The sequence below is a fragment of the Fusarium keratoplasticum genome, chromosome 2, assembly GCF_025433545.1.
Source record: "Fusarium keratoplasticum isolate Fu6.1 chromosome 2, whole genome shotgun sequence".
Lineage (NCBI taxonomy): Eukaryota > Fungi > Ascomycota > Sordariomycetes > Hypocreales > Nectriaceae > Fusarium > Fusarium keratoplasticum.
This window is the reverse complement of record NC_070530.1, coordinates 3035722-3303590: the sequence shown is the minus strand read 5'-3', so window position 1 is coordinate 3303590 and position 267869 is coordinate 3035722. Positions and strand designations below refer to the sequence as shown.

The window sequence follows — 267869 nt, the reverse complement described above, 5'->3', positions numbered from 1 at the left end:
ACCAAGTACAGGCAATCGATGGTACTTGGCGAGTTTTGACAATCACGCCCTTGAGCGCCTCAGCTCGGTGCAATCCTCCGAAATGACTACAATCAAAGATTCGGCTCCGGAGGTGGTGACTCGATATCAACACCAGGTGAATCATCACGAGTATAAGATGCAAGAGCGTAGAACACTTGAATCATCATTATCACTCAGCATCAATCTCAAGCAAGCTAAACCAGTCAAGCTTTCACTCAATCAACATGGGCCGCTACGATCTCGAATACCCTAAAGAGGCTATCAACACCATCAAGCGTGAAAACGACCGCGCGGTGTATGCCCTCAAGACAATCCACGAAATTGTCAACTCTTGCCAAATTCTTCATGTCTCGTTCAACACTCCTTCTCAACCTTTTCCCGTCATCCTTCCCATGATCGGCCAGATGGGCTCTTTCGAGCGCCCCAGCGCTGATATCGGCGACCCCCTGGATCTTTACCTCCATGGCTACGTCTCCAGCCGTATCATGAATCTCGGCCGTGGTGCCGAAGAGGGCATGCCGGTGTGCGTTGCTGCGTCTCACGTTGATGGTCTCGTCCTTGCCTTGTCGTCATTCTCGCACAGCTACAACTACCGTTCTACGGTCCTCTTTGGCCACGCTTCGCTTGTCAATGACGAGGAGGAGAGGATGTATGCCATGGAGCTCATCACTAACAGCGTCGTACCTGATCGCTGGCGACATACTCGTCTGCCACCTACCAAGGCTGAACTTCAGAGCACTGGCATCCTCAAGGTCCGCATCGCCTCGGGCAGTGCGAAGATCCGCACAGGCGGTGCCCACGACGAGAGGCACGACATGGAGAACCAGGATATTCAAGACAAAGTCTGGACTGGCGTCGTGCCTGTTCACCAGACCATGGGAACACCAGTTCCCAGCACATACAACCGGATCGACGTGCCGGGCTACATGTCAGAGTTTATCAAGGACTTCAACACCGACAACACGCAGTATTCTCTCGATGTGGCCAAGGACTAGTCCCTGAATGGTCTATTCAAGATTAGATAGAAAATAGATGCAATTACCACTGCTCCCAGATCTTGCCCGGCAGCACCGACCTCATAATTTTCCAGTGTCCGGCCGCGCTCTTCTGGTGCCACTTGGTAACCTTGCCGGTCCGGTTCTTAGCCAGGACGTCCGTGTCGTCGCTATCCAGAAACTCCTGCTCCCGGACTTCGTGCTGCGGCGCCAGGAAGGCCTGTCGGGCGCGGCTCCGAAGAAAGTCGCTAGGGACCGGGCGACGGAAAGTAATGTCCCCGGGCGTCTTCCGGCAGAAGATAACCATGTTGGTAAAGTCGCTACCCCACCGCTCAACGTTGGCTTCCTCACGTGGGCTCTCACGGAAGATACGGCACGAGGGGAAGACCTGCTTGATAGTGCGGTAGATCAGCTGAGGGGCAGGCAAGCTAAAGTCACCAGCGTAGTTCTGAACAGTTAGCACGAGTAGCTATGTGGCTGAGGGGACTTACAATAGCAATCACTCCGTCGGGCTTCAAGAGAGCACCAAGTCCCTGCAGGAACTCGAGGGTAAACAGGTCAACCGGCTCAGCACCACCTGTAAAGACATCGTGGACAATGTAGTCGTACGACTTGGACTGATTGACGAGGTTGGCAGTGTAACTGACAGCATCCGCAATGGCTGGGGGGTTGTTCTGGCGCATGTTGAAGTACTTCTGGGCAAACTCGTGGACGACTGGGTCAATCTCGACAACTGTAGTATCAATGCCGTGGGATACAAGAGCAGATGGAGTGGTTCCGATACCAAGACCACTGATACTGTTAGCCAGATACGGCCCCAAAGAAGGCGACTTACACAACAAGGGCTTTGGCCTCAGCATCAGGAAGAGGAGTCTCCCTCTGGATCAACCGGACCGCCTCAAGCATGACAAAAACACCATAAATCGGCTCGGACACCTTCTGTCCCTGGATTCGCACCCATTCTCCTCCAAGAAGACTATGGTCGCATCGCATTACACGGAATCCCTGTCCCAGGTTCTCCAAGATCGAGATGTATCCAGTCAACGACTCCTTGCGTTCCAAGAGTGTCCAATTCTGCGCAGCCAGGGTGCTGTTGAGCGAAGCCGTAGCCATGGGCGTCATGACATGTGTATTCAGCACAGCCGTGTGCAGCAGCGCAGGGATAGCCAAGACGAGGTACTTTGACGGAGAAAAGACGGCATAGATGCCTGCCAGAACCAATTCCAATCCAACACGAGTAAGCCAAAACGCACTGCCGATCAGACTCTGGAGCTTCTCGTTGGCGATTCTCTCAGCCAGCCGGAAGAAACCCCAGGAACCAATGCCAGGCGCCGCATCCGCAACGAACTTGGGGAGCATGCTCAGATCAGCATCTTCAAGTTGATCGGCCACACAAGCAGCCGAGAAGACTGCCAGGGGGAACAGAGTCAAAGCCTCGGTGACAAGAGGACCCCACCAGCAACCCAGGCGGTCACTGAAGCCGCCGGCGAGATATTGGATTGCCGGGACGTTCAATGCGATGATAGGGAGGAGCTGGGCTGTAGGCAGAGGCAACACGTTGCGGAGGAACAAGTTTCCAGCCCAGCCGACGAAGCAGCCAGCCATGATGACGGGGGCATGGGTGACGGCCGATGGAATAGAGCCATAGACTGGAGAGAGGTTGAGCTGGGAAACGCTGGACGCAACGCCCAAGAGTCCAAGAATGAAAGCAGTCTGCAAGTAGATGGAAGTCTGCTTTGCAGCGCGTCTCGTCCAGGTGTCTTCCTTGGCCTTGGCTGCGAGGTCTTTGAGCTCTCTCTCGAAGCGCTCAGGCGTGAACCCTTCAGGCGCGCCAGTCGCCTTTGAGGTCTTTTTGGGGGCCATTATGCAGTGGGAGAGCGAGAAAGTAATTGAGAACAAAATATACAAGTAGAAGCAACAATGAGGGACGAGACGGCGGTCAAATGGCCTGCACCTGAGCTCCGAAGGTTGGTTGAAGACGCGACATTGCAACAGGAGGTTGACGTGGAGTCTTTGTTCTGATCAAGTGTGGCGGTGCTGTGGCTGGAATTCATGGACAGCATCTTGGCACTGGAGGAAGCGATCAAGATATTTTCGATATTGTCAGGAATCTATTGTCAATGGTTTCGGAAAAATTTGATGGTGTTTTGGAAGCAATTGAATTTTACTTCTTTTGTGTTGATGCTGTTGATGTACAAGCGTAACCAGACGTAACCATTCCGTCCTACTATCTATCGATTCTGTTGCCAATTATTGAGAAGCCAGCTATCCTGTCAGAGTTTGACAGTGTAATTTCTGCCGTCCGGTGATCAAGACGAATTGAGATGATCTTCTCTCATGCCAAATTTGAAACCGATTCATCCTCTCCCTCGTGTCTGTTGGTGTCGCTTTCTACTCGTGACGCTCCCAGATGCTTGTTCACACGCGTTTCACTAGCCTCAAGAAGCTCGCTAATCCGATATCTCAATAAACTCGAAGACTCTTCGGATGTATTGTTGAGTGTATAGGGAGCTATTACCGATTGTAGAAGACGTGTCTTCAATCAGAGATGGTCTGGTCCTGTTGATAAACATAGTTATGTTGAAAAAGCCCCGAGTCGTCGCTGATCGTTCCTGGTAGTAATGAGATGCTTCTCAGTGCTTGTTACCGGTGTTCGTATTGTACCAGAATAATCGGTACTTCAAAATATCGCTAGATCTGGACTGCCACAAGGGACCTGCGGTGGACGAAGGATAGCCACAGGACACTCCTGTAATGACCTGGATCAGGGCCAGCCTTTCTTCTGGAGGCGAAAGAAGCAGGCTATCGTCGAGCTGGAGTAGAGGAAGCTGAAGCTGAAGCTTCACGGCTTATGGATAGAGCCGAGTCCTCTGCAGCCGGAGTAAGCCGCAATGGGCGCTGAGGGGAGGGAGAAGCTGGTGTCTTAGGCCATGCATCCGGAGTATTAGGCCTCACTGCTGGACTAGCGGACCTTGAATCCCGATCATCGGCTCGTGGGGTGGGCGGCATTGAGGTTAGAGTAGAAGGGGAACTAGAGCGTGAGACCTCTAGCGCAGGCATCGAAGATCTTCTCGGCGGGGAGTAGGGCCTCGCGGATGGAGTCGGGGCTCTTGAACATTGTCCATCGAGCTCTGGAGTTGGCGAGAAGTATCTCGCTGCTGGGGTCGGCGGTATTGAGCCCGGCGTAGAAGGAGGACCTGAAATAGAGGCCTCTGGTGTATATGGGCCTGTCTCTGGTGAATAACGTCCAGCAGTTGGGGTCGAGGGCATCGAGTTTGGAGTGAAGCGAGAACTTGGCGAACAGTATCTTGCAGCGGGGGTAGGAGGCATCGAGCCTAGCGAAGAGGGGGAGACTGATCTCGAAGCATCAAATGGCCCTGCCTCAGGTGTATAGGACCTCTCAGTTGTATTATGGGGAGCACTTGAATCAAAAGCTCCCAATTCTTCTGTAGATGACTCTTCGGTATCCGGGGTGTCGGGTCTGGCCTCTGGAGTAGCGGGAATCGAATTGGGAGTAAGGGGCCCTAAATTTGGAGATGGCATCTAGCCTGCCGAATAACGGGGTGAATTGGACGAGTTTGAAGGATGCTGGCACATAGTAATGAATTGGTAGAACCTGATGAATTGATATGGTTGTGTTCTATGGCGTTGATGAAGAAGTTTAGATTAAACTCGACCATAGGCGGGGATATATGGCTGGCCGGCTGCACCTTCCACTAATTATCGCATCATCTATCGTAACGACGAAGGCTCAAGGACGCGAACTAAACAGTCATGTTGAGGTTCATTGTCTCGGTATTATCCTGCATTATCCGCGTTGTTGCCTAAGATGTGGCTTCTTGCTAAATGGTAAACTGCACATTGGCCAACGCCATTACAACTTGGCTGGGTTGCAAGGAAGAAACAATACACGTATTCCCCTTGTAATTAAAAACCTAGTATTTTGAATAGGCTTTGTTGGATGAAGGAGGACGTATTGTTGAGTTGTCGTGTGTAGATGCTTGTGTATGAGGCTTGAGTTGAGTTGTCACTGTTGAATTGCCCTTTCCTACCAACTCGTCTTCACCAAGCCCTTTCAACACTTAACACACATTACACAGTAAGCCTATATGTTGAACTCAAGAAAAACTTGAAACTTGATATTGCATTCACATATTCGAGTGATCGGGCGTCTTACAACCGTGCCATTAGTTGCACAACCACCACTAACACGACCCACGATAGCCTCTAGCTCTGACGTATGCCACGAACCAACTGGGTTTAAGGCCCGTGACAGGTGGATCTCGGCCTGGATCCGACGCATGGCAGTGGGCTCGTGCATGGCATGTGGAGTCATCGAAGCCAGCATGTTGGTTCTCATTTCTCAGCTTTTTGTCCGTCCCTGACTTGAGTTGATACATCACGTAACTGGTAGTGATACCGTTTGCATCGCTCATTCAATCTAATTCCCATCTCATCCAAGTCATTCAAATCATATCCCGTCATCCAGCGCCCGTCCATGCCTCGGCCTCCCAGAGGTCCGAGAAGGTATCATTCATCAAACATCAATAGCCAGAAACAACCGGCCACAGAGGCCCAATGACAACCGCCATGTCAACTCCTGCCCTGCCAAACCAAAAACAATCTAGTAACGACACAACGCCTGAATGCATGCCGTGACCCGTTCTTTTATCAGCAGGCGAAACCCTGTCTACATCCGTGCAGGATAATCCTCCATGTCGTCATCGCTGCTCTCCTCCTCCTCTTCACTGCGCGGACTGTGCATAGCACTGAAGTCTGCGCTCGGCATGCCGCCCAAGCCGTCGAGAATGCCACCGCTAAATGATGGGGGCGCCGAAACCGAAAGGTCGGCGTGGCTACCGTTGCGGCTCATCGACGGTTTCTCGGGCAGTTGCTTCAGCAGGCCTGTCGAAATATCCAGCATGGTCATAGCAAACTCGGTCAACCCCTTTCCTTCTCCAGGCTTCGAGCTCACTGAAAGAGTCCACCGATACTCTCCCAGACGCCGACGATACCAGTCAGCCTCCTCACGTCCTGGTGATGTGGCCCAGAGTAGTGAGCCAAACGTGCCAATCAAGGCAAAGTTGGTTTTTGACGCAAAGTACCAAAACGATCGCAGATGGTTCGGTGTCAAACGGTTGACAAAATCCATGGCAGAGATAAGACGGGCCTTGGCAGCACTGCGACAAATGTGCTGCACGTACGAGTCAACCGAATTCGATTCCGAAGCAAGTGACCGGATGATTCGTCGATGTAGAGTAATTTCGGCGGCAAAATATGCCAGATGGAGATATCCAATACTCGAGAGTCTGCTGCCTGGGTTAAACGACGAGTAAGAAGAATCAAGTCGAATCAACTGCGGTAGCCCTCCATACCACTCCTTGAGCTTCAATTGGATCGGCTTTGCGAGTGACAAGACGAGGTGTGTGCCTTGCGCACCTGCATTGGCGACTGTATTCATCGCATGTAATGTGTAAAAGGTGTCGAGGATCTCGGAGAGGATTTCGGAAAGTTGTACCACCCGCATAAACAACATCCGGCCCTTTTCGATATCCAGCTTCTCCTCTGCATCGTTCTCGTCCCACTCGACATCCGGAAAGTCATTGGGAGAGAGGGATTTCACTCCCCAGTTGGTAGAAAAAATGTGTGACGGTCGTCCATGAACCAGAGCCCCCCATTTATCCTGCATGTAAAGTGCCCAAGCCAGTCGTTTCCGAAGCCCCTTTTCCCACGGTGGAATCTTCCATCCTGAACAGTCCAGATGCAATCCAAGTTCATGGCCAAGAGCTACAAGCTGGGCTGTCGGTGCCCACTGGTCACCCTCTGGTCTCTGGGACAGGAGCAGACCTGCTTGGATCGTCGACAGCTTTGGTCGGAAAGTGGCCTCATCCAGTGTCGCACGGATAATGCTCTCGAGCTCCTTGACGTTGGGGCGAGGCAGACCAGCAAGATCCTCGCTCTGGTCCCACCAATTGATAGCGAGCAGGTAGACAGCGGCCAGCAGAGGCGGTGAGAATTCTCGATGGGAGCGTTCGTACTTTTCCATAAAGACATGCTTCTGTATAATGGGGAACCCTGGGTGGATGACGCGAAAGTAAATGTCGATCAGATGCCGGCCATGAGGGGCCACAATGGACTCGACATGATCAGCGTCCTGCTTCACATGTTCGTGCCCTGGTGTGCTGGAGTCAGGCAGCATCAAGAAGGTGTCGTGTTCACTGACTTTGCGGAGGGTGCCTCTGGACAAGAGGCTCTCGTCGTGGGGATCGAAGGAGGAGAGGTTGATGAGGGAGGGTTCAAAATCGGTGGTGGGACCGATATACTGGCTGTAGCGATCGTTCTGGAGGCCAAGCGTACGTTTCAGCATGGTCGGGCCGCCGACATTTGCCATCTCCTCCAGGAACGAGCTGCTGGCGGCGGTGCTAGAGAGGCTAGAGTTGTGGTTTCGTCGCCTGGATGCGAGACCCGGAGAGCTACAAGACCAATCACGTCAGACGAGTTGCACGAGTAAGACGGTTATCAAGGAGTAAAAGTTGAGTGGAGTGGCAGCCGTTGTGGAGAGAAGGCTGGGGATGACTGACCTTCTTTTCCCAACATCTTGGCCGTCATGAAGCTTTCTTTTTCGGGACTGGGGACTGCAGGCCAGGGAACACTCGGAGCCGGCAGCTTGGCACTGAGCACAGCCATCGTCATCGTCGTTCATGATACAGCTGGTACGCGAGTAGCGGCAAGCCAGACAGGGCGGGATGGGGGAGCCGTTGAAGGATGAACCCTCGACAGGGGCGGAACTGGCAGCGCCGTGGCCAATCTCGAGCCTATGGAAGCTGTCCTGGCGATAAGAGGGCTCGGGCCGTGGAGGCTTTGGAGCGATGGCGATAGGCGCCGTCCTCTGCACGGGGGCCGAGGACTGGGGAGACATGATGCCGGGGTGCTATCTGGAGTATCCGAGGCAATGGAATCACCATCAGCAACTCAATTCTGTCAGGGCGGACAAGGTTCAGGTTCAAGTCAGGTCAGGCGCCCGCTGCCCTGGGAGAAACGGGCGCGAGATGTTGAGCCGCAATGCCCTCAACGTCAACTCTATGGGGCTGCGATGCGAGAGATAGATGGCCCCACGGGGTCGGCAGTGACGCTGACGCAATATGCCCTAGCTACAACCACTGAGCAGCGAGATGATGTTGACGATGGCTAATAGAACCACGTTATCCAAATCAAAGTCGAAGATGGGCGCGTGCCAGTCGCACACGCGGGCAAGCAATGGTTGGTGCGAGATAACAGTCTGGGGAAGCGTGGACGGACAAGGCGAGGAGTGAAGGAGGGAAAAAAAGATAAGAGGTGTCCGAGTGTGTAAGTGGTTGGAGACAAGAGGGCAAAGAGTGGGATCCAAGATGCCGGGATGCCAGGGACTTGCTGGGATGACGGATGGCGGGCGCAGATGGGCGCCGATGGAGTCGGTCGACAGACGGGAGACCGGGGGGGTTAGCTGATAAGGCGGGCAAGCGGGGAGAGTTGACTAAGGAGCTGGAGGAAAACCGAAGTCGGTCTCGGTCCAGTTTGAGTCAGTTTGATATCGAGTCGAGTGGGAGTCGTGTCAAGACGCAGAGAAGGTCGCGCGATGCTTGGTTGCTTGCGGGATGTTTGCGGGCGGCGATACACCAGCACCCAACCAGACTCGACGGCCTGGGCTTGGTGCGCCCGCTGAGATCTGCTGGCTGCTTCTGGCTGGCTGCTTCTGATGTTCAACTCCAGGCGGGGATAAAGCCTGGGGAACCGGGGATAGGATTGGACGTTGGCCGACAAGCGATGCAAGGCGAGGTCTCAGATGGTGATTTCTGACCTGACGTGACTTGGAGAGAAGATAATCCGAGGGTTACTGTGCTGTTGTGCGCTGATAGAATGCCCCTCAGGTAACGGCGAGATAAGCTAGCAGGCCTATCAGAGTTGATGTCATCGAAACGGCCGGTGCACGCTCGGGGAGTATGACAGTGACAAAGTGAAACAGAATGTCAGTTGACCGTGTCAAGTCAATATGAGTATCTGCAGGATAAACGCTCAACCATGACAAAGGACAAAGCAGAAGAGAAAAGAGAGACCGCCTCAGCCAAGAAGGAGGATTTGCGACAAATGTGGAAGACAGGCATGTGAGAGAGGGGTACCTAAACGTTTGCGGGGAACACCACAAACAAAAAAGTACCTCGAGGGGTCTCCAGATCCCCAGCTCGGGGCAAGCCTTTTGGTGTCCCAAGAGGGCACGGAGTTTGTCCCGAATGGGGAACCTTGGGGTACCCTTTCCCCAGGGCATGGAAGCTGCACTGCATTGTCCACTGAACAAGATCCGGATGGAGCCTGTGTAACCATGGCCGAGTCACAGCCTGACCGGTCTCGCTTGTCCTTGCAAGGAGAACTGTGTAGCTGTCTGTGTGTCTGTACAGCTGCAAGAACTGAGGCCATCAAACAAAACAAACCTTGTCAACCTCGCTCAATCTCCGAGTATCTGGGCTGAGGGACCTAGCCCGTGGCCAGCCCTGAATCCTCCATCACCATCTTGAACCTCTGGATCCCAGCAACCAGCACCAAACAGGCAGGACCAGCGCAACGGGGGTTTCTCGGCGGCGGAGCACCAAGAATACCAAGAAAAAAAGACACCAGCTCATTTTCGTCAAGGGTGTAGCATGCGCGGATCCGACTCCAGGTCTTGTCTCATGCCGGTTGGGCCAGTTGGTGAGAGAGGATACGGCCCGCCATAGGCAGGATTGGATGGATGCTGAGTTGGAGGGCAAAGACTGAATGGACGGCAGTAGCAGAGAGCTTATCTCGAGAAAAGTAGAGGAGATAGAAATACATAATGGCAAAAGATAATCGCGAAAAAGAAAAGAGGAACCTCAACTCGCAGACGACATGAGCGTCGCATGTCGCATGTCGCGGGACTTATCGACAGGCAAGTCAGCGCTAGACATGATAGGTACTGATACACGCAGGTTGACCGTCCCGAGGGCGCAGACAGACGCCGATTACCAAATGGAAAACCGATTACAGAGCCTGTCTTCCCTCATTCTGCATGGTCTGCCGGTTGCTGTAACGTAATGGCTCGGAGGGTTGGTGCCTCTGGCCTCAGTGAAAAACGGAGCTGCCTGCACGGTCTCTGGCGGCTAAAATAACCTTTTTTTTACTGGCTCTCGCCTGCAGAATGAGACTCGAGACACTGGACGATGGAGAGGGTCCGACAGTCGACGTTGAATCGTACCGACCACCCGCGAATCGATACCCTTTGCTGTTGGTATCCATCTGCTCACTTTGCCGGTCTGTTCCATCCTGCGTCTGCTTGGCTTGCGATGCTCCTTCCCCTCTGTGACCCTCCTCTGTCTTGCCATTCTTGCCTACCGACCTTCTCCGTCTTGACGCTTCCGACTTGCTCCGATGACAACGACTCAACTTCCCCATCATCATCAAGTTATGACCGCCAGCCGCGCCTCGGCATCTTTCAAATTCATGATGCGAATCGATGAGTAACATTTCCCTTCTGGGATCCGCACGCGACTCGAGATCTATCAGTCCATCATTATCAACAGCTTCAACGTCTCGAGCCAAATACAGCTTCCATGATTGGCCCACAAAGTCCTCCCCATCCAGAGACTCCATGTCCCTGACGACATGCCGCATGCGCGCCTATCGATGCTGCCCGACAGTCGACAAGCCATTCGTCCTCACCGCGATCCATCTTGTCCGCCGTGGGGGCTGCAGGGACGTGAGGGAGTTGCCGGTCCTGCCCCGGTGGCCCATGCTCCTGCACGGACCGAGTCTTTACATGGTGCCAAGCCCGGTCCTGTGGTTTTGGATATCTCCGGAGCGTCATCGTCATGGTTCGGTCCGGGGCGATGGTTTGAGTTGAGGCTGTTTGATGCCAAGTGCGACGCGATAGCTTGTTCATAATGCGATCCATCGGCGTATCAGCTTGAGTGCCGACATCCACGTTATGGTCATGTTCGCTGAAGCGGTGAGTCGACGTTTATCGCTCATCGGTCATCTCAACCGTTGTTGAGTTGCATTTCTGCCACGTGAGGGTGGAGACGGTATCGTCCTTGATCAAAGTTGGTTCGAATATTGACATCTGTCTAAGGCGCCCAGACCATGGTCCTCTCCTCGTAGAGCTCGGTTGGCTCGCTGGATCCTCGTGCTGGGAGAGTCATTTCGAGTTTCTCTTGGACCTTGAAGCCGAGCCTCTCATAAAAGGTCACGGCGTTCATGGTAGCCTCAAGAATAACTGCTGCATTTTCGGCTGCTGCCTCCGTCTGAACTCGTCGAAGCAGCCCAGAAGCAGCTCCTCGACCACCGAACTTTGGATCCGTACAGAGATATGACACGTCTACCCGCGTTAGCCTCAATCAGCAACTCGGCGACAAGAGAAAACTCACGGTAATGCGGCTTATCACCGAGCACCTTAACTCTTGCTTCTTTGGTGAGAGCTGCATATGAGTCGAGATACTCCCGCCGGCAACAAGCCGGGAATTCGTCTTCGGGCTCTGACCGCGTTTGCCGCAGGCCATGAATCGCCCACTTGACAAAGCTCAATATCTTCCCGGTGTCTGTGTCTCGGGCGATGAGGACGCCCTTGTCGTCGCTGCGGACGTGATCCAACGTCTCTCTGCAAAGCCAGCCTCGAAGGAATTCCAGGCTCTCGGTGTTCGGAAATTGGGCATGCATCAGCAAATTGGGATCCATTGCGTCCAGATGGACACTGGCCATGCTGGGGGCGTCATTCTCGGAGGGGACAACAATCTCAAAAGACATTCTGGGTCTCAAGGTAAAGCAATTGCCGCAAGTCGGTGGTGGGAAGTTGATGGACCAACCAGGCTCACGATGTTGAGCAACTAACCCACGTGACCACCCCAGATCCACTCGGCAGTTGTCAAGACCCGTCGAGATGAGATGCAGGCTGGCCTCATCTTGGCGACGGTCAACATGGAACCCTTGTTGGGATATGTTGAACTCTGAGGTCGCTGTTCAGGTCAAGGTCCACGGCAGTCAACTCTGTTTATGAGAGACGAGGTGTTGCGAGCGAGACCGGTGCTATGCGCGAGACGAAATGCCATGAGCGAGACGAAATGACAACTTCCAGACACTTTCTACCGACGTTGCATCGACGCAACCCTGCCAATCCTGCAATTCCGGTACACTAACCGGCAATCTCAGATACGAGGTCGTATATGAGGCTATACCCCTGCCCTAGTTGTGGAACTTTATTTCGCTGGTCTGAGCCTTGATAACTACACGCCCGGACAACCGAGTTGAAGAAGCATAATTTCGATGCTGCTGTAGGTTTGCAGTTGTCATTGTTGCATAGGTCTGGTTGCCTCATACTTAAGCTTAGGATGCATGCCTAATCAGACTTTGAGTTGACGGCATAGTCTGAGCGGCCAGGGTCATAGCATGTGTAAAGTATATACCCAGAGGCCAAAAGATCAAGGCAACCAACGAGGGAGACAAATGAACGTAGCCAATGCGTAGCACGTAACTCTACTGTTCCATACTACAACCATATGACTACTCAATGGCGAGATGAACTTTTGCATTGGCTCATCAACGTTCAGATACAACAGTAGAACTTATGAATACTACCCAGGACACCATCACCACCGTGGTATGCGACCAGTGATTCTACACATCGTCATTCAAGTAATTTAACCTCATAGCATACCGAAAGGGCAGATTAAGGCAACCCAGCAAGAGAAATACAGCCATCAACACAGTCAAGCCATCATGCCCAATGCCTCTACACGTCGTCATGAGCTGACACCAGCAAAGTCATTGTGAGCAGTTCAACCCAACCTCATGTTTATGAGGGAAACTCAGTTCCTTGACTCACAGGCCAACATCACATCAAACATCATCCCATGGCATTCTCTTTCACAGTTCCACTTCTCTTAGTATAGTACCAAGGAGTTGGAACAGAGCATGTTGAACACAGGCATCACATCGATGTATGAAACAGAAAGCACATTCAACACATCACATCAGAGAAGCAAAAAAGTGAAGGGCCACTATTGCAGCAACTATAGACCTAGTCTGGCGAAATACAAAATGACTCCACGCGTCTGCCAGCTATTAAAACTACTTAGAAGAATTGTGCGGTTCGCAAGTGTCCCTTTCCTAAGCCTCTTGGGCCAAAGGAAGCGCCGGCTAGGGCAAAAATGATGACAAGAAGATTTTTTGGTGATGTACCTCTTTAGTTGGGGGGTTGGAAGGAAGGCAGCTTGCCGCCGCAAGCGTTGATAGCCTTGAGGGCCTTGACGTTGGAGACGCCAACGGCCTCGGCGGGCTGATCCTTGGCCTCGCCGTACTTGGGGAGCTCGTCCTCGGCGGCAGGAGGAGTGTAAGGGACGTTCTCAAGGCTGAGCTCGAGGCTGGGAACCTCGGACAGGGGAATCTTGGAGCCGTCGATCTAAGGGGGATTAGCAAGGGTTATTGTATATATGGGTAACGGGTTACATACCTTGACAATCTCAACCTGGAGGCCGGTGGTGATGGTGTCGGCAACCTTGGTAGGGGAGCAGGCACCGAGGAGCTGAGGGGTGTCGGCAGCGTCATCGACGGAGAAGGCACCATGGACGATACCCTCCTGAGGCTGCTGCATCACGACAAGGCCACCGACTCGCTTGCCGGAGACGTAGACGTTGACGGAGCAGGGGCGCTCAACCTCGGTGACATCGAGGCTGACCTTGGCGAAGTAACGAGTGGTCTTGCCATCAGCGCGCTCCTCAAGACCACGCTTACGGGAGCTGGTGCCGTACAGGCTGTTGATGGTGCTGCGGGCAGAGCTGGTGAGCTGACTACCGGACATGCGCCAGTACTCAAGACCGGCATAGGTGTAGCCGAAGTTTCGGATGCTGTTGACGGAGCCGGAGGTGTGGAAACGGCCGCGGGCAGCGTAGAAGGGCTGAAGAGGAGAGCTAGGGGAGATGCGAGTACCCTGAGGAGTAGAGTAACGAGAGCCACCGCTGTAGGTGCGGGTGAAGGTGGTCTTGTCGGGGTGCATGAACTGCCAGTAGGTCCAGAGACGGTCGACGTTGGTGTGGTGCATCCAGAAGATGGGGTCAAAGCCAGAGAACTCGGCCATCAGGAACTGACCAGCACAGGCAGCATCCCAGTGAATGGCGTTGTGGATCTGCTCCAGAGAGGCACCGCTGTTGCCAGTGGAAGCAAACTCGTCGAAGCTAGTCGAGTGGGTGAGGACATCGTAGGTCCACTGCTTGTAGGGTCGCTGGCGGAGGAGGCCGTTGGCGGTCGAGGGGAAGCTGTCAGGAGCAGGGCATCTGTACATGCGAGAGCGGTTCTCGTCGTCCCACTGTCCGTACTTGCCAGCAACGGCGTCCTTGGGGAAGGTGTAGGTGTAGAGGGGGTTCTTCATGTTGATAGTCTTGAGGCCGCTGCCGTTGGGGACCTTGACGTTGACCATCTGGGGAACAACGGCGTTGGGGATGCCGTCGACGGCCCAGTCCCAGTAGGGAGATCGGAGAGTGTTGGCGGCATTGACGTACTGCTGACGGTACTTGGTAGGGTAGAGGTTCGCGAGTCTCTTGGCGTGCTCGACGAGGATCTGCTCAAAGAGCAGGACGTAGGGACGGTGCCAGGTCAGGAACAGGCTTTCCTAGGAGGGGTCAGCGGTCGAATTGAAAGGGGTCAATGTTGAGCATACACCGTGGGGGCAGTATCCAGGCCAGCCATTGCCGGCTCGGGCACCACCGCCATTCCACTGGATAAAGGGCTTGCCGTGGATACCTAGACAGTTAGTACAATGAATTGTGAGTCCTGACGTGATTGCATACCGGCAACCTGAAAGTAAGACTTGAGGTCAGTCTCCTTGGCATCGTACATGGAGCGGAGGGCGCGAATGTAGAGATCCCTGACGAGTCAGCTTGAACAGCACAGCAGATTTCAAATAGCTTACCATTGAGGACCACCAGTTCGCTGGAGATCGTTAATGTTCTTTCGAGCAGGAACGGCTCCTCCTCCAGAGACGGGAACACCAGTAATAAAGATGTTTTGGGTCTGGGCCTCAACGGGGTTCACCCCGCCGACGACGGCCAGAGCCGCAATGAAGAACTTGCCCAGGAACATGATGACCTGCTAGAAACGAGTGTACTTGGGGTCGTGCTATTGGAATAATAGACGACTTGAACCAGGAAAAGAGCAAGTCGGACGGTTAGAAAGAAGGGGAAGAGACTGAATATAAGTCCCGGCCCAGACTAGCCAGCTGGGCCAAGACTAGGCTGGTCTATCACCACGACCGCAACACGGGGATCCATGGCTTCTCCGCATCTGCTTCCGCAACTCCCGTCTTCTGTCATGGGCAAAGGGGTTCGCGACTGGACTCCCTGGGTGACAAGGGGGAGGGTGTGAAGGGTAAAAGGGTAGAGGTCCACGGGTGAATATCACCCATGCACGTTACTTTTTAGCACGCTCGTAACGCCACGAGGTCTGTGCCCCTTGGAGGAGGGGAGCGGACCAGGTCCACCTGCCCTGGCTTCCGTTGCCTCACAGCCTCTCAGCCCAGAAATCATAGGGAGGCCGCAAATCCAGCCCGGCGGTAGCGTCAGCGGTGCCTGAGCGAGGCCTGTAAGCTCAGGACTTGAGCCAGTAAAATGGCAGGCCTCTCTCGTGTAAGCACGGGCAGAAAGCTGGGGCTGGAGGTGCCGAACGCCGCCAGCCGAAGGAGCTGGGAGCACCTCTCAGGAGAAGCACAGCCTATGGCGTAGCGCCCACTGGTCCTGGCAGCATGCAGTGGAGATTTTTCTCTCTGGTCGTATTTTTGGCGCTCGATTAAAATTCATGGAACAGTCTTTTTTGGCGCTTGTGTAATTTCACTGATGCTTCCATGCAGGCTCCAATGCGACAGGCCTCGGCGCAGAGTTGCCGACCGTTTGTATGCGCAGCTGAGCTGAGCTGAGGACAAAGGCCAGAAAACAAGGCCGTCTAACAGAGAAACAGGCTGGCCGAGGTCATCTCGACGCGCCGTCTGGTCGCACAAGCTGACAATGCAATGCGCCATGCACCAACCATTCGAGCCCAAAAAAAGATGATCCCAAGATGCACCCAGACGCGAATAGACCGGGCGGGTCGGCTCAATGATTGGCAGCCACGGGTCAGCCGGTTTCCAGAAACAAGTCTCGGTGCGTCAATCCTACGTCAGGCGTCTAGGTAGACCTGGTGGTGTTGTTGTTGTTGCTGGCAAGACAAGGCAAATCCACCAAAAGCCACGACCGGCGGCACGTTCGCCTGCTGCCCAGGATGACCACTCGGCAGACGCCCAAATACGAGGCTCTCTGCCGTCTTGTGAATCCCTATGCAGGTTGCAAAAAGGGCTGGGCGGCTGCACCTCTGCTTGGTCAATTGGCAGCCCTCCCCTCAGGTTCAACGGAGCCACCTGAAAGTGAGGTCCTGCTCAGTCCTTTTGTGTGCTCTCGAGTGGTTTTTTTTAGATCATGACGGATTAATTACGGTCTCGGCCACTTCTGGTTGTGCTCACCGTTAAGCTAGCTCATGACCGTCTACCCGAGTTGACCCATTGAGTCCCATGAAACAGCCACCCGCTCACGCCTCTCGTGGCTGCTAGCTCGGGACTAGCTCTCCTTGGTAAAGGGACGGAGTATTGATTGCAAGGGCTGGCTACAGAACTCAAGGGGACGGCGCCAGGGGCGAAAAGCCTTCGTCTCGATTCTAGCCCGCCACTCCTGGCGCGTGATGCCACTCTATTGGAACTATTGATTTGCCCTTTGGTACCTGCTGAAATTACCTGACGAATCCCCCTGAGATTGCATTTAACTACGGGCTCCTCGCTTGGCTATTCTCATACGATGCCTTACTGTCAAAATGGTGTCCTGCGGTAAGCCATACATATCTTGGTCAACCACTTACAGGCTCGACACACGCAGACGCAGACGCAGGTCGTGGATCTCTGTGCGCATCCATCTGTGGGCGTCCGCATGTAACGCATCCATCTCCAGCTGGCAACCTCGTGTTGGCCCAACCACACCGCCCTTGTCCCGATCAAGCATAAAGCATAAAGCATCTAAGCATAGGATGCCGATACGAGCCCTACCATCATTGAGTTGTGACGTCTTCTTTTAGCTCGACGTTTCCGCCAACCGACGGAATTGATGATCATTTGGATCCAAGATCAGTTGATGATCTTGGCAACCTACTTTGGCAACTTGGTTCAACGCCATGGCGATAGAGTGCAACATCACCAACATCTACGAGTCATCCATATTCGGGCATCTACATGCAGAATCCGCTCTGTTCCGTTCAAAATCGGATCCCTAACGAGTCAAATCCCGCTTCTAAGAAAGCAGGCGCACCGTTTACAGCGCTGACGGATGCCATATTTGGATTTCTGCCGCAGGGCCTCAACGCCAATATGCAATACCTAATGCGAGAGCCTACCACGTAGCAGATCTAAGACTGCCACTCCATGATCTTAGTGGCCAGATCCCGATCGTGCCAAGGCTTACTGGCTTGTTTGTCCATGTACTCCGCATCTCGCAATCCAATATTTACAACAAACAAGTTGTAAAAAGAACCACGCAGCAACTCGCTTACCGCCCCTCGCCTCTTGATTTGTTCCCTCTCCGCCGATCCCCGGTCTCTTGGCTCCGTGCTGACCTGACTGACGTCCCAGCGGCATTCAATTCCCAAAAATTATCCCCGGTCAGCTGAAACACGGCAGAGGGATCATCTGCTGATCGACATCCTGGTTTCCCCTTTTGCCAGCGGTTCCTGCAGATCATCTTTGCGGAGCATCAACCAGCGTGGCCGGCCCAACGAGATGCACGTCTTACTCAACGAGAAACAGCATCGCCCATATGGCGGGTCGGTTTATCAGACAATTGAATTCAGGGATCGAATAGGGAACAAGGGAGTAAGTACAATGGTTTGCAAAAAATCACGCTGTGCTGTCATACCAGGCCTGCTTTGTGAAGCACCCTCCTCTACCCATGCAGGTCCCGGGTAGGTCTCATCCACCATTCTTTTCCTTTCTTTTCTCATGACTCTCATCCATCTCATCATGTCTCGCCTATCATGTGTCCATCATGATAGTGTTTGTTCCAGCATCATCAGGTCCCGGAAGCCTTCTTTCCACCGTTTCGTCTGCTCTGCCGTAGGCTTCGGCAGAGGGCTCCGGGCAAATCCTCCGTATCCCCTCCAGGCCTGCAGCCCAGCCTTTACACCAACCACACCGCCCTGGATGGCCGTCCAGTCGCCCTGTGAGACAACCTCCTGCAGCCTCTGTGCCTCGGAAACCTTGCCTTCCCGGTACAGTTCCATCGTTCGGATGCACGCCCTCGGGGCCATGTTGGCCAGCCCAGCCAGGATCCCGTGTCCGCCTCCGGAGAGGGATGGGATCAGAAAGTCAGCCGATCCCGCAAGGACAAGGAACTCTGGCCGTGCTGGGTTGTATGTAGTAGAGAGCTTGCGGGTTGCCGCGGCTACACGGTTCAGCTTGCCAGTGTTTCCGCACGTCAGCTTGACGCCCGCAATGTTTGGGTGCGCCGCAAGAGTCACGATGATGTCCGACGAGAGATCCATGCCTCCCACGGCACCGGGAAAGTTGTAGATGATGATGGGGATGGGGGACTTGTCCGCCACTGTTGTGAAATACTCCAGGATGGTTTCCGAGGCCGGAGCAAATAACGTGGCATAGTATGACGGGGGTAGCACCAGCGCATAGTCACCCCCAGCCTCCCAAGCCTCCCGACAATACTGGATCGTCTCCCGCGTGCTCTGGCTCCCGCAGCCCACGATCAGGGGCATATGTGAGAAGCCGCCGTCATTCAAGGCGGCTCTTGTGGTGGCGGTGACGAGTTGCCGCTCCGAGTGAGAGAGATGGACGGCCTCACCGTTGGATCCCTGGGTAGCTAGGCCGGTGACTCCAGCCCTTGCGAGTCGCACAGCGTGATCGGCAATGGCAGCCGTGTCAACGTCTTCTGAGTCGTCAAAGAAGCACATGGTTGGGACGTAGACCCCTGGGACCAGAGGGCGAGTAGAGTGCCGCACGTCTATCGAGTCGACGGAGCTGCCGGATGAGGTGTCTGAGAAGTTGTTGACTCTTGAGCTTGAGTGCCATTGGTTGTAAGGCTGGACCCCAAAGGACCCAACAGGTGAGGGTGCATCGCTGTGAGGGGACATGTCGATCGTCAAGGTAGGTAGGCTGTAGGTAGGCAGGCAAGGTAGGTGTAAGCCAGGATATAGCAGCCAAGGCAGATTCGAGAGTTGACACAGTCGAGAAAAGTAGTGAGATAAGATGGGAGACAACAGAACAGTCGAGAATATATACACAATGCTTTACACTGAAAAACTGCTGATGAATGGCATGGGCAGCGATGGACGCAACGTCCTTTATATCACAAGATATCGATATCTCCGCATCATCTTGTCTTCGTCACCGTCAACTCCGGATTCCTGATCTCGTGCCCAAGTTGCGGGGACCAGACTCACAAGTCGACTAACTGATGCAATCAAAAGATGGAAAAAACAACCGGTCAGTCATTCACAGCCTCGACATTGGTAGACAGGGAACCGCTCCGCCGGCGTGCATCTGATAGTGAGGGGGGCCTCGACACAGTGCGGAGCATTGGGGTCGTCGAATCTGGGGTTGATGGGGCCTCAAGACCGAGGCTCTGCAACTCTCCGTGGGGGTTAGCGTCGCCGGATGAGTCCCGTTCTTGATAATGTTCAAGTCTTGAGAGGAAATAAGCTGCTCTGCATCAACAGGTGACCTTGGTAGAACATCTCGTCTTGGATGTCTTTGCATGAAGCTGCATTGTACGTTGATGACATTCCTGGAGAGTCCAGTAACTGCATACCGCAACAAAAGGAAGGATGCGTCACGAGATCTCATGGACCTCTGTGTAACAATCTGCGTGGCAGAGTCTCAAGCGGACAATTATGGCACGTGAATGACGCACCTCAATCACGTTCGGTTCAAGCTGCTCTCATATCCCAGACAAGGGCGATATGCATGACATTAGACCGTCAGCACCTCTCGTCATCATGCAGACCTCAGTTACCCCGCAACGACTGGATTAGGACCAAGGTGCTGATGTCTCGAAGCTGGTGTCTTTGAGCGGAGGTTATGGTTGATTCTGACCCTATTGCGTCGATATACGAGCCCGAGTCAAACCGCCAAGTCTCAACTCTTATCAAGACATCCAAGACATGAAGATACACGATCTGAGCTTCCACCTCGTGAATGAGACCACGTTTGCCATGTTAACTAGTGGGGTTCAAGGACTGACAACCTGGTTAGCTCTCCCTTCACCGCATACGGTCAAGCACAGCTCAACTCCAACACGGTTAAAACCTCAGTCTGACCCGGCCATCCCCGAACGTCTTCTGATCACTTACATCCTGCACTCTTCCCCGCGGAGTCTGCACAATACCATTCCCCGACTCTCCAGTGCGGGGACCGGATGCATCCCGGACAGCTGAACCGGTCAAGTGCACTCGATAGTCAAGCAACTCCATCTTTGTGCGTTCAAAGGAATGCACTGTGTCCATGCCGCAGCCTCGCATCGTTAACTCCTCCCTCGAGTCTCCTCAGGGTCTCCTCGCAATCACTGGCGGGGGTGGCTGTGCGCTTTGGGGGCAGCCTTTGATCCGAGATGAGATATCGGTACTTGTCGGTCTCGGCTGATGGATATCTTGATTCAAGCAATATCGAATAATCTGACCAAATCGTTCACTCGTAACGTAACCCGTAGGCCCAACTCCAATCCAACCATGCCTGTAGCGCCTATTTATCTTAGATTTATACAATAACAAGTTCGTCATCATCGTCTTCGAGCCTGACCTGCCGCTCAACGAGTTCATTGCCGAGGCTCTCTCTGCCGGCTTCGCGAATTCCCTTGTCCGTCACGAATCTAGTCTTTTTCCGTACTGGTTGATCGTTGCGTAGCTTCTCTCCCTCTTTCATTTTGGAGAGTTTGTCCTTGAGGTTGCCTCCCCAGCCGAGTGCTGATTGTCTGCTGCTGGCGAGTGAGCCGGCTTGGGAGCCAGCCTGAGAGCTGTCGGGGCGTTTCCGCTTGACAGGGCTAAGATGAATGGCGGAATCTCTACCCAAGAGCCCTAGAGACTTGGCGTCGGGTCTGTAGATTTCAGAGTCTGATACCTGGCTCGATGCCTGACTCGACTGTGATGTGCCTGGCACTGCTCGTGATCCCAGCCGCATGTATTCCCTTCCCGCAGCATTGCCAATTTGTCCAAGCTTCTTCATCATGTCTCGCTCTCTCTCCTTGGCCTCTAGATCTCTCTTGAGAAACTCGGCCCTTTCCTTGCGGTCGTTGGGGGTTCTGTCCTTTCCATCAATCAAGTCGGAAGCACTCATAGTCCGTGACGCAAACCAGTGTGTCTTGGTCTCCCAGTCGTACTTCTTGGACGACTCTTGCTTCTTTTCCTGGCCCCAGTTGAATGTCTCTCTAGAGTTGTTCTTTCTTGCCCCAAAGCTGCTGCCGTTCACCTCCAACCTGGTCCCTCGCTGCTTGCGGATAGCTTCGTTTGAGTGGAATTCACAGTGGTGAGTTCGCTTTTTGTTGATCCATGCGCCACACAACTCGCCGTCCTTCTTGACGGATTGGCACCCCCCTAGATCACGGGATGTGCCAATCTCAATGATGGAATCGTCGTCCGAGTTGATGACAAGACTGAATCGTCCAGTGTCTTGTCTCCCTGGTGGCGGTGGCATTAGATTGGGATTGAGAATCGCAATGACGGTCCCTTCAGTGAGCTTCCAATATCGTGTAAAGCCCGAGTTGAAGAGGAAAAGGTCCAGCTCCCATTCCAGATCTACCAGTGTCATGACCATGTACTTTCCTCGGTCCTCTGTCTTGCCATTCCTTCCTTGAGTCGGCTTGTGTGCGCGAGGTTCCGACTTTTTGGCCAGGATTCCAAACACGACAATATCCTGCTCGACATCGGGTAAAGCAAAGTCAGGTGCTTTGACAATCCTGAGGAGATCTTTGAGTGTATAGACCTTTTTGCCTGACACATGGCGGGCGAGTACACCATGAGGGAGAATCCGTTTTGACAAATGGAAACTTGAATATGGTTCGAATCCGGCGGCTTGGTCTTCGGGGACCTCACCGGGCGGTGTTTTCTTCTTTCGAGTTTTGCTCTCCTGTGTCGGTCTTGTTTGCGGCTTGGTGGACATGATCTCTTCTCTCGAGAAGGCTGGGGCCTGGAGTGGTTCATCCGGGATGTCGACGGCATTCTTCTTGTATCTTTCCATCTCATCCTGACCAATCCCAAAGGCATTCGATCTCAACTTTTGAATCTTTTCCTGCCGTTGGGTTCGTGCGGCCTCTTCTGTCCTCACCGAGGCGAGACGCTCGTTGAAGCTCAGAGGGCGCGATTCCGTCGCATTTGTCACACTGGTCGTGGTTCTTGATCTTCGCAAATACCCCCCCGTGTGGCCAATATCTATCGATGTTTGAGAGTCTCTGTAGCTCGACGCACGCTTCAAGGAAATGTCTTTAGCCTTCAGACCCTTGTCGATCCCCAAAAGCACCCTGCTAGGAGAAGTCTGTGGTGGCTGGAATCGTCTGACGGGAGATGCAGGAACTTGTATAGGATTTGCCTCTGGAGTTGCGGCGCGCCTTGGGCGTACTTGCGATATCGCCAACTCTGACGTGGTGGTGTGGAGTTCGACTTCGGCTTTTTTCGATTTGGCACTCTGTAGCTTCTTCAACTTCAGCCGAGCCTGAATCTCCTGGAGCTTCAACTCCAATGTCTCTTCATCCTCTTCTTCATCATTCTCGATCTCGGCCAAAAGATTCATCGAAGGTAGATTGCGACCTCTCTTTGACGGTGAAGGTGAAGGCGATGTCTCCATCATACGTCGGTATCGCTCTCGTCCGCGGGGAGTGCTCAACAAAGCTTCATGAGGAGACCTCGGAGGCCATTGAGCTTCTTTTTTTGCCGGGGAATCTATCAAGTTAGTATTTCTCAACACATGGTCAGCAATAGACAGTCTCACCTGGAGCCATGACGAAACAAGCCTCGAGGCGGTGGGTGGCCCAGTAACGGCCCGATGGTATGCAGTCGCTTAGGGCCTATCCGTAATCCGGCGCATGTTCGTCGGGGTACGTCAGGTACGTATAGACCAGGCCATCAAACTCCAGCCATACGCTGAGTCAGGCAGTGTTTACTTTGTGTCGGGAAGATGAAAGGAGAATGTTGATGCAGGGAACTGGTTGCTGCGATGGGGCTGCATGTTCCTGCACTGAGCGGGGCCCAACTGCCGTTTCGGGATCCCTGTCACGCGCTTCGACGCGTAAAGCACAGCGCGTTCAAATCACTTTAACGTCTCTCAGGCTGACTATCAGCGTCAGTGGTAATTTTAATTGTTGCTACATCTCAATCGACGCGAAATGGCAAGGACAAGATCAACAAAGACGGCGGACGCGCCTGCAGAGCCAACATCAACGACTTCCAAGATTAGTCTCACCCGCTCAGAGAATCCCTCCAAGATCTTTATCCTGCCCTCGAAAGCCACTCCCGATGCGCGAATCGTCACTCTACCCAATCCCAGACATGCGCGCCCTGCGAGATATCTAGTTTGTCCCGAAACTGGCATCTACGAGTTTACAAAGATCGCGACGCCAAAGGCGACTCCTCGGAGCTGGCTGATTGAAAATGGCAAGAATGCAGACATCTCAATGGGCCAGGAGCTGTACTTGGCCACCTTGATCGATCCCGTGTTTCTGGTTCTCCCAGCTCTGACTGAGCAGACAAAGGGATCAGAGAAGCGGTTATTTTTGTCAAGTGATGACCACTTTGACCACCTCCCCGAGGAGTCCTCTCATCTATCCGAGATTCTACGTTGCGAAAAGACCCGGAAACTCATTGAGAGCAGGATGGGGGCGGTTTGCGACACGGTCGAGGCAGGCGACGAAACCATGTTTCGCATAAACAACGAGAAGCTTGTCAATGTCGTACTGGAAAAGGCAAGGAGAATGGATCAATTGCCGGCTAGCATGGAGGAGAAGTTTGTCAAGAAAGCCCTTGAAGCCCCTGTCCTCGCCCAGAAGCGAGAGTTGAAGGCAGAAGCCTCCCAGCCAACCACCGAAACAGTCGAGACACCAGCCGATTCAACCGATTCTCAGTCCACGACGACCGATACCCAGCCTTCGACAGCCACATCCTTTACAACCATCACCGACGATGTCGTCACTGCCATTCAGGCATCTCCCGAAGTCACAGACCTGCAAAGGTTACGAGTCGCATTTAGCTTCATCTGCTCGAGCTACATTGCCCCATCCCTTGCTACCGAATTACAAGCAGCTGTTGAAAAAGCTGTCGACTTTTCTTCTCTCGACGACTATCTCTCCAAACTCGCCAAGTTCCGCGCGGAAGCCGTGGCATCACACTCCATGGACTACTCCCGAAAACGAGACCGAGACGAAGAAGAGGATGAGGCCAGGGTTAAGAAGAGAAAGGCGGAGGAGGAAAAGAAGAAAAAGTCGATGGAAAGCAGAGGCGTCCGGGAGCTCAAAAAGGTCAACACCAGGGGTATGAAGAAGATGAGCGACTTTTTCAAGAAGAAATAGGTTGGGTATCATGAAGTAATCATTTAGTCCCTCGAGCCCGACGTGCGCCAAATCCTCTGCCGATATTGGATGTCCCACGACCTGGGATAGAACTCCCGGAATAGCTCGAGCTTGAATAGCTTGAGCCCCTTGCGGCTGGCCCGCCTCGTCCTCGGCCACCCCTGGCCCCCCTGGTTCCGCGTGCGGGTGCGGCCGAGGCCAGCCTTTGCCTCTCTTCTTCCTCGCGTCGTCTACGCAACTCTTCACGTCTCTGCTCTTCTTCAGCAGCCCTTCTCTCAGCAGCCAGCTGCCTTTGGATGGCCTCTGCCTCTTGTTCGGCGAGGTCTTCAGTTGCACCCTTCCAGCTAGGGTCCAGGATCAGACGCTGATTATGCTCCGTCTGTGATAATATCCGAGTCCAGGTGTTGAGGAGGACAGATGCATTGTTTACTGTTTTGGATACGGTCTATAGAGGTCAGTAGACGTGGCAGCAGGCACGGAGCACGGCACGTACATCCATGTTGCCCCCGGCACGCTCTAGGGTCGCAATAACGCCCTCGATGGATTCGTTGATGTTTCGTACACCTTCGAGCTCCTTGCGCAGCGCAGCTTCATGGTCTATAGGCTCACGTTCCTGGGTTGGAGTCTTGGGTGTCTTGGGAGTCCTGGGGGTCCTCGGACGGTCGGCTTGGACCGGCGAGGACCAAATCTCTTCCTGTGTGTAATCGTCGGACATGATGTCGGTTGACAGGCGGTTAGAGTCTGGTCGTTGGGCCGTCAAATTGGTTGTCATGCACGTGTCGGCGCTTGTTGACTTGCACACGGAACTTAATTGATGAGGGGCATTGTCCCACCCTTTGTTTGACGCCTGCCTGAAACCTGCACCGTGATTGGGCATCCATGTCGCGTAACGACGCGCCCATGGCCCATGGACGCGTGCGGCTCGTAGGGGCACGGCCCAATTTCAGCCCCAACAACAGAAACGGGGAGGCTGGGCCACACTCCAGGGTAATCACCCAGCCACTTTTCTCCTCCTTCATCGAGTGTTGTCATCTGAGCCTACAACCAAACTACCATCACCGACTCTTCCATCATCAAATATATCAAAGCCGAATCCATCATCGCCCTACCCTATCGTCATCCACCGTATCTTTCCCGCTCGTTCCGTCTGCCGCCACGATTGCTGTGTTCGCTGCGTGGGATATTCCCTCAATAAACAAAGCCAATTCGACGCACCGCTCCCGGGTAGACCTGGCAACAAAGGAGCACCCATTTTCGACGAGCATCACGACGACATAATTACCTGATAGGGACGAGGCACACACAAACAGTTGATTATCGGTCGCTACCAAAATGGCTGCCGCACACGGGTCAACGACTCCCCCTCCGCCCTCCCGCATCCACAGCCCTCCAACTCCACGCCTCGGATACCAAGACAACTGGGAGCCATTCACTCCTCGCAAATCCGCCCGAATTTCTGAACAGCGCGCAAACCGAACTCCTTCACCCGGCGCATCTCGCCAACCACGATCACCACGCACAGTCAAGAAGACCAAGTCCGTCGCTACCCCGATGCCTTCTCCGCAAAAGAAGCGCCAGCCTGCTCTTGACGCTGTGCGTCGTGCTCCTATCAACATGGGCGAAAGTTCTCAAGCCGCTCTCAGCAGACCTGCCTCTTCGGCCATTCGATCAGCTGGCATGCTTCCCACGCCTTCCAAGACTCCTCAGAAGCCCCCTAATGAGAAAACTGCCGCCAACATCAAGTCCGTCGCCCGCAATCTCTTTGCCGAGTCTGAAGTGATTGCCAGCCCTAAGAAGCGACGCACCAAGAAGTACACTGGCATTTCCATGGAGAGCTTCACTGCGGAGGAGATTGAAGACCCTATCGAAATTTTCACCGACACTCGGGATCGCATCCCTACCCGAGATGAGAGTAGCAACCCTTTCTTCGGCGACGCCCCAGAGCCCGAGCCCAGCAAGCGAGGCAAGCGCAAGGTCAAGGTTCCCGGAGAGGGTATCAAGACTATTGACGAGGCATCTCGCCGCGAAGACGGAATGGTTTACGTATTGTAAGTTTCACCACCCACAATGACTCACTCAATGCTAACTATCATAGCCGTGGAAAGAAGTTCTTTCGCAAGTTTTCTGAATATGAGGCAGAGGATTTGGATGAACTCCAAGCCGATGAGGAAGATGTCGAGGCTTACCTTAACCGACCTCTTACTCGTGCTTCCATCAAGCCTCGCCTTCTTTTCCAAAAGACAAAGACAATGGAGGAGATTGAAGAGGAAGAGGCTGTGACTGACGTCGAGGATGAGCTGGAACAAGAGCAAGCACCAGAGATTGTTCCCCAGACACCACAAAAGTCTCGATCCAAGGAGCGTGCCAGCACTCCCGAAGCACCCAAGCTTCCCGTGTCACCACCAGACACTCGCCGAATTACGCGATCCATCAACAAGCTTTTGGACGAGGGAACGCCCATCAAGGCCCCTGGGCAACGAAGCCCATTCGACTCCTGGCGACGAACCAAGGAGCCCAACAAAGAGTCACGCAAGCGAGCGGGCGAATCGCTCAGCCCAACGGAAGCCAAACGCACCCGAGTTTAATGACGTATTGTTTACTATTGATATCGCTTACTTACTTGCTTAATGGATGGTTTGGCGTTGGATGGACAATGGACTCATGTATGCACGCGCACAGGATTAAGGACAAGGAAAGGAAAGAACGTTGAGGATAGGCGATACCTGAACCTCTGGGAGGTAAAATGTTAGGTCTCCTTGGAACGTATTCAATTCACTCATCACATTTAGGTAGAACTCGTGAATTAGTCTATTCGAATAAACAAACAGACAAGTTCATGATAATTACATGAGGCGCTGACGTGCTAGCTGTTTACTGGAGCCCCACTGCCACTCGTGCCCCTCACCACTTCTCTCGACTTTGTATCCGTACTTCCCATCGTAATTGCACTTCTACACACCATCCCACAGCCAAGATGCACATTCTAGTCACCAACGACGATGGTCCTCCCTCATCTCACGCCTCTCCCTACGTGAGCTGCCTCATTCAGCAGCTCAAGGGAGCCGGCCACACCGTCTCGGTCTGTCTGCCTCATACTCAACGGTCATGGATTGGCAAGGCCCACATGATCGGCCAGACCCTCAAGCCTCTGTATTACCGTCCTTCGTCTGTCATCCACGGTGAAGATTCTGAGGGCACTACTCATCATCGTCCTTCACCTTCGGGAGATGTCGAGGAGTGGATTCTGGTTGACGGAACGCCTGCTTCGTGCGTCCAGATTGGCCTTCACCACTTCTTCCAGGACCGAGGACCGATCGACCTTGTTGTCAGCGGACCCAACTATGGCAGAAACACCACGGCCGTCTTTGCCTTGAGCTCGGGAACTCTTGGAGCTGCACTCGAGGCTGCTGTTTGCCAGAAAAAGGCCATTGCACTGAGCTTTGCCTTTTTCTCCCGAAACCACGACCCCGTCATCATTGAGGCAGCTTGCCGACGCAGTGTCAAGGTTATCGAGGCTCTGTACAAGCAGTGGCCTACGGACGGCAGTGCAGATCTCTACAGCGTCAACGTGCCTCTTGTGGAAGGTCTCGAAAACAAAAAGGCCATCTGGACAAACATGCTGCAGAACTACTGGAGAGAAGGTGGCTGCTTCCAGGAGATTGAGGGTGAAGCCGGGGACGAAAATGAGGAGGAGGAGAGAATACGAGAGGGTATTCAAGGAGAAGTGGACGATGCTGGGTCATCTGCCCGCAAAGGACATGTCCACAAGCACTTTAAATGGGCACCCAGGTTTACAGATGTTTACAAGAGTGTGGAAGAGTCCAAGCCAGGCAACGACGGATGGGCTGTCAAAGAGGGACTGACAAGGTATGTTGCTAACCCCGAGTCCATCACAAGCTAACAATGTCAGTGTCACCGCCCTCAAGGCCAACTTTATGCATGATTCTGAAGAGTCCAACCAGAAGGAGCTAGAACTGTAAGTTGGAAGGAAATGTATCTAGACAATAGTCCTTACCGTGGGCAGTTCAGGTTCAGAGGTGGCCATTCGGCCAAAGAGTGCGGTTCAAGCCATCGTTTCTTACGAGGATTCTTATGTGCAGCCTCTCATTCTGTCCGCCATCGAATCTCTGTTCCCTGGCATCTTGGACGTGACCACTAAAGAACAGTCGTCCCTCGCAGAGTTTGGCGATGAAAAGGTTCTCCAGATCACTGCCTACGAGTCTATTGACTTTGAGTACGCTGCCAGCCACGAAAAGACGTCTCTCATCAACAGCTACATGATTCGAAAGGCTCTTATCCGAAAGCACTACCTATCGACAACCGTGGATCACTGGATTGCCAAGAACCCATCGTCTATCCTCAAGCAACACGTCAAGCGAAGTGAGGCGTTTGAGGTTGACTTTGCCGAGTTTCTAGACGATGCTCTGGTGGAGGCGTTTGACCTCCGGGAGAGCATGGAACGGAACGAGGAGAAGCCTGACGACAAGGAATGGTGGATCCTGAAGCCAGGAATGAGTGACCGAGGCCAGGGCATTCGACTCTTTAGCTCTATGGATGAGCTCCAAGCCATATTTGATGCCTGGGAAGAAGATCAGCCTGACACTGACGATGAGCCCGAGGCAGATGATGACGACGACGGCGACGGTATCATGACCTCTCATCTACGCCACTTTGTTGCACAGCCCTATATTCACCCGCCCCTTTTGGTCGAAGGCGAGAGCCGCAAGTTTCACATTCGAACTTATGTCATGTGCACTGGAAGCCTCAACGTCTGGGTGTACAAGCACATGCTGGCCCTGTTTGCTGGCAAGCCGTACACTGCACCGGCAGATGCCCCGGAAGATATTGAGTCGTTCCTCACAAACACATGTCTCCAGGACTCGCCCAACGAAAACACCGTCCGTCGTTTCTGGGATCTGCCCCTGTCAAAGGAGACACGGGATGACATCTTTACTCAGATCTGCGATGTGACCGGCGAGGTCTTTGAGGCGGCAGCCAAGGCCATGCCCATCCACTTTCAAACACTGCCAAACGCTTTTGAAGTGTTTGGTCTTGACTTTCTTGTGGATGCCAAGGGAACTGCTTGGTTGCTCGAGGTGAATGCGTTCCCTGACTTTAAGCAGACTGGGGGTGACCTCAAGGATATCGTCTCTGGGTTCTGGAAGGGGGTATTGAGACATGGGGTTGCACCATTCTTTAACATCTCGCCAAAGGACCAGGAGGGTGCTGAGGACATGGTTCCCGTACGAAAGCTTGATCTTGGTAGAGGATGAGTAGGAGTCTAAAAGTTATTGTTTTGTCTCGGCGTGTCTCGGCCTGATGCTTCATGTTGCCTGGCACCTATCGGTCCTGTCTAAGTGTTTTCTGAGTTTGCCTTGTCTGTGCCTCCACGCTCTCTCTGTGCCTATCTGGTATCCCGGTTACCGTCGTATGATTCGGAATGTGGACGATCACGGCATGTTAACCCCACGAGCATAGCCTCAACTTTACCGGGTCTTGCCCAACTTCCCGAAGCAGGGTATTGCATCTGTCACAACCGTCGGATTAGGTCGGGCGCAAATTTCAATATTTCACAGTCGCAATATCATAACCAGGATTGATGCCGATTGGATGGATGATAACACAGCCACGGTGGTGGAGTTGGGGGTCGACAGAATCGGTTGGACGTATTTGACGGTGAGGGATGGGATGCCATGTCCTTTTGTCGCGTGGAGGGCGATGCGTTGGTTTGAGGTTGTGTTATTTGGAATCGTGATGTTCACACACGTAAGATTATTGGTGTTGGACTCTGAGCTGTGCCGTAGGTCAACAGCATCGCGTATGCGTATCCTGAGAACTAGCAGATTATCCGGCTAGTCTGACAATGCCTCAGACTGACTCGTCCACGCATTACCTGACTCAATACAACTTGAACATCGCGAGACCGGAAGAGGTAACCTCCGTGTCGAGGCTTAGATGGCCAGCAGTACAAGTCTTGATCATCTGGTTTCAATATCAGAGATCGCCACAGAGTTGGTGTACGTTTGTGGCTTGGAGCTCTACCTGTCAAGCTGAGCTGCCATCGTGATGAGCTCAATGTTGGAGGTGGCTTAGACGTAGCTTCACCTCGGCTCCTCACTTGTTGGCCACATGCTAACTAGGAGCGGTGACAACTCAGCTCGACTTGACAGGTAGTCGTCACGCGGGGATGAGGCAGCCTCACGGGATGTAGCCGAGACTCCATCGAGGCCTCGAGGCACTCCATAGTCAACTCGTCATATCGAAAACCTTTACAGCTGAGCCACCATTTGGTTGCTCGATCTGGCACACCGTTCGGGCTAGCGGTGAATAACTTGAATGTTGACCATGATACCGCTAATGACCCTTGCTGCAGAAAGATGCCTGGTAAGAAAGGGCCAACGTTGATTGGTCAGTCGACTGAGTGGTCGCGTTGCCCAGAACTTGGACAACTCTTTTTCGACGACACGTGAAGAATCATGACGATGCTTTGTCTCTGTTTGAGTAAATGCCCCGAACTTCGAAGCAACGTGTACAACATCTGGCTGCCTCTCGATACGTTCCATGAGGCTGTGCACCGCCACAGATTCTGTTGAGATCCAGGCCTCCAGCCTCAGCTGGCTGGTCGCGGAAAACAGTTGAGCCGCTGCCGTGGTGGATCGGTCTCGGCCTGCCAAGTCACGTCCAAGGGGCAATGTCTCAGTTTGTTCATGATCGACGCTGGGCATCTCCGGCAATTTGGTTCAATGCCAGCCGCGGGAGGTCCTGTTGTGGCAAGTCTGCGCGACTCAGCCTCGAGGACATTTGTCACCCCTCGCACCAGGTTGGCTCTGGTGAAACTGACTTTGTGTCGGTCGACCGAGTCGGCTGCAACAGGGGCAGACAAGATAGAGTGTGCATCCCGTGAAAGCTTGGCCTTGGCCCCGGTCGGTGGGGTACCAATATCGCCGCAGTGGATTTCGAATGGATCGTCAAGGATGAATCCTTGCTTCAACTCCTGACGGAGCTCGCATAACCAGTATCCTCGTCTCGTCAAAGCATGGCATCCCCGATAATATGTGCAGAGATGCCATTGCGAGTAAACGCGTCCCCGGACACAGTGACAAATAAGCTCATCAGCCGGCGAGTACGCAAGCCGCGGCTAGACCGGGGTGAGGGCTAGTTTGATGAGTTTGTCGAATTCCCTGGTATAGAAGCCGGGGTTGAGATTAGCTATGGAATCTCGTTCTCCGTTCTCCGTTGTCAATAGGGGTGAGCGCCTGTTAGACGTCAAGCTTATGGATTCAGTGCGTGTTCGCTCGCAGAAAGAATACGTAGAATACGTACGAATAATCCATTGACACCATCACCGATTCAATGTTCCACGACGTTGAGCGGTCTCGGCGCCAAGTCATGCCACTAACGACCAGCAAGGGGCCGCGTTTAGTGCCTTGGCTTTGCATCCAGATCTCCTGAATTGACACACAGCTTGTGCTCACCTGCTGAATGTACTCAGCCTCTGCTCTGGACTGTACTCAACGTCAAGAGGCCGCTTCGGACGGACGCACCGGTGCTTCTTCTCCATAGTTTATGCACAACTTGAGCATCCAGCGCTTATGGTCCGTAGGAACTCACTGCATCACCAATCAGCCCCGGCAAGGACTTCGGTAGCGCCTGGTCCCTGCTAGAGTAACACTTGCCCGTGCTCCCGTCTCCACCAGCCAATCAGTGGCGGAACCATTTGCACTGCCTCACTCACCTCAACCAAAACAACTTCGCACATCTCCTTCTCGTCTCGTCTCTCCTTCATCGGCCATGCACTCGAGGCCTTGATCATCAATCAACTTGAGCCGCTCCAGGCGAATTCTTTCCTTGGCTTACATCGCTTTGGCTCTACGCCTTTCCTTCATCTATACGGAATCTGCATAGCCCCGTCGCCATGGCAGATGAGTCGAATCCGCCCATGAGGCGTCGCGCGTACGTCAACAGGCCTCCCGTTGAGACTCGGCTGACCTTTAATAGCCCTACAATCACCATCGACACTACAGCTGTCAACCCTAATAACCAGGAGCGCCCCAACTCGCCCATCTCTCCAGACGACGCTGTTAGTCCCACGACGACTGATACTCGACAACTCGAATTGAATACTTCAATGTCTTTCGACAAGGATAGCCGACCAACAAGCCCTCACAATGTCTCGAGTCCCGTCACATCAAAATCTGGCGATGGTGCCGGCTTCTTGGCTGTGCCGCTGAACCATCGATCGCGACAGAATTCAGTCGACTCAGAGGACATGTCCAGATCTGTCTCGTCGCAAGGAGACACCACCGTTGTGGCGTCCAACTCGACACAGGTGGATACGCTCAAGGGATCCGAATATGATCATAAGAAGATTATCAACGATGAGACGGCCTTGAAGCCTGACGTCGGAACAGAGGCCGATTTCGAGGTGGAAAACAACCCATTTGCCTTTACACCTGGCCAGCTTAACAAAATGTTTAACCCCAAAAGTCTATCGGCCTTTTATAAGTTGGGTGGCATGGATGGCCTGGAGAAGGGTTTACGGACTGACCGCAAGGCTGGATTGAGCGTGGACGAAAAGGGTCTTGATGGCCAAGTATCGTTCGAGGACGCGACATCAAAAAAGCACATTACACACCACGCCTCTTCATCAGGAGAAGGCTTTTCAGACCGGTTACGCGTCTTCAAGGATAACCGACTTCCTGAGAAGAAGGGAAAGAGCTTGCTAGAGCTCATGTGGATCACCTATAACGACAAGGTCCTGATCCTGCTTTCCATCGCCGCGGTTATCAGTCTGGCAGTTGGCCTGTATCAGACTTTTGGTGGTGCTCATAAGCCGGGTGAGCCCAAGGTCGAATGGATCGAAGGTGTTGCGATTATCGTCGCCATCGCCATCGTTGTTATCGTTGGATCACTCAACGACTACCAAAAGGAGCGACAGTTTACAAAGTTGAACAAGAAGAAGCAGGACCGCGTCGTCAAGGTGGTTCGCTCAGGAAAGACTATTGAGCTATCGGTTTTTGATTTGTTGGTCGGCGACGTTGTTCACCTTGAGCCCGGTGACTTGGTACCGGTTGACGGAATTCTCATTGAAGGTTTCAATGTCAAGTGCGACGAGTCTCAGACCACCGGCGAGTCTGATGTTATCCGAAAGCGAGGCGCCGACGAAGTGTTTGCCGCCATCGAGAACCACGAAGACCTCAAGAAGATGGACCCTTTTATCCAGTCTGGAGCTCGCATCATGGAGGGTGTCGGTACCTTTATGACCACCTCTGTTGGTGTCTACTCATCCTACGGCAAGACGCTCATGGCTCTTAACGAGGATCCTGAGATGACCCCTCTTCAGGCGAAGCTGAATGTTATCGCCACCTACATCGCCAAGCTTGGTGGTGCTGCCGGTCTGCTTCTGTTCATCGTCTTGTTCATCCAATTCCTGGTCCGCCTGCCTAAGCAGCCTCCTTCGGTCACCCCAGCTGAAAAGGGACAACAATTCCTTAACATTTTTATTGTTGTCGTAACCATTATTGTGGTCGCTGTTCCCGAAGGTCTGCCTCTGGCTGTCACTCTGGCTCTGGCTTTTGCGACAACTCGAATGCTGCGAGATGCCAACCTGGTACGACACTTGAAGGCTTGCGAAGTCATGGGCAATGCCACGACCATCTGCTCCGACAAGACGGGAACTCTCACTCAGAATAAGATGCAGGTTGTTTCTGGAACTATCGGAACTAGCCATCGGTTTGGGGGATCTCGCCAAGGAGATTCAAGCGGTACCTCTACTCCGGTCGACCTCAGTGGCGATATATCCGCCTCCGAGTTTGCCTCTATGCTCAGCGCTCCTGTCCGGGAACTTCTCCTCAAGTCCATCTCTCTCAACTCGACTGCCTTTGAGGGCGACGTTGATGGCGAACAAACCTTTATCGGTTCCAAGACTGAAACTGCCATGCTCATCTTTGCCAGGGCTCACCTTGGCATGGGCCCTGTCAGCGAAGAGCGAGAGAATGCCAAGGTCCTTCAGCTGATTCCTTTCGACTCTGGTCGCAAGTGCATGGGTATTGTCGTTCAGCTGCCCAATGGCAGCGCCCGTCTCTACATCAAGGGTGCCTCCGAAATCATCCTGGCCAAGTGTAGCCAGATCCTCCGCGACCCTGCCGCCGATGACTCGCTCGCCCCCATGTCTCAAGATAACATCGACACCATCAACCATCTCATCGAGAGCTACGCCAAGAGGTCACTCCGAACCATTGGAATCTGCTACAAGGACTTCCCTGCATGGCCTCCTAAGAATGCTGGCCAGGTTGAAGGTAGCACCGAGGTTCCTTTCGAGAATCTCTTTTACAACATGGCCTTTATCAGTGTCGTCGGTATTCAGGATCCTCTCCGTGAAGGCGTTCCTGAAGCCGTCAAGCTCTGCCAGAAGGCTGGTGTCGTCGTCCGCATGGTTACTGGAGACAACAAGATCACTGCCGAGTCGATTGCTCGTGAGTGTGGTATCCTCCAGCCCAACAGTCTCGTCATGGAGGGCCCTGAGTTCCGAAACCTGTCCAAGTTTGAGCAGGAGCAAATCATTCCCCGACTTCACGTGCTGGCTCGATCTTCCCCTGAGGACAAGCGAATCTTGGTCAAGAGACTCAAGGACAAGAATGAAACTGTTGCTGTGACTGGTGACGGCACCAACGACGCTCCCGCTCTCAAGATGGCCGACATCGGTTTCTCCATGGGTATCGCCGGTACCGAGGTTGCCAAGGAGGCGTCGTCCATTATTCTGATGGATGACAACTTCAACAGTATCGTCAAGGCCTTGAAGTGGGGTCGTGCAGTCAACGACGCCGTCAAGAGATTCCTCCAGTTCCAGCTGACTGTCAACGTGACGGCCGTCATTCTGACATTTGTCACTGCCGTCTCTAGCGAGGAAGAGTCTTCTGTCCTGACCGCCGTGCAGCTGCTCTGGGTTAACCTGATCATGGATACTCTTGCTGCCCTCGCCCTTGCCACTGATCCTCCTCACGAGAGCGTCCTGGACCGAAAGCCAGAGCCAAAGGGATCGGGCATCATCTCGGTCACCATGTGGAAGATGATTCTCGGACAATCCATCTACCAGCTTGCCATCACGTTCCTTCTCTACTATGGAGGCCCCAAGGGTGTCTTGCCAACAAAGAACATTCCCAGCAAAGATGAAATCGCGACGCTTGTGTTTAACACGTTTGTGTGGATGCAAATCTTTAACCAGTGGAAGTAAGTATTCTCTCTCCTCTTTACACAGTGACCATCTAACGTCTGTAGCAACCGTCGCCTGGATAACAGGTTCAACATCTTTGAAGGACTCACCAAGAATTGGTTCTTTATCGGCATCAGTGCCATTATGTGTGGTGGTCAAGTTCTCATCATCTTTGTCGGCGGCCACGCATTCCAGATTGCAGAGGAGGGACAGTCCAGCACCCTTTGGGGCATTGCTATTGTCCTTGGCTTTATCTCGATTCCTTTCGGTATCGTGATCCGCCTGGTTCCCGACAGCTTCCTGCTTGCTCTGATTCCCGAGTTTCTTAAGAAGCGGGCCAACAATGTGCCTGGTCTCACCATCTCGGACGAGGAGATGAACATGTATCCCGAGCCGCTGGCGGATGTTCGAGATGAGCTCAACTTTCTCCGAAGAATGAAGGGAGGACGTCTCAACAACCTCAAGTTTGCTATCGCACACCCCAAGGAGGCGGTTGAGATGGTTCGGTCTAGAAGCCCATCTCATTCGCGATCCAACTCTCTCAACGCACCGCAGACACCAACTCAAGACAACCCATTCGAGGGATCGCCGATTGCGACGCCCAGCTCTGGCAAGAGGCCACGATCTACACGATCACGATCCAACAGTGCGCTTGGAGCACCTACGGTGATGGCAGGTATTGTTGCAGCGGGAGTAGCAGCGGGCTGGCAGCCAATGGCTCGATCAGATGAGGAAAGCGACCAAAAGTAGTGTAATAGACGGGTATTGTTATAGTATTGTTTAGGATAGATAATAATGTGAGCAATCGGACAGGACAGGACTCCTATGATGGATGTGGTGTGAGGTTGACTAGGTTGCTACTAGACCGCGTTGAGCGAATGTGTGCATCTGGTGTTTTTGGCATGGGGCAGTGTAGCCAACCAATCAGCCAACTGATGACAGCCATGTTGACAGAGGTGATGAATCAATGTGACTGTGATGGAGAAGGTCAAGAACTAACAATGCAAAAAGAGGCAGGCAAACAAACAAACAATGGAGGTTGAGTCTATGTGTGCATGTCTGACGCAATTGCGACCAGTGACAGCCAGATGAGCACAGTAGGTGGCCGGGTATATGAAATGAATTTGGGTTGAGTTCCAGTGCTTGCCAGTGCTAGGCAGAGGCTTACTTTGCCCTTGGCTAGGCCCCTTGGTTTTCGTTTTCTCCCCTTGTCTCATCTCTACTTCTCTCTCCCTCTCTCTTCTTCTACCATCCCGTCCACGCCGTCACGAGATTTGTTTCCCAGCGACTGATAGAAGCGCTGCGTGACCTGACGGTATTTCCGACTTCCGGTCCGCATTTTACCTGTATCCTCTCAACCTTACATAACACTCGCACAAGCATCGGCAGATAACACTCGCTGAACCCTGTTTCTGTTCTGTTTCTTCTTGCACGGACACTGCAGTTTCGCTTCAACACATTCACTTCTCACATCGCTCTTCTCACCCACCATGAACACCAAACGAGGTGCTGCCAAAGGCGTCTCGCTCTCAAAGCGAAAGGCTCAACCCAACGCTTTTGACAAGCTTGGCGATAACCCGACCGAGGATGAGATCAAGAACGCCGCCGCCAACGTCGCCCTCGCTGAGCTGGAGGAACGTGTCGCTGACGTGCGAGACTCTTGGGAGACTGATTCTCTATTCGAGGATGTCTTTGAAGAGTTGACTACCGATTCCCCTTCAACCGACGGTAAGATTACTCCTTCTCTCAACAACCTCCCTCACTGACCATCAGACCCTCAAGTGTGCACACCCGAGGAGGCTAGCAGACTTCGTCGGGAGCTCCGAGAGTATGGCCCCGCCGTCTTCTGCCAGCGCACCGTCGACGCTGGTCGCTACACGGCCAGGAAGCTCCTCAGCGCCTTTGGCATCCGCGCTCCTGCTTTCCTCGAAGGCGAGCCTGACGATGCCTACTTTAGCCTGCTGTCGCTCGCCATCACACGCGAGCTGTCCAAGCGCGCCAAGCTCACCCGCTACAACACGGTCGAGGACGCCGTCGAGCTCATCAACAAGAGCTCCAACATTGTCCTCATCACCGGCGCCGGCATCTCCACCTCGCTGGGCATCCCCGACTTTCGTTCCAAGGGAACCGGTCTCTACTCCAAGCTGGAGCATCTCGGCCTCAACGATCCCCAAGAGGTCTTTGACATTTCCGTCTTTCGCCAAGACCCCACCATCTTCTACTCGGTCGCCAAGGACATCCTCCCCAGCACTGACCGATACACCCCGACTCACAAGTTCATCGCCATGCTCAACGAGCGCGGCAAGCTCCTGACAAACTACTCTCAAAACATTGACAACCTCGAGGTCAAGGCCGGCGTCCCCAAGGACAAGCTCATCCAGTGCCACGGCTCCTTCGGAACCGCCAGCTGCGTCCAGTGCGGCTACCAGTGCCAGGGCGAGACCATCTTCCCCGACATCAAGGCTGACAAGATCCCCCGGTGCCCACGCTGCATTCAGACCCTGCGCGCTACTGGCGGCGCTCCGAAGCGCAAGCGTTCTGCTGGCGCCGACAAGAAGCGTCGCAGATGGAGCGCCGACGAGAGCTCAGACGAGTCCGAGTACGACATACCCTCAGCCGGCGTCATGAAGCCAGACATTACCTTTTTCGGTGAAGCCCTCCCTGACGAGTTTTCCCGACGGCTCACCGAAAACGACCGCGACAAGGTCGACCTCGTCATCGTCATCGGCACCTCTCTCAAGGTGACGCCCGTGTCTGAGATTGTGAGCTGGCTCCCCGCCCACATTCCCCAGATCTACGTGTCCCGCCAGGCCGTCTCGCACATCAACTTTGACATTGACCTCCTCGGTGACTGCGACGTCGTCGTCGCCGAGCTGTGCCGCCGCCTCGACTGGCCCTTCAAGCACGAGATGATCCCCAAGGGGCAAAAGGTTGACGTGCGCACCGAGCCGGGCTTCAAGAGCCGCCACTTCTTTGAAGAGCGAAAGTAATGATGCATGAAGGCGTGGGAGGCGTTGTGATTTACTGCTTAATGGAAATGGGTATGGAATGGTATGGAATGGAATGGATACATGTAGAGGCTGCTAATAATGTCGGCATCGTCCACATTGCCGTATAGGTTGTTTATTAAAAAATTGCGTCCTTAATCTCAGATACTCTCTCGGCTTTCTCTGACCCATCTGAAGCCTTCTCGGTCCGGTGGCGATAACAATCCGCTTGCCCGCGCCGTGTGTCACATAGTGTGATCATGCCATTTGTTCAAACCCCGCCACGCTATCAAAAGCAATACCCAACAGAGATAAACGCGTTTTAACCTTGGCTTGTTGATGCAAACATTGGTCATGTCCCAATCACGCCAACCACGACTACATCTTGATGGTCGCAGCCCGATGCCGTAGCGCTCACTATGAATGTGACCACCTCTACCTCTACTATTCATTCAACTAGATTGTACGGCCCAAGAGATCGGTCGAACCCTTCCACAACTCGTACACCAACAGAGACATGGAAGCCGGCAACCTCAGGCCTGGCTCGAAGCTGTTCTAGCGATGTGCTAATGGGACAGGAGGTAAAAAGATAACTAGGACCAGGACGAGGAACTGGATGGGCTTGGGTATATAGATACAGACGAGCTTAGTTTACATGAATCAATCTAACTCATTCTCAACGTAAGGAATGATTCTGAGCAGCGGGCCTTCCTCGGGGTCACGGTGGTACCCAGAAAGGGCAATCTTCTTCTCGCCAGCCCCAGTGTTTGTTCAGTCGAGCGGAGGTAGTAGGCGAACGCTAAATACTCTCGAGAGTGAATCGTCAACTCCTCTTGACCGTTCTTCTCAAGTTGTTTTCCATGAGGGGACCCTTGTGTGGCGGTAGTCTTTGTCCCTGGTTGTTTATGATCATATTCATTCAAATCGAGAGCTGCAAGCTGAAAAATGAAACAAAGGGATGCTGGTATCCATGTCAATCAAACGCTGACCCCAAGTCTATTCAAATCTATCGACTACGCTAAATTAAACTCTCATACTTGTCCAATCCCGACTTTTGCCCTGTCTGGCCCGACCCCATGCTTTGACTCGAGGGGGCACTCCAGGTCTGTGGAGAGAGCGCGGGCGCAGCATTCCCAGGAGGTGGAGGAAGAGTGAAGGATGGACTGCGGGAGGGCTGCATGGGCGTCATTGAGTTTAATGCCATCGAGTTCATGGGTGCCGACAGGGTGTTCTTGGCAGCAGACCAGTTCACGGCTCCGGTAGTAGGCTGTATGGGCTGTGTGGGCTGTGTTGGCTGCGTAAAGGTTGACGGCGGCGGAGTAAACGTTGATTGTGGAGGTGCCGAAAATGTCGACTGTGGAGGAGGAGAAAAGGTCGATGGCTGAGGCTGCAGAGGCTGGCTATACTGCGTCGACGACGGTGTCATTGCCTCGAAGCGACCAAGGTCTGGAGTCACTGTCCGGAAAGACTTTTGCGGAGGTTTTGTCGGGTTGTTTGTTGGTGGAGGCGTCGACCAGGAAAATGTTGGCGGTTGAGGGGTGCTGGGCTTCTTCTCTTCAGGGGCACTGGTGGTGGATGGACGTCCCTTGACGAGAGCCTCAAAGTCATTCTCAGACGTGGGCTCAAAGGTTGTGCCTGTGACACCACCAAAGGCCATGAAATCTTCGCTGGGCGTCGTGGTTGTTCCGCCCAGTTCTTGCAGCTTGCGTGTCTGCTCATCCTCGACTTGCCGTGACAGACTCTTAATGAGCTCCATGAACGACTGGAATTGCTTCAGGTTCAGAAGAGGCCCAAGACTCATGCTCCAGAGGATCGGCAAAAGGTCCATGGCGACAAAGTCGGCGTCAGCAACGCCTCCAACAATCCGGAGCACGTCCAAGGCTGCCACCATGACTGCCGGCTCTTTTGTCTTGATAGCCTTGATCAGGGGCACAATCTTTTCCTGCATTGTGTACTTGTCGAGGGCACTGGACGATGAAGTCTTGCTCACCCCATTGAGACCGTCATCTTCACCGTTTGCGCCACCACAGAGAATGACAAATGCTCGAAGACCTCGGACCTTGATGGCGAGACTGTTTGTCTTGCTAAAGACAGTTGCTATCACGGGAAAGAGTTCGTTCTTAATGGTGCTGAAATCGAGAACTGGCAAGACAACCGGTAGGCTTCGCAGGGCCGCGTCGACAATCGAATGAGTCGGGCATTCAATGGCCGCCAAGATGACAGGGAGCATATCTAAATTGTCAGCTGGTTCAGATGAGTAGGCAGGTTACTCACCATCTTTAAACTCTTTTCCGGAGCAGTTGCTGGAGATGGAGGAAATGTTTTCGAGGACAACCATTAGTCCTGCATCTCTGGCTGGGTCCTTTTCTTGCTGCTTGGCGTTGATGACGAAGATATCCCTCAGCGATGGCCGGACCTTTTCTCCAAAAGCACGTCTAGCAGACGGAAGCAAGTCTAGGATTTTGAACACGTTTTGAAGGATGAGTGAGAGAAGCTCCCGGTCCTTGAGTTCCTCAATCAAGGCCGGAAGAATCTTCTTTTCCATGACCGACTTGGGAAACGAGGGCAGGACCTTGTTGAGACCCCGCATGAACTGAGCCTTTTCGTTGGCAGTCTTGGCGGGGAACGAATCAAGGAAACGGATTGTAGAGACAAGGACATTGTCGAAATACTCGCTCTGCTGGAATTCTCGTGCAGTCATTCTCTGAGCGGGCCGTCTCGTGATGAGTCGAGGAAGGACATCGTGAGAGAGTTCTCGGGGGAGGGGCCGAGATGAGAGGTAGTTGTTTGTGACGGACGGGACACTCGAAGACGACGAAAACAGTCGCTTGTATGTGGACAAGCTGCCGTGGCATTCGAGGGGAGAAGCATGAGGAGAGTTGTAGAGGGCGACCGACAAGAGTCCAAGAGAAAACATGTCAGCTGAAGAGTTGAGGTTGCTGTCGACGACGAAATCGGGCGAGGTATAGTCGAGGTTGAGCTGGACGGCCTTCGGTAATCGGGGATCCATGTTCAAGACCTCGTACAGACTAATTCCTTGGATCGATGTCGGCTTGTCGGAGCCATCAGGGGGGCTGCAAAAAGCGAGGCCGCTTATCTTCCAGTCAGACTGCGATTGTTAGTCAAGTCACCAAAGGCTGGGTATCTACATACTTTGGCGTTGATAAGGACGGCATCCGGTGTGAGGTTGCCGTGGACGAGGCCGGCATTTTCGTGCAGAAACTCCAGTGCCTTGCTGATTTGGAGGAGTCCTTTTTGAATCTCCAACTCGTCAATCTCGAGCTCCCTCCGTCGCTTTACTCCATCCGAGTCCTCAGTCACAAATCGACTTGATCTTCCACCAGGTCCAACTCGTTCTTGCTCGTCCTTTTCGTGTAGCACGCTCGACAATGATGCTGTCACGGCTTCGGTGACAAATTGCAAGCCACCTCCTCTTGTGTCTTCGACAGGCTCCACCAACTCCAAGATACTGGGATGTCTGAGCTTGGCCAGACTCGACGCCTCTTTTCGCAACCGCTCGACAACCTCCTCTACCGTCTTTTTGAATGAGGCCGCTCCGGAGCGACCCAACGAGCTGCCATGGCTGTCTAGGGACTTTTTGTCAAAGACAAAGACGCTGTACGACTTGCCGGTCGACTTTTTCTTTGCATCGTAAATCTTCCAGGGACCAGCCGTCGAAGTCGGATTCGAAGAGATGGTGTAGTTTCCGGTGATGTTCGTGGCCGAGATGGACTTGAACGCCGAGGAGAACATGTTGTTGTCGTTGCGATGCGATGCGTCGCGACCTATGCATGACGTGAGGACAAGTATCGAAGGGACCTACCATGCCCGATAAACGATAAGCCTGATGAGGTAAGGCGCTTCCTAGGGCGCGTTCAGGTCCCACCCACGTTTCCTTCCTGCGGCTGCGGCTGCGGCTATCTAGGAACCTGGGGATACCTGGCTGGCGGCCCAACGCGGCTGCAAACGCCTGGAGACGGCGTCCCTAGAAGTACCCTATCGCGAAGGGCAATTTGCAATCCTCCGATACACCTCCGATCTAGGTACTTAATTATCGGTCGAGCCCCAGCTCTTTGCTCATCACCACCACCGCAACCATGAGCTTGAGACCACTTCTTCGCTCCACTCTGAGGAGCTCATTGCCTCGCTCTAGCTTGCGATGCGCTCGCTTTAGCATCAAGGCAGAGGCTGCCTCTACCGCAAAGCCCTTGGGTCTTGATCCTTCGCGACTCTCCGTCACCAAGACCTCCCACCCCAAGAGTCTGAGCAAGCCTGAGACTCTTGTCTTTGGCCGGGAGTTTACTGGTAAGTCCCTCCTACTTTTTCAAGACCAAGCTGACCATCAGACCACATGCTCGCGATCGAATGGACTCAAGAAGATGGATGGTTGGACCCCAAAATCACTCCCTACCAGAACCTCTCCCTCGACCCTGCGACTTGCGTCTTCCACTATGCCTTTGAATGCTTCGAGGGCATGAAGGCCTACAAGGACAAGAATGGCAAGGTCCGATTGTTCCGACCCGACAAGAACATGGCCCGATTGAACAAGTCGGCCGCTCGTATTGCGCTCCCCACCTTTGAGCCCAAGAGCTTCATTGAGCTCATCTCGAAGTTTGCTCAGCTCGACTCTCGCTTCATTCCTGATAAGCGAGGTTACTCTCTCTACCTCCGACCTACAATGATTGGAACCCAAAAAACACTTGGAGTCGGTGCCCCTGGCTCCGCTCTTCTGTATGTGATTGCATCGCCTGTTGGCCCTTACTATCCTACTGGCTTCAAGGCTGTGTCACTAGAGGCCACCGACTACGCTGTTCGAGCTTGGCCCGGTGGTGTCGGTGACAAGAAGCTTGGTGCCAACTATGCGCCATGCATTCTGCCCCAGCTTCAAGCTGCTAGCCGTGGTTTCCAGCAAAATCTTTGGCTCTTTGGCGAAGAGGAATACGTCACCGAGGTCGGCACCATGAACATGTTTGTCGCTCTTAAGAACAAGGAGACTGGTCAAAAGGAGCTTGTGACAGCTCCCCTCGACGGTACCATCCTTGAGGGTGTCACTCGAGACTCTGTGCTCGCGCTTGCGCGTGAACGTCTGGTTCCTGAGGGCTGGAAGGTTAGCGAGCGCAAGTACACAATGAAGGAGCTCGCCGAGGCTTCCAAGGAGGGCCGATTGCTCGAGGCGTTTGGCGCTGGCACTGCTGCCATTGTCAGCCCCGTGCGATCCATCTCCTGGAAGGGCGAGCTGGTCAACTGCGGACTTTCCGAGACTGAGGAATCTGGTGAGATTGCCCTCAAGATGAAGGAGTGGATTGAGGGAATTCAGTACGGTGACGAGGAGCACGAATGGAGCTATGTTGTAGCGTAGATAATGCGTTGAATTGTTGTTGCGGTTGAATCCGCGCACCGTAATGTACATCTAGTCCTTCTTGGCTGGGTCGGGCAGGATACCCTCCTGCTCTAATCTCCTCCGTGCCTCCTCGAGTGCCCAGGTAGAAACGCTGTCCATCATCAATCGTCAGTATTCCCGGCGTACAGCAATTGGCCGTGGCAAATCACTCACGTCGTGTCGGGTTTGAAGGCGAGGGCGACGCCTGTAGCGACGAGGCTTCCGAGGAAAATGTACATGGGCCACTCCCAGCCCTCGGGCTCAGCCTTCTCGCCGGGCTTGACACCCCAGAGCCATCCGGTGGGAGGTTCGAATTGGTGCTCGCCACCACCTCCTCGTCGTCGGGCGGTAACGGAGAAGCCCCGGGAGGGCTGTCGGGGGTATCGAACGGCGCGGGCTGCGCGGAGGGGCGCGACGGCGGCGCGGATGATTGCCATTGTATCGTCGAGGGTCAATCGGCGATGGACGGCGGGGTTGTGATCAATGTTGAAGGATGGAGATGGTTGAATTGAGGTTGCCGGTAGATCGGGAGCTAGTCACGTGGTTGCCAAGAGTACGTACCGGTACCTGCCGCGACGGTTTGAAGACGGGATGGATTCCCACTGCAGGACCCCAAGGTCACCAACCACGTCTAGTTCATTCATCATCAATTGTCCGTTTAGAATTCGATTATTTGCATGTTATTGCACTTCTTCATGATTACATTTGGCATCTGGTTACGGAGCAAGCGTTCGTCATTATTGGAGGAAGGCATCAGTTGTCTACTATACACTACAACTATCACATCAATTGTATCAATTCTAACCATCTCCCATCTACCCATCAATCATCAGCATTCATCAATCAATCACTAAATCCCATCTTGTCGTGTAATCCCAATGCTCCATTCCTGCTCTGCGGCTTGGCAGTGCACGTCCTTTGCGCCCAAGGTGGGCCACACATGTCACATCATTCAAATGCCTAAGAATGATCCTGCTTGACATCTCGCAGTTTGCTCATTGTTTTCTTCGTCTACATGCTAACAAGCAGTCGACATCAAATCGCGACCGATGGAAAGGACAGCAGCAGGCCAGCTGGGGAATCGACTAGGCAATCGACAACGGATTCAAGACGAGACGTCAATAGCCTCGATTATCAAGCCAACATCCACGACAATCAATACATTGACAATACGCCATCTAGGTATCGGCAACAATACTGGAGTGTCAACAGAACCTCCATCAATAGCGTCGCAGTCATTTACGAGACAAGCTAAACACCATGACGGAGTATTCCGACGCCAATCTAGACCCAAGTGGGGTCTGTCTCCGACCTTCGTTTGACTCCAGACGAAGTTCAGTCGTCAGCATCATGCAGATTGATCAAATCATTTCCGATGACCGAATTAACATGGAGACGTATGGCGTCTCCGAGATGCGAGATGGCTTCTTTGATGCCCTTTTCTTGACACCGGAGCCTCTGACGCCGGAAGAAATTGAGGACAAAGCAATCTTACCCAAGGAATTCGAAAAGAGTCACCCTTTATCGCCCAAAGCCTTTTTTCCTCGACAACTCCATGAGCTTCGATCTGTGGTTCGAAAGGTCACAACTACGAGATCCGGAATCAGGCTACTCAAATCTTTTCTCGCTTTCTTTCTGGCTTATATCCTATGTCTGGTGCCCACAGTGTCTAACTGGCTTGGCCGATATGACTACATCATGGCTATATCCGTCATCCTCAATCATCCAGCACGCACATTTGGATCTCAAGTGGACGGTGCTATTTTAACCATTGTTGGGACGGCTTGTGGGCTGGCATGGGGCATCATTGGTCTTTTGCTGTCCACTTCAACTCTTGCTGCTAAAGTTGGATATGGTGGCATTTTGACTCTGTTTCTTGCCCTTTTCATGGCGAGCATTGCGTACATCCGTACATTTTTTATTCGCTTCTATCAAGCTGTCCTTTGCGCTGGAATAGCTGTTACCTTTACGACTCTCGCCGAGACTAGCAGTCTAGATATCAAGTGGCCCAAGTTCCGAAGCTATGCCATTCCCTGGCTTTTGGGACAAGCAATCGCCATGGCTGTTAACTGCCTCATATTCCCTGACGCTGGGAATCGTCCTTTGGCCGCTGCTCTTGACAAGTCGTTCAGGACGATGCAGGTATGCTTGCATATCTCAGACCTCGTATCCAAGCTAACAGTTCAGGAATCCCTCATCATTCCACGTCCGAGAAACACAAGACTCAGGCGAAGACTAGCCAAAACCTTCATGGACATGTCTCTTGCGTATCGAGACATGAGGATCGACATAACCATTACACGATTCCGTCCAGTGGACGTACGAGAGTTGCGGAACTTGGTGCAGGGCGTTGTACGAGCCCTTCTTTCCATGGACACGGATACAGACTTATTTGAGGACTGGACGACTCCCGAGATTATTGTCGGCGGCCCCGATTCAGACGACGAGTCGATTGACGCGGGTCGAAAGGTTGCCCGAACTCTCTCTGCTCCTACACGAGAAGTCCTCGCCTGCATGTCAGAGAGCATGCAAAGATCTCATGCAGCTTTGATGGATCTGTCTGGATGGAGAAAGCATTTTGGTCCACCTCAAGACGCCTCCTCAGACCTCATACCGGTTCAGGCGCGATTCAACAACGCTCTCGTAGCTTTCGACGCGGCCGAGTCAAGCCTCCTCGCTAGCGACACCACCGAGTCATACGATAGTCAAGCAGTAGAGCTTTTCGTCTTTGCGAGACACGTCCGTGAAGCGGCAGCAACCATTGTCAATCTCATGAACAAGGTTCATGAGATGCACCTCCACTCCAACCGCAAGAGACTCAACCTCCCAACATATCCCCCTTGGAAGGCCATATACAGAACGAATGCCCAGGTTCGACATGATCGCGGCGGTGTCACTGCCGGTATGTACCAGGCAACGTTTGCAGAGATTGCGCAACTTCTCGAGTCTGCTAAGGTGGGTAAGGAGCATCGTCAGAGTTATGAAGCGGTTACCGGACCAGAGGAACCCAGCATTCGGGGACAGCCAGCGTCGAGGAGAGACAAACTTGGATACAGAATTTGGACAGTCCTGCATCGCCTTCAAGGGTTCGAGAGCAGATATGCGCTCAAGGTGGCCATTCTCACTTCGGCATTGGCCCTTCCTGCGTGGTTGAGCAACGGATCATGGTGGAATCGATACGAAGCTTGGTGGGCTGTGTGCATGGGTTGGATCATGATTCACCCCCGCGTTGGAGGAAACGTTCAGGACCTTTTCACTCGTGCCTTTGCCGCAATTCTCGGAGCAGCGTGGAGTGGTGCGGCCCATGCAGCCGGCAACGGGAATCCATATGTGGTAGCAGTGTTTGCTGCTATATACATGATTCCCATGATGTATCGCTTCACTCAGAGTTCCCATCCGGTATGCCGATACACCTTGCTTTGATTGACCTGACTAACAATGACAGCGATCCGGTCTTGTCGGATGTCTCTCGTTTACGGTCATTTCTCTCAGCTTGCGAGACCATCCAGGCGTATCATCAGCAGCACTCCAAGGAGTACACAAAGGTCTGGTATTTTTTGTCGGAACAACCACTCCTATTGTGGTCAATTGGTTCCTTTGGCCATTCGTGGCTCGACATGAACTCCGATCTGCTCTCTCGTCAATGCTCTTCTTCATGAGCGTCATGTACCGAAGTAAGTGTGCATATTCTCCTCATACCAACTCTGCTAATTGTCAGATGTCGTGGCGAATTACGTCTACTTTGATGAGGGCAAAGACCCAACTCCGGAGGTTATCACACGATCTGAAATGCTCGAGAGTCGAATGCGCGAGGGCTTTGTGAGGATCCGGCAACTCCTCGTCATGACCCGTCATGAACTCCGCCTGCGTGCCCCCTTCGATCCGATCCCGTATTCGTGTCTGGCTGCGTCTTGTGAGCGCTTCTTTGAGTATCTCATTGCTGTTCGTCAGTCAGCTCTATTCTACAACCCAAACTATATCCGAGACAACCCCGTGGCCGCCGAAAAGCTCCTCAGTTACCGACGAGACGCCGTTGCTGCCATCCTCGGCAACCTGTACATTCTCGCTGGTGCTCTGAAATCACAACGCAAAGTTCCTGTAAGTTAGCGTCCCTGCAGTCAGCAAATCTCAGCTCATGTTGCCACAGCGTTATCTCCCCAGTGCTGCGGCTGCTAGAAAGAAGCTCCTCCACAAAAGCGCCGAGGTTGCACGAGAAATGGCCGAGAGTCCCGAGTATCGCGAGCTTGAACGGCAGAAGACGTGGAGTGATATTTACAGCTACTCGTACAACGAGAGTCTGACAGGCTGCGTTGCTCAGCTGGAGGAGCTCGAAAGGTTTACCAAGCTCATTGTCGGAGAGAAAAAGTACGTCGATGTTCTTGTTGATTGATTCATGCTAACAACAGTAGCTTTGAAAGCACGTGGAGCGCTGAACTTGTTGAATAATGGGTAGTTGATGTGAAGACTTGTAAACCTGATGGGCTCCTGTACATTACGAGTAAAATCGATTTACGTCTTAGACATATATGCTCAAGTATTTACTAATAATAATCCCAATACCTATCAAAACCTCTTCACATCTTAGACAAATATGCTCTCCCCTTGGATTGGTGCCTAATGTTACGGGTTTTGATGCTGAATCTCAGAGGTATACCTCGCGGAGCGAGACGTGGGCCATTGGAGTTGCTTGACATGGAATAAAGACTTGTGTATCAAGTAGATAGGTATGCATATGGTTCTTTAAGATAGGTACCCATGTGTTTGTCTGCAGTCCTGCCTATAGCCAAGTGACAGACAGACTTATTCCACGTCGGTGTTAGGCAGCTGGCGGCCAGCTGTTTGGATTTTGGCATTGAATTCCGTTGGGCGGCGTGAATCATACTTCGATCACTAGATAAAACAATAATCTCTTCTCTTCCTTCCAGCTATTCCTTTCTTTTCCATACCAACTAACCCCCAGCCGCAACCGCAACCGCAACCACATCCCTTCACTCCAGCATGGAGACTTTCGACTATGTCGCACGGAGGTATCTTGTCCACCAAGGCGTTTTGCTTAGGGCTGTGGAGGAGGGCGATAGACCTGTCATCATGGCCTTGATACAGCGAATCCAAACTATCTGTGATGAGACGATCACACTTCTTTCAGACAAAAAGGAAGAGCTCGTTCGAGAACAGAAAGAGTTGCTCCAAGAAACACAGATCAAACTGAACGCCGAACTTGAGAAAACGACCGCCACTCAGCAGAAACTCCTGGGTGACCAACAGGATCTCGAAGCGCGTGAAGAGAGTCTCAGGGAGGCCCAAGCAAAGCTCAACCAAGACCTGGACCAGATCAAGAACGACCGAGCGAAAATCACCGAAGACCAGGCGAAGATTGCCCAAGTCCGGACGAGAGTTATCGAAGATCAAGCCAAGGTCATCAAGGATAGAGCGGAAATCACCAGTCAGCAGGCGACACTACGAGAGAAGGAAAAGAAGTTTCTCGAGACTCAGGAGAAGGCAAAGGAGAACCATGCCAACTTCAAACGCCAGGTCGAGCAGCAGGCCAACGAGAAGTGTGAGAAGCTACTTGACGAAAAAGAAAAGCTTATGAAGGAGCAGAATCGACAAACAATCCAGGACAAGAAGGAAAAGGTCGACGCGCAATACGAGAAACGGTCCACCAACAGAATCACCAAGAAAGAAGCAGACCTGGACACCAAGTACGCTCGACGCAGTGAGGAGTTGAACAAGGAGAAGCAAGACACCATTGCCACACAAGATACTTTGAAAAAGTCTATCGAAGCGATCAAGTTCCTCGATGATTCCCTCAATACTCTATCACCGCAACGGCTGGGGCAGTCCGAGGTTGTTGGGACCCTACTCCGTCGACAGAGCCAGGAGGACGATTTAACCAGGGCATTGCATCACACTCACGACACCGCAGCAGACAACTACTCTCAGCTTGACTCTGTCACCAAGTCTCTTGAGGAAGAGCGGGGACGACACGAAGAGACCCGTGCAGCTTTGACATCGGCAGACAACACCCTCACGGAACTCAGAGGTCGCATCGCTGGTCTGGAGGGTGAGAAAGCCACGCTTGAGGCTCGCCTACGAACGACAGAGGAGCAGCTCCAGCAGCAGGCCAAAACTCTTGAGGAGAAGAGCAAGGAGCATGAGAACGACAAAGAATCCCTTAGAGTCTTGAGATCCGCTCAACGTCAGGACGCGAGGCGTAAGCGCGCCAGAAGAGAGGCTGATAAAGGCCCAACGTTTTGGTACCGGACGATGAAAGACGCCACCGAGGCGCTCGACTTATTCTTCGTCGCGAGATTCTGTTCCATGAATTCGAATGAGTTGGTCCCCCGTCTTTGGGACGTTCTAGACGACGGATCGCTGTACAAGCGTCTCCTCGGATTTCACAACAACGCTCAGCCATCCAACTGGAGATGCCTCAGAACGCTTGTGGCCAAAGGGTCGTTCGTGGCAAAGCCTCTGCCTGAGACCGGCTGCCCTCATCACCCTTCTGAGGAGAAGTGTCTGCAAGTCCGCATTGTGGAGGAAGAAGGGGGCAGAGCCATGGACTTTGATAGTAGTTAGAATTGTCATTAGCAAAGACTCGAAGTTCAACCATTCAGCTAGATATGCTACTAACACATGGATTAGGAAGTAATTGTTCTTTTAGTTGATTGATTCATGTTAACAGCAGTAGTTTTCAAAGGACCTGGAACGCCGACCTTGTCGAAACCTAATCCAATGTTTGATGCTTGCTCATCGCCTAACTATATGCGCCGTTGGTCATTTCATTCAAGATGTCCCTCGTAATCAGTTTCCCCTTTAATAACGCCTTATCGCTGATCCTGGCCTTTCTGGGTGATGGCCTCCGATTCTCCTTGCCCTTTCTGGGCGTCTTCTTTTGTGGGCTGTGTGTCGTGAGTTGTGTGCCCATGTCCTCAAAATAGTGGTTCTCGAGTCCGTCAGGGGGCATGTCATAAATCCAGTTTCGATCCTCCATCAGCGAGATGAATCTGCTGAGCATATTCTCGCTGCCGCTGCCTTTGAGCGTCGTCTTGCTTCCAATCACGAGGAGCTTCGTCTTTGCGCGGGTAAAGGCAACGTTGATTCTCCTCCAATCCTTCAACAGGTCGCCAATGTTGCAGGCCTCGTTGCTTCGCACCAGACTCAAAACGATCACCTCCTTGTCTCGTCCCTGGAAGCGGTCTGTCGTGTGCATCTCGACTCCGGCATACCCTTTGAGCTTTTCTTTGAGCAGGAATAGCTGCGCTCGGTAATGTGTCATGACACCGATCTCGGACTCCGGAACTCCTACTGTCAAAAGACTGTCGACCAGTTGAGAAACGATGCGGACCTCAGCCGAGTTGACAATACGGTTGCCTTGAGCCTCCTCGCGGACCTGTGGCAAAATAGTGTCGGTGTTGATGAATCGCACGCGAGCTTCGCTCTCGAGGAGGTCATATAGCCAGCATCGGCCTGGTGCAGCGCAAAACGATCGAGGAGTGGCGGCGTGAAAGGTTGATGCATCATAGTGTCGCTGCTTGAGAGCGTCCATTCTGGGAATGTCGAGCTTTCTTTTGCGAAGCTTCTCCGTGCCACATCGGAGCTTGCCATTGTAGATAAGAGTGTTGCTGAGAGTCATAATATCCTCGCACATGCGGTATTGGTGTTCCAGGTTGACAACCGACTGCGGATGGGTGTCTGAGAGAAGCTTGAACAGACTGACATCGAGACCTCCTTCGCGCGCTTCTTCGTTTCTCACAACTGGAGGAAGCTGGTTGTGATCGCCCACGAGGACAAATGTGCGAGCCATCCGGATAGGCCCAGCACAAATTGGCAGGGTGATTTGAGATGCCTCGTCCACGATGCAGTAGTCAAAAGTACGCTCGTGAAAGATGGGATGGTTGATACCAAGACACGTCGTCCCGACAATTGGTGTACCGTGCCAGGCATCCTTGATTTCGTCAAACGTCTTCATAGGCTGCCCTGCAAGGATGGCAAACTCTTGGACTTCGGGATGCACCTTGGCAGGGGCTCCGAGGCGGAGGATAGGTATCTTGTCTCCTTTGAGCTTGAGCAGGATATTGTCGACAGCCGTGTGAGTGTGCGAAGTGAGGAGGACACTCTTCCCCTGAGACGTCAGAGCGCGGATGATGTGGGCAATGGTTGTTGTCTTGCCAGTTCCCGGCATTCCCAGAACGAGAGCATAGTCTTGAGCGCTCATGACCTTTTCGATGGCCCGGTGCTGGTCAACGTTGAGGCTGTCTCGGTCTGATATGGTATACTGTGTTGGAACACTCTTGAATCGTGGGGCTTGGAGGTCAACAATAAGTCGTCGGATCTGTCTCGACCCAAAGACATCGTCGGCCATCATCTGAACCAGGTTATTCCGGACAGTCGCCATTCCGTTGCTAAACTCATCTTGGTCCAGTCGGTATCGGATTGGCGGCTCCTTGATCTTGCCATGAGTCTCATCCTGGGTAGCTCCCTCGTGGGCAACCTCCATGATGCTAGCAAAGGTCTGGTTATCGTTCTCATCGAAACCTGGTTGTCGAATTCGTGCATTGTGTAGCCTTCGATCAACCGCCACGCTGATTCTTCGTCTCTTGACTGCCGTGACGTAGCCAATGGCCAGCGCAAAGTGTCCCTCTTCGTCAGAAACCACAATTGGCTCTCCAACCGTCAGCTCCGATTCGAGGAATGAGAAACCTGCGGGGTGGTTCTGCTTCACAAAAGTGTAGTGGAAGCGGTTAATCTTTGGGTTGTCTGTATCAACAGACGCTGAGCCCTCTTCAATAATGACATCGCCAAAGCACCGCGACTTCTTTTCTCGCTCAGCGCTTGTCATTGTCCAGAGTTCTCGTTTTGTTTTCTGGCCCTCCTTTTCCTCCTTGGTGAGAAGATTCTCCCACTTGACAAAGAATTCCTTGTGGTCTGGAGTGAGGTGCTTGACTAGTTCATCAAACTTTTCATTCATCCCACTTGACTCCCCATCGCCGTCGTCTGCTAGTCGGTGATAGATGAAACACGATGTCTTGGCGTAGCACTTTCCACACATGTGCTTGCTCTTGAGCATCGGGGGTAATTGAACGCTTCTCTCTCGGACGTAGCATGCTAGCTGGTTGCGTTGCATAATCATGTGTCGAAGTTCATGTCGGATAGCAGGGATGCGCATCGTTTTCGACGTCTCCATGTAGTAAAGAATACCGTAGGCGATCTCAATGTCGTACCGGTCTGATAGTAAAAGTGTATAAAGGGCAGTCTGTGCCATGTGGTTGCTGTTTGCGTGTTTGCCAGTTTTGACTTCAAATGGGACGGTCAAAGTCTTGAAATCTTTGCCGTCTTGCATTGCAACTTCGACTGTCGCGTCAATATTGCCTTTGAGTCCGTACATTGGTGACCAGACGTGCTCTTCGACATCCAGCAACTTGGTGACAGCCATGTTGGCCTTTTTTCCGTTTCGATCCTCGATGACAGCATCCTCTGTTGGCTGGGAGGAGACAAAAGCACCAGCCCAATAACTAAGCTCGTTCATCTTTGACTGAAGATGCTCTCTGGCTGATGCCAGACCAACCTTGATGGTATAGAGGTCCTCGACATGCTTGTCCGTGATTCGATCAATAACCGAGCACAAGAATGGGAGATCCCATCTGTTGGCCAAGAGTGCCTCTTGAAATATCTCGTGAAGCATGGTTCCATAGATAAGTGGCGGCGTTGGGGGACTTGTGGCTTTGACTCGGTCTTGAAGCACAGCACGACGCATGCAACCAAAAGAGTCAGCCACCACGGTTGCCGATATAAGCTGATCGGGGTGTAGAATAAGGAGGTTATGGGCATCATCAATGATGCATTGCCCTCTTGGTGTAAAGTTGCCAATAACGTGGACGTAAGCCTGTGGATGAGCTGGCGTGTCATACCACGAACCCCTGAGATGGAGAGTCCTCATCTCTTTGGAGTTGTCTGCTTGGATAAGAAGGATCTAAAAGGTCAGCTACATCCCACAATTCAAGACAAAACTCACCTTTTCCGGTCGGGCATGCCCTTCCATGTATTCTCCTTCCAACACATTCGTCACCAGGTATCGCTGAATTGTCTTTTTCCGTCTCTACAGTTCTTAGCATGTGCGGTCCTCCTAGGTTCTTCGACGTACGTCCGGGCAGTTAACTGCTTGGGTTGCTGCGAGTTCCACGGCCTCAAAGTCAAAGTCGCCGCCAAAGGGGTCACCAAACTCGTCATCTGGGTCGGGGTCCACCGGGGTAATGGTTTGGGCCTGTTCCACAGAGGTAAGGAGGTCTTCAGCGTCGTCAAAGATGTCATCGTCCAAGTCATCAAACTCGTCAAGCTTGTCTGGGGTGTCTGGGGTGTCTGCCGGTTTTTCTGCCTCCGGTTCGTCCAGTTTCCTCTCCAATGGTTGGGCTGGGAGCTCAGGCTCTTCCTTGTGATCCAGTTGGGTCGCGTTGATGCTCGCTTCGAGCTGCATTATGGTATCGTCGTCAAAATCGTCAAAATCATCATCGCCGTAATCAGAAGCCGGTGACTTAGGTCGCGGAGAGCCAGTGCTAGTGGCACATATCCGCCTCTTTTTGGGAGAAGGAGACTGATCGTTCCCGTTGATGCTACTAGTCACCGTATCGAGCAGAGCAGTCACCAAGGAAGACTTGGCCTCCATCTCTTTCTCACTGTTGAGACTTCCTGATGTCGATCTCTCCACTCTTCTCCTTTTTGGCCAGTTTAGGCCACAACTTATTGCTCGTCGGAGGTTGGCTTCGTTCGGTTTTGGTCTTGGCGATGAAGAAACCATCAACTGTGCTAATGTGGGATTGGTGAGTCCAGGGGCGTTCTCGGAGTTTAAAGAGTATCGGTCCCAAAGCTCAAGCGTCGGATCTGCGTGCGGTGACTTCAAGGCTTGTGCCAACTTCTTGACGTTGACGGAAGGGGTCTTTTCAGGGGCGGGCGACGAGACTGGAGATGAACTTCTAGCACGTTTTCGTCCCTTCCTAGACATCATGGGAGACAAGGCGGAAAGGTAGAGATTATCCGGCCTGCTATCCCAGAGCAGTCGGTCGTTTGGCGAAGTGTTGTTCTCATCTTCGGTACCTGTAGGTCCAAGCAGATCTCTCCAGGTCAGGTGAGTTGCAGGTGTTTCTTGCACTTGGGGTGCAGATTCCTTGGTTCCCTCGTCGTCGGGTTTGGGATGATATTGAAACTTGTTGAGCTTGTTCTTGGTAACCTCGGATACTGGTGCTCGTGGCTTTGGTGTCTGAACAGGGTTGCTTCTCGATCGTTGCCATGGCGAGCGCTGTAGACAGTTAGTGGAGCACGGAAACGCACTCATCATCATACCTTAATCCGGCCGACTTGATCAGAATACGACTTTTGCAGAGGCATGACTGCAAAACTTGAACATCCCAGCAATTGAGGTGGGATGTCAAAGGGAGACGCGCTATGTTTAATGGTTGAAGCGCGTCGCGATACGCGCCTGCTTTGATGCCAGGTCACGTGCCTTATCGATAAAGCTGCAGGTCCATCCCCCACCTGCGTCACCATTCATCGAGTCGTCATCCGATATCCGGTTCAACTTCACGTTTCAATTGAATTCGTCAATTGAGCAACCATGAATGCCCCCAGTGGCCCGACCCGCGAGGCTTACAAGCACTCGATGGAGGAATGGCGCCAGCAAGCTCTAGCTCAGCGCGACCAGTACCAACCGAGGGTGCAAGACCAGATCAACCGACTGTTCCATGAATACTCCCCTCCCTTCTACGTCTCGCTCATCGGGTACAAGCGCGATTGGAACCTCCTCGTCGCGACCTCTAGAGTTTCCGGATTTGCGTCGACTCTCGGGCGAGAGCTCGAGGACCAAGAGGTTAAAGCAATCGCCGAGTACACCCTCAACAACATCCACAACAATGCCGCCGCCAAGTACATCACCGTCGGACTCGCCGCATACATGACCTACCGAGGCCGCCACACCTGGCAATTCCCATTTTACAAGCCCAAGCTAGGCGGTCGATTCAACCCCAACGAGGCGACGAGCATCTTTACCAACAAAAAGATCCGCGGTCGATACCCACGATTCACATGGCACACACTGCGATTTACAGCATATGCCGCCGTCACGATGCTCATGGTTGAGCCCGTCTTCCGCACTGTCAACTTTATCCGAGTCGAGAGCGCCATGGCGCAGGATTCAAGGCTAGAGCAGTTCACCAAGGATGCAAGCAAGCGAGTCGAGCAGGTCATGGCCAATCCTACTTCGGCAAGGGTGCCTTTCAAGAACAATACACCAAAGGAAGAGGGTTCGTGGGGCAACGAAGATACCGATCGCTCAGACCAGCCTCGCTACAACATTCCCTGGAACAGAACACAAGTCCCTACACAGCAGACACAGGAGAGCCAGTCTGATGATCATGATTGGGATGTCCTCGATGATGATGATGCCTCGCCCGTTGCCTCCTCCGCTCGAAATCAGCCCGTCAGCTCCGTCTCTGGGTCAGCATGGGATCGCATTCGACAGCAGTCTCAGCAGCCTCAGACTCAACAGGAACCTCGTGGCTGGGCACCAAAATCAGAGCCGCAGAGTTGGGGAAGCTCTACAAATTCTAGTGACAGCTACTCGTTCAGCAGTTCGGACGAGGAAAAGTCCCTGGCTAAAGAACAAGCCCAACAAGAGTTTGACAAGCTTGTCGAGAGGGAGAGAAGAGGCGTCGATGAAGATAAGTGGGGACGTAGGTAACGATTTGTATTGTACTTGCTATTGTATATTACCAATCATTGGATTACTCCATAAATGAATGTATTGTACGGGTCTGGCGTCCTCTATTACTGCTTCACTTGGTCAGCGACCTCAACTGGGTCAACTGCACCATCCTTCTTTTCAACCGTCGTCTCTAGAATACTCTCACCAGCTGTGTTGGCGACGAGCGTCTTTTCCTCTGCAGGCTTGTCCTCTTCAGGCTTGATCTCTTTGGGCGCTTCGGGCTGAGGTTCAGGCTCCTTGGATTCAGCTGCAGGCTGAGGTTCCACGGCGGGCTCCTGAGGAACGGGCTCTGCAGACTCAGCCTCAACCTCCGGTTCAGGCTCTGGCTTTGTAGTCTCAGTCTCAGCCTGAATCACTTCAGGTTCGACTTCTGCAGGCTGTTCTACAGGCTCTGGAGCCTTGACCTCTGGCTTAACCTCATCCGACTTGACCTCCTCCGGTTTGACCTCTGGCTCAGCTTCAGGCTCAGCTTCAGGCTCAGCTTCAGGCTTGACCTCAGGCTCAACCTCAGGCGTCTCGGGCACCAGTGAATCGCCAGACACGGACAGAGAACCCTCTGGATCAATTGACCAAAGTGTCTGGGGAATCGAAAATGTCAAGGACGGACCCGTAGTTTTGACCGGCGCAGCGGGGCTTCGGGCCGGAGCTCGCCGTTGTGGGCCCCGAGCGCGGCCCTTCCGGGCATCCGAAAGCGGGGCTTTTTCCTTCTCCTCGGTGACGTCCTCCTGAGGCTTGGCCTCTTCCTTCTTGGGAGCTTGAGGTCCAATTGCAAGACGCTTGTTCAGGTCACTCATAAAACCTGCCTGCAGAGCAGCAATCTTGTTGCCGACAGGTCTGCTAGGCACTGGGGGCTTTGACTTGACATCCGGGCGAGGAGGAATCTGAGGCTTTGGCTTGTCGGATACAGGTGGCTTTGGCTTTCCTTCGTCGCTCGGGGTCTTCTTGGGCTTGGGTCGATCAGGAACAGCCGGGCGGTCCTCTGTCTTTTTGGGTCGGGCTGGAATCTCGGGCTTCTTTTCCTCTAAAATCTCAGGCTTTTCCTCTGGCGTTTCAGAGACGGTAGCCTCATACAGCTGACTCTCTGGAACATCTTCCCATACATCTCGGCTAGGGAATCGCCGACCGGCGGAAGGTCTCTTCTTAGCGCTGAGGAACGAGTCGGACTCTTTTGATTCCGTCCAGATGGGCTTTTCCTGGGCTTTGGGAACGTCGGTAGCACTCTCTTGCTCCGCAAGCTCCTCTTGCTTCTGGGCAAAGATGTGAGCAGGTGTCTTGGGGCGGTCCACGGACTTTTGTGCCTCAGCTTGCTCGTCTGGTGTTGAGACCTCGGCAGTATAATGTACACTGCTTGGAGCATCCTCCCAGACGTCCTTGCTGGGGAAGAAATGCCGGGCCTTCTCGGACGGCTTCTCGGACGCTGGCTTTTCTGGCTCCTTGGCTTCTTCGGGGAAAAGAGGTTCGTACTCCTTGACATCATCCAGAGGAGAAGGCACAAACTCTTGGTCGTTGTTCTTGTAGATACTGGTAGGTCGGCTCTTGGGCCTACTTGATCGGCTCAAGGGTCGGCTGGTGGGTTCCTCGATCTCACTGGCGCTACCTCGACGTTCAGGAGGGGGGTGGACAGCAGGCTGCTGGTGGAAGCTGCCCTCCTTTTCAACTTCGTCAGAAGCAAGGATAGGTGCAGTGTACTCGTGATCCTCATCATCGACAGCAGCCTCCTCATCACCGTAAGAGCGGTATTCGGGGTGCTTGGGATCATCAACATGAACAGTGCTCTCACCGTCGGGACCAGTAATCTCCGACTTGAACGAGAGAGGCTGAATCTTGTCTGCAGGAGCTCCAGAAGCGGGACGAGGAGACAGACGAGAAGCATACTCTTCACTGGCCTGGAAGCCGACCTCCTCGGTGGGAGTAGATTGGTACTCGGAGGCTGAACTTGTTAGTCAAGTTTTACCAAGCAGTGTCAAACTTACCGAGACCAGATCCACGACTCCGCGTGTCCCTGACGAGCTTGTTCAGGTCGTTGCTGCTGAGGGCATAGTCGTTCTGGCGATCATGCAGAGGTGTCTGATGCTCCCTCTTCAGCGCATCAGGATGCTTGTCGTAGTATTCCTTGTCGAGCTTGTCCTGGGGCGCAACTCCGTGACCGTGAAGACCGTAACTGCCAGGAGGTCCACCACGGGAGCTGTGCTTGCGGTGGTGGTGCTTCTTGGGCTCATCAGAACCAGGAGCGGGAGAAGGAGCCTGGACATCGCCGAGATGGGGGTTCATGGGCACGCGCTGGCCAATCTCGGGGATGCCTTGCTCATCCTCGATCTCAGGGCGACCTTCGCTAGCTGAAAAGCTTGTGCTGGCCTTCTTCTTAACACCGTCGCGAGAGGTAGGACGGCCAATGCCGAAAGAGGCGGCCTTGTCAGAGTCGGTGCGGGTGACAGCCTGGACGCGCTGCTTGGCGCTGTGGGCAGGAAGCGACGGCTTGGGGGCATGGAGCTTCAGGTCTTTGGCGACGGTGCGGGTTTGTTCAGGTGAAGCAGCTTGGGGCTTCTCACCAGTCTCCTCCTCTTCTGCCTTGAGCTCGTTGGCAATGGTGCTGTACTCGAGACCCTCCTGACCGATAGATGGCATGGGGACGCTGCCGGAGCGGTCAATGGGGTCCTGCTCCTGGGCATTGTCGTTGGGGCTGAAGCGGAGAGTCTTGGGGCTCTTTTGGGGGATGCCCTCGTTGAACGGTGACGGGGCGAAGCGGTCGGGGTTGGGGGATATCGAGCGGTCGAAACGCTTGCTAGGACGGGGAGGAATCTTGGGAGGCGATAGATCGTCCTTGTCCTTGACAGGACGGGGCGGGATGGCGGGTGTTTGCATGGCTGCAGCAGTCATGTCGATGTGAAGAAGCTCAAGCGAGCGAGGCGGAAGAGGTATAAGCTGACGGAAGGACCAACGATGGGTCAGAGCTGGGCAATCAGCACAAGGTTCACTGCGGGAGCCAATTGAGTCAGAAAAACCAATTCACTCGACAGGGAAAGACGGGTATTTGAGCTTCAGCCATTCCACTGGCTTGGCCGCGAGCTTATCGTGGTCATCGGATCCACGGTTCACGGCGCTATAAAGATAGGGACCATGACAGGAACATGGCGCAGCGCCCACTTGCATGCGCCCGCACACCGCAGGTGAGGACTTACCGATTGGACTGGAGTGGAGGTGAGAGTTGAGGTGCGTTATGGATCCTGGGGTAGACCGTAGGATAAGGGAAGGGGTTCAATGGACAAAGGAAGACGAGATCCAACACGTTCCTGGCCAATTACTTATATCCTGGTCTCTCAACAGAAGCTGAGCGTCCAGGTGACGGCTTGTGCCACTAAGCTGGTGACCTTGGTTGTCGTCACTGGAAAGGGTGAAAACAGGGATGAATGGCGCCAAGTAAGGTCATGGTAATCGCACTGTGAGCGCTGGATGTTGGGATGAGAACCTTTTGACCAAATACTTTGCCGATTTCAAGTGGACTATCAGTACCTGCTTAATACGAACCGACTGCTTTCGTTGTTATCACGTTGTTTTCAGTCGAAAATGTCTCTCCTCTAATCAATGTTGCCCAACAACTGAGACCACACAGTGCGTCACCCCGCATGAATCAACGGAAACGGTCTTGATCAAGCAAAAGTCTTCAAACCTGAAGTGTTTTGACAAGCAATTCCCCTGTCCCTGTCCTGCTCCAGACGACCGACCATACATCACCTTCCATCATACAGTGCATCCCGGATGTCCATGTCCATCATGGGCGGAGTCCTGCAGGTATCCCCACCGATCGAGCCGCGCAACTAGCTCGACTGATGCTCGTCCATGGGAGTTTGAGGGAATGACGCTTACTCGACGGCGTCCTACTGGACGATGCGGTGAACGGAACGGTTGTCGTCTGACCGGCAGGCTTTCAGCTTCCAGCAGAAGACAAGCATTGATCAGATTCGAATTGTGACTCCCAGTCTCGAACCATTCCGGACCCATAAACCCATACACCACCTCGACCGGTTGCTGGCCGTGCCTCGCAAAAAAACTCTGTTCCCCTGACGCTTTCAAATTCTCCAGTCGAATCACATCCCGTCCCGCTGCCCGCCCTCACCGTGATGCCAGACATCCATCTCAAGTCCCATCATGACGCCATCCCCCAAAGCTCCTGTTGACCGAGGCAGTTGACCGAGGGGTCGACCGGCCCGGCTCGTTACCCTGTAGAGATAATCGTAATAGCAAAATGTAATCCGACATTCCATGCCCAGCTTCTCTCAGCAGACCCCCTCTTCCATCAAGAGCAGCCTGCAGGTTGGCAACGCCACGACCAGGCCAGTAGGCCTCCATCCGGTAACCTCCTTGTACCGAGTCCCGTCTGGAGCTGTCTCGATGCTGCCCGCTTCTCCACTTTCAATAGCATCAACCTAACCTCTAGTGGCAGGCTTGCGAGTTCTGCACATCACGAGTTACTATCCGATAGTTGTCCTTTGTCCGAATAGCTTAACGCCGCCATTGACTATTTGGGCAAGCTGCATGTGACCCAGAGGGAATTGGTCTATCAAATGTGTCAATCGTTGGTCCATTGTACAACTGCCGCTGAGCACTCTAGCTCGCAACGTCTGCATTCCTTTTGCATTCCATGAACGTGAATCAATTTACATCTAAACTCGAACAAGCACCAACCCTCAAAACACTACAAGCGTAACCGTTCCTCATCCCAGACGCCGAATTCCAGCCGGGTATACAGGTCACCGGAGTAACCGTAAATCATTGAGTACCATCACCCATAACCAACGCGGATACATTGCCGCAGTCTCGTCTCCCTCAATCGCTGCCGTCGCGTTTCGGTCTGGAGCAGCATTACACAATCATCTGCGCAACGCCGGCGCCTCCGAGGGTCTTGCTGCCGACAAAAGCCTGACCCTTGATACCGGCAAGGAGATAGCAGAGGGCAGCGATGAGCAAAAAGACGGCGGCGGCAATCAGACTGCTGGCGCCCGAAACGTTGCTGACAAACTGCAGGGTGGACATGACACCGTAGGCTCCGGCGCGCATGTAGTTGGTCGAGATCTTGCGGATAGCTTCGTCAAACTTGCCCGAGGTTGGGCAGATTCGGAGGAGCAGGGGAACCTCGATGAATAGGATAACGAAAGCCGACGCACTGAGATGTTAGTGGTGATTGTGGAAAGGGCCGGTCGACGTACATTGCGAGTGCGCAAAAGATGATGCGGACGGGGTTGAATGAAAAGATGTTGGCGATTCCTACTGCCAAGCAGATGATCATGGACAAGATGCCAATCCTGGATTGTCAGTGTCGTTCGGTGTAGATCGTCGCAGCATCAAGCTTACCATTGTCCGTAAATGCCTGCACTCAGGTTAGCATCTGCATGTCTCGAGCATCACGATAGAGCCACATACTAAAGTTGCGCGTCTGAAACTCCTCCTTGAGCGTCATCTTGACAGCTTACGTCGATCTCGTATTCGGGGATGTAGAGGCGATGAAGCGCACACGATAAAGGGCGCGGTCGAGGAGGGAACAATCCGATGTATCGATAGAGCGATTCCGATCGAGTATTCGTGTGTGCGCGGATGAAGCGAGCGTTGCGATGTGTGTGGTGATGTGATGTTGCAAGTTGTAGGTTGGATGTAAAGATGCACGTAGCCTTTTCGCAAGGAGCTGCTCCTGCTCCAATTTTGAGGCGGCGCAGGCTTGGCTGTCAATAGAAGCAGGTGGAGGTTACGGGGCGACCACCCGTTGCTGGCGGCGGCGGGAGGGCTCTGATTGGCCTAGCGGGCGTTGATTGTAGGGGACTTGGAGGGGACTTGCCGGGTTGAGGCCCTGTCGGCGAGGTTGTTGAGACAGTAGTGATGACGGTTAATCACTGTCGCGACCCTGGATTTATAGGACTCGAATCTCATCTTTGATTGAATCTCTTATTCGGTTAGCATTCGTCGTATTTTTGCCGTATTTCAAGGCAGCGAATTCTTCAACAAGTGATGTACGTAGAGAATTACGCGGCATCGCGGCACTGAGCCAAGCCTCACGCTGACGGGCCAAGAGGATACCCTACACGAGGGTCTCGAGATGCTTGGCATTCGATTGTGGCCCATCAAAGGTGGCACTGCTGTGGTTAATGTTGCTGCCTTTGTCTGAAGCAATTCCAATCATGCATTTGAGACAAAGTCAGCTCCACGGATCGGCATGTGATTGCGTGACCTAGCAACCGCCAAGTATCTAGGTTACGATTAAAGACATTACACTTACACTTATAGTATTTATCAATCTATCATCTACTCCGTATACCTGAAGTATATTCAATCCATGTTCTGTATGCCCTCCAGCCCTATCGAGCTCAAGATGCGCAGCCTAAGCGATATCGCACCCATGTGCTCAAGTGGAGATCCGTATCCCCGCGAGGATGTGCCCATTACATCATCCTCAACACCACCCACCACCGACGAAGAGAAGTCGTTGCTTAGTGCTTAAGCTTGGAGCAAAGTACTAGCCTGCAGGTGCTCGAGGTCACTCTGCAGAAGATGACTTATACCATTCTTTCCGACGACCAGGTCAATTCCATCCTGGAAGGCCTCACCGTGGACGAGCTTGAAGAGTTCCGCCATGTTCTGGCTTCATCGCTCCACGAATTCTCAACTGGCGTTCCAGCTCTCGAGGCCGCTTACCAGCAACCGAATCGGATCTCAACTACTCACCCCGAAACTCAAGCCAAGACGTTGTACATGCCCTCTTGCGCTCCATGTGGCATGGGCTGTAAAGGTGAGTTTACTCTTCAGGGTCGAACAATACTGACTAGGGCCAGTCATCTCCTTGACCACCGCAGAGGCTTCTCAGGAGGCTGATTCTAAACCTATTACTCCCACTGGAGTTGTCAACTTGTTTAGGCCAGATGGTTCACCGCTGGGCATTGTTCATGCCAGCGCCCTAACTGCTTTCCGCACAGCTCTCGCATCAACCTGTCTCCTGGCTCGTCGTGGCCATGTCAAGACCCTGACTGTCTTCGGAAGCGGTCTACAGGCGTACTGGCATATCAGACTGGCTCTCATGATGCGAGGCAACACCATTAAGCACGTTCACATCATCAACCGCCGCTGGTCTGAGAACGCCACCAGTCTTTTGAAGAAATTCGCCCGCATCCCACCCGAGATCAAGGAAAGGGAGGGTTGGACTGACGTCAAGTTTGGACTCTTGATCCCCGCGTTCCACGAGTACAATCGCCTGCTGAAGGAGCAGATACGGGATGCGGATGTCATCTACTGCTGCACTTCGTCGCAAGAGGACCTATTCGATGCATCTATTCTGACATCTCACGAAGGACGGAAAAAAGGGCGACTGATAATTGCTGTTGGAAGTTATACGCCTGAGATGAGGGAATTGCCCGATGATCTTCTTCAGCTGGCTGTAAAGCAGTATGATAAACCTCACCGACACTATCACAAGCACGCGCCTGAGGGTGGTGTGATTGTGGTCGACAACATCAAAGGTGTCCTCAAGGAAGCGGGCGAGATTATTGCAGCTAAAATTGGGCCTCATCAGCTGGTTGAGTAAGTCATCTCTCGAATTCATAGCTATTCTGACACATTCAGGCTTGGAGAACTCGTCATGCTTCATCGTCAAGCCCTAGAAGAATCCGACGACCCCATCAGCAGCCAGACATCACTTGCCTCGGATGACAGGTTCGATCATAGCAGGTCTTCAATTTCCACAGTCTTTGGAAGCGATGCCCCGTCTAGTCCTACAGGTTCAGTAGGCTCGGATCCTCGCAAGTCTGGTTCCATATTCCACTTCCGAAAAGGTTCCAACAGCTCTTTGGATAACGAAAAGGGAAAGAAGGAAGACCATCTCGTGCGATGGTTGCGAGACGGAACTGTAATCTACAAGAGCGTCGGCCTTGGACTCATGGATCTCGTCGTGGGCATGCATTTGGTCGAGGTTGCCAACGAAAAGCACATTGGAACACGTATAGAAGGATTTTAACATGAATTTCAAAGCTAGATATACATAGGTATCGTACACTACTCAGCCACCCAGATAGCAGCCATTCCCATACCGGTTCCCACACACATGGACGTCGCGCCAACCTTCTGGCCCGTCCGCTTCAGCTCATACAGCAGGGTAGAAACTTGTCGGGCGCCGGTGCATCCCAGGGGGTGACCAAAGGCAATGGCACCTCCCTTGGGGTTGATCTTCTCCTGAGGAATGCCAAGCTCGTTGGCGCACCACAGGCACTGGCTGGCAAAGGCCTCGTTGATCTCCCAGATATCAACGTCGTCCTTGGAGATGCCGGCCTGCTCAAGAGCCTTGGGGATGGCCTTCCAGGGGCCCTGGCCCATAAGGAGGGGCTTGACGCCGACGACCGAGGCGCAGACATACTTGCCGAGGATCTTCTGTCCAAGCTTCTCAGCGGTGGAACGCTTCATGAGAAGCACGGCAGCAGCACCGTCCGAGATCTGACTGGCGTTGCCGGCGTGGATGGAGCCATCCTTGGCAAAGGCGGGTCGAATCTTGCCCAGAGACTCGGCAGTGATGCCATCCCGGACACCATCATCCTTGGAGACGGTAATCTCCTTGATGTTGCCCTCCTTATCCTCAACCTTGACCGTGAGAGGGGCAATCTCCTCATCAAACAGACCAGCCTTCTGGGCCTTGACTGCTTTTTGGTATGACGAGGCAGCGAAAGCGTCTTGGGCAGCGCGGGTAATGTTCAGGTCCTTGGCCATCTGCTCCGACAAGACACCCATAGGAACCTTGCAGTTGGCAGCCTCGGGGTGGCTCTCGAGGAGCTCTGAGAATTCGGTAACGGCGCCAGGTCTAAACTGTTAGCATTGTTGGTGTCAATAGCCAGGCAACTTACCCGTATTGCAGAGACATGCTCTCAACACCAGCACCAATGCCGATATCAATCATGCCAGTCTTGATCTGGTTGGCCACATCGACGGTGGCTTGCAGGCCAGAAGAGCACTGTCGGTTGAGGGATCGAACGGCGATTGACTCGGGGAAGCCAGCCGCCAGACTAGCAGCGCGCATCTCGGTGGCGCCACCGCCGGGAGCCAGGACGGTACCGACGCATAGATCCTCGACGAGGGCGGGGTTGATCTTGGAACGGTCGAGGATGGCCTTGAGGACGCCAGTGATGAGGTCGGCAGCCTGGGTGTCCTTGAAGCCGCCCTTGCCACCCTTTGTGAATGCGGTTCGACAGGCGGCAGTGACGACAATCTGATTTGTTAGAAGCTATACACTATGCGACGCGATTCAAGGAACATACATCATCAGGGTGCTTCTCCAGGATCTTGTCGCGACCGCCGGCGGTCGGGTTGCCAGAGATCTGGCCGCCAATTTGAGAGATTCGATCGATAGCTGTCGCGTGTCAGCGAGGATACAGGCAGCATTTGGACTGCAACATACCACCCATTTTGATTTCCTTGTAGTTTGAAGTGTCGAGTTCAAGAAACAAGAGCGACGACAGATTAATATACAAGATGGTCTCGGGACCTCGGATGTTGTCAAGGTCAGAGTCGCAACAGGTCGAGTCAAGACCCGCCGACCGAGGCATCTCGTCGCCCCAGGCTTGGCGGTTCTAGCGCCACATTTTAGCGCCTTTCACATGCCAGATCCCCCAGCTTTCGGCGGGGAAGACCCCAAGATGGTTCTGGAGAGTTGCGTCACAAGGACAGAAGCTGATTGTCAGCGGTCAAGATGTGGTATTCTAAGCATGGCACGTGGTATTGGATTACGCAGATTCACAAGGAAATAAACAAGAACCGAGTTTCGATTGGGCCTGAACGAATGCGCAACGGGATATCAAGGTAACAAACAACTCCAACCAAACCAAACCAAACCAAACCAAACCAAACCAAGTCATACCGCAAATCATTAAGATAAGCACTCGCTCCATGCGAACTCTGAACGTGCTGGACTCAGTGCTCCATCGTTGTAAGACACTATTGAATACATGTCCGAGTTGGAACCAGAGTCGTCTGCCGAGGTCGAACCACCAGGTAATTCCAGTAGCCCAGGAGGATTTACCCTGATCTCTGGAACCGACGGAATAGTCAGATTCAACGGCGGTCTCTGCGGCTCCGGCGATGTCGGCGATGAAGGTGTAAACCCCCTGGGCCACACGCCAGGAAGCAACAGACTGTTGTCGACCGAGGCATGGCCTGGGTCTGGGGTAGATGATCTCGGACCTGCAGCAGGTTAGCGTCTGCCGAGAGTGACATGGGGTGAAAACTTGCCTGTGTTCTTAATCAGACCAAGCGAGGTGAGTGCTTCAACACCCAAAATGACACTGAAGCGTCGATCTGAAAACTTCCGGATGGGCAACTTTAGTGTTCTCTTGGCGCTTCCGACCTTTTCCACATCAACCACGTCGAGAGAGCACCAGAACTCGCTCCCTCGGGTTTCTAATCTCATCATGGGAGTGGGGTGATAAGCAACACTCCAAGTGCGGACAAAATCCTCATCAACGGCGCTTGTCTTTGCTCTGGGGCAACATTTGGCGATGCATGGCACGCTGGTTGTGCGAATCTTGAGCGTGATGCGTATCATGTCGCCGTCTTTGACGCGGGATGGGACTGGTTGAGGAATTGAAAAGAGTGGCGATGTTGGCGACGTTGGAGATGGCGATTCACTTGGCATCGGAGAAGGAAAGTCCATCATGGTGACATCTGGACTGAGAAGCTCCAGATCTGGGACACGTCTCTGTGATCGAGCGCTTCTGGAGGCTTCCAACTCGTTGCATAGCCTTGTGATATCTTCCAACGGACCGTTCAGCGAGCCAATGGACGAGGCTCTCCTACTCCTAGGAGACCTCGCCCCTTGGTCAAAGATCTGATCGAGGACAGATAACGCCTGGCGTCGATGGTGTTTATTAGGGCGGTTTGGGTTCCGTTGTCGAACAGCGGACAACGTCATGGCGGACTGGGCTCTGGTTGGGTGAGATTAGGCAGCTGAAGTCGTACACTTTAAAGGCTTTCAACAGCTGCGGTCGAGATGGCGAAGCGGGAAACGTAAAATTCTCCAGATTTTTACTCAAGCGTGGGCATTTCTCGATTTATGAAATGAAAGTGTCTACGAGACGTTCGGTGGACTTTATGTTGTGTCATGATTCTCATTGTCTTTGATGTTATCCATCCAGACCAAGGCAACAGCTCCGCACCAAATGTGCACTTTTTTATTATCCAGTCAAGTTGTAAAGTCGGTCCAGACCGCTTCTCCAGCGGCACAAGGCAGACTGGCGATTGGCCATTAAACACGACCAAAAAGCATGCTTAAACGAGAAGAGATCGGTTTCGGTACTTGAATCACCACAGCCCGTATCGTTCGATGGGAGGGCTGTGCTCTCGCCGAGATGCGCCTCGTGGGTGATTCGGAGAATGTGCACTTTGGGCACCAAATCACTCACAATTCCACTGTTTGATGCAATCCATAAGCCACGCTGCCTTATCGCCTAGGCAAGGCAGCTGCTACGCCTTGAGCTGCGGTCCAGAGCCTCATATCTCGGGCGTAGGCTCTGAAGCGAACCCCTCGAGAATGAGGCTCGCGGTTGTCCACGTCAACCGCTATCGTCTTTCTTGAGCCTCATCGTCCGCAGATGCCGAAAATCTTTTCTTCGTACTACCTTAAAATATGCCGTTGTGTTTCCTACTTTTGCTGTCTCGATAGAGCTTCACTATATTTATTTATCGTCTTCAGTCGCATCATTTACCCAGTCTCGGTGTCTAGTCCAGCTTGCCACAAATGGACATTCTGGAACACTTTGGGTCTGTAAATACAGGACAATGCTCCCCGATGGACAAATTCTGTCGACCCGGTATTATTGGCTCTTTGGCCCCCAATTTGTCCCCATCTTCAGAGATGCGATGTCTAACCAGAAAGTCGGCTGCGGGCTCGCCTTGTTATGTGGCGGTCAAGGTAGGTGAGGTGTTCTTGATGGCGACTGGATTCAACTGACTTTTCAAGGCTTTGTTCCCATGCCAGTCGCTTGCACCAAGCCCTGAGAAGCATCGGTGTCGACGGAGACAGTCCAAGGGATCTCTCCGGATGAGTTGGGTGAGGAGCCAGAGAAAGCATCCAGTACCTGGAGAGTGTCGACCGAGGCAGGCGACGGAAAAGAAGCAAGACAAAAAGGAAGATGCCGGGTCAACCACTGACCCTGAGCCCGACAAGGGACAATACGTTGACATTTGCGAGCAGAGCACTGGGGAATATAAACTGGAAAGCTTACAGGACCGACTCGAGTCCTTGTCTATTAGCGACAGCCGTCCCAGGACCATCAGCCCTTCCATTGAAGAGGCCTTCAACTTAGGAGAGACCTTGACTCCGACTGACATTGAGTCCTTTGAGGATGAGACTGACGACTATTGGACGTGGGACCTAGAGACGCAGCAGTTTAAACACTGGGATGAGGAAGACAAAGAGTGGGTATACTTCCCCGAGATCTTTGACTGAGGCTGGAAAGGATATATGCAAAACCATGATTAATACTATCTACTCGTAATCTCTACTCCGTTCTCCGTTCCCATGCTCCGCTGTCACTCCGCCGCCAACTCCGTTGCAACTTCACTGCTCAATGACTTAATTCTTGTTCTCTGCCGGCTTCTCCACAGGCTTGTCTTCAGGCGAAAAGCTCAAGCTGATGCTGTTGACGCAGTGACGCTCGTCAGTGGGCGTGTTGAAACCCTCGCCCTTGAACACATGTCCGAGATGGCCACCGCAATTGGCACACACAATCTCGGTGCGTGCCATGCCAAAGGTGCGGTCCTCGTGGCGGACGACGGCCCCGGGGATGCTGTCAAAGTAGGCGGGCCACCCGCACCCGGAGCTGAACTTGTGGCTGGCCTTGTACAGCGGCGCGTTGCAGCCGGCGCAGCTGTAGACGCCCTGCTCGGGGTAATGCTTGTCGTAGGTGCCCGAGCCAGGAGCTTCGGTGCCCTTTTCACGGAGGATGCGGAATTGTTCTGTCTTTGTTAGTACAGTAGTGAAGCGGACCAAGAGGTTAAGTACCTTTGTTGAGGACGGCCCGCCACTCGTCGTTGGTGCGTTTATCAGGATACGACATGTCGGAGGATTTGGAAGAGCTTGAGCCAAATAGAGCACTCAAAAAGGGAATACCAGACATGGAACGGAGGGGAACTGGGCGAGATGGAATATGAGGTATGCGTGAAGGTCTCCTAGCGATGTTGGAGAATGAATAGATGAGTGTGGATAAGAATGGTGAGAAGCGCATTGGCAATGGTGATGATGGACTCTTATATCTGCTTCAGGTGAAGCTCATAGTCGAGGGTAGCGTTTTACAGCGTATCGATGTCTTACCCGCAGCGACGTGACAAATCATTGTGTGGAATCGAGGAATAGTTGCATCATAGGTAATGGGATTCGGCGCAGCACAGCCACTAGCCATGTGTATCGTTAGCTTTATTACTGTAACGGCTCAGCCCAGAGGAATTCCAAATCCCGAACAGACGGGAATGATCTGTCAGGAATGGATATATATCAATGTTGAAGTGTGGCTGAGCCTGATCATCCGTCACAAGGTTCCGTTGGGAAACTGAAAGAAAAAAAAAATGCATCCATTCACATGCGTATTCATCAATGAATCAATGACTGCAATCAGCGACCTTTATCATCAACCTTGTCCTCAGCTGCAATCCCAAACACTGCTGCAACTGTGGCGGTGCACCCAGGGGTACTAATTACTGTCCTGGGCTGCACTAACGCTGGGCAGCTAAACCGCTGTACACTGACCACCTTGGCACCTCCCTACCTCCAGGCCGCCATCATCCATCGATCGCTCTCTAGGTTGCCACTTTCAACACCTCGAAGCACTCGCAAGGAGCGCCCCATCTCTTCGACTGCCTTCGACGGCGACACCTTTACTCTCGCGCACACGAATCGCCCGCAATGTCTAGGAGAGCCCCGAACCCCGCCGCTGAGCGGGCGGCGCAAAACCAAGCTACCATCAAGAGCCTCCTCAAGTTGGAGCCGAATAAGGTCTGCGCCGATTGCAAGAGAAACAAGCGTAAGTCTCTCGATGTCTGTCTGTAACGAAGTACTGACCTTGCAGACCCTCGATGGGCTAGTTGGAACCTCGGCGTCTTCATCTGCATCCGTTGCTCGGGCATCCATCGCGGCATGGGCACTCACATCAGCCGAGTCAAGTCGGTCGACCTCGATTCCTGGACCGACGAGCAACTCCAGAGCATCCTCAGCTGGGGAAATGCCCGCGCCAACAAGTACTGGGAGGCCAAGCTGGCATCGGGTCACGCCCCCTCCGAAGCCAAGATCGAGAACTTTATCCGCACAAAGTACGAGCTCAAGCGATGGGTTATGGAGGGCCCGATGCCGGACCCCTCGACGCTGGATGTCGATGGAGACGACGATGTGCCCCTGAGCATAGTCAAGGAGAAGCAGGTTATAGAGCGCAAGGAATCCATCCGGAAGGCCTCGTTGGGTCAGTCACAAGCCCCCAAGGCCGTCCCTCCTCCACCTCAGGGGGATCTTATCGGCGGAGATCCGGTTCCTGTGCGATCGAACAGTGCTGCACCAGTGTCCAAGGTCCCACCCAAGGCTGATCCAGCTCCTCCGAGAACCACAAGCACTAAGGATTCTTTGCTGGGACTCGACTTCTTTGGTGAGCCGGCAGCTCCCCCAAGACCAGCGAGCACAACAGGCACTGCCCCTGGCCAATCTCGTCCCGATTTGAAGCAATCGATTCTGTCTCTTTATGCTACGGCACCTCGACCACAGGCTCAGCCTCAACCGCAGCAGCATGGTGGCTTTGGCGGTATGGCTTCTCCCACCATGGCCCATCACCCTCAAGGCTCAGTCGGCGGCTTCAACGATGCCTTTAGCAGCCTCAGCATCTCCAACCAGCCCAAACCCGCGGCTCCCGATCCGTTTGCTAGTCTTGGTAGTGCTAGCCGCAGCACATCTAGCAACAATGCCTTTGGTGGTCTTGGAGGAGGCAGTTTCTTTGACAGCAAGCCTTCTCAGCCGGCTGCTTCAACGCATCAAAAGCAGCCATCCAACTTTTCCAACTTTGGCGGCTTCTCCTCTCCGGCACCAGCCCCTGCTGCTGCTCCCGCTCCCGCTCAGCCCGCTCAGTCTGCCATGGGCGATCTCTTTGACCTATCTGCCCCTGTTTCTTCTCCTCCTCCACCTAAACCCGCCGCTCCAGCCGCTACCACTAGCTCTGTCTTTAACCTATCCTCTCCTCAGAGCCCTCCTGCGCCTGCGCCTGCTCCTGCCACCACTACCACAACGACTACATCTGCCTTTGGCGGCATCTCGGGTGCCGACGTCTGGGGCGGAAACGAATGGGCCACTCCAGCTCCGGCAGCACCGGCCCCTGCCAAGGCCCCTGAACCCCCAAAGCCCGCTGGCAACGATTTCGGATGGGGAAACTCGGGAGGCGCCTTTGCCAACACACCGATCATCCCTGGAGCGTCTGGAGGCTTCAACCCGGCGCCCAAGGTATCTGCCGATGAGGAATTCGGAGGATGGACGAGCAGCACCGGACCCTCTACTACTAGCGGATCGAAGCCTGCCGGAGGATTCGGCGGAGACGAGGACTTGTTCAACAACGTTTGGGGATGATTGGACATTTAAAGGCGGCGGTCTGGGCATGTTTGGGCGTTGCATGTTAGGAGTATGTAGATGCAAAAAAGATGAATGATCAATACTGTACGGATGGATGCGAATGTGATGTCAATGTATTCAGTTAACGCCAACCCACGCCGAAAGCTCAGCACCCGGTGTAACATGCTCCATGGCAACCTTGATGCTCCGAGGGTCTATACCCGTTATTGTCGACCTGTATCCGCCTGCCCATTATAACTCGTAACGCCAGCGCCCGACTCAAAATAGCAGCTTCACGCCGTAGTACAGCACCACAAAGGCGGCGATTATGATGCCCGACAGCTTGAGGATGGCGACGCGGTTGCCAGAGGCGGCCATGCGGGTCAGGCGGCCGGCGGAGCCCTTCATCTGGGTCGTCATGGAGGAGAAGGTGTCGGACTGTGGTGGTTAGTGGACGGGAATCGCTGGCGGAGTAGGAAACGCACGGTGTTGTCGATGACGTCCTGCGCGCGGGCATTGTCGTAGATGTCGACGGTCACGCCGCGCAGGGCAGAGACCTTGGCCGAGAGTTCGTCCAGGCGCGCATTGTTCTGGCGCTCTCGCTCGTAGGCTTCGGACATGATGGGGGTTTACTCGTCGTGTGTGTAGAGGGATCGATCGAGAGATGGTTATAGAGTAAGCTCGTGATGCGTCAAGTCGTCGGTCGGTTTCTGTCGTGTCCTCTCGACGAGGTCAACTCCAGCCAAGTTCGAAAGGGGTCGATGCCATGACGATTCCCACTCCGGACCGCCACGCGCCCGGTTCGTCGGGTACGTACCCGGGGGGCGCACCGCCACACGGTCTCAAGGTGAGAACCAACGGGGGTGGGTAAATTCCCCGCCAAAAAGACATGGGTTTTGAAATCCGGGTCTGGATAGCACTTGTAAAGTCCGAGGAGGGGCACATCATTGAGCAAACCGCGTGGTTGGGCAGCCATGGAACATGTGGTTTTGCCTGCTTCTGTGGCTCCAGTCTCCAGACCGAGATTCAGTAACGGAGTGCCGGAGCTGCGCCACACTCAAGCTTCCCTTCCCCTTACGTATGCGCGGGCGAGCTCCAAGTCCGCCTCTTTCATGACGAGAAGTTGTATACAATCTGTACTGCTCATATTGTTTCTGTGCTTATACCGGCATATCTCTCTCCATCGCTGGTAGCTCGTCGCCAAGACTCGAGGCGCAGCAACCGTGACGACGTCGTGAACCCCACCTCGTACATCGTGAGCTCTTGGCTCCTCCTGCACTTGCACTCGACAGCATCACCTCAGCGCGCGACATACAAGAACAGCTCCGCTTCTGCAGCAAGTAAACCAGATCGCTCAAGATGGGCATCAACAACCCCCTCCCCTCGTCTCTGGCGTGTGAGTCCGCCCCATCCGCAGGTCATGATGCATCATGAAAGCCTTCCCCAGATGCGCCGAGACATGGCTGACCACCTAGCTCTCTCCAGCGGAATGCAAAAAGTGCGGCAAGATTCTCACCTCCTTCATCAACCCTCGCCAGGCCTTTGGTCCCGACAAGGTCATTCCTCCTTCGGTCCTCGCCAACGCCCAGGGCCTCGCCATCCTCACCGTCCTCAAGGCCGGCTTCATCGGCTCCGGTCGCTTCGGTAGCGGCCTCGTCGTCGCCCGGCTTCCCGATGGCTCCTGGAGCGCTCCTAGTGCCATCGCGACCGGCGGTGCCGGTGTCGGCGGCCAGATCGGCTTCGAGTTGACTGATTTTGTGTTCATCCTCAACGACGCGGAGGCTGTCAAGACGTTTGCCCAGGCTGGATCGCTGACTCTAGGTGGTAATGTCTCTCTGGCCGCCGGACCTGTCGGTCGCAACGCCGAGGCTGCCGGTGCGGCGTCCCTGAGGAGCTTCTCCGGTATCTTCAGTTACTCCAAGACCAAGGGTCTCTTCGCCGGCGTCTCCCTCGAGGGATCCGCCATCATCGAGCGCCGCGATGCCAACGAAAAGATGTACGGTACCCGCTACACGGCCCAGCAACTGCTTACTGGCTCTGTGCGACCGCCGCCTCAAGCTGCGCCCCTCATGAACATCCTCAACTCGCGCGTCTTCAGCGGTATGCGGGTCGGCGCTACCGGCGACGCCATGTACAACGACGTGCCCGTATACGACAACCAACACGACGACGTGGTGTGGAATGGCCAACGGGGATCGGCATACGGCGAGGGACAGCACAACCGCGCGGGCTCGCATGATGACAGCTTTGGAAGGCCAAGTCGCTCCAACACATGGCAGGACGACGTATACGACCGACCTAGTGGTTTCGGCGCCCCCTCGAGATCAAACACCTTTGCCGCGCGCGGCGGAGCCAGCGACGACTACGTCTACCGAGACAGCCCCGTTGGCGCAGAGAAGAAGACTGGCCCTGGACGACCCGCAGCTCCTAAGCCCAACTTTGCCGCCAAGCAAGCGATGCTCAAGAAGAATGAGGCTGTGGCCGTGTACAACTTTGACGCGGACCAGCCTGGTGACCTAGGCTTTAAGAAGGGCGATGTCATTACGATTCTGAAGCGAACCGAGAGCGACAACGACTGGTGGTATGTATCGACTGGCATTAATGAATAACTCCTCACTGACCCTGCCCAGGACTGGCCAGATTGGCACGAGAACGGGCATCTTCCCGAGCAACTACGTCAAGATGAAGGAGTAAGGTGCTTGATGATATACCCTGCGGCTTGGATTGATCTTGACTGAATCTACCCAACGAGCGACGGATGGTTGGTTACTTTGCTTGATTTCACTTATCTTTCTCGGTGCAATATTGGGGGTTTATGTATGGCTGCATTGGAGAGTAGCCGTCTTCAAAATGGATTTGGATATGCTTCTAAGTGGTGTGAGTGGGATATCTGCACCGCCGTCCGATTATACCCCTGAAATCGCCATTACCCCCTGATCATCAATCTTGTGCCATCCGAAATGAAGCAATGCTTTATGCAAATGCTGTAACTGTCATGAACTATGGGCTCTTGCTGCTCTCGGGTGTGAGATGCTTCCACTTGTACTGTTGCCTCTTAGCGTACTTCTCCTGCTCAACTCTCCACTGCTCTCGCGCCTTTTCCGTCAGAGTCAGGGGAGACTTGAACGTCCTCATGCTCTGGGGAACCTTTCGAACAAGGTACTAAATGGCCTCCCCCGGGGTGTCCTTGATTTTGACGACGTGAAAGACTCGGTTCAGGTGCTTTCCCCGGAGAATGCCACGATGGACCTCTTTCATCCGCTGGCTGATTTCGTGGCGCATACCATAGTCTGTTGGGAGATGGCTGACTGCTTTGCGCTTAGAGGCTTCACGGCAAAGGAGTCGAGCCTCCTGACGGCTCACCACCATGATGTGGTTGCCCCTTTGCTCTGCCCACTCTAGGGTGTGTCGAGATCCGTTTCTCTCTTTGGTAGAGCTCGTGTAGTGCTTGACATCCCCATCGTCCTTGGTCTGGACGTTGGGGAGTCTAAGGCCCGCAAACGACTTCTAGATCCCAGTCTGTCGAGTGTACCAAATGGGATGTCGAGGAAGAATCTCATTGGCGCCTGTTGGTTGGTCAGTTTCGATCTTCAATTGGCAGTGATAGAACAGATGGAAGGCTGGCTGTAGGCGGAGGAGATAGAACGGTTGGTATACTGGCGGACTGAATGACTTACATTTGATCGGCTGACTTTTGCACTGCTTGTAGGCAGTCTTCAAAGCCTTGTCATTGAGGACAGAGGCAAAGAGGGTACCGGGAGAAGCGGTATTCTCAAATATCATGATCTCAGCCGCAGCGGCATTCTTTGTAGAGACCGACACTTTGACGGCTATGATCGAACTTTCGTTTCGTGATCAAGAGAGAAAAGATGAGGAAGAAGTCGATAAGGAGAAGGAGGACAGGAAGCAGTGTCGCAGAAGAACAGGAGCTGTAGTGATGGTGATGTCTCGAATCGAGGAAAGAGGAGAGAAGAGCTTCAAAGAATGAGCTGAACCGACTTCAGAGTGCTTGAACTGTCAAATTTAAGAAAGATAGAAAGCTTCGAAGAGGAGCTGTGGTGATCAGTGCCAGATTGAAAAGGATGATGGAAGTCTTATATATGCCCTGTTAGAGATCAAACGTCAGTTGGCACACTGTTAGCATCTGCAAAGCTATTGACAAACAAACAGTCACTAAATCCATCTCACATGCACCTCAGATTCACCCCATATGCATTTCACTATGACACTGTCAGACCCAGTCTAACTTGACAGCTGCTGCCACTGGCCAGCCGCCAGCTCCTCAAGTTTGGCCAACCAAAAGTCTCTGCGCTTCGAGTATATCTGATCTAGGTAAAATCTAGCAGAGGCTTGATTGTCACTACCATTGGCGATGTCTGTTTCGTATTGTTCAAATAAGCTCGCCGTTGCTTCGTCCAACTCTCTCAGCACGTCAGGGCCAGTGACGAGTACCGCCAGATCAGAGACCGAGAACTGCGGTTGATAAATTTGTTGACTTGCGTTTGAATCACTCGACATTCCAGTTTGGCACTCTGCGTCCCTCGCTCCTGTGTTGGGTATCTCTTCTGGCATGGATTGTGGCGTTAAGCGGTTTGGTAAGGGAGCCGGGGTTGATTTCATCGGGATATCGACTCCTAGATCGATTGTTTGAGATCCCTGAGTTTTGAATCGCCGAAGTTCCTTATTCGAAGTCGTGTTGGGTACACCCCTGACTCGTTTGGCTCGTGGGCTGAGCTTCTGCACCTCGTCTCGTACTATAGTATCCGGTTGCGAGATGGATCTCTTTGGGCGAGATTGAAATGGGAGCTTGCGTGGCTGTGGCATTAGATCCCGAAAGTCGCCGGATTCCGACTGAGATCCCTGGGAATCGGCCTTTGGACTGTGGGTCGTGTCGACTGGAGTTTTCTCCCTGTCCACTGTTATGGGGTTGACGGTTGCGTGAATCCCCTCGACACTCATAGGACTCTGACTATTTGTGGGGGAGAACCCATCTGAGACTGACCCAGCGTTTGAGGTGGAAGAATGTTGAGCTTCTGGACTGAACGAATGTCTGAGAGGCGAGCCAACGCGAGGGATATGCGTGTTGGTGTTGTTTCGACCAAGAAACATGTTGTACGGGTTCAGATAGGCCATGTCAGGGGGGATAGATGGAGAAAAATATGGAGAAGAGTATATTGGGACAGAGGCTGTTCGCTGTGGATGTGGGTGATAAGGCATTGGTTGTAGAGATGGGTGTATGTGACTATCCATGATAGGAAGAGCGTCAGCACCGAAAGCCTGTGGAGGCGGAGACACAGAGGCCATAGGCGGAATGGAAGAGAGCCGTGGTCCATGGTTTGAAGAATCAAAAGCCGCGTTTGTCGTTGATGGGGAACTTGGGATGGAGTCGCTGACATGTAGATCGGACTTTTGTAGCAGACAGACGGTAACACTGAAATCTCTCTTCTCTTCGAATTGCACGATGATCGCTTGGCCTTTGCCAGGAATGGTGATACATAGTTGATTGAGATGTTTGTCGATGCTCACAATGTCATTAGGAGCTTGCGAGTTTCTTGCTAGATCGCCCAGTCGAATAGAAACCTACTGGTCAGTTTCGATCGGTAGCAATACTGATTTGCATACCACTTGTTGGAACCCCTGGTGGATGAGAAGGATTAGTGTCCCCGCCTCTGTGTTAATAGGTCTTTCGCCTTCAATGGTAAAGTTAAAGATGTTATGAGGGGGGCGCGAATTAAAGGCTTTGACCGAGCCTCCATCACGGATCTCCAGTCGCTTGAGGGGGCAGCAAGAGACAGGAGTCGGCGGCCCAGGCATGATGAACAGCACACATGTTGATGTAGATAGCAAGATTGATTCGAATTCACGATGGATATGGAAGATTATGAAGCCTACGTTACCTGATGCCTCTGGTTTACTCCTGTGCACCTTCCTCGACTTCATTTACAACTGTTGTCTTGAAGTTGGGCAGGAGCCATGCCGATTGGCCAACACGTAGACAGGGGTCACGTGGCGATAGCTAGCTTATCCTCGACTTCGACGCGCCGCGCCAACTCAAACCAAAAGACCCATGCGACAGACGGCATCGACGATTACGATTCAACGCCCACGACATCTGCAAAATCACTCGCTATCAGCGGATTGCCTCGGCCTTCTCTCCCGAATGGGCGCCTGTCCATAGGTGACCAGATACCTGATTGAAATTAGAGCCGCTGCGTACCTGCACCGACACTGATCGCCAAGATGGCTCCCGTTCGTAACGATGTCCCAGCGCATGCGATTGACCGCACTCCGGAATATGAAGAGTTCATGACGCGACTCCGCGATTATCACACCAAGCGAGGCACGACGCTCGACCCGGAACCCAAGGTCGGCGCGACCCATCTTGACTTGCTCAAGGTGTTCAATCACATCGTCGCCAACGGCGGTTACGACAAGGTTTCGGAGGAGAAGCTGGCCTGGCGTCGCATGGCTGCTGAGCTGGGCATTTACTCCAATAACGAAGCCTCGACTGCTTTTTCGTTGAAAGAAAAGTTCTACAAGAACCTCGCCGCTTTTGAGATTAGCACAGTGCACGGAAAGGAGCCGCCGCCAAAGGATATTCTGGAGGATGTGACGGCCAAGGGCGCTGGGCTCCTCACCCGCACCCGAGAAAACTTCCGAGGCAAACGGGAGAGCAACATTGGTGCCACAGACTCGGCGGCTTCGGGAGATGATGGTACACCGGCTCGCGAACGACCTGTCCCGGATCCTGCAGCGAGCGCGCGCGCATCGAGAGGCCTACGTGAAGCACCCCCCCAACGTGTTATTTTCCAGCCGGATACTGGCCCTTCTCGTACAACAAGGCACTCCTCTGCTCACCACGCGAGCCATACCAACTCTCCAGCCGCAAACCCTCCTCAGACTCCTTCACATCACCAGAACATGCCTGTGCCACAGCAGCAACAAAACTACCCAGGGAATCGAGGTCCCTCGGTACTTCACCACCCTCCTTCGTCTGAAAACTCGTCCAACCTGGTCACTGCATACCAACCGCGGTTCTCCAAGCCACTGCAGCTCCGAGCTGTAGCGACGCCTAGCAGTGCGCCTAATGAGTTCCAAAAGCCCCGGCAACCTCAGCGGATTGACCCCCGTCAACCAATGCAACCCGGCAGTAAGTGATTCGACTTGATAAGGGACTTGGCTGACATGCGTAGCTGGCTTTGACGGCCCAAACATCTACATGCGCTGTCTGAACGCGCTTCGATCGAACATTGCTGCCGAGCAAGCATTCGCCCTCAACCATCTGGTCAAGATCTCCTTTGAACGGGGCGACAAGTACAAATTCGACTCTTTTCCTGGTCTGGCAGAAGGATTGGTTGAGAAGGCACTTGAGATTGGGCAGCTCTTCTATCACGTCAACTGGACTGTCTCGTGGGACTCTGTCGACCCCAACGAAGTTGGTGCGCTTGACGGGAATTACGGGACTCCAGACATCCTCGAGCGGATCCAGAATCTCATCGAAAAAGATCGACCCGACGTTCTCCAGACCGAATCCTATTCGGACCAGCTGGTCTTGATCACCGAGGCTGTGCTGACAATACGCAACATGGTCACTCTGCCTGAAAATGCGCACAACATGTCCGACTTTTACCCTCTGAGAGATCTCATCTGCATCATGTTGCACCTACCACCCAAGGATTCACTCGTCGAACTGAAGCATCTTACTCTGGATATCGCAGAGCAGCTGACCCCTTTCATGACTCTGGAGTCGGACGACCCTCTGTACAAGACTCTGCTCACACAAATGACCTCGGACGACCGCGGCACAATTCTCACGTCGCTTCGAGCACTCGGCCGCATTTCGATGAACCTCGAGGCTACAAACAAGTTGGGTGACATTCCTGGACCGGTGCTTGAGCGAATCGCCAGCTGGTTGCTACTTAACGACGACGAGCTCATCGATGCCTGCCTTGACTTTTTGTATCAGTACACTGCGGTCGTGTCCAACGTGGACAACCTCATGCGATCTCTTACCCCGGAAAACCTGGTCGACCACCTTGCTCGTTTGCTCGCCCATGGTGCGCGTAAAACGCAGCGCGATTTCATCCTCGTGCCAGAGCAGAGAATTCCGGCCCGCGACCAGATCGCTCCCATGCCCGAGGACCTCCTCCAGGAGATGCTCAAGCTTGAAGAGCCTGACCGTGTGCACCGATGGGTTCGATGTTTCTTTGAAGAGGACAACAACTCTTTCGTGACGCAGCTGGCTGCCTGGCAGGCGTACCAAAATGCATTTGTCGGCCCTCTCAAGACCATCGGTCAGCCGCTCATCACGCCTGCCGACTTTATTAGGAATAGCACGTCTGTGTATAAGGATTCGAACGCCCAAGTCCTTAGAGAGCCAGGCGATCCTCAGCAAAAGTTCATCATCCACGGTATTCGCGCGCGACCACGACCTCTGAGCACGGATGGTAAAGAGTACGGCCGATGTCTCTGGGCATCGAATCCCGGCAACAAGCTCGAAAAGTGCGGAAGCTTCTACCTCCAACCAGAGCAGATGTGGAATCACATTCTTACCTCACACATGGGAGAGACACGCAACGCTGATGGACAGTTTGACAATGTGGAAAAGGAGTTTACCTGCACATGGGGCGAGTGCTCGCGATATGGGTCGCCAACAAAGATGCACCTCCGTGATTTCGCAAGCCACATCAGCACACACATTTCTGCGATGCTGCCTGGCGAGTCTCGAAAACAGGAGCGAGCCTGGATCATACCAGCCAAGACAATGGCTGTCACATTTGAGGAGACCCTGACGGTCCGGGACGAGCGGAACCCAAACCTACCACCCCAAGCGGCGGGTATTCCCCTCAGTGCTGCCCTCGTTCTGCGTAACATGGCACGCAATGTGGTCAAGACAGAGGCGGAGGAGGAGTTGCTCAAGAAACAGGAAAAGACCGGCGAAACTGGAGGCTGGAACGAGACCCTCTTCCGTCCCATCTTGCCACGACTGTTCGAAATTCTTGCTGAGAACAGGGCTCTGGTATGTCACTCCCGTCCCCGCCCAACAGTGAACGCGTCCGTGCTAACTCATCTCGCAGAGTCCCTACATTGCATCACTGCTTGATCTGATCCGCATCGACAGCGACGGCCAAGGCCGTTGATGCCGTTGTGGGGCCGCGATTCGTTGAAGGAAGCGGGGGTGGGTCGAACCCCGGACGGAGGCGTCTTTGAGATCTCGGAGGTAGACCGACGACGGTGTTGATGTTGGCAACCCCCAGACCAACATCCCCTCATTACCCCTCGATAGATCTCAGCTGCCTCTTTTCCGGGGCAAAGGAAATATGGCGGAGATCACGCCGATGCAAGAAGCAAGCAAGAAGCAATGGGGTGCAGGAGATGAGACGAGGCGTTTGTGGCGGGGCGTCTCTAAGTATGGTGTTGAGGGGATTATTTGCCCATCTTTACTTGAGCTGTTTCGCGCGGGCGGAAGTGAAGCCACGGATGGTTGATTGATTTTGTCTGGATTGTAATAATACCCTGCTCATTGTGGGCTGACTGGTGTTGGATGGAGGTATGATATTCGAGAACTAGGAGCTAGGAAGCAACGGTCAAGCAAGATGAAGGTTCAGGAGGTTCAAGAGACTCGAGGCTCAAGAGGCTCAAGGCTGAGAGATGGTCGGCACTTACGCCTAACGCGCCAAGTAAGATAGATCTGATTGCCTAGCGAATAGACACTTAGCTAAAGTCATGGATTTACAAGTCCGTCAGCTGGAAATTGCGCGTCTAGATGTTGATAGACCAATCGCTGATACCGGCCCGGACATGTCAGTCGTGGTTGGCATCGGAGATTGCTGCACGGCGCCGGGCCGGTCCTGGCGTTGGTTATTCCCTGCGGTGAGCGTCCGAAACGGCGACCGCCGTCATGCGCGGCGGATGCAGACTGCGCATCGCACCGCAAACCGCGTGTGGCTGTCGACATCGGCGGCTCATTCTCGTGGTATCACGGCAAGTCGGGCGAAGTCGAATTTCGATGCCGGTATCCACCAATACCCCGGACTCTGGTAGGCTCAGGCCCGTGCACCCCTGGCCATCGTGCGCTCCCTGTTCTCCACGCGCATCGCAGATTTGCCTGGACCAACGATGGATGGCTTCTGCAGATATTCTGGAACCCGCTCAATGCGGTGCCCCACCATCGTGATAGCTCCCAGCGCCGCAGAGTTGAGCTAGCGAATGAGGCATTGCTTGTCTTGCAGAGAGGTAAACGGCGAGACCACACCAGAGCCAGCCTCATGGTAACCCTTCAACTTGGTATTGGTGTCTGCCACACTGTTGGGTATCATTCGATGCATAGTAGATCCTTCATGCCTCCAGAGCCACTCAACATGAGCTGCCGTGAGTTGACTCGAGTCTGGACTGATGGTGCCGAGATTAGAGCCAATCTTCTGCTGCCTGGTGATAGCACCTTGAAGGGTGCCCTCTTGAATTGATATGGACTTTGCCCGAAATGCAATGTGTGAAATGCGTACAGAAACTACCAGGGTGAGTGTTTGCCTTAGCAATGTGGGCTGCAGATGTGATGCATAAGATCCTCCGGCAGGGAATATCGTCTGATGGCAGACCCGCAGCTCGATTGACGCGAAGCCTTGACGAGGTGAGTGATTCAGACACACCGTCTTCCGGTCACCGATCATGACCTTGGTTATCAACCACCTGAAATGACATGTCGTCATGAGTAACTGTTGCCACAGGAATCGGAGCACATACTACGTCGTAGGTGCGTCCAATCGCCTTCTCGCTAATGTTCGATAGCACAAAACCCCCACTGCGACAGACTGCCCTCCTGTGTTTCCTATCACTCATAAGGACACGCAACCAAAAGAAAATTCCTCAGGGTGGGGTGAACCAGCCTAGCAGTGGGCCTCACGGGCTGGCGTTAAGGTTGTCTTGGCAATCTCCAGTGTAACTTGGTGTCCAGGCAGACGGAATGCTGGGCCGCACCGAGTAAGCAGTTGTGTAAAGGATATTACACCGCACACCGAGACACCCAGCATCGTATCTGGTGAAAATTCTGAGGTAGGGTGAGGTAGGGTGACATTGGGAACAGAGGCTCCGTCACTCGCTCGATAATTTCCTCGAGTTGCCCGTGGCTTGTGTAGCCCACAAATCGCATTGTGTATTCTCTGAAACAGACTCAATAGGGCAAACTTGGCCGAATCCGACATGCAGTTGAACGACTCTGACGAGGTTGATGAAGCCAATGGGACAGGTGAAGGTTGAGTAAGGAGCGGAAATGTCTCGTTTCCCCGTGTCGGCCGCTGCCGCTGTCGTTGGACAATCATGATACGCGGGGAAGAGTCCACATGACCTCCTCCTGAAATCAAGCGGTCTCGGTGTGCCGGACTTGGGCCTGCGAAACACCCCACGCTGCTCGGAAGGAAAGATCTGCTGGGACTGATTGCGGCCGTGTCGCTGGGAATTGGGTTCAGGGACATGCAAATTACCTGTCTGTGCTTCATCTCGGGTCTGCAAGTGTGTCAAGCCGGGGTCAAACTTGAATTGGACTGGTGCCAGCGGTGTAGGGCGCTGGTGGAGGACAAAATCCGTCTGCCTGAAAAGATGGGGGAAAAGGGGGGAATCGAGTCAACCCCATTGCACCCTCAGACTACTGCAAGCCGCAGCGGATGTCACCAGTAAGGAGGACTCAGGAGATGAGGGGATTAGAGTCAGCAATTGTTGAGTGGCAGCTCAATTGAGCTCGATTCGTCCAGTATCTCTGGCGTTGAGGCCAGAAAGCGCGTCTGTGCTGGTGTATGCCGCCGGGTGGCCGGGCAGCTGCATACCGAAACCTGGCAGAAACACGGCACTCCAAAATTAGACAGGGAAGAGAGCTGTGAGTGTGCCCGGGCCGCTCGGGGGCCAAGGGTTTTGTTGCCACTGGTGGTTACAAGCGGAACTCTCAATGCTTGGTTGCGAGAGCGCGATACTGACGGAACGTGGGTGGACCTGGGAGAAGCTACCGAGAGAGCTATCCCTGCAACCTCCCCGAGCCCCTAAGATTTAGCGCCTGTCATTCCCTGCGGGTGGGCGCCTTGACCTTGAGAGCGCGGGCCACCTGCCCTGGACAAGGGCACTGGACCCGCCATAGCTCCCCACAAGAATGGGGCGTCGGGGTGGGATTGATCGCTCGGCGCATTGATGCGTGTTCCTGAGTAAATGGTGACACCGAGAGTCGTCAAGTCAGGCGCGGGGGAGGGACAAAGTCAGGGCCTGTGATGGTCATTTGATCGCGTCTGACAGCATCAATGGCGGACAGGTACCGAAACGACAAGCAGGCTGTGTTTGTGTATTGTTGAGGTGAGGAGATGGAGGAGAAAAGATGGAAGATGGGAGGAGCCGCACAATTGGCAGCCACTGCATATGCAAGTCCGAATGTGGGCATTGGAAGGAGTGACCAACCCGCGTTGCCATCTTGACCACACCTCAGACGTTGCCAAAGAAGAAGGCCAGGCCAGATGGAGACGAAAGAGAGCCGGGCCGGTGAGGGCGTCTAGATGCATGCACTTGGCGCCAATGGATTAAACTGGGATGAAGGAGAGGTGAAGATGAATGGAAGTGAAGGTGAAAGAAGTTTATCTGAAGATTGAAGGAGGAAATAACGTCGAGTTGATAGAGTAGAATGTGGCAGGAATAGACGAGGCAAGAGCAAACAAGACAACTTGGAAGTGACGGAAACACCAAATCATCACCAAATTGACACTTCAACCATAATACCCCATCACTCAACGCCATCACACGCCCTGGCTGGTCTGATAATTTCGTTGCTTTTCCAGCCCCTTGGCCTTGGACGCAGTGCCCTGGCACGCACTCGATCTTGTGACCACGCAAGCCTCCATCCCTCTGCGTCTTGGAGGGAGACCCCGGCTCATGCGACATCGGTCCCCCGCGACTTTACGTGCATCCCCTTTGGTACCTTCAAGACAAGACACGCACGACACCCCCATGGCTCGCTCACCGTCTTACACCGAAGTCGGTGAGAGATTGCTCCCTTGCTTGGGCGACGGTCAGCGTGCTTGCTGCTCCACCCCCGGCCGTCACCTCTATATAAATCCCTATCCAGACAGTCCAAGCCGGCTCGTCTTGCTCTCCATCGCACACTCCTCAGCGACTACAGCCTTTGACACCCTCGCCCTGAAACAAACACACCCCAGCGCCTAGCGGTATGTGACTCTGCAACCTTCGGCGTCCTCCCCTCGCAAGTGACCGTCAACATGGGTTGATGGCGCTTCCAAAGGGCCAGAACACAAAGCTGACTGATGTGCAGACACCAACCCAGTCCTCCACACCACCCGATATATCTGTTGCATTTGCCACAGCACCGCCCGGATCCGAAGGATAGCTCGGATCTCCGTCTTTCAAGACAAGACAACGACATCACCCCTCAGAACATAGTTGCCGTTCTGGAGTCGCTATTGAAGAGCCCCGAGAATAGTACCGGTCCTCCCGCTGTAACTTAGCTGCCCTGCCCTGCCCTGCGAACCTTTCCCTTTTGGACACCACCACCCTCTCCAAGGATCGTCCCGTTGACCTCGACAACGGACTTTTCCCTCTCAGGATCTGCAACCCAAGACTCGTACGCGTTGCTACTCCCGGTTCCACTGAATCATCCAGGCCCCGCTCCCACCCTCCCTCAGCAACAAAGCCCCAACCTGGCAGCAGATCTCTTGATTCTAGCCCCAGCTGAACAAGTCTGAACTCATTGCCTTACGGACATACCGCCGCACTAAATCCTGCATCAGCGGACCCCTGCGCATTCGTCTCCGAAAAAAAAGTTCGCCCCCAGCTTGAAATTTTACTATCTCCAACACCAGCTGCCCGTCAGTGTCAGACCCACAGCCATCACTGGTGAGATCAACTATATATCAAGCCTCCCGTCGATAAACTTTCTTTCGGCATTCTCATCCTCACACTCCTCTCTCTTGAGCAAACCTTGCAAGGACTTGACAAAGATCCTTTAATACCCCTCCTCCCATCTTACTCTACCTCGACACTCTCTTCCACACTCTCTTCTACTCTCCTCTTCAACACCACCCCTCACTATCAACATGTCTTTCGCCGCCCGCAACCTCGTCCGCATCTCCCGGGCTGCTGCCCCTGCTTTCCCTCGCACTGCTGCTCGATGCATGTCCGTCACTGCTGTGAACCGTGTCCACGACACCGCCAACAAGAAGAGCGTTGTTCGTGAGAAGGAGGTCCCCGTCACCGTCTACGGCGCTGGCCAGGGCACCGGCGACAAGCACACCGTCAACGTCACTGAGGGTGCTTCTCAGGTCCCCCACGACAGCCCTGCCCCCCCTGCCGAGAACGATGCTGTCCAGCCCCTCACCCGCAAGGTCTACGACCAGCTCCCCTACACCATGCGCAACATGAGCGTCTATGGCAAGACCATCATCATCACTGGTGGTGCCCGTGGTCTTGGCAACTACATGGCTCGCGCCTGTGCTGAGGCTGGTGCCAAGAACCTCGTCATCTTCGATGCCAACCAGGAGCTTGGTGATGAGGCTGCTGCTGAGCTTCACGACAAGACCGGTCTTCCCGTCTCCTTCTTCAAGGTTGATGTCCGTGACGGTGCTGCCATCAACGCCGCCGTCGAGGAGGTCGTCGAGCGCTATGGTGCTCCTGACGTCCTTGTCAACTCGGCTGGTATCGCCGACTCCAACATCAAGGCCGAGACCTACGACCCCGCCATGTTCCGCCGACTCATCGATATCAACCTTACCGGATCCTTCCTTATGTCTCAGTCTGTCGGCCGTGCCATGATGGCTGCTGGCAAGCCCGGTAGCATTGTCCTCGTCGCCTCCATGTCTGGATCTATCGTCAACTACCCCCAGGAGCAGAGCTGCTACAACGCCTCCAAGGCCGGTGTCATCCAGCTTGGCAAGTCCCTCGCTGCTGAGTGGGCCAAGTACGACATCCGAGTCAACTGCATCTCCCCCGGCTACATGGACACTGCCCTCAACCGAGTTCCCGCTCTCGATGCCCAGAAGAAGATCTGGAAGTCCCTGACACCCCAGAACCGCCTGGGCAACGTCGACGAGCTCAACGGCCTCTGCGTGTTCCTCGCCTCGGACGCCTCCAAGTTCATGACGGGTTCCAACTGCATCATCGACGGTGGTTACACTTGCTACTAAGCGAGAGTTGTATTATGAAAATGGGTTTGATCGTGTAGCACTCCTAGAAGGGGATGTGCTTTTCGTTTGTTTGGAGTTTGGGTTAAGGAATGACGGTTTCCCCTTGGAAAGGGCAAAAAAGGAAGCACGAATGAGATACACTAGAGAGCTCTAGATATGATAGAGCAGAGCGATTGCCCGCATAGAGGCGGCGCAACAGGATCCAGATGGAGATCTTAATTGAATGACACTGAACAACTCCTGTCTTTGCGGTGTGACTGATTGTGACTGCCGGTGACATGACTCGCGATTGTACCATGTTGGCATCTCGGCACGTGGTGCTGCACTCTGCAAGCATTGTATTAAAGCTAGATTGACTTAAGCATCGTCACAAGCGCCTCGGACACAGCACAGCTCGCGCCGGCTCAATGTCCTGCCTGTCCTTGCCGCAGATCGCTTCACGATAGAGCATGCACACCGTTCCACTTGATGCCCCATGCACGTAATCCCTAGCCTCACATTGGCCGCGCGCACCCGGGCGGCCAATCAAGACGGGCCGACCGAGTTGAAAAGGGCAATCGACTCGTTTTGAGCCCTTGCTCGGCGCCGTGCTCACCGCCTCTACGGGGCTGTCAAACGAAAAAACCGGGACGGGGCATCCGGCAGCGACTCGCCAACGTGCGGCGGCGGATGTGCAGGCGGTGGAGACGGGATGGGCTGATGCCAGCATGAAGGGGGCAGATGGGAAGGGGAAGATGAGGTGAAGAGAGAGGAGGGAGGAAGCACGTTTAAGAAGGAAAAGAAAAAGAGGCTGAGATTGAGTTGAATGTCTCGGGAGGCTGAGACATTGTGTGTGCCCTCTATCGTCTGTGCAATACTTGGTGTCTGTGATATATCCGGAGCATCACGACTTTTACTCTACAACATACGAAGACGACCTCGTCCGCCCACCCGGACCAACGAACCAAGTCCCTCCACGTTCCACCAGGGTCTGGTCTGCATCCGCAAAACACACCTACCTACATATTACATGCCACAATCTAGCGTAGCGCGTACGGAGGGCCCCGAGGCAGAGACCCCCCCGGCCGGCCGCTCAAGACCGCTTCCCGCCTTTTCGGCTCATGAGAGATCCATGGGTTTATGCGGCGGCGGTAAGAGAGAGGGGCTGGGATATGAATAAACCGGTTCGTTCGTCAGAAGCATTCATTCGCAAGTCTATTCTTTACCTTCCATCTCCAAATATCCATTCCGTCCGTCCATCCAACCCATACTGCATAACATCAACACTCAGTCAACTGTCCGTCAGGTCATCAGAACTACCACCTTCAACTCTATCCTCCAAGCAAGCAACCAAAACATCAAGATGCAACTCTTCTGCACCCCTTCTCTGTCCCTCTTCCGCGCCGCTCGATCTCTGCGGAATCGCCTCCTCAACTCGAATACCCTCCTCCCCGCACGCGCCGCCGCCGCCTCAGTTCGCAACTCGTTCCACTTCTCCTCGCCCTTCCACTCGCATTCCCAAGACAAGATCAAGCACCAGCCTGCACCAGCCGCCCTGGGCACCCTCGCCGTCTTGGGCAACGGGCTGCCTGCTGGAATGGAGGGACACGGCGCCGTAAAGGCCGGTGAGGGATGTGAGAGGCTCCGGAGACAAATGAGTCCCTTCTATCAGCACTGGGAGCAGGGAAGTTTCTTCTTTAGTGGAAAGAGCAAGTTTCTCTGAGGAATATGGGATCAAGACCAGAAACCAGCCTAGCAGTTTTGTCGTTTTGCGTTTTGCGTTTGCGTTGCTTTGCTTTTTGCCTTTACCCTTTGAGTCGGTCTAGTCGTGATAACCTTCGTTGTTGCTAGGTGGTATGATAGAAGAGAAGAGAATGCAATGCCAGCTTTTCATCAAGAAACACGTCCAATCCTGTGCACCCAAAAGCAAAAACAAGTATTTTTTATGATTCAAAGCTGGTGAGGAGAGAGGGCCAGGTCTAGCAACGTAAATAGACCCAACCTCGAGTGTGAACTCGGCGTGATCGGTGTGATCGGTGTGCAAGAAACAGTTCGTATGGTATGCAGGGGGTATATCCAGCGTGTCATTTCTATGTGCCTCCAGGCGTCGTCGTCGCGTCCACCTGCTTGCTGGCACCTTGAGCTCGGCTTGCGTCTCCTCCATGCACTCCGAGGCTACCTTGACGCGGCATCATGACAACTCCACCTCAAGATGCAAGGCCTGCTATGATTGATAGTTGAACAACTTGTGCAAGAAAATGGTCATTAGATGTTGTGAATGAATCACGTCGTCGCTGGTCGTTGCGTTGGTCCTTATCAAGGACTGATCATCGTCGTTGGAAAAACGCCGACCATCGGCGGCGTGCTCTCTCCTGTTCCTCTGGGGGATATGCGGGAGGTATGGTTCGCTTCGGGCGTACCTACTGCCCCTTGCGAGCCTTCTCTTGTGCCTTTTGTTCTCGGGCAGCTCGTACCAACGGCGAGAGTTGAGACAGGTCGACACACTGCTTCATGAATTCGTGCTACAACCTGTTAGCGACATCTGATATAACAGTCAAATCACTTACCCGAAGCAGATCATGGGCGCTTGCTCGCTTCTCAGGATCCACCTTGAGCGCAAAGTACAAAAAGTCCTTGAACATGGGTGACAGATCCTGCTCGTTCTTGATGTGAGGCGTTCCGTTGGTCGCGATCAACCACAGCGCGCGCAAGGGAGATTCGGTCAGGTATGGCGGCTCGCCTTCTATCATTTCGATCGCCATGATGCCCAGAGACCAAATATCCACCTTGCGTCCGTACTCTTTCCTAGTGACAACCTCGGGTGCCATCCAGTACGGTGTGCCCACCATGGTTGTTCGCTTGTTCTGGGCCTCGTTGATGGTGGCGCAGAATCCAAAGTCGGCTGTTGCGGTTAGCAGGCATTCGGTAACGGGCAGGTCCACGTACTCAGCTTAATGTTGCCCTCCATGGATAGTAGAATGTTGTCCGATTTGATATCTCGGTGGATGACGCCTTTGGAATGCAGGTGCTGCAGGCCGTTGAGGGTCTCCCGGCACACTGACGCAATTTGTCCTTCTGACATGATGTTAAAGGTGACAACATCCGTAAGGCTGCCACCCTCCATAAACTCCATGACAACCCACAGCTCGCCTCCGCACAGGTAGCTGTCGATAAAGTTGACAATGTTGGGATGTGAGCTGTCCTTCATGACGAGAATCTCGTTGATGATCAGGTCCTTCTTAGGTTGCTGCTCCAGATTCATCTGCTTGATAGCGACCAGTCGGTTCGAGCCGCGCTCATGGCCAGTAAAGACACCACCAGACGCACCCTGACCAATCTTGTTAAACCCGCGGTAAATGTCTCGGGGATCACCCTCGTTACATATCCGCTTGAGCGAGGCGACCACATCGATGGCTGCGCTCTGGCGAGCTCGGTGTCGTGGCCTAGCCCCGGGCACACCTGCTGGGCCGGCTTGCTGACGAGGAGCGTTGGCCACTCCGTTGGCATCGGGAACACGTCCATAGGCGGCATTGGGCTGGTTCGCGGTCTGGTGAGGGGTTCGCTTGCTGGGAGCCCGGCCGACTCCACCAGACATAGCGGCTTGTGCCTGTGCGAGAGCCTGCTCCTGCTGCTGTTGCAAGAGCTGCTGCTGATAGGCGGCGGCTTGAGCTTGGGCGAGCGCGGGGTTGGGCTGGGGGCCTGTCGGAGCGTAGGGTGTAGGTCCGGCGGCGCGCGAGTTGGACCTTGACCGGTGCTCCTCGGGGAGCATAGGACCGTTGTCCTTGGACATGCCGTAAGAGTCGTCGCCGGGCTGGGACATGCCGATGCCGGAATCCTTGGCGGCGTAGGCCCCTTGAGGCATATGCCGGTTGTTCATGCTGACAGGCGGCTTCGGGGCCGGACGGCTGGGCATCAGGTCCTTGCCGGGGACGTGACCTCTGGGGACGGGCGGCGGGGCCCGGGGATTCTCAAAACTTCCTTCATGATTGACAGTTGGAAACCTGGGGTTCGTGGAGCTAGTATTCGGTGACATACCCATATAGTTTGACGGGTACATGCCCGGTGATGCTGCAGTCGCCGGAGAAGTGGCGTAGTTACCCGCATGATGGAACTTTTCGAGGCTCTGGTCCTCAGGAGGCCGTTCGGTCGTCTCCTTGTAGAACTGCAAAATATTAACCATGGTCTGCGGGTTCTCTCGCCTCTCCTTTTCGGGAATTCCGCTCTCGTTGATAAGCCGTTGCCATTCCTTGGGCAGACCCTGCGACTTGTTAACCAAAATAAAGGCCATGGGCGGGAAAACTGACGGTGAACTGGCCGGTCGAACTGTCGTAGCCGACGTGGGTGACGTGAACAGGATTCTCTGGGGCCGAGATAATGGGCTTCTTGGGCGAGCCGACCAAACTGTTCATGAAGCCCGAAAATCCTGACTTTTTGCGCAGCACGGCGGGCTTTGAATCTCTGCCGTCATCTGAGTATCGCTTGGGGTTGATGGATGGGCCATCGGTCGGGGCCCTTGGGCCGAGGCCCTTTTCCGATAGGGACGAATCCATCGCGGTGAAGCTGGCCGAAGATCGCAAAACGGGAGTCGCAAGCTTCACGTCGTTAGGGTGCTTGAACTGGGGCGGAAAGTGACGGTGGACGGGAGCCTTTGGGCTCGGAGCCTTTGTGGACTCGATGCGGTTCAGGATTGCTGCGCCGTCGAAGGGGGCGCCGATCAGGTCGTCGGGGGCGGTCCTGCTCAGAGGGCGTAGGTGGGAATCGGAGAGGCGGTCGGTATGACGAGGTACGGGCGCCCAGTGGCTGGCGGGGGCAAAGTCGGCGTGGGCCAAGTCGGCGTGGGCCAAGTTTGGAGATGGGATCGGACGGATGGTGTTGTTGGCCAAGTCAGACTCTTGGTTGGAATACCAGTCGACGGCCGCGGGGTTGGAGCGGGCTGGGGGAGCGCTGGGGGCCCTTCTCAGGCTCTGCGAGCTGCGTTTGCTCTCGAGGGACTGGGCGTCGAAGCCACCACCACCATCGAAGCCGGACGAGGAGCGGGCGTAGGTGTGAGAGGGAGGCTTCTTGATGAGCTTGCGACGATGTGAAGTTGCGGTATGAGCGGACGCAGACGACGCAGAGGTGTATCCGGGGCCGTCCATGATCCAGCGGCAGCAGAAGCAGCCTTGCAACTGACGAGTTGGGGCCCTCGGGGCTAAAAAAAGGTCTCAGGACGGCTACTAGGTACGGAGGTTTGATGGGTCGAGCGGGTGGAGGACAGGGTGTGGGTGCAAGGAGGAGATGGGAGAGAAGGGAAACGTGTGGGCACAGGCGGCTTCGGCGGCCAGACCTGCGCAGCGCAGAGAGATGGCTCTGGACAATGGCAAGACGCCTGGCTTGGTACGGCGCTGTAGACCGGGGACACAACGCGGGGGTGTGTGGGCGGAGGATGCTGCGTGGCGAAGCTGGTGGTGAGCTCTGGCGGGCTGCTTCTGCTTTGGTGCTGCTCCGGCTCCTGCGTTTGCTTCGATAGGATAGCTGGAGATTCGGACGGGAGTGGGTTGGGGGAATCAAGTTGGGGGGAGACGAGAGAAGAAGCGCAAGAGTGACACGCACGCACACTGTGCAGAGCCATCAGCATCAGCACGATGGACGGAGGGGAGGGAGAGATGAATCGGAATGCGGGACCGTGGATGAGATGGCAGGTCCTTGAATGTGAGAATGGGGGCGTTGTGGGATCAAGGGCCTGTCTGGGTCATCTACTGCGGGATGGATGTGAACTGTAGAAGTACTGTACTGTGCCCGCTGAGCTGTGTGTGCTGCGATGCATGCGCTGTGCTTGCTTTGCTGTGCTGTGCCGCGCTTACTTGCCTCAGGGACCTGCGTGCTGACACTTAATCACTTATTGACTTCCAGGTTGCCATTCAACAGATACAATACATTGGAGTGAAGGCCGACGTCAATTGAGAATCATCCGTTGCAAGACTCCTTATCGAGTCCAATCCAGGTACTGACAATCCAGGGACTGCCCGCCAGACGAGTCCAACAGTCGGTACCTGACGATGCTGGCTGGACCCTGGACCCAGCCAACTTGGCACAGCAGGTACATGCCCATCTGCGGGGCACGCGCACATTCGTCAAGTACCTGGCGCTGATACCCAACTCCCGTTCCCAACTCACCAACGTCGCGCCCTCCACCTCCATCACTGTAACGCACTCGCCTCTCGGGCCGTTGACAGTGTGAAAGCCTCTTCCGAGCACTTGGTGGTTGGTCCGACGCCATGGTTGGAGGGATCACCATGGTAGGACCGCATCCGATTTCCCCTGGCGCCTCGCATTTCAGTCTGATGCCTCAGAATGACGAAGAATGCACAAGACTGGCAGGCTGTCGAAGCCATGTCTATTCAGACGGGCGAGACGCACACGAGACGTCGAGGCTGAACCCATTGCAGTCTATTCAATTCGTCTTTGTCAATCACGGTCAATGAGACTCATCCAGACTGCACTGTACGCCTATCCAAACTAACCGGCGCTATTCACTCGCTATCCGTGAATTCAGTCCCGTCAACATCGATAACCTCTAGACAAGGGGGGTGGCATTAGGCCCAGACTCAGGCTCTGCCCAAGGTCCCACGGTCCATGATCATGGCCAAGCGCGTAGCAAACGCACCACGATCAAGTGTGAGTGGAATCAGTGGGCGCCGTTGGTGGAGCACCTCCGGGATTGCCAAGTTTCTCACAGGCCGAGTGGGAAGATTCAAAGACGTCCAACAGACGCCAGAGATCAAGGTTTGGCCTCCCGGTCCTGGACAATCTTGGTGATTTCTCCCCCGGCCGACTGCTAGGCTAGGCTGGACTAGCCTGGGTCGCTCGTGGCCGGTGGAGACTCGTCGACGCCCTGGTGGCAGTCTAGGGAGTCAAGCATTGGTGATGTGGCCGTGGCTGGCCGACCCGTTGTCTCTCAGGCGCCGCGCAAACGCTATCCTTGATCGTCAGGCTTGACGATTCTGGCGAGGCGAGGCGAGTCGATTCTTCTTGACAAGTTCTTTGATCGTGTGGAGCCACAAGCAGGAACCGCAACATTGCGCCCGGAAACCGTTACAGCTAGACGTGGTGATGGGGGCCTTTAACTGATCCCTTCATCAGTAATTGGTGACGCTTGGCCCTTGCGACTGCTGGTGCTTACTCTCGTTACATCTATTGCTCGCACGGCGTGTCACCTCACCTCATCCCATCTAATCTCATCCGTCAAGGGACCAAGATCTGACACCCAACGCCGAGACAGAAGGCGTCTGCTCAACCGTGTCCTCATTAGCTCTCGTAGGCGAGCTGCATGCTATTTATCCATCGCACGCCAATCCGTCATGAAGTCATCAAGCTGCGACTTTCCTCTGGCTGCCCTGTTTCAAGCCACCAGTCTCGACATCAGAGCTCCACCGTCCACACTGTCTTCCCCGGCGTAGGGGCGAGACATGAGCGGCTCGCTCCCTGCCATTGGCCCCGGCGGCTCGTTAGGCGTGTCAAGCCGAGACATACATGAGCTGGCCCGCAGGCGGCTGCTGGTTCTGGGGCCGCCGGTTACGTTTCAAGCCAGACCTATCCTCACCAGTTCACCCATCGTCGTCCTTCAATCTCGATACTGGCCGCTTCAGTGAGATCCGGCAGCTTCTCCAGCGTCAAGAATGAAGCGATACGAGGTGGGCGAATCCATCCTCGCCGTGGTTGGTCGATACCGCCCAATAGCCTCGCATCCAAGGGTAACCTTGCAGCCTCATGAAATTTATGCTGTTGCCAATCGCCATTTTGGTACGAATCTTGCGACAGGATATCCTTACTCGGCAGCCCTCCCAGACACAATCCAACTCATCCGTTGGTCGTGGCTTTCTCTTGGATCCTCTCCTGCATTGGAGCACAGCACATAACCCGGCACCCATCGATACGGGCGCCCGCCGAATCCTGCTACCGCGCTTCAGCCTCTGCGCCCCTGCATACGTGTTCGTGCGTATTTGACCGAGTTTGAGACAGCCGCCTTCTAAGCAGTTCAAGTCATGGTAGACTTCCAACACGAATAGATCTGTGCACAGCTAGGCGCAAGCGAGCTGTCGGATGGCCATTCACACGAGCTTCTTTTGCGTTTCCACGCACAATCAGCTTGTGTGATGCCGGCATTGTCATCCTGATGCAGGTCAGCTGAACAACGGCATTGCGAACTGTCTTTGAGAGCAATTGATCACCAGTGTGTCGAATGCGACAGAAGCCGACATGGGTCGTAGAAGGCGCGGGAATCGCGCCAAGCACCGTACCTGACAGCGTGTCATGGATCGGAGGGTGAGGTGCCGTAGACTGCAGCGCAGCGCAGACGCTTTTACAACAGGAGACCATTGCGATACCGCGTTGCAAGACCGATGTCACCTTGGAGCCAGCTCCTGAACTCCTGCGAGAACCCACTTGTGCGTTGGCCGACCAACCTGAAACCTACATACTGTAGGATATTTTGGGTGTTCGTCGTCCTTTGACGTGTGAATGCTCATGCTGCAACTTTATAACGACTGATGGTCTTTGACAGTTGTGATTGCCATGGTGTCCTCAACAGAAGAAACTCTGTTCAAGTCTCAGAGCTTCCCGATCCTTTCGGTCAAACACGGCCACTTCAGCCGTTGACAGTCAAACTTTTTCGAAAATGGTTGGGAACACCAGGTGCCTAGCACCCAGATGAAGGAAGAAAGTCACGCTGGAGTTGTACTTTGCTTGGTGTCATGGTTCCTGGCCTGCGTGCCGAGTCATCGAGGGTGCGTTTGCACATGTAGACAAGCCAATGGCAACTAACAAACGAAAGGAAGAGATGAAAACAACCAAGGATGAAAGAGACAATCAGAGAGACAACCACAGACATTGAGAGAATAGCAAACCGTCTTTTGAGTGGACAACGTCTTGATCTTGACGTGAGTTTGGAGCTTTCCAGAATCGTCTCGCAAGTCACATGCATTCTCTCGTGATCGACCCCACCTCCCCTTTCTAGCAGTGTCCTTCCAAACCAGGTTAGTGCCCGCTGTCGGGCAAGCTTCGCGTAAATTCAGTGGCTCCCTGTTGCTGGGATAGGTGGCTACTACTTACTTCGTGGGGAGAGGTCGTCAAGAGAACTTCCACCTCACCCTCAACTTTAACCATAACTCCATCCTTCAACCATCTTCTCTGAGTCGTCGCCTTCTCCGGTCTACGGTCTCTCGCATCGCTCTGGTTCTTCCTTCTGGTTACCGGTTTCACCGCCTGTTGTCTCTTGCACAATGTTCTAGAGACAAGACTCAATTACATCTGATCATCCTCCTCTATCGAATCTCCAATTCAAGCATCTATACTTGGCCGCAAGCTTCATTGCTCTTGTAGCCACCAGACTTGTACGTCCTGTAGACATGTGCGACCTGTCCTTTAGTCCCTAACACAACAGTTCATAGTACTCTACCTAGCTCCAACCGACTAAATACGTTCATCATGGCCGACACTGTCTCCGAGCTTTCTGCTGCTCAGAAGCTGATGCAGAAGCACACCGAAGCTCCTCACCACGTCACCGTTGAGGATGCCCCGGATGAGGACCTTCCCATCCACGCCCCCGCCGAGGCCTCGAGCTCTGCCGATGTCGCAATTCCCAAGCCGACCAAGCCCGCCGCCGCTACTCTGGATACTCAATCGCATGAACTGTTCCCTGAGCTCGGTGCTCCCAAGGGCAAGGCTGCCAATGTCGCTCCTATCTGGGGCGCCAAGAATGCCAATGGCAAGACCAATGGAGGTGCCTCCAACGGCGGTTCTCGTTCCTCGACTCCCGTCTCTGGAGCTGCTACCCCTAACAAGCCATCCATGTTCATCCCCGGCCGCAACGTCGAGACTGTGACTCTTGACCCCCAGTACATCCTGCCCCGTGGCCAGCTCAGGAGGCCCATCACCGACATTATCAAGGACATCAACCGCAAGTCTCGTGCCACCATCTCCATGGCTACCTCAGCCAATGGCCGTTACAAGTTTGATGCCGCCGGTCCTCAGGACGTTGCTCAACAGGCGCTCAAGGACCTGGTTGCTCAGATCGGAACTCGGGTAAGTATCGTACCACCGGTTTGCGACATTGTCTAACGTGCATAGACTGCCATCAAGGTCCCGATTCCCCAGTCCACCCGAGCCCATATCATCGGAAAGGGAGGTTCCATGATCAAGGCTCTTCAGGAGAAGACTGGTGCCAAGATCCAGCTTCCCAAGGTCGACGAGAACAACCCGATTGACGAGGAGGATGACGATGCTACTATTGATGTCACCATTGAGGGTAATGCCCTTTCTGCTGCTTCTGCCCGTGACGAGATCTTGAAGATTGCTGGCGAGCGATCTGCCAATGTCCAGACTAAGGTTCGGGGCATCCCCGCTGCCTTCTACCCCTTCATTGCCGGCCCCGACAATGCTCTGGCCCATGCTCTCGAGGAGAACAACGGTATCCAAATCCGTGTCCCTCCTCTGCAGGCCTACACTCCTGGCCAGGTTCCTGTTACCGCCGTCCCTGGTCAGCGACCTGTCTTTGCCCCTGCTGGCCAAGAGGAGAACCACATCCAGCTTGCTGGTGACCGTGCTGCCGTTCAGAAGGTCCGCGCCGAGATTGAGCGCCAGGTTGCTGAGCTCCACAGACAGCTTGCTGCCGAGCAGCTGTCGATCCAGCGCGGCCGCCACCAGTTCATCATTGGTGATCGTGGTGTCCCTGTCGATCAGTTCTTCAACGACACTGGATGTGCCATTCTGCTGCCCACTGACGAGGACGACGACACCATTACTGTTGTCGGACCTGCTGATCAGGTTGCTGCTGGTCTGGAAAAGGCCATGGACCTGGCCATGGGTATGCAAATGTCCAACCTCGACATTGCCCGATTCCACCGCAATGCCCCTGGCGGCGCTGCTGTTCACGCTGGCAACGTCACCCGCTACCTTCGACAGCGCAAGGAGATTGAGCGCCTCGAAAAGCTCTACCACACCCACATTAACACCCCCTTCTCCGAGGGTGGTGCCCTTCCTTGGGAGCTCTACTCTCGCGAGGGTAAGAATGCCATTCGTGCGCAGTCCGAGATCAGCGGCATTATCAACGGCCAGCCTCCTTCTCGTATGACCTCTGTCCCTGTCGACCCCTTCTTCTTCCAGCACCTCCGCAATGACGTTACCCCCAGGGTCAAGCGGGATTATGGTGTCCAGATGGTCGTTCCTGAGGCTGCTGAGGGCGAAGTCCCCGTTCTCCTTGTGTACGAGGGCCCTGACCCCGCCGAAGGCCCCTACCAGCTGCCTCGCTCCAAGCCCACGGATGCTGAAGCCCGTGCTTTCCAGCAAGGTCTTCAGGATGCCCAAAAGCATATCCTTGAGCTTATCAAGAAGCAGGAGGCCATCACCACTGCCACTCTTGATGTCCCCGCCAAGTTCCACGAGAGACTTCGACGCTTCATCAAGAAGGAGCAGGAGAGCCGCTCTGCTGACCAGATCCCTATCCGGGTCACCAAGGTTGGCACAACCATCACTCTCCGAGGTCCTGCTTCGGCCGTTGAGTCCCTTGCCGCCAAGGCCAACGCCTTTGTTGAGCAGGAGAAGGAGGACGAGAAGGAGCGTGGCTTCACTCTGACATTTGACTTCCCCCAGAAGTTCGCCAACCACCTCATTGGAAAGGGTGGTAGCAACATCAGGGAGCTCCGAGACCGTTTCGACGTTGAGATTCAGGTCCAGGATGGCAAGGTTGAGCTCAAGGGTCCCAAGGCCAAGGCCGAGGCTGCTCGCTCGCACATTCAGAGTCTTGCTCGTACCTTGGCCGACGAGACAACTCACACTCTCAAGATTGACCCCAAGTACCACCGTGAGCTTATTGGTGCTCAGGGTAGCCAGATCAACCGTCTCCAGACTCGGTACAAGGTCCACATCTTCTTCCCTCGATCTGCCAAGCCCGCTGCCGACGACCAGTCCAACGCCGATGCTGCCAGCGATGCCGGAAAGCCTCGCCGCCAGCAGCCTGCTGACGAGGTCATCATCCGAGGTCCCAAGAAGGGTGCGGATGAGGCTCGAGACGAGATCTTTTCGCTCCACAAGTACCTCGAGGAGCACTCTGCCACTGCTACCGTCGCCGTTCAGCAGAAGCAGGTTGGATCTCTCATTGGCCAGGGTGGTGCTGCCCTCGATGACCTCCGCCAGGCTACTGGAGCTAAGATTGATGTGCCTGCTGACCGAGACACCGATATCGTGGAGATCCAGATCAAGGGTACTGCTGCTCAGGTTGCCAAGGCCAAGAAGATCCTCGAGGATAAGCGAGCCATCTTTGATGACACTGTCGTCCAGACCATTGAGGTTGACAAGAAGCACCACAAGGCTCTTATTGGTGCTAGCGGTAGGTTTTCCTGCATTCAAATGTTGTACATTCGCTAATTTCCTCAGGTTCTAACCTCCGCGATATTGTCGTCAAGGCGGGTGGCTCTGACGACCGACGAGCGCTTGCCCGTACCATCCAGTTCCCCAAGCAGGAGGCTGATGGCAACACGATCAAGATTGAGGGCCGCACTGATGTCGTGCAAAAGATCATTGAGCGCATCCAGGAGATTGTTGGCGAGCGTGAGAGCCAGGTTACCGAGGTGGTGGATGTTCCTATCGAGAACCACCGCTCCCTAATCGGCCGAGGTGGTGATGCCAAGCGTCAGCTCGAGTCCAAGTTCACCGTGTCCATCGATGTCCCCCGCCAGGGAGACGGAAAGACTGGAGTCAAAGTTACTGGCCGACCCGAGAACGTCACCAAGGCCAAGGAACACATCCTGTCCCTGGTCAAGCAGCAGCAGGGTGAGACCATCCAGGTTCCTCGCAACCTTCACCACTCCATCTCCAACGGTGGCCAGTTCTTCCGTCAGCTCCGCAACAACCACCAGGTTACGGTTGACCATGCTGGACAGCCTCTTCCTCCCAAGCCTGACACATCTACCCGCTCCAACGTGGGTGCCCTTCCTCTGATCACTGATGAGGATGATGCCGCGACCGACGCCCACTCGTGGAAGATTGTCCAGGTCGACGCTGGGGATGACAGCGACTTCCCCTGGGTCCTCCGCGGCACGCCAGAGAACGTGGAGAAGGCCAAGGAGGCCATCGCCAAGGCTGTCGAGCAGGCTAAGAAGCATGATGCCACAGGATACCTTGTTCTCCCTGACCCCCGAACCTACCGCCATGTGATTGGCCCCAACGGTTCCAAGGTCAACTCGATCCGCAAGCAGAGCAACTGCAAGATCCAGGTGCCTCGGGACCAGGCCAAGGATGAGGCCATTGAGATTATCGGAACCAAGGACGGTGTTGAGCTGGCCAAGGACCTCATCCTCGCCGCTGTGCGGGAGGGCAGCAACAAGACACGGGAGTAATATTGGGATACTATCCTATTGGACGGAGCATTGCAGGGAATATGCGACCGTAAAGGTTGAAATTCGACAGTAACTGTTGTAATAAATATAAGAGTAATGAATAATTCTCGAATGCATGCTACTAGTAATGCTGTGAAACGTCTATCCTTCCATCTCTTATTCGTGTTCGTGATGCGAGGAGTGGAAATTAAGCTTCATCACGTGCGCGGCTTCGATGGCAGCCATGCACTTGCTTCTTCTTAGATCTACTCGTCACACCGCTCGTACACTCTTCATTGATGTAATCGAGAGCTTTAGCTTCTTCCCAGCAACTCGCAGTCTGTCAATTGATAGAATATTTTGCGATGGGATCCCAATTGGTCTCGTCAAAGGCGCCGTGGGAGGATGTCCTGGCCGAGGAGCAGCTGTTTGTCCTTATTACAGGTGCCAACAGGTAGGTCGACCAGGCTGTCCGCGAAGCAATGCTAATAATCTATGGCAGCGGTATTGGTCTCAGCATCGGCGAACGCCTCATCGACGAATTCCTCTCCACGCGCTCCCTAAAGTCACACCTCATCCTCATCCCCACTACCCGCTCCAAGTCCAAGTCCCTGCAGACGATCCGATCCCTGCGCAGCTACGCCCAGCGCGCCGCCCAGACCTCGACCGCCCTACGATCTCGAGTCGGCGATTCGTACCGTTGGGAGGACACAGTTGCGCGCATTCATGTGCTGAGCTTGCAGCTCGACCTGTGCGATTTGCGCCAGGTGTATACTTTTGCCGAAGAGCTGGTGCACAGACCCGTGAGCAACCCTGAGGGCTTGGAGGGTGAATATCTTCGAGATGTGCGCATTCCGAGGATCGACACGGCTGTTTTCAATGCGGCCTATGGTGGCTGGTCGGGTGTTAATTACCCTCTGGCCATCTGGGTCATCTTGACTCGGGGCTTGGTGCAGTCCGTGACTTGGCCGACGTTCAAGATGGCGCTGCCAACGTGCATCCTGAACGAGCGGCCCGAGTATGGCCTTGTATGTCTCCCCTCTTGAGTGTTTGGACCGGACTAACATGTATAGCCCGAGAAACCATTGCTCGGCGAAGTCTTTACTGCCTGCGTATTTGGCCACTACATCCTCGCCCACCAACTCCTCCCCCTCCTCAGCCGACGATCAGAGTCCGAAGCCCCAGGCCGTATCGTCTGGTCCAGCAGTCTCGAGGCAGTCCGCAATGTCTTTGACACTTCCGACTTCCAATGCTTCAAGGGTGATGGTCCTTACGAGTCTGCAAAGCGGCTTACCGATGTTCTTTCTCTTACTGCAACCCTTCCCTCAACCTCGATCTACTCGAACCGCTTCTTCACACCTGACGACCCAGAAGAAGCTAGTGAAAAGCCCATCCGCCCTCGTATGTACTTGACCCATCCCGGTATCGTCGCTAGCACGCTCTTTCCCGTTCCGTGGTTCCTCATGTGGGCATACGAACTGGCCCTGGTTATAAGTCGATGGCTAGGCTCCCCATGGCACACTGTCGATAGCTACAGCGGATCCAAGTCGCCCGTATGGATTGCCCTCCAGGAACAGTCGACCCTCGATGAGCTGGACGCCGAGAAGGTTAAATGGGGCAGTAGTTCAAACCGTCACCTTCAAGTCGAGGTAAAGAAGACCGAGGTCGAAGGTTGGGGCTGGGAAGGCAAGGTGGAGGATGCAACATCCTTCAAGGAGGACACAGCTGTGGGTGTCTTTAGGAAGACAATTGGAAGGAAGAGGGGAGCAGTCGATGTGACCAAGGAGGATATTGTCGAGTTTGAAGAGTTGGGCGTCGAGACGTGGAAGAAGATGGAAGAGCTGCGAGACACATGGACACCTTTTGCTCGAGGGGGAACTGTATGAGGTCTGTCGGAGTATAGATGAGGCTGGAGCCGAAAAGATGGATAAAAGGGTTAAAAGGAGAGTCGACATAGACTGGCCAGTAACGAATACCACGATAGTTAATACTTGCTTAACAGATTCCACAGCAAACACGCCCCAATTGATACCGACAAAATAAATAAATAGCATTGGATCAAATCTTACATGGGTATATTGCGAGAATGACTGACATACATGGTCAAACAACAAATGACATTATTATTATGGCTCCAATTGAGCTGGTACTTTCACTTCTCCTTCCCGTATGTGCCCGCACTCAGGGGTTAACAGTTGTTACTGTAGTCCGTGACCGATTCTGCTCGTCGGAGCGGATACGGCGCAGAGTTAACTTGTCGTGCCGACCAAAGAGACCCAGGCACAACGGCAGGGGTACCACGGCCATTGCCACGACCGCCTGAAAGATCAGGGCCTTCTTCATATGCTCGGGTGGGTTGGCACTCTTAGGTGCGACAAGAGCGTTGCTGACGATGATGAAGATGGCTCCGAAGAGCTGGCCACCAGCCCAGGCGATCGTCGAGGTAACCTCTGGACTGAGAGGGTGACTCAATTCGATCAGATACTCGAGAGCGACGGGGACTAGCGAGAAGCACGACGCGCCGAGAAGTGCGAGAACAACGTAGGGACCAGCAATAGAACGCGTCTCGGGCATCCAGATAAAGATCAGGTAACAGAGGCCCACGATCGGAACGAGAACCTTGAGGGCGAGTAGGAAGCTCTTTGTACGGTCCAGAATGGGTGATGAAATGGCAGCAGCAACAAGACCAACCACAATCAGAACGGCGCCACCAATGCCAGCTTCGTCGTCGGAAAAGCCATAGGGTTCCATCATTTGGTTGAGTAGAGAGGAAAGGGAGTTGAAGAAGCCGACATAGATGGAGAACGGAATGAGGATTAGCCAGAGCTCCAGAGATCGAGAGATGACGGTGAGTGAGTCGCGTAGGTTGAGCTTGGGGGTCTCGGCAGCAGGACCAACAGGCGTAGGTGGTTTGGCCGGGACGAAGAAAGCAGGGGCAGCGCAGACGGTTGACTGAGATGTTAGCTGGGTCAACAGCCAAGAAGCAATACTTACAATGATGGAGACATAGAGAACCATGCTAGATACATCACCAGGCTTGCTGACCATGAAGGGGGTGATCAACTGTCCAAAGGCTGCACCGAAGGGGTTGGCCAAACTTGTGAGGGCTGTTGCTGTTACACGGCCACGGTTGGTGAACCACAGATCCGAGTAACGGGTTGGGGCAGCGAGGATGAAAGGCTGAGCGAATCCAATGACAATCTCTCCAGCCATAGCATAGGCAATGTTTCCTCCACTGGCCTTGGTAGCGCCGGCATATCGAATCCAGTTTCCGATGAGGATCAGGACAGCGGCAGTCATGAAAGCCAGCTTGGGTCCACGGTGCAGGATTGCAATGCTGATGGGAAAGACGGCCACAAAGGCTAAGAAGAAGGCGGTACTGATCCAGTTAATGGTCGAGGTCTTCACATCGTAGTAGGTGGCAGCATGTGAAGATACAGGCGCAAAGGTCATCCACTGCTTCAGTCAGCATCTTAATCTTAGCGCAAGCCAGCTTCAACCTACATCCCAAGAGACAATGATGTTCATGAGCGTCAGTTGAGCAAGACCGAACCAGCGGCGTTTGTATGTTCGATATTCGGTCGACGCGCCCTGGTGGATGCTGCCATCACCCTCGCCATCGCCATCGCCCTCACCCTCTCTGCGCTCCTGGAGGCTGAAGTCGCGAGATCCGAGTTTCTGTTTTCGCCAGAAGCGACCACCGACGCCGTCGTTGTTCATGATGGAGAATGATTCAAAGAGCCGCTTGTGCCGCCCTTGCTTCTCTTCTTGGGCGCGCATGCGTTGTTGGCAATGGAAAAGGTCGACTCAAGAAGAGACCGTGAGATTGTAGATTGCTGATGCAGTGGAGACGACGGCTGGTATTTCAGGGACACTGCAGGTCTCCAAAACTTGATCAAAGAGAGTAGGGCAGTCGGCAGTGGCAAGGAGTGATGAGCAGTGTCGGAGATGTTTATCGTGGCGGCGGCGGTCGCAACAACGAAATGAGTGAATCGCGGCCGAGCTGCAGTAGTAACAGTCCGGCGATGGCTATAATCACCACCAAAAGCAACTCCACTCAGGGGATTGACAGGAAGGAGAAGCACATGCAGCTCAACTGAATCTCTCCTGGATTCGCCGGAGGTTGTCTCGAGGTCCAGGTCACCTCACAATCGCCTCATGGATACCGTCTCGTTTCGTCGAGTCTAGTCCTGGGGTCTGTGCCGAACCGTTGTCCCACCCTTGGTATTTATTACCTGAGTTACTACCAGGATCCTCGCTGCGCTGACACGGAGTCGGAGCCGGAGCGTGTTGTTGGTTCGACCGGCTTGCTCTCGCAACTGTCGCGTGGTGTTGGGCTGTTTCAGCTTGGCAGAGCAGGGGTATATAATTGCTTCTGTGATTTTCTCTGCTTATTCCTCCGGCGACGGGAACGAAACAAGTTCGACGATAGATGATGAAGATGGAGACGGAGATGGAGATGGAGGATGGAGAAACTTGATCTACCGTCTCTAAAAGAGGGGAGATCTTAAGCCGGCCGAGGTGATAACATTCACGGCAAGTGCTATCCGTCCTGCGCTTGCACCTCCCTGACGAACACCTTCCTGAATCCTCAACGCACTACAACCATAACGGACTGCGCTTGGACGCTGATAGGTCACTGCCAGACAACGGGAGGCATGCCGCAGCGGCGTTTTAGACTCCAGCCAACCAAGCCCTTGACTATCAGCCATATCTCCCCCTTTCGATCTCCTACAAAAGAGCCATGCGTGCCATGTCCTGGCCATGTCCTGCGCCGCTCTCCTGCTCGCTGCTCGCTGCCACCAGTCGCCGTCGCCGTCTTCTATAAGCGGGGGCACGGGGTTTCATCACGCCGGCATCATTGCCCGATTTGGCCGCCTCGGTTCGCAAAACCTGCCAAGTCACATCTGAGAAATCTCACATGATGGCCAGACTATCTGTCCTGCCCATGCCGCATCTGAATTGATTGACACGCTAAGCAGGATCCGAGAGCCTCGATCTGGCGACCACTGCGTGATGGGGGTCGGACCGGTCTCTGGCCATGGCACATGCAGACGTTCCTCCGAAGACCCTAGAATAGAATAGACGACGGCATGCAGTTTACCTGGCAGCGAGGTTTCAGTGTGCGTTGTCGCTTAAGTTGCTAATGTTGGCCATGTTGTCAATGCTGGCTTGTCAACGTTGGCTTGTCAATGCTTTGACATGGTCCTTCGATCTGACTGTGGATAACGAATAACGAGTTTAATAAGACTGCGCTCTCAAGGGCCGGGTTCCGAAACAAGACACAAGACACATCATCTCCAGGCTATTTCGACATGCTGTGGTGCTCAAGTTGGTCCGTCTAATCGCAGCATGTCCAACAGCCCTAGTTGTACCGCAGTTCCTGCAATGTTCCGTGTGCAACATCGGGATAATGCTGTCCTCGATACACCAACTTGAGGGCTCAACATGACTTGCGTTAGTGTGGCAACCAAGGCAGAATCCAACCATCTACAACTACGAGTGTAAGAGCCATCTGCCCGGGAAACATCCAGACCGAATCACCATCCACTGGGAACCAGCCAAGACAAACTGGCATTAGTCAAGTCGATGAAAGAAATCTATTCAGGCGTTGCAGCGTATGATACAGAGAGAGCCGCCGTCAGACAGTGCTCTGGACTTGACATCCAACAGACGACCAATCGTACAAGGAAGCCCCCGCAAGAGTATCCTTTGCCTCGTTCCGGCATGGCGTCTCGACGTGGTATAGTCATCTCGTCAATACGAATCGTTCGCATCGGATGACTCGGTTGATCGAGTGTTTACTTGAGCTTAGCCCAAAGCTTAGGAGCAGCGCAGGCGGTCGCGCAGTGAGCCAGGTGGAAGACTATACATGTTAGCAATTGTGCAAGATTGGGCATCGAGACCAGCAGTCTCGTTGTGTGACATACACTCCTCAACGCAGTCCTCCTTGGCACCACCCTCGCTCTCTTGCTGCTGCACACGCTCAACGCACTCATCAAAGTGGTGCTTGGCGGGAGCACACTGGGGAGAGTTCCGGCACTCTGTCGATGCGTCAGCATATTGGAATTCCAGTCTGGATCGATAACGACAAAGTATCTCGCTCGATTCGTATGAATTGGTATGACGAACCTTCCTCGAGGGTATCCTTGGGGTCGACGAGCTCCTCCTCATCCTCCTCATCCTCCTCATCCTCCTCTTCCTCCTCTTCCTCGGCCTCCTCCTCGGGCTCGTCCTTGGTCTCGGTCTCGGCCTCGGGCTCCTCCTATGCAGTGTCAGCCTTGTCGATGGATTCACGGGGCATTGGCCGCGCCCTCGCCCGGTGCGTGACGCAATTGATGGGGTGAGAGAAAATGCGTGAGAAAAAGCCGTACCTTGGGCTCGGCAGGAGCCTCAGCCTCGACGACGCTCCATGGCGTCACGGCCTCGACAATATCGGTGAAGGCGTCCCAGATACCCATTGCGACAGGCGGAAGAATTCACAATGGCGAGTGGTGGTTTCGATTGAGGTGTCGTTGTCGTTCCTGATCGTAAGAGGTCGGAAGCTCTCGGCCAGAGGCACGAAATGAAAACTGATCCGGAACCTAGGTAATTGAGGCAGTTTGATTGGCTGAGGGGCACCCGGCTTTGTCAAAAATACCGCACGTGATTCAAGATCCGAGCGTCTTCCAGTCTTCCGGTGATTATGTCATCATTGACCCGCACTTTAGCCGCAACAAATAATCATCACCAGTCTGCTTGATCTATCATCTCATCTCTTCTAGTCTGATAGCCATTGACAAACGTAAATCATGTGAGCAGGTCTGCCATCGCTACGATACAAAAGTCCCGACGGTACAAAAAAGACAGTTCATAATGCAGTGCTCAAATCTTGGTATCTTGACCAGTCCTCGATGTGGTCGAAATGCGGCCGTTAATCATCGCGTTCGTATACTCCCCTGTCAATCTCGCCCCGAATGTGATCCTCCAGCCGGATATTCAACTGCTGGGCTTGCGCCTCGTCATAATCTGGTGGTGGCTCATCTGGCGCCCTCCGGCTGGCGGCACTGTCGGATCGATCTGGCCGCGTATCCAAAGTGGCTGTGGCTGGTTGACTAGATTGGGCCTCGTAGGCTGGAAGAGGTTCATCGGGAACATCAGCGCCAGGGCCCATCTCGCGGCGCATCTCTTGATACTGGAAGAGGCGCTCCCTCAACCGGATGTAGGTCTCATTGAAGTCCATCATGCCGCCGTCGGAAAAGGTGAACTTGACTTCGACTCGTGGAATGTCTGGGGGAATGCCACCCCCAGATACTGGGATGCAATCTGACTTCCAGACCCATCCCCACCACATCGAGGACGAGGTCGTAGAGTCTTGGAATTTTAAGATTGGGGCACTAAAGGATTCGAATTTTGGTTCTTGGGTAGGTTTCGATGGTAGATACACGATCTACAAGGTCAGAAGGTGACGGCCAAGACAGCAGAACAAACTCACTCTCTTGTTGGTAAGGAAAAGGGTGCCCCTATCGCTTTTCCGTTGGAACGAGGTGCATCGTGATCTCAGCTCCTGGGGCACAGACAGGTCGCATGAGATCCTCGAGTCGAGCTTCATCAAGATGCGTTCATTGCCAAGCTTGACGAAGCCGCCCTGGTTAAGCATAACCCAGCTATCGGCATTGTCAGGGTCGACGGGCCGCGAAGGAGGACGGCTCGTAATCAAATAGTCGTGAGGGTTGTCCATTGTAGGGCGGGGTCCATGACTCCATGGGCCGTAGATGGCGGGGCGGTCGACGGGCGGACTATGCCGCGGACGCCGTGGGCGCCGTGTACTGGACGGGACGGGACGGGGGGGATAGGACGGAGGTGCAAGGACAGGACGGGATGGTATAGAGCGGAGAGTGACGGAGAGGCACGGAGGTGACGGGCGGGAGGGTGACGGAGCGGAGGAGAGCCACGGGCAAGGATGGGCCTCAGAGACTGGGCGGGAACGGAAGAGACCAAGGGCCAAGGTAGAACAAGACAAGACGGGGAGAGGAAAGGCTCAAGGGGAAGAGGCTCGCGAAAGAGGCTTACTTTATCGACATTGTCGCGGACAGGGTTCAAGCGACCCTAGCTCGTGGACGAATGGCTCCAGGCTCCGTACCGGCAGGTCAGGACGTGCAGGCAGCTTTTAGTAGCTCCGAGATCTTGGAGCGAGTGGCTCTGCGGCCGGGTTGGCCTCTGGGCCTTGGGGCCTGGTGCTGGTGGGGGGTGGGTCGTTTGGACTGTTGGACTGGACTGTTGCGAGTTGGGTAGGAGAAGAAGCCAAGGCCAAGGTAGCGGTAGCGGTAGCTGGAGGCCAAGGCGCGACCAAGTTTGGGTAGACCAAGGGAAAGATGGGTGGACGGCAGAGGCAGCTGGAGAGAGACAGGAGGGAGGCCTGCGACCAAGGACCAAGGACCAAGGCAGCAGGAGTAAACTCCCAGGTGGCTGGTGGCTGGAAGCGATGCCGTAACCAGGTGGGGGAGGCGGCGATTTGATCGAGTTGGCGGGCGATTTCGATTTGTGGGCAGGCGGCGGGCGAGACAAGACAGGCGGCGATGGTGTGATGTCTAGAGTCGCGGCAGATGCAGTACGGTGACTAGAACGAACGGTACAGTACTCTGTCTCCAGCTGGATGGCTGGCTAGAGCGGCTGATGTGTGGGAGGGATGAGGGAAGGAATCAGTGTCAGTCAGTGGATGGAGTAAGGTTGGAGATGCAAAGTTGGGCGCTGCGGATCGATTTTTGGGCCGAGCCGCGGTGCTGATCTGCCAGGAGGTCCACGGTCACGGTCCACGTTGGGTGACTGTCACTTTCCGGGGCCAGAGTCGACCAATGAATATCATCATCTGCGTCCTGGGTCCTCTTGAAACAGTCCACCACGTGCTCGACGCAGTTCCGTTGTGTCTCGAGATACATCCATGCCTACGACTTGTTCAGAGACCTGGCTGTGAGCTGCCCAAACAAGCAATCGGATAGAACCATCAGGCTTCTATACACGCATCAACTTCAAACACCACAGCCACCAACACTCTGCCCTGATACCAGTACAAGCATTCTCTCATATACCCCTGGCATGCCAGACCCTGGCCCCGACGCTGAGCTCGTTGCAACCTTGACATCAACTCCTCCGAGCGAGGATCCTGATGCCCCTCACAGGACCAGGACCAATGCCCCTCCCCTCCCGTATCTAGCAGATCCGGCGACTGCCCATCGTCCGTGAAACGGAGACCTGAACGCAACAGTTACAATCAACCTCGTCTCACCCAATCCCTCTCCCTCTCCCTCATCAAAACCCTTACGGGAATCATATCCGGCGTGTGGCCTGTCAACCTCGTCCATCACCCGACTGGTCTTGGCCGGCTTAGCGAAAGCTAGACCCATCCACCCAGGCTCCGGCATCCACCAGCTCAACCTCAGCCCAACCAAGTGGATTCACGACACAAGACCAGCAGTCATAAATATCGACTCAGTCCTGGCGGGATATGGCACCAGCATGTGTGCTTTATTTTGATGCTGCTCCTCATGGGACTCGACACCACGAATCATGATGCCTCAGAAGAGGGGCAACTCATCCCACGCCAACTACGGATACGTCTCTACAGTATGGTATGCATCGTCTAGCTGCATTGGATCCAGAAGGACCCAGCAATCGACTGAACCCTCAAGACCGGGACAACCGGGATGGTCACTGCCCCAGCTCTCGGACAAGCACCAACGGCTGACCGAGAACGGCACGGTACGGTGCGGCGCGGCTTGGGTTCGTCGCGTCTCAGTCTGGGGTGTCATGCACTAGAAACTGATCAGCATCGCATCTACGCTCAACAAAGGCTCAGCATCCAGACCAACTCGTCCAGCCATGGATCCCAGCCTCGGCCCCGCCCAGCAACAGACTAGAAGGGCCTAACTGTCTGGAAACAGAAGACAACAGCTGATGTTGGCAGCAAAGGCGCGCTATCCTCTGTACCATGAGATTCGGATCCTGTTCCTGTGCATAAAGCAGCTCAACCCGCCGTGCTAGGCCGTAGTGATGCCAGGTGCATCGTCCTGGGTCAAGTCGGACCCTGGAGTGTTCCATGCGCCTGGGGACATTTGTAGGATCCTTGACGACAATAGATCGAGCACTTGGTAATCATCACCAATCTCGGAATCTATAGGAACAAGCGAGCATGATGCATTGCAGCTCAAGGTCTTGGATAGGTTTAATAAGTACCTGCCCTGAGTTGCTGAGCCCTGCATGCGCACCTGCCTTCTCGCCATTCACCGTCAATCGCTTACAACTTGAGGCGGGGTTGAAAAGTTGAATTTTCCCTGAAACACCAACAACCTGGTTCCAATGCCTCATCATGACTCGGCAATGCAGAGCCCAGGACGTCAATCGCGGCTGGGGCCGTTGACAGGACGGTTCCCATCCTCCGTCACCTATCCCTTGTTCAAGAGACACGTCATTTCTCACCAGCCGAGCCTCCTCCGTCACCGATTGACACTTGGACTGGAATTGATAGCCCGTCAATGCGTTCTCTTCTTGTCCTACGACCCCGCTTGAGTCGAGAGAATCAGAGAGGAGAAAAGAGCCAACAAGGGACGTCATCTGCGAGCTCCATACAGTAGCTCCTAAACTAGGGTTATGCAGCTTCCCTCGCAGCCGCAACAAGCTCCGCTCAAGCTCCGCTCAAGCTTCCGTCCGCAAGGCGGAATCCCACGTCTCCATGATTGGCTTCTGCAAGCCCCTCGCTGCCTCCCCACCATCCTAACAAGGTCTCGCATCGACATGTGCTGGTACCGAACATGATTGGACCTCCGGGTTGATGGAGGCTCCGGAGTCACGGAGCTCCCAGCTCCATCACAACTGATCCTCCTGCGATTATCGCAGCTTCACACGACGACAGATAGCCCTTGAGCCTCTATTCTTCACCGACTTGTTGTCCCTATCCTGTCAACATGGGTTCTCACGCCGAGAACATTGCCAAGCTTCAGCAGTACACTGCGTGTGATATCTCAGATGCCCTCCTAAAGCTCAAGGTGCCCGGTGCCGGCTTCATTGCCGACCTTGACCTCTACAGCCACCCGGAGAGCAAGCCGGCTTCGGTTACCATCGCTCCAGTCTCGACAGTCTTGTTCGCTCGCAAAGGAGAAGATCTGCCAGAGCCAAAGAACATTCCCAGCGGTGTTCACTGGGCTGATCTGACACAACCAGGAACGATTGTTGTTCTCAAGCAGCCAGAGGGTCAGAAGAATGCCGTCTGCGGTGGTATTATGGCAGTTCGCATGAAGGTGTGCCAAGCCAAGGGCATTATCGTGGCTGGGCGCGCCAGGGATATCGAGGAACTCAAGAGCACCTCCTTGCCTGTGAGTCCCATGAACCTGGTTACTTTCAAACTCTGAGACTTGCAGATTTGGGCCCGTGGATTGTCCACTGTCGGAGCCGGTGGCGGAAGTGTGCCCTGGGCCACCCAGGTACCTCTGGACATTGACGGAACCCTCGTGTCTCCAGGCGACCTGGCATTTAGCGATCCAATCAACGGGGTGGTCGTCATCCCTCAGGACAAGGTGTCTGCGGTGGTCGAATTGCTGCCCAGGCTGACGTCGGCCGACGACAAGGTCAAGGAGGATGTTCTCAAGGGGGTGACAGTCTACGAGGCCTTTAAGCTACACCGAAGTAACCTGTGATGGCCAAGCCATGGACGCAGTGGCTGGCTGGACAATACGCTTATATGTACCATAACGAGTGAAAGGACGACATACACACTCGATAACGCCGTGTCATCAGTTCATTAACATGCCATCATCAAGCAGACGCAACCAGACTACCAACAATGTCCCAAACAACCATACACAAAGAAAGAAGAAACATTCCGGCCTCCAGACTTATCACAGCCACTCGTCCTTCTTCGGCGCCGGCGGCTTATCCAGACCAAAGTCGAGCTTGGGCATCTCAATCTTTGGCGCCTGCTCAACCTTTTTCTTCTGCCCCCCTCCGGCCTTCTTTGGCGAACCCCGGGACTCCGGTGGCGGCCCATATCGTACATCCTTATAATCCCAGCCATCCTCAGCGGCCGCTGCGACCCACGTGCGAAGGCCGTCGTGTACGCTTCCATAGAATTTCTCCTTGCAGAGGCGAAGACTACCTCCAAGACAGCGTTCCCATCCGGAAATGCGAAACTGCGCTCGGAGAGCATTACGCTCCTCGACTGTGGGTGTGCACGCCAGGATCGCATTCATGAGATCGAGATGGCAAGCCAGGTAGTTGGTCGCATCCCATTCCACCCCGCCCACGTACGGCGCTGCCGGCACAGGAGGGCGCTCCTGAGGGAAGTGCCGGAGCATGTAGGTATATGGACCAGGGTTGGAGTCTGCCGATGAAGGGCGCTCCGAGGGGAGGTCTACGACGTTGACGTTGTGGAGGAATATCCAAAAGACTTCCTTTGTCACGCAGACAACCTCCTTACACCATACGCGGTATGGCCTCTCCTGCCTCATCTCGAGGACAAACGGCAACGGACGTTCGTCTTCCTTGGGTTCTGGGTCTCGCAAATGTGAGAGGACATTCTTTGCTCTCGTCACCCGCTCAGTCGGGCTTGCAGACTCGATGTATGTGAAGAGGACAGACGTGATGATGTTGCGCGTGGTGAACTCGCTGGGACCCTTCTTCTCAGGGTCAAACAGCATGTGGAGGAGCTTAGGAAACAAGTCACCCTGGATCGTGTCGAGATACTGCATGGCGCGAGCAGTCGTCGACAATGCCTTGAGACATAGAAGGTTCTCGTGAAGAAGCGCATCCTCATGTTCCTCCCTACAACATGTCAGCATGATCCCAGCTATGACCGATGGCAGGACTCACCTCCACTCAACCTCCATGATACGGTTGAGGAGACCAACAATCTCCTTCATGCCGCCCTGCTGGATAAAATCTTCAATCCAGGCGACGGTTTCGTTCCGCAGCAACAGTCGAAGCTTGTGAACCTTGCCGACTTCGACGAGCTCAGGCTTCTGGACCTTTCTGAGATAGGCCACATAGTCACCCGGGCCTTGTTGGAGCTTGATCTTGGAGAGGATGCCCGAGTTGGCTGATCCGCTTGATCCAGGAGGAGCTTCACTAATCACGCTATCGGTCGATTTGCTCCTAAAGTGGCGCCCAAGCGTGCCGTCTCCCTTGGACTTTTTGACGGGCGAGCTCGGTTCCTTGTTGTCCTTTTTTCCTCGAGAGAGCGTAAAACTCTTTCCTCGTGATCGCTTCGGCTTGTCTTCGTACGTGCCCGCATCAACCGAGCCGTTGCTGTTCACACTGTCAGTAGAGCAGGGCCTTTCAGCCCTCAAAGCCTGCATCTCGGCCCAGTCCTGACGGATAAACTCCATCTTGATGGTGTTGCTCAAATTTCGCATCTTGTACCTCTGGTTCTCTGGAATGTTTCGTCGATCCAACATGGCCTCGAGGTGCTTGTCAATGTCCTTAGGATCGAGCACCCTCTCGGTGGGCTCGGCGACGGTCGACATGGACTTGGATCGGCCGTGGGTGAATGTAAAGGCACTCAGGACCTTGCCGCGGCTACTCTTACTCTTGGACTCGGTCGAGTCCTTGGAGCCCTTTCGGAATTCGTTCGGGAAGCGGGCCTTTGTTGGTGACGGTGGTGACTCCATCTTGGTATGCATGGGGTGGAATGACTTTGGTCTCTCTCTGACCACAGGTCGATTGCTCATGTAAAGATCCTGGTCGCTCGGTTTCCTTGTTGCGTCGAGACTTACACGTTGACTCCGTGGCTCTTGGCTTAGAGGGTTTGATGTGAACTGGGCGTATATGGGGGTGGGCGCAGGTGGTTCATCGGGTGTTCTGTTCTCCTTGTCCTTGGAATTCATGTCCTCGTCAGATCCGAATCTGCCTAGGTTTTTGAGGGTCTTGGGCCTCAGCAAACCAGCCAAGTTGGTTCCCGACTTGGTCTTTTTGGGTTTGGTTGGCGAGACGTCGCGGGACTTGGTTCCCTTGATGTCATTGCCAGCTGCCGTGATGACAGTAAAGTTGCCGAAACTGTTCTTGGTCGGTGATGGTGATCGGCCGCGGTCGTCTCGGTCGTCTCGCCTGGGGAAGCGAGGGATGGGCTCCTGCTGATTGCGCTGCAGCTCAGCCAGGGCTCCGGGGTTGGAAAAGTTCTCAAATGCCATGATCTTGGGCTGTATCGGAGGCGTGGTGCCCTCAAAAGGGCTCAGAGGAGGGCGGTCTTCGTTGGAGGCCTGGCGACGGTTCATAAAGGATTCGAGTATCGATGACTTTGGCCGTGGGCGTCGGCCCGGCTCGAAGCTGTTGACCTCGCTGGGATTCATTGTCGTCTTGAGACAGTCCGATTGACAGCTAGACTGGCTCTGGCTCGATCAAGGACAAACGACAAAGCGTTGGGTAAAGAGGATGCTGAAGAACATAAGAACGAAAACAAGAGACTTCACCGACGGTGAAGAAGGAAACAGACTATGATGCCGGATGAGACTATGCCATTGCGGGAGAAGAAAAGGAAAAACCGGGGTAACAGGTGGTTGACAAGTCACGGATAGATAGGTTCAGGCCGTTGCGGTGCAGGTGTGGATTGTTTATCGGGGCGCGGCGGTTGACCGGGAGACGGGGCGGTGGTGCTATCTTATCGGTGCGTGCAGTGGCAGTGACGGTGACGGGTGGATGATGCACCGCCGATGCACGATGGCGTGGACGAGCCTGAGCGGATTAAATTTGGGCCTTGCATGTTTGACGTCTGTTTAATTGTTACAGGAAGAATTGAAAGGGCAGGAATTTGCTTGGTCGTGGTCAACGTTGATCGACGATAGGGATGGTCCTACAAATAGATCTAGAATCCTACCTCACAAGATTGATTACCCACAACATTCTAGCCAAAGACAGCGACGTTTTCAATGCTTTCAATGCTCCATGATATAGATTTCCCTCTTGATAATGCTTTGTTCGCTTGATAGCCGAATCACGTCAAGATGCTAGTGCTCTCCATCAGATGTTGATCTGGCCATTGACATTGTCCTGCACCATGTCAATGGACTGGCACATCGCCCGTGAGTAATAGGGCTGTCGTGTGTTCAAGTGCTACTGCACCTAGTGATGGGAGGCATAGTTCATCCTCTCATCCTCCCTGCCGAGCCTAATGCCGACTTGCAGTATCTGTGGGGAACGGGGCGAGAATCGGTACAGCTCGGTCAATATGGAAGCCATCAAGAGAATGCAAGTGAAGATGCAGAGACAATGTCGGATAACAGCAATGAACAGCAAGGGATGGAGGTTCAACATGGCATCACGTGGTTGGTATTCAAGGCAGGAACCTATCCAAGCATCTCCTCAATTCACCTCCACCATCTCCATCAGATCAATCACGACTCTCAACTCTTCAACATGCACCATCTCCATCTCCATCTGCCGCCGCCCTCTACCGAAGTCTTAACCCCGGCTTCTCCACCATAACAACCCCATAACCACCACCACCACCACTTCAACGTCAATTCCCTACGCCAGCAGCCAACCGCGTCTCCGAGGGCGTCCCTTTTTTAAATGCAAGATTCCCGCTCTTTAGACCGAGGCTTGTGTGTTTAAATCGTGCGTCTCTCCCGCCGTTGGATCTCGTGGGGTTTCTCGGGATAAATGTTTAGCCTTCTGCCCCTCCATCGTCACCAGCTGCTCATGACTTCTTTTACTCATCTTTGACTTTAATTCTTCTTCAACGCCAATTGACTTTTTTCTTTTTTTGTCTATGAGGTTCATCCCAAGACTTGCTTCCAAAATGCCTGTTCATCATCTCATGGTTGGCACCTGGACCCCTCCGGGTGCCATCTTCACCTTTGCTTTTGATGATGAAGCTCTCACGCTTGACCTCATCAAGAAGACCGAGATTCCTAAGGACGAGCCCATCTCATGGATGACCTTCAGTGTAAGTCGAAATAAGACCAATTGATCACCAGCTGACCGTCAAAGCACGATCGGAAAGCCATATATGGCGCAGCCATGAAGAAGTGGTCCAGCTTTGCCGTCGAGTCGCCGACTTCCATCACCCACCAAGTGTCTCATCCCATGCAACACGATCGTATGTCTCGCGCCCACGACGGAGCTTCTCAACTAACTTGTCAGCCAATGCCTCTCTCGCGACGACAAATACAAGAGCCATCTTTCTCCTCGCTGCAAACAAGCCCCCGTACGCCGTCTACTGCAACCCATTCTATGATCATGCCGGCCACGGCGCCGTCTTCACGACAGACTCGACCACCAAGGCTCTCAAGGAAAATGTCCAAAACTACCCCTACCAGCCCAACACTGGCATTCACGGCATGGTCTTTGATCCAAAGGAGGAGTACCTATACTCGGCCGATCTCCGTGCCAATAAGCTTTGGGTCCATCGCCGCCGAGAAAACGACGCTACCCTTGACCTAGTGGGATCTGTCGAGTGTCCCGATCACCGAGACCATCCCCGTTGGGTTGCCATGCATCCCACGGGCAATTACCTCTATGCGCTCATGGAGAAGGGCAACCGCATCTGTGAATACCTTATCGACCCGGCTACTCGTCTCCCTGTGTACACGCATCGACAGTACCCTCTGATCCCTCCTGGTATTCCTGACCGGTGGACGCAGTATCGCGCCGACGTGTGCGTGCTGTCTTCGTCAGGGAAATATCTGTTTGCCTCGTCGCGAGCCAACTCCTTTGACCTCACCGGTTATGTCGCTGCCTTTGCTCTGTCCCCCACAGGTGCCATTGAGCGCCAGATCTGCTTGAACCCTACACCTACGAGTGGAGGACATAGCAACGCCGTGGCGCCGTGTCCCTGGACCGACGAATGGGTGGCTATTACAGATGACCAGGAAGGTTGGCTGGAGATTTACCGCTGGCAAGACGAGTTTCTTGCTCGCGTGGCTAGGGTGAGAGTGCCTGAACCCGGCTTTGGCATGAATGCCATCTGGTACGATTAGAACAACAAAATGAAAAGAGCAATGTCATTACGAAATGTTGCGGACACTAACTGTCCTCGCTCGAGCTACCTATTAACCTGAGACGCTGATGTACATGCAGTTGCCAGAGACATCTGCTCGCTGATGCCATACTCATATCTCCTACTTTGCACCATTAGTTTTAGGTCCGTGATCGGCATCGTCCTCAACAGCCTCCTCGTGGTCGTTGCCTAATAGCGGCGTTCGTTCATGCCCTCCGATACGCTGCGTACTTGTGAACCCAATGTGTGAAGCCGCTCGCGGGGGCAGGCGACTTGAATTTGAGGTTGAAGTTTCGAGGGGAGTCGCCTGATTTGCGCCGAGACCCTGCTTGATCTTGAAGACACTGCCGCGAGTGTTGCTGAGAGGTTTTGTGGCTCGGTTGGCGGGACCTAGACGCAGCTGCTGCCTCATCTCATCCAAACTGGCCTTGACAACAACCGGGGTTCCCTCAATGCCGCCGTCCGAAGTTCTGCGCTTCATGTGGATAGCGGTCTTGGCTCCATTGTGAAATCCGCCCTCATAGTTGCTGTGGTAAGACGCGGTCTCGAGGTTGGGGGTCACATGGTTTTCGTCGACATCGACAAGAATGGCAGCTTCAGGTGCCTGTCTGCTAGCGGTAGCGGCCACGGCGGCAGCTCCGGCTTGGATACGACGGGCTCGGGGGGCGGGAGTCAGGCGTCGAATGGCCTTGTGGACATCGACATAAACATCGGATTCATCGACAATTTCCCTAATTGGTCAGCTTTGGTTGGTCAATAGGGGAGCAAATCGACTTACTCTCCAATCAGCTCCTCAATAACATCCTCAAGAGTAACAACACCCAGGGCACCGTGATCCGACCCAGGGAATTCCGACACGAGCACCATGTGGGATTTGCCCTCCTGGAAAAAGTTGATAATGTCCAGGCAGCTGGTCTCGGGTCTTGTCTCGACAATAGCTCCAAGGGGCACATCGCGAACGGGGATCTTATCCTCGGGGTCGTACGTGATGAGAGTCTTGACAAGAAGCATACCAACAAAGTCCATGTGGTTTCCAGAGCGATAGATGGGGATGCGCGAGTATCCTGAGGACAAAATATCATCCATTGTCTTCTCATCAAGAATGTGGTCCTCGGAAAGGGTGTAAACATCGTCCATGGGGGTCATGACTTCAGCAACAGGCTTATCCTTTAGGTCCAAAACAGCTGTGATAATAGTGACCTCATCCTGGTTCAGTCGTTCCGAGAGCTCTCCGAGGGACTTGTGAAGGGTGACAAGCGTCTTGAGGCCGCTCTTCTTGTACAGAGTGCCATGGTCCTCTCCAAGGATCCAGTCAAGGAGCTTGGCGATGGGCCACGAGATAGGACCAGTCAAGTACATGAGCATCAAAACGGGCGTCGACATGTATCCGCCGATAGGGAGTCCGTATCGCACACAGATGGACTGGGGAACGATTTCACCAAAGATAACTACCGTTGTTAGCTTCACCACCGACAGAGTCGTACCGACATACCGATTAGGATTGTACTGCCGACGACCGCAGCAACGCCCCCGCCAAGAGTTCGGTCCAACACAACAGGCAATGACTCGTTTACGACGACGTTTGACAAGAGCAGCGTAACCAGAACCCAGTGCTTTCCGCGGTTCAAAAGTTTCAGCACGCGCTTTGCATTCTTATGCTGCGGTTCGGTAGGGTCGCCCGAGAGAACTTGAAGGTAGATGCTGTCCTGTCCCATCAGGCTATGCTGGTCAGCGTCGCGTGGTGCCAAGAGGAGAGGGGAACTTGCGCAATGGTCAGACCGGCAAAAGCACCACCCAGTAGCACCAGAGCCATCGAGGCAACGGCGAGAACCCAGAGGTCAGCGCCCTCTTCGTCATGAGGATGACCTTGAGCTTGAATTGGGTGAGCCGAGACTGCCGTCAAGCTGGCGCCAAAGACTCGGCCCATGCCAATGATGGCGGGCCGTAGGGCGCTATACCGAGCTGCGCGTCGCGTCATGATTGTGCGGTTTCTCCGGGGAGAGGCTCTGCGGTGTATGCGCGAGGTCGTGTGAGTATCCCACTATCGTCTGAACGACTGGCTGAAGAATAATGTTGTTGAATCGTCTGCGATCCCAGGCACGAGATACTCGGGATGACAAGTGACAGGCCGATGGTGGCTGGAATGTGTCTGAGACAGTCAAGGATACGTCAAGAAAAGCTCGGAAAGATTGGCGAGAAGATGAGAATCGAAGCAATGGAAGCGTAGTATCCGTAGTCGTCACGACCTTCGCACCAAAGGCGATTGGTGATGAAGAAAGTGGAAGGAAGAAGTGGGACGAACGTGAGCGAGCTATAAGAGCATCGACCTGTTGCCGATGACGCCAGCAGGGAGCTCCCGGCGAGCGGCATGGGGGCTATGATTGGCCAGACGCCGATTAGCCCAGGGTCCAAATGCCCGACGGTTCAGCACAGTCCACTGGGTTACAGCACCTAACAGTGCTACGCCGCCCTAATTTCGCGGCTAGCAAATTACGCGGGGCGATTGAGGCGATTGGGGCGCAGGAGTGGAGGGTCGCAAAGGCAACATGAAGTCATCATGGATGCGGACCTTGTCTCCCTTGTGTTTATTTTACAATTTTGAGTTAATATTCAAACAAGGGTCAATTCGGTTCAGTTCAAGGGTTATTTCACGTCAATTCGAGCCAGCAAGTCAATGCCAAGTTGATTGGCCAATCTATCTATGGTCCAAGCTTCCAGGGCTACACACCTAGAGGTACCTACAGCTGCACCAGACTCACATCCAACACTCCCTCCGAGTTCTTCAACCCTTCCAACACCTCGTTACTCACCGGCCCAAGCACCCCCAGAATCATCAATGCCTCGTCGCCCTTGGGGTCCGGCGGGGTCTCGGCTCCCTTGGACGCCTCCGGGTCGAGACTGGCCACCTGCATCGACTTGATGTTGATGCCGTGCATCCCAAGAACCGTTCCGACGCCTCCGATCTTACCAGGCTCGTCGTAGTTGTGCAGGATGATCAGGGTCCCCTCGGCCGTGAAGACGCCGTTGAATCGGCCTAGCTTGGAGATGAATACCCGCTCGTCGCTGGCGTAGCCCTCAATCACCTGTTCCCTGCTGCTGCCCGTCTGGTAAGACCGCAGTGTCACCAGGTTGGCGTAGGTTGACTGCGAGTCACCAGAGTGCGTCTCGCTGATGACAATGCCCTTCTCCTTTGCGATGAGCGTCGCATTGACAATGTTGACATGCGAGTCACTGAACGACGACACCAGTCCCTTGACCAGCGCAGCAAACAGCGGCTTTGTGTTGGACATGCTGGCCAGGTCACCGTGGTAGATGAGCTCGAAGCGCCGGCCTCCCATCATTCCGCCCTTGTGTCGCACAAAGTGCTGCGTATACAGGCGACCCATCTTCTCAACGAGTTTCACAGAAGGCTGCAGCTTGCGATATTCCTCGGGCATGATGATGGGTGCGTTGACGGCGCTGGTGGGGAGACCGCCACGCAGAATCTCAAGCACCTGCGTGCAGACATCCATTGACACGTTCTCTTGGGCCTCAATCGTCGAGGCTCCCAGGTGAGGTGTTGCCACGACCTTGGGGTGCTTGCTGAGCTGGGCAGCTATCGAGTCTGGGACCAGAGGCTCTGTAGACCACACATCGATGCCAGCTCCTGCGATCCATCCCTCGTCGAGCCCCTTGATCAATGCCGCTTCATTGTACACGCCACCACGAGCAACGTTGAGCACTCGGGCTGTCTTCTTCATCTTCTTCAGCTCTTCCTCGCCAATCATGTCCAGCGTGGTGGCTAGGAGAGGCGTGTGGATGGTCAGAAAGTCGACGATTGGGAGCAGCTCTTGCAGGCCAGACACAAGCTTTACGCCCGCCTGACGGGCCATGTCGGCACTCGCGTACGGGTCAACAGCCACGACCGTCATCCCGAGGCCTTTCGCCATGCGGGCAACGTTCATGCCGACCTTGCCCAGGCCGATGATTCCGAGAGTCTTGGAGCTGGCTTCTGAGCCTACAAGCTTGGATCGGTCCCATCGGCCCGCCTTGACGCTGCTGTCAGCCTGGCCAATGTTTCGGGCCGTCGCTAGAAGAAGTGCAATGGTATGCTCTGCCGCAGCAATGATGTTGCCTGAGGGGGAGTTGACGACTATGATGCCTTGAGTTGTTGCAGCCGGCACGTCGATATTGTCAACGCCGACGCCAGCTCGTGCAACAACCCTGAGCTTTCTCCCAGCTTGTAAGACGTCAGCCGTGACCTGAGTCTCGGAGCGCACAATGAGGCCATGGTAGTTGGGGATCAAGCTGACGAGTTCAGCAGGCGACAGGCCTTTTCGGTTGTCGACATCAAAGTGAGGAGTCAAGAGGGCCAGGCCGTCAGGGGAAACCTTTTCAGGGACAAGAATGCGAGGACGATTTGAGGTGCCATTGGATGGCGTATCAAAAGTAGCAATAGGAGCCATGGTGAGTTGGATAGTCTACGTGCTGTGTAAGAGCAGACGAGTCTCTAGAAGCAGGCGAGAAGCCATCAAGGTTCAGGGCGACGACCCGGTATAAGTAAGTCGAGATGACGTCTCCGCCTTTGTCCTCAAGAGATGACCGCCACCCGCTACTTCTGAACCAATCCAGAGAGGCCATGACACTCTGACCGTCCGCAAAGCACTTGAGCGATTCCTTCAATGACAAGTCACGGACGGAATGCAGAGTCCCGTCTCCAGGACCAATCCCACGCCGAGCCCACGGATATTCTCTCGACGCGGGGGTATTTCTGCACGCGAGTTTCAGTGAGACGTGACCAATTGTCGATAAATGTCGCGGTGAGAGCGCGGGGGGGAGAACAACGAGGGACGTCCATGTCGTGCAAACGAGAACGAGGCTTGGGAGCTGGCACGCGAACATTGGGCCTGAAGGTTGCAACCCCTCACTTCCCACCCCCGTATGGAACTACTGCAAGCCACGGGCCGCCGTGGGGTTCGCATCGGCAAGTCTTGTGTCATTCACAGCGAGGTTCGTCAGCTGCCGATGGGAGTGAGTTGAAGCGAAGCGCTGAGCCTGCATTCGAGGCTGATTGCCACGTTTGATCTGTCGCTACTCGTCTTCCGAGTGGCTCTTACGAGAAGGGATTATCCTGCTTTTCAGACACGCGATTTGCTTGTATTTGCTTTGCTTTGTTGTCCTACTTGGCTCCGGCTAAAAGTTGTCCTGGCCAGAAAACCTCTCGTTCTGCACAATCTCAATCCAGTAGCCATCGGGGTCCAGCAAAAAGGCCACATTCTTCATCCGTCCGTCTGTGAGTCTCTTCTTCCAGTTGACGTTGAGATCCTCGAATCGCTGGCAGGCAGCTTCCAGGTTGTCGACCGAGACGCCTAGAATGTCAGCTGGGTACTAGCAAGAGTACATTGCACTTACAGATGTGGCCAAAGCCCTGGGGCTCCTTGTTGCCGTCGTGATAGCTAAAGTTCTCGTCATTCTCGGTTCCATAGTTCCAGGTCAGCTCGAGGAGACCCTCGCGACGGGCAATGTCGCTTTGGTTCTGGCCCTCGGTGAAAGGCTGGTCTCCAGGGTAGCCCAGGAAGTAGAGGTTGAAGCCGGCGTCAGGGTTCTCAAGGGTTCTGAAAAGAGACATGCCGAGAACATCCTTGTAGTACTCAAGAGACTTCTTGGCATCCTTGACGCGGATCATTGTGTGGTTCTGTACTGTTAGCGAATATCAACCTGGGGAACTGGGTCGTACCATGGTATATGTGGAAACATCCGTCTCCTTGACGTCCTCAGTCTCTTTGTAGTCGTTTCGGGCAATAATCTCAACCCAGTAGCCATCGGGGTCAAGAACAAAGGCAATGTTTCTCATTCTGCCATCGGAAAGCTTCTTCTGGAACTTGTAGCCGGCATCCTCAATACGCTGGCAAGCAGCCTGGATGTTATCAACGGCGATACAGGTGTGGCCGAATCCGCGATGAGGCTCCTTGTTGCCGTTGTTGATCTTGTACTCGGGGTCATTCTCAGTGCCATAGTTGTGAGTCAGCTCAATGAGGCCTTCCCTGTCAAAAGCGCTGTTCCCATGAGACACGGCATTGGGAGAGTCATAGCCCAAGAAGTATAGATCGAACTTGGCCTCGGGGAACTGAAGTCGTTTCACGACGCTGAGGCCTAGGAACTCGTAAAACTTGACTAGACGGTAGCTCTAGTCAGCAGGCCCAGCCATCAGGGTAGGTACCTGACATACCGGACTCCTTGGGGTCCTTGACTCGAATCCTTGTCTCATCAGCCTGCAGATCTGGCTGCGGAGCCATCTACGCTTACATCGAGTGGTTGAACTTGTAGTTCTTGGTATCAGTGGTGGCCGTCATGGTGACTGATCTGGAGTGTCCAGGGGCAGAGGCGCGAGGGATAGCTGGTCGAGTTAGAGAGTTCTGGATTGCCCTGATTCGCTGCGCAGCTCTTGCAAGGCTCATTGAGTCAGGTTCGTGAGAGTTGCGAGTTGGATAAATTGAGCAGGACGAAGCTGAAGCTGGCGTTGAGCCCCTCACTGACCCCACTTTGCAGTTCCACGATGAGGAAGCGACTGACGTCAAACAATTCTCTATTGCTGTTGTCAACCATCACCAATTACATACCATGTATAGGTGAAGAATGAACAAATATTTGCAATTTCAAGCTAGAAATGCCATATAGATCCCTACTGGACAGGTACCTGGTGAAACACAGCCGCAAAGCGTGTCACGCAAGAGTGTAGGGTAGGTAGCTGAGAAGCGTCAACCTCGGTGATGCTTCTCTCGTGTAACTGAACCAAGTCTATCCATTGGATATCGCATCCGTTATCCGATGACTGCGCATACCCGTTCCCTAACAGCACACGTCGTCTTCGCGTGAACCTGACCGTGGCATCATGACTTCTCCACTGTTAGCGCCCACGTTTCTACATGACAGGCCCTCGTAACCCCTGTACCGACAAAAGGCACCGAAAGCCTGGACAAGGTCAATAAAGGTTATCCAGCCTCATCGCCGAACCATCTGCTATAAACAGAACAAATAAACGTCTTCGAGTGCCCCCAAGACCAACGCCGAATGCCACTGGACTGCGGGGGCCTCAGCTTGTGGGACTCGACGGGACTCAGCCCAAGCCTAAAAGAGCATCGTGCCAGGATCTCGTCTCTATTTACTCTGCTGCTAACCGCCCACCTGTCGCATCCATCGCTCGCCCGTTCTCTCACCTGCATCATCAGCTTCCTAGCAGCTCTCCTCCGCGACATAGCATGTGATGCCATGATCTCCTCGCCATTCCTCTTGTCCATCGCGCCTTGATCAACGCCGCGATCAGGGTGGCTCAACATTATTATCACCCATCGCGAGGCCACCACCATGCAGCGACCTCAAAACCTTACCGGCGAGTATGATGAATCGGCCATCATGGAGGACGTCAAGGCCCCTGACGAGCAGGCGGCTGTCGACATTGCCCGGACCCACGGTCGGTCGCCCTTGACAAAGACAAGGTCCATGTCGGATGGAGGAGGAACTCCCTCCCGCTTGTCGCCCTCGCCACACATCGAAGCGTCTCGTCGAACCTCGAAAGACGACACCAGCATCCCGACTCCCCAGCCAGTGACGCCTCGCCGTCCTGCGCTGTCAAACCGTGGCTTTTCGATACATATGCCACCTCGAGAATTCACTCCACCCCCAGCGAATCCCTATGTCAAACCCGCTCCTCTCTCCCCCAAGCTCGACCACTCCCAGATCTACGCCTCTCCTACAAACATCCTCCCCCGTCGCTCCCGAGGCCTCGACTTCTCGCGCGCCGCCACGAGCCTGCATCACTCGACCCTCGCCGAGCAGTCATCGCCCGACTCATCGCCCACTGCCGGTGGCCGGGCGATGAACATTCCCACCCGAAGAAGCCATTATGCAGGACCCGAGCAGACATCGACATCTCTCTGGTCCGTCATGGGCAACGAAAAGATGCATGTTAGCAGTTCTCTTGGGAGCACCCAGGCCGTGGGCTCCGATTCGTCCAGCAGCTCGGACGATGATGACCTGATGGACGAGGACATGGATGAGACCTACGTGACGACTCCTCAGGTCAACAAGATTGGCCCGATCCTTGGGGCTCAAGGGTCTGGTGGAACCTTTGGATCCCCCGCAATGAGCAGCCTCATGAGTTTTCAACAGCGACAGCGGCCCCGCAAGCAGCCCAAGAAGAAGGGCCGGGGGCCTCTTGGCCTCGGGTTCAGCGGTGCATCTCTGTCCAAGTCACCACCCAGCAACTCCGCACGGGCTAGACGCGAGAGCATCAGCTGGCAGGCCAATCAATTGCACATCTCTGGTGCCGACTCGGATGAGGCACGAGCCATGGGTGATGACGGACTTGAAGGTCAGCGCAGTGTTATTCGGCGGGTGGTGACGAGGAGAGGGAACCTCTTTGTGAGTGGCGCATTGATTGATTTACTACTGCATTCACTAACATTGTATAGCCCAAGACAAAAGGGTTTGCCCGTATCCGGGCAGCTCTTATGGAAGAGAGTACTCCCGCCGAAGCCGAATTTCGTCGAGAAGCCGAGGTTGTCAAGCAGGTCCGTGAGAGTGACATGGACCTTGAGCCCAGAATCCCACCGCCGCTCGCAGAATCAACACAAACCACGACTGCCCCTTCGTCGCCAAACCTAACACAGCAAGAAGGTCTCAATGATGTCCCCGAAGATGACATCATGGGAGATGTGGTGATGGGCCTCTCGGGCAGCTTCAAGCAGCACGCCATCAAAAACTCCAAGGGCAAGACCTTCTGGGACACCTTTTCAGAGTCTAGCAGTACTGGCGGTGCCAGGACCACACCGCCTCCCGCTGCATTCCTTCCCCGAGGTTCCTCCTCGGGCATCAGCGAAGACGTGGCGATGGATTCACCGTCAGTTGGTGGAGCAGCCGTAAGTCCCCTGCCCAACCCCAAATCAAGGTCCTGACCACTCACACTTCGCAGGTAACCGGTCCCCAGCCTCCCAGCGCTGCAGAGATCACCCGCCGCATCAACAGCAAGCGTCGACGTGACGACGACTTTGACCCCGTCAGCTTCAAGCGGCGTGCCGTCAGTCCTGGCATGAGTGTTCATAACTCTCCCATAATGCAGAGCCCCCTTCAACGCGACGGTATGTCATGGGGATCTCGACCTGGTAGCAATGGCGGAGACAAGGGCGGTAGCAGTGCCCCGAGCGAGTCTGGCAGTACACCAGGCAATCTTTCCGGCGGCAGCTCTGCAGGGAGGCTCAACAGCAAAGGCCGTGTTGGATTCCAGGGGATGATTGACACCAACGATGGCATCATGCGTATGAGCATTGAGTAATCTGGTGCCCCGAGCCGATGTTTGTTTGCAGCCTTGTTTTTGTCTTGTCAGCGTATATTAAAAGCATACCGAGGCGTTATGGGTGTTGGCGTTTTGGACGGCATCCGGGAACTCGATGCAGATAGAATCAGCCTTTTCAGGTGGCTTTCCTTTATTAATACCCTCAGATTGAGCAGAGAGCCAGAGTCAAGAAATGCCTCGTGATAGATAGATATCGACCTGGTATCTACAATGCCATCCCAACGCCAAAGCCATAGACTGGCACCCGCATATCCCTCAATGAAACCCAAACGCCGTCTATGCTGTATCGCTCCTAGAACATCACTCAACGCCAACGCCTTCTTCTGGTACGGTGAGCGTTCCAAGCTTATCATCGAGCCACCGCGCAAGCTCGGCAGCATGGCGGCGGAGAGCAGCCACCACGGCTGCTGTGCCGATAGTGCTTTCGAGGCTGGCCGTCGTCTGCGCGCCTGTGCTGAGGATGCTGTCGGCTCCGTCTGGGCTTCCCACATGTGATGCCTCGCCTGCGGGGACTTGAACGTGATCGATATGCGGCACCGCGTGCTCTGCCACGTCCGGGCTAGCGGGCCCGACGCAGACAAAGAGGAGACCGCACTTCAACCGGCGGATAACAACGGTGCCGCTCGTTAGCTGAACAGTGACTGTGGCGGGCTTGATGCCCCTTCCCCTAGCTGAAGGATGCGACTCTAGCTGCTGGCTCTGCGAGAGCCGGTCGGTATCGTCTTCGTCGTCCTCGTCGGGCGGGGAGCTGCCGATGGGATCGGGGGTGCGGGAGCCGGGCAGGGCGGACGCGAGGGCGGGCGCCGAGGTGGAGTGAATGGCGAGGAGGGATGCGGCGACGGTGGCGTGGGTTCGGAGAACCGAGACTGGCTGGTGGCTCGCGTGGGCGAGGAGCTTCCCGTGAGGGGACGTGAGGAGCAGCGTGGGCAGCTGGGCCGTCTGGTTGGCGTGAAGAAAGGCCGTGAGGCGCTTTGTGAGGAGGAGAGGAGGTGTGGGATGCGAGATGGACATGGCTGAGCGTGGAGTCGATGGCGCGGGGATCTCGAGATGGTGAAGTACTCGACTCGGGAGGGTATATCGGGTTGGAGGCGCGGCGCGGCGTATCGGCGAGATGGGCAGATGCTGATGATAACTGAGGTGAAGCTTTGACGATGGATAGGAATGGGGAAGCGGATTCCAGCTTAAGCCGATGGCGGGGCCCGACGCTGGAGCGGCAGGCACAACCAGGGAATAGCGGGGACTATTCCGTAATGCTTACAGTGACCGGGCAACGCTATTGGTCGCCGTGGTCGGGAAGCGTCGTGTAAGATCATTGGTCGTAGATGGTTCATGATGAAGAGGCACAGATGTAGATGTCAATGAATTGGCATGTAGGAAACGACTGAGTTACGGCTGAGTCTAGTTATCCTCGTCCATAAAAGACTCGGCTTCATCCCTAGCACGTCTAAATCTCGCAGCCATGTCGTCGTCGAGATCAACATAGTCCCTTCCCTCCTCCGTGTCCCTCTTCCACTCCTGGTACGCCTCCTCCACCACCTGGGCGAACTCAACCGCTCTGACCCATGGATTGCGACCAAGTTGAGGATCGTACAGAAGCAGATCCTTGGCGAGAGTTCGCAGTATCTTGGTGTATCGTGCTCGCGCCATGTAAGTGTGGACGTTGATCTTGGGTTTCTGACAGTTATGCCCACAACGAGTCCACCGAGTGATCTCTTCACGGCATCCGTCCTTGCTCAGGTGCTTGCAGCCTCCAAAGAGGCACCTGCAGCCATTATCCGCGGCATCATGCTCAAGACATCCATCTCGTTTACAGAAGAAGACGTGTGAGCAGCCGCACATGTTGCAGTAGTAGTTGACCTCTAAGCCAGTCATCATGGTAAAGACGACGGAGCCGATGGACCACATCTCATCACCAAGGGTGTAGCCGCGGATTCCCTATAAAGTGTGAGTTGATATCGAATTCAAGAACGGAGTATTTACCTCCGAGATCAACGCCGGGTCCATCTTGAACAAGCCTCGCGCGTGGTTCAGCGGCACAGTACCCTCCCGCGTAGCTAATGCCATCCCACGGGCGAGCTGATCTTCATACGAGAGATCTTCATCGCTGACAGTATGGCATGTCACGGCCACATTGCTAAAGTTCCCCAGCTTACACTGACCATATTGTTCAGTGCCACGAGGGTGCTGGAAGTAAATATTGTCTGGCTCGATTCGGCGATGGAGAATAGGAAACCAATCCGTGTCGACAGACGCCCACTCTCTCATGTCATCCGGGGAGAGGTTGGCGTCAAAGTAAAGTCGCTTGCCGTCATGAAGATACGCAACAGCTCGAGTCAAAGATCGAAGGACGTGCCAGCAGAGAGACTCTGGAAGATAGTAAGACGAATCGTCAGTAGGATACTGCTGAAACACGGCAGTCAGATTGGCGGCATCACAAAAGTCCCAGACCAGAAACTGAGTGTTGCTTTGTTCGTCTCGTTCCTGGGTCTTGGTAAAGGTCTGATGCTCGAGGGAGCCGACTATCGAAACTAGATTCTCGTGGTTGAGAAGCTGGCGGATGGTGTAGGCCTGGTTGTGCTTGGATAGTAGCTTGTGTAAAGCCTTGGCCTCCTGGTGAGCTTGGTCGAAGCCCTCGCTTGGCTGGATTGCGAATGGACTGGGACTCGCAAGGAACTGCTCTCCACGGGTATCTCCTCGTCTGGCGGCAATCCATATGTTAGTACCGAGCTCCTTGACAAGCTCAAAAACGGGCTCCTTGGATGAATCCGCCGGGTGTTCAAACCCAGAACGAAATCCACCGAGGTGAGGCTCGCGTTGGTGATCCATGATGAACAAGTTGATGTTGATGCACTGAACATGAAAGGGCCATCGTTTTATCTGCCATTATGACCAAGACAGCTGGCACTGTCATCTCTTGGAGTAGAACAAAGAATATTACAGCCACAAATGCCCAAGTGTGTCTGCGCCTCCCAGTCTTTGTCTGCTGCCAATGTGGCGTTGTTTGAACAAAGAGATCCCATGTCAATCACCTCTTGGCTAGACTAACTTGTTGGACCATGTAATGCCCAGGCTGCCTGTCCAAACTGTCTCGGCAAGTTACTTTGCGCATGAGCAACGGCATAGATTGTTTCAAACAAATAGGTGTGGGCTGCCGTCCGGCGTCATGATCATCGCCGCGGACCGAAACCCTTCAGACTTCAAACACGGCCAGTGCTTCGGAGCAAACGGACTGTTACTGTCCGCGATGATCAAGAGAGATGTGCGACAGGAGCTGATCGTCGGGAGCGCCTTGACGAGGGAGCTTCTATTCCTGAAGGCAAATGCCGAAATAGTGATTTACACGCTGACGGATCCGGGCTCCGGCGACCAAGACGGCAATCGTTCGTGCGGCCATGTCTCGTGCTTGTGGTAAGGATTGGCGTGGGGAGGCAGCCCGAAAATTAGCACGTTTCATCCGTCCAAAGACAGAGATTTGTGGGATTCGTCGTGATGCAACTATGCTGAAACCGCGTCCGTCGCCAATGATGGCAAGGACGGGAGAGCCGAGTTGTCGAGTCGTACAGTACCGCGATGGATGTTTATCATCTTTACCGCCGTCGAGATGAGCGACAAGCTGGCGGTTATCCGTGAATCGCTTGGCGCGTCGGGATTGGATGGCATGCCTTCTCGCGCATCTTGGATTCCTTCTGGCGGTTGGAGGAACTAGGACAAAGAAATCAGCCACTCAAAAGAAACGGTTGGCTGCTGGCGCTCTGTGCCAGTCCCGGCCCCTGTCACCTAGAGTACAGAATCTCAACGCCTGTACAGTACTTACATCTTCCGCTGCCAGCGACCGTCATCCCGGCGCATGTCTCGAGACCAATCAACGACTTGAATGATTCCCTGGACATGATTTCTTTCAAACGTCCCTCCTCTTTTGGAGTTTTGGCCTCTCTGCTCCGAGCGCTAAGCCCCATCAAGGCTGGGCGGCTGGTACCTGCAGGCCATGGCGCCACGCCGGGTCGCACCTCCCACATTGATCGACCCCTCCTTCCCGGGAGTGTTTGAGGTTTGAGGTCATGTCGGGTCGGGTTCGAGCATGGCAACTACGCCGTGTGCGACTTTCTCAGTCGCGTCCCCTTTCATTTGAAACCTCCCATCCGCTTGCGGTTCCAGACTTCTCTCATTCATCCATCTTCCAGCCATCTATTGTCACGGTGTTTTCCATTTTCTTTGTTCTGGACCGTTTTCGTCGTATTCGTCACTCATTCATTCCATTCACCTGCATCCGTATCTGCATCTCGACAATACCTAGACCCTGCTATTCAGCCACGGATTATAGCTGCTCAGCTATTGTTGGAGAGCACCGCCTCTCGCTCGTTCGATACCCAAACGCTTCTACACCGTCTTGGATATTTCCTGATTTCGAGAATTTACGACATCGTTATTACATCGCCTCGACATGTGTCCGCCATTACACTAGGCCTTGATCATTCGCGCACCGGTTGCAGCACATCTACGATCACTTTCTCTTACTCTTCTTTTACCGAGCTGCTCTGGATAGCGCATAGTCGACTTCGCTGGCGAGGACTACGACATCCGTCACTTTCAACCGACTTTGCTTTATCGATTCCCCTCGGCTGGCCGTTCGTTCATCATGGGTTGTCTCAGCCATCGCAAGAAGCAGATTGAGGAGGTTGCGGACCAGAGATGGGAGTACATCAACCTTCGCGACTTTAAGAGCAGAGGATGTGGCACCGTTTTTGCTTACATTTACCTCTGGCTGATGCTCATTGTGTCGGTTGCTGTCTATGTCGTTGACAGTTTTACCGCCGTCAATCTGCTTGCTTTTGACCGCTGGTCTTCCAAGATTGACCCAGCAATTTCTTTTGACGTTTCAAAATGGATTTTCTCCATTTGCATCATTCTTTCTTTTATCAACTTGGCTTATGAGGGCTTCCGAGCTATTCGAGTCATCAAGCGAGGCAATGTTGCAGAGTGTTACCTGGACAGCCTTGCTGTTAGATGGGAATCGATTCGGCTCGGCTCTCAAGGATGGAAGAGGTTTTTGGTTTTCGCCGAGCTCACCAAGAGCAAGGAGGGTGCGCAGTACATTGCCCTCTTTACCTATTTCAGCTTCCAGTGTAAGCCATCTTTCTCGGCACTGGTAATAGCCTACTAACTTTCGCAGCTTGGGTTCGTGTCATTATCTGCTCTGGGCCACGTCAGGTTCTCAATGCCTTTACACTCAAGTCAGTGTACGAGGCAAAGTTGACTCCTACCGCGGACAACGTTGGTGACTCGATTACGGGTTTCTTTGACAAGATCAAGATTCTCGCCGAGGAGGACTACCAACAAGCCCTGATCCTTTCTGGCATGTGCTTTACTGTGGTGATTTGGGTCTTTTCAGCCCTGTTTCTCCTGGCTGCCGTCCTATTCTGGGTCTTCTTCCTCTATCATTGGATCCCTTCCGCTGACGGTGGACTTTCTGGATACTGTGAGCGCAAAGTCACCAAAGCACTGATGAAGATTGTCACCCAGACGGTCAACAAAGCCTTGGCCAGAGAGGAGGCCAACCGACTCAGGGCCGAGTTCAAGGCTGCCAAGAAGAATGGCGAGAAGCCTCGCGTGGAACGAACTGCCACCCTACCGACCCTGCCAAATATCGGTCCTATCAGCAAGACGGAGCCCATGCCAATGCTACACCGCAACGACACCATGGCAACACTTCCACCTTACACATCACGACCAGGAACTCCCGGAGGAAGGGAAGGTAGCCCAGTGGACGCAAAGCGGAATGTTCTGTCGAGAAAAGCCACCAACATGTCGGTTGCGAGCTATGCATCTCATTCAACTTCCAAGTCAGGTTACGGGAGGATTGCATCCCCTGTTCCTGAGGTACCGCCTTTGAACTACAACTACTCCCAGTCACGATCTACAATTTCCTCACAAGCAAACTATGGTCAGCCAGCAAATCATATGGCAGACTCGAATCCCTCATTTTTCTCTGCTCCAGGTCGCTTCACCGAGAGCCCAGCCCACGACACCATGCCACCCTTCCCTCCTCCCGCCCGCGCACCCAGTGCTCGACCAACAGACAGCTATGCGCAACCCATGGGCATGGGGTCTTTTGCGCCCGCCCCAACGCCAAGCCCTCCCCGAGAATACCAGGCTTATAACCCTGACATGCGGACGAGCTCCACGCCTTCCGTCAACTCAACCTGGGGCGGGCCACAGCAACCTATCAACCCTCCGGTTCGAAGTATGACAGGACCAATGCCTTTCCGGGCGCCCCAAAGAAACCTGACCAGTCCGATGCCACGCGCTTCTACAGCAGGACCTGGTCCTAGACCTTCTCCCAGACCTTCTCCCAACTATGATGTTGAATCACAACGAGGACGTGATTGGTAAAGGAATGATTTGAACGGTGGTGATACTAATGATTTACGACTGGAGCGGGAGCGGTGGTTTGGTTATAAGTGTACGATGAGATCAAATTACAAAATAATAAAAGACATGTTTTATAACTTATTAAATTGTTTCTATAATATCTGATCCTCTTTAGGTAAGAATATAATCTTCTTTAGGAAGGAATGTAATCTTCTTTTGGTAAGAATGTAATCTTCTTTAGGCAAGAATGTAATCCTCTATTGCGGTGGTAGCCTGGCAGATACTGTAGAGAAGTTGACTGTCGGGCTGACCGCCCCCGTCAACACCCAATTCCCAATTCGTCGATGGCAGCTTGTTCATGCTGATGTCACGGCGGAACCGCAGTCAATCGCGCCCTTGTTGAGGAATCAATGGTGATTTGTCAGGTAATCAACAGTGACAATGGCGCAAAGCTTGACCGCTGACATTGCATCATGGAATTCATTAGAAAGCAGCAATTGAATATATTCGTCCGGCACCCACGGCCTCTAGTCGACTTGATCTTCATCCTTCAAACCTTCATGTGTATTAACCATCAACATGCCCTCCGCAGTTTCTGATTTTCATCCGGGCGAGCGTGCTATGCACCAGCTGCTCAAAGTCCCGCGACAGGGCAACCCTACGATCCCGGGTCTGCCCATGCGCTACGGGATGAGAGTGATGCAGTCTTCTCTGGTCGCCCTCGGAACTCTCGACAAAGACGGCCAACCATGGACGACAATCTGGGGCGGTGAACGTGGATTCGCAAGACCGGTGGCCGAGAATGTACTGGCATTCAACAGTGCTGTCGATACCAAGAACGATCCGGTTTTTAAGGCATTCTGGGATGGAATTGATGAGGCCGGCATACAGCAAGGTGCCATCAACAGGCCGAATGACGGCCAAGGCAAAGGAATGGCTGGGCTGGCAATTGACCTCGAGACAAGAGACCGCGTGAAACTGGCCGGCAACATGATTGCTGGTGCTACAGTTGACGGCGGCAAGGCAATCCAGATGGCCATGGCTGTCACCGAGAGCCTGGGCAACTGTCCCAAGTATCTCAACAAGAAGGACGTTGTGTTGAATGAGATGGAGCCGGAGCTTGTATCGGAAACGCTGCAGCTGCCGAAGGAGGCGTTGAATTTGATTGCTTCTGCGGATATGCTTTTCTTGTCGAGTACCAACGGGGAGACTATGGATACGAATCATCGTGGTGGAAGCCCTGGTTTCATCAGAGTGATCAAGAATGATCCGAATGAGCTCGAGTTGATTTATCCAGAATGTAAGTCTCCGAACCCTTTCTCTCTTAATGACACAGCTAACAAGTTAGTCTCTGGAAACAGATTATACCAAACCCTGGGAAACTTCAAGGTTAATCCCTTGGTGGGCATTGCGATCCCCGACTTTAACACTGCAGACGTCCTTTATCTCACAGGTAGAGCTTCAGTGCTGGTCGGTGACGAGGCCTCATCCCTCCTCGCGAGAACCCACCTCGCCGTTAAGATATCTGTCACAGCTGCCAAGTTTGTCAAGTCCGGGCTGCCATTTCGCGGGTCTCTGGGCCAGTATTCACCATATAACCCACCTGTTCGCCATCTCCTGTCTGAGCACGACTCGCACATCTCAGCCAGCTCTCTGAAGACAATATCTGCAAGCTTGACCAAGCGTGAGGTCCTCACACCATCCATCAACCGATTCACCTTTGAGCTGTCTTCAGAGGAGTCGATACCAAGCTGGCACTCTGGGCAATATATCACACTCGACTTTGAATCCGAGTTGTCAGGTGGTTACAGCCACATGGCCGATCACGACCCTCAAAGCATCAACGATGACTATATACGGACTTTTACCGTATCGAGCCCCCCTGACAGAAAGGAGATCCAAATCACAGCTCGGAAGCATGGCCCAGTAACTGGCTTTCTGTGGAGGCACAATCTCCGCGTGCCGTTGGAAATCCCCGTCGTCGGGTTTGGTGGCGAAGAGGGCTTCCGTATCCCTCTGACGCCTCAAGCTTCAAAGTCAATCTTCATTGCTGCCGGCGTGGGAATAACCCCCCTGCTTGCACAAGCACCGGCAGTTCTTGAAAGAGGCATCCCTCTCCAACTCTTCTGGAGTCTCCGCTTCGAGGACTTGCCCCTCGCAGTCGACACCTTCTCCAAGATTCCAGACCTCGCAAACGTGACCAAGCTTTTCATCACGGGCCAGCCGGGGAACATGGAACTTCTTGATCAGGTAAAGCGGGCTGGCGCAGAGGTGGACGAGCGACGAATGAGCAAAGCCGATGCCGAACAGCTCAAGGGACAGGATGCACGTTTCTTTTTGTGTACTGGACCGGCCCTTTTGTCAGCACTCGAGGAGTGGCTTCAGGGGGAGAAGGTTGTGTGGGAAGACTTTGGGTATTGAGAAACACCCAGCCAAATTGAATGTACATCCACGTCAGACAACCTACCAGTAACCTCACCCAGTCCTCACGCCTTGTCCCCAGACTCGACGCCATATCAATCCCATCCCATCCCTGTGATGGCCCGCCCGGCCGGAGGGAGGTTCGCGCTAGCCCCCGGTGTAAGGGGAGCTAACGCCATCACAACGTCCTTGACGTTTCTCTTGAATGTGGGGAGTCGTCCAGTGCCGGGCCAAGTCTGGGGTCGTGGGATGAGGCGTGGATTTGGCCTCGAGGTTGTAATCGCCGCCCACCACCAGAACAGCTGGCCACGAAGCACCTGGCACGGCCAGCTACACTCGATCTGACTCCTTTTGGACTTAGCAACCATCAATCCATTCCATCATCTGCCCTTCCCCGCAAACGCTCGGGAGGTACGGACAGAGTGAACTCCAAGTCCCACTCCCCCGCGCCCGAGGTTGCGGATCCGCAATCTGACCTTCTCCGCGTGGAGTCAACCTGGAGATCGATGGGCTGCACTCTCGTTCGTCAGTCCAAGGAGGTTGGGTGTGGCGATTCCATGGAGGATGCAGGTTCCAAGGGATGGGAATCGCCTTGAACCCTGATGGAGAAATACTCGTGTGGGGAGCGGTACTAGAATAGGTAGTGACTGGTGTTGAGCTGAATCAGTCAGTAATAGAAACATGCACGACGCTGAAATCAGCATATGCAGCGCACAACCCAAGTTGCCAACATCCATGGTTATACCCAATGCCCGACACTTGTAATTATTCTCCGCTATGACTCCTTGTTGGGGAGTAAAATCCTTTCAAGAAAATTTGAATTCAGAAGCAGGATAGCTCGCGCCGAGGTCGCAAGCTGGGTCCGTTGTCGGCGGCAAGAATTGCGGTTTCTGGCCAGACCCGTACTTCTCACCAGTCACCTTGGCGGAACCCCCAATAGCATATCGTGACAGAATAGCGAAAGACGACATTTCGCCGGGTGGACCTCCGTTGTAGCCCTAATTGAGAATCAATTGGTTCGCTTAGTCCGAAACTCGTCTCTCAGTCTTGAACCGTGTCAAATAGGCTGAATGAAACTTTCACAAGGAATAGGAGCGAATCGTCTGGGCTGTTCTGTAACCGTGAACCACCCGGTTGGATGACGGACTGAAACTATGGCGGAACTGTCAGAGATAGATCAACTCAGGGTTCTGCGGGAGCCCGGCGGGCTTTGTGCCTGAAACTCGTGGTTAGGCGGCCTCCTGGTGGATTCCTATTCTTCAAAGTTCCCCTTTTTGGAACAATGCACCAGCCTGTACGTAAGGCATTGGCCTCCTTAGGTGATCATGATATGATTCCCCGGAACAAAGACCACATTGCCTGCGTTGGATACGATGCATTTTTTCGTCACGCGTTGGTAACAAACCGTTAGAAGGGTGGAGAAAGTTGGGGCTGCTCGTGGGGATCAAGGATTGCGTGGGGACAAGTGAGGCTCGAGAAAAGGTTTGCTGTGCTATTGCGAGATTTATCGCTGTCTGTTGGCGTTGTTATGCTGCACAATTAGGTAGAAAAGAGCGCAGGCAACTCGGCTCCCTGTTGGCGTAAATGATTTGTGTAATGCATCCATGGATCAAAGATAGCCTGGAATATCGCCCCCGCATTTTGTGCCTAGAGTAGGAAACGGGTTTCCCGCGGAGCCAAGATGCAATTACCGATTGCCCGAAGTTGGTGCGGACAGTCGTTGGCTCGCTGACCAAGCCGTGCCATGAGCCTGAGCCATTCTATCCGGTTTGGGTGCTCTGGTGACCAAGAGCTGTCCGAGATCCACCCGAGCCAGATCAACACAGGCTGAGGCGATCCATTCTCTCTGGCCGCAGCTCTGAAGCAGCCAAGAGGTTGACGGCCTTGGCCCTGGCTAGAAGACGTGGGTGGTTGCCGTTGGTGTGCCACGCGGGTTGTGTGTTATTGTCCGCAGAGCCACTCGGGCAGGTGACCCCAGTCGAGATATCGGTACATTGGCCGTAGGCACCGCGCGCTGAAGCATGTCTCACCGGGCTGCCAGGAGCTGATCACGCACCTCTGGCTAGAGTTGCAAAGCCATTGAAAGCCGTCGTTCGCTAACGACACGAACTAGCCAGTGGTAAAGCGCTGGGGTGAGATCAAGACCTGGGGTTGCGTTGTTGCGTTCCCTCGACCCGGGTTCGGTGGAGGGGCTTAGATCGCCGTCGTCATTCCCCGCCACCAGGAGTCAACGTGGGAGTCAACGTGAGGGTTTCGGTTGAGTGTTGAGAGTTGCGCCGAATTGACCAGGAATCACTACGTCGTCGACCAGGACAAGGTGCTCTTTTGGGCATGTTTTTGGTCGACATGGAGCCCATTACGTAGGGGCTGACAGTGGGTAGGCAGCCTGTAGAGGTAGTGACAGGTACCAAACTGGCAGTCGAAAGCCTCTTTCCTGCAGTGAAGATGGCGGCTGATGGCGTGCGTTTGGTGCATGAAAGGCCTCGACTTTCGCGTGTTGGTGCGTGTGGATGTGGATGGAGAATGGCAGGATCAAGACCTCGAGACTGGGGGCGATGTCGCCTTAGCGGCCTGAAACTGGCCTACCACAGGCTGGAAGGTACCTTCGGTTCCGTACCTTCACTGGATAGTCCGCCCCACTGTTTCTTAATAAGGCTCTGGGCGTCCACGGGCGCCCACCCACCCACCATCCTGCCTGCCTGGATCCAGGGCGATTGATTCTCCTAGAAGTCCGGAAACAAACCTTCTTCCCAACTTTGTTCTTTACTCTTACATCTCTCTTTTGCTCACACTTTTGACCAAGCTCAGCGAAATCCCCTCACAACCTGACATTGTATCTTACTCGCCACACAAGCCCGGCAGCGTATATTGCGCGCTAAGCGACAACTCAACTCGTCTTGGAACCACTCTTCCGGGTTCGATACTCACGTACCTGGTACTTGGCCACCCGTCTATCTGGTTGTCAACCATTCGCCATCTCGACGCAACGCCAGCCTTGCGGTCTCGACACAACTCGCCAGCCCAGCGGCTTGATAGGCGCAACTATTTGGATTTTCTTGGTCCTCACAAGGGGGGATTGGCTTGAACCGACCCTACCGTCCCTCGCTCAAGTCCGCTGCCAACTATCGGCGCCGGCCGCGAACCCCTCCTGCACGATTCGCAAACTCGGGCCACAGCATCACAGACCGCCAAGATGACCAGCGACTATTCTTTCGTCAAGGAGCATACTCCCGAGGGATATGTTTTCCCTGCGCATCGACTCCAGCGCATGTGCGATCCTCGCGCACAACCGTTGGTCCTTGTCGCATGTGGCTCATGTATGACCCCCGATTGTCTCCGATGCGCATTTAGCTGACAATTGTAGTTTCGCCAATTACTTTTCGTACGAGTTTCTGACCTGGAAATCAGACCATGGACTAATTGTTTGCAGTGCACTTGAGAATGTTCCCCATGGCTAGAGACCATGCTCGGAATGAGGGTGTGTTATTCAGATATTCTGGTTTCAGGTTGCTTTCGGATTGCTAACTCTAGCAGGATTCGAGGTTGTCGCAGGAGTTCTGAGTCCTGGTAAGTTACACAGCACACCTATAGCTATTTGTGCTGACGTCGATAGTGTCCGATGCATACGTCAAGAAAGGACTGGCCCCAGCACACCACCGTATCGAAATGTGCAGGCTTGCTACTGAGAACTCGTCCAAGTGGTTGATGGTAGACCCATGGGAAGCCGAGAGCCCGACTTATATCCCTACTGCCCGAGTGCTCGACCATTTCGATTACGAAATCAACGAGGTCATGGGTGGCATTGAATGCAGCGATGGAACTCGAAAGCGTGCGCGAATCGTCCTCCTGGCAGGCCTGGACCTGATCCAGACCATGTCAACTCCAGGCGTCTGGGGCGAGCGCGATCTCGACCATATCCTTAGCAACTACGGCGTCTTTGCTCTTGAGCGTTCCGGTACTGAAATTGACTCGGCCCTAGCAAACCTCAAGCAGTGGGAACACAATATCCATATCATCCGCCAGGTATGTTGTGCTCTTGTGTAACTGTCACCCCGCTAACATGAGCAGGTTGTTACAAACGATATTAGCAGCACCAAGGTCCGACTGCTCCTTAAGCGCGATATGAGCATTGATTACCTGTAAGTCATGATTCATGAAATGGTCGACAATTCTGACCAAGATAGAATTCCCGATGAGGTCATCAGCTACATTTACGAACACAACCTGTACCGCGACCTCGACAATCCTGACGCCAAGGGCAAGGACAAGGCCGACAGGAAGGCGATAGCTGGTCCAAGCACCGGCTGAATCCTTTTCGAATAGAACGACAACATAGACTACAGCGTCATGCTGAACCGCTACCGGATAAGCGAACCATCAGCAATCACGAATCAGTTCACGAATCAGCTCACAAAACAGCTGGATCCAGACACCAGAGCCGAGGCACAACTCAGATTGGCTATTCCTAGGAGTTTTGTTTGAGTTGGAGTTGGAATCGGCGTCTTCTTTAGAGGTGTCCATCCTTTTGGGTACAAATGGGTACTGGATGCGCCAAGTTTGGGGATCTAGAGTGGTTGACTCTGGGAGGTGGAATTTTCATCTTCCTATCGCGCCGCTCTGAGGAGCAACAAGCGTCGGTCGAGTCAGCGATTGGATAGCGCACTATTGAGCGGAGTTAATTTCTCCTGAATCGAGGCATCAAGACGGGACATGTCCCAATCTTTGGTCCCTGCTCTGCCTCGCAGGCTACTCACTCCTCCCATTTGATATACAGCGAAACGGGTGATAGAGGTGAGGTTGCTCGTCAAAGATTGCCCTCGCCCTGTGCCATGCAAGATAGAAGGAGGACGGCGGGTGCCGGGGTAGTTATAGACGTTCTCTGAGCTGCTTGGGAAGCTGTTGACTGGTCCAAGCAGATAGCATACCGCCTATGTCCGTCAGCGCCAATCATCACATGCCATTGGCTGGGGGGGAACCCCTTTCATCCAGGATTGCACGAATGATGAAGCCATGTTGAGTGCCAAGACTTGCAGCTAGCTATAGCTCCGGGCTGCTCCTTCTGTTTGCGAAGCTCACTCCTGAGGTAACCGCGCACGAGGGCAAAATGCCACCAATGACTCGACCAATGGAGGTTAGTCAGGTAGCATCTTTTATCATGGTCGCCCGACCAAGACATCAAAAGATCCCGATTCCATGAGATACAGGACGACCTGCGAAAACGGGCAAGGCGCCCTTGTCCGTCTGGACGCTGACTGGCCCATGGGAGGCTGTGCATGGGGAAACGTGCCAGGGCACCGCAGATCGATAGGACGCGATAAGGCGGGTCCGAGGTCCCTGGGAAGAAGGTTGATGATGGGGATAGACTCTTTGCGCTCGGCGCTCGGTGACGGTTTGGGATGTTTTGCCGTTGCACTGATTCTCGGCAGGGCCCGTCGTCATGATTGCAGCGCGTCGTACAAATACCTACCTACGTCGCCCAGCAGATAACCATCATGTCGACTTAGCGGCACCGCAGCTGTGAACCCGAACCATGAAGCTCCAGTACCTTCTCACTTCCCTTTTCGGGCCATTGGCCGCCGCCTTGACCATTGCTGAGATCAATGGCAACCAGTACCTTTCGTCGTACAATGGGAAGAATGTCACCGATGTCGAGGGTCTCGTCACGGCTGTTGGTAGCTCGGGCTTCTACCTGCGATCCACCAAGCCTGACCGCAGCTCTGTCACATCCGAGGGCTTGTATGTCTTTGGCAGGACCGCTGTTAGCAAGGTTGCCGTCGGAGACATTGTGACTCTCGATGGCCTCGTTGAGGAGTATAGGTAAGACTAATGCGCTGCAAGCGAAGGAGTGTCACTAACATGGAAGCCAGGTCCAACAATGACTACATCTACCTCACAGAAATCACCTCTCCTCGAAACATTGTCGTTAAGTCGTCCGACAATGAGTTCAAGCCCAAGGTCATTGGCAAGGACACGCCTCAGCCTCCACGGAAGCACTTTTCCAAGCTGGATGATGGTGATATCTTTGGCGTGCCCAATGCTGAGAGCCGCATTTCCGAGGTGAACCCCAAGCTGCAGCCCAACACCTACGGTCTGGACTTTTGGGAGAGCCTCTCGGGTGAGCTCGTCACCGTTCGGGGCGCCTATGCCATCAGCCGCCCCAACAACTATGGTGATTTCTGGGTCAGGGGTGACTGGAAGGTCTCTGGTCTGAACCGTCATGGTGGTTTGACCATGCTTGACCGTGGTATGTGAGATGACAACTATTGAAATGGATGCAGAACTGACCATGTAGATGCCAACCCCGAGGCCATCACCATTGGCTCGCCACTCGACGGTACCAAGAATGCCGACGACACCAAGCTCGGTGACTACATCGGAGAAATCACCGGTGTTGTCACCTACGCCTTTGGCTTCTATCGCATTCTTCCTCTGACTGCCACCAAGCCCCAGAAGCGCTCTGATGCCGAGCACCCTGCCGTTAGCTTCACCAGCAAGGGCTCTTGCAAGGGTATCTCCGTCGCCGACTACAACACTGAGAACCTCAACCCCCAGTCGACTCACCTCCCTCTCGTTATTGAGCAGATCGTCAACAAGTTGCGCACTCCTGACTTGATCTTCCTGCAGGAAGTTCAGGACAACTCGGGTGCCACCAATGACGGTGTTGTTTCTGCCAACTTGACACTGGCGGCCCTTGCTGATGGTATTGAGGAAGCCAGCGGTATCGAGTACGCCTGGACTGAGGTCGATCCCGTGAACAACAAGGACGGTGGTCAGCCTGGTGGCAACATTCGCACAGCATTCTTGTACCGACCGGACGTTGTCGAGCTCGTCAAGCCCAACGCCGGAGCTTCCGATGCTGCCAACGAGGTGCTCGACGGCCCTACCCTCAAGTACAACCCTGGCCGCATTGATCCCGCAAACGCTGCTTGGGATGACAGCCGTAAGCCCCTTGTTGCCATGTGGAAGCCTCTCAAGGGAACCCAGAAGCCTTTCTTCACCGTCAACGTGCACTTTGGAAGCAAGGGTGGTTCGACTTCGATCCACGGTGACCCCCGTACTCCTGTCAACAAGGGTGTTGAGAAGCGCACACAGCAAGCTCAAGTCACTGCTGTAAGTTGACATGTCCATGCTTTGGATTCGGCTAACATTTGCAGGACTTTATTGCCCAGATCCTCGAGAAGGACCGCAAGGCGCACATCATTGCTGCTGGTGACTTTAACGAGTTCGCCCAGGTTGCGCCAATCCGAACCTTTGTCAAGCAATCTGGCCTCGTTGATCTTGACGATGCTGCCAAGATCCCTGAGACTGAGCGCTACACATATCTCTTTGACTCCAACTGCCAGGCGCTTGACCACATGTTTATCAGCAAGGAACTGCGTCACGGCGTCAAGTATGAGCATATGCACATCAACACTTGGCAGGACAAGGCGGGCGAGGTTAGCGACCACGATCCCAGCGTGGCCTTGTTCGATATGTGCTAGACTGTAGAAATGTCAATTATATAGGCTCAATAAAATAGCCAAGTTGTACAACCAGAATATCATTCACTGTCACTGCCATCGCTGCCATTGTCTTCACCGTCGTCATCACCGTCGTCATCGCCATCGTCGTCGCTATCATCGTCGGCACCTGGATCCGGCATGACGATGCTATTCAAAAAGGTAATCTGACGCTGTTAGCTGCTGGCTTCCATCAGATAGGACAACTCACATATCCAACCATCGGGCGGATAATGTCACTAATCTTCTCCTGTGCGTCGTCGGCATAGAAGATATCATCATCGATCTGCGTCCCAATAGTAAAGTTTCTCAACTTCAACAGTTCAATATCACGGTGCTCAGCAACAAAGCCTTTTGGCTTCGTCTTCAGCGCATTCGACTTGTTCTTCTCAGCAAACGCCAGCAACGCAGACTCTGGGTCACTCTTTGACGCAGCCTTGGGCAGGAAAACCCGCTTCAAGTCTTGATCGTTGAGAACCCGACGCCATCGGTTCGGCCGCTCGTCGATGCTGGCGCGGAGTTTCTGAATCTGTCCACCGTCCGGACACCAGAGGCCGCCGCCGATGAACGACTTTTTCGGCTCGCAGTGGATGTAGTAGCAGGCGTATGGGCCCTTGCGACCTGTGCGAGACCATGCGGCGGAGAAGTGAGGCTGCGATTTGTAAGCTTAGGTCACAAAGAGTCGGAGCCTTCGGACCTTGTAGGGTGTTGGATCCTTGCTGAAACGGATATCCCTATGGATGCGAAACGTGAGGTCCTTAACCGGGAGTTCGGGGATAGTCTCGTCAGCATCAATGATGGATTCTGATGTGCGTTCGACAAATGAGTTCCAGTCCTTCAGGGCTCGTCTATACTCTCCATCATGCGCTATGCAAGTCAGTCATGTCTTTGATCTGAGTAGTATGGTTTACTCACACTTTAACCACGGCCTTTTGTTGTTTGCCTTCAAGTCGCGCAAGAATAGCAGTGTATTCTTGTGTACCTTGAAATCCTCATAGTCCACTCCATCTGTATCCCTCAACTTCTCGAGCGGAATGATGGTGACTTTTGGGGGAGCATCCTCGTCATCTTCGTCGTCGTCATCGTCATTCTCCTCTTCAGGTTCCTGCACCGGCTCCTCTTCATAGACGTCCTCTGATTGTTCCCTCTTGGCCTGCTTCTTGGGAGGTCTTCCACGTCTTTTCTTCGGGGGCGGATCGCTCTCTTCCGTCTCGCTGGCCTCAAAGTACTGGCTCTTATTGGAGGTGCGTCGGGAGCTTCGGCGAACTGCCTCAGCAGAGCGCTTGGGAGGCATTGCAGCGAATGGCATACAAAACAATTATTGAGGACTTGTCGAAAGATCAATGTCCAATGTCGAGATGGCTTATCAAACAAACAGCAGTCAATGTCGTCATGAGCTGACGCGACTGCCCTTCGCGTCGGAAAGTCAGCACGCGAGATCACGTGAGCACCGCTCCTCCACCAGAATGGAAGTCAACGCCCACCCACAACCTCACATAGCATCAACCTCATGCAAAGTTTCAAAATGATTCATGATGTTAATTGTACAGGGTATCTACACACGTCCTCATTTCCTCAAAGCAAGTGTTCCATTATCTCGAGTCCCAATGTCCTGAGTCACATCATAAGTTCCATCGTCATGAGCTTCCAGTCACCTCTTTGAACCTCGTTCAATCGACTTCGTCTTCCAGTCCAATCACTTTTCTTAATCCCTCAAAAACCGCAGATGGCCGAGTAATGCTCCCGGCAGTCGGTGACCTTCTTGAGGAAGGTGATGCTGTCGAGCTTCTCGGCCAGCCACTTGTCGATAGAGGCGCTCTTGTTGGGCTCCTGGGGAGGCGCGGTCATCTCGGTGAGGATGGCGCACACCTTGGCGGCAGCGCGGAGGCGGTTCCAGTTGCGGTCAATCATGACGGCCTCTTCTTCCTTGAGGTAGCAGATCTTGCCGATTCTCCAGATTCTGTCGTCCCAGTTCTTCTCGAACCAGCCTTTCTTGGCATCCTTGACGAGCTTGGTGTGGTACTTCTGCCAGGTTCGGTCGGGGATGAACTGGCGCTCTGCCTTGGTCTTGATGACTGCCTGTTCGAGGCGCTTCAGGGCGGCTTCGATTTCTTCTTCGGTAGCGTCCGCTTCGATTCGGGCCAGCATGTCAAGCAACTGGGGCTTGAACGACTCCCATTCTCCTGCGTTACACTGGGCAGCGGCGGCAGTCACCTCGCTGATGTGAGGTCGGCGCTGAGCGGGCCATGCATTCGCGGCCTCTTCAACCTTGAGGATAACGGCATCCCCCATCTGGGTGTCTCCGTTGTCGGAGTAGGTGATGGACTGGTCCTCGGAGCTAGAGGTGTCGGAACTTTCGCTCGAAGCAAACCCCTCGCTGGAGTCGTCATCATCGTTGGCATCGAGATCCATTGGACCTGGCAGGTTGTGGGTAGGAGCAGGCTTGGGGGCAGGCTTGGGAGCGGGCTTGGGAGCGGGCTGAGCATGCTTGAGGATAGACTGAACAGACTTGGGAACGAGCTGAGCAGGCTTGGGAACGAGCTCAGCAGGCTTGGAAGAGAGCTGAGCAAGCTTGGGGACAAGCCGAGCGAGTGCCTCCTGGCTGATGACGGGGCGCGATTCTTTGGCAGTTTCGGTCTGCTTGGTCTGGGTCTGAGTCTGAGTCTTCTGTGCCTTTTCATCAGTGCCCGGTCGCTCTCCGCTGCGTCGCAACTTGATTCGAACCGTCTTCTTCTTGTTCTTCTGGGCGGTCTCGGCACGCTGCTGGGCCTTGCTCTTGGGGCTACCGGGAGGGGTTTGCACTGGGCTAGTGTTCTTGCGGCCTCGGGGGCTTCGGCGGGGAGAAACCTGCTTGGTGATCAGGTCGCGGAGGATCTCGATAAACTCCTCTCCGGTAGTGGTGGCTTCGAGCTCGGCGCGCATCTTGTCGTCGATGCGGAGCTTGCCTGGGGGCAGGACCAAGAGGGTCTGTGGCTCGCTGCCATCAATGAACTTGAGGTTGTGGCTCGCACGCGCTTTGGCGGCAGTCATGCGGCTGCAGGCGGAGACAAACTTGATGAGAGTGGCACGGAGATGCGCAAACTCGATCTTCCCGTCACGGCCTCCAGATCCAGCCTCGCTGAACAGGTGGCTCAGGGAGTCGAGAAAGTCGGAACCCGGAGCAGTCATGGTGAGTGGGTGAAGGGGGCTTGCGTGTGCGTGGTGAGGTTGTGCGATGAAAGCGCAGAGTGAAGATGAAAGTGCAAAGGATTGATTGTGCCGAGCACGATTCTGCTGAGCACAAGAGATGATGAGAGAAGAAGAGGAGAAGGAGAGGAGAGAGAAAAGCGAGCAAGATATAGTGCAGCATGCCTGAATTCTGCCAGCTGGTGGCAGCTGCAACGCATCATGAGTTTCTCGGTGTTGCTGGGCTGCACCAGCACTGGCGGCCAGTTGCCGGCCGTCACCAGCTGTCAGTGAACCTCTAACTCCCAAACGGGGAAAAGGCCTGGGCGGCAGCAATATGCCATAAACGGATCGACCTCTCTAATATTGACAGCATGGGAACAAACGCCAACACCAACTTGTGTTGGCTCGGCATGGGTATTGGGCACGTTGACAACTCGTTGACATATTAACTAGGAGCGGCAGCATAGGAACTTCCGACTCCACATGTCCGATAGACTGGTCGACAACTAACTGGATACCTAGTCTATGGATGGTCAATGGGCCGCACTGACTGTCAGGCATGTCGTATTGTCCACTCGATATAGAGTTATTGACTGGTCGATATACAGGGGCACAGGGCTTAACACTCAGGCCTTCGACTTGCAGACAGGGTCTTTCACACGAAACAACAAGCCAGACATCACTATAACTCACGGCAACAGGTCAAAGGTGTGGTGTGGTCAAATCAAGGCATTGCGCTATCTACTTTACTTCCTGCGCACCCATCACCACCCAAACACCGAAATGAGCAATCAAAATGAGCAATTACGTTCTTTTCCCTAACCTGTCTATGCATTTAAAGCTCATCGTGGAAGGAAGAGTCCTCCTGCTGCTCGCCACCAGCACCCTGGTACATCTTGGAGGTGATGGGGTAGGCGACATTGGACAGCTTCTCCTTCTGCTCTTCAAAGTCCTCGGCGGTGGCGTCAGCGCCGTGCTCCTCGAGCCACTCGGTAGTCTCCTTGACAGCGTCGAGGATCTGGGCAAGTTAGCGTGTGGTCTTGTGTGATTGTCAGGGTCACTTACAGTCTCCTTGTCCTCCTCGTCAATCTTCCCACCAAGACCCTCCTCATCGGCGAGCTGGTTCTTGAGAGAGAAGGCGTAGTTCTCAAGGCCGTTTCGGGCCTCGATGCGCTCACGGGTGGCCTTGTCCTCCTCGGCGTACTTCTCAGCCTCGGCGACCATGCGCTCAATCTCCTCCTGGGTCAGACGGCCCTTGTCGTTGGTGATGGTGATGGACTCCTGCTTGCCAGTGCCCTTGTCGTGGGCAGAGACCTTGAGGATACCGTTGGCGTCGAGCTCGAAAGAAACCTCGATCTGGGGAACGCCACGGGGAGCGGGAGGGATGCCGGTAAGCTCGAACTTGCCGAGGATGTTGTTATCCTTGGTAAGAGATCGCTCACCCTCGTAGACCTGGATCAGGACGACGGGCTGGTTATCAGCGGCAGTAGAGAAGATCTGGCTCTTGCGGGTGGGGATGGCAGTGTTGCGGGGAATCAGCTTGGTCATGACTCCGCCGGTGGTCTCAATACCGAGGGTCAGGGGGTTGACGTCCATGAGGACGACACCAGAAGTACCCTCCTCACCGGAAAGAACACCAGCCTGAACAGCGGCACCGAAAGCGACAGCCTCATCAGGGTTGATACCCTTGGAGGCCTTCTTGCCACCAAAGTACTCCTCGATGAGCTGCTGAACCTTGGGGATACGGGTAGAACCACCAACGAGGACGATATCATCAACGTCGGTCTTCTTAAGCTTAGCGTCCTTGAGAACCTGCTCGACAGGCTTCATGGTCTTCTTGAAGAGGTCAATGTTGAGCTCCTCGAACTTGGCGCGGGTCAGGGTCTCGGAGAAGTCGTTGCCCTCGAAGAAGGCCTCGATCTCAATGCGAGTGCTGAGCTGAGAAGAAAGGGTACGCTTGGCCTTCTCGGCCTCACGCTTGAGCTTGCCCATGGCCTTGAGGTCCTTGGTGATGTCGACGTTGTTCTTCTTGTTGTAGCTCTTGGCGAAGTAGTTGATGACACGCTGGTCGAAATCCTCACCACCAAGATGGGTGTCACCAGCGGTGGCCAGGACCTCGAAGATGCCGTCGTCGATGGACAGGAGAGAGACATCGAAGGTACCACCACCAAGATCGTAGACAATGATCTGGCGCTCACCGTCAGTCTTGTCCAGACCGTAGGCGATGGCGGCGGCGGTGGGCTCGTTGACGATTCGGAGGACGTTGAGACCGGCAATGATACCGGCGTCCTTAGTGGCCTGTCGCTGGTTGTCCTGGGAGCTGTTAGCTTGTTACTGGGCATCCGAGTGAAAATACTCACGTTGAAGTAGGCGGGAACAGTGACGACGGCGTGGGTGACCTTCTTGCCCAGGTAGCCCTCGGCGGTCTCCTTCATCTTGCCAAGGACCATGGCAGAAATCTCCTCGGGAGTGAACTGCTTCTTGGCACCCTCGACCTGGACCTGAACGACGGGTCGGCCATCCTTGTTGATGACCTTGTAGGGGAAGTGCTTGAGATCGTTCTGGAGCTCCTTCTCGCTGAACTTGCGGCCGATAAGACGCCTAAACAGTTAGCAGCTGTTTGGATTGTAATTGGGTCGAGGAACATACTTGATGTCGTAGATGGTGTTGGTGGGGTTGGCGGCGGCCTGGTTCTTGGCGGCGTCACCGACGAGACGCTCGTCCTCGGTAAAGGCGACGTATGAGGGAGTGATTCGGTTACCCTGATCGTTGACGAGAATCTCGACCTTGCCCTTCTGCATCACACCGACACAGCTGTATGTGGTTCCCAGATCCTGGCTGGTTAGCGGGGTCGCAAAGATTTAGCCAGAGCAACGTACAATGCCAATAACGGTTCCGTAGTTGTCAATCTCGTCGGCCTGAGCAGTCTGCACAAAGGCCAGAGGAGAGAAGAGGAGGGCGATCCAACAAAGGAGTCCCAGGCCAAGGGCCATTGAGCTCCTTGAGCGAGCCATGATGCTCTGTGTAGCTGCTTGTCGTCGCAACCAAGACGTGGTGGGAAAAGGAAAGAACAAGTATGAACCGGAATGCAAAGCAAAGGCTCAAGTCGACAGACAGCCCTGCGATCACTTGGTATGGAGGTGAAAGGGTATCTTGGTGATGGTGTTGGAAAGAAGCGGGATCGAGTGGGAAAACCAACAACTTATGAACTCTGGTGCCCCAAAAAAAGTTAAGGTGTCCAGATTGCACAAGAGGCCAGATTTCACATCATCCGCGGCCCCACGTGACAGGGGTCCCGTCCACGGGCTGTGGAGACGCCGGGGGGGTTGTGCACTGTGCATTGCCGCCATTTCATGTACCGAGACGCGGAGCTATTGGCTGTGAGCGACTTCTTGTGAAAGCCGGGGACAGTGTCTGCTGGGCAAGGCTGTGACCCCTGACACCCACCTCCGGCGGCTTTATTCCAGAGGCAGGGGTTGGTCACCGCGCAAAACGCCACCACTGAGAGCTTCAAACAGTTGCAACAAAGCCACTAGGCATTCTATTGTCTTCTATCGCGTACGTGGAGATTGTGACTCATGTAAGCGCTGCCTTGATTAGGTTCTGGTCTGACAATTGAGGCAATGTGATGCCCAATTCCGCCTCTTGGAAGGCGTCAATTCTATCGCAAAGTGTCCTCTTCAACCACCTAGTAGAATATTCCAGAGCGGTGGGGCTCGGAGCCTAGCTACCGAAAGTGTCCTTTTGGACAAGCAGACCAGACCAGGAGGATCTCGACGTCCTTAATATTGCCAGGTGTCAGGTCCAAGACCCAGCCAATTGATTAATATATTTGTCAGGTGCTGCCGTTTGTGCGAGATGCTAGGAATCCCCTGCAGCATGCCGTGCATGAGTTGTCATTTCTGATAGGCCACCGTAGCATTTACAAGATAGTGCCCAGGCGGTAGTTGGGCGTTACCCTAGAGCATGACAGGAAACCGCTAATGTTAAAGCCAAGAAGCTTGTATTGTAGACTATCTCCATTGCAAATGCCACTCGCTTGCTTGTATCTAACTGAAACGCCACCGTTTTACATCAGCTTCCTTCCAAGTTCATCTGGGATCCTGTACATTTCGCCGGTCTCAGTTTGGAGCCAGTGCTGCTCAGGCAGGATCGTGGGATCCGGGTCAGCGATTGGTTGGATATATGTCCTGTGCTCGTGGTGATGGATGGAGCGTGTGCGCTTTGGCTCGTAAATGGTGTGAACATGAGGCTTGATCTGTTCGTGGACGACTGGGGTTCGTGGATGGACTGTATGGTCAATGTCGACCGTGTTTTGCAGACGGAAACCTGCTTCGCCGTTGGTGGCTGCAAGAACCTGGTCATTTACAAGCTCGTACTGCGCTTCTTGGGTCATGTCGGAATCCTGGAGCAAACGCTTTGTAGTTGGAGGATCCGTCTCTTGAGTTATTGCTAGCCGCGATAGTCGGTCATGGAGATCTTCTGGGTCTGCCGAGTGACTAAGCCTCCTCTCTCGATCGGTCTGCTGCACTGCTAGATTGGGTGAAGCATCGCTAGCCTTGGAGCTGCGATGAGATCGGTTCTCGATAGGTGGTGCAAAGTCCAAACCGGGATTTGGCCTTTCCAGCCTGGGAGTCCGTGGAGCTGGATCAGCAGCCAGAGGGTGGACGGCTGGATGAGCTAGGAAGTCATCGCGTGGAGGTGGTTCCGTCTGATCAGACTTGGATTTTCTGCTCAAAAGACTCAATGATTTCCGATGGCGAGGCTTCACAGAGGCAACCGCGGTGCTCTCATTGTTTGGAGGAATTGCTCCCTCTGACAGATTTGGTGCATGGTCTCTATGAAAGAGACGAGATGCCCGTTTCCTGATGCTTCTGAGACGCTCTGCCATGGAAATTGAACGATTGATGATGCGAGGGAGAGGAGTGTCGATGTGTCTTGTCTTGATGCCTCACGATGACTCCCTCCGGATGCACCTTCCCGTCTTCATTCTTCGATCCCGTGATCCAGACATCTACGTATCCGATGCCATGTCCCGATCGAGACGACTCGATTTCACCGCCGATGACATTCTTCACGATTCTCAGACCATGGCCAGGATCGACGACGGGGACCAGGACGGAACTTTGCGTATCCCGCTGCTCGATGACGCTCTACACTAGAGCCACCTGGCGCTAACGCATGCCTAAACAACACACAGTCCCAACTAGTCTCAGCCTCTGGTCCAACTGGAGCATCATTTCCTGTTTGCCTGGGCATTCTGTCCCTTTACGGGCGAAGCTATTCGCGGCTCCCTTCCGGTTGCAGATGATTTTCAAGCTTGGTCCCTGTCGCCGATTGAGGCTGATTGAAGCTTGACCCGCCGAGTCGGGCTGGTGAGACATGCTCGTTGCTTCCTCGGAGCTCATGGTCCTCATTCCAGGGACCATGACGTCGATGCCTGCCTCGTGTGTCTCGTTCAGCTGCAATGACCACAATGATATCGACAAGCACGTTGATATGTGTATCGGGCCTAAGGGGTTTAAACCTTCATCGAATGACGATCGCGGGATGACATGGACGGCTTGAGCTCTCCATGGTTTCGTCTCCACACTCCAACAAGACGTTTCCAGCCGCCGTTGGTTGAACCTCCAGAGATGACGTCCATGATGCTAGACATGATGAAGAGGCGGATGCTTCGGAGGCATACTCACAGCTATTTAATCGTGACTGTGCCTCTGCCATTGCTGCATCTCATCATCATCACCATCACCATCACAACCATCACAATAACCACCAACACAACCACCTAACTTACACAAACTCACAATGGAAAAGGCAAAGCAAGCCGTCTCTAGCTTCCTCTCCAACGATGGAAAGCACAAGACCACTGTCGATGAGGATGTCCGGCCTCATGTCACCGAGGAGCATGTCCGCCCTCACCGACATGAGAACGTGACTACTGCTCTCGATAAGGAGGTTCACCAGGAGCATCATCACACAACTATTCAGCCCATCACTCATAAGGAGACTCTGTAAGTTTTACTTTGTATGAGTGCAATCTCATGAACTAATAGTTCCAGTCCTGAGCAACACCACCACAACCTCATCCCCGTCGAGCACAAGACTTTCCACCATGGCAACGAGCAAGAGACCCGTGCTACTCTTGACCGAGAGGCTGCCAAGTTCAGAGACACCAGCGAGACTCACAGTACCACCCACTCTTCCACCACTGCTCCTGTTGTAACTGGCGAGCGTATTCATCACCACGTTCACGAACATGTTCAACCTGTCATCCAGAAGGAGACCATTCAGCCTCATGTCGTCCACACGACCATTCCTATTCATGAGACTCACCATGCTGCCCCCGTGCACCATGGAACTTCCGTCCTCCCTACCAAGACCTTGGACGAGTTCACCACTGAACGAGGTGGACTTGCTGAGAAGGCAGCTCAGAAGTTGACCGAGTTTGAGGGTTGCCCCAAGCCTTACAGGAAGGAGCTGCAGAGAGAGCAGCTCGATGCCGACAAGAGCATGCACTTGCACGGCCACGGTGACAACTATGGAGAGAATCTTACTCACGGCCGAGAGGGAGCTGGCCTTGGTCAGACCGCTGAGGGATCTGGTCTTCACTCTGGCCGGGAAGGTCACGGAATGAGTCGCACCACTGAGGGCGTCCTCGGTGGCGCTGCTGTTGGCGCTGCTGGCGCTGCCGCTACTCGCAAGAGCCGCCATGGTCTTGGCCACAAGGACCGCCGTGGCTCCAGCTCCAGCTCTTCCAGCTCTAGTGACGAGGAGTCCCGTGGTCTTGGCAAGTCTCGCAAGAGCCGTGGCCTTGGAGCTGCCACTGCCGGAGGAGCTACCGCTGGAACTGCCACTGGTGGTCTCGCTTCTCACCCCAAGTCCACTGGCACCTCCACTGGTGTCGGAGCTGGTACCACAGGAGTTGGTGCTGGCACTGGCTTCGGCTCTACCACCGCCGGTACCGACTACAATCAGACCAAGACTGGTGCTCTCAGCAGCGACCCTATGAACAAGTCTCACGTAAGTGTCCTGACTACCTTGACACGATGAAACTAACATGCCTAGGCTCGACCTGACTCTGGTGTCGACATGCATAACACCTCTAGCGCTGGCACCACCACCACTGCTCGCAAGCCTTCGCTGATTGACCGATTGAACCCTCTCAAGGATGCTGATGGTGATGGCAAGAAGGGCTTCCTCGACTAAGGGTCGACGTAATAATGGATATCTGTACGATTAGTTTTACATGAGCACGTTTCTTTAATTTATTTCTAGTATTCTTAAACTCTTGTGTTGTCTTTATTGTTATAAAGTTGAATGTGAACGAGTAGATAGTCTAGAACAATGTCCTCAACTGTATCACTGCCCCCCACTTACACCTCAGCCCAGGAGTTGGAGTAATAGGAGATAGAGGCTGGCATTGGCACTGTGATACATTTATAACCTCACTTCAACGTTCGTGCATTATTTGCTTGCGGCCTTAACATGTAACACTGGAGGGAACTGTGTGGGAAATTGACAAATTTGATTCAACTACTGGGATCACTCTAATAGTCCAGCCGCAACAGTCTCACCACCACTCCGTATCACAACTCTCTGTCCTGGCTCGAGAGGAACCTTTGCTGCCAGCTTGATGACAACTCGCGCAACACCACCAGGCTGAACAACTCTGGGCTTCTTCTTGATGATTGCCCCACTCGCCTTGTCGAGGGTTGCTGTGATGGACACAATCTGGCCAGCTGAATGCAGTCGCCCCCGGTGGAGGTCCACAGGCATGGGCATGAGATGATCAAATGCCATGGCCTTCATAGTAAATGTGTCGCTGCAGTTGATGGGGTCTGCTGTGTGGCAGAGCATGTCGCCCACTCGAATGTGGATGGGGTCGATGTTTGTCAAGGCGATGCTAACACTTTGTCCGGCAACCGCCCAATCTTGCATGTCCGAGTCCACCATGATGGACTTGATGTATGCCTCCTCTCCGCTTGGTTGAACCAGAAGAGCATCGCCCACTTGAATGGAACCCGAGTCGATGCGTCCAGCAATCGTTGTCGTGCCCAGTTGAGATCGAAACACCTCAGAGATGGACATTCGGAAAGGTTTCTTGAGAGCTCGCGTTGTTGAGGGCTCCGAATCCTCGAGGGCATCAATCAAGGTAGGCCCAGTGTACCAAGATGCAGCTGTGTCTTCTGTCCGACGGACGAGGTTGTCGCCGTTGAGACCAGAAATTGGAACAAATGTGACGTTCTTGTTCTGGAAGCCGAGACCAGTCAAGAAACCACTGACTTGTTGTGTGATCTCATCAAATCGCTCCTGTGACCATCCAACCATATCCAACTTGTTGATGGCAATGACGAGTCGTTGAACACCCAGACTCCGTAGAAGCAACACATGCTCTCGTGTCTGCCCCTTCAAACCCCTTTCGTAAGCTCCGGTGTTTGCGTCAATGACTAGAATGGCAAAGTCTGCTTGACTGGCTCCAGCAATCATGTTGGGTACAAAGTCTCGGTGTCCTGGAGCGTCGAGAATTGTAAAGTTTGTCTTTTCCGTCTCAAAGTGGTTCGTGGCGATGTCAATGGTCACGCCGCGTTCTCGCTCCTCACTTCTCTGGTCCATGACCCATGCAAGAGCAAAAGACTGTTTGCCAGACTTTTCGGCCTGCTTTCGGTACCGATCGATTGTGTGCTTTTCGACAAACTTGAGTTCGAGTAATAGCCGGCCCATCAGTGTGCTCTTTCCAGCGTCGACGTGGCCTGAATCGTTAGGAGAGCTCATGTAGGTATGTAGAGAGAAGCTTACCAACAACGACAAAACTGATACTCCTCTTGTTGACACTGTTTTCAAACTCTTTGAGTACATCAAGCCCCTTGCTCTTGGGTGGTGCCGCCTCAACAATTTTAAGCTCGGCAACTTCCTTTTCAACCCCAGAAACGTCCTTCTCTTTTTGAGATTTCTTGGCAGCCGGAGCCTTGACTGGCTTCTTCCCCGCTGAATGGAATTAGATTAGCCCATTACTTTGTCCTTGTAAAGTTCGAACCTTTCGCCTGAGCCGCAAGCACAATCTGATCTGGACTGGGCTCGGCGAAGGCTTTGGCGTTGAAGAAGGGGGAGCGTGTGTATGGCATTGGAAAGAATTCGGGTTGTTGGGGCTTGGCCGGAGCAGATCCACAGAGTGTCTGAGCAAAGGCAGACGGGCGGGCCCGAGGAGGGATGATTGGCATTTCGGCGAGAAGCTTCTTGTAAAAGTCTTCTTTGGCGGGTTCTGGCTCAGGCTGGGGTACAGGCACAGGCTCAGGCTCCACAGGCGTTTCGACCGGAGTGATCGTAGCTGGCTTGATGGCTTGACGTCGTGGTGGTTTGTTTTCTTTCTGATCGGCAAGAGAGAGCGTCTTGATGCCCTTGGTTACTCTTTCGTGTTCCTTCTTCTCTTCGTTCTTACGCTTCCTCGCAGCTGCTAGAGCTTGAAGCTTTGACATTTTTGGAGGCTCCTCTGCACCTCCTAGCAACCCGCCTCGAGGACGATCCGGCTCGATGAAGATGGTCTGGCGGTCTTGGGGTACGTTGCACCATGGCATGTCGTCGAAATACCAAAAAGGGACTGGGTTGGCTCGTGGAGTGTCGGTGCCCAAGGTGTATCCATTTGACAGACGCCCGTGGTCTGCTCCAATCCTTAAGAGGTGCTGTGAAGTGTAAAAAGACGCAGACATACCTTCTGGGGCTTTCTTGGCTGGCTTTGGTGCAGGGGCGATGAATGTCTTCATCAGATACGTGACTGACTTGTCAACGTCGTAGTAGTAATGCCATAGGGCTTCCTCGATCTGAGCCTTGGTGACCTTGTTTGCTTCGGTTCCAAGCGCTCTGCGGACTTCGGCAGTTCCATTGTCCATGGCCTGACGATCCTCAGGGCTGAGCTCATCCTCTTCTTCTTCATAGTCATCGCCGTCGAATTCGGATACGATATCGTTCGCATTGAACGTGTGGACAATGCGATGGCGAGACATTGTGTAGAGTCGTTCGAGTCAGATGGGTGTTGTTGGTGGTTGCGATGATGTTGTTGTGTGTTGTGTTGTTGTTGTGTTGTTTTTTGAAGTAAGAAAGGTTCAAGAGTTGACTACTTATGTCAACAAGAATTAGGAACTTTGAAACACAATAGAGTTCCAACGGGCAATGTTGGGATGTTAGAGTTGCAGTATCGTAGATGATGCCGACGAATGGCGGGGCACAGCTGTAGTGGGGTGGAATGAAGTCACACCGAACGTCGAAGCCTGGCGTGGCGGGGTGAGAGCCTGGACAAGCCCCTGATCGGACCGGACTTTTCTTCCCCCGCGTCCGATCGGTGTGCAACGCAAGGCAACCCCAATCTTCCAAAAAATTCGGGCTCTTCAAGAAAGCGACAGAAGCTCCAGGGTGCCACCATATTCCGGGGGACTTTTTGATTTCGCCGTAATCGTCTCTTTTATAGCCGATACAGCTCCCCACGGGTGGACAACCCACAGTCAAGATGGATTCGTTGAGTGAGTCCCGCACATTTTCACCAAACGACACGAGGGGCGAGGGGTAGCTAACGAGGGACAGATTTGGATGTGTCGAACGGTACTTGCGCAAGACCACCTTTCGCCATGGTTCCTAGCTAATAGTCACAGCGGCCGTCATGAAGGATGAGCAGGGTCGGCCCTTCATCGTCGTCAGAGAGTATGTCTGCCAGCCCGCTCAACACCGCCCGCCTAACGTCTCTCAGTCAGGGGAAGAAGAAGCGCCAGTTTGGCAACGAAGCCGTCAAGTCCCACATCCTCGCCGCCCGCACCGTCGCAAACATTATCAAGACCTCTCTTGGTCCTCGTGGACTCGATAAGATCCTCATCTCGCCTGATGGAGACATTACCGTGACGAACGATGGTGCCACCATTCTACAACAGATGGAGATTACCAACCACGTTGCCAAGCTATTAGTTGAGCTGTCCAAGTCGCAGGATGATGAGATTGGTGACGGTACCACCGGCGTCGTTGTCCTCGCTGGCGCTCTTCTGGAGCAGGCCGCCGACCTGATCGACAAGGGCATCCACCCCATCCGAATCGCCGACGGTTACGACCAGGCCTGCGATATCGCTGTTGCTGAGCTTGACAAGATCTCGGATACGATCGAGTTCTCGCGCGAGGAGACGGCCAACCTTGTCAAGGTTGCACGAACCAGTCTGGGAAGCAAGATTGTGTCCAAGGCCCACGACCAGTTTGCCAACATCGCTGTTGACGCTGTCCTTTCCGTTGCCGACCTCGAGCGAAAAGACGTCGACTTCGAGCTGATCAAGGTGGACGGCAAGGTCGGAGGTGCCCTCGAGGATACCCTCCTCGTCAAGGGTGTCATTATCGACAAGGACTTCTCTCACCCCCAGATGCCCTCGGAAGTGCACGACGCCAAGATTGCCATCCTTACTTGCGCCTTTGAGCCCCCCAAGCCCAAGACCAAGCACCACCTCGACATCACCAGCGTTGAGGAGTTCAAGAAGCTGCAAAACTACGAGAAGGACAAGTTTATCGAGATGATCCAGCAGATCAAGGATACAGGTGCCAACCTGGCAATTTGCCAGTGGGGCTTTGATGATGAGGCCAACCATCTCCTCCTCCAGAACGAGCTGCCCGCTGTTCGATGGGTGGGTGGACCTGAGATTGAGCTGATTGCCATTGCCACCAACGGCCGAATAGTTCCTCGATTCGAGGATCTTACCGCGGAGAAGCTGGGCACTGCCGGTGTTGTGCGAGAGATGTCTTTCGGCACAACACGAGAGAAGATGCTGGTTATTGAGGAGTGTGCCAACACCCGTGCCGTGACTGTCTTTGTCCGCGGCAGCAACAAGATGGTATGTAATGTTGATGGCTGAATCTTGCGGTATGCTAACAGGGACTAGATTATCGATGAGGCTAAGCGATCTCTGCACGATGCCCTCTGCGTGGTGCGAAACCTTGTCCGCGATAACCGAGTTGTGTACGGTGGTGGTGCTGCCGAGATTGCCTGCTCTCTGGCTGTCGAGGACGAGGCTGTCAAGACCCCTGGACTTGAGCAGTACGCCATGCGCGCCTTTTCTGAGGCTCTCGACACCGTCCCCATGACCCTGGCTGAGAACAGTGGTCTCAACCCTATCGCTACTCTTGCTGAAGTCAAGAGTCAGCAGGTCAAGGCTGGCGCCGAGGGCCGTGGAAAGCTGGGTGTCGACTGCATGGGACGAGGCAACAACGACATGAAGGATGCGTTTGTCATTGACCCGTTGATTGGCAAGAAGCAGCAGCTTCAGCTGGCGACACAATTATGTCGCATGGTGTTGAAGGTCAACAACGTGATTGTGTCGGGGGGAGATGACAACGACTTTTAGAGTAGATGAGCCATGAATGAATGCTTGTCAATCTATGAGGCCATAGCAGATGATATCCATGGATAAATGAAGCTGTTCTCTATCATGTTATGAGTTGAGGTTGTGATGGGTAGTGAGGCTGATTAATTTCGTTTGGGAGGCACGGCACGGAGCAACTTGGTTCCCATTCCAGAACTGCTTACATGAATCTTCTTCCTTCAACCTCCAACTTGACTTGGCATCAACTTCAACACCTTAATTCAACTCGTAGCATTTTATGGCTCACCATTTTAAAGACATAGTAAAGTCATGTCGGAACCCTCGGTCGGGTCCCCTGCCGCTGGCGCTTCCACGGCATTGACCAAGCGAAAGCCAATGCCAAGAAAAGGACACACCAAGTCTCGAGCAGGCTGCGTCTGCTGCAAGAGGCGTAAGGTCAAATGTGATGAAGTAGCTCCCCAGTGCGGCCCATGCCAACGACTAGGCTTGCCTTGCGAGTATCTCGGCAAGCAGAGCCGAAGCCAGTCATCCAGCGTGGCCCGGCCGTTGCGAACAACACCGGCCATGTATGATGCTAACGACATGAACTTTTTTCGACATTTTCTGTTTGAAGCGTACCCGCCTCTTCCTGTAGACGGATTTACTGTGTGGCAACAGGCCTCAAAGCTTTCGCACGAGGTATGTTGAGGACAAGACTCAAGAGCTCTACTGACGCGGAGGTAGTACGAGTTTCTGCTACACGCCATGCTTGGCCTCGGGGCATCACATCTTGGTCTTCTGACTCCGATTGACTACAACAAAGTTGCTTTGAAACATCGAGTCACGGCAATTAGGGAGCTCAACAGCCATCTCTCAAAACCCGACATCTCAAAATCTGGGGGTGAAGCTGCGTTCGCCGCTATGCTTGTCCTGACCTTTCAGTCATCTTACATGTCTGATGGCATGATTGACTTTTTAACCATGGTCAGAGGCTGTAAGTTTCCCCTTGGTCCTGTTAGCGCAAGCTCATTGTTTAGGCTGGCTTGTTGGCTACGGGGTGGGGGATCTGGAGCAGACCATCTTCAAGACGTTTGCGAGATCCAGCTATTACGAAAAGATAAAGGTACTTGCTCAGCAGGACGATACCGTACATTACCTCGACGCTCTTATTGCCAACCAGTTCTGCGCGAGCGTGAGGAGAATTGCACCCTTTTGTAAGAGTGTCCCAGAGCTGCGTTATCTCGCACACATGGAAAAGATAGCGAGCCTGGCAGCTATAGACCCGGCAGAAAGTATGAGTCCCACCCTTTGCAAGACTTTGCTGACTTTCAGGCTACCGTGAACTGTCCTTCTTTTATGACATATTAGGTGAACTTACCAGCAACGACTTTTCCCACTTTGTCGACCCTCAGAATTATGTTTCTCAACTGGTCATTATGCATACTCTTGTTCTCGACTTTGTCATGAGTAAGAAGGCAGTCGACGAGTTTGGCAAGACTGGAATAGGCAGACATGGTTATGACTGTAGAAGGGCCATGTCGAAAGTGTGGATTGAAGAGATTCAGGGGCGACTCCCCGCTGAATATCAAGAGTATGCAGAGTGGCCAGTTAAGCTCGTCAAGAGTCTGAACTACTCGTTTGATAAAGACGCTGAAGTTTGGGAGCCCTTCCTCTTGAGTAGGGGAACAGCGACTCTGTCCGAGACGGATACCTTGTCGTTGGTGGAAGGGCAAGTCTATCGTTGTCTATTCTGACCCAAGCCAAGCTAACTCTATGTAGGCACTCCGATACAGACCAAGCTCCCGTCGAATCTTCCTCCCTATTGTCTTCCTAGAGGAAACGTCCCATCGATGTAGTTCAAACCCCCATCAGATCACCATCCTTGAACCGTAGCCAGATCACCCTCATCGTCTCTCAACGAATTCAACGCTGTCCCGAGAGCCAACAGCCTTGCGACGAGCACCATCCCTTCCAAGATAGCGGCTTGGGTGATAGATGCAAAAGATACCAATGGCGCCGATCATGGGCAAGCTTTCAAAAACCCAGAATAGCCACTCGGTTCGGAACGCGTAACCGTTCATTCCTTCGGCGAATTCGCAAACCCGGTAGATGCAGCGAACCTTTATCGTTAGTGTAAGTTGTCAGGGATGTTTCCAGCGGCACAGGCGACTTACCATGATCAGGGAACTGGATACATATACCGCCAACACCACCTTTTGCCAGCCGTTAGGGGCACCATCGACAGCCATCCGATTCGCCAGGACATGGAATCGACGGAACACGCAGAGGAAGAGGGAAAAAGCAACGAGCTGGAACGCTAGACCTCCGATGAGGACGTTTCGGCCAATCTTTTCCATCTGACCCTGCCAGTTGTCGGAACTTGCGATGCCAGAGCCGCTGCCCTGGACGAGAAAGGCGACGATATCGCAAGCGACAAAGATGGGCGTGAGGCGTCGACCCGGGATCTTGAGAATTCGGTGCCGCGAAGGAGGAAGTACGGCAAGGATGAGACGGCTGATGAGGAGGTAGTTGCCGGCTGCAATGAAGACGGGGGCGAGCACGGTAAAGGTGAGAGTATTAACAAAGGGGCCCTAAGATGTTAGCAGAGAAGAGAGACAGATGGATAACTCACTATCTCGGACTGGTTCTTTGCAGAATATGACCGGAGGATATACGCGGCAACCTCGATTGCAGAGCCGATGACAACGACAATGAAGAACCAAGCTCGGTACTTGATGAGGGTGAGATAGGAGATGACAAGAAAGATGATGCTGTAGACGATGGTACCGATGATGGCGAGGGCAAAGGATGGGTTGTACATCCATATAGACTCTTTGTCGGCCATTTTGGTAGATTTGATGGTTGAATGAAGCTGTCACTGTTGATCTGTGAATTGGGCTGATCATCTGGTATTGATCTTTAACTACATCTCTCCATGGTCATGATTCTATATACACTGTCCATTACATAGGCCACGCATCTTGTCGGGTTGAAAGCGAGCAAACTGCCGCCAAGGCTGAGGCTATTCGCAAGCTGACGGCGGATTAGAAGATGTTGGTTGGTTCATGTCCGCGGTAGAGTGTGGAGTTGCGCGGCCAGCACTTCTGAATGCGACGAATGCGAAATTACTACGCACGCAAAAGAAGCGAAGAATACGAGAGCCAATCAAGGAGGGGTATTTAGAGGGAGTGTTTCTGTATGAGTTTATGACGGATAAGGTACGATATGCTTATGGATAGAGTGTTGATGGATAAAATGTGAAAAGAATCTTGTCCGTTGACATGGGCGACGCTGACGTATTCGTCATGGCACTCACGGCAGTCACGGACACAATCATGGCGGTGATGACATGGCCAGATCTCATTGCATGTGAGAATCAAGATCTTGGGCATCAAGACCCTGATTTTTACAGGTCAAGGCCCCGGCAGAAGGGACCAGCACAGGGAAGTTGGAGCCGAGGTGACGTGCGACCTCACGCGATGAGGGTATTCACATGGGCCTTGTACAAAATTTATTTTTTCTTGTGAAGGAGTCGTCTTGACCACGCCCCGATGGGCCGACGCTCAAGTCATCATGGGATCTAGTTCAGGGCGTGCGAGACAAGTACTCGGACCCTGAAAGGCCGGGGACTGAAACTGAGACAGCCCGGGTTCAATCAGAGTGCACGGCAATTGAGGCGGATGATTGGGGTCGGTTGACGTGGGGCAGGCGTGGTATCATGGTGTTGAGTTGTTCTGTTAAACTCTGAGACGTTGAAGAGAAGCGTGACCAAGAAGGAAAAAAAAAAAGATGACGGGCATGAGATTTGACCCTTCACCGTCTTCTCTCAAAGTCAGCTCGTGAGTATCACTGGCCTGCGTGGGCACAACTCAGCAGGCAGCCTCGCCACACACACTCAACAGCGGAAACGGCCCGTCAGCTGAAAGAGGGACCATCCTCACCGACGTTTATGAACAAGAGTAAAAATGGCTGGGGGGGGAGCATATGAGTGAGTCAACGCTTTACCATGCGGGCGACGATGGCGTGCATGCGAGATGCATGAGCATCTGGGTTGGACGGTAATGGATAAATTGACCAGGCGGATAAATACAAAATAAAATGGAATTTAATTGATGAGAGATATTTGCAAAGATTATTTGATAGAGTCGGTATAGATCCAAAGGTAGATACGCATGTGTGGATAGAATGTGGGTGTAGTAGCGGTCAGTAGAGCTAGGACAAGGCGTCCAAGGCCTCAGCCCCGAAAATATGTATAACGGTAAGAAAAAGCGCCGAAAAATAATAATCGAATAAATTAATGATTAAAAATAATAATAATAAATGCGTCTCCCGATTAAATTAAATCTGGCATCCATCACTGCCGGGGATGCAAGCACCCGCACCGGGTTCCCGGGCCTCACCGCCCACTACCTGTACAGAGAGGCCTCTGTTTCTGGCCGGCAGGTGCAGGCAGGTGCTTAATAGCAGGGCCATTAAGACAGAGGCCACAGGTCATCTGCTCGTGGTTTTTGCTGAGTTGGCAGAGATCCCACACCACCACTAGAGAAAAATGTCTACTTGATCTGGTCCCTGTTTTAGAAAAAAAAAGAAAGAGAAATACTTCTGCTCTATTCTTCCTGTCCTATCATCACTACAAAGAACCCCCATCACCTCGGGGCGTCATCATCCCACCTACCGATGTATGGCTTTCTTTGTGTTACAAGACGTGGCGGCCTAACCCCCAAATCATGGCTTGCAGGGCTGTCAAGTTGTCATTCATTCATTCATTGTTTGTCCATTGTCAATTCGATTAATCGACATTTCTTTTCTTTTCTTGGAGGGCATCACGTTTGATTGATGGGCTTTTCCCTTCCCCTGGTGCCACGACAGCGCCGCCTCGTATTGTTTGTAGCTATAACGAGAGGTCCTCATTCCTTTTGATTGTTCCCCCATCGCATCGTGTGATTCAAAATGTGATTGCTTTCAGCCTGTTTCAATGTCTGTCTGCTTGGGCATCGTCGTCACCCTTGGCACCCATCACTTTGAATCCGTCATCAGAAAAACTGGTGATAGATCTCGACTCGACATCTACACCCCCTGTCAAACTCCTTGTATACACTCCCGTCGATCTTGTCAGCCACAGCCCCGCGAGGCACAACCCCCGTGACTCACCCCCAAAAAAGGTGGCATGTTTTCTCATCTCTCATCTCTCCTCTGTACCTCTCCAATCACGTCCACCCTCGTCCTCACGGGTGATGGGATCCCAGGCGGGCGGCTTCCCGGCGGCTTCGTGCATCGAGTAACTGCGCTGCACTGCACTGCACTGCGCTGTAAGCTGCTTGATGCCGCCGTCGCCGAGCATACAGTGAAGTAGGTACAATACACTGCCCTGCACGCAAACCGCGCGTAAGCTCGATCGACAATGTGCTTGTGCTTGTGCTTGTGCTCATGTCCTGTGGGGGGTAAGAACAAAACTCTCTCTCGAGTCCGACAAACAATTTTACCCCGTTTGTCTCGACATGATGGTCCGCGTGCCCAGTTCTTGTGCCGCCAAAACTTGTCTGACAGGTTGCGCATAAGCACAAGCCTCTTGGAACTCGCAATCTGCCCCTGAAGAGGACGGGAGACACGCCTTTGTTTGCTTGCTTGTTCAGATCTGGCATGGAACTATTGGTATGTGCACCGTTGGTTCTCGAAACGGTCAGGAAACGGCGCGGCATCATTCAGGGGATGATGGATTTACAGATGTTGCCCTTGCTCTCGAATTGGTAACTTGAGTGACCAGTACCAACTTCACATCATCTAACACTTCGAAGTCAAGTAAGAAAGCTGTAACTTGGATACTTCCTCCATCCAGCTCGTATCTGAGCCCGGATGTGAGTTGACTAACACGCCTGATTCGCCTGTACCTTAGAATATCTACCACAACTCCTTCAATATACATTGACTCATCTACTAGTATCAAATAACTCCTGACTCAAAAATGATTTCCCATGAGTCGAACATTGCAAAACCTCAAATCTGGCAGGCGGAATGACACGCTGTGAGTCACTCACTACCAATTGCCAAATTCGTTTGATCACGTAAGGAGCTTGGAGCTTGGCCTGTGGGGAAGCTCGCCACTTAGCCATCTTCAACATCACGATAAAACATCAACTCACCTCGCCTCCATCGTCAACTCGCTCATAGGCAGAGCTTCACATTCAATTGTCTCGACACAAAAATAAATTCTGTTTGCGCGGCGTTTGGGTTCCTTGAGTCACTCACTTCCACCACCAACACTTTCCACCATTACCGTCAACACTCCACCAACAACCTCAGCTCTTACATCCGCCATGATCTCAACAAAGAACCAAACATCGCCCCAGTCCCGTAAACAGGCTGTGGCTGAGGCCTCCTCATCTCGAGTCGTCCCTAAGCCCGTGCCAGAGTCGCAGGCCCAGGATCCGAGGACGTATCAGATCGAGCAGCTCCGCCGGAGGTACTCGCCCAAAGAGTCTACCGCCCCGGACGGCGCAACCTCGCTCGTCTTCAACATCAAACCCTCCGATCCCGACTTTCCCTTTGAGTTGGCCCATCTCCAGTGTGATGTCCGCGTCCCGCAGGCGTATCCGGATGAGATGCCGGTGTTGTATGTCAAGAACAAGGACATCCCTAGGGGTTTCGGTATCAACATTGAGAGAGGATGGGATAGGCTTGTTGAGGAGAGGCCACGGGCTACTCTTCTAGCTCACACGCGCGAGTTGGACAAGAATCTGGAAAAGTTCCTGTCTGAGCAAAAGGCCGAGACAGTCAAGCTCGTGACCTTTAGAGACACGAGACACTTGGACGCACAAGAGGCCAAGACAGAGCCCGAGCCCGAGCCCGAACCCGAGCCAGTTCAGCCCGCAAAGTCTGCGTCAAAGCCTGCGCCTCTGCCGTATGTCCCAGAAGCGTCTTACACAAAAGATGAAATTGCCGCCGCCAAGGAGCGCAGGGCTCTTGAAGTCCGACAGCTTGAGGCGCGGATGAAGCGGACACAAGAGTATCGTCGCTCGCCTGATGGTATCGTCTATACTCTTCCTCTTGAGCCACAGAGGCGGTCAGAACTGCCACCGGGGCTGCAGTCCGTCAGAAGTCTTCACTTGATTATCCCAATAATCTATCCCCTGCAGAACCTCCGCATCCAGCTCAATAATGTTGAGCCCGAGGACGCAGAGCCGGTGGAGGACTTCTTCTGCGAAAAGGCGGCAGCCCAACCCCAGATGACTCTCATGAGCCATCTTAATTACCTCGCACAAAACCTTCATAAGCTCGCCAAACAGGCACAGGCACAAGCCCAAGCCCGGGCTCAAGCTGAGGCTCAAGCTGAAGCACTCAAGGCTGAGGCAGCTAAATCGGCACCCCAAGCTCAAGACGATGCAGAGGAGGCGGGCTCAAAAACGGACACAAGCCACATCCAGGTCATCCCTCGACCTCCCGAGTGGAGTTATGTCTATGGAGAAGACTCGGAGGAGAGCTCTGATTCTGATAATGCTGGTGACGGCGGTGTCTCTCTGGAGGAGGAACATCCTCCCGTGCCGGGTGAAACCCCTGAGCGCGGTACTATGGTGTCGTTTCCCTCCATCGAGCTGCACAATATCGAGATTCTGCAGATTTCGGTCCTGGGCATCACCGTCAAATGCGATCGATGCAGAACGGTTAATGAAGTCTCGGGCTTAAAGCCTGATGTTGAAAAGACGTCGAGCTGCAAAAAGTGCGCCACTCCGTTTGCCGTCAAGTTCCGGCCTACGCTGGTTCACGAGCATTCGTCTAGGGCAGGCTTCCTTGATCTTGCCGGCTGCAAGGTGGCAGATATGCTACCAAGCACCTTTGTCCCAACTTGCGCAAGGTGCTCGACACCCAGCTCTGGCCTCGTTTCGGTCAGAGGTTCGACGGTAACAAACGTCTGCCGGGACTGTCACGGGCACTTCACCTTCAAGATTCCCGAAGTCAAGTTCCTCTTCATCACACCCGGCTCCCTTCCCCCACCGGCGACAGGTCCGCGCCGGAAACAGGAGAAGCTTGGCTTACACGCGGGAGATCCGTTGCCCGGCCGGGGAGCCTGCCCGCACTACCGCAAGTCGTACCGGTGGTTCCGCTTCTCGTGCTGCAGCCGCGTTTTCCCTTGTGATCGTTGCCATGACAAGGAGTCTGATCATATCAACGAATGGGCGAACCGGATGATCTGTGGGTGGTGTAGCCGTGAGCAAAACTACGCCGTCGAAGCCTGCGGCTTCTGCGGAAGGAGTGTCATTGGAAGAAAGGGCAAGGGGTTCTGGGAGGGTGGAAGGGGGACCAGGGACCAAAGGACCATGAGTCGAAAGGACCCGAGAAAGCACAAGAGGATTGGAGGTTCTGCAAAGGATACAAAGCCCTAAGTGATCTGCAACGCAACGCAACACTGAGGCTGATATCCGATGTCGCTGTCAGCTTGGCAACCTCAGCTAGGCTGGCTGGCTAATCACATTGCCGCATGACCAGCCAGCGGTTACCAACCGCCAGCGCCCACCAGTAATCAACTGTATCTGTAAGATAGTCGCCGTTTCGCAATATCATGGACACACCTTTTGCAAATCTCGCGCATGTGAAACGTCGAGATACAAAGAGAGTGGGGGCCACACAGCCATTCTTGTGCTCCTTTGTTCTATTCTCGTCAACCCCTCGCTGTAGATGAAATGTGATTTGAATGCGTCGTAATGGAGTGCCACATTGTGCGACAGGGCGTTTGTGTGGTGAGTGACAACAGTAGTGGTGATTTGTTGGAGATTGGTGTGTTGGGAGACGGTAGTTGTGTTGGGGTCAATCGACCGACAAAGGTTGGCGAAAATAGGAAAGTGATAAATTGATCATTAAATGTTGATTAATTCGATTTATCGGTAATATCGACGCCAATATTGACGGCATGGTGACTCTAGTAAAGCCGTAGCTCATTGACCGCCGTCAAGATACATCTGGTTCAAGACCAGCATCCAAGTACCGCGGAACGACGGAGGCACTCCGCAGCGTGATCTGATGCGGAGAAGACAGCGATGCTGGGTTCGTCTTGGCTCTGGGGTTTTGCGATTCGTCGCATACGAGCGCAGGCCACCTGAAGGATCAGTGACGATGAACTGGCGTGATGATTGAGCCGACTGAGGGTCATGTTGGTATCTATCAGGGATCATATACGAAAGAGGAATGAGACTTGCAAGAAAGCGGAACCAGGAGAGCACAGGTACACGATGCAATCAAGGGATCAAGGGCTTCCCAGCTGCGGATCCGGCTTGACCCCGATTTTGAGTGACCCTTAAAGTGTGTGTCGATGGCCAATACGTCCGCGCAGATTTCTTGTAGCTCTCGTGCCATGCGGAGCCGATTCCGGACTTTAAGGCTCTGCACGAACATGTCGATTGACAGATGGCACATCTCCAACGTACGAGACAGAGGGCCGAAGAAACGCCATGACCAGCCGTTGACATTGCCGATTGATCTATCAGGAATGGCCGCCGAGCAGGGACTTCCCGCGCGGGATGAATGATTTCGGTATGGTTGGGGGCTAAGACGTGGGATGTGGTGAGATGAGGGACGAGATACTGAGATAACAAGATTGTCAAAGCGTTGTTTCTGGAATCATGGCGCACGCGCTTCAAAGTTCTCTCTCGTCAAGCTGGTGGCCGCAATCATGTAACAGGGCAGACCATCTCGGGCCTCGTAGACTCGGCATCGTGCATAATGCAGGTACGGTGGTGATCAGGGTTTATTGTCTAGCGAGGCCATCGTCAGCTCAGACTGCTGCAATTCTTTACAAACAGGTTGACCCCTCACCATCGCCTTAACGTGACATGGGCAGACCAACGTACCTATTGAGGCCATCGCCAGGAGTGAACCGAGTAATTAAACAGGCTCGAATCGACGACCAATGCCATGGCGTACCAACTTACCCCACAGCCGTCAACCATGGGCACACCTTGTCAAGCGTCACCGGACCTCTGGCCGTTTGAGGGTATTTCTGACAAGTGTGAGAATCGACAGAGGGTCCATTTCCCCCGCTCGAGATGATGCCACATTTGGGCATTGTCGTCATCGGCTCCAGTAGACACTCGCGATGCTGCGGTACAAGTATCCCAAGGCGATGCAACAATACCCGCAACTCCAGCTGCCAATGCATTGTCATCCAAGTTTGACAGCCCGAGAGGCAACGTGACGTTTGGCTAGCGCGCCTAGTTGAACGCTGAATGGTTCAAGGTGCCTTTAGGCCCTGATGAGGCGTCTTGCTGTGCGGGCGGACGCGCCACGGACCGTCACCCGCCATCACGGGACCATGTCGGCTTCTGTGGCTGGACGCGGATGAGACCCGGTGCCTTTTGAGTGGTGAATCAAGGGCTCAATAAGCCTCAGACGATATCATGAAACTGGTTGATTTGATGTGTAGGAGGAGACTTTGAGTCAGAGCGTTGGTGCGAGATGCGAGATGGTTGATTGACGCCTCTGGAAGGAACGACGCGGTACCTGCCTCTGGACATTGGACACTGGACATTGGATCAGTAGGAACGCCTCCCGTTCGCACCTGCTTCAGTTTCACGCCCCAACTTCAACTCCAATACCAAGTACTCTGTACAATCATTGACCTTGCATCCCCATCTCGCATCGCAAATGTCGCACTAGAAGACTCCAAAGCCCAAGGAGGCATCCGCTCGGTCAACCTTTTAGCATCTCGATGGTGCTCCCCGCTGCCACGGCCGCCCCGGCATCCAAACACCCTCACACGTGCGCGCCATGACCCCCATCAACTCGATTCATCTGATTCCCTGGCTGCGCCAATGGTCGCCAAATGAAAGCCCCAATGCTTGACTCGAGCCAGCCCGCGGAGGGTCTTCCGGCGCCGGGCAACCCCTGACGTGGCTGGGTCATGGGTGTCTTCTAGAAGCCATGAAATTGCCCGCCCAGCAAGGTTGCCGTGGGTTGATGCCCAGCATTTATCGTTTAATTATTATGGTATTTTATCTTTTTTCTTTAAGCGATGCTAACGGTGGTCTGATGAAGCCAAAACGGTGGCTGCTTTCGTACTTGACGATAGAATGAAGGGAATCAAGTCGTCGCAGAGTGCTTGCAAGGCCAAGCTGATAAAATCGAGTGTCAGCTTTATCTATTGTTGTTGTCACATCGCCCAATAACCTCAACACCAACTGTCCACCACGGTGTACGACATGCAGAAACAAGAAAGGCACAGCCAACCACACAGCCGACCGTTTCCTGCCACCGTCAAATAATAATCAATCCAAAAAATCAAACAAATAATCCGCCAGAATCGGCTGAATCATTACCCTGGCATGGCCGGGACCCCAATCCTCCTTCGCCTCCCTGGTCCGATTCACAACCCAAACGTCGGACCCATGACCCCCGCTGTCGGAGCCAAACCCGACGACCGCGGGCTGTTATTGCTGCCTGGCACTTAACGAATTGGCGAATTCTCCGGGGTTCACCTGATACCGTGATTGGATCTCCTCTATCTCGTCGCTCGGTAAAGTGAGGAGCGAGGTGACATCCAGGGTTCCGACCCAGCTGTTGGGTTCGGAACGCCGGGGTTGTTGGTTCCGTGTCAAAAGACGTGATTTCCTTTCTAATGAGCATGCATGCTACAGGCCCTCGGCACTTTCGATCGACACGTTTGAACATGATCCCGGCCTCCCTTGGGCTCCAACAGAGGGTGTGATTTCCGTGAGCTCGGGACGTCAAAGCTTATGTGCTGGGCTAAACCGGATACACGTCGGAGAAGTCGGCCAGCCTGCCCGAAGATACTCGTATAGTCTCTCGGGTTCAAACTTGGCTCCGACTGCGAATATCCCTGGTCATCGAAACTGCACAGACTCGGCCTATCGGGGCGGCAGGGAATCCAGTGGACTGCTCGACATGATCCTCTGGGTTCTTTGGAAGCTTAGGACATCTTGCAAAGAGTCCCAGGATGAATGCCAGACCAGCCAATGCACTCCCTGTCGCCCAGAGATGCTTCAGAGCCATGACAACGGCCTCAGTCATTCTCTCGTGGCCGAATCCCCCCTGTTCGATGGAGACCTTGATAAGTTTCATGGCGTTGTTGGCGTGATCCGTGTCCTGGTTCATGCTCTTGAGCTCCGTCTTGAGCTGGCTGGAAAAGACGGTGATCCCTATGGCAATACCGAGGCACTGACCCATAGTTCGTAGGGCATATATCATGCTAATGGCATGCCCAACATCCCCCTCCTCGACTGTGGCCTGAACACCGATCGACATGACTGGGATCAGCAAACCCATCGCTATCCCTAGCAACAGGATTATGATGAGGGTGGTATGAGTTGTTGTGTCTTGGTCTAGGACGGTCATGGCGCCAAGGATGGCGATGAGAAGACCCCAGCCACCTATCATGAAGCCCTGATATTTGCCCGTCTTGTATGCAACTATCCCCACGACGGCAGCCACCGGCGCGACGGTCACAGTCGCAGGAAGGGCCCATACCCCGGTCATCAGAGGCGACTTGCCTTTAACGCCAAGGAAGAAGACGGCAAGATAGTACAAGACCATCCACATGATAATGCCATGAATCATGGCGTTGATGAACTGCAAGATGGTTGAACGGTTTCGAAATAGGCTTTGCCGGAACATGGGCTTCTTTGCTACCCTTTCGTATGCTCCTAGAGCCACGAAGCTGACGATGGAGACCCCAATGGGAACGAGAACTTGAGCCGATTTCCATGGGAACCGGGAACCGCCCCAGGTCAACGGCAGGAGGATAGAAACCGAGGATATTGCAAAAAGAAGGATGCCAATCCAGTCGAGATCCTTGATGAGTCTCCAATTACGCTGGTCGCTGTCGTACCCGAGCATGAAGATACATCCAACGAAGCTGCCGCCGAGGAAAGGAAGGGTGCACCAAAAGATCCATCTCTGTTGTTGTTAGCATGTCGATTCCCGCGGTTTGATAAACCTACCCAGTTCGAGTCCACGTTCTCAACGAATGCACCTCCAACAAGGGGCCCAGCAATCGTTCCCAGAGCCCATGATACATTCTGATACGCCACCCATCGAGATCTTTCACGAATAGGGAAGAGGTCAGCCAATATCATGCCTGATAACGCTTGTGGTCCTCCAGAGCCGACTCCTTGTACTGCCCGGCCTGCCAGGAGCGTCAAACTGTTTCGAGCGGCGCCGCAGAGAATTGTCCCCGATATGAAGATGGTTAGGGAGGCAATGTACGCTGGTCTTCGACCGATGACGTGGGCGAGTTCGGCAAAGATTGGTTGGGATATGGCTGTTGCGAGGAGAAAGACTGAGCCCATGCTCAGACTTTCGGAAAAGGAGGCATCGAGTTCTTTTGCGAGAGCCTAAGGAGGTGAGAAGTGGCTCAGACACGACGGAGGGACTTACTGGAAGAGTGACACAGATGCATGTCGCGTCGAATGCCTGAACAAGGGCGACTGTGTTCATCACCACCAGGATGCCCACCTTCCTGAGGTTGTTGACCTGGAGGGTCTGGATGACTACTGGAACTGCTCCAGCAGAGCCATCATGTTCCTTGGGCACCATATTTACGATGTTGATGGCAAAGAGGAAGCCCCGCGAACATGTGTGGGCAGCTCGCAGAGTTTATAGGACATATGTACCGGGCTTCCTGCAGGACAGGCCCGATGATGAATTACAAGCGAAAGCTAATTCTCAGTTGAGGAAAAGCCTGAACGCCAGCTGGATTACGACAGAATGGCCATCATCTGTAACGACAACATCGCGTCGAAGGCCGCCTCAATGGAACACTTGAGCGGCCCAGTCATATTGTGCTGCTTCTGCATGTCCAGCGTTGCATACTGGCATGTCTTTGCTGTTGTTGACTACCTGCTCCGCAAATGGGCACCCAACGTGTACAAACGACTCGAGCGCGAAGACATTGTTCGGAAGCTCAACCCATATCTGGTCATGATCGTTCGAATGGTCATTGGCCTCTTTGTCTCGCTACCGGCCTGTGTACAGGCAATACACACAACACCTTGGGGAGTTTACCAACCCCTGAGCACATCCGGCCAGGTCTGCGTTGTCTCGCAGCTTGTCGTATGGTCCAACGAGCTCCCTATCGCCCGACTCTTCTCCCCCGAGCTCTTTGTTCACCACCTTTTATGCCTCGCCGCAACATCGAACATCCTCATCTCGCCGCCGGTCCATCAGATCAAGCCGCTATACATATACTTTGCCTCTCTGGTTGGCGACATTGGTCCAGGGTCGGTGATGATTCTGAAGACCATTGGCTATCATCCGCATACATCTAGGCTGATGTTTTTCGTGTCTTTGGCATCAACATCAATCCTCATCTTTTGCCGGGTGGGATGTGCTTTCTACACTGTCACCCACGTTCTCACAGACCCGTTCAACCTTGCCGACTTGGTTTGGGTGCTGGCGGTGATGCTTTTCGGCTTCTATTCGCTTTACAGCGCGTTTCGCAACTTGAAATGGCTAGGAGTCATTCGAGTTCATCCAGTGCAGTACAGGGTCACCTACTTCTGCCGGTTCATGGTGCCTGTGGCACATATGATGCTTGGGGTTGCATGCGGCCTTACACTTCTCTCGACCTTGTTTCTCTACGGCTTATATCTCGATCGACCTCTAAGAGCTTCGGAGATAGGCCTAATATCGATTAACGGATTGGTGGCCGCGGCAATCGGTCTCACAGGCGCCATTATCACGGGGATAGCGCTTCCCTACGGCTCATCCAGATCAAATCCGTGGGGAAGCCAGTATCTGCAGGTTGGAATACTTTTGGCGGGACTTTGGGTTCACAGAATCACCAAGTTGACTGATGATGTGGATAGAGAGACAATCCTCTCGTCAATGGGGGTCAGCTTGCCCCTATTCCAGGCCTTTGCAAGATTGGCACACTATTACTCGGCCAAGGATGCTGTTGCAGCATCAGACAAGAAGCTGTACCTTGATGAAACTCCAGCAAAGAGGCACCTGCAGATAATGTGCGAGAATATCACAATCTTTCTCGTGTCTCTAGCCCTCTTGGCCTCCAACATCTTGATCGTCTCAGAGGCCGGGCGGTTGGCTGTAGCAGCTTGCTCCCTGAACCAACTGCGAGTTTGCTCAAACATTATCCCTCTCAGCTGCGAATCCTCACAGGGGGTTGCTAGGGTGCTGTTTGCCATGGCACGCATAGTCGTGGATCACTTTGTCGTTGCCTTTCTTGTTGCGGCACGTCACATCCGGCCTGAAGCCTCCTGGTCTGACGTTGCCTCCAACTATCTTCTTCTTGGGGGCACCGTAGCCGCAAGTCTTGCCTCGAAAGGTGCGGTCACCATCAGAAAGCCATGCGAGGTTGTCACGAAAGTCCGAAAGACGAGGAAATGGAATCCTGCCATCTTTATCTTCGTCTTTATGTGCATCCTTCAGGCCATGTTGGTCAAGAAGTATCTCTTCTTTGAGACAGGAAGCCGAGAGATCAGCGTTGGGTTCAAGAACTTCCGCGCCATCTTATCGGATCCCATCACCTGGGCTGGCGTACTGCATTTGAGTTCTCTGCCTGTGGTTGTCTTGAGCGGGCTGGGTTAGAGTTCAGCTGGATCATGTCAACAGCTTTCACACTGGGAATAGGGGCTTGTCCTAGTCTTCTATACGACAACTTCAGAGTGGGAGGGCAAATTGACCTTCAAATTCCTTGTACATTACATGATGTGTGACATCAAATCTCCCAACTTGGCCATTTCTCTGCCTTCTCCCAATCCCTTCATATTCTCACACATTTAAAAACCACATCTCGCTTTCGCTCGCTCCGCCAAGTCCTGACGCTGTACCATGCCATGCCCTTATTCTTCCAAAGCTCAGCACATGGGCGCCTTTTCTAGGTTTCCTTGCCATACTCTTGAGAAACTCCAGAGAAGAAAGCCGAAGTCGGTAGATCACTGAGTTCTGAATTGACTGTGAGCACCTCCTCTTCCTCCCCTCTTCGAGGGCGTTGGGGTATGGGCTGGAGGTCCCCACGAATCCGTCCTGGCCCGCTTGAAGCCAGGAGTCTGGGCCTGTCCGTTGCTTGCCTCCAGGTCCTGCTTGAGCTGTTCAATCTCGCTGTTGAGGTTCTTCTCACGGGTCTTGGAAAGCCCGAGTTCCGCCTTAATCTTGTCCACGTTCACGTTGGCCAGCCTCTCTCGCTCCCTCGCCGCGTCGAGGGTTTTCTTGAGCAATTGAACCTGCGTGGCCGTCTCCTTCTCGCGCGTCTGGGCGTTCTCAAAGTCGGACTTCCACTTCTCTAGCTGGGCGGTAAGAGTCTTTTCGTGCTGCTGAGTGGCCTCGAGGTCGGTCTTGACCTTTTGAAGCTGGGTCGTAAGGCGCTGCTCTCGCTGCTGCGAAGTCTGAAGGAGAGAGGTTTTGGCCTCCAGAAGCTGAGAAAGAAGCTCTAGCTCCCGTTGATTCTTGGCCTGGATCTCCTCCTTTGCACCCTTGAGCTCATCGGCAAGATCTTTCTCGCGCTGCGAAGGGGTCTCGGCGGAGAAGGGGGGTCTGAAGGGGTTGTTCGTCGTCATCTTGAGCACAGGGGCGGACGAGTCGCGAAGGCGGTGCAGATGAGAATCGGGGAGGAGTCTGTTTGTGCAGATGCAGAAAAACAACAAATACGCGTGATGGAACATTTTGAGTGAAGGCTTGTGTGCCTGAGCTGTTTGTTATGTAAACAAAGAGCCTTAGGTAAACTTAGGGTGCATCATCCTAAGGATTTCTGAATAGCTTCATAGACGAGGCCGTGAAACACTGTCACCAATAGCGGCCCACCAGGCAGCGCTTTTGTGCTTGTCGATAGCTGCGAAGTGAGACTGACAGCATCAATGATAGTATGCAACTTGTTCTCTTGTTCAACTCGCAACTACAGCTCATCTTCTCAATCACTCAGTAACCCCTTGCACCGAGTTAGAACCATGCCTTCAAGTCCGTATCAGCAACTCCCACGACTACCTCCAACCTGCGCACTTCTCGTCGTCGCTCTTCACACTGTTCCTTTTGATTACTCTCCCAAATCCTCCTCAAATCGCTGGTCAGTCCTAACACGCGTTGCGACTTGATCCGACTCGGCAGCCCCGTCAACTTGGCAGGCCCATCAGCTTTCATGTGTTCAGAGCTAGATGCCACATTGTTGAGACGATTGTCGACGCTCCCGAAGCTTTGAGGCTCAAGTGTAACTGCCATGGTCATCAATTACGTGGCATATACAGACCTAGCCATGATGTAATTGACGCTGGCAGGCTTTCAATACGGAAGTTTCAGCGCCACTTTACCGTCTATTAGTCTTATTGGATTAATCGATAATTTCTTTACGCTTTAAAACCAACTACAGCAACCGGGTTTCCAAGAAATGGGCAGCTGAGACACGAAATGGGTTGCAGCAGCTTGGCAATCAGTGAGAACGGGGGTGTTCCATCTACACCCACCCTTCTCAAAAGACATTGCCGTGTAAGTCTTCATAGCCTCCTAGTCTGACCAAGATCAACTCAAAATCTTCTTACCTGGGAACCTAGACAGTTCATCTGGATGATGCTGACGTCTGAAACCGGCATCACGTGGCGGCCAGAGACAACTCCTGCCGTCAACTCCTCGGCTGCCACTCGGCCCTTCATCAACATCCATCTCATCCTTGGTTGTCAACATCACCCCCTCCCTCGAGACGGGCCGCGGATCGATCCTTCACATGGGCAGACGCAGACGCAGACGCCAGGGACAACGTTTCAACGCACCCTCCCTCTTGCTCCCCAGGATCGCGGATCCGACACTCGATTCACCCGCAGCAGTGAGATGGCCAGGTTCAGGCTTCTCCGCATCACAAGGCCTCCTCCTCTGCCATCACATGTTGGGATTCCGACCGAATCTAGAAGCTGGACTCGGCGGTCCGTCCAGTTGCGGCCCTCTGATCCGATCAGGGTCCTTTGACACGGCTCTGTTTCTCCGTCGGGTGACCCCCAGGACTCTTCCCCGGACAGGGGTCCTGCTGTCGCCCAGAACCGCCCGTCTGGGACATTGGGGAATCGGACGAATTTGGGGGTGGGTGCTACCCCAGGCCAAGAGTCCAACATTCGACAGAATATGACGTGTTAAGAACAGTGATCAAGAGGCTGACCACAGTTGGTCATAGCTGGTCATAGCTGGCCATAGCATGATGCCAGGTCTTATGCCACCAGCTGCAGTTCCCGTGCCTGATAAACCTGGGGTAAATGGGTCGATGTCTGGGGTTGGCTGCTCAGGCAAGGGGGGCGCAGTCAAAACAAACTGGTGATGGAAACACCAACTACACGATGGTCAGTTGTCTCTGTAGGTTGGGCTGCAACTAGGCACAGCTGTCCATCAGAGACGCCCGTTTAGAGACGGACTGATTGTTGCAGGCATCCACCAGAAGAGAATCGATGTCTCGTTGTTACGGCCCGGCTCACGCAACCATCCAGTATCCCTATGATGCGGTTTGATCTCATGCCAAGTACATACGACCACAGCCTTTAGACAGCTCGGGATCCCGTCCGCTCTCCCATCGATAAACTGAAGAGCGCCCGAGTAGTAGTCAGGTCGGTGACGACTGGCGAATGCCGGGTGTTGTATGTTTCTTTTTGTCTTTTTACTGATCGTTGACAACTCGAGTCGGTTTACACTCTACACCTATGTATGAATACGGAATTCAAAGAATACCAAGCTCAGCACTAAGATAGACTCTTGATCAGGATCTGGTTGGCCGGGCCGTCCTCAACTACCGACGTGAAGATGTTTCGGCAAAACCGCACGGAAAAGGCAACAACAGAAAGTCAGTTGCTCGTGTCTGCGGGGAATCTTCCACGTGGCGTTCAAGGACGGTACCTGGGATACCGCGAGAGTCATGAAAAGGGACATTGCTCGTGGTTCAGCGCTAAATAGAGAGTTTGGACAAGGTTGCCCGAACGAGTTGCCGTCGGCCAGCTCGCCGGGGCCAGAATAGGCAGGATTTGACGCACCACCAAGCTTTGGAGCGGGCGAAGGAGATTCAAAGGAAATGACCATGGACGTCAGCCACAACAAACCAGTTTCACCTGAGTCGTTTGTCGACTTGATGAAGCTCTCCAGTCGGTGATGCCGCCGGGAGGCTGTTGGGGGTATTGCAGTTGGTATCCGCATGTCCACAGAGGCGCCGAACATTGCAATGCTTCCCGGACCGACAGCCTTTGCCTCCTCGTGGTGCCCCGAGACACAGGCCTCCCGTGAGCCCTACTGCAATCGCAGCCACGCGGATTTCACGTGTTGGAACGTTGGGAGAAACTAACAAAGCATAGCGCGAAACCGTGGGCAAAGACTCGGCTCCAATCAACACCGAGCGTGTCGCATGCCGTGGGACTCGGTTCGCAATTGTACCGACACGGACCGACAAGGAATTACCAGGGTCCAAGCGAGAGCGACCGAGCAGGGCCGCAGAGTGGCCGGGAACACTCACGGAGATGACTGATGCGATTGACGTGAGTGATTGTTATCAGCGGAGACGTTGGAATGGATCTGATCTGGGTCGGCGGGGTTTCGACATGTCGCGGGCTTAATCTGTCTGGGTTCTTCAAGGGCCAGCGGGTCTGATGAATAACAGTTTTGCTGCCCAACAGCGGTTCCTCTTGGAAGAATTTGAGTTTGCAAGGCTGATTGATTTGATTTGATTTGATTGCAGGGGAGATATTTCTGAGATGGAGGTGACAAGTCTTTCTCCACCTGATCAGAAAAGATTGGTTGTTGGTCGAGATAAAACATTTAATGATTTATCTCTCGGAAATATTTTAATTTCCTTGCCAGGAAGTACCGCACGGCGACGGCTCGACCGAAAGTGGCATCCATTTCTCATGGCGGACCGACATGGGCAACAAAATATCGCGCTTTCTACACTTGATGGTTGTCTAGCTCAAGTTTCCCCCTCAACGACAACAAACAATTACGTACCGCACTTGACGCAGACACAAGACCACGCGTGATCATCAAGAATTGGCAGAGTGTGAGTTGCTGCCCCACGTGCGGGAGAAGACTTCTAGAAGGTCAGCATCTGGCGTGTGGTGATTGGCCGGGTTGGAGGTGCACACCACCAGCGAGATTTGGTGTGTGCCCCCAACTTTGAAGAGAAGAGATCAGGTGTACCTTGGTACCTACGTCGCTCCGACAGCGGCGGCGAAAAGAACTCAACGGAGTCGGAGATGGGGTGGTGACTATTTCCACAATAGTTGATCATCGCAACACTAGAAACAACAGACGGCAGAAAAGACACGAGAACAGCCATAACCGCAACACCACAAGACGGTCTCGTCATGTCGTCAGTCGAAACAACGCATTCCGCCCGCAATAGCACAGGGCGTCCTCTCATTGCACGCTCGGCCCAGGCGCGTGATGCGCTGCCCTGCGCTGCGCTGCGGATCCGGGGATTGGCGACGAATTGGGAAATTCCGGGGGTGGTTGCGCGACACACAAGAAACCCCGGATTATGACGTAGCCACTCGACACTCGACCCCGGATCTCGATGTCGAGCCTCGATTGACGGCCCAAAGGCGATTCATGGATATCAAAGAGACATCAAGACGTCAAGAACTAGTTATGACGATTGACAGGCAATCTTGCAGCCCGCTGTGACGTTGGTTTTTGATCAACTGCCGGATGCAGCGTGTTTGAAGGCTTCTCGTGGCCCATTTCTCTCGCATCAAAAAACAATGTCGACGAGGTGATGCCTATTCGGGCAACTGTCAGTCACGTCGATACCACCTTGACCGTTTGGACGACGGTTGTCGTGACGTTACGGTGGCAGATGTCAAATTGACAGCTAACGAAGCAAGCCACGGACATGGGGAACCTTGACCAAAGGCATCGTAACAATGTCGGGATGTTTCCATGGGCCTTGCACGGCATCTTTCCGTTAATTAACCCGTGCAGCAACATAACATCGCGTCGTCAGCAAAAAGAGGCTGCTCCGGGCCATCTTCGTCGTCTTGTTTCCGCAGCTCCGTAACTTGCTCGTCTTCTTCCCGTGGACGCGGTTCCGCGAGGCGCTTGACCCCAGCATCAACCCCGGCCGGGGGACGGTTCCGGTAGCTCCAGAGCTTATTCAACGCGAACAAGAGACCAGGTTTTTTGCAATATTTTAATTTATCTTGAATATTCTAATTAATTCGATTTTATCACCAGGCACGGAATGCAGACGCGCGGGAGAAATGGGGACCTCTTTCCAACCCTGAGTCTAAACGCGCGACTCATGCAGGCGATGTCATAGCCAAGGCCACGAGGAATTCCTCAAGGCCAAAGCTTCTTTTTCTTACTCGGCCAGCCTGGGCTGAAAAGGTTGATCAGGTCACAGGGCCCGCAGCCTCGCGGCCACCCTCTGATGTCAGCTATGCTGGCGGCTCTAGATCTGTCTCCATTCCGTCGATGCCCCCAAGGGGACGAGTGACTTGGGGCCTGTAGATCTGTGACGGCTTTGGGGGTTTGAGGGATGGTTGAGTGCATCTTAGTCAAAAACTACACCAGACGTGAAGATTTTTCCAGTTCTGTCTGTCTGTACCCGTGCTCAGGGACCAGGTGTCATGAACGAAGCGGTGAAAGATGGACGGTTGCACCACATGGATGCTGGAGATATCGCGCAGACGTCAAAGACGGTCAAGGCTTTTCGGTTTGGGGATGCGTATGCATTGCCGCAGCTGCCATGGGGAAAAAAGAATACGCAGTAGTTTAGACCCTGGTTGCATTTTGCTGGCCTTCTCTCGGGGACCTTTCTCTTCTGCACACCCTCCCTCCGGAAATCTCGCTGGCCAGCGCAGGTCTGCGGCCATTAACCCCAGATTTCCGAAAGCGGGCGGACCCCGAACCTCGGTGTTGTACAGGCGGAGACGCGGAGAACAGTCCGGAGGCCCCACTCCGCCGACGAGTTGAACGGACAAGTTCCGACATGACCCGAGGTATACATGTATACTTGGGAAAGCAAAGCGCATGAGAATGAATAAGCTGGGTAGGGATTCGGGGACCGGACCGTAGCGGTAGAGTCCCAAGGGACGAGCGGATAGTGACGGGAGGGCGTCACGTCACGTAATGGTTGAGAGTCGGTCAGTTGGTCTAGAAATCGGAAAGTCTAGGCTTGAAGCTCTTGCATATTTCGAGACTCATGACTTTCAGAATTTCCAACAGCTCTCATGGGGTTCGGGTTCCACTCAAGGAAGAGGCAAAGGCAAATCACAAGGGGAACAATAGTTGGATGCAATGCAGGGACCTTTCTCCGAAAAGCCCGATCGGTAATTGCGCGCGTGTGATTTGGAGGCTTTTGTTTATTCCCGAATTGCCTCTGAGTCTTCAGTCACCCCAAGAAACTCCATCAATTAATGACTCCTGTGGGCTCTTCTGCCTTGCCTTAGTAAGAAATCATGCCGGCAAAAGACTTTTTCCTCATTCACCGCCCGAACGCCGGCCGAACATGTCCCTCGATTTAGCCGGCGGTGCTGCTGCGTCTTTTTAGCCGCTAGCCGCACGAGAGAGAAGAGGCTCTGAGTCAGAAAAGGCAGAGAGAGAAAAAACGCCACAATGAAGAAAAAAGAGAAGCAATGAACCCCCAAGCCACAGAGAGACTCACACCCCCCCTCTCTCTCTCTCTTCCCTCGGTTTAGCGTCGTTTTCTCGATCCGAACCACACCAAGCAGGCAGGGAAAAATAATAAAAAGCAAAACCGGGGAGCTTCGGCAGGGCAAAAAAAAGCTTGTGGCTTCCCCCCCCTCTCAAATGACGCGCCGTGTGACCTGTGGTTTTTATTTTGCCTCAGCGGAGACAAGACAGAGCTCACGCGGATGGATTTTTGAGATGAGGGGGAGCGATTATCAATGATGGAGCCCGTGTGTTTCCACAAAGAGGAGAATTGCAAGTCAAAGCTTCTGGGTACAAATTGAAAAATGATTTCTGAGAGGCGCAGTTGACGCTCTCAATTCTATAGGGCCTTCAAGGTCTGAGCTCAGGCACATACTTCTCACTCACACACACACACCGACTGAGCATGGCTTCCCCGGAAAATCCAGAACGGGAGAGGCGTCGTTGTCTCTTCTGCCTCGTCCGTACCCACCCCAGTCACAGGCGTGTTAAGTTTTTGGAAAATGTGATGTGCACAGTCAGGAGTGCATAAAAAGGAGGCACGGCTACGGACACGGCACAATTGAACTCCAGCTCACTGGGTTCATCATGTCTTTCAATTCGCCGTGAACCAGAATTGAAAGCCGTGGCTAAAAAGGTGTTCGGCCCCAGAATGAGGACAGACAAGGGGTGTGTCCGCCTTTGTGTGACATGAGGAAGAAAAATCTGCCACCCCCTCGTGCTCACTGCGGCTCCGCAATCTTGGGGTCTGAGTTTCTCTTCCACAATTCCCATCTTCGAGACCCAGTAGAAGACGCCGCAATGGTCAAGAGTAGTCCCGAGTCTGAGCTTTTGGATGGGAGGAGTCATTGAATTGGGCTCAATTGCTCAATGAGCTTCCCCTCATTGCTGATTTTTAAAAGAGTCAATTCTTCAGCTAGGATACGAGATGGCACGTTGAGGTTGCCTCTCAGAATCATCATACATACAATTTCATATGCTAATGTAGGTTGACCATCATCATATGCCAAAACTTGATCAACCACGTCTGGGATGCTCACCCGTGGCTTGCCTGCAACCCAAAAGCTTTCACCCCGTTAATTAACCCGGGCCCCAGTAATCCAAATCCCAGGTCCCGGGGAAAGGAAAAGAAAAAGAAAAAGAAAAAGCAATCCTAGGCAGAAAAGGACACACACACACCCCTACAAGATCCTCCCGCAGACACGGAAGTGTTTTTTTTTACTTCTTGAGATCAAGGGGGAGAAAACACGCACGCACGCTTTTTGCAAGTTCAACTTTTTAGCGTTACCGGTGGTTGGGCTCGGGTTTCATAACCGAGGGGAACCTAGACAAGGACCGACTCTTGTCTTTCAGCTCTAGTCTAGCATCGCCGTCAGCTTTTGGTGCTGTTGCTTTCCCGCGCACGGGTTCTCATTCGGGATAGCAGCAGCCTCTGGGCCGAGTCTGAAAGGGCTTAGCAGGAGAATGGGAACTCTTCTCAATCCCCAACAAAGATTGGGGATGGATTGCGTGCGTGTTATTGTTGTTGACCGCTTGTGAAAGATGGGGAGGAGGCCCCCAATGTCAATGTCAATCTTGACATGTGAAGCTGAACGGTAGTAAACAGCATTGCATTGCATGCATTACATGCATTGGATCTCACCCTCATTTCCATCACTTTTTTGTTGTTCCGTCTGGCATGTGCTTGCAAGTCACGGGCTCAGCAAGGCCTGCGCTCTGCCACACCACCACCCCCCCAAGACCGAGAACTGTGGCCCTCCCTGTTGGTTCACGGTCGTTTTCAGCTCCAAAACTTCAGAGCCAAACACCAAAGGGACACCTGAATGACCCAGATGCACGTCATCCATCAATTCGTGTTCTGTCCAGGTACCAGAACCTCTCAGGAACCTGTCTGCAGCTCACAACTTGGCATTCCAATCATGACACTCGACTTGCATGTCACCAGCTGGTACTTGAAATGATCTTGAATGTGAAATTTTCATCATGTTTTTAAACAAAGCTCTTTTCATAGACAATTCGCCCTTTTTTACGAGTTTTTTTGACTACTCGTTTTTTTGTTTTCTTTTTGCCTTGCCATGGATCAACTCTCATCCTTGGCCAAGGCCAGTCTCTCCCTTCCCCTCCACTTTTGTTTTCGCCTCGCCTCGCCTCGTCTCGTCTCGCGCTCGTCAGAAAAAAAAACATGACTGTACTGTGACTGTATTCGTGGCCCATGCTCCCGTCCAAACTCAGGTACCGTGCCTCGTCTCCTCGCGTAGGTAGTAATAGTCGTAATAATGGTGGTGTCCTCAGGTTGCCCTTGTCCGTCCCGTCTTTCCTTGCCGAAACTAGAGTACACACACGCCCTGACCTGACCTGAGCCTGATTGATCATTGATCAATAAATCAATCAATCGATTGAGTGAATTGAATGAATGCCCCGAAACAAGACCCAAATCCCGCGCGAAATCCGGGCCAATCCAGGCCGTGACAAACAAAGAAGCGAGTCCATGGTATCATAACGTTATCAACAACGCCGCCAGCCATGAGTGCAGAAATGAAAATGATCAACACAAATTTTGACTCGAGTTTTCCGAGTCCGCTAAATGTCCTTGTAAAAACAACCAATGCGTGCTGCCAATTGCAGCAAAACAAACGCTCAATGATGATGTGATGCCTCTCGTGCGCCGCCCAATGTACATGATGGCAATCCTGCCAGGTGATGCATGCTCCTTGCTTGCATCCGGTATGGTATTCGTTGCAGTAGGTAGTGGGGTATAGCTGTTTGTTGATGGTATGCGTGATATGGGTATCGAATCATTCACCACCCCTTGGAGTGGTATCCGTCGCTGGCCTCCTTGGAAAAGTATTGGTTCCAGCTGCTCGCGTTCACGTCCTCGCTCTTCTTCATGCATGGCTTCTCAGGGTACTGCTTGAGGTTGGCCACATCGTGTGATGTGTGCCTTCGCTTGAGGACCGCGTTGGCCGTCGACGACTTTTGTTGTCGCTCCCAGAGGAGATGACGGCGCAGAGACTCGGTCAGTTCAGTGGCAAGCATGTTGCGGCGCGTTGTCCGAGGCGACAGGGCAGCCTGTGCCTGGACATGGCTGGGACCAGCCATGATGGGCTGAGCATTAGATCGGGGCACCTCATGGATAGGCTTGAGGCCAGGTCCGCGCATGCCCTTCATCATAAGAGGGGCCTCGTCAGAGTCGTTAGGAGAGGCGCCCAGTGAAGGCCCATTGGCCATGCGAGATCGAGGAATGGCAGATGTGGATTGCGACGCGTGGTTACCCAGAGTGCGCGCGCGATCGTTCTGAGCGAGCATGAGAGTAATGAGAGATCGGCGTGATGTCAAGTTAGGCTTGGAGTCGACTCGCTGGAAGAACTTGTCGTCCATGCTAGACTTGTTGCTCTCCTCCATAGAGTCCTCCCAGTCCGACGAGTCCTCGTCATCATCGATGGCGCTCTCGTCAATGTAGTCGGTGTCTGAATCCACGGCGGCCTCGTCGTCAATGGTTCGGGTCATGACATTGTTGCTGAAGGAGGTCTGCTTCTTGCGGGGCGACAGCAGCGAGCTGGGTCGCGACGAAGCTAGTGCGCTCTTCAGAGAGCCATCCTCTTCAGATGAGCCTCCAATCTGGAACATGGGCTTCTTGATGATGGGGATGACGGGTTTGCCGTTGCCCAGGCTCTGGTCCTGCTCGCTGGATGAACAAGAGCCACCGAGCGCAAACCGCGCGGGCTTCTTAGACTGCACAGGCTTGGCGGCAGGCGACGAGGTGGGCTCGGGGATCGCGTCTGATGAGGACTGGGCGGTGATGGCAATGGTTCGGGGAATCGGCATCTGGGAAGGCGAGAAGCCACGGACGACGGTGGTACGGGAAAGGCTCTGAGGCGAGGACTGGGCTGAGGCCTCGGACACCTCGGTGGTCGACTTGGCAGGTGATTGCGACTCGGTCGTGGTAGATCCAGAGCGCTCAAAGGGTAGGGGCGCGGGTAGTGAGTCTTTTGAGACGGGGGCGATCTGGGGAGGAGCAGAAAGAGGACCCTTATCCTTGACGATGGACACAATGATCTTCTCAAAGTCATCAGAGCTGATGTGACGCTCGCGCTTGCTCCGTGTGCTGGTGCACGAGTCCTGTCGTCGTACGCGAGGGCGAGCGATCTCGAGAGGTGCAGACACGGAGGTGAAGTCGACGGCCTCCTCATCTACAAGGGACTCGACGCTGCCAGAGAGTTGGGGAAGATCGGGTATCCGTGTCTCGGAGGGAATGTTCTGGGGAAGGGTCTGTGTGGTCTTTTCCTCGCTGTCGACAACAAAGGTTTCTCGCTGCCATAGGCGCCAGCTAAGGTTCTCGAGTCTTCGGCCTTGCTCAACTGAGTCTGCGCACCGAGAGAAGACTGACTTGTCAGCATTCACCAGTGAGCCACGTCTTGGGTGTAACTTACCCGTCCACATGCTGTAGAGGTTGGCGGGATTGCCAGTGTCGACCTTGTGAATGACGTTTGCATCCACAGTCAAGACGTGTGTATCCAGTCGATAAGGCATGATGGGCATAACCTGTCGATTACTCGACGGGGTGATGCTAGGTGTCGGTGTAGTAGATGTCGGGATAGAGTCGAAGCGCAATCGAATGCAGTTGAGAGAATTCGCAGAGTTCGTCGGCGTTATTAATCGTGACTGAGGCCGACAATGCGCCAGAGTGTTGGTGGAGTTGGAGTTCGGTGGTGATGGAGTCGCGTTCGACAAGGTCAATTCTGGTGCTGGTGGCGGTAGGGAGAGTTGTCGAGAAGGATGCTGGGGTTCATGAGGATCCTCGAGTAGACATGCAGAGGCGATTGCTGGCTGGTGCAGGATCGTCAACTTTACGGCTCAAGTTCAGTACAGCGTAGTTGGTGTATGTGTATGTGGAGGAGGACGACAGAGTCCGGGGGGGATCAAACATAGATATTCTTGTTTGGGTTGTGTGCGAACTTGGGAAGCAAGACGGATGGGGGAAGGGAGTCGCGGTGTGTGCTTTGTGTAAATGGAGCGCACGAGGACCGGGGGGGTGTGAGTGGGAGCCACAGGGGGTCGAGGTACGTACCGCACGGGGTGTGCGACAGAAGAGGGTGGGCCAAGGCCACGGCTCAGGTTGAAGTCTCTCAGTACAAGTCGGAGGTACCGCGGCGGAGGAACTTCTCGGTGCCTTGAGGAAAAATCTACTGGGCAGGTGCCAGTGGGCGCTGGAGTGCGCTGGAAGAGGAGGAGCGAGTCGGGTGGGGTGGGGGTCCGTAGAATAAGAAAAGAGGAGTGTGGGCAGTCGGATTGAGGCGGTAGCAGGTGCAGAGCGGTGCAGTACAGTGGGGGGTGAGGTGGCGGAACAGGCGTCGCTCATCCGTACCTCTGGCTCTCTGAGCAGCCAGCCAGAAGACCCGCGATTTCCAGGGAGAGCGAGGGCCTGTGCCGGCGACACAGCGCACAAGGACAGGGCTTCTGCCAGGGGGAGAGCACGGAGCACAGCGAGCACAGCACGCACGGGTGGAGGTGGCAGAGAGGGGGAGGCGAAAAGTCAGCCTGCTGACCAGTTCCACGGGGCCTTGCCTGAAGAGGCACTTGTCCCTCTCCTTGTGCTCAAGCGGCCCCAAGGTGGAGCTCAAACGGGTTTAGATCATCTGGGATCCGCTAAGCTCCAAAGGGCTGCTTCAGAGTTGCCTCTTCGGGCAGTAACCTTGAAGCCTCGGGCGGCTGCATGCCCTTTTTAGCGTCCGTTTTCACTCCCGAGACCGCATCCATCCTCCTTCCGTCACCCGAAAGCGGAAACCGTTCTGTTCTTCCCTCCCTCTCGGAGTCCCCTTGAATTGCCATGCACTCTTCCCGATGGAGCTGCGCTATGGAAGATGCCGATGCGTTCCTCTGGTCCGTTTGGAATCTCGAACGTGGACGTGGCCGCTGGCTCGTCACGAGGCTACTCGTTCGCCCATTTCCCCTCAAACGGTTCCGTCGCGAGCAGAGCACATCCCTGACCGTCAGAGCCTCGAACGTCGCGCGAATCGGGCAGCTGAGAGCCCAGATGCTCCCAGAACTGAGGGCGACCCTGAATTTGCCAGGGCAAGCCCACGCCAAAAGACCCCCACACACCTACCGGGACTCTTGTTCACAGTTCCCCGAGGCTGGGCTCGCGGATGAGTGGCCCGCTGGCCGTCCAGCACCTACTCATCAGAGACCTCTGAGGCCCCATCGCGAGTCACGTTGGTCACGCATTCTGGGGCAATCTCGCCTCGCCTTGTTCTGGCCCGCGACGACCAACCCTCGTGATATTGACGCGCGGGTGTTGTACCGATGGAGCGACTTCGGGATTGAAAGACTAGAGGATGACCTGCGGAGTTGGCATGGCACATGAGATACCCCTTTGAACCAGAGAAGGACCCTGAGTCTGAGTCCGAATGGCATTGGACTCTATCCGACCTTGTCTCGTCACTTCTCAGTCTTTCTCACGGCTTCAATTGGCCCGCTCTAGGCCAGGCTCCCGCCGGTACTGGCGAATTGATGCAACAATCAAAGGGAAGCCCGGGATTGGAAATGTGACGTTGATTCTCGACCAAGCAGCAGCCCTGGAGGAGCAAAAGCCCAAGAGGATCCATTGACTCCAATCCCAATCCAATGGCCCTGACCGACCCGCCAGGTGACCCCGTGATGGTGACGAGCCCCAGGTTTCGCCGTCCGTCATCCGCAGCACACTGCACCTCGCCTCCGCAACCTGCCATGGGCCTTCCAGTGACCTCTCCTGGATTACGCCGGCGACTCGACAATGGAAGCACAGGCGGGTGATGACTGATGACAGCGTCGCTGCGCCTGACCCCGGAACTTCTCCCGATGGGACCGAGTCGAGTCGAGTCGAGTGTTGAGAGGGATGCCGTCAAGCTGTAACCATCCGTTCGTCCTCCGGTCAGGCAGACGTCGCCTCCTGTCTGCCGCGCTGAGACGCCCGAGATCATGGGATGCCATGATCACGGATGTATACCGAGCACATCAGCCCAGAAGCCGTTGCGGAATCCCAATGATTCTCCGAGCCTTGGGTGACGGACGGTGCCTGGGGTAGGTCACCTGGGAACTCTACGCCACCGTCTACGGCTTGACTTGACAGAAGAGCTGTAAAAGCCTTGACGCCTGGCAGGCCTGAGGCCCGGTGAGGCCTCTGTCGTCATGCTCAGGGGCGCTTCTCCCAGGGTCCTGGCGGCTCAGCGCTTCAGGGCTGGGTCAGCAGACGCGCTCTATCGTCACATCAGCCATGCCATCCATCCCATCTCACGACGCTTGCCAGCGCATAAAACTGTCTCTCCAGCCGCATGACTGATTCACCTTTGGACCTTTTTTTTTCTTCTTTGCTTTGCCCGGGCTGCAAGTCGTGACCCCGGGGTCGTACGGTTGCGCAGCGATCTTCGCAGCTTGTCTCGGCCGCTGCTCGACCATCAAGTTTCCTCAGTGACTCGTCAGTTTTCAATGCGCCGACGCGCTGGGTAGCCTTGGGCATTTGCATCATTGCCTTGCCTTGCTTTGCTCCAGCTCTGCCGCTGGCGGGACGCTATGGGCTTCCCCGGCGCCACGATCGCGCGCTAGGCGTTGCCTTGGATCGTTTCTGTTGTTTGCTGCATGTTTTTCATGTTTTTTGCCTGTCAAAACTGGTTCAGTCTGAGGCCCGCGACATTGAGGCTTGCGACATGCCGTGAGGCGGGTGGCGTGTCTTGACATTTGTACGGTGAAATGAGCCATCCATGGCTCGTCAGTGATGAATTGGCCCCTGGCTAGTACAGAACTCGCTACAGACCAGCCCAGGGCGCATCTCGATCGTTTCTCCCGCCGGGTGGTCTTAATAATCGCCCTGCATCGTGAGATCTCGCTACTACCACTACCGTTGTTCTCTCCCTTGGGCCCCACGAACTGCTGCATGCCAACGACGGCAGACCGGGATGGGATTTGAATGTTGACCCAGGCCATGTCGGCAGTTGACTCGAGAGTCGAGCTTTTACATCGACATTCGAGTCTACGAGACGATGACTACATAAGCTGATGAACCCCAGAGCAATAATCATGCCCGAGGTAATGCGCACATCTATCCTCAGGCCCGGTTTGGCCAGTCAGCGACTGAGGCTTTGACGTCTCGGCAGACGTCTGTCCCACTGTCCAGTGCCCTGGCCGGCTTGTCTACATCCAGTACCTCCGGAACGTGGGTTCTTGTTGAGCCGGTGCGGTGGGCAGAGAGAGTTTTCCGGATGAGGTATTATTGTCGACAGCACGGCAGCTTCACTTGTGCGATACCTAGCGAAGAGGGAGGGGCTGAGAGGGCAGGGCAAGATAAAACCACCGAGACTAGAACGTCTAGAGCACAGCACAAAACGAAGGTGAGGTGAGCGTGCTAATAATTGACCTTACGAATCGTAACATATCCCACCAGAAGAGCTCACCTTGGTGCCAACACTTGTCCCCCGCGCGGGCCGATAAGCGATAAGAGCTCTTTTTCCCCTCTTTTATTGGGTCCGTTGGACCTCTCACACCTCTCGTCTCGGTCAGTCGGGCGGTCTTGCTTGGCTCCCTTGCCCTCGCTCCTGACCTGCGTCACCACGACAAGGTTGGCTTTGGCTCGTGAAGCTGGCGCCATAATAATTTCCCCCCTTCACGGAATCTGGTGAGACGACATCGTCCGTTGAGTTTGCTGGCTGTGCTCTGCTGCTGCTCTGTTCTCTTCTCCTATTTTACCACTTACATGTAAGCTTCACGCTCTTGCCGGATCATGTACTGGTACTGAATGTCTTCTCTTTCTTATCTACAGCTCTTCGCCTGGCCCCTCCATTCTCTTACTGGGCCCATCTTCGACATCCTCAACAAGCTCTGGCAAAGCATTCCTATACCTTATCATCTTTTGTCCGACCGACCGATACCTGCCTCGTCCTTCAACGTCCTTTCCGCCATCGCCGAATCCAAGATGGCTCCCAAAAAGAAGATTGCTGTCATGACCTCGGGAGGTGACTCTCCCGGCATGAACGCTGCCGTCCGCGCCGTCGTGCGCATGACGCTTCACATGAACTGCGATGCCTTCTGTGTCTATGAGGGATACGAAGGCCTGGTGCAGGGCGGCGACTTTATCCGGCAGATGCAGTGGAACGACGTTCGAGGCTGGCTCTCTGAGGGTGGTACTCTGATCGGTACTGCCCGGTGTATGGCTTTCTACGAGCGTCCCGGTCGCTTGACGGCCGCCAAGAACATGGTTCTCGCTGGCATTGACGCTCTGATCATCTGCGGAGGTGACGGCTCCCTGACTGGTGCCGACAAGTTCCGCGCCGAGTGGCCTTCTCTGCTGGAGGAGCTTGTCCAGGATGGCCAGTTGACGGCCAGCCAGGTCGAGCCATACCAGCACCTCAACATTGTTGGTCTTGTTGGATCCATCGACAATGATCTTACTGGAACTGATGCTACAATTGGCTGCTACTCGGCTCTCGCACGCATCTGCGAGATGGTTGACTACATCGAGGCCACAGCTTCCTCGCATTCGCGCGCCTTCGTTATCGAGGTCATGGGACGGCATTGCGGCTGGCTGGCCCTCATGGCCGGTGTCGCAACTGGTGCCGACTTTGTTTTTATCCCCGAGAGACCTAGAGAGCATGACTGGCAAGAGGACATGAAGTTGGTGGTTCAAAGGGTGAGTGCCTGACTGACATCATATGATGTCCATGATGATGGCGCTAACGACTTACAGCACCGGAGCCTCGGAAAGCGCAAGACGATTGTCATTGTCGCCGAGGGTGCTCGCGACAAGGATGGCACCAAAATCACTGCCGAGGAAATCAAGGACCTTCTCGCCGACAAGAGCGAGGGTGGTCTTGCTCTTGATACCCGTATCACCACTCTTGGACATGTCCAGCGAGGTGGAACTGCTGTCGCCTATGATCGAATGTTGGCTACCCTACAGGGTGTCGAGGCCGTCAAGGCGGTTCTCGATGCGACCCCCGAGACGGAGACGCCCTTCATCGCTATCAACGAAAACAAGATTGTCCGCAAGCCTTTGATGAAGGCTGTTGCTGAGACCAAGGAGCTTGCCAAGGCTGTCGACGCCAAGGACTTTGAGAAGGCCATGTCTCTTCGAGATGCCGAATTCTACGATCAGTGGAACTCTTACATGCTGACCACCAATGTCATGGTGGATGACCAGAAGCTGCCTGAGAAGGACGTAAGTTTGATTATTCCTCTATGAAATTTATGCTGACCGAATAGCGCATGAGAATTGGCTTCATCAACGTCGGTGCCCCTGCTGGTGGCATGAATGCTGCTGTGCGTGCCGCTGTTGCATACTGTATCTCCCGAGGCCATGAGCCCATGGCCATTCACAACGGTTTCGCCGGTTTTTCCAGGCATCACGGCGACAAGCCCTTTGGATCCGTCCGTCCCTTTGACTGGCTCGAGGTTGACGGCTGGGCCAGCAAGGGTGGTTCCGAGATTGGCACGAACCGAGAGCTTCCCAATGAGTCTGGCATGGAACTGATCGCCAACCTGATCGAGGACTACCACTTTGATGCCCTGTTCATCGTCGGTGGTTTCGAGGCCTTCCACTCCATCTCTCAGATGCGCAAGGCCAGAGACACGTACCCCTCGCTCTGCATCCCCATGACTCTGCTTCCCGCCACCATCTCCAACAACGTTCCTGGAACCGAGTACTCGCTTGGCTCTGACACTTGCCTCAATGAGCTCGTCAACTACTGCGACAAGATCAAGCAGTCAGCTTCTGCCACTCGTCGCCGTGTGTTTGTCATCGAGACTCAGGGAGGTCGCTCTGGTTACATTGCTACCCTGAGCGGCCTGGATGTTGGTGCTTCCGCCGTCTACATCCCTGAGGAGGGTGTCAGTCTTGAAATGCTCAACTCAGATGTCAACCACCTCAAGGAAGTGTTCAAGAAGGACAAGGGCCAGTCCCGTGCCGGACGTCTGATCCTGGTTAACGAGAAGGCCAGCAAGGTCTACAACGCCAAGCTCATTGCAGACATTATCCGTGAGGAGGCTCACGACCGATTCGAAAGCCGAGAGAGCATCCCTGGTCACGTCCAGCAGGGTGGTGTTCCCTCGCCCATGGACCGCTGCCGAGCCGTCCGCCTGGCCATCAAGTGCATCCAGCACCTCGAGGGCTTTGGCCGCAACGCTCACAACCACGTTAAGAAGGATCCTCGGAGCACGACTGTGATCGGCATCCAAGGGTCGGAGGTTGTGTTTACGGAGATGAAGGAGCTGGAGGAGACTGGCACCGACTGGCCGAACCGAAGACCCAAGGTCGCCCACTGGATAGGATTATCCGAGGTGGTCAACATGTTGGCGGGCCGGCCTGAGTACCCGACCCCGGAGAAGAGTCTGACAGGGCTGATCGCCAAGGACACGAAGCGTGGTCTGTAAAGCTGTGATACTGGTCGGGCGTTATGATAGTATTGCTTAGTTGGCCTTTATGGCCTCACATTGTCGCTCCTACATGTTTAATGCTAGCACAGTAGTGAATCGTTTAGTTTTTGGAGTCTTTTGGTCAAGGGTATTGAACTTGGTGTATTATAGTTCCCTCAGCTGCGTCATTCGCTTTGGGCGTCTGCTTCGTCGTCGGTCATGTCAGACGTATCCAGGATAGGTAGTCTTGCGTTTCTCCTAGTGAGTAATAGCACTCCAGTGATACTATTATAGGCGAGTGGGAAATCGCAAAGTGCCGTCAGTGCAGTCGTTAGAAGCCAGTCACTCAGAGAAGACTCAACCGAGGTCACGGACACAGGGAGATACCCCCAACAGTACGACGACAGCTCCAAGTCTCGAGGCATGAGACATTTATGAGATGGAGAAACATCAATATCGCTCTATTACTCAGCCTTGAACTTATCTCTCTCTTAGCTTGCTTCATGGGCAGGCCCTGGCAATGGTGAGTGCTGGTTGTGGTGTTGGGTAGTGAGATCGCCAAGTGCGCGATGCCCAAACTGGGGTCACGATAGTGCTTTCGGCATCACAATAAGGTAGCGGGTTGCGGGCAAGCGACAGGAAGCTATGGATCAGGCATCGCTGTGCCAATATTGCCACAATTTTCTCCTCGTATGATCAGCCAGTTAGTTCCAGGACCGCAGCCTGAATACTCAGACGGCGGGCGGCACTTTCAACACCACTCGAAGCCTTGCACCGAAGCAGAGGACATAGATAGAATCAAACATTCCGGGCGAATGTCTTATGCAAAGCTCCCCAAATTGGCCATATAGTGTGTTGCTACGGCAGCCACTTCTGCTGTTCGCATCGCGAAAACCCTAACCTGCAGGCCTGTGATGCTTCATATCTGCAGACAGCCTCGTCGTATGTACTTGGGTCCACCTCTGGACACGTCACTCTAGCTTAGCTTTTATTGCATGTGCAGAAGTGAAAGTGAACTTGATCGATAGCCAGCGGTTCTCGTCTGTGAGGGGGGGTTCGATGGCACATTCTACGATGGCTTTGCACAATGCTGCAGTCATACCGTTTTGAACTTGTTGTCAGAGTCTCGAAGGACCCTTAGATCTCGAGATGCACACGCCCATGGGGTTGTCTACCGGGCAAAGTGCATGGCAACATGATACTAGGCCCAATGCTCCCCAGCCCTTGGGCCGCCTCAATATTGATATTCTAGAAGCCTCATTCTGTCAACCACTCGTATAGGGTACCTGCATGGACCCGTGCAACTGTTGGAGACGGACGAAATAAGCATCCACATGGTTCACAGGTTAGAACCGAACCTCAGCGCAGATCAGAGTAGATCCCAAGCCCAGGCTTAAGCCCAAGGGTCGTCTATGGCCATCTCCACGTTCACGTGTAGGGTAGAAGCTGAGGAACTGACAGGAACACGGCGGCACAGATCCTTCCCTATGATCCTTGGCATGAAGCTTGACTGAAACGAAGCTTCCTTGTAAATTCATTGCATCCTTGTTTCTTCCAATTCCACTTGACATTCATCTTTCGGAAGCATGTGTGCGGCGAAGCGGGAGAAGAATCTAGATCAATTGTGCCCTGTTGCCCTTGTTTTTTTTACCTTGCGCCTGTCCAAGTACCGAAGCCTGTGCGGGCGGCCAAGCCGCAGCATGTGATGGATGACGATGGAACCATGGAAGAGACCAAAAAAAAGGTACCAGCAGGATTGACAAGGCATTGACAGCTAACGAGGCTTACGAATGAGCAGACGCAAAAGCCTCATCGGGCTCTGGAGTGGCTACCAAGGCGGCGGTCAGGCTTCTTTGATGGCAGCGACATCCCCGTCCGCCTCCGTCTTGTGGGCTCCAGACGATACCCAACAAGCAAGCGGATCAGAGCTTCTTTCAGCGAGTCCAGCTCTTCCCGGTCGATGACGACGATCCCTGTTTGGAGATTCAGTGCCAATGCCCGACACCGACAGGTCGTACTCCATCGCCGATCCTGACCGGCAATGATTTGCATGCAACGGCTTCTGTGAGCACTCGCATCCTCTACCAGAAATACATTGTCAGCTTGTTATCATCCGGACCTTTTCTCTCGAGTTCACCGAAGTCGCGCCTCGACTTGACGGGTGATTCGCTGGCACTGGGCGATGTGGCGCCCGGCAGGGGGTGTTTCTGAGCCCTGCTCCCGGATTCCATCCAGCACCAAAGGGCCAAGGACCAAGACCAAGCAGGACCAAGGGCCAAAAGCCGGGGAGGCTGTGTGAGCTCCTGCACTATTGCGTCACTACAACTCCACTCCACAGCCGGGTCTTGACCTTGTTGTAAGAAACGAGCTCTCGTGGGGATTTGGTTTTGGCAGCTGGGATCAGAATCTGGTTCGAGAAAGGGAATTTCCAGTCCAGTCCATAGAGACGGACAGACAGGGAAGGCATCGGGAGAGCAACAGACGCCAGGGGCTCTCGGCAACGCCCTTTGGGCAGACACGAGAGAAAAAAAGGTTGAGGCAGAGTCAAACTCGTCAGGCTGGCAGGTCTCATGTCCTTCCCGGCTGCGCAACTGACGACGGTCTGACCCTCCATCACGACGGTTCGCGTGGGCAAAGGTGCCGGCTCATTGGGCCGCCATGGCATCCTCGTTGGTGATGGGTCGCAAATAGGGCATTTTGGGGTCGTAGAGTAGGCAACCTGGCTTGGCTTGGTCTGGCCTGTCTTGCAAGTTCCATCCAGGGCTGCGTGTAGAAAGAAGATGGATGGCATCGAGCCTTTGTCGCTTTTGGCGCCAACAAAACCCTCTTCGACGCCCTCGTTCAGTCTGACTCGATCTCATCTGGTCTCTTGGATCTCAACACCACTCGACATCTATTCGACAACCAAGACAGAGATCATCCTTCTTAGGCTTCCCTTCCCGTCCCGGTCCGCTGCCACCATCTTGAAAAACAACAAGCAAGGACAAAGAAGATCCCCGCTTTTGCCCAGCAGCAGAGCAGCTCCCGCTCGTCCAAGCCCAAGCCCAGTACCCAGCCCCTCCACTAAGGTCGCGGCTGACACCCTATCGTTGGCCGGGGGTCCCTTTCATCATTGCTGTCGGATGACGACGTTGCTTGCTCCTTGCTCACCCTGATTTCCTGCGGCGTCTTGCGGCGTGCGCGCCATTAAACCCACCTGACGCTCGTGGTTTCTCTTCTTTTTCTTCTTGGCTGCTCTGCTTCTCTACTTCTTTTCCTTCTTCAACAAACATCGCATTTTCTTTCTCGGTTTGGATTTGCGGCCTGTTTCTGGGACCTTGACGACGCCTCCCCGAGCTTGAGGCTCACACCTATTACACCAGACCAGACCCCACCTTGTGTTACAACAACAGCCATCCATCTCAGCGCTCGTATAATACGACGCGGCAGCCTGCCTGACTGACTGATTGACTCGGTCTTGCAAATTTTGCATCAACAAAGAATCAGCATCATACCACATATCCTTTGCCAAAATGTCCCGCGTCAGGGCCACCGACTTTGAGGAGCGGGACTACTACCCAGCTCCTCGCCGCTCTGCCCCAGAGGGCCTCGATGAAGTCGACTATCGTCGTCGCACAGTCACCATCAGCCCGCCCGCTCGGGAGGAGTCTCGCACACCCGCCTTTCTGAGGGAGGATGCCCGCCGAACCGAAGCTGGTCCCATGGTTCTCCGCCAGCGTCAGGTTGAGACCATTGACCGACATCGACCTAGAAGCCCCAGCCCAGTTGCCCGTGTCAGAGAGGAGCGGATCATCCGGAGACCTCGCAGTGTCTCCCCTCCTAGCTCTCACGAGCACGAGCATGAGCGTTCTCGCACCAGAGTCATTGAGCGTGAGCGTGTTAGGGAGCCTTCTCAGCCACCAAAGAGAGCTCCTTCGCCTCCGCGCGTTGTGAGATATATCGAGCGACCCAAGAAGTCGCCTTCTCCCCCTCCCCCTCCTCCTCCCGCTGTTGAAGAGCGTGAGCGAATCCGCACTCGCATTGTCGAGCGCGAAAAGGCCCCATCCCCTCCTCCTGCCCCCAAGCCCTCTCCTCCTCCTGCTCCGCCGCAGACTATCCGCGGACCAACGATTGAGCGTGAGGTCATCACTCACTACCGAGATATCGACCATGGTAAGCCACTCGCATTATGCCTATTGTTCTAATCACAAGCTGACTCTTCTAGGCATGATCAAGGCCAAGCCCCCTACCCCTCCCCCTCCGCCGCCCAAGCCCCGCGCTCCCTCTCGGGTGCGAGAACGGGAGACTGATATTGATATTTCACTGTCCAAGAACAAGACCGAGGTGGACATTTCCCGAACAACTCGAACCCGATCTCAGAGTCGTGAGCGCCGATCTCACTTCCATGATGATGAGATCGTGCTTCGAAAGGAGCCAGAGGCGCCTCGACGCCGAGCTCAGTCAGCTGCCCCGCTGCCCACACCCAGCGCTGTCGATGAGGAGGGAGACTATCTCACCAGCAAGATTGATTCCCGCGGCAAGATGGGTGAGGCCTGGGGTGGTGCCACCAAGGACTGGACCATTGTAGATGTCCCTCCAGGCACTGAGCGCATCCGCATGGACGGCATCGGCGGCGGTAGCATGGACACTCACTGGACAAGGTACAGCGGCGTCCGAAGGAGCAAGTTCATCCCCGAGAGAGAGGGTGCGCCAGCTCCAGCCCCCGCCCCTGCTCCCGCTCTGCCTCCTCCCAGGGAGCCCACTCCTCCCCCAACCCGTGATCGTCTCAGCGTGTCTGTCTATGACCGTGAGCGCGAGATTGAGATCGAGAGGACCCGAGAGCGATCCCGCCCCCCTGCTCCTACTCCCGCACCTCCCAAGGACATGTGGACTGAGATCACCAAGGACCTGGTTGTGCGCGAAGCCATCGAGGAGGTTGGATACGAGTATGAAGAGACCAAGGAGTTCTTCTACATCATGGACTATCTTAAATATGTAAGTCACTCTGATCAACACAGTATATTAGACTCAGACTAACAGTCGCAGGATGATGTTCTTCACTTGGTAGACATTTCTGATGAGATTCGACGAGCCCGGAAGCAGCGAGCACGAGAACTCGAGTGGGAGAGAGAATATGAAGAAGACTGGGAGCGCACTCGTCACCGTCACCACGGCCCTCGATGGGACGAGATCACGGAGCGCGAGATGGTCTATGACAGCCGCCCTCCCCGAGGCTACCTGCGATAAGTTTGCTTGATGCGTCGGCGTTGTCAGGCATGGAAGGTCACGACGTTTCCCGTTTAGAAGGACAGAAGCCTATTTGGATTACGGATACCTATGAAACTACAGGATTTTTTTCTTTGAAAGAGGATGGGCTACGGGCAATGTCACGACAGTTTGGGAGTGACGGGGTTTCCAGTTTCGCATGTTGGGTTTGGTGTACGAACTTATGAAATCACATATAGCGGGTGGATGTATGTAGATGCTTGGTACGTACGTATGTTATGAGTTATGACCAGAAATTATTATAATTACCTACAAACTGCGATTATCTTGGTGACACACATGGTGATGAGAAGCTCGTGATACATGCCTGTGGGTGTGGAAGCGGGGGTGCCGAGAGGTGACCTCATAGCTCGAGGTACGTGCTATCCGATTAAATCCAGTTCTTAAGGCGTCGCCTTTCTAGGCAGGTACCCCGCCAATCCGCCGAACTCGCCCTGAGAGTACGTACCGTCAGTAGTAAGCGGACATGGAAGGTGGGGTAGAGCCGCTGCCTGGGTGCCTGGCGACTTCAATGAGGCGGTGATAATGGATGAACGAACGGTGCCCCACTCGCCGAAGCCATTGCCGGGCTCTGGCATGAACCAAGGCCAAGTTGGTAAACAATGTGAAGAAAAAAGCAAGCGGGAGGCTTTTGGGTAATTTTATCTGGGAGACCTTTCACCGTAGCTATACGTGCTTTATTTCGAGTTCACATGGCGCTATTGTGGAGTTGCTCTTGTTCAAATAGCCTGCCCTCCATGTGAAGACGGTGATGTGAGTACTATTGCCATCCATGATAATTGCTTTATCTTTTCTGGCTGATCTATTACGGACCTTCCAAAGTCAAGGATTCCTGTGTAGATGAAATGTCAACCTATTTCCTCCAAGACCCTGGAGAAGACCCCAAGACGGTTGTCGATTGATCTCGATGACAATTGGAGTCTGATTCATTTCATGATATGCCCCTGAGTCAGTAAAGAAAGCCAGTATTTTAGCAGACGCAAATCGGTCTCGTGAAACAGCAGCAATTCGATATGTCGATCGAACTCGGTTAAAGGGGACCCCTGGCGCAGTCGCCAACGGTGTTGGCCACGGGATTTATCCTCCTCCCAAGTACACCAGTCTCTTTGGTGGTGTGCCTCTTTAGCTAGTTTTACCAGAATGCTGTCCAAGAATGACCTAAATCTTCCATCAACTCTATATAACCTTCTCAAGCATCAGTCATAAACTACCCATGTAGCTAAGTTGAGAACTTCTATGTCATGGGCTCATACCCAAGCCCAACACTCGCCTCACCCTGCCCTCCCCCTCTGGCCAGATCCAGATACTAGGAACTCAGCGCACGGCATTGAGAGCGTGGTGTCTGACGGAGAGTTCAAGGTGGGAGGCCGCAGCAACGGTCCCATCCCTAGCCTGACCAACGCTTTGCCCAACGTTGGTGTAACTTGAATGTGCGAGGCTACAAGGAGCACATTATCAAAGAGGACCGCCACGTCAAGCCGCCACATTCATCAAGTGCACCGCCAACGAGTCAAAGCAGAGCCTTGGGTGTGTCGACACGAAGGAGGTCGTACAAAGCGCTGATTGCCACGCTGAGTGCTGTTGGCATTGTATGTGGTGGCCTACCTTTGTTCCCCCGTTCTTGTTGGAAATCGTTCTTATGGTAAACGAACCCGGCAGTCCGTGTATTGCTAGACTAGTATCACGATGCTGTTGAGACACTGGATCTATGTGCGAGGGTCGACGGCGTGAATGACGCCAAGGGAAACTCATGAGGATGCAGAGCATGCGGTATGCAGGAAATGCGTACAGTCAAGGGCGAGACAAATGACGTTGGGCAAGGGAGCAGCCGAGGGCAAGCTAGAATATCATGGCAAATCACTCTTCAGCCATGAGGTTCATTGCAAGGGGCATGGCTTGGAATCCGATGGATTTGGCTGGTGATGGACTGTGATAGTTGGGCACGAGCCGACGACTTCCCCAGACTGGACCCCTGGAAGGCAAATTGAAATTCGTGTTAGAGCGAGCAGGGACCCCCGAGTTGACAAGTCAGCTTCAAACTGGCGTGCGGCCCGAAAGTGCCCATCGTGGGCTTCTTTAATGAGTTGACCCATCATGGCGGCGCGCAGCGGTGGTTGCCGTGGAAGAGTGGGTCGTGAACAATTGCCCAGGAGATTTGTATTTACTTTTTTGCAGAGGGTCAATACAAACAACGGGAATGGGTTAGAAGCGGAGGAGGGGGTCGAGATGAGTCAAAGGACTCGAGATGATTCGATGCGAGTTGTTCAAGTTGTTGAGAGATGAGTTGAACAAAGTTGCTGGAGTTGTTTAAAGACTAGATAGGCATGGACATGGTGCTGTTAGACCCTGCCGTTTCTGAGACGCACGCACAGCAAGATTTGGCTCTTTCCATGTGAACTCTGTCCGTATGGTACCTGCTCATGGGAGGAGGGGGAGGTACTTGCCAGACTGGGTGCCGGTGCTGACACTGTGCTTCCCAGGTGGGTGCCAATCTTGTTCACCGCGGGGCACAGTCACCGTACAGTGCGGTGATGTCGGTCTGCGCCAGGCAGGAGCACTTAAGCGAAGTTCTGCCAGTAAGCAGGAGCTGCTGATTCGCCGAGGAAATGACGGGTCCGCAGCCTGGGGATGGCCGTCGGTGTGGAGGCTCTGCGTGCGTGGAAGCACAGTGAAGAACAGGCTGGTTCGGTTCTGTGACGCAGTAAATCGTCAGTGAGTGATTCAGAGAGGTCAGTGTGAATGGGATGATTCTGCTGGAATTAGCTTCTCGGCCGCTGATTGTGTCGAGTCTACCGCTCTTTGTCTCTCTGCCTGCTTGACACCAAAAGCTTCCAGGCTGCCCAGGCCGCTATTTCACCGCAGCACGGTGCACAGTGCGTCACAGTGCTAGACCAAGTGGCGGTAGCGGCCAAGGTAGGTACCCAGGTGCGGGCCGCTGTGGTCGCTGCAGTTGCAGTTGCCATCCATCCATCAACTTCTCTGAAGGCCTCTACCACAACAACAATTTTCTTCACCTTCTGCAACTCTCAACTTCTTTGTCCCTCCCTCTCGGCACCCTGCCTTTTTGCCATTCAGCATCATCTCGTCCTCACACGCCAGAGACGGACAATCACAACGATATTTTTGGCTGCGAGATTCGTTTGACCCTTAATCATTTTTCGCCGACCCTTGGGGGACCCTCATACCCGTTCTTTTCCTCTCCTGGCCTGAGCCCCCCGTCGTGGAAAAAACCCCCGCCTCTCCGCCTCATCCAGTTCTCTTCCATCCGTCAAACTTGTCGACACGTGCGCCAAACCAAAGGCTCTCTTCTCCCTCCTCTCCAGCCTCTACCACCCTCTGCGCCTCGCTCGCCCTCGACGCCTGTTGAAACCGCATGACGAGACGTTTCTAGACAGCCCAAAATGTCGAGCTCAGAGATAAACCAGGTGCTCGCGAATTCGCTGTCGCCTGGTCAGTTTTCCTTTCCGCTCCCTTCCCCGCCGATTGACGCACCGCATCCAACGGCGGGTTATCGGACGACCGCCATGAAATGTGTACTGACCTTTTCCAGACGCGAACCTCCGAAATGCTGCTGAGCAGCAACTCACCCAGGCTGCCGAGAGCAACTTTGTACGGCGCCCCTGACTCTTGATTGCTCTGAACCTGGCTAACCCTCTGCTAGCCCCTATACCTCGCAACCCTCGTCCAAGAACTTGCCAACGACTCTGCCGATGGCTCCATCCGAGCTGCCGCCGGTATTGCTCTGAAGAACGCCTTCACAACCCGAGATTTCACTCGGCATCAAGAACTGCAAGCAAAATGGCTGCAGCAGACTGATGACGATACCAAGAACCGGGTCAAGGAGCTGACACTCCAGACCCTGAGCTCCTCAAACACACAGGCTGGTACTGCTGCCGCCCAGGTCATTTCATCCATCGCCGCCATCGAGCTGCCCCGTGGCCAGTGGAGCGACCTTTTGCCCTTCCTGGTCAAGAATGTCAGCGAGGGTGCCGACCACCAGAAGCAGGCTTCTCTCACCACCATCGGTTACATCTGCGAAAGCCAAGACTCGGAGCTCCGCATGGCCCTAGTGGCGCACTCGAACGCTATCCTGACCGCTGTTGTTCAGGGTGCCCGAAAGGAGGAAGCAAACGGCGAGGTTCGCCTTGCCGCCATCACCGCCCTGGGTGACTCGCTCGAGTTTGTCGGCAACAACTTCAAGCACGAGGGCGAGCGAAACTACATTATGCAGGTCGTTTGCGAGGCCACCCAGGCCGACGATTCGCGGATACAGCAGGGTGCCTTTGGCTGCCTCAACCGAATCATGGCTCTTTACTACGAGAACATGCGCTTCTACATGGAGAAGGCTCTGTTCGGTCTCACCATTCTCGGTATGAAGTCTGAGGATGAGGATGTTGCCAAGCTGGCTGTCGAGTTCTGGAGCACCGTCTGCGAGGAAGAGATCTCCATCGAGGACGACAACGCCCAGGTCGAGAGCTCCGACCAGATGCGCCCCTTTTACAACTTTGCCCGTGTTGCTGCCAACGAGGTGGTGCCAGTTCTCCTCACCCTCCTTACGAAGCAGGATGAGGACGCCACCGACGACGAGTACAACCTGTCGCGCGCAGCCTATCAGTGCCTGCAGCTGTACGCCCAGGCCGTTGGTGCTACCATCATCGCCCCTGTGCTGCAGTTCGTCGAGGGCAACCTCCGCCATGAGGACTGGCACAACCGAGACGCCGCTGTGTCGGCCTTTGGTGCCATCATGGAGGGTCCCGATGAGAAGACTCTGGACCCCATCGTCAAGCAGGCTCTCCCCATCCTCATCAGCATGATGGAGGATCAGTCCCTGCATGTCAAGGACTCGACTGCTTACGCCCTCGGCCGAATCACCGAGGCCTGCTCTGAGGCTATTGACCCCCAGACTCAGCTGCCTACTCTGATTGAGTCTCTGTTCAAGGGTCTTCTCAGCAATGCCAAGATGGCACCTTCTTGCTGCTGGGCCCTGATGAACCTCGCCGAGCGCTTTGCCGGCGATCTCGGCGCTGCTGCCAACCCCATTACTCCTCACTTCAACCAGGCTGTCAGCTCCCTGCTCGACGTGACTGCCCGTACGGATGCTGACACCTCGGTTCGAACTGCCGCTTACGAGGTCCTCAACGTCTTTGTGCAGAACGCTGCTTCCGAAAGCCTGCAGCCTATTGCCTCGCTCTCGGACGTCATCATCAAGCGACTCGAGGAGACTGTGCCTCTGCAGAACCAGGTCGTCAGCGTTGAGGACAAGATTACCCTCGAGGAGATGCAGAACAGCCTGTGCACCGTTCTCCAGGCCATCATCTCGCGCCTCGACAAGGAGATCATTCCTCAGGGCGACCGCATCATGCAGATTCTTCTGCAGATCCTCAACAGCGTTGGCGGCAAGTCGAGCGTCCCTGACGCCGTCTTTGCCACCATCAGCGCCCTCTCCACCTCTATGGAGGAGGACTTCATCAAGTACATGGATGCCTTTGCGCCCTTCCTGTACAACGCCCTCGGAAACCAGGACGAGCCCAGTCTCTGCTCTATGGCTATCGGTCTGGTCAGCGATATTACCCGTTCCCTGGGCGAGCGCAGCCAGCCTTACTGCGATAACTTTATGAACTATCTCCTTAACAACCTCAGGGTAAGTCTCTTGTCTACTCAGGCATTCTCAGTGTTCTTGGCTAACAAATTGCAGAGCACCACCCTTGCCAACCAGTTCAAGCCTGCTATCCTGCAGTGCTTTGGTGACATTGCTGGTGCCATTACTGGCCACTTCGAGACCTACCTGTCCGTGGTTGCCCAGGTTCTGGAGCAGGCTTCCACTGTGACTGCTTCGCCTGAGGGCCCTTACGAGATGTTCGACTACGTGATTTCTCTCCGTGAGGGTATTATGGATGCCTGGGGTGGCATTATTGGTGCCATGAAGGTCAGCCAGAAGAGTATGTTCACTCCACTTCCAGTCTCAAGCCAGTGCTAACCCCCCCTAGCCCAAGCTCTGCAGCAATATGTCCCCGCCATCTTCCAGCTTCTGAGCCTTATTGCCAACGATATGAACCGTAGCGAGTCGCTCATGCGGGCTGCTATGGGTGTCATTGGGTAAGTATCTCGGACTCGTTCGATTGGACTAAGCTAACATGAACAGCGACCTTGCCGATGCCTACCCTAACGGTGAACTGGTTGAGGCTTTCCGACAGGACTGGATCTCAGCTATGATCAAGGAGACCAAGACCAACCGGGAGTTCCAGCCTCGGACTATTGAGACCGCGCGCTGGGCTCGCGAGCAGGTCAAGCGTCAGCTGGGCGGTTCACAGACCGTTATGGCCCAGAACTGATTCAAACACGATGACGGCGACGCCGGCAAGCCCTGGCCGGCCTAAAATAAGATATCCCCTTCCCTTCCCCCCTCATAACACGATCCCCACGACCCTTGCATGTATATAGACCCCATATGACACTACAATAATCCAAATACCCCATCATGACGCTTCACCTGACATATCATCGTTACCCGATGTATTTCCCTTGCCCAACCCCCACTACACTACACATTACACATCACAATTCCATTTTTTATCAGATGCAACGAAGGAATAGAGAAGTCATGTATGCCCTGCGCGGATGAAAAGCGGTGGCGACCCAAAATTCATGTAGAGGATAGGGGAGTCAAGGCGGTCGGTTCTTTTTGTCTTTTGTTTTGGCTTTTTTGGCCCCATGGAGTCGGTCTTGCTCCCTTTCAAGTGATTGGGAAGACGGGAGACGGCGTACTCGGATACCCACGTGTGAGGAGCTCGGTGGGATTTTCGAGGAGCGAACGAATGCGAATGCGAATCCGGAGCGTGTAGGGGACCATTTAGAGTTGAGCGAAAAGAGATGTTGAAACCAAACCTTGTCGGACACAGAGTATCAAGTGATCTCGTATGTAGCCGTCAATAGTCAGCAAAGCGTTGACGCACGCCGTGCAGTTCAGTTCTTGCAGAAAGTGATGACATTGTAAAACGCGTCACTGTCTCTGACAGTCATGGCTCTATCGTATCTACTTGTGTAAAAGAGCAATATGTAAACAAACACACTGGTAATTCGGGCTTTGACGCCCATCAAACACCTTTTTGAGTCGCCGTGCTAAATCAGAACACCTCCCCATGGTCAGAGTCAGAGGACCATTAGTCGTATATATGCGCCGCTCAATATTGCAAGGGAATAAACAAGAATATCCGGCAAATCGAAGTAGACATGTGGGCGGTTAGCCATACCCATCAAACACGCCATCTGTCGGCATCCAATCCTGGGGTCCGTTTATATAGAATTGCAGCTCGCCTTCGTAACCGTCTGCGGAAGGGTAGAATGGCGCTGGTGTCACGGCTGCGGCGATGGCAGCTGCCTGGGTAGGGTTGCCATTTGGGGCCATTGTGTATCCTTGGAGAGCGCCTTGAGAGTCAAACGGTTCCATGAGCATGCCGAGGCCTGTCGAGTTGTCTGTGTGCATATATATATGAGAGGGAATCTGTTGTGGTGTGAAAGATTGAGGGTCGGCTATTGGAGATGGCTGAGGTTGTTGATGCTGCTGCTGTTGATGCCGCTGTTGGTGGTGTTGTTGATGCTGGTGCTGGTGCTGGTGCGGTTGAGATTGCTGTTGAGAATGTGGAGGAAAGTGGGAGGGTATAATGTGAGTGGTTGGCGTGGGTAAGGGCGTTAATATTTCATTCGAGGATGGAGATCGGAGAGATGTTGTGTCGAGAGGGGCCCCTGGTCGAGCATACATGGAAGACGCAGGTGAAGTACTAGACGAGACTGAGTTGGCCGAGGAAGGGACAGCGATAGGAATGGCGACAGGGTTGGGAATAGGATCTTTTCCATCAGCCATCCCACTCTCCGTTGTGAGGGAGCCGGTGGGATCTCGAGCAAACCGCTCAAGAGCCTCAACCCAGCGAGATGCAAGAGGCCAGACTTCCTTGCACTCCATCAGGATCGAGAGGGTACGCTGAAGCATCATGGGACCTTCACGGCTGATGTTGAGATCCGGGCAGACTGAATAGTTAGAAGCCATCAGGGATAATCCGAGGTGGGAGTCTCACTATGAGGGTATCGGCAGAGGTATGTTGAGAATAGACCACAGCTGTAAACGCAAAAGGCAGCCATTTGCGCCCCTACACTCTCGTCTGGCGAGCGGCCGGTGAACTGAGCATCAATCTGCTCAAAGAGGCGCCGAACGTTGAGAAAGAGTTCATATGCAATATTGGCAAAGAAATTCTGTCGCTGTTCGTCCTTGGAAGTGATGGTTAACATGCTACCAAGGTTAGTACTGAGTTCGCAAGTGCACGCAGAAACCTACTCCATCAGATATGGTCGACGAAGGACGATATTGCACAGACGAGGCACCATTGTCACCCCAAGGTATGCCTGCCAAGTCAGTAATTGACTTCAAACTGGGCAAAAGTCTTACCAGATCCTGCCCGTTGGCCTTGTACTTCTTTAACGTATGAGCGCTCCAGAGATGGTCCTGAGGCAGTGCATTCTCCCACTCATGTAGCTTCTTCACAACACAGGCAAACTCGCTATTTGCCTCCCAAGGACGAGAACTTCGAGCAAATTTGACGGCTCGACGGCTGACGATCCCCCAGAAGTGATGAGCCTGGATCAGTGAAGCAAAAAGAGAGCGGTTAGGGTCAAAAATGAGAGATGGGTTCTCGATTGCAGGAGGTGTTCCCTCAACAGCGGCCCGTGAAGGGGGTTCTCTCCCAATAGCAAAGTCGTGTTCGTCGCATGGCAGAAGGGCTGTGATGTCCGAGGCAGCAAGGGATACTGGTGAGTATGGGCCTGAGTGTAACTGATCTTGGCTATGTAGCATCCACTACCTATGTTCAGTAAGATGCTTGACGCTTGCTTCCGCTCGGGTTGACATACCAGAGTTCTTCGCGCTGATTCAGACCTAATGATGACCTCTGGGGTGGGGTTTTGAACACGATATGTCTCCTCTCGATGCAGTCGCATCAAAGATGCCATCCGCATAGAAACGCCCATGTTAATCTATGACATTAGTAGTGAACACTAACGAAGCTTTCACACCACTCACATAACTCTTATTTCTTAGGCCACTTCCCTGTTGCGCAATGCTTAGCAAGTAAAACGCCTGGCATCTCTCCAACGTGGGCTCTTGGTAGAGCTCACCATAGGCAAGGTTGGTGGCACGCTCCATGAAGAACTCTGCCGCCTTCATACCCGAGCCATAACGGGTAGCGAGGGAAGGACTTAGACGAGCCGAGATGCTGAGGATGCTGACAACGAGAAAGACGCTCACTGAGCGATAGTCCTTGAGCAGACGATCAGGAAACTGCTGCTTGGGGATGAAGCCGAGCTGAAAGTAGTGCTGAGTGAAGCGATTGACACCATCGATAATGTCTGGCAACGGAGGTAATCGCTCCCACTCATCGCCGGGCTTGCCTAGAGGTCGCACAGGAGCATCAAGGATCTCGCGTCGCACCTTGGCGGGGTCCCGCCGGGCCGTCTTCTCGGCTCTTACGCGGGGATGCCGGAACTCGCGATCGTGATCCGGCTGACCTCGAACGGGAAAGATGCTGCCAACGCGAGTCAACGGGATTGTCTTTGAACATTCAGGCAACTTACCAATCTTCGGCGCCGAGTCCGGCTTCAAGACAGGCCTTGCAAGGAGGCTGGGCGCGGTCATGTACACACTTGCTTCTCATGCGACGACATCTACCATGGTGGTCAGCAACACGGCATCAATTGCATTAATGGCATCAGTGATCCTACCGGCGACAGGCAATCGGTGCTCTCCTCTTGATGACGGATGCGGAGGGGTCGGCGGCCGAGGCGTCACCGGCAATCCCGTGCGCGCCGTGATCAGCGGGAATCGGGGCGCCGGCGGCGGGCTCTGCGACGGCATGGCCGTCCATGATGGCCGAATGACGAGCGAACTCCGTATTGCAAGTGTCGGTGAGTGAAGGACCTCTGGTACTTGTGTGCTTGAATCCTAGTGGAACTGGACCCCGGTGCCGCGAAAACTAGGCTCAACTTAGTCTCGAGTTGTGTTGACGGGTGGCTTTTGCCGGCAGCGGAAGCGGGAGCGGGAGGCGGGCAAGCGAACGCACGCACTCCGGCCGGCAGCGGGTCAGGACTAGGGAGGCTCTTGTGCCTCTGAACAGCTCTCCCAGGGCTGGATCTGGGTCTGGGTCTGGGACTGGGAGAGAAGGGGAAAGGAGATCTGCTGTCTACCGCCGCCAGAGGCTGGCGAGCGACCGAGGTCAGGCGATTGCCTGCCGCGAGACGAGGCGAGGGGGGAAACGGGCAGCTAATCAGGACGATCGCGCGCAGCTTCCCCAGCTACGAATGCAGATATAGCTTGCTTCCTGACCCTCACTTTTGCCTTTGACTCTGATAGCGTTCCAGTTCCCTTTCCAAGGTTCCTTTGGTCAGTCACGCGCACGCGGATCCGTGTGCGGTATTGGGCGCAGGCGCGCCTGAAAACCGCTGCCCTAGGCCAGGTCAGGCCAGGAGACCAGGGAGAAGAAGGGCGAGGGGGAGGGAGGCCTGGGGCGACCGCGGCGGGCGGGCATCACCGCGATATTGATGGCGTTGAGCGGGACAGATGTTGGTCTTGCCTTGCAGTTGGTGGACAGTAATAGCTGGATAGATGAATGGACGGATGGCTGGCTGGCTGGCTGGGGGCTGCAGTGCGTGCGTATGTATGGGTACAGGCTATGCGGGCCTTGGACGGCGAGACATGGAGGGTTGAAAGCCAGCACAACACAAGAAGATGAGGAGACAAGAGGGAAGAAGACAGGATGACAGGACGACACGTGTGTCCAGTAGGTGAGGGAAGTGTGTCGGGAGCGGTGCCTTCCTCTGCAGACGACCAGATCAGATCAACTCCCGTTGCAAGGCAAAACACAGAAAACTTGGAAGGTGCAGTGACGACTGACGGGTGAAGACTACCAGTAGAAGTGGAAAGCACGAGAGGGACCAGGCAGAGGGACAGAGGGACCGGGAGGGTACACTCACTGAGATGGAAGGCACGTTGGACAAGCGCGAACCTGCTCCGTCCCTGCAAAGAGTGCGGCCAGGGCAGTTACAAGGCGAATAGACTGCATGTAATTGGCCGCGGGGACGGCCGCTAGACTCTAGTGGTTACAGGATGCAAGGGGCAGGGATGTTGGGAGGGGCCAACGACGGGGCACCAGGCGTTTTCACGGCGCTCACAACCTGGAAATTATCACGGCCATGGGCTGGCTGATTGTGATGGGTGTTGTGTGATGGATGGATGAGAAGAATGATATTGCTAGGCAGCTTGTTCTTTGACTATTATTTACCTCGCTTTACTTTTTCTCATTTGATATTGCCCCTTTCTGGTGATAAGACGAGCCCCCGTACATCATCACCTTTCTTTTGAAATACAGCAGGACCGTGACCTTCGCCTTCCTCCACTCTGCATCGTCTGAGGTCCGGTTGGCTGAGGCACCATTTCCCCCTCCTCCATGATCCGTAATCTGATCGATCGCTTTCTCCTTCTCCCCCACGCCATCCATTACTTGCATTGGACGCTATGCTCCATGCAAAGGGCATCATTCCCAACCTCATTTCTGTTCTACCAAGACTTGGTGGTGCTCATCTCAGCCCCCAAGCTTCGCATTCCTCCCTGCCCTACCCTACCCATAGCATTGCATCGCGCCGCTCACGGCCCACGGCCACGGCTCAACAAGTCCCGATATTCCGACTCGTATTCTCCGACGACATATCCACCATCGGCCCTTCGAATTGCCTGATTGGAAAGGTATCGCCGCTGATCCACTCGTGTCAACCCAGATGAGATGCGAGACAAGCTGGGGCCAACATGGCCACCCAGTCCCTGGGAGAGAATTGTTCCGAGATCCAATCGACAACGCATCATTGCGCTGCAGGCGTCCCTCGACGCGGCTGGGGTCTTCTTACCTTGTCGTTCGACAAATCGTCATAGGTGGTTGGCTTGACAATATTCTCGATCTCTGTCACGGTTAACTACATCCTATATCGTGTATATCTTTCACCCTGAGCAGCTCCGACAACACTCTGACACATAATGCCTAGGTGTCCATTGATAGAGGCGCCAGGAATGGCAGATCTCCTATCTTCTACAGTGGTTCTCTTCATTCCAAGGTCTTGGCAGTAATACTCCTAGGATACCTTGCTGATATGCCCGCAACAGCTGGGAATACAGAGATTACAAACTCACCAAGTCGTCGACCTACAGCTGATACGAAATGAAGCCCCGTTCAACATCAAGGCACACGGTCTCACAGAAGTCGGGGATAGAATTGCCATCCAGCTTCCCACGTCGACGACGGTGGTTCTTGTCCGCTCTTGAGGCCTGCCATGACGCATCCGTCCCCTGCGAGTTTGTTCCAACCCCGCCAATCATGGTGATGCCGTCGCTTTCCGCTGATCTAGAACTCGCAGGCAGGTGGTTATGCTTCAGATCGGACTGCGAACATTGGCGTTTGCATCAAACATGTCAGAGAGAAAGGGGTATTAGGAAACGTCCATCTGGAGAGGCACTTGGCTAGTACCGCTACCTCAACCTCTTGGCATATGGAGTCCGAACCAAAGATGATCAAAGAGCGAGCGTTCCGTCATTTAGGGGGTGGTGTCAGATCGGCATGACCGCGTCTTAGCAAGTGGTCCAAGGGCGAATCTCATGATCTAACCAAGCTATGACGGAAGTTGAGACGCGTCCAGCTTAACCCTAGTGTTGAACATCTGGCATGGGTCGCGAATGCGCGCCGGCATTCATACCACAGGCCACTTCTTCCCGTCATGATGCCGGCGTGCCCTATCTTGTCGGCGTTGCGTTTAGTCCCACTTTGCTCGTCACTGGTCTATTGCCATTGATGGTGCGCCCGCCCTAGAAACCCAGCAACAGCGCTATCTTGATCGTCGACAAACCTCATCCACTCACCGAGACTGATGAGACTAGCCTGTGAAAACGGCATTTGCCGTTGTCTGAGCTGCGGTAATTTGTTTACATGAGCTCCGGCAGCTTCGGAGAGTGTTGTCGCTGGAGAAGATAAGGACATTGGATTGGATGTCGGCTTGGTCCTGCATTGAGCATCGCAGCTGCATACGCCTAGGCGATGTCAGCCTACATGGACCACCATATTCAGGCCATTCGTGATATCGTCTCGAATGGTGTTGACAGCCTCCGTCTGTTTCCTGCTGTGCCGAGGGCGGGCTCCGTTACCCACAGAGCCGGAGCTGAATATGCATCTGCATGAGCAGGGTTGCCAACTGAAATTGCTATCGAGTTAAGCTTTAGCTTGCCCTTTTATGGCATGGCATCCTTTACGGAACACTTTGCCTTTTCTCACCCATGTAAATCAAAGCTCAGATTGCCCATCAATGCTCCCGCAGACCCTGGTGGCTTGAGGCTCCGCCATGACACGAGAGCTCCCGGGGCATGGGTTCGAATGAGGCCCGTGGACCGCAGAGAGACTCGGCTGTAGATAAACATGGGAATTAATGACCGTTTCCCCAGTTTCAAAGCGGCAGAGCGTGAAGGTCAGGCTGGCCGTTGAAGGTCCACATGAGCGGCATAGCGCCGGAGCTAGCCGGGGTATTTGATTGAACGGCACAGCAAATGTCTTGGATCAAGCAGCAAATCTGGCGAGTAACGGCCGAGGTCTTGGTCGGTCCAGCACCGGCACTCCGTGTTATGCACAGCTACGGCGTAGGGTCGTTGAAAAGCCCGGAGGCTTCCGTGGGTTTTGATTGGCGACTCCGCTCCGTGCCGGTATCGGGGCCGGGGCCGATGTCAGCCATCTCGAATGCCGGACTGTCGAATTGATCTTTCATAGATGCCAATAGCTACAGAATGGTCAGAGTAAACGTTCATGAGTAAGGGCAAAGGGATGGAGGGAATGTTGAAATACTAAGGTCCGATAAAGGGACTGAGAGGACTGAAACGCCGTTCAGAAGCTACAGCAAGAAAAACGCTAGGAGGTGGATGCTATCCACACTGAAGAGGCACTATAGGAGAGCATGACCACAGCAAAGGGAATGAATCTTGCAGAGCATTTTCGACTGAGCCTAGTGTCTGCTGTCTAGAGATGCAGCTCACTCCCTGCAGTCGGACCAAAGGGCGGCATCGAATTGAAGCTATCAACGAGACGGCGGCGATCATGCTATGCAGTCATACCAGGGCCAGGACTTGTCTCCATTGAGCCCGGCATTTGAGCTCAAGGGGGGGGGGCTTTCAGGACCCGTTGAACTAGACTGAGAAGCGCGGATATCTGAGACACGATCCGGCTTTAATTCCGGAGGATTGGTCTATCCATTTCTGCCGAGGCTGGTGCGATCCCAGAACCAGGTTAGCAGAGACATGGAGAAAGGGGTGACATGCTTCCCTTGATGCCAAGTCGAAGGGCATTCCCCGAACCCAGGTTCCCACCCTGCTCTTGCACCCTTTATTGTGGGCATTGCTATGGTAGACTCAGGGAAGAGTCTTAATTCTTCCGGTTCTTACTTGGAATTACGAATGGGTTTGCACTGATAGGTTGATCATAGGGTAGGCATGGTGTTTGTTCATCAAGTGACATCAGATGCACATGGTGTGCTATAGTGTTGGCTGGTCATCTGACCGTTCTTGCCTTTGACTTGCCCAACTCCCTATTCTTGACAAACGGTGTTAGATTCCTATATACTCTGCAAAGTTTTCACATCCAACTGTATCTTTCGCGCCGCTAAAGCTCTGTATAGCCTGTAGACCTCCCATCCTGACTTGTGCTTTGTCCAGGCGCCCCAAAGTGGTGAGGTCCTTGTTTGGCCAAAACCAAACGCTCCGACATGTTCTTTCTCTGAGAGACTCACTTGAATCAGACAGGACTTGGTATTTCTGAACCAGGGTTTGGAAACGGTCCTCTCACCACCACTGGCCACTAGCTTGCTTCACATAAGAATGAGGAGAAAATCTATCGTACCTTGGATTATCTACCATTCTTAAAGGTTTTCAGAAATACTGAAGAGGATTTACAAACGATATGTATCTAGATATCCTAAATGCCCGATCAAACAGGATGGAAGCTAGCCCAGGTGTGCTATATTCAGACACAAACTTTGGTTGTGCATGGCCCAACACCCGGCGGTGATTCACAAACGTCAGGGTTAATGTCAGCGATAAAATCGACGTTTCTCAGCTCTTTAATTATCAACCTTTTTTCTTAAAATTGCTCTCTATCTTCCCTTCTTCTTCCTCCCAACATGCGTTATCCAACACCGAGCCTTGATCACTTCAGCATGTCGGAACACATTTCTAGAATCAGCATACTTGCGCCTCTTGATGCCGCCCATTTGATGAGCCAAGGGCTCGTCGGATCTGACGATGCGAGCGGGATGAGGAAGATTCATAAACGCCGACTTAATCGGTTCAGCGAACTGGAGTATGGCCATCTACCTCTTGATGTCACCGCATCTCAGGCAGCAAACGTCATTTTTGTCTCTATCCCCGATCAGCTCATATCCCAGGCCACGATTGAATATGTTGGCTTCTCAAAGACCAAGGCGAATGAGATCTGGAATTCCTGGAACAGCTGGCCTTCGACCGGGCCACGACGCGAAACCGATCCTAATGATAACGGGCTTCGAGTCACATTCCTGGACTTTATCTGTGGTTATATTTCCTCATCTTTCGATACCAGCTCGGAAGATGATAATGAATGGACCAGCTGCATGAACATACATGGCCTTTCAACGGAGTTTCAGGATGCCATTCTTGACCCCCTCTTCAAGTACCTTCGCCTGTCCGACTCTTGCGCTGAGTGGGCAAAGGATACCATCGAGATACGCTATGCTGGGCTCAAGGCGAGCCAGCAAGAATCATCGAACAGGGAAATCGCTTTACATGGCGCCGGGTATCGTCTTGCTATGGATGGTACCGTCCTTGAACCCCTCTAGTAACCAGGGCAAGCAGACCAGATTTAAGGCCTAAGAGCTTTAAGAAAATCAGCATAAGTAATTGAATAGCATTAGAAAATGATTATACTCTTATTTATCCCCTGCTTTGCTTATGGTTAGGCTGCAAGGTGAACACTTTCCGCCATCTTGACAATGGATGGCGGATGTGTGCCTGCTCCACCCACCGTGTCAAGAGTATACATAACACGGTCTCGCACGGTGCAACATCCTTACCTTGTCAATTTGAACCTGTGTGTGTTCCCCCGAGTCAAGCCAAACCATTTCAAAAATCCGTCAGGCATTTCGAGATGGAGGCATCATTTCTCCTCCGGGGGAAGGAAAGAGTTGGATAAAATGGAGAGGGAAACGGCGATGACTCAGTGGAGAAGCTTTTATCTCTGCTGCTTCCAACTGGCCGGCTAAATTTTTCTCCTCCCGATTTCATCACTGTCACCTCTTTGAAGTGTCACATCACATCCCATCAATACAGCAATCCGTAACAATGGCTCAGACTCAGATCCCCGTGTCCTCCCTCGAGAAGATCGCCTCCGGCAAGGTGCGCGATCTGTTCAAGCTCCCCGATGCCGATACCCTCCTCTTCGTCGCCAGTGACCGAGTCTCGGCCTTTGACGTCGTCATGAAGAATGGCATCCCTGACAAGGGCAAGATCCTGAACCTCATCTCGGCACACTGGTTCAAGGTCTTGACGGAACGGATCCCCGACCTGCGCACTCACTTCATCACCCTCGACGTTCCCGCTGGCGTCACCCCCGAAGAGGCCAAGGCCATCAAGGACCGCTCCATGCAGGTGCGTCGCCTGCAGGTCGTGAAGCTGGAGAGTATTGTGTAGGTTGCCCTTTTCTTGTTTGATGAGTCCCAATGAGCATTGTGTTACTGGTGGTGTAACAGCGAGCAATCGACCTTGCCCGCTCCTCTTTCTTACCCCAGTCACAGGGGCTGACAATTACAGGCGAGGCTACCTTACAGGATCTGCCTTTAAGGAGTACAAGAAGAGCGGAACTGTGCATGGTATCTCTGTTGAGCCAGGCATGGAGGAGGCCCAGAAGTTCAAGCAGCCTCTTTGGACGCCCAGCACCAAGGCCGATGCCGGAGAGCATGACGAGAACATCCATCCCGATGATGCCTGGAAGGAGGTTGGCGACCGCAAGACTGCTGACCGCGTCAAGGAGCTGTCGCTCAAGATTTACGAAGAGGCATCCAAGTACGCCGAGGAGCGAGGCATCATTCTCGCCGACACCAAGTTTGAATTTGCCAAGGACGCCGAGGGAAACATCTACCTCGTCGATGAGGTTCTGACCCCTGATTCATCCCGATTCTGGCCCGCCGCGGGCTACATGCCTGGACGTGACCAGGACAGCTTCGACAAGCAGTTTATCCGCAACTGGCTGATCAAGGAGGGGCTGAAGGGCAAGGACGGCGTGTCGCTGCCTGAGGAGATTGTCCAGGCTACCTCAGACCGATACCGGGAGGCCTTCCTCATGTTGACGGGCAAGAGGTTTGAGGACGCCATTAGCCAGTGATTGGTTGACGAATGGCGGTCGAGTTTGCATCAAAAGTCGTTAAAATATGCTTGAAACAAGTTTGATTTCAGTCTTGGCATCAACTCCTTGGCACATGCACCTCGTATTGTGAAAGCTGACCCATTATATCCAAGGTTACACAAAGATCTGATGCTTTGGACTGACTCTTTGAAATTTCTGGTCCTAGGATAGATCCGCCGTTGACGAAGTTGATTCTCTCTACCCAACCGCCACCCATCGATATCAGCTAAGAGATTGCTCTCTTAATCCTACAAGACATTAGTTACGTCGACATTTTTCAGAGAAAACGCACCTCTTGAGTCCTTCCGTTACTATTCTCGCATCTTGCGAATACACCAGTCGAAACCACCCAGGATGAACGGAATGCTCTTCGCAGGGGTGCAGGAACACACCCTCCTCTTTTAGCTTCTTAGCCAGAGCAAACTCGCGAGTCCTTTCCTCGCCCAGCTCGAACGGAAGATACGGGGACAAATCGATCCAGACAAAGAAGCCCGCATTGCTGCCAGGCAGATATCGTATGCCAATGTCCGTAAGCCCCTTGGTGACGTGCTTGTACGCCTGAGCAAGCTTGGTCCTTGAACCCTCGATAAAGGCACGGCACCACTCCCTGTTCTCAAGCATGGCGCTCCCGACGGCAAGACTGGCGCCAGAAGGGTTGTGAAAACGCATGGCAGCTTCGATGGCTCGAAGGACAGGCTTGCTACGAGTGATGATGGCTCCGACACGCAGACCAGCTGCTCCAAAGTCTTTGCTAAGGCCGTAGGTCACATGAAGAAGGTCTGGATCGATAAGACCCGACGAATCAATGGATAAGATTGAGGTGAAAGGAACGGCAGCCTCCCCCGAGTCGAAGACGGAACAGGCATAGATTTCGTCGCTCAGGAGATGCAGTCGATATTTCTGGCAGAACTGCATGATCTTGATGAGGGTAGAGCGAGGGTAGCATCTCCCTGAAAGGTATTAGTCTGCACTAAAAGGGAGCGGCTTGCTTACCCAGTGGGTTGTGTGGGTTAACAATCAACAGCATTTTAACGTTGATGCCAGCCTTTTTGGACCGGATCAAGGCCTCCTCAAACTTTTCGACAACATCATCCTGGAAGGAGTTCTCGGCTTCCGTGGAGGCGTATACGACCCTCACCTGAGATTTGTTACCGAAATCAAGCTCGAAGCGGCCGTAGACGGGCCTGCTAGTCAAGACACCATCATAGGGATCCGCAACTCCCCACGCGAGGATATCGTGCATTGCAGTAGCGGCCCCGACGACCTGGATCATGTCCGGAGTGATGGGGTCGTGTGGCTGAAGATACTCGTTGAGGTGGATAGCCAGGGCTTTGGGGAAACGTGGGCCTCCTGCATGGCTGCCGCGGTAGAGAAAGTCATCAAGGGAGAAGGTGACCTGGGCTGTGAGTGAGGGTTTCGGGGTGTGGAGGAGCCATTGGCGCGGCATCTTTTGTATGGGGCTTCTCATACATTTTTATCGACGAATTGCTTCAACTCTTGGGTTACCAGAGCCTAGAGGGTGTTAGTCCTGGACTTTTGTTACCAATGAGAGGATCCCAGACATTCTCAGCTGTAGCAAAGGATATCAAACCCTTTGGGTTGTTGTCCGGGTGGTAATCTCCCCTTGGTGCAAACCTCCACGGGAGATCCAGCCCTCCCACCGCCTCAGTCGCTCGCCGTGATAGAGGGTCGGCCATTTCATCGGTAAAGTGGAGGTGTATCAACATGATGCCTCTCACCGAGATTTACCTACTGCGAAAACGGAGACTGCCTGCAGGATGGGGCTGATGAGTCAGCTGGGATGGAGCCGTGCTTTGCGTAGCTGTGTTATGGAATGTCTCAATGCCGATGGATTTCGTTACAGGACCGTGGGCTTTTTGGGAAATGGTGATTGTATGAAAGAGTATCGTGGCTTTGAGGTGTGGTGGTTTAGTAGAGTGAGTGATGGTTTTCAGTGTCTAGACGCGCTATGACGCAAAAGCACCCTGATGGACTCTGTACTTGGGAAAAGAAATGGTTAATAAGAAGGCACGAACCGGTTCCTTACGGACTTGCTTCTATTTTAATGAATTGAAAGAGAAGGGAGGTGGGTAGAACACCACTATGCATCTATCTCTCCTCTCCATGTTTGAGCTTCACTATCAAGGCGACGATAGGTGCATGCAAACCACAGGCTGGCGTCATTTTGTTATCTTGTTACAGGTTCGGCGTGCATAAAAGATATGCTAAAGATGCATCCTCATCATGGTCCCTGGAGTGAACCTCCATCTTGCTTGCTTTTTCGAGATGACGTTTGCTCCAAAGTTGGCTGAATTAAGCCGCCACCAATTAGCTATTAATTGCGACGCGTCGCGTCGTTGATCAGGAGCGGAGAAACTACCACGACTTGGCATCGTTCATGACGCGCTTCCCTCATCGAAACCATCATGCCAGGTCCACCTACCGTCATCGAAATCCCTGATGATAGCGACTCTGAGGCTCCTCGAGCGTCTGTGGGCGAATGGAAAAGAAGGCTTTTTGAATCGTTGAGTAACATCCAACAGATAGGCGGCATCGCCACCTTCAAACATTACCCATCGTTCATCAACCCAGGCCTGAAAATTGAAGGGAATCCCATCGTTCCATTGCCTATCAATGAGCAAGCGGCTCAAGATATCAAGAGCCACTGCCGCCGAGCCCCGACTAGTAACGCATGGGAATTGGACCCAACACAGTTCCAATTGACGAACCCAGCATGGCCCGGGTTCCTGCAGATAGTCGCCGGCGATGTAGCAAAAACCCTCGACATCGGAGGCGTCTCGTCTGTGCCTAGACATTTGACTCTATACGGACCAGGGCCAATCCCGAGACAAGACTCTCCTAGAGAGAATACGACCGATATCATCGGTGCGCTCGCCATCTTCCTTCCATCGGAACATCAGGGCGCAAATGTCAACTTGTCCATCGAGACCATGTCGTTTTGCTTCTCACCGGCGTCGTCGTCTGCGCTGGATATTTCCGCCATCTCCTGGCTCCAGGACGTCAAATGTGAAGTCGACGATTTGACGTCAGGATATCGCTTGGCCATTACGTATGATCTGTGGAAGGCAGGCTCAACACGTCCGGGGCCCCATGCCGCCGAGGTAATTGGGTCTGCGATGGCTCGTACACAAAATATTTTGAAGGATTGGTCGTCACATTTCCCTGGAATTGACAGATTGTTTTTTCCATTGATCGACAAGGCTAGAGAACGTCCCGAATCACTCGAGGACACAAAAGGCCATGACCGAACGGTCTGCCAGTTTCTTAGCGACATCTGTCCAGAGGCAGGCTGTTACTTTTTGCTTGCACGGGTCACCCATGAGGTGACAGAGGACTGCGGCACAGTATCAGCCGTTACTCATACTATCGACGGCGTCTCTACACCCCACGGCTTGGATTTACCCATCGTCGGCAGCGTAGACGCAAGGAAGGAGATCCTGGGCTTCTCTCAATATAACCTGGAGCTTCGCGAGGCTGATAGCGATGATCTAGAAGACAACCCTGAGTGGGCCTGCGAGGAAGGGGAATACTCCCGCCGATATCACGACACGGCTGCTCTTATTATCCCCAGGGATCACGTCCTTAATGTGATCGACTGCAGAAAACACGCCCCTTACGTCCATTCCTATGGTGGCACCACGTCCCGTCATCAGGTTGTTGAAAACCTCGTCAACATGCTCACCGCGGACATGGAGAGCTTTCCAGATGATCAAAAGACTAGGCAGGTCCTGTTGGACATGCTGACTAGCCTTTCCGGAAACGGCGAAATCCTGAGAGCCCCGGCTGTGGAAAGAATCCTCGAATTGAGTTTGGAGTCTGGCGACACGGATCTATACAGCAAGACTATTGCCGTTACTTCATTTGCAACAAGCTTTGATTCGATGCGTGTGGCCAAGCTGATTGAACCGCACCTGGTCAAGGAGTATATTGACAAGGGAAATACTGTTAATTGGAACGATTGGTAGGTGTATACATGTGCTGCCTGCCATGCGGCTGTTCAGCTGACTGACCATACCTAGGCTCGGCCCCCTTACAGAACGGAACTTCCAAGACTTCCGACAGAGCTGTACCAGTCTCAAGCTTGGTATCGAGAATGAGGCCCTATCACTGTCCCTCGATGCCTGGGTACTGGACGCGTTGGACCTGAAGATGGAGACGCAACAAAAATGGGAACATAGCGATTGCCGCCTGGCCATCGATTGGATCAGGGAACGATCTGAGAAGCTGGACTGGATTTTGAACAGGTCAGTTGGGTCTCGTGTTCAAATCAGAGTGTCCGGACTAATTCTGAACAGATTTCTTCCCAACATTGCTGCACATGCCGGCAGAATGTACTTGCTTAATCTTGTGTATTCTTTGTGGAAACGTAACGGCAACCCCAGGTTTCTCAACGCACCCGCCATATGCAGAAGCATCATCCAGCACGGTTTCGAGAAGCTCGAAATCCGGGCTAAGGATTTCGACTACAATAGTGGAATCGATGAACCCGGCATCAACTTCTTTGTGCTGTGCATTGAAGAAAGCCATGTTGGCGGATTGCCCGAGGAGGCCTCGAGACTCCTCGCAGCGACCTCTGCGGGTCTAGCCAAGTCGCGGCATTCATGGAATTTAAGGCGCAACCACGGCCGGGCAAGCTCCATCATGCAAGAGCTCGTCGCCCCCCTGGCTGGGCTGATTGGAAGAGGAAGGGTCGTGCCAGTGCCCGAGTTTGGAGAACTTGTCGAGCTCTTGGTACGGCACTCGATCCGTACCACTATGCCTCCATTCCCCGCCGAGCCAAATGGCTGGACTTATGATGCGCGTGGCTGTCGGTGTTCTGACTGTCGGGAGTTCAAAAAGTTTCTCGTGTCTCCTGTTATGCAGACCTGGGAGTTTCCTGCCGCCGAGAAGCGCCGAAAACACATTGAGTCTATGCTGTTGGGTGACACTCATTCCTTTAGGATTGAGACAACCCGAAACAGGTCGCCCTACACCTTGGTCGTTACCAAGACAGGAGGCGAGCATCAACTCAAGGTCACACGTTGGCAAGACGCGTATCAGCGGCTCAGAATTCTCGTGGCGCCGTTTCGGAACCAGGCCATGCGGGGGTGTCTGGGCGATGAAAGGTATCGCGAGCTGATACTCTTGGAGGGTTATGCCCAGCATACAGCGCCAGCGGGTGTGGCGGGTGTGAGGAGGCGTGGTACATCTACGGTGGACGAGCCGGAGCCTCAACGACGCCGAGTAATGTGAGGGGATGCTCCTGAAGACGGGTTGGACTTCACATAGGAGATTGTGCTGTCGAGGGTGCTTTTGTCTTGGATAATAGACTACCCATTGGGTGAGTTGGCGTTGGATTTGGCTCGGAGAATACTACTCCTGCCCTGAGAATGAGGGCACAACCAACCTCCCATGCCATGATATGTTGGTCAGGCTGCCAAATCAAATCAACCTATGAGTGGATGAACGAATCTGTTGCGTCAGAGGATGGCAACTTCAACAAAAACTCAGAGGACGAGGGCCCGGAGGACGATAAGCCTGACGATGAGCCAGACGCCAAGCGGGCTTAATATCCTGACTAGGTATGTATGGATGCCAACATTGGTTACCAAGGCTGTTTGCCAAAAACAGGGCTTCAATTCTATCAAACTCCAGCAATGCTACCATACGCTATGCCCAAACTCCGCATTTTCATAATCCCATAAACAACGGTTTCATGCTTGCAATGCTTCAAGACCAACAGTGAAATCCTCTAGCTCCATACCCCTGAACCCCTCCTCGACAGCCCAGGCGCGGCCCTTTTCCGGCGTGAACAGAGCCTCACAGGCTCTTCCGACTACTAGTAGACCTGGTGGCCGACTGCCCTCGGTCTCAATAGCTTCGGCGACGTGCTCAAGCGTTGTCCGGATGACTCGCTGGTCTGGGCAGCTGGCTCGCTCAATGACAGCACAGGGAGTGTTGCGCGGCCACAGAGTACGCTTGCTCTCCCCCGTCACCGGGGATACCTGAGATGGCTCTGGGGGAGGAGGAGGCTGGGCTGAGACGGCTTCTTCATTGGCGGGGGCAAGAGGCTCAAGCTCGATGTGAGTGGTGAGCTCACGGATGAGACCATTGATGCGGTGGAGAGCCATCAGGAAGACTACGGTACGGCTAGCCACATACTCTGGTGGCGCAGGGGGCTTGCCCTTCTTTCCGGTACCAGTGCAGATGAGGACCTGATCGGCGACGTCGCGCTGCGTGGGAGGGATAGCAGCAAAGAGCGGCGCACTCAGAGCACTGGTGACACCAGGGAGGACAGAAACGCGATCACCAAGACCATGCTGGCGGAAGTAGGCCACCTCCTCGCCGCCGCGACCATAGACGTAAGGGTCGCCCTGCTTGAGGCGGAGGACAGTCTTGCCCTCGCGCACGCCGGCGAGGGCCATCTCGAGAAGCTCCTCTTGGGCACGGTCGGCGTTGCCGGGGAACTTGCGAGCGATTTGGACGGGGGTACGGCGGGGGATGAGATCGAGGACACCTGAAGGCACGAGCTTGTCGGCGAGGATAAGGTCGGCCGATTTGATGGCCTTGTGGGTGGCCTGGGTGAGGAGGTCCGGGTGGCCGGGTCCGCTGCCGGCTAGGATGATGGTGCCGATGCGCTTCTCCGGAGTACCGGGGTCCCGCTTGATATCGGGGCCGTTTCCGGGGTATGACTTGAGGATAGTCTCGACATCATCGTCTGTGATGGCGGCCAGTCGCTTAAGAGGCCAGTATTCGCAGACCTGGCTCAACCAGCGCACTCTTCTATTCTTGGCATCTTCGTCTGTGACGAGCTTGTTGAACTGAGCTGTCTGATCGAAAGAGTCGTCCAGAGAGGCAGGGTCGTCTTGAGCACCAAGCGAGTCCTCTTGATGAATGCGACGGCGCACATCGCCCAGACGTGAGCAAGCTGCGCCGAGGTCGGCGGGAAGAGAAGCAGCAATGTCACGACGGATGCGCGAGGCTAGCTTACAGCCGCGACCATTGGTTGTGACGCCGATCTGGAGGGGACCGTCCGAGTGTGTTGAGAGAAGGGAGAATGTGCAGAGTTGGGGAGCGTCGACGACGTTTACGGGGATGCGATTTCGCTTGCAGAGGGCGGCGATGTGAAGGCCTGGACTGTTAGCTTCAATTGGTGTTTATTTGACGCAGAGGACTTACTGGAAGGATCTCGAGGCCCCGAAGTAACAAAGACGGCATCGACAACACCGTCAACCTCCTCGCGACCAAGTCGCAGCAAGTCGGCGTCCTCAAAGGGCTTCTTGTGCCACTGGACAAGACCCTCGTCTATCCTCTTTTGCAGGGCATAGTGAAGCTCTGCGCCCTCGGGAGCAATCAAGATAGGTCGCGCACCAGCATTGAGTGACTGGCCGCATCGAGTGGCTGCGAGAGGGTTTGTTCCGATCACGAGGTGGACGTTGTCTCTGCAGTTGAGAGCGGCGAGTAGCGAAGTGGGTGAAGCTGTCGCCATTTCGATGACTGGACCCCAAACTGGGAATATTGAATCAACCAGCTGGAATGAATCAGTCAAAGATGAAAGTCAAAAAGAGTCAGTTCCCCCCCAAAAACCATCCAACGCCGTAATTGCGAGACTTGTCCGGCTTATAAACAAGCTCCCCATGTACACACCCCACGACCATAATAAAAAAAAAGACCCTTGCCCATTGAAAGTGCCCCTCTACCCCTCCAAGACAGTCACCTCCAACCCAAATCAGCCTCTTCTGATTGGCACGAACTGACGCCATTCAGTCTCCGCGGGGCGTCGTCCCTCGTGGCGTTATCGGCCTGTCGGGCGGCCGCAAAAGAATTTCTGCCGCAAAAGACGCAATCGCCGACTTCCGCGGCCCGCAATCGGAGATGCATGAACCATGATAACGTGATGATGGGCGGCTGAAGATAGGAGATGCCAAAATCACGATTAACCCTGGAAGGGGTAGCATTGGGATGACGAGCTGTTGGTCACAGGGGGACACAGAATGATGGAATGACAGGGGACAAAAAGAGAATAGATCACGTGATGTGTCAGTTTCTCATCACGTGAGCACCCTAACACCACACAGCCGCATCTCACAACAGCAAAAAAGAGAAAGCCTCGCAATTTGCTCGCAATCGAATTATAGGAACAGCCCGATGCGGGGGTCGAACCCGCAACCTTGAGATCGCGTACTCGATACCATTGAATGGCATTTCTAAGAGTCTCACGCTCTACCGATTGAGCTAACCGGGCGTGGCTCGAATGTGGTAGGAGTAGGAAGCACAACCCGCTCAAGATCGCATCCCGGACCCGGAGGAAAATTTTGATAGTGTCCGGGGGGACCCACAATGGTACCGGCATCCAGGCTCGAGAGTACTTGAGATGGGATGAAAACAAGGTCCAAATATGTCGTTACGTTGTGTGGTGCTTGTGTTGAGATCTATCATGATATCCAACGCCTCATGTCATACCCCGACCTGATGCCTCATTTTTGTACATTATACTTTTACATTGGTGATACAATTTCTCAACGCCCCTTCCTGCTGTCCTCCTCCAGCTCAGCCTCAACCTCCTCGTCCATCTGCTTGGCAATCATCTTCTCCTCTTCCTCCTCCGCCTCTAGGATCTCCTGGATCAGTCGGCTCTTCTTGTCCTGCTTGTTCTTGCTGCGACGCTCCCGGGGTGCGTTCTTCTCGCTCGCGCTGATGCCCCCGGGGCCCATAACAATCTCAACCTTTCTGGGCTTCTTGCCCTCTCCTGCTCGCTTGCCGCCGTCGTCGTGTCCTTTACCCGCCCGGACCTGTCGGAGAACTCGCGTCTTGGCTCCGAGCGCCCAGAGATCACCCCATCGTGCCTTGCGGGCATCGTGGTATGCCACCTTGCCGAAGCTCTTGGGCACCGTCCATCTCTCAAGCTTGCCTTCGGGGGTACACAAGTCCAGGGTGACGTGACCCTTGCGCTTCAGGGGAGGTAAGATCGTTCGAGGTAGCGTCTGCATATCGGGCTTTGTCTCTGAGTGTTCGTATCCCTTGAAAGCCTCCTCCGTCGCCTGCTTGCCAGTCCAGGGGCTCTCCTTGGCTACACCACGTCTGAGAGCCACATAGCTGAACTCGACCTCGCCCTGGTTGTCCTGGCTGTTTCCAAGCATGCGAGTGTAAAAGGTAGGTCGCACGAATCGCTGGTTAAAGTGGCAGAAATCCTTTCGGCCAGTACTCTTGCCAGTGGCCTGGTACATGGGACACACTCCTTGGTTGGTGCAAGGAGCAATGACATGTCCAGCCTCCTTCTCGCGTTGATAGGCCGGGTTGAAGTCCTCAGGGGAAACCTCAGACTGTCCCGACTGAGGGAGCAGGAACTGCTTCAGAACTGTATCACGAACATGAGCCACAGCCTCGAAACCGCGAGGGTGAGCCTTTTCCAGAACAATAAGGACACCCCCGTCCTTCTTCAGCAAACTCCAGAGGTTGTTGAGGATGGCTTGTCGGTAGTGATCTTGCTGCTCCTTGAGGAAGAGGTGAGACGCAATGATGACATCGTAGCTCTTTCGAGCCTGCGGCTTGTCTCCTGCATCCAGATGCTGGCCACGCATCTCTCCTGAATGTTCATAATCAGGCAGTCGAGGAAGAAATGTGGTGTTGTGGAGGAAGGTCTTGGCGCGATGTCGTAGACGATCTGATCCAACCACAACTGTTCGCTTGCCAGGAGGGTCAAGTCCTTTGACTTGGCCATTCTCCTTCAGCAAATCCCACTCTGCTCGCACAATCTCATCCCAAGCGATCAAGCCAGCACCACCGGATCCCGCATCGAGAACGCTGAGACCGGTACCGTCCTTGAGCTTGGACTGTAGCCACTCACTTCCAACTCGCTTCCGGACCTCTCGTAGTGTAGCCATAACGGAGGCATAGGCAGGTGGTAAGAAACCTGCAATGAAAGCGTCCGCCTCAATCTCGGTCATGTGTCGGGAATCTGCGTGAACGCCAGCAGCTCTCTGCCCGCCATTCCTCTTGCCTTCGGGCGTCGCAGGAGATAAAGGAAGACCAGCACCACCAAATGCATCTTCAGCTGCACTCTTGACATGGTCAATGTGTGTTCGCTGCAAAAGGTCTCGGATTGGCATGATCAGCTCGTCCCGCGGCAGGGAAATCTCAACGGGACTGCCATGGAATCGACCCTCAATGGAAAGAGGGTGAAATCGCAGAGTCTCGCCAGACACTCTCTCCCTCCATTGTTCCTCCGGCCACTGAGGCGTCTCCTCGGCCTCCGCCAGACGCTCTGCGAGCTCCTCCTCCTCTGCCGCCACTTGATCCTCTGCCTCTTGCTGCTGTCGCCGTGTCTCCTCAAAATCCTTGGCCAATTTTTGCATCGCATCGTACTCTCGTTGAGTCCTTGCCACTAGTTCGACATATCCCGGGGGTTGATGTAGTGACTCTTCCATAGCTAAGTCTGCCAGCTCGGATTGCGGCAGCACTTCGTCAGACTCTTCCACTATCTCGTCTTCCGCTGCCTCCTCACGGGGAATCTGGTAGACGATCTCCTCGAATTCGCCTCCCTCAACCTCCCGTAGTATAGTACCCTCATTATCCGGTCGTGGGGGCTCGGGCCCCATGTCGGCATGCTCTGGGATACCAACATCCTCAGGCCTGGTCTCTCGCAAGGGTGCACCGTACAATCGTTCGTAGAGGGCGTATTCTTCGTCATTGAGATATCCCTTTGGCAGGGTATCTCTGAATCGCTGCTTGGCATCTCGGACAACCTGCTCAATCTCTTCAGGCGATGCGCGCGGGGCCGCCGCTTCTTGTCGCAAAAATCTGGAAGTCGAAAAAGCCTGTGTAATTGCCGTGCTCTTATTGGGCTGGGGTGCTTGAAGGGGAGAAATTCGTCGTAATCGTAGGGAAGGAGCGGAATGGGTGTAAAAACGAGTCGAAACTAATGAAGAAGAAACATTACACCTCGGACAGGCATTCCGGACGCCCCTTGCTGACAACATTTTCTGTATTGTACAAGTTTTGGGTTGATGGTTGAGGTTGGAAGCTCGTCTGGAACTTTTTCGCCGCTACGCGTAGTCACGTGATATAAGTGGTAATCATGATGGCCGCACTCATGAGCAGTCTCACAGAGGAAGTCAGGACAGGGATATGGAAGCTCCGGGATGATGGGTTATGAATCAGTGCTGATCTAATGCCTTCGACTATCGATATAGTTATTACGCCCATGAAAGAATCCTTTGCCAACGCCATGCTCATCGCTTAATCACTACCAATATCTGCCAAAGTCTTGAATGTAGACCTTGGAGGACCAGGCCTCGATGCTCCGCCCACTGTCCCTCCACTGGAAGTCTGGACTGTGGGTTGACGGTAAATGTTGAACACGCTCTTCTCGGCCGCCTTGTATGAATCGAACTAGAAGCCTGTTAGCAACTCACCCTCGTCCTGGAGTTCCTTCTAGCAACGTACCGAGAACAGGGACACAAAATACAGTCCGAAAAATGTCACAAACATATCCATAAGCGCCTTCAAGCTCCATTGCCTGGCCAGCGAGGCCGACTTTGTTTCTCCGCCCAGCGTCCGGCCGGGTGTCTTGAATGCGTCGCCAGGCTTGGTCGCGCCACCGAGCTTGACAGCATTGTTGATGGCCGCCGTCAGCGCTGGGGGGTTGGCACCTCGAATGGTCTCGATGCAGGTGCCGTTGTGGAAGATCTTGAAGGTGGGCATGGCTGAGACGCCGTTGGATCGCGCGATGCCGGCCTGGCTGTCGACGTTGACCTTGGCGAAGGCCACCTTTCGAGGGGACGAGTGTTCCTTGGCGAGGCTGTCAAAGGTCGGCGCGATCATCTTGCAGGGACCGCACCAGTCGGCGTAGACTTGCGCGTGTTAGTGACGATGCGCGGCATCGGAGGGGGTTGACATACAATCTGCGATGACAACATTTGTGCCGGAGAGGAGGCTGCTCCACTCCGATTCAGAACCGATACTAATAGGGCCGGTCATGGTTGCGATGGTTGTTGTTGAATGAGTTTCAAGATGAAGGCCAGATCATCCGTATCGCTCCGTTGGTCGTGATGCTGACCAAGCGCAGGCAGGCATGTGCTCTGAGACCGGATCAGGCAGGCGGTGGACAACCCCAGACAAATTCTGCCGGATCAATGCAATAACTTTTTGAGCTTCACTGTGCATGGACAAAGCTCCACAGCTTGGATCCCATCATCAAAATGTCTTTTCACGAGCGCAAGTCCAAGGTGAGTCAATTATCAAAGAAACAGTTGTCGTTACATCTCTAACTTTCAGTAGAAGCGGAAAACCGGCCACAATGGCCAGGACACAACGTCCTTCAAGCCTTCCGCAACCTTCAACCCAACGGATGGCGGCCGACCATGGACAGTATCCGTCGCAATTCCTAGTAGCGTCCTTACAAAGTATGATCTCAATTCTTTTATTAATTTCATTGCTGACCAGTCAGTCTCGCTACTGCCGACCAGCGAATGACCCAGCCAGGTCGAATTGCTCGTGCCCTCGCCGTCTTCTCCGTCGATGAAGTCGTCGTCTTTGACGATTCTCCCCTCTCTGCCCGACCTCGTCACACGGACCCGAACGGTTACACTGGAGATACCGACCCATGCCACTTCCTCACCCATATTTTGTCTTTCCTAGAGGCACCGCCCTTTATGCGAAAGACTCTCTTCCCTCTTCACCCCAACCTGCGTCTCACCGCGCTGCTGCCCAGTCTCGACATGCCGCATCATCCCCATCCTAAGGAGTGGATTTCCTATCGCGAGGGTGTCACGATTGCTGGTCAGACAAGCACGGGTTCTGGAACTCTTGTTGAAGTGGGGTTGGATCAGCCAGTTGAGATTCAGGAAGAAATTCCCCCAAAGACCAGGATAACACTCAAGTTCCCCGACGACGAGACCCAATACCCTGAGCCAGTTCATCCCGCCGCTCCAAGAACCGAGGGCGGCTATTACTGGGGTTATACCGTTCGAAAGGCCAACTCTCTGTCCGGCGTCTTCACCGAGAGCCCGTATGAGAATGGCTATGACATCAGCATTGGCACTTCGGAACGTGGAGTCCCAGCCTCCAAGGCGTTCCCTCATGGCAAACGAGTCAACTTCAACCATCTGCTCATTGTATTCGGTGGCCCGCGTGGTCTCGAGTTTGCATCTATGAATGACGAGGAACTAAGCAGCATGGACATCCAAGGCTCCAAGACAAAGGAGCTGTTTGATCACTGGATCAACGTTTTGCCCAACCAGGGCAGCAGGACCATCAGAACAGATGAGGCTGTCTTCATTGCATTGACTGCTTTGCGGGGAATTTGGGATTCTAGTTAAATGACTGGTATAGCACTTGATACCCTATGTACACCTTATGTGTGCGCTTCCTACCTGGCCGGGGGACATTATAGTTAAATGCTCATGACTGATACAGAGCCAATGTGTCGGCAAATGTGCTGTTGTTCTGTATCGCTTCAACCCAATCTACGCCATCACGCTCCAACATGATCCTGGTACCCACCGTGCTCAGTCCAAGGACCCTCGTTCCCTCATTGTAACCCGCGAAACTCAAGATCCTCTCCTGGCAAAATTCCGGAGACTTGTTGCTCGCACACGAGTCGTTGTAGTTGTTGAAGAATGAGTACAGCCCCGCTCCATATATAACCACATTGCTGGAATTCATGACTCTCATGCCCCATCCCATATTGCATCCCGCAGGAACAGGGTCATTCTGACAGTCCGCCCCAAAGTCAGGATCGCTGAGGATAGGCACAAGCGGGAAGGGGTATTGGGCCACGGGGCGAGGCTGGAAATATGCCTCCTCTGTCTGTACATGGCCCATGTACACGTCCTTTGTGTTGACGAGTTGATACTGGTACAAAACGTGATGCTCGGATCCAGTTGCGCTGAGCCAGATGCGTCCTCTCCGGGCTTCGACGAGTACACCTCGTCCTGCGTAGATGGTAACTCGTTGGTACTTCTGGTCTTCGAGGTCATGATCAGCAACCCAGTACCAGCAGTTTTCCGTAAACAAGCCTCCAGCATACGCTGTGATGTGTATACTCATATAAGCAGCCACACACTTTGGCTGAACCGTATCTGTAGCTTTGAGCGCAGGGCATTCAGAAACCTGCAGATATGTTCCCGCAAACCCTCCAATACGAGTGTGTACATCCCACATGCCGGATGGCAAACCGGGACTGTAAAGATTGTACTGAATGAGAATGGCGCCTGCTGTTGCGCCGCGGGTCGAGACAATGGTGTCGGACCATTCGATTTGACCAACGTCCCCTGGACGACCAACTTGAACGACTGGTCGAGGGTTTTCCACGTCTTGAAAGTTTGGTCCAGTACCCATGATGATCGACGCAAGGGCCTCTCCCACGATTTTGGCATTCGGAGGTATATAGATGGTGTCGGTGACCATGTAGTATCCAGCATCGAGGTAAGCAATGAGTCCGCTGGCTGCTGTGTAATTGAATAGCGCGTTGAGGGCTTGAGTGTCATCGTGAGAGGCATCTCCGTAAGCTCCGTTGGCTTTGGCTGAAACGAAGAAGATGCTTGGGACCTGCTCATATTGGGGCTGCCGCTGTTAGCAGCGCCTGAAAACAGAGACTCAACCTACCTTTGATCTCTCGAGATAGATATTGCGGTCGAGAAGGCTAACAGCCCGAGGTGATGGTAGAGCGTAGTAGCCTGCTGCATCAAACATGCCCCGAGAGTCGGCATAGTGTCCCTGATACTGTCAGAGTACTCCAGATTCTTCCCTCCGCGGTACTTACCATCACAAAAACAGATTCAGCTGCTGGTCTCATCATAGAGCCCATAAGATCGGTGCCTTCAGGGCCAACAAGGATTTTGTTGACATTTTTAAAGTTGACATTCTCTATCGCCAGAGACGCTGCGCTTCCTGCGGCGCCTGGGTTGGTACGTGTCGTCGAGATAGCAGTGTCGATATTCTCGAACCAACTATCAAGGAGAGTGATGGAACCAACACCCTTCGATACATCGTCCATCTTGATACCGACGCGGCAGTTCTGGAATACGGCGCTCTTGAAGGTCCATCCCCAGTTCCAGGTCATCCAAACAGCAACATCGGCATTAGAGAACCAAAGATTGCGTGCCGTGAACTGCTGGTTGCCCAGAACAGTCGCATTGCCGCCGCCGTAAAAGTATAGATCGTTCAACAAGCCACCGGATCCCTCCTCGATAAACAGACCAGTGTGAGCGTTGCCCGGAGCAGTCGATAGCCTGAACACGCAACTGCTGATGGATGTTGCTTGTGAAGAGGGCCAGTGGATGCCCACAGCTGGAAACTCAGGAGGGAGAGCAGTGGTGTCCAAGATCAAGTTGCGGATCTGTCGAAAGAAGACATTTGTAGAGTTCCAGGATAAAGCGCCGTTGAATAGATATGGGTTCGCATCGATCAAGCCAAAGCTTTCCTTGGAGAAGGCAGGAGACGCCTTGATGATCGGACGGTCGTTGGGGTCACCGATAATCTGGGTATAGTATAAATCGATGATGGAGTTGCTGATCAGGTAGGTTCTATCCAAGTCAGCGGCATGCTGGAATTCTACCTCGAGCAACTTACCCTGAAGGAATGTAGACGAGCGCTGGCGAGATCGTGCTCCCCTTGCAAACTCCGGGGATACATCTAACGCCTGCGCTGATGGCAGCATTTATCGCAGCCGTGTCGTCGGCAACTAGACGAGCTATAAGCCAGAAACCGAACAGCATCAGGGACACCCACCTCCATCACCAACGGCGCCATAGTCCTTCACATTGCGAAAGACTTGGTATAGCTTGTCCGGGTAATAGGGAGCGGTCCCCAGGTGTGGGATATCTTCGAGCCAGTATCTTGCGTGTGCCGTGCCCGCAAGAGCAAGGGCGAGAGCCCCCTTGAACTTCATAACGAAGGACGAAGATGAGAGGGGATAGAAAGAGGGGTAGGTCGAAAAGAAGAAAAGTCAGCTTGGAGAGTGAGGTTGGAAAATATTATGGAAAATGTGCCGATGCCAGGTGCTTTCGAGTTGAGTTGATGCTCGAGGCAAGCGCGGGTTGACGCTCCTTCCTAGAATGTAGTCGTGGGAGCGACCTGCACCTTCCTCGGGCACCAGCATTGAAACGACCTGGAAATGCCCTCAATCACGGCACCATGGAGCTCTCCTCTTCATCCATCTTGTATTTTCTTACTGTCAGATGGAAGAGTCACATGCAGTGGCACTGTTTCTCAACCTATTCGAGCAACGGTTTCGTGCACCTCCACCAGATGACCGTCGATCTGCGAGCCCCTCAACTCATGGAACAGTGTAAGTGTAGCATGGGCAACTTTTGCACAATGATGACGCGTATTCTGCAGATGCTCACTGAGAATCAAGAAATCGAGATGACGTTGTTGAACCCATTGCGGGCAAGTGATTGTGTTGAGTATGTGACACCCAGCCTTGTTGAAGGCCGTGCTTTTCTAGTTGAAGACACCCCCCCTATCCAATGAACGCCATCCGATGCGGCCACCGCGTGGTCATAACCCGTGATTATGTAGTGTAATTTTATAATGAAAGCAGCCCTAGATGGACGATCGAGTCTCCGAGTCCAGTGCAATAGCCTTGGCAAGGGTTCCCCTGGCCATGGCCTTCTCGCCCGAGCGCTTGCGGAGGACGTTCTCGATAAAGGCCTCTCCGGCCTTGTAAGAGGAGCGCACCAGAGGTCCGCTGGCGCAGTACAGGAAGCCCATGTCCAGCGCCCTCTTGTTCCACATCTCAAACTCGTCAGGGGTGACGTACTTTTCGACCTTGAGGTGGCGCTTGGTTGGTCGCATGTACTGGCCAAAAGTGACGACATCGACATCGGCCTTGCGAAGTTCTGCGACTGTTAGTTGAGTTCATTCCAAAAGGACTAGCTTCTTACCCTCAAGCGCGGCCATGACCTCGTGCTCTTGCTCTCCGAGACCGAGCATCAGACTGGTCTTGGTGATGATACCCTCCTTGCCCTTGACTTCCTTGACATGCTTCAGTACGCTCAAGCTCTGTCGGAAAGTGGCCCTGCGATCTCGCACGTATGGGGTGAGGTCCTCGACGGTCTCAACGTTGTGGGCGTAGACATCGAGTCCACTCTCGGCCACAACCTTTACCATATCAAGATCACCACGGAAATCGCCAGTCAGAGCCTCAACAAGCAGAGACGGCTTCTTCTGCTTAATCCTCCGGATCGTCTCGGCGAAGTGGTGTGCTCCGCCGTCTGCCAGATCATCTCGGTCCACACTGGTCAAGACAACATATCCAAGACCCCACCTAGCCAGAGCTTCCGCGGTGTTCTCGGGTTCGTGAGGATCCAATGCGGCGGGCTTTCGATTCGTCTTGACACTGCAGAAGCGGCATCCTCTGGTGCACGTGTCACCCATGAGCATGATAGTCGCAGTGGCGGCATTCTTATCGGAACCACCCCAGCACTCGGAAATGTTGGGACATCGAGCTTCCTCGCAGACTGTATGCAGTCCCAATCCTCGCAGATCCTTCTTAATGCTCTTGAAGTTATCGTTTCCAGCAGGAATGGGCGTCTTGAGCCACTCTGGCAATCTCGTAATCGTCCGTTTCTTGCCCTCGGGGCCGACTTCGGCGGTTCGAAGAGTAAATGCCTCTGCGGGCGACAGCGGCTGCGCAGGCGACGAGGTGGCCAAGAAGTCTGAGAATTCAGCAACCGTAGTATCCTTGAAGTAGCTCTTTCGCTTGGGCTTGGCGGGCTCGCTCGATGTCGGAGGTACAGTGGCGAAAGCTCGAACGGTGGAAGCCGCGGTGAGGGCTTTCCGGAGAGGGGTATGCGCCCGCTTGAGGGAGGGAGCTATCGACGCCATGATATCGAGACGAGGCAACCAACCTCTTGTCTATAGAAGGAAGGGGAGGAATAAAAAAGACCGTTGAGGCGTTCGTGGGGATGTTGAGCAAAAGCTGGTTCAGTGGCTGCAGAAGCCCATGCAGAAATTCGGGGGAAAAGGCCGATGCGACCCGCCCGAGCCCGGGTGGCATCCGAGAGACTAGCCAATCAGAGGGCCTCGCAATATCCTTAATCAGCTCCCTCGCAGCTGACAGTCGATCCATCGCAACACCAAAACGCCTTTGCAAGGGTCGATTTGCGCCTTTTCACAACGGACAAATTAGTCATCGGACCATGAGTTCCATGATAGCCGAGGATCAAGTCGCCGATAGAAGGCGAACAGTCGATACGCCGACAAGCAGACGATGCGTCGGCCAACAGTCGCCGAATGGTCCGACAGCACAACATTCACAGATATTGACTCCAAGGCGTTGAGCTGACAAGGTCTATTGCTCCTATCTACTAGGAAGAGCCAAATGGCCTTCATCGGTTCCTTTCCAGAACCTAATCACCAATCCTCCTTTTCATATAAATCATTTTCCACCCCTCCGAATCAAACAAAACCATACTCCAAACGTCAATCCTTCATCCAAGGGTCGTGAAGCATCGTCACAAGTGTGAAGGCTCCTGCCCGGATCACCAACCATCCTAAAGGGGGTATCGCCAAAGAGAAGTATAGAAAAACCAGTTCATCCAAGAATCAGAGGTTTTGAAGAGAATATGATTGTTTCCCGCGTCGCCGACGTCGTCCCCGTCTCCTTGATCCCGTCTCCCTTTGTGGCAGCAGAGTCGGGAGGAGATGTTGACCGAATAACAATTCAAAGGGATCTCCAGCCAGCAACACGCACCGGCCGCAGTCCATGTGAGAAGGGGATTGATCTCAAAACCGTCGAGTGTTGACCAAGCCTGGAAGAGACATCCTTGAGGAGTCTAGAAAAGATGGGAAAAGGGGGTGAAGAAGATAAAACAGGCTTGGTCGAGGTCAACGGTTACCCTTACACGTGGGCAGCAGCTCATGGACATTGCACAAGACACAGACTGAAGCTGTGTATGGCGCAGTCAACGCGCGCAAGTGCGTGCCGCCGGGGATGAATGAAACATTAAGAGTTGAAAACCCGCGAGGTGTGTCCAAGGAGCGGGTGTGCTCGATGAAGCGCATGGAAGCAAGTCGGGCTATCCATGAAGAAAGGGCAGAGTCTGAAGACTCATCAAGGTGAAGCAGAGTGTTGTTTGCCAGACGGCGAGTGTCGTTCTGCAGTCGATATCGTGGCGCTGTTAACGTCGTTTCATCGTAAAGAAATAGGCCGCGCTAATGGCCAAGGGTAAAAAGCAAAAGAGTCTCAAAGATTGAGTGACGAGATGATCGCATCGAAGAGTTCGGAAGTCGACAGTGGAAATCCACTGTCCTCAGGGCCACCCCTAGTTGCGTACTAGGGCGCGACTATAGGAGGGCGACGACAACCATACCAGCGACACCAGCCAGGGCCATCTTGCCGACTTGGGCAACGGAAGCAGCGTTCTCGGGGACCTGAGTAGCCTCGCCAGAACCACCAGTGGTTCCGACAGAGGCGGTGCTGGCGATGGTGCTCTTGGGGGTAGCCTCGTGGGAGGTGGCGTTGACAACAGAGACAAAGCTGGTGCTCTCGATGACGGGGGTAGAGGTGGTCTCGGCGACAGTCTCAACCTCGGAAGTGGTCTCAGCCTGGGTGGTCTCGGGTTGAGCCTCAGTGCTGAAGCCAGTCGCGGTGACGGTGTGAATCTGCGAGAGGAAGTAGGTCTTGGTGAGGACCGCAGTGGAAGTCTGAGTGGTGGTATCCTCGGCGAGGGCGAGGGCTGGCAGGACAGCCAGGATAAGCTTAGAGAAATGCATTTTGTTGAGTGAGTTGATGGACCGTGTAAGTGAGTGCTTTCAAAGCGTGTAGGCAGCGGTGTATCGCGCGCAAAAGTTTTTGTGTGAAGGTAGAGGCGGTCGTGTAAGTGAGCGAGTGGAATACTCTGTAATCCAAACAGCGGAAAGCCAGGCTATGTAAGCAAGTTTATAAAGGAAGCGATAGACTCTGCCAACGAAGTCTGTGGGGAAGAGATGTTTCGAAAGGTTTGAAGGCTAGAAGGATCCTAGAAGAGAGAGTCCGGGATGCGTCGGGGGGAAGGGATCCATGAAGTACTCCGGGGCACTGTCTATGCGACGAACAGCAAACAATGGCGCCGCGGGACCTTACAGGTGAGCCCTCCATTAGAGAGACCTGACCAGGGTATGGCTCAAGTGCAGCAAAGTGCCGCCAGGCCAGATGTTGACCATGATGGTGGGATGGGAGGGGCGGACTAGCCCGGAGCCCATTAAACTGGGTATAGGTGACACGGAATTAAGCCCTTGTTGGGCCGTGTCTCAGGTACTAGTGACCTAGTCAACGGGGCTTCTTGGCCTGGGCCTCCCCCTCGAGGGAAATTAATTACAGCGCATGTCGACAGCTTCAGGCACGCGAGCCGGGCGACCAGACCCTGGGACGTGGCCCTGTCGTAGGCCCATGTCGTTTCTTTTGGCGTCATTCTATGCCCCAGAAGCGCCAGCCCAGGGCCTTTGACTGTTCGGCCTTTGTCTCTGCTCTTGTCTTTGTGAGACGAACTTGAGATGTCTTGGAGCAGGCAAGGTTTCACCGGTAGTGGCCATCCTGGTCTTTGGTGACGGACTGTTGGGATGGCGTTGCAACCATGGAAAAACTCTGCACTTTTCAACAGAACAGAACCGACAAGTCTTGCCGGGTGGCGATGAACGCAGGCTGCGAGATGAGGGAATTACCTGACGGCGAGGCTCTCCCAGAGCCAGAGTGTGCCCAACGTGAAGGTCCAACCATCTCGGCGGCCCCAGGGCGTTGAGCCACTTTCTGGTCTTGGCCGCTAAATGACCTTCTCGAGCTTTGCCCTGTCCAATCTGATGTTGGTAATGACCCTCTTCCCTCTTGTTCACAAAAAGGCACAAGAGCCGTCGAGTAAAATTTGCACAATCTCCCTCCCCCCTCGGGATTGGCCAGGAACCAGGCACACCCGCCCGGTTCCTGCGTCGCCTCTGAAATTGTGCCTGGCGCTTTGCCTTATTCAGGCACTCGTGGCCGGTGCGACAGTGGCTGTTATTCCGCTGGAAGCTTTGCTTGACTCTCTCTGGTTGAGCGAGCGCCAAGAGAGAAGAGAACCCCCATCACCCGTCGATCATCACTGCGAAAAGAGGTCATTCGCTCCGGACATGTGCGCTACTGTAATATGAAAAGTTTGATGAGGACATCTCGTTTGTAATTGCGACCCTCGTTGACTTGTTTTGCTCTTTGCAATGTGTGATGGCGACATGCTGACTGCCTACATGAAAGGAACAAAGACGCAAACAATGGCAGAGTCCAGCTTCTGCACTTTGAAACTGCCTTGTGGTATTTTTAGGGCTTATTGCTCTGCCATAAGGCTCAAAGCCAGTTTCTCGCTCCGTCGAGCTGAAACTCTGCCACCGAGGAACATCCCGGTCAGGTTGTGGGAAACTCAACGGTCTTTGTTGACCCGTGCCATGCCGGTCAAGGAACGAACTGATGGAACACGGAGGAATTCTGACAACCTTGGAGAGAGGGGAGGAGAGTAAGCACTGATCGGAGGGCATGATCGGCTACCTACCCGCCCCGGATTTGCTACGCGTCGGGTTGACTCGTGCCCGCGTGCTAGTACTGTACGCACTCTACGGTGCATACCTCGTGTTGAGTCATGCTGTGCAACTTGATTTGTGATGAGCTCTTTTAATCTCTCACACACCGCCCGTTCTCTTGAACCTGACTTTTGTGTCGGTCCAATCACTCCAGTGGGAAAAGAAAGGTCTTGACGTGGCCATGCCGTGTGAAGCCAGCGCATGAGACCAGCGGGCCTCTTCTCGTTTTTCCCACCTTATTTTAGCTGCTCGCTTCTCCATTGGTGAGACGCGCTTGAAAACAATGGGGAACCGCGGCAGCTTTCCGTGGTCCAATTGCAAGGTTCCTGATCCCTGGCTTGTCTGTCTCTGCTCAGCCCTGCTCCAGCGGGGACACATGCAGTTCGACAATCTGTGACAACAGAGGTTGACGTCAAGTCCTTTGCACCGTAGCAACCGGGAGAACCAACGGTCAATTCAACCTTGCGCTCGCTTTGCGGCAGAGCAGAAGCGGTCATTGGGACCCGAAAGTTTGCTTAGCGGAAACCCATCCGAGATGCCAGCTCATGCATCGCGCAGATCAATGCTTTCCGCCTATCCTGTGAGTTGTCAACAAACCTCAGCAAGACATGAGTGTTCGTTGCCAGGCGCGATGTGCAAGAATGCGGGACTCTGCGGTCGGTTAAGCAGGTCGCGCTTTAGGACGTGACGTAGTAGTTGTCGCAATAATGCAATACCGGTCTTCCATTGCATTTGTTTGTTATTGCAGGCAGCAGGAAGAGTCCACTTTACCTCTATCCGATGAGCTGCCTGGCTGCCGACCTCAAGAACAACCTGAGGGAGCGCATGTGATGCAGGCTGTGTCGTTGAACAGCCTCTTGTGGTGGGAAGAGAAGTCACGGGTACAGCTTCAACATGTCAGAGGCCACCAGTTCCAGTTTGTGAAATAGAGATAAAAACAAAGATCGCAAACGCGAGAAAGACTTCCTTCCTTCTAGGGGTGTCGCGATCTAAACCAGACACACGTGAAGCCAACCGTTGGTCCGTTGCCAACGCCCAAACAAGGTTTTGTGGGTCTCTCCAGCTTAGTCATCATCATATCCCAAGTCCAAAGCTTCAGACTCTCACAGTCCATCATCCACCAAGTCAAACATCACAAGCCATGACTGACTCACCACCACCACAGCCTCGCGCTCGCTCGAAATCCCCTGCCCCGCGCGAAGAACCATCCCGCGACAACAGCGACTTGCCTCCCCGGAGGCCCAGGGACCGATCGCGATCGCCTGCGCGCAGGCCTAGAGGCTCGGGCGGCTTCAGATGGAAGGGTGATCGGAGGGACAATGACAGGCGGGACTTTCGCCGACGGTCGCCGCATAGACAAGGGGATCGGGACCATGATCGCGATCGCGACCGGGGTTATGGCAGAGGCCGCGACCGAGGATATGGTAGAGACCAAGACCGAGACCGCGGTTATCGCAGAGACAACCGGGACCGGGACCGCGACCGAGACCGCGACCGTGGCGATCGAAGAGATCGCGACCGCGACAGGGACCAGCCAAAGGAGAAGAAGGAAAAGCCCAAGGCGCCTGTAGCCCAGGCGGGCGAAGAGATGATCATCGTCAACGTCAACGACCGACTCGGCACAAAGGCTGCCGTGCCCTGCCTAGAATCCGACACGGTTGGACAGCTCAAGATGATGGTGGCGGCGCGAATCGGTCGAGACCCCGGCCAGATCATTCTCAAGCGACAGAGTGAGAGACCCTTCAAGGACCACATTACACTTGGAGATTACGGCATTTCGAACGGTGTGCAGCTCGACCTGGAAATTGACACACGGGATTAATATCGTCGAGGAAGGTTATTACAGGAGTTCAGGGACAACGGATGGATCAAACACACGGCCATGGTTACCGAAGCACTTGATTAAGAACTTGCTTGATTGAAAGGGAATTGATTTTGACATCATAGCGCCTGCTAAACCCAAGAATGAACATGTTTCAACGCCAAACAAAGGGGCTATCATGTGTCCCAAAAGTCGTTCATTTCGTAAGCATGTCGTGCGTGAGCATGATAACAAGACAATATACGCAAAGAGATATATGCCCATCATCCAAATATATAAATGACAAAAGAAAGAACAGAGCCAAGTCTTTTATCCAATCAATCCGCCCCTCATCCAACGCCGTGAACGCTCAAAAAAAGTGTTGACTGGCAAATGGTGTCTCCTGGCATGCTCTAGGTGATTCACATGCACCCTCAAAGTCAAACCACTGTGTAAGATCTTGACCAAAACCCCCCTCTATTTCCATCTTGTCCGGTTCAGTTTGATACATTGCGTTGAAACTGTCGTTGTCCGGCTCTGTCTTGGTTTGTCCCATTGACTCATACGCTGAGTCTCGCTCAATCTTGACCTGTTGACCGAATGGTATCAAGCCATTAGGCGGCGAGTCCCGAGGACGTACTGTCTGCTGACGAATGGGAGCATCTTGTCGGCTGATAGATTCCTGAAGCGCAGGATTAGACCCGATGTACTGGAAGGGGTCGTCGTCATCATCATCTAGATCAGGCAACCAACTGGGCTCGTCCATATCAGGTGAAGGCATGGGCAAAGGTTCTCCCATAGTAGACGGAACCTGCGAGGCAGTGGCTTGTGAAGGAGTGGGTTGGGAGAATGGTGTTTCGGCTGGTAGCGCCATATTGAAATCGTCGATTGGAGTTGTCTGGATCTGCGGCACACCAGATTCTTGAAAGTTGCCAGTGTATATAAAATTGCCAAACAGTTGCTGGTTGGTCGGGTCTTGATAGCTCAGCTGTGCCAATGAGCTTTGTCCTCGTTGATTAGGGAGAGCTTCTTGAATGGATTGGAGGAGTTGCTGAAGAGATTGATTGTCGAACTGCTGAGAGACTTCATTTATCGGCGATTGATGCGCTGATTGTGCAGGCTGGCGTAAAGGATTATGTGAATCGCTTAAAGATTGTTGCATATTCGCAGGTTGAAAGGATTGACCATGAGAACTTGACTGTCTTATGGGCAGTGGGGAGAGTGCGAGGCTGTTATCCTCTGGAGACATTGCTTGTCTCACCTGGCGATAGATCTCCTGAGGAAGAGGAGATTGGGACTGAAAGCCTCGGGTAGCTGCCTGCCCCCATGAAGAGCTGAGGGAGAGTGAAGACTGTGAAGGGGCCCTTTGGGCTGGCTTTGAGAGTCGTGGAGGATTCTGCGCAGGTACCTCTAGGTGTGATGCTGCTGGCCGTCGGGAAGTTGCTGGCTTATTTGACTTGCCCGTTGGTTGTAGGGAGCGAAATTGGCTCCCGTTAGACGATTCTTGCGGGGTCTGTTGACCGATCCGTTGATTGCGCCCTTGTTGTTTCGGCTGCGCATCTCTCGCGGCCGATCGGTTTCGACCCTTTGCTGGTCTTCGGCCGTGGCTCGGTGTCTCGAAATTGGGAGGCGCGCTCGGAGGGTCATCCTTGGAGCAAAAGGTAGTGTACAGAATATACACCTTCATCGACTTTGGCTGCTCTGCCATGTACGAGCATAAAGGCCCAGCGAGGTGTACCTTCATGTCGCTCTTGGTAAACCCGCGCCAGCAGCGCAAACAGAGGGCCATGCCTTGGTGTCCCGGGTCATCAAAGTCTGCGTCCCTCCAGTCATGGAGAGACTTGCACTTGCCACAGGTTCCTGTTGCTTTTGTCTCCGGGTCGTGCCTCTGGCAGCTCATCAGATACGCGCGATTACCATGTCTCGGGTCTCTACCCCGGATGAGCCCATGGTGATCGACGGCGTGTGTGACGATGTGGGAAATCTCTATCTTTCGTCCTTGACAAGCAACCCTGCCGGGAGTCGAGTATTTTGCATTGTTGTGCAACCAAAAGAAGCAGGTTTCTTCAGAGCCGACAAAGTTCTTTTCTGAAAATTGACAGTCTGAGCTGCACTCAACTCGGTCGTTCTGGAAACTTGATGAGCTGGAGGGGCCGGGGTCAGGATGAGACTGGGGTTCCCTCTGTGTTTGTTGTCGAGACCTCCCATGGTCCGTGTGTGGAATGCGATTTGCTGCTTGTTGGGATGAGCCCGGAACTGCTGGCGAGGTTCTCGGCAAGCGACGCCCTGTTCTAGGTCGCTTTTGCCGTCGCCTGGTGCCCCGTTCGTCGTCCGTTAAGCGGCTGTTCTGGCGCTTTGGCTGCTTCCTTGTAATAGAGCAAGTATCCGTCTCCGATGGGTTGGTCGAAGCCCACTGAACCTCATGTAGCCCAGGGTGGGGGGAATGTTCCTCCTTAACCCTGCGTGTTTGAGGGGTTGTCTGAAGTGACAAGCTTGTGTGCCATCCATCACTGCCAAATGTGTCTGGCGACCTACCCTCGTCATGATGCCCTGTATCATGGTATTTCGAGTTGCGGTCGGGGAAAGACGGCGTAGGTTCTGGAGCTTGAAATGCAGCATTGGAACCCAGCAGGCGATCTTGGAAGGTGTTTCCATCGTAATTGTGGCGGGCTGCAATGGCAAAGGCAGCAGTGGTCTGGACGGACGAAGGTTTGGATTTGCTAGCGTCGGAGTGGGAGGTTTGGTGCAGGATGTTGTCGACTAGGCCTACGATCTTGTCGTTATGGCGCATACGCTCATCCAGAGGGAGAGAATTGATGATGGCACCCGGAGCTGGCCGGGAGCTGTCTTGTCTGTTGACCCATTGTGAGGCTTTGGCGCGTGACCTTCTTTCATACTCTCGCTGTTGTTCCTCTATGCCCCATTCAGTTGGAGGCGGAGGGATATATTGGCTGGGGTCGAGGTCAAGGTCGATGCTGGCGACGCTCTGGGTGGTGATGCCAACGTTGGCGTTTTTGGTTGGTTCCAGGTCCATCGTTTCTACCGGTCGGCGCAGGGTAGGTAGGCTCCGAGGTCTCTCCGATGACGTTGCAGCCTGCTAGACCTTGCGAGTTACCCGGTACCAGGCACAGACGAGGATGGCGGCGGTTTGTAAAACAAACTTGGAGCAAATGAGGATGGCGGGTGATGGGCCCAAGGATAAAGGATGAAGAGGAGGATTTGGAAAAGGGAAACGAGGCGCAGACTGTGCGAAATGCTCCTGATACACATACGAATGGGCGTCGCAGAGGTTTGGATGTGCTTGTACAATCAGGCTCCGGGTTCTGCCATCATGATTGGTTGTAAATGTGGTTGTAGGCGTTTTTTCAACCCCTGCTTTTCAACCCCCCTGATACCGTGTGCGTACACACTTGTGGACGAGGATCCGTATCGGGCGTAAGTGCATTTTTGCGGTGCAATTCGGATTTTGAGGCGAGTGTTGAGCCTCAATTTGAGTCACGATGGAGTGAGTTTGGATGTTGGAAGGGTTCAGTTTCAGAAGTTACGAGGATTAATCGCGGGTTCGCCTCATTGGAAGTGAAGCCCGTTTTGGCAATCGCCGACTGGTCGCGAGAGCTTATGTCATCAGAGATTTCCCGTTCCGCGAACATCCAGCACCGGAGACTTGCGGGGCTTGATTGGTGAGAGCAGAGCCTCAATCGACATGGCTGCAGCTTCTGTTGAGCCTCAGCTGGAATAAGAGGCGAGAAGGGCAAGAAATCAGCGTTGAACAAGACTGGACGTCAAACGTGACAAGGTCTGATTATCCCCACTTCGCTTGGTAGTCTATCGGGACGAATCTAGCTCTTCTCCGCGGGGAAGATCGTGAAAATGGGGTTCCCCAGACTATTTATTTGCCGAGTAGCCTAGGATCTCATCTCTTTGTCAGGTATGCAGGTTATCATTTCGATAAACTTTGCTTTTATTAGCCAAAGATATGCCAAGTAACCCTGGCCAAGATGTCAGATTTGATCATTTCATGTTTCGACCCGGGTAGCCCTTCACCCATGCTCTTCATCACTCGCCACTTAGCGTCAAGATAGCTGTTTAAGAAATCCCCTCGTAAAAGTATAGGGTATGTCAAATCGTTCATGAGGTCTGCAATCAAAAGGTTTGCTTGTCTTGAATCTCAATCGTGCCGAACGGCATTAGATCTCGCAACTAAGGATGCGGCTCTGGTTGCAAATGGGACAAACAGACGTCTCGGGGATGGCTTATACACCGACCTTCTTTCCGCCGGAGAGTTCAAGTCCACCCATGGCAAAAATGAGAACCTCAGAATATCATCTTATCTGAGGTTTAGGCCCTCGTTTGCTAGCAGTTTAAGGCAGATTTAACCACTAACCTTCTACCTGGCAGTTGGCGGGTCGTACCCAGAGCACAATGAGTCGGAATGATATTGGTGGTCTCGCCACAACTATGGATATTGGCCTTGGTATATTCAGAAAGAGTCCGTCCACTTCAATGGAAACAAGCCGGCCAAGTTCACATCAATTCATGCCAATTCACGTCGATTTATATCGGTTCACGTCGATTCATGTCAGGGCAAGAGGGACAGTAACAGCTCTCCGAGGCCAAACGAAGCCAGAGGAAACCCGGCTAGAGTTCCCAACATGCCTGATCCTGCGCGCGAACACCGTATTAGGGCTCGTGTCCAGTCGTTCCGGCCCTCGGCAGCTTCATCGCTCGAATCTCCGAATTTGAATGTTGTCGACGGAGTAATATTGTTCGGGATACGCAAGGAGGGGGATGATTCTCGGCGTTCGGTATTCTTTCGCTTCCATGAGGTTCGTCGCCGACATCGTTTTCAGGTCGCAAAAGGGGTCGCGGATTAGGAATCCATCGTGCGTTTCGTGGTCTACCAGGGTTGATGAACGGGTTTCTGTTGGATGCCCAAGGATTCGAGGTTGGGCTGTGGTTGCACCAGTTCAGGGCTCATCAAGATCGACGACACCGTATCCATCTCCTGATGCCAAGGGAGTGAGCGGCCGAGGAACTCGTTTTGGTGCCACTGTGAGCGTGTTGAGAGTTTTGGAAGCGTCCAAAATGTCGTGCCAGATCTGGCCGTAGAATCCGCGGCGAGCATTTCCTTTCTCGACAGGATAAGAAATGTCCAAGCTTTGACCGGGAGTGTCGACGTTGATGTGGTGATCCTGACAGATTACCATCCAACCATGAATTTGGAGTTTAAATCCTTGAAAAACAACGCATTATTCTTCGAGTCGTTACGGAATCGTCCGGCTGGACATCGAGAGTCATCGAAACATCGTGTGGTCCGGGCGCCAAGTCTTGGGTTGCGTTCGCAGGTCGACCTTGATATTATCCTAGCCCATGTAATGTCTCAACAACGGGACATCCGAGAGGAGGAAAAGAGGCACCGGAATTCAGTTGCGAGGACTGCTCCTTTTGTTAACGACTCATCTCAGCTGACACGGCAAGAATAGCGTGTTTAGCGGCGGAGACTGCCGGTCGTCAGACACCGCATCGTGACTCTGGCCCAGGTCGGAAAAATTGACCGAGAATTGGGGCATCGTGAGGCCCGGAAGATATTTCCGTAGATGGAACTGGGACTTGGAATCCGAAATGGCCAGTCTCTTGTACTATATGAAAGCGAGTGACTGAAAGCAACGGCAAAGTAGATCTCAAAGCAGAGTCATGTTGGCCAGAACTATTCATAACTGGTCACAGAAGCACTGGAGGCAGGAAATCCCTTGCATGGCCTTTTCAAGAGCATTCACAGGTGCCACCTCCCAATTGCTCGAAACCTCTCGACTGTGCCGCCATGGTTGGGTCGAGGGTATCCGAGGTGAGTACAACTCATATCACAACCATGTCCCATCCTTGAATCAAGGCCAAGGCTACCAGAATGAGACTGTCTGATGGGGTTGGCTGCTATGCTGGCTCTATAGCATGTTGAAACATGTTGATATCTCAGGGTTCAATCCAAAAGAAGTTCCAGATCGACCAAGGCGCCGTGTCGGCTCCCAGTACTTTCACCGAGGCAATAGACGAGTCGAGTCGATCGGACCGGTTCTCCAATAACCGTGGCAGTGTCAACGGACCTTCTCCAAAAGCGAGCCTTGAAAACAACGGAACCGCTCGACTTCTTGGCAACGATCAAAATGCCGCATGCACCGCCGCAAGGGCATGGCATTGTGAACGAGTGGTGAAAGGGCGTGTGATGCGATTCTTGGACTCATCTACACCAAGCCCGTCGTCTTGGGCTGGCTCGGGGAGAATTGCGACATTTAGACATGAACAGACCAGGGTACGGAGTGGGATTTCCGTGGGTCTCCACGCCCGACCAGAGGCACCGGGATGCTCCCGAGGATGACGGTCATGACTCGGTCAAAACTCGACAGCCGCTGCGTTTGTTCGCCCTAAGATGAACGTTATGCTGCGCTACGGTGCGCCAAGTTTCAACGGAAGAGAGCAACGGCTTGTTGTCTTCTGGTGGTGCTTGTTGCGGCTATCCTCGCTCCCGAACCGACAAACAGAACCGCATCAAGATTATCGACAGATTGCGATCGGGGTAGTACCACAATGCCGACGCAAGGGACATGCACAGAGCATCCCTGGCGTAGAAGACATGGTCATGCTTGCTGTCGCATCCAGCTTCTCCTCAGGTGAACATGGGCAGGCAGACGAAGCTCTCGCTAGGTTACTCCGCATGAGGAGAAGGGGTGAGTCGAGATGGATCGACTGGCCCTGTTTCCCGCCCAAGTTGTGTCTGATTGTCACTCCAGTTGCAATGATGTCATGAGATAATACTGAAAGAATTGAGGCGAGCTAAAACTTGGCCGCAAGGCTCCAGACAAGATCACGAGCCGTCGAGCATATTGGGCTTCGCATCCAGGGCGATGGCTTTTGCCCCTTCATCAAGCAGAGGTGGGCGAAGGCCAAGAGGCGGTCCGTTCCCCTCCCTGGTAGCGTCGAAGGATGTCGTCCATAAAAGGAAATAGGCGGCGCGACTTTCGTTTTCGAGATGCAGGCGCGCCCAGGCAATCAGCAAATCACCGATGTTGCACGTTTTTGGTCAGACAAGGGGTGGCGTTGACGAGGATCAGCTCAATTTGGTAAGTTGCGGCGGACCAGGGTGCAAAAGCTAGTGGGACTGCGGAGAGGGCGACATTACCCTTCTTGGCCGTGGAAGAATGCCATGATCGTCGAACCGTCTAGACTTTCGGTGCCATGTTGTTGTTTCGCTGATGGTTTGCGATTCGTGGTTTGTGGGTTGCGTGTTTAGGTTGAGGCAGGCGGACGGGAAGTTGAGGCGGGCAGTCGCAAGTTGGAAGGCGGTTGACCGTTGCTCACGTGCTCTGAAGTACGTACCATCTGAACCTCAATTCCATTGTTCCAGGATGTTTGCCCTCCATTCGTGAATCCCATCATGGATAATTCCTACGCGGTACGTATAGCCAGTTTCAATGCTCACCGCTCTCCCTTACAATCAAGCTTCCCCTACGCCCGCAGCACCAAGCAAGTCCCGAAGCACCGCCTCAAGCCGAATCAGCTGACTCCCGCTGGCCGCTGTTGCCAATTTGAAAGACGCTACCCCAACCAAGAATTTTAGCGTGTGCGGGGGATGGAGACGGGCCCCACTCATGCTTCGGTGTCACCCTTGCCCACTTGTTCATGCCAAACGCCAACCATGATTCAGCCTCGAAAGATGGAGCAGGCGAATTTCTGTGATGTTCCCTCATCCCTGCCTTGATCATCTTGATGTGATATTCCAAGAAGCTCTTTGTAGAAGACCGGAGAGAGTCCCGACCTCTGGTCGCACAGCTCACCGAGTCCCACCCCCGGCGGCTTGGACATCCCTCTTCAGCTCCATGCTTGTATGAGATGGCCAATCGAGATGAGCATAATGTGATAATTGGGCTTTACAGAGAGGACCTCTTGAGTTGATGATGCCTGATCCTCTCAAAAGCTTTACCGTCTCCACACGCTCATGCATCAAGACTCAAGCATGCTCACATTGCTCACACCGTGCCGCCATCCGGCCGGCCGGTTGCCGCTGATCCTAGAAACCTTATGTTATCGATGTGCTTCACAGGTTTGCGATCCTAGAGACCCATGTCGACATGGTCCACTCCCATTCCTTTCGCAGCGTTACCGAGTCTGAACTAGACGCCCTTGCTTCTCCAAGAAAACACTCACGCCATCTGGGGTTGTTTATCCCCGGAAGCCCGGGGAATCCGGGGATGTCGCGGGTGGGTCTTGCATCATCCGCTCTGACGTCTGCTCATGGTCCCAGGCGTTTCAGTTACGAACATACGAATCAGACAACGGCTGATTAAATCCTGTCATACGAAGCATGGCTGTGAAGAATCTAAACATGTTAATAGGATAGCTACCATGGGGGAGACTAGCGGCAGGCAAGTCATCGGGGTGTTTTCCTTAATCCGCCGCTTGGTAATTCTTTGACGGGGACCTGAATATCAAATGCTGAGACAGGCCTAGTGGCCTTGTTGGGCACGAAGATGTGGAGATTTGACAGCCCTTAATGGCCATTTTTGACCTAGCAAGTGGGATATCAAGAGGCCATTCGGGCAACGGACACGCTGCGGAGCCTGCCAGTGCCTGGCCGCAAGTTTGAATTTCATGAAAGAAGCATGATGCCACATTGGAAACACCCAGAATGACCAAGAAGAGAATGCTTCTTGGGCATGGCTCAATAATGAAGTCACTTGCCTAGTGGCTTGACCTGCTGTCGACGCACTTGAGGTCTGTTGACAAGAGCAAGATTCAGACTCGAGTTGAAACCGTGATGGAGGGACGTCGATCCTTGCTCAACCAATAACCTTCTAGAACACTGCCATGCTTCGATCGCGCCAAGATGGATGCCACGCGACGGAGTGACCGCGGCACTTGCGAGGTGGCGGCTACTAGGAAGAACGCTGTTTGGATAGGATCAACATGAATTTTGGAGAAGTTGGTGCAGTTGGAGTAAGTATCGGAAGTTCTGCTCCTGGATGATGCTCTTCAGAGTCGAGTTTTTCGAATCTCAAGAAATGCCATGAAGGCTGAGATACTGAACCGTCATGCTATCCAGCTGCTCTCTGAAGAGGTAGGTAGTCCTTCGACTTGTCTGGCAAAGACCCATCTTGGATCCTCGATGTCGATCGCCGTGCGCTGAAGGGTTAGCGCCGCCGGAGGTACTTGGGGTAAGTCTTGACTTGGCATTTGGGGGACAAACGCTACAGACACGAGGTGTGCTTGGGCCATGACCGCGACAGGCAACCGCCAGCGAATGGGTGTGGGTGAGACGCGGCGTTGCATTTGGCGTGGTGAGGCAAGCGTCAAGATCTGGACGCCCCTGCGATACCTCCGGTTGATTCCCGCGGTTGGGTTGTTGCAAAAAGTCACCCGACACAAGTGAATAACACCTCGGAGCCGACTTGGATGGAACTGGGGTGGACATGGGGACTGAGTCAAGTGAAGGTGAGAACAGAACCGAGATGTTGAACACTATCCGTACAATGGCCGTGCTATGAACGCGTGGACTAACATGGTGGATGAGGCGAGATAGCTCATGTATGGCAAACAAACACATGGAGACCAAGAGCCGGAGGGATACCCCAAAAGCTACGTACAGCAGTTCCGAGGGGAGAATTTCCACTTGTGTCAAGCTTGGAGATGGAAGGCCCCTGGAGAAGCATCATGATTCCTGAGGTTACAGGCCAATCTTGATGGACATGAAGGACATCCCCGGACCCCGGACCCCAGACCCCAGGCCTCTCTGCGCCTTTCGTAGTCGTCATGAGGCCTGATCCATGAGCCATGGCACCTCAATTTTCAGGCGGCCACAGACGTTCCACGGGGGTCCCAATCGGCGTTTAGTGATTACGTACAGGGGGTTGTGGCCCTTACCCGACTCGTCCATCCCGCAAAATCCCCGCATCATGCCCCAGGTATCACCCGTCATCATCGCCCAAGCTCCACACTCCCCCCTGGCACAGAATCTTCTCCCCCGCGCCATTTCTCCAGCTTTCTTATTCTCTCTCCAGACTCTGGAACCGCGGAGATTCCCCACATGTTTTAACAGTGGCTGTTGAAGATGGGTGAGCAGCGCACTCAGGGGTAAAGGGGCTGCTGAGACTGGGAAGACTGATGATCGATAAAGACTGTATTGTAGTTTATGGCAATGGGATAATCGTTTATCATGCTGCTCAACCATCACCGTCCGTGAAATTCACTGACAAACTCATTGCCGCTTGTTGCCCCCCTGTTCGGCTTGGCCCTTGCAAACAGGCCCACTCGTAGTCCAGCCCAAGTCAGTTTGGCCGCGGCAAATTGGTGCCCTCTAACTGGTTGCGACAAACTTTCTTGGTTGACCGGTGTTATCCTAGTGGCGCCATGCGGGAGGCCAATCGTCATTCCTCTGGGGCAGGGGAGGGGGGGACGCAGACACCCCCCTGGTCGTTGACTTTGTCAAAGACCTGGCACCCTAAAGTTTGGGACCAAGGCAGACGGTTCAACGCCGTGTCTGTTAGGAGTTGAGGGGAATTGGAGAGACTGGGGTCCTTTTTGTTTTACTATATAAGCTGCCCGAGTCCTCCCCAGACTCTGGTTGATCACTACTCCCCATCGCAATCCAGCCTCATCGGCTTCCTTTGATCTCTTCCTCACTTGATCTCAAGTGGCTTCTTTCTTACGTGACCGGTAGTGGTCTCCTCTTCACTTGGATTCATAGTGGCCTCGTCTTCACTTGATCCACAGTGATACTCTCTTCCTCTATTTCACTCATCGATTATCTCTTCACTTTTTACATCCGCCACCAGTCAAGCTCTCAAACATGTCCAGCCTTAAAGACGAAAAGGTCTTTCACGACGAAGGGGACGGCACTGTCGAGGATGTCGACATCATCCCCTCCGACCTCCCCGTCCACCTTGGAGAGGATGTGGCCTACGGCCCAAGCGGCATTGCCGGTGTCATTCAGTCCCCTTTCGTGTTTGCTGCTGCCCTTATTGCCTCTATGGGTGGTTTCTCCTTTGGGTACGACCAAGGTGTGATTTCCATCATCAATGTCATGGACCAGTTCCACGACGTCTTCCCATACGCAACCAGCGGCTTTGGAAAGGGATTCATGACAGCAATGTTGGAGTTCGGTGCCTTCATTGGCTGCTTCTTTATGCCTTGGCTTGCAGACAAAATTTCACGAAAGAAGGCCATTTTTGTAGTGACGATTTTCTTCAATGTGGGCGCTGTGCTGCAGACCGCGGCCGTCAACTATGAGATGCTTGTTCTGGGCCGCACAATTGGTGGAATTGGAGTGGGAACTCTTGCAATGGTAAGTCTTACCTAAAAAACGAAACAAAGACTTGGCCTAATATAATGATCTAGGGTGCTCCTTTGTATATTTCCGAAATCGCCCCCCCTAACCTCCGCGGTACCCTACTTGTCCTTGAGTCGATTTCGATCTGTCTCGGCGTCGTTGTCTCGTTTTATATCACCTATGGAACCCGTCACATGGATGGAGAGATCGCGTTCCGCCTTCCTCTCGGCCTCCAGATGGTCTCCGCCACTATCGTCGGTTTCGGCATCTTCTTCTTCCCATACTCGCCACGCTGGCTCGCCCTTGTTGGACGCAACGAAGATGCTCTTGCCAATCTATCCCGAATGCGCCGTCTTCCTGCAGATGATGAGCGGGTTCAGACTGAATACAAGGGAATCGTTGCTGAGGCCCAGTTCCAGAAGACCGTCCTCGAGCGCCGCCACCCCGGCAAGCACGGTATCAGACTCGAAATTCTCACCTGGTTGGACCTATTTAGTCCTAATACTTGGAGGAGAACTGTTGTTGGTTGCGGAGTGGCTTTTTTTCAACAATTTAGTGGGATCAACGCCTTCATTTACTACGCTCCAACGCTCTTCCAGTCCCTAGGACAAAGCGAACAGATGGCTCTCGATATGTCTGGTGTTTTTAACATCCTTCAGTTCGTTGCCGTCTGTGTCTGCTTCTTTATAATCGACCGGGTGGGCCGACGCCCCCTCGCTATCTTCGGCGGCCTCGGCGGCCTCGTTTCCTGGGGAATTATGGCTATTCTTGTCGGCCTTTTCTCTGACAACTGGAAGGCACACTCCGCTGCAGGCTGGGGAGCTGTTGCTATGGCTTTTATGTTTATCCTGACTTATGGAGTCTCTTACTCGCCCCTCGGCTGGGCTCTACCCTCCGAAGTCTTTCCCACCGCAACTCGATCAAAGGGCGTCGCCTTGTCCACCGCAACCGTCTGGCTTTGCAATTTCATTATAGGCCTTATTACGCCGCCTATGATAGAGAATATCGGCTTCGGAACGTATGTATTCTTCGCCTGCTGGTGCGGATTAGCTGCCGTATGGGCGTTTTTCCTTGTGCCTGAAACAAAGGGCAAAACACTTGAACAGATGGACGAGGTTTTCGGAGACAACAGCGGGCAAGAGGAGAGGGAGATTATGCAGTCTACGGCAGCCCAGGTGATGCGTTCTGGCGTCCCTACCCAGCAGGTCTGAACTACCTTGTATCTGTATCCACTCTACATACTAGACCATAAGAATACTGGTGTTTGATGAGCGAGCAATAAACTTTTATATGATGTCTTGATACTTAAAAAAAGTCCTTGGGTTGTTGTAAAAACGTGAGTGTTATAGGGATATGTGACCCTTATTTAGACTTGACCTTGAGACTTTATGTCTCGGAGTTCAAACTGGTATCCTAAACTGCTTATACGGTGAAGATGATTGTTTGAAATGTAATTCCGTATTGAAGGATTTATGAGAAGTGTGAAGGGCCCGGTATTATATACCATGTTGAGGCTTGAGAATTGAGAAAGGGGTGAGGGAACTCGGAATTTAATGGGGCTAAACGCCGCGGATAGACTTACTATAAGATACAGTCGAAAAATAATAGTCCAAGCCATTGCGTTTTATGAGTTTAACATTGACGGCATGGATTGATTTTGGGAGAAGGGGGATAACTCGACGCAGTTCCTGACTCCGGAGCTCTCTAAGTGTCAGATGAACATTCCTGGTTGCTTTAAGTTGTTTTCACCTCTGTTTGGATTCCTTGATACAAGGACTTTGAATACCGCTCTGAGTATCGATGAATCCATGTCTATTACTCTTGTTCTATTAGAAGAGTGGGTTGTCGTTATGTATGTCACTACGTACCTTCCCTGGGGCTGATAATGTCGAGCCAGTCGTCCCCCCATTGCCGCACCTTAGATGACAGGTCGCTTTAGTAACTATGAAATATTCCGAAATAAAGATGCGTGGATGATGAACACTGTAAAGAGTTTATTGAGAAAATCTCTCTGCTCTGGTCAGGGAATACGGCATTGCCTGGCGAGACTCGGGAAGTTGACTGTCGTGAAAGTATGGAAGATCCTAGAACTGGTTAGAGAATGCCCATACGTAGGGGGGGGGGGGGGGGGGGTGTCAGATTAATAGGGAACATACAACAAGCCACTCTCGCTCGACAGCCGTGCAGATTTGCGGGTATTGGATACCTGCATAATGCATTCTGTGGTAGATGACCAATTCCCACTCCATACTCACCTTGCAGTCATCAGGATCAAGGGCTACCTGGTGGTTGTCATGCACAGTCTTGTAACCGTCTTTGTTGTGGTGGATGCCCACGTTGAAGAAGAAGCCTGCGAGGAGTGACTTTCGGATCCTGGCATCAAACTCCTCGTGGTCATCGTCAAGAGTTGGGATGTCTCTACCATCCAGTAGGTTCGTCTTGACGTGGCTGAGCAACTCGGTTTGGGTTTTGAGGACCTGTTCAGCAACTCGCTGGTTGATCATGTACTTGTTACACCAGCCGGCCAGGTTTCCACCAAGCTGCAGGCGTGCCTTGACATAAAATGCCATAGCATTGAGACGGGCGATATGGTCAGAAGCTGGATGGCCGAACGAGGAGCGTTTGACATCGGCGGCGTACCGGACCACGTGTGGCCGCATGAGGATATCATCTTGGGTGCTCAGTAAGGCAGCAATGGTGGTGATCTGGTCGAGGCAATTGTGTTTGAATCCCGCAAAAAAAGCGTTATACCAGACGCAATGGACTGGTAGCTTTGCGGCCCTTTTGCCGTTGGCTGTGATCTTGCCGCCTTGGTCGATGTATCTCCTAGGTTCCAAGTCAGCATCAAGCCCCCAGATCATTTGCCCTTTCTAGAAAGCAGATTTGGCATGAGACGTACATGTTATTGAGCTGTCTAATAGCCCGCAGGTAGTCCTCCATATGAGGGGGGTCAACCCAATCAAAGTCATGGAGATTATCAAACCCCATCGACTTTAGTCGCAAAACGACCTGGGTGAGCTCGGTAGTGTGGCTTCCGGGAGGAGAGCTCAGGGGGCACACTTGGTCGTACGCTGTCTCGGTGTATAGGCGGTAACACTCTCCCGGCTGGGTGCGCCCGGCTCGGCCAGCTCGCTGCCGCGCCGAGGCTGGGAGATGGGAGCGGTGAGGAGGGTAGTCATACCCACGCGCGAGTTGTAGCCAGCTTGCTTCTGCAAGCCTGTGTCTAGATAAGTATTAGCTTGGCCATTTCGTTAAGAGACGCCACCAATAACATACCCACAACGTAGACAATACCAGGAATCGTCAGACTCGCCTCAGCGACGTTGGTCGAGACAACGCACGTTTGAGGCGCTGAGGTGCTTCGGGAGTGCCGAGTACATTGGCAGTACCCGCAGGCCTGGGATCAGGTCTCGAAGCGTCACACATATCTCTTCAATCTCCTTCGCCGCGGTATTGAACACTAGGATGTTCCCTTTTGGCTTCTCGGTCACAATGTTGCGAACTGTGGCACAGACCGAAGTGAGGTAATTCGGCGTAGCATCTCTCAGGTGATAGATCTGGACGGCATTAACCTGGGCAGTGGCTCTGAACACATTGGTTGTGTCGTAGTATGCCATGAACTTGTCAAGGTTCATGGTCTCCCCATGTTAATGAAAGTCCACGCATGCAGCTCGCGCAAAGTGCATGTAAGGTTTCTCCCACTCTCGACTTTTCAGCGTCTCATCTTTCAACTCTCCATCTCCCTTTTTTCTTTCCCACTCTCCACATTCTCAACCCTCGACGAAAACTTCCTCCAGATTCCATCTCTCCTCCAAAGGGATAATGAGTCTGAATCCAGGTGATGACGAGAGCCGGATTGACCGACTACATCGTTTTTTGGACGAACTTTATGAGAGGACACCGAGGCGCGAACTGGTCCTTCAGACGCTTAAGAAGTCGCTGAAAGCAAACCACCCATTCGAAGAGCCCACGACTTTGTTGCCCGTCGAGGAGGCCGAGATCCGACGTGACTTTGCTATCAAGCTCGAGGCCGAAATCCGCACCGACCCGTTGCGGGCCAACTTCAGGCTCAACGCTGTGCAAGTCGCTGCAATCTTATCCGTACCTCTATCCACACTTCAACCAGGCGGCTACCTCTCCCCTCGAGACTATAGTGGACAACGGAACAGTGACGAGACTTTGTACACACGACCGGTGAACATAAGACTGCTTGTAATGCACTGTGAGTAGTGACTTTCTCCTCTGCGTGGTGTCCAAACTAATCGTCTCGTCATAGTCTTGAGGCCAAGCCCGGAGGACAACAAAGCCTCTGGCAACAGACTCCCTGAGTCATCACCCACCCCTCGCAATCCTAGCAACCCTAGCAACCCTAGCACACCCCGCAGGAAGCTAAAGCTATCGTCGAACTTGTCCTCAACAGGTTCCCGAAAAGGTTCCCAAAAAGGTTCCCGAAATGGCTCCAATAAGCACGACCAACCAGATGCAGAATACCACCCTAACATCTTCAAAGAGTTATCCTAAAAAATTAAACCTCTTAGAGTACTATACTCTGTTTCTCTGAAATATTTATGGTAATGTGATCGCTATCCTTAGAGGAGCACAATCTGACGCGCGACTAGAGTCTCGTTTCCCAGACCTCGACGCCCTCCTCCTGCGTGTCCTTGGCGCCGTCGGGAGATAGCACCAACCATGCATGCTAGCCAAAGATTGTAAGAGATCGAATACCGTACCAAACGGGTGTCGTTAGGCCAAAGGATGGGGAAATCGACATGCCGTATAAAAATGGGTGCCGTTAGACCCAAGGGAGAGGTCGAATGCCGTACCAGACGGGTACCGTTAGGCCAAAGGATGGGGGTGATCGAAATGGTGTAGATCGTATTGTCCGAGGAGAGATGCAACATGGGCACCTGGACGTCCGTCTGATCAGGGTGTCCACCCATTGTTGGCTGAGCTGCGCCCTCCGCGCCCCCTGCTGACTGAACCAAACTCTCTCCGTGGGTGAAGAGCCTCATAGAGAGTCTTGGAAGGTTTGGGGAGTTTGTCCTCCTCGTCCACCTCATAGGTGATCCTGCCACCCTGGGGAGCATCCTCCGAGCCGCCCTCAAAGATGGCAATATCCAACACCTCGGGATCAGTTGTCCAATTTCCCCTGGGGACCCACGTCTTGTCAATGTGCCGCCCTTGCAGCGCTCACTCACCTAGCCAATTACCACGATCCCTGGGCGGGCATGCTTGAGCTGATGGCTTTGCGAGGTTGACGACTGGTTGTTCTTGGCGAGGTCGGCGGGAGACAAGAAGTTGGGGGATTGTGAGATCTCGGCAATGAAGCTTCCTTTGGTAACACTAAGGACTTGACTTGGTTCTTAGGCAAGCTGATCGGATACCTTTGAGAGTGTGATGCCAGCAGGGAAGATCACCGCCGTGTACACGTCTTGTACTATTTTGATATCACGAGGATCACGGTCGTTTGGCGGGTCCGTCGCAAGCCTGGCCTGATGCCACTCTTCCTAACCGTCGTTTCAAGTTCGGCCAAGTCTTGCAAGTCGATTTTCCTAACCCCCCTCTGCCCCTGGACCTTGCGTGTGATGAAGATTTGGTTGGTGGTGGGGGGGCTGTTGGGCGAGGGTGCTTGTTTGGCGCGTACAGCGTTGCTGACGACAAGTGAAGAGTCGCGCGCCTGCATAACGGCAATGGCCGAGCCTTCGATGTTGTCCTGCGTGTATCGGATCCCATCGTGGGACCATCGACGGGGATACCGCAGTTGGTTCAGAGCCTCACGAACAGGCGGTAAACCGACCCTTCCTTCGTCGATCTGCCCCAGAGTCTCGCGAATAGGGGCCATGTCCATGGTTTCCGTGTTGGCAATGCGTCTGGTGGGAGGGAAATATATGGCTAAGGTATGTGAGTCTCCGTAGCAGCTGCTGGGTAGCGAGGCTGACTGCTCGGGGGTGATAAAGGCTTTGGCTCATTGTCGGGGTCAAAGAAGAATACCAAAACGACAGTTTAGATGACAATGAGAAGGCATTAGGACTATTATCATACCAGTATTAGATGAAATTAGGAAGAAGCTTGGTTGAAATCTTATTACCTGGAGCAAAACTCATCAGATTATCGTCTAAACTGGCGGAATCCAGCCGCGCGTTGGAGGTCGCAGGAATCGACAAGAGTTCGATAAAGAAGCGCAAGTGGAATAACCACGACGTAGTTCCGGTGCTTTCGTTGAAGTTGCGGGCTCTTCAGTACTCTGGCCAACCTTGGGAAGTGGATCGGGTTGAGTCTGTCGAGTTCTCAGGCTCAATTTGGCTTGGGATGCATTGGGGGCCGGTTCTCTCGAAGGCAGCTAGGCTGAGACAGACTGGGGTATTAAAGGCCGAAGAGGGGGTTGCTGATATGCCTCGGGGGAAGAAAAGGTGTGCTCTATGACATCTCGATGGCTCGCGGTGTTGCTTGCCGAGATTTCTGCTCCCCAAACATTCCATAGTTCTGAAGTAAGGGTCGATGGAATCATCATCATCAAGCAGGAGCTTGGGCAGCTCAGCAGCACCACAGAGGCTTCTGGGATGATGGTGCCTGCTGATTGAGACCTCGATTCCCTCGTCAAAAGTTTGGGTCTGTTCGGTGTGGTTGCGGCTGCATGAAATTCATGTCGTTTGTTGTTTGCATTGTTGTTTGCGGTGTTCCATGTGTTGGGGAAGCCAGTGGCGGCCCTCGCGTTTGCCTCAGAAATGCGATAAGGGGGTAATTCTCCGGGTAAGACCTCCACCAGAGCGCGACCAGATTTTCCAGCGCAGCCACCCAAACCTCTCACACAAAATCCTCCCATCAACAAAGAAACCGACCTGTGACCTACACCTGCCCATCGCTAATATGATGGAGGTCACAAACTCCCCACCGATCTCGCCTTTCTCCTCTCACCCTTCTTCTTTTCCCCACTCCGGCCCAACAACCGGCCTACACAACTCCGCCCCCTCAGGCGTCTCTCACCTTCAAGGCCTATTGCCCTTCTACCCATTCCCGCCCCCTTCGTCTGTTGCACTCCCAAGCCTCAGCCAGCTTAGTGGGTGAAGGCGCGAAAGAATCACTGTCCTCCAACGCCGTGCCCGGCCCCTTTCCCCTCCAGGTATGCCCACTGCAGTCGTCGCATGGAGTTCCCAGCTGAACAAACATTCCCGCCTTAGAGAAGCCAAGATGGAAGCCAAGACGAAAGCCCAAGACGGTTCTCTGCCATCGACTAGCGAGAAGTCCACGCTGGTGCGCTACTTGGAAAAGATGGACTTTCAACCTGCGGAGTCTCGTGCTCGCAAAACCGCCGTCACCAAGGCCCATCACCTTAAAGGCGATGAGATTTTCCTCTTCAGTGATCTTACCCGAGAGTGGGCAAAGAGTGAAAAGGCAGTGGAGAATCGGTGCCGCTGACAACGAAGGTGATGGCCAGCTTCTTCAAAGCAGTCTTCAATAAGTGGGATAGCGGCTGCGTGGTGGCTCCTCTCAAGAAGAAGCCAAAGATCGAGAAAGAAGACAAGGGCATCATCGTCGGAGAATGGTCAAAAGATCTCGAAGAGTCGCGTGCCTCCAAGCTAAAGCGCAAGAAAGAGGGCAAAGACGAGTCGGAGGTGACACCCTCGAAATACCGCAGAACCGGTGAAGCAGCTTAGGTCGCTCTTTCCGCCAAAGGCTCGGAGCCGCTCAAGTTCAAATTTCTTGACAGCAAATCTCAAATGGCCGCGGGCACGCAGATCAAATACCTCCCTGGTATGACACAGAAGAAGGCCGAGATTCGGTGCATCCATCTCTACGACCAGGCTGAGATCATGCGGATCGATACGTACAACAAGAACGTTCTCGCCACTTTGGCCCGCATAAGTATTGTGGAATTTTCGGAGAATGGGAATTCCGAGGACATGCCCGTCCCCGTGGTCAACCTAGATCACTTGATTCACGACCGCCTCGCCCAACGAAAATACGTGAAGCAGCATCTGATCCAGGACACGGTGGAGCATCTTGAGCGCTTTACTGGTGTCTTCGGGGACAACTGGGAAGAAATTCTCTTTCCCAGGATCCTCGGAGATAACTGGAAAGAGAAGCTCTTTGCCAGGGTCTTCGAGGGTAGCTCGAAAGAGTTGCCCTGTGCAAGCCCCTCATCCTCTTGATCAGCAACAACAACGAGGAATTGCTCTAGCGAGCTGCTTCATTCTTTCGGCTTTTTAATCCTCATCAACAACAACGGAGACTTCATCTTGTGGGCTTCTTTCTCCCCCTTTTCCGGCGTCTTCAACAACAACCACAAAGAATTGCTCTGGAGGGCTTCTTGTGCCATTTTATTATTTCTGCGTCTTTTGGCTCGACCCTGGGTTCTCGGCACTCGGCGCTCAGTGTTCAGCATTTCTATTTCCTTGGAATTGCTCTAGTGAGTGTTCTCATCATCTTATCTTTTGCGGCGCCATATTTCGAAGCTGAGGTCTGACCTCGACCTCCCCGACCTTTACCTACACTCTCTTAACCACGAATGGCCACTAATGCAAGGTATCAGTGATGGCATAGCGAAGGCGGATAGATGCGCGAGCTCAGAATGTCAACGACGATCTGCAGCTTCCAGCATCCCACCAACAGTCGCGTCGCCAGTCTTTATTGGAGTCGTCCAGCTCCTTTCCCAAGCGGGGCCCCTTTTAGCACGCCTTTGCTAGGGTTGCCTCAAATATGCCAAGGGAAACGGGGGGCCGATACGCACCCGAGAAGGTACCTCGAACGGCTTTTGGCTTCGTGAGCTGGGGAATAAGCGCGACGCCATCAACCAGGAATGGTTCAACCGAGGCAACTCTCCCAGGTGCATGAACTCGGCTTGTGGTGTCAGAATTCCGAAGGGGGCCAAGCTCTATGGCCTGATGAACGGAATCCGCTGCCAAAGCCGTCAAGGTTGAATGGTCACCAGCCGAGGACGCTCGGCCCAAGCATTTGGGCAAACCTGCCGTGTGCGATGGGTGCAATCGACCAACCTCAATGGTCCACCCCTGGGATGAAGAGATACTGTGCGACGGATGCAACACTGCACGTTGCTGTGGATTTGGCACCGACAATATCATTCCGGATACAGACTTCGAGACTGTCCTCGCATGCGCCAATCCGGCGTGTTGTTCAACCGGAGCCGGGGTCAAGGTCGACCATGCCTTAGAGCTTGGCCAACGTCTGAACATGTTCCGAACCCTAACTTTCTCCTAAGATTACCTATAGCTTAACTTAATTAATTAATAATCTTATGATATTCTTATACTGATTTACTAGCTACTCTTAAGACAGTGTAATCTAATGACATCCCAGTGTCTCGTTTCCTCCTTGACCTGCATGCCGTCCTCCTCCTCGGAAAGATCAAGGCCAGACCTCAGCTTATCCACCAGCTCGTATGATGCTTCGGAGAATAGGTCAGCCTGTTGCTCTGGGATTGACTTGTGGGTGACATGATAAGTGCCGAGGTAGACCATGAGAAGACCTTCAAAGAACACCGGCATCCACCTTTTGATGTCTTGGACTACTTGGCCGTCTGATCGGAGTCTATTGGGTTTGGTCCAGACTCCGACAACTCGGTAGTTTGGAACTACCCCGGCTTGACGAGTAAAACCGTAGTACATGCCACCTGTCCCAGGCGTGCCGCATGTTGGAGTGTTGGAGCAGACCCATGTGGTTGTCACCGTGATACCCACGAAGCTATCTGAGTTGCTTTCGCGTCTGCTCAAGTAGCTGTGGCCCCGACAACTTTGGCTCGAAGAGACGTTTGCCCAACTGGTGGTCGGCGGCGATCAAAGGAGAGGGTGAATTCTCTGGGTCATTCCCGTTCTTTGCGAAGGCCACAATCCGGTTGCGAGCCAGAGCGATGAGCAGTTTTTTATTGAACTCTTCAGCTCGGGCTGCCTCAGCCTGGTCGAAAACCCGCATGGCCTGGATCCGGGCGCTGTCCTGGGTTATGTCAGAGCCATAGTTGACCTTGACCTTGTTCTGAGAGATCATTCGCTGGTTTTCGTCGCGGAGTTCGAACTCGACGACCTCTGGGTGTTCGGTCGACACCGCTAACCAGGCGGAGGAACCGAGTTTGCGAGCCTTGGCCTCCTTTATCAATGACTCGTCGAAGCCTCTTGGTTTTGCTTTTTCTCGTTGGCAATCGACCCTGGGGCGTCGTTTGCCCGCTTTCCAACCTGGACCGACATCTCGCGCTTGTTCCTCGCTGCCGGTTTCTCTGGGATGTTGGGGGTGCCGTTTGTGCCGTCCCACTTCTTGAAAACCGCCTTGAGAAAGTTCTCAAGCATCTCCGTGGTCAGGGACTCTTCTTTCGCGTCGCCGTCGATCCTCGCCCATGGTACAGCAAGGTCACCGAGCATGAAGAGCTCGATACTGGTAAGGTCATACGCCTTGGCGATGACCTTTTTCGGGGCCCGAGACGGCGCTGCCACAAGGTCTAGCTTTTCGAGGATGTGACCACGTGTGAGCTTAGCTCCAGTCGAGTCGTCTTGGGACTCTTTAGGCTCCATCTTGTCTGTTCTGATATGGATATGCATGTTAGGCTGAGACCTCTGTGTAGTGGATGGTGTGGGCATTCCGAGAGGAGAGGAGGGGTCGGGTACGGCGTTGAAGAGGTGGGCTTCTTGATAGCGGCTTTCGCCCATGAAGTGGTAAAGGCTTGAAGCGGGGAGAAAGTGATCCTTCTGAAGGAAAGCCAACTGAAGACCCCCGACCTGTTGTTCTTTGCTAAAGGGCGTGGTGAGTAAGATGGGCACTCTATCTAAGTTGGCCGGTCTTAGCTTCACCAAGAGCTCCAAGGCTCCTGGTTACTGACCCAGAACACCGCGTGAAGGTGCCGACCATGGTTCTGGTACCTCCGCAAAGGCTCATAGAACCTTTACATCATCGGCATTGGGGTGAAACAAGACTCAGACAGGATTCCACCTGCCACTAGACACGCAAATCTCTCTAGTCCGTCAAAGATGGATGGCGTTAGCCATGAAGTTAGCCACGAAAGCTAGCCCAGGAACAAAGAGTTCCTCTATCTAAGACGGATGCCGCAAGGTAGATTTCGAGAAGGAGAGGCGGTCTCTGGCGAGAAGGGGTGCCGTTAGGCGTACCCTCGGTGGGAATCTGCAAAAACATCAAGTGGGCGTGAATACGGCGTGACGTCGGGTTTTGAGATGCCTGACCGTAAAGTTGAATGTCGTTCTAAAAAAAAAAAAAAAAAAAAAAAAAAAAAAAAAAGATAAAAATGATAGCCATTAGGCCCAAGGTCGGAGAGGTTGGAATGTCGTGGAAAGAATGACGCCGTTAGGCCTGGTTGATGATCTGGTTTGCAAGGTCAATTATTGCTCCTGACATGGACATGGCTCATGACTTACTTGGTGCGGTGATGGTGGACTTCTAGCCTCCGTGGGCAACCAAACACCAAGCTGCCTCGTATATCCTCCTAGTAATACTCTTGACCAACTAAGAGCTTCCATGGCCGAGTTTGTCGCGGAGCCTGGCGATCAAGTCCCAGTGTTCATCGAAGGCATCACACGCCAGCCTCAAGACCACAAAGAGTTCTTCGATAGACTCCTCGCGAGGGATTTCCGGATGACCCCCGTCATCACCCACGTTGCCAGATTGGGCGAATCCGGTGATGCGCCTACGACTCATGGCGAGTACTAGCCGCTTGTTGAAGTCATTCACCCGATGCTCCTCAGCCCGGTCGTAGATAGAGATACATCTTTGCATGGCCTTAAAGTGCGACATGCCAGGGTTGTATACAACGACTTTGTTATGCGGAACCTGTCGGAAGGACGCATCACGGAACGTATACTTGAAGCCGCCGTCTTTGGGAAGGCTTAGCGTTAGGAATGCATCCGCACCCTGCTTTCGAGCAGAAGGCTTCTTCTTCTGCGGCTTCTCTGCGTCGTCGGTCTGCTTCCTCTTGGCGCCCGCAGTCTCAGCAAGTGAGGATTGAAGATCCTCTTCCCACGTTCCGATCTTGAGTCCCGTGTCTCTCTTGTTCCGACCTGGCTCTATCAGGACTTCTGGCGCGCCCTCTGAGCTGTCCCACCCATCGAAGACGGCTTCCAGCAAGGCTGGCAGGCACTCAGCCATCGATGGGTGCTGGGGCGAGGGTTCGGTGTTGCCGATTCTTGCCCAGTATCTAGCAAGGTCGACGAGCGATATAGCCTCACCCTTGGTCAGGCCCTCAGCGTCTAGGATAGGAGTTTCGGGAGTTCGAGACTCCGCAAACTTCAAACCCAGGGTCTGGCGCTGGGAGCTGGAGGGCGGGGGGATATCCGTCGGGGTGTCCATGGCTGAAGATTCTAAAAGGCTGGAGTTAGGTTGAACGGCTCAAGATGGCCAAAATGGCTTGGATACTTACGAAGAGGGAGGGAGCAGGCTACTTATGATGCTTGGAGGAGCGTGAAACACACTTGCATCTAACAAGGAATACTGCTCAAGGCGCTCCCGAGATCTCAAAGATATTTACGTCTTGATTGGTCTCTGACAATAAGTGATGCGTACATATTAGGAAAACGCCACTCACGGACGAGTAAGTGATTTCTTCTTCACAGACTTCCCAGGCTTACATATCATACTCGGGAAAAGATGGACCAGGCCTTGGACACCGCTCTTCCCAGGAGTCTTATCTATCGGCCTTGATGCTCGAGAAAATTGCCTTATGGAACCTCTACGTGAAGGAATAGGAAGAGGATGTTGCGACCAGTCAGCCAGCCCGACCCAAGAAGAGAGCCAGGCTCGAGGATGACGAGACCGATGAAACCGCGGAGGAAGAATTCGAATACCAAGACGCCCACTACCCTATCGCCGCCGATGACCCTCACCGTCTGCGTTTCCAGGGACGCATAAGATCCCTGATTGACATCCGCTCCGAAGAAGATATGCCGACAGCCCAATGGATGAAACTCCCGCGATCCCAAAGGGCCATGACCCGGGGCTTTCGAAACATGCTTGTCGAGAGTGATGTCGAGGAATTAGCTAGAGCCATCCTACACAGGATCCCCCAGCAATCACAACAGATACTGGGCCGCCAGACCCTCAAGGCCGTTGACCTCTTGGATCTACCAAGGGTCTCCAAGAACTTCCCTCACCGTCTGACATATCCGGATGTCGCCGCCGACAACAAAAACATCGAAGAATTGCTCCAGAGGGTTCGTTATCTTCTCGGCCTTTTCAACACCACCCCAATCAACACCACCCTAGAAGAGGGCCAAATTTGAGGACCACGAGACGGATGAAACCGTGGAGGACTGGATCAAATACCGCAATACCCACTACCTGGTCCCTGCCAACGATCCTGACCTACACACGCCTCCAGGCCGGCGCCCAAAGCCTCATCAAGAAACTGATCGGCTGGTTCCATTCCAGCAACGAGATTTCTATATCTCACTGGATGAAGCTCCCCGGAACGGAATGTGCCATGACCTGTGGCTTTAGGAACGTCCTCATGGAAAGCGCTGCAGCACAACTGGCCAGCGCCATTCTCAATCACATCCCTTATAAGTCTCAACAGATCCTTGTTCGACATGAAGTCCAGCCTATCAATCTCTTGGAATTGCCTTGGGTGCCCAGTAAGTCCTTCCACCGCCTCACCTATGTCGATATCGCGGTCAACGTTGGCCCTTCAAATGTACGCATGCTGCCGACTCTATTGCATCCAAGTATCCCAGTCAAGGCTACTAACCCCGGGGTCTAGATCTAGCCTACTATGGATACAAAGCTTTACATTGGCTCAAGTTTGGCCGGCCAAGGTGGGTATACCCGCCCCCAAGTTCACGAAAAGGAATCCGATCGCGCCAAGTTAACGGGTCGACATGGCGCTCTACCTCTTTACATTCGGCGCTCAGCTTTTCTTTTCTTTTCGCTTGGCCGGCTTGGCTCATCACGACTTGATTGAGGTAATCTAACGATTCTCGATCTAACGATGGCGGTTTTCTTGTCATTAACTGTGTCAGGGTGTTCCTGTTCGGTCTGACGTTCTGACGTTCTGATGTTCTCAAGTTTTGGCTGCGCCCTTGTCAAAGATTTCTCATTTTATCCTCTAATATTCATCAGCATTCATCATAAAAAGATCCAAGAGAAAATAAAATTATTATAATCATCACATGAAGATTTAGCTAGCTCTCTTCTCACTAATTATATAACGCCCTCGAAATCATCACAGGGACGACAATAGACATGTAGACAAGGTCAGATAATTCTTCATCTCATTATGTACATCTGAGGGTATCAAATCGGCGCTCTACACCGTCAAAGCTCTTCATATCTATCTAACATCCAACACACGCTTAAGCAAGCCAGAACCAGAACTTCTCGAGCGCGTTCTTTGGAACGGGGGGCACATCCTGTGCAGCGAGCTCATCCATCTCCTTCTTTCCAGTAATGACATCGATGTTCTGGAGGCGGATGCAAATGGGAGTGCGGAACCAGATCTTGTGGCCGAGGTAGAGGGCGAGGAAGAGAGGAATGGTAATGTAGGCGGCGATGAAGCTCTTGACGTCCCAGTTGCCCTTGAGGAAGATGGCGAAACCATTGGTGAGGGTGAGGAGGGAGATGACGAGCAGGACGAACCAGGTGGCGTAGGGCTGGAGGGGAGTCTTGTAGGGGAGGGAATCGAGCAGGTTGTTGAAGATGAGAGCCTTGCGGAACCGGAGGTAGGTAATCATGACGACAATCCAGGCGATGAAGCCAGAGATGGTCGAGATGTTGACGAACCAGTTGAAGACGGTCGCGCCAGAGTTAGAGACGTTGAGGAAGGCCAGGAGACCAAAAGACCAGGTGAAGAGGACGGCAACCCACGGTACGCCATGCTTGTTGGTAATGCGGAACCACTTGGGGGCCTGGTTGTTAAGGGCCATGGAGTAGAGGACACGGCTGCCGGAGTAGAGGAACGAGTTACCGGCAGACCAAGCGGAGGTTAGCACAGCGGCGTTGATGATGTGGTTGAGGACAGGAATTCCGACGTTCTGGATACCAATAACGAAAGGAGAAGCACTGGCGTTGGAAGAAGTGGCGCCAAGGAGCTTGGGATCGTTATAAGGAACAAGGATACCGATGAGGAGGGAGGAAACGCCATAGAAGATGGCCAGACGCCAGATGAAACGACGAGCAGCCTTGGGGATGTTGCGCCTAGGAGCGACGGTCTCACCAGCAGCGATGGCGATCAGCTCGGGAGATGTGATGAAAGCAAATCCGGCGCTGATAAAGGCGCTCCAGTAGGCGAGGAAGTGACCGGTCGAACCCTTAGCCCCAAATTCTTTGAACGCTCCTGGGTTCTTCCAGTATGTGAAACCACGGACGCTATCCTGGTCTGGACCACCTCCAAAGAAGATGACAATGCCCAGAATGATGAGACCGCAGATGGTGATGAGCTTGATACTGGCGAACCAGAACTCGGCCTCACCAAAGAAGCTGACCGCAATGATGTTGAGGAGGAGCATGACGGCGAGAACGATAGCGATCCAGAGAGCGATAGACACCGGAGGCTCCCAGTATTCGATGATGATACCAGCAGCGACAGCCTCGGCTCCGATGAGCATAGCATATGCGTACCAGTAGTTCCATCCGGCGGCGAAGGCGAGACTGGGGTCGACAAAGCGGCCGACGAAGTAGGGAACAGTGATACCGCGCATGGGCAGGTACACCACCATTTCGGCAAGGACGTTCATAATGATCCAAACAAGGGCCATCATGGAAAGGTAACCCATGAAGAGGGGGGCGGGTCCGGTACGGGTAAGGATGCTTCCCGAGCCGATGAAGAGACCAGTTCCGATAGCACCACCTGACAGTGTTAGCGCATTAGATGTGAGAAAGTGCAAATGACTTACCAAGGGCTAAGAACTGAATGTGTCGACTCTTGAGACCTCGCTCAAGCTGATCGTGAGAGTTGGCGAGATTGTACTCGATGTTCTCGTTCTCGCCTTGGCGGCTCGCCTCTTGGTTGAGGTCGAAGCCATTGCCGGCGTCGATTTGCTCCTTCTCAGCCATATTGGTGGATTTTCCAGGAGTAACGAGTAAAGAAGGGGTTGATGGTGTCTGAGCAATGTTCCCAAGAGGGGGAAGGAGGGTGATATTTATCCCCCGGATTCAGGTTCGGGGTCTGTCCGCGTGTGGGAAGGTGTCAACTCTACACAGCAGGTGGAGTCGCCGATGGAGGCCCCACAGCCTTCTTTCTTGGGGATTTGGGGTAAAGGCGGGGGAAGGTATTGGCAACCTGGGGCAGGCCTGGGTCTCGACTTTACGAGATGACTGGATCACACAGCTAAGAACGAGGGAGATGAGTGAGGAGAAGTTGGAGAGGTGAATGAGGCTCTGTGACGGGAATGTTTATAGTATTCACACTCTGCTCTTCTTATCGATAGAGAGCCCTATGAAGAGACCTGCTGGAGCTTCAGTGCTACAGATAGGAGGGACAGGTACAACCAGTACGTTCCTCCATATCAAGATACAAGATATGACATGGGACGTGTAGTCACACCAGGATTGGGCAAGGACTAGCGTCGCTGATAACGGTGGGCAGCAATCCATCCATGTGGTTGCCCCGAGGCGAGTCTGTTCGGGGATGACCCGGAGTGCGGGGACTGAGCCGGGGACCTGGGCATCAATGACACTCTCCATAATACGAAGGACTTGTCAACCTGTGACGAGGTTATCATTGCCAAGATCTGGAACATGCGAGATTGAACACGGAATCGTGACCTGACCGGACCGTCCGACGCCTGTGGTGGCCAAAAGCTGCGGTGGTCAGCTGTGTAGTCAGTGGCCCAGGTCCCAACGTTTGAAGTTCATTCTCCAATCTCAGCTAGCCGTGCTATCAATCGGGAAAGCCGCTAAAACGTTGGAGTTTTTGGAGTAGCGTCGTCTCCCACGTTCCAGGGTCAGACAGGACCAGGGGTCATCTCAGAAAGGCCGACAAAAGCCGGTCGACGAGGGCGTCTCGGGCCAGTTTAAGCACGACTCCAACGCGGTCCGACAGGGCAAAAGCGCCGCGATGGCACGGCTTACAGCGGATGGGGGGCGATCCCCACCTCGTAGCGCGGTGGAGAAGGGAACCTGTGGTGCAAGCGATGCTAGCTTGATGGAGTAAAGTGTGTGCAGGGAACGCCGAGATGGTGGTGAGGGCTAGTCCGCAAGGGGCAGCGTTCGAGAAGGGATTGCGATGAAGAGATTGATGACGGGTTCCAAAGGAGCCGCATCCGTACGACGTAGTAAGTTTCTTCAAGTTAAAGATTAGGAAGGTCAAACTCAATCATGTCCTTTGTCACTTATTTACCCCTTCGGGTAACAAGCCGAGATCCATGTTGGGAAGCGTTTCAAATTACGCAGTGCCACCTTGTGTTGGAGATGGCCTCGCACCCTCGTCGTCTGCG

The 267869-nt window shown here is 53.7% G+C and overlaps 85 protein-coding genes across 85 annotated transcripts; 39 read left to right on the top strand and 46 right to left on the bottom strand.

Annotated features, from left to right (window-relative positions):
- Positions 1-245: 245 nt before the first annotated feature.
- On the top strand, positions 246-1016 carry NCS57_00292600 (uncharacterized protein; the record flags this gene model as incomplete). Its single annotated transcript, XM_053052944.1, has 1 exon — positions 246-1016. The coding sequence occupies one exon, from the start codon at positions 246-248 to the stop codon at positions 1014-1016; it is 771 nt and encodes a 256-aa protein (XP_052918190.1).
- Positions 1017-1059: 43 nt separating this feature from the next.
- On the bottom strand, positions 1060-2879 carry NCS57_00292500 (uncharacterized protein; the record flags this gene model as incomplete). The annotated part of the gene is made up of 3 exons (XM_053052943.1): positions 1060-1464; positions 1508-1808; positions 1852-2879. 3 exons carry the CDS (start codon positions 2877-2879, stop codon positions 1060-1062), a joined length of 1734 nt encoding a protein of 577 aa, XP_052918189.1.
- A 2827-nt stretch (positions 2880-5706) lies between these two features.
- NCS57_00292400 (uncharacterized protein) lies at positions 5707-7935 on the bottom strand (the record flags this gene model as incomplete). Its single annotated transcript, XM_053052942.1, has 2 exons — positions 5707-7489; positions 7598-7935. The coding sequence occupies 2 exons, from the start codon at positions 7933-7935 to the stop codon at positions 5707-5709; spliced, it is 2121 nt and encodes a 706-aa protein (XP_052918188.1).
- Positions 7936-11128: 3193 nt separating this feature from the next.
- Positions 11129-11990, bottom strand: NCS57_00292300 (N-acetyltransferase domain-containing protein; the record flags this gene model as incomplete). Its single annotated transcript, XM_053052941.1, has 2 exons — positions 11429-11990; positions 11129-11379 (listed from the first exon to the last, which is right to left on the bottom strand). The coding sequence occupies exons 1-2, from the start codon at positions 11802-11804 to the stop codon at positions 11129-11131; spliced, it is 627 nt and encodes a 208-aa protein (XP_052918187.1). The 5' UTR covers positions 11805-11990.
- Positions 11991-13239: 1249 nt separating this feature from the next.
- Positions 13240-15131, bottom strand: NCS57_00292200 (uncharacterized protein; the record flags this gene model as incomplete). The annotated part of the gene is made up of 5 exons (XM_053052940.1): positions 13240-13455; positions 13507-14661; positions 14710-14792; positions 14840-14916; positions 14962-15131. 5 exons carry the CDS (start codon positions 15129-15131, stop codon positions 13240-13242), a joined length of 1701 nt encoding a protein of 566 aa, XP_052918186.1.
- A 2970-nt stretch (positions 15132-18101) lies between these two features.
- On the bottom strand, positions 18102-19199 carry NCS57_00292100 (uncharacterized protein; the record flags this gene model as incomplete). The annotated part of the gene is made up of 1 exon (XM_053052939.1): positions 18102-19199. One exon carries the CDS (start codon positions 19197-19199, stop codon positions 18102-18104), a length of 1098 nt encoding a protein of 365 aa, XP_052918185.1.
- A 1621-nt stretch (positions 19200-20820) lies between these two features.
- NCS57_00292000 (Zf-primase domain-containing protein) lies at positions 20821-23053 on the bottom strand (the record flags this gene model as incomplete). The annotated part of the gene is made up of 2 exons (XM_053052938.1): positions 20821-22994; positions 23044-23053. 2 exons carry the CDS (start codon positions 23051-23053, stop codon positions 20821-20823), a joined length of 2184 nt encoding a protein of 727 aa, XP_052918184.1.
- Positions 23054-23437: 384 nt separating this feature from the next.
- Positions 23438-24616, top strand: NCS57_00291900 (Ribonuclease H2 subunit B; the record flags this gene model as incomplete). The annotated part of the gene is made up of 1 exon (XM_053052937.1): positions 23438-24616. One exon carries the CDS (start codon positions 23438-23440, stop codon positions 24614-24616), a length of 1179 nt encoding a protein of 392 aa, XP_052918183.1.
- Positions 24617-25070: 454 nt separating this feature from the next.
- Positions 25071-25331, bottom strand: NCS57_00291800 (uncharacterized protein; the record flags this gene model as incomplete). The annotated part of the gene is made up of 1 exon (XM_053052936.1): positions 25071-25331. The coding sequence occupies one exon, from the start codon at positions 25329-25331 to the stop codon at positions 25071-25073; it is 261 nt and encodes an 86-aa protein (XP_052918182.1).
- Positions 25332-25948: 617 nt separating this feature from the next.
- NCS57_00291700 (uncharacterized protein) lies at positions 25949-27201 on the top strand (the record flags this gene model as incomplete). The annotated part of the gene is made up of 2 exons (XM_053052935.1): positions 25949-26664; positions 26712-27201. 2 exons carry the CDS (start codon positions 25949-25951, stop codon positions 27199-27201), a joined length of 1206 nt encoding a protein of 401 aa, XP_052918181.1.
- Positions 27202-27590: 389 nt separating this feature from the next.
- NCS57_00291600 (SurE domain-containing protein) lies at positions 27591-29889 on the top strand (the record flags this gene model as incomplete). Its single annotated transcript, XM_053052934.1, has 3 exons — positions 27591-28483; positions 28527-28592; positions 28641-29889. 3 exons carry the CDS (start codon positions 27591-27593, stop codon positions 29887-29889), a joined length of 2208 nt encoding a protein of 735 aa, XP_052918180.1.
- A 2642-nt stretch (positions 29890-32531) lies between these two features.
- NCS57_00291500 (Calcium-transporting ATPase) lies at positions 32532-36578 on the top strand (the record flags this gene model as incomplete). Its single annotated transcript, XM_053052933.1, has 3 exons — positions 32532-32569; positions 32615-35845; positions 35894-36578. 3 exons carry the CDS (start codon positions 32532-32534, stop codon positions 36576-36578), a joined length of 3954 nt encoding a protein of 1317 aa, XP_052918179.1.
- Positions 36579-37318: 740 nt separating this feature from the next.
- On the top strand, positions 37319-38818 carry NCS57_00291400 (uncharacterized protein; the record flags this gene model as incomplete). Its single annotated transcript, XM_053052932.1, has 2 exons — positions 37319-37556; positions 37602-38818. The coding sequence occupies 2 exons, from the start codon at positions 37319-37321 to the stop codon at positions 38816-38818; spliced, it is 1455 nt and encodes a 484-aa protein (XP_052918178.1).
- A 1015-nt stretch (positions 38819-39833) lies between these two features.
- Positions 39834-42568, bottom strand: NCS57_00291300 (Protein kinase domain-containing protein; the record flags this gene model as incomplete). The annotated part of the gene is made up of 3 exons (XM_053052931.1): positions 39834-41047; positions 41090-41924; positions 41969-42568. The coding sequence occupies 3 exons, from the start codon at positions 42566-42568 to the stop codon at positions 39834-39836; spliced, it is 2649 nt and encodes an 882-aa protein (XP_052918177.1).
- A 344-nt stretch (positions 42569-42912) lies between these two features.
- Positions 42913-44174, top strand: NCS57_00291200 (Branched-chain-amino-acid aminotransferase; the record flags this gene model as incomplete). Its single annotated transcript, XM_053052930.1, has 2 exons — positions 42913-43120; positions 43162-44174. The coding sequence occupies 2 exons, from the start codon at positions 42913-42915 to the stop codon at positions 44172-44174; spliced, it is 1221 nt and encodes a 406-aa protein (XP_052918176.1).
- Positions 44175-44225: 51 nt separating this feature from the next.
- On the bottom strand, positions 44226-44686 carry NCS57_00291100 (NADH dehydrogenase [ubiquinone] 1 beta subcomplex subunit 11, mitochondrial; the record flags this gene model as incomplete). Its single annotated transcript, XM_053052929.1, has 2 exons — positions 44370-44686; positions 44226-44307 (listed from the first exon to the last, which is right to left on the bottom strand). Exons 1-2 carry the CDS (start codon positions 44630-44632, stop codon positions 44226-44228), a joined length of 345 nt encoding a protein of 114 aa, XP_052918175.1. The 5' UTR covers positions 44633-44686.
- Positions 44687-45455: 769 nt separating this feature from the next.
- On the top strand, positions 45456-48641 carry NCS57_00291000 (ArAE-2-N domain-containing protein; the record flags this gene model as incomplete). The annotated part of the gene is made up of 6 exons (XM_053052928.1): positions 45456-46337; positions 46383-47594; positions 47641-47869; positions 47914-48293; positions 48343-48560; positions 48605-48641. 6 exons carry the CDS (start codon positions 45456-45458, stop codon positions 48639-48641), a joined length of 2958 nt encoding a protein of 985 aa, XP_052918174.1.
- Positions 48642-50952: 2311 nt separating this feature from the next.
- NCS57_00290900 (DNA replication ATP-dependent helicase/nuclease) lies at positions 50953-55577 on the bottom strand (the record flags this gene model as incomplete). Its single annotated transcript, XM_053052927.1, has 4 exons — positions 50953-54168; positions 54211-54294; positions 54340-55488; positions 55533-55577. The coding sequence occupies 4 exons, from the start codon at positions 55575-55577 to the stop codon at positions 50953-50955; spliced, it is 4494 nt and encodes a 1497-aa protein (XP_052918173.1).
- A 226-nt stretch (positions 55578-55803) lies between these two features.
- NCS57_00290800 (uncharacterized protein) lies at positions 55804-56925 on the top strand (the record flags this gene model as incomplete). Its single annotated transcript, XM_053052926.1, has 1 exon — positions 55804-56925. The coding sequence occupies one exon, from the start codon at positions 55804-55806 to the stop codon at positions 56923-56925; it is 1122 nt and encodes a 373-aa protein (XP_052918172.1).
- Positions 56926-57011: 86 nt separating this feature from the next.
- NCS57_00290700 (uncharacterized protein) lies at positions 57012-59826 on the bottom strand (the record flags this gene model as incomplete). The annotated part of the gene is made up of 2 exons (XM_053052925.1): positions 57012-58879; positions 58923-59826. The coding sequence occupies 2 exons, from the start codon at positions 59824-59826 to the stop codon at positions 57012-57014; spliced, it is 2772 nt and encodes a 923-aa protein (XP_052918171.1).
- A 1983-nt stretch (positions 59827-61809) lies between these two features.
- NCS57_00290600 (uncharacterized protein) lies at positions 61810-62404 on the bottom strand (the record flags this gene model as incomplete). Its single annotated transcript, XM_053052924.1, has 4 exons — positions 61810-62110; positions 62154-62249; positions 62299-62314; positions 62368-62404. 4 exons carry the CDS (start codon positions 62402-62404, stop codon positions 61810-61812), a joined length of 450 nt encoding a protein of 149 aa, XP_052918170.1.
- A 1082-nt stretch (positions 62405-63486) lies between these two features.
- NCS57_00290500 (uncharacterized protein) lies at positions 63487-64942 on the top strand (the record flags this gene model as incomplete). The annotated part of the gene is made up of 3 exons (XM_053052923.1): positions 63487-63724; positions 63768-64509; positions 64552-64942. 3 exons carry the CDS (start codon positions 63487-63489, stop codon positions 64940-64942), a joined length of 1371 nt encoding a protein of 456 aa, XP_052918169.1.
- Positions 64943-64980: 38 nt separating this feature from the next.
- NCS57_00290400 (Acetyl-CoA C-acetyltransferase) lies at positions 64981-67378 on the bottom strand (the record flags this gene model as incomplete). The annotated part of the gene is made up of 6 exons (XM_053052922.1): positions 64981-65776; positions 65820-66181; positions 66231-66322; positions 66371-66542; positions 66992-67152; positions 67201-67378. The coding sequence occupies 6 exons, from the start codon at positions 67376-67378 to the stop codon at positions 64981-64983; spliced, it is 1761 nt and encodes a 586-aa protein (XP_052918168.1).
- A 1326-nt stretch (positions 67379-68704) lies between these two features.
- On the top strand, positions 68705-69415 carry NCS57_00290300 (uncharacterized protein; the record flags this gene model as incomplete). The annotated part of the gene is made up of 2 exons (XM_053052921.1): positions 68705-68878; positions 68927-69415. 2 exons carry the CDS (start codon positions 68705-68707, stop codon positions 69413-69415), a joined length of 663 nt encoding a protein of 220 aa, XP_052918167.1.
- A 126-nt stretch (positions 69416-69541) lies between these two features.
- On the bottom strand, positions 69542-70211 carry NCS57_00290200 (Peptide-methionine (R)-S-oxide reductase; the record flags this gene model as incomplete). The annotated part of the gene is made up of 2 exons (XM_053052920.1): positions 69971-70211; positions 69542-69924 (listed from the first exon to the last, which is right to left on the bottom strand). Exons 1-2 carry the CDS (start codon positions 70191-70193, stop codon positions 69542-69544), a joined length of 606 nt encoding a protein of 201 aa, XP_052918166.1. The 5' UTR covers positions 70194-70211.
- A 656-nt stretch (positions 70212-70867) lies between these two features.
- On the top strand, positions 70868-72562 carry NCS57_00290100 (Arf-GAP domain-containing protein; the record flags this gene model as incomplete). The annotated part of the gene is made up of 2 exons (XM_053052919.1): positions 70868-70985; positions 71031-72562. The coding sequence occupies 2 exons, from the start codon at positions 70868-70870 to the stop codon at positions 72560-72562; spliced, it is 1650 nt and encodes a 549-aa protein (XP_052918165.1).
- Positions 72563-72823: 261 nt separating this feature from the next.
- NCS57_00290000 (uncharacterized protein) lies at positions 72824-73164 on the bottom strand (the record flags this gene model as incomplete). The annotated part of the gene is made up of 2 exons (XM_053052918.1): positions 72824-72982; positions 73030-73164. 2 exons carry the CDS (start codon positions 73162-73164, stop codon positions 72824-72826), a joined length of 294 nt encoding a protein of 97 aa, XP_052918164.1.
- Positions 73165-73903: 739 nt separating this feature from the next.
- Positions 73904-75238, top strand: NCS57_00289900 (SH3 domain-containing protein; the record flags this gene model as incomplete). The annotated part of the gene is made up of 3 exons (XM_053052917.1): positions 73904-73940; positions 74030-75125; positions 75175-75238. 3 exons carry the CDS (start codon positions 73904-73906, stop codon positions 75236-75238), a joined length of 1197 nt encoding a protein of 398 aa, XP_052918163.1.
- A 3546-nt stretch (positions 75239-78784) lies between these two features.
- On the top strand, positions 78785-81684 carry NCS57_00289800 (uncharacterized protein; the record flags this gene model as incomplete). Its single annotated transcript, XM_053052916.1, has 3 exons — positions 78785-79694; positions 79738-81563; positions 81622-81684. 3 exons carry the CDS (start codon positions 78785-78787, stop codon positions 81682-81684), a joined length of 2799 nt encoding a protein of 932 aa, XP_052918162.1.
- Positions 81685-86625: 4941 nt separating this feature from the next.
- NCS57_00289700 (uncharacterized protein) lies at positions 86626-87711 on the top strand (the record flags this gene model as incomplete). The annotated part of the gene is made up of 1 exon (XM_053052915.1): positions 86626-87711. The coding sequence occupies one exon, from the start codon at positions 86626-86628 to the stop codon at positions 87709-87711; it is 1086 nt and encodes a 361-aa protein (XP_052918161.1).
- Positions 87712-89053: 1342 nt separating this feature from the next.
- On the top strand, positions 89054-89413 carry NCS57_00289600 (uncharacterized protein; the record flags this gene model as incomplete). Its single annotated transcript, XM_053052914.1, has 1 exon — positions 89054-89413. One exon carries the CDS (start codon positions 89054-89056, stop codon positions 89411-89413), a length of 360 nt encoding a protein of 119 aa, XP_052918160.1.
- A 697-nt stretch (positions 89414-90110) lies between these two features.
- Positions 90111-92828, bottom strand: NCS57_00289500 (Non-specific serine/threonine protein kinase; the record flags this gene model as incomplete). Its single annotated transcript, XM_053052913.1, has 4 exons — positions 90111-90212; positions 90258-90592; positions 90637-91948; positions 91995-92828. 4 exons carry the CDS (start codon positions 92826-92828, stop codon positions 90111-90113), a joined length of 2583 nt encoding a protein of 860 aa, XP_052918159.1.
- A 4327-nt stretch (positions 92829-97155) lies between these two features.
- Positions 97156-101063, top strand: NCS57_00289400 (uncharacterized protein; the record flags this gene model as incomplete). The annotated part of the gene is made up of 3 exons (XM_053052912.1): positions 97156-97752; positions 97798-100054; positions 100102-101063. 3 exons carry the CDS (start codon positions 97156-97158, stop codon positions 101061-101063), a joined length of 3816 nt encoding a protein of 1271 aa, XP_052918158.1.
- Positions 101064-101407: 344 nt separating this feature from the next.
- NCS57_00289300 (uncharacterized protein) lies at positions 101408-102928 on the top strand (the record flags this gene model as incomplete). The annotated part of the gene is made up of 3 exons (XM_053052911.1): positions 101408-101496; positions 101545-102070; positions 102116-102928. The coding sequence occupies 3 exons, from the start codon at positions 101408-101410 to the stop codon at positions 102926-102928; spliced, it is 1428 nt and encodes a 475-aa protein (XP_052918157.1).
- A 295-nt stretch (positions 102929-103223) lies between these two features.
- NCS57_00289200 (uncharacterized protein) lies at positions 103224-104822 on the bottom strand (the record flags this gene model as incomplete). The annotated part of the gene is made up of 3 exons (XM_053052910.1): positions 103224-103994; positions 104037-104498; positions 104547-104822. 3 exons carry the CDS (start codon positions 104820-104822, stop codon positions 103224-103226), a joined length of 1509 nt encoding a protein of 502 aa, XP_052918156.1.
- Positions 104823-106843: 2021 nt separating this feature from the next.
- Positions 106844-107503, bottom strand: NCS57_00289100 (UCR-hinge domain-containing protein; the record flags this gene model as incomplete). The annotated part of the gene is made up of 4 exons (XM_053052909.1): positions 106844-106908; positions 106973-107086; positions 107175-107307; positions 107417-107503. 4 exons carry the CDS (start codon positions 107501-107503, stop codon positions 106844-106846), a joined length of 399 nt encoding a protein of 132 aa, XP_052918155.1.
- Positions 107504-107955: 452 nt separating this feature from the next.
- On the bottom strand, positions 107956-108762 carry NCS57_00289000 (uncharacterized protein; the record flags this gene model as incomplete). The annotated part of the gene is made up of 2 exons (XM_053052908.1): positions 107956-108471; positions 108517-108762. The coding sequence occupies 2 exons, from the start codon at positions 108760-108762 to the stop codon at positions 107956-107958; spliced, it is 762 nt and encodes a 253-aa protein (XP_052918154.1).
- A 3220-nt stretch (positions 108763-111982) lies between these two features.
- NCS57_00288900 (uncharacterized protein) lies at positions 111983-112711 on the top strand (the record flags this gene model as incomplete). Its single annotated transcript, XM_053052907.1, has 2 exons — positions 111983-112390; positions 112436-112711. The coding sequence occupies 2 exons, from the start codon at positions 111983-111985 to the stop codon at positions 112709-112711; spliced, it is 684 nt and encodes a 227-aa protein (XP_052918153.1).
- Positions 112712-112912: 201 nt separating this feature from the next.
- Positions 112913-115357, bottom strand: NCS57_00288800 (Drf-GBD domain-containing protein; the record flags this gene model as incomplete). Its single annotated transcript, XM_053052906.1, has 2 exons — positions 112913-113834; positions 113883-115357. 2 exons carry the CDS (start codon positions 115355-115357, stop codon positions 112913-112915), a joined length of 2397 nt encoding a protein of 798 aa, XP_052918152.1.
- A 1448-nt stretch (positions 115358-116805) lies between these two features.
- NCS57_00288700 (uncharacterized protein) lies at positions 116806-117985 on the top strand (the record flags this gene model as incomplete). Its single annotated transcript, XM_053052905.1, has 3 exons — positions 116806-116952; positions 116997-117105; positions 117150-117985. The coding sequence occupies 3 exons, from the start codon at positions 116806-116808 to the stop codon at positions 117983-117985; spliced, it is 1092 nt and encodes a 363-aa protein (XP_052918151.1).
- A 141-nt stretch (positions 117986-118126) lies between these two features.
- On the bottom strand, positions 118127-119983 carry NCS57_00288600 (uncharacterized protein; the record flags this gene model as incomplete). Its single annotated transcript, XM_053052904.1, has 4 exons — positions 118127-118736; positions 118784-119453; positions 119498-119724; positions 119772-119983. The coding sequence occupies 4 exons, from the start codon at positions 119981-119983 to the stop codon at positions 118127-118129; spliced, it is 1719 nt and encodes a 572-aa protein (XP_052918150.1).
- A 760-nt stretch (positions 119984-120743) lies between these two features.
- Positions 120744-122450, bottom strand: NCS57_00288500 (D-3-phosphoglycerate dehydrogenase; the record flags this gene model as incomplete). The annotated part of the gene is made up of 1 exon (XM_053052903.1): positions 120744-122450. The coding sequence occupies one exon, from the start codon at positions 122448-122450 to the stop codon at positions 120744-120746; it is 1707 nt and encodes a 568-aa protein (XP_052918149.1).
- A 727-nt stretch (positions 122451-123177) lies between these two features.
- Positions 123178-124442, bottom strand: NCS57_00288400 (Lactoylglutathione lyase; the record flags this gene model as incomplete). Its single annotated transcript, XM_053052902.1, has 5 exons — positions 123178-123353; positions 123397-123679; positions 123722-124158; positions 124214-124242; positions 124291-124442. 5 exons carry the CDS (start codon positions 124440-124442, stop codon positions 123178-123180), a joined length of 1077 nt encoding a protein of 358 aa, XP_052918148.1.
- Positions 124443-125349: 907 nt separating this feature from the next.
- Positions 125350-127315, top strand: NCS57_00288300 (uncharacterized protein; the record flags this gene model as incomplete). Its single annotated transcript, XM_053052901.1, has 3 exons — positions 125350-126405; positions 126456-126902; positions 126956-127315. 3 exons carry the CDS (start codon positions 125350-125352, stop codon positions 127313-127315), a joined length of 1863 nt encoding a protein of 620 aa, XP_052918147.1.
- Positions 127316-127636: 321 nt separating this feature from the next.
- NCS57_00288200 (uncharacterized protein) lies at positions 127637-128473 on the bottom strand (the record flags this gene model as incomplete). Its single annotated transcript, XM_053052900.1, has 1 exon — positions 127637-128473. Exon 1 carries the CDS (start codon positions 128345-128347, stop codon positions 127637-127639), a length of 711 nt encoding a protein of 236 aa, XP_052918146.1. The 5' UTR covers positions 128348-128473.
- A 261-nt stretch (positions 128474-128734) lies between these two features.
- On the bottom strand, positions 128735-130162 carry NCS57_00288100 (Protein kinase domain-containing protein; the record flags this gene model as incomplete). The annotated part of the gene is made up of 2 exons (XM_053052899.1): positions 128735-129271; positions 129317-130162. 2 exons carry the CDS (start codon positions 130160-130162, stop codon positions 128735-128737), a joined length of 1383 nt encoding a protein of 460 aa, XP_052918145.1.
- Positions 130163-131972: 1810 nt separating this feature from the next.
- Positions 131973-133726, top strand: NCS57_00288000 (uncharacterized protein; the record flags this gene model as incomplete). The annotated part of the gene is made up of 2 exons (XM_053052898.1): positions 131973-132459; positions 132507-133726. The coding sequence occupies 2 exons, from the start codon at positions 131973-131975 to the stop codon at positions 133724-133726; spliced, it is 1707 nt and encodes a 568-aa protein (XP_052918144.1).
- A 558-nt stretch (positions 133727-134284) lies between these two features.
- NCS57_00287900 (FAD-binding FR-type domain-containing protein) lies at positions 134285-136126 on the top strand (the record flags this gene model as incomplete). The annotated part of the gene is made up of 2 exons (XM_053052897.1): positions 134285-135005; positions 135054-136126. 2 exons carry the CDS (start codon positions 134285-134287, stop codon positions 136124-136126), a joined length of 1794 nt encoding a protein of 597 aa, XP_052918143.1.
- A 3193-nt stretch (positions 136127-139319) lies between these two features.
- On the top strand, positions 139320-140434 carry NCS57_00287800 (Nicotinamide-nucleotide adenylyltransferase; the record flags this gene model as incomplete). Its single annotated transcript, XM_053052896.1, has 7 exons — positions 139320-139443; positions 139491-139508; positions 139557-139604; positions 139661-139693; positions 139740-140149; positions 140195-140265; positions 140311-140434. 7 exons carry the CDS (start codon positions 139320-139322, stop codon positions 140432-140434), a joined length of 828 nt encoding a protein of 275 aa, XP_052918142.1.
- A 1222-nt stretch (positions 140435-141656) lies between these two features.
- Positions 141657-143607, top strand: NCS57_00287700 (uncharacterized protein; the record flags this gene model as incomplete). The annotated part of the gene is made up of 4 exons (XM_053052895.1): positions 141657-141943; positions 141994-142370; positions 142419-143236; positions 143281-143607. The coding sequence occupies 4 exons, from the start codon at positions 141657-141659 to the stop codon at positions 143605-143607; spliced, it is 1809 nt and encodes a 602-aa protein (XP_052918141.1).
- A 59-nt stretch (positions 143608-143666) lies between these two features.
- Positions 143667-144934, bottom strand: NCS57_00287600 (uncharacterized protein; the record flags this gene model as incomplete). The annotated part of the gene is made up of 4 exons (XM_053052894.1): positions 143667-143792; positions 143837-144277; positions 144323-144492; positions 144541-144934. 4 exons carry the CDS (start codon positions 144932-144934, stop codon positions 143667-143669), a joined length of 1131 nt encoding a protein of 376 aa, XP_052918140.1.
- A 404-nt stretch (positions 144935-145338) lies between these two features.
- NCS57_00287500 (uncharacterized protein) lies at positions 145339-146793 on the bottom strand (the record flags this gene model as incomplete). Its single annotated transcript, XM_053052893.1, has 1 exon — positions 145339-146793. One exon carries the CDS (start codon positions 146791-146793, stop codon positions 145339-145341), a length of 1455 nt encoding a protein of 484 aa, XP_052918139.1.
- Positions 146794-147628: 835 nt separating this feature from the next.
- NCS57_00287400 (Endoplasmic reticulum chaperone BiP) lies at positions 147629-149807 on the bottom strand (the record flags this gene model as incomplete). Its single annotated transcript, XM_053052892.1, has 5 exons — positions 147629-147811; positions 147859-149106; positions 149154-149394; positions 149443-149627; positions 149673-149807. The coding sequence occupies 5 exons, from the start codon at positions 149805-149807 to the stop codon at positions 147629-147631; spliced, it is 1992 nt and encodes a 663-aa protein (XP_052918138.1).
- A 1055-nt stretch (positions 149808-150862) lies between these two features.
- On the bottom strand, positions 150863-151684 carry NCS57_00287300 (uncharacterized protein; the record flags this gene model as incomplete). The annotated part of the gene is made up of 1 exon (XM_053052891.1): positions 150863-151684. The coding sequence occupies one exon, from the start codon at positions 151682-151684 to the stop codon at positions 150863-150865; it is 822 nt and encodes a 273-aa protein (XP_052918137.1).
- Positions 151685-152601: 917 nt separating this feature from the next.
- On the top strand, positions 152602-154002 carry NCS57_00287200 (uncharacterized protein; the record flags this gene model as incomplete). Its single annotated transcript, XM_053052890.1, has 3 exons — positions 152602-152807; positions 152850-153816; positions 153862-154002. 3 exons carry the CDS (start codon positions 152602-152604, stop codon positions 154000-154002), a joined length of 1314 nt encoding a protein of 437 aa, XP_052918136.1.
- A 336-nt stretch (positions 154003-154338) lies between these two features.
- Positions 154339-156794, bottom strand: NCS57_00287100 (Tr-type G domain-containing protein; the record flags this gene model as incomplete). Its single annotated transcript, XM_053052889.1, has 4 exons — positions 154339-155546; positions 155593-155781; positions 155831-156451; positions 156503-156794. The coding sequence occupies 4 exons, from the start codon at positions 156792-156794 to the stop codon at positions 154339-154341; spliced, it is 2310 nt and encodes a 769-aa protein (XP_052918135.1).
- Positions 156795-157294: 500 nt separating this feature from the next.
- On the top strand, positions 157295-159158 carry NCS57_00287000 (T-complex protein 1 subunit epsilon; the record flags this gene model as incomplete). The annotated part of the gene is made up of 5 exons (XM_053052888.1): positions 157295-157307; positions 157369-157386; positions 157437-157485; positions 157532-158648; positions 158697-159158. The coding sequence occupies 5 exons, from the start codon at positions 157295-157297 to the stop codon at positions 159156-159158; spliced, it is 1659 nt and encodes a 552-aa protein (XP_052918134.1).
- Positions 159159-159446: 288 nt separating this feature from the next.
- Positions 159447-160950, top strand: NCS57_00286900 (Zn(2)-C6 fungal-type domain-containing protein; the record flags this gene model as incomplete). The annotated part of the gene is made up of 5 exons (XM_053052887.1): positions 159447-159815; positions 159861-160110; positions 160154-160408; positions 160449-160845; positions 160896-160950. The coding sequence occupies 5 exons, from the start codon at positions 159447-159449 to the stop codon at positions 160948-160950; spliced, it is 1326 nt and encodes a 441-aa protein (XP_052918133.1).
- A 70-nt stretch (positions 160951-161020) lies between these two features.
- Positions 161021-161961, bottom strand: NCS57_00286800 (uncharacterized protein; the record flags this gene model as incomplete). The annotated part of the gene is made up of 3 exons (XM_053052886.1): positions 161021-161236; positions 161291-161707; positions 161749-161961. 3 exons carry the CDS (start codon positions 161959-161961, stop codon positions 161021-161023), a joined length of 846 nt encoding a protein of 281 aa, XP_052918132.1.
- Positions 161962-165430: 3469 nt separating this feature from the next.
- NCS57_00286700 (CHY-type domain-containing protein) lies at positions 165431-167494 on the top strand (the record flags this gene model as incomplete). The annotated part of the gene is made up of 1 exon (XM_053052885.1): positions 165431-167494. One exon carries the CDS (start codon positions 165431-165433, stop codon positions 167492-167494), a length of 2064 nt encoding a protein of 687 aa, XP_052918131.1.
- Positions 167495-170912: 3418 nt separating this feature from the next.
- NCS57_00286600 (MFS domain-containing protein) lies at positions 170913-172655 on the bottom strand (the record flags this gene model as incomplete). The annotated part of the gene is made up of 3 exons (XM_053052884.1): positions 170913-172016; positions 172061-172453; positions 172497-172655. 3 exons carry the CDS (start codon positions 172653-172655, stop codon positions 170913-170915), a joined length of 1656 nt encoding a protein of 551 aa, XP_052918130.1.
- A 171-nt stretch (positions 172656-172826) lies between these two features.
- NCS57_00286500 (uncharacterized protein) lies at positions 172827-174665 on the top strand (the record flags this gene model as incomplete). Its single annotated transcript, XM_053052883.1, has 1 exon — positions 172827-174665. One exon carries the CDS (start codon positions 172827-172829, stop codon positions 174663-174665), a length of 1839 nt encoding a protein of 612 aa, XP_052918129.1.
- Positions 174666-175012: 347 nt separating this feature from the next.
- Positions 175013-175738, bottom strand: NCS57_00286400 (uncharacterized protein; the record flags this gene model as incomplete). Its single annotated transcript, XM_053052882.1, has 1 exon — positions 175013-175738. One exon carries the CDS (start codon positions 175736-175738, stop codon positions 175013-175015), a length of 726 nt encoding a protein of 241 aa, XP_052918128.1.
- Positions 175739-184499: 8761 nt separating this feature from the next.
- On the bottom strand, positions 184500-186239 carry NCS57_00286300 (DUF1752 domain-containing protein; the record flags this gene model as incomplete). The annotated part of the gene is made up of 2 exons (XM_053052881.1): positions 184500-186082; positions 186131-186239. 2 exons carry the CDS (start codon positions 186237-186239, stop codon positions 184500-184502), a joined length of 1692 nt encoding a protein of 563 aa, XP_052918127.1.
- Positions 186240-189752: 3513 nt separating this feature from the next.
- Positions 189753-193097, top strand: NCS57_00286200 (ATP-dependent 6-phosphofructokinase; the record flags this gene model as incomplete). The annotated part of the gene is made up of 5 exons (XM_053052880.1): positions 189753-189761; positions 190371-190427; positions 190492-191358; positions 191416-191886; positions 191931-193097. The coding sequence occupies 5 exons, from the start codon at positions 189753-189755 to the stop codon at positions 193095-193097; spliced, it is 2571 nt and encodes an 856-aa protein (XP_052918126.1).
- A 3494-nt stretch (positions 193098-196591) lies between these two features.
- NCS57_00286100 (uncharacterized protein) lies at positions 196592-198305 on the top strand (the record flags this gene model as incomplete). The annotated part of the gene is made up of 3 exons (XM_053052879.1): positions 196592-197231; positions 197284-198053; positions 198105-198305. 3 exons carry the CDS (start codon positions 196592-196594, stop codon positions 198303-198305), a joined length of 1611 nt encoding a protein of 536 aa, XP_052918125.1.
- A 3440-nt stretch (positions 198306-201745) lies between these two features.
- NCS57_00286000 (Importin N-terminal domain-containing protein) lies at positions 201746-204676 on the top strand (the record flags this gene model as incomplete). Its single annotated transcript, XM_053052878.1, has 6 exons — positions 201746-201794; positions 201895-201953; positions 202006-203985; positions 204040-204283; positions 204332-204440; positions 204487-204676. The coding sequence occupies 6 exons, from the start codon at positions 201746-201748 to the stop codon at positions 204674-204676; spliced, it is 2631 nt and encodes an 876-aa protein (XP_052918124.1).
- A 908-nt stretch (positions 204677-205584) lies between these two features.
- On the bottom strand, positions 205585-208255 carry NCS57_00285900 (Zn(2)-C6 fungal-type domain-containing protein; the record flags this gene model as incomplete). Its single annotated transcript, XM_053052877.1, has 8 exons — positions 205585-206369; positions 206417-206628; positions 206674-206741; positions 206785-207192; positions 207246-207368; positions 207415-207916; positions 207966-208055; positions 208113-208255. The coding sequence occupies 8 exons, from the start codon at positions 208253-208255 to the stop codon at positions 205585-205587; spliced, it is 2331 nt and encodes a 776-aa protein (XP_052918123.1).
- Positions 208256-214782: 6527 nt separating this feature from the next.
- Positions 214783-215821, top strand: NCS57_00285800 (Phosphoribosylaminoimidazole-succinocarboxamide synthase; the record flags this gene model as incomplete). Its single annotated transcript, XM_053052876.1, has 2 exons — positions 214783-215126; positions 215251-215821. 2 exons carry the CDS (start codon positions 214783-214785, stop codon positions 215819-215821), a joined length of 915 nt encoding a protein of 304 aa, XP_052918122.1.
- A 247-nt stretch (positions 215822-216068) lies between these two features.
- On the bottom strand, positions 216069-217569 carry NCS57_00285700 (Aminotran-1-2 domain-containing protein; the record flags this gene model as incomplete). Its single annotated transcript, XM_053052875.1, has 5 exons — positions 216069-216090; positions 216135-216792; positions 216836-217238; positions 217313-217354; positions 217405-217569. 5 exons carry the CDS (start codon positions 217567-217569, stop codon positions 216069-216071), a joined length of 1290 nt encoding a protein of 429 aa, XP_052918121.1.
- Positions 217570-218268: 699 nt separating this feature from the next.
- Positions 218269-221095, top strand: NCS57_00285600 (uncharacterized protein; the record flags this gene model as incomplete). The annotated part of the gene is made up of 4 exons (XM_053052874.1): positions 218269-218912; positions 219069-219824; positions 219883-220107; positions 220159-221095. The coding sequence occupies 4 exons, from the start codon at positions 218269-218271 to the stop codon at positions 221093-221095; spliced, it is 2562 nt and encodes an 853-aa protein (XP_052918120.1).
- A 461-nt stretch (positions 221096-221556) lies between these two features.
- On the bottom strand, positions 221557-223331 carry NCS57_00285500 (Precorrin-2 dehydrogenase; the record flags this gene model as incomplete). The annotated part of the gene is made up of 2 exons (XM_053052873.1): positions 221557-222974; positions 223022-223331. 2 exons carry the CDS (start codon positions 223329-223331, stop codon positions 221557-221559), a joined length of 1728 nt encoding a protein of 575 aa, XP_052918119.1.
- Positions 223332-224361: 1030 nt separating this feature from the next.
- On the bottom strand, positions 224362-227827 carry NCS57_00285400 (Thioredoxin domain-containing protein; the record flags this gene model as incomplete). The annotated part of the gene is made up of 4 exons (XM_053052872.1): positions 227743-227827; positions 227288-227694; positions 227121-227233; positions 224362-226642 (listed from the first exon to the last, which is right to left on the bottom strand). Exons 1-4 carry the CDS (start codon positions 227819-227821, stop codon positions 224362-224364), a joined length of 2880 nt encoding a protein of 959 aa, XP_052918118.1. The 5' UTR covers positions 227822-227827.
- A 215-nt stretch (positions 227828-228042) lies between these two features.
- NCS57_00285300 (uncharacterized protein) lies at positions 228043-229161 on the top strand (the record flags this gene model as incomplete). The annotated part of the gene is made up of 3 exons (XM_053052871.1): positions 228043-228069; positions 228122-228246; positions 228291-229161. The coding sequence occupies 3 exons, from the start codon at positions 228043-228045 to the stop codon at positions 229159-229161; spliced, it is 1023 nt and encodes a 340-aa protein (XP_052918117.1).
- An 82-nt stretch (positions 229162-229243) lies between these two features.
- NCS57_00285200 (uncharacterized protein) lies at positions 229244-231734 on the bottom strand (the record flags this gene model as incomplete). Its single annotated transcript, XM_053052870.1, has 5 exons — positions 229244-230407; positions 230450-230560; positions 230607-231369; positions 231416-231527; positions 231575-231734. The coding sequence occupies 5 exons, from the start codon at positions 231732-231734 to the stop codon at positions 229244-229246; spliced, it is 2310 nt and encodes a 769-aa protein (XP_052918116.1).
- Positions 231735-232390: 656 nt separating this feature from the next.
- On the bottom strand, positions 232391-233674 carry NCS57_00285100 (Lipoyl synthase, mitochondrial; the record flags this gene model as incomplete). Its single annotated transcript, XM_053052869.1, has 2 exons — positions 232391-232686; positions 232732-233674. The coding sequence occupies 2 exons, from the start codon at positions 233672-233674 to the stop codon at positions 232391-232393; spliced, it is 1239 nt and encodes a 412-aa protein (XP_052918115.1).
- Positions 233675-235135: 1461 nt separating this feature from the next.
- Positions 235136-235564, bottom strand: NCS57_00285000 (uncharacterized protein; the record flags this gene model as incomplete). The annotated part of the gene is made up of 1 exon (XM_053052868.1): positions 235136-235564. The coding sequence occupies one exon, from the start codon at positions 235562-235564 to the stop codon at positions 235136-235138; it is 429 nt and encodes a 142-aa protein (XP_052918114.1).
- A 2935-nt stretch (positions 235565-238499) lies between these two features.
- NCS57_00284900 (Ubiquitin-like modifier HUB1) lies at positions 238500-239195 on the top strand (the record flags this gene model as incomplete). The annotated part of the gene is made up of 1 exon (XM_053052867.1): positions 238500-239195. The coding sequence occupies exon 1, from the start codon at positions 238515-238517 to the stop codon at positions 239193-239195; it is 681 nt and encodes a 226-aa protein (XP_052918113.1). The 5' UTR covers positions 238500-238514.
- A 349-nt stretch (positions 239196-239544) lies between these two features.
- NCS57_00284800 (uncharacterized protein) lies at positions 239545-242208 on the bottom strand (the record flags this gene model as incomplete). Its single annotated transcript, XM_053052866.1, has 2 exons — positions 239545-240149; positions 241710-242208. 2 exons carry the CDS (start codon positions 242206-242208, stop codon positions 239545-239547), a joined length of 1104 nt encoding a protein of 367 aa, XP_052918112.1.
- A 7803-nt stretch (positions 242209-250011) lies between these two features.
- NCS57_00284700 (MFS domain-containing protein) lies at positions 250012-251702 on the top strand (the record flags this gene model as incomplete). Its single annotated transcript, XM_053052865.1, has 2 exons — positions 250012-250506; positions 250560-251702. 2 exons carry the CDS (start codon positions 250012-250014, stop codon positions 251700-251702), a joined length of 1638 nt encoding a protein of 545 aa, XP_052918111.1.
- A 783-nt stretch (positions 251703-252485) lies between these two features.
- On the bottom strand, positions 252486-254126 carry NCS57_00284600 (Helicase ATP-binding domain-containing protein; the record flags this gene model as incomplete). The annotated part of the gene is made up of 6 exons (XM_053052864.1): positions 252486-252575; positions 252648-253317; positions 253391-253562; positions 253673-253714; positions 253768-253804; positions 253833-254126. 6 exons carry the CDS (start codon positions 254124-254126, stop codon positions 252486-252488), a joined length of 1305 nt encoding a protein of 434 aa, XP_052918110.1.
- A 3553-nt stretch (positions 254127-257679) lies between these two features.
- On the top strand, positions 257680-258641 carry NCS57_00284500 (uncharacterized protein; the record flags this gene model as incomplete). Its single annotated transcript, XM_053052863.1, has 3 exons — positions 257680-257864; positions 257927-258104; positions 258228-258641. 3 exons carry the CDS (start codon positions 257680-257682, stop codon positions 258639-258641), a joined length of 777 nt encoding a protein of 258 aa, XP_052918109.1.
- Positions 258642-259766: 1125 nt separating this feature from the next.
- On the bottom strand, positions 259767-261342 carry NCS57_00284400 (uncharacterized protein; the record flags this gene model as incomplete). Its single annotated transcript, XM_053052862.1, has 4 exons — positions 259767-260190; positions 260240-260589; positions 260676-261225; positions 261314-261342. The coding sequence occupies 4 exons, from the start codon at positions 261340-261342 to the stop codon at positions 259767-259769; spliced, it is 1353 nt and encodes a 450-aa protein (XP_052918108.1).
- Positions 261343-261951: 609 nt separating this feature from the next.
- NCS57_00284300 (uncharacterized protein) lies at positions 261952-262791 on the bottom strand (the record flags this gene model as incomplete). Its single annotated transcript, XM_053052861.1, has 1 exon — positions 261952-262791. One exon carries the CDS (start codon positions 262789-262791, stop codon positions 261952-261954), a length of 840 nt encoding a protein of 279 aa, XP_052918107.1.
- Positions 262792-264788: 1997 nt separating this feature from the next.
- Positions 264789-266487, bottom strand: NCS57_00284200 (AA-permease domain-containing protein; the record flags this gene model as incomplete). Its single annotated transcript, XM_053052860.1, has 2 exons — positions 264789-266281; positions 266328-266487. The coding sequence occupies 2 exons, from the start codon at positions 266485-266487 to the stop codon at positions 264789-264791; spliced, it is 1653 nt and encodes a 550-aa protein (XP_052918106.1).
- Positions 266488-267869: the final 1382 nt, after the last annotated feature.